Source organism: Cervus canadensis, chromosome 10 (genome assembly GCF_019320065.1).
Source record: "Cervus canadensis isolate Bull #8, Minnesota chromosome 10, ASM1932006v1, whole genome shotgun sequence".
Taxonomy (NCBI): Eukaryota; Metazoa; Chordata; class Mammalia; order Artiodactyla; family Cervidae; genus Cervus; species Cervus canadensis.
The window spans coordinates 51,177,535-51,465,892 of NC_057395.1; the positions used below are offsets into that span (position 1 = coordinate 51,177,535).

General features: G+C 42.8%; 8 protein-coding genes and 1 non-coding gene across 18 annotated transcripts; 2 read left to right on the forward strand and 7 right to left on the reverse strand.

Moving 5' to 3' along the window:
• Positions 1-8,252: 8,252 nt before the first annotated feature.
• On the reverse strand, positions 8,253-10,643 carry MRPS26 (mitochondrial ribosomal protein S26). Its single transcript, XM_043480039.1, has 4 exons — positions 10,202-10,643; positions 9,963-10,109; positions 9,752-9,875; positions 8,253-8,483 (listed from the first exon to the last, which is right to left on the reverse strand). The coding sequence occupies exons 1-4, from the start codon at positions 10,411-10,413 to the stop codon at positions 8,349-8,351; spliced, it is 618 nt and encodes a 205-aa protein (XP_043335974.1). The 5' UTR covers positions 10,414-10,643; the 3' UTR covers positions 8,253-8,348.
• Positions 10,644-10,936: 293 nt separating this feature from the next.
• LOC122448605 (progonadoliberin-2) lies at positions 10,937-12,222 on the reverse strand. Its single transcript, XM_043480040.1, is given in 2 exon segments — positions 10,937-11,595; positions 11,720-12,222. Coding segments are annotated over 2 exon segments (363 nt in total). The 5' UTR covers positions 11,874-12,222; the 3' UTR covers positions 10,937-11,386.
• A 5,858-nt stretch (positions 12,223-18,080) lies between these two features.
• PTPRA (protein tyrosine phosphatase receptor type A) lies at positions 18,081-182,180 on the reverse strand. 5 transcript variants are annotated; one of them, XM_043478395.1, is made up of 23 exons: positions 181,893-182,180; positions 135,065-135,146; positions 85,755-85,833; positions 84,190-84,531; positions 77,491-77,517; positions 63,561-63,645; positions 62,361-62,434; positions 62,018-62,154; positions 49,142-49,232; positions 46,987-47,063; positions 38,371-38,407; positions 34,097-34,194; positions 32,681-32,800; positions 31,688-31,854; positions 31,060-31,195; positions 30,238-30,387; positions 28,981-29,074; positions 28,588-28,664; positions 27,964-28,098; positions 21,263-21,388; positions 21,032-21,183; positions 19,373-19,508; positions 18,081-18,717 (listed from the first exon to the last, which is right to left on the reverse strand). In XM_043478395.1, exons 2-23 carry the CDS (start codon positions 135,092-135,094, stop codon positions 18,643-18,645), a joined length of 2,445 nt encoding a protein of 814 aa, XP_043334330.1. In that variant the 5' UTR covers positions 135,095-135,146; positions 181,893-182,180; the 3' UTR covers positions 18,081-18,642. The 5 variants fall into 5 exon arrangements, with proteins under 5 accessions (XP_043334330.1, XP_043334333.1, XP_043334332.1 ...); XM_043478398.1 differs by lacking the exon at positions 181,893-182,180 and adding an exon at positions 126,212-126,240; XM_043478397.1 differs by lacking the exon at positions 135,065-135,146.
• Positions 182,181-188,756: 6,576 nt separating this feature from the next.
• Positions 188,757-214,588, reverse strand: VPS16 (VPS16 core subunit of CORVET and HOPS complexes). 4 transcript variants are annotated; one of them, XM_043479607.1, is made up of 24 exons: positions 214,406-214,588; positions 195,228-195,316; positions 194,873-194,970; positions 194,657-194,785; positions 194,432-194,576; positions 194,192-194,307; positions 193,969-194,091; positions 193,788-193,843; positions 193,345-193,434; positions 193,163-193,257; positions 192,931-193,007; positions 192,360-192,491; positions 192,147-192,274; positions 191,981-192,016; positions 191,679-191,787; positions 191,384-191,518; positions 191,180-191,288; positions 190,993-191,090; positions 190,806-190,913; positions 190,416-190,493; positions 190,150-190,319; positions 189,972-190,068; positions 189,122-189,225; positions 188,757-189,007 (listed from the first exon to the last, which is right to left on the reverse strand). In XM_043479607.1, exons 1-24 carry the CDS (start codon positions 214,456-214,458, stop codon positions 188,863-188,865), a joined length of 2,520 nt encoding a protein of 839 aa, XP_043335542.1. In that variant the 5' UTR covers positions 214,459-214,588; the 3' UTR covers positions 188,757-188,862. The 4 variants fall into 4 exon arrangements, 1 of the variants encoding a protein (XP_043335542.1); XR_006271582.1 differs by having other exon boundaries at positions 188,866-189,007; positions 189,967-190,068; XR_006271583.1 differs by lacking the exon at positions 188,757-189,007 and having other exon boundaries at positions 189,972-190,079.
• A 41-nt stretch (positions 214,589-214,629) lies between these two features.
• PCED1A (PC-esterase domain containing 1A) lies at positions 214,630-219,985 on the forward strand. 3 transcript variants are annotated; one of them, XM_043479610.1, is made up of 8 exons: positions 214,630-215,004; positions 215,386-215,443; positions 216,130-216,209; positions 216,320-216,558; positions 216,659-216,809; positions 216,927-217,173; positions 218,987-219,256; positions 219,603-219,985. In XM_043479610.1, the coding sequence occupies exons 1-8, from the start codon at positions 214,804-214,806 to the stop codon at positions 219,848-219,850; spliced, it is 1,494 nt and encodes a 497-aa protein (XP_043335545.1). In that variant the 5' UTR covers positions 214,630-214,803; the 3' UTR covers positions 219,851-219,985. The 3 variants fall into 3 exon arrangements, with proteins under 3 accessions (XP_043335545.1, XP_043335544.1, XP_043335543.1); XM_043479609.1 differs by having other exon boundaries at positions 214,633-215,004; positions 215,299-215,443; XM_043479608.1 differs by having other exon boundaries at positions 214,801-215,004; positions 215,278-215,443.
• Positions 219,986-232,106: 12,121 nt separating this feature from the next.
• Positions 232,107-232,790, reverse strand: TMEM239 (transmembrane protein 239). The gene is made up of 2 exons (XM_043478862.1): positions 232,716-232,790; positions 232,107-232,589 (listed from the first exon to the last, which is right to left on the reverse strand). The coding sequence occupies exon 2, from the start codon at positions 232,573-232,575 to the stop codon at positions 232,120-232,122; it is 456 nt and encodes a 151-aa protein (XP_043334797.1). The 5' UTR covers positions 232,576-232,589; positions 232,716-232,790; the 3' UTR covers positions 232,107-232,119.
• A 533-nt stretch (positions 232,791-233,323) lies between these two features.
• C10H20orf141 (chromosome 10 C20orf141 homolog) lies at positions 233,324-234,020 on the reverse strand. The gene is made up of 2 exons (XM_043480564.1): positions 233,640-234,020; positions 233,324-233,555 (listed from the first exon to the last, which is right to left on the reverse strand). Exons 1-2 carry the CDS (start codon positions 233,897-233,899, stop codon positions 233,324-233,326), a joined length of 492 nt encoding a protein of 163 aa, XP_043336499.1. The 5' UTR covers positions 233,900-234,020.
• Positions 234,021-249,273: 15,253 nt separating this feature from the next.
• On the forward strand, positions 249,274-255,773 carry CPXM1 (carboxypeptidase X, M14 family member 1). The gene is made up of 14 exons (XM_043479905.1): positions 249,274-249,587; positions 250,889-251,050; positions 251,204-251,313; positions 251,412-251,551; positions 251,657-251,747; positions 252,330-252,480; positions 252,565-252,653; positions 252,978-253,101; positions 253,189-253,385; positions 253,473-253,652; positions 253,722-254,019; positions 254,427-254,566; positions 255,209-255,311; positions 255,391-255,773. Exons 1-14 carry the CDS (start codon positions 249,422-249,424, stop codon positions 255,630-255,632), a joined length of 2,193 nt encoding a protein of 730 aa, XP_043335840.1. The 5' UTR covers positions 249,274-249,421; the 3' UTR covers positions 255,633-255,773.
• A 10,545-nt stretch (positions 255,774-266,318) lies between these two features.
• On the reverse strand, positions 266,319-266,425 carry LOC122449111. The gene has a single exon (XR_006271913.1). It is a non-coding gene; the product is annotated as a U6 spliceosomal RNA (small nuclear RNA).
• Between the last annotated feature and the right edge of the window lie 21,933 nt (positions 266,426-288,358).

Sequence of the window (288,358 nt, forward strand, 5' to 3'; positions counted from 1 at the left end):
AAAGATTGAAGGCTGGAAAAGGGGGCGATAGAGGATGAGATGGTTGTATGGCATCACCGACTCAGTGGACATGAGTTTGAGTAAACTCCGGGAGTTGGTGATGGACAGGGAGGCCTGGCGTGCTGCAGTCCATGGGGTCGCAAAGAGTTGGACATGACTGAGCGACTGAACTGAACTGAATCTCCTCTTTGAATTTTGGTCCACAGGGAATGAATCTCCAATCACTTTACCTGTGGCCAGGGGGGCAGGGGGACGACTACCTCCTGCCTCAGGACAAGATTTAGGGAAGGCCCTTAGAGTTTTGTGAGTTTTTCCATCCATTATCATAGTGAAGATTGGACAAAAATTGGGTAACCATTTTGAAATACACTCAGAGCACTGTCTTTAACAAAAGCCTGCCCTCAAGGGAAACTACTTTATCAGAGCCTTATCTGACCTGGGGGAAGAGTAATTAGGAAGTCAAGTATACCTGGAGTAACAGCCAAGTTTGGAGTACAAAATGAAGGAGGGCAAAGGAAGATGTAATCCACTGTGTAAAGAGGAGGCTGACTGATAGTAAATATCCAGCCTGGAGCCCATCTATCTCCTACCTCAAGATGTCTATGAAAACCAACCAAACAAGCAAAAACAAAAACAGGAAATAACAAGTGATGGCAAAGACGTAGATAAATGAACCTTTGTGCACTGTTGGTGGGTCTGTAAAATGGTACAGCTACCATGGAAAACAGTACGTTGAGTCCTTAAAAAAATTGAAAAATAAAATTCCCATATAATCCAGCAATTCTACTTTGGGGTATATATCCCAAAGACTTGAAAGCTTGGTATTGAAGAGATATCTGCATACCCATGTCCATGTTAATGTTTTATTCACAATAGCCAAAAAATTGGAAGCAACCGATAGATGATTGGGTAAACAAAACGTGGTATATATATGCAAAGGAATACCACTGTATTACAATGATCAGTGCAACTTTTGCTTAAAAGGTAGGAAGGAATTCCCTGGTGGTCCAATGGTTAAAACTCTGCACTGTTACTGCCAGAGCCCAGGTTTGATCCCTGGTCAGGGAACTAAGACCCCACAACAGGGCGTGACCAAAAAAAAAAAAAAAAAGGAAAGGAAGGAAATTATGACACATGATGTAAATGGATAAACCTTGAAGACATCATGCTAAGTGAATAAGCCAGTCACAAAAAGACAAACACTGTATGAGTTTGTATGAATTCACTTATATGAGCTATATAGAGTAGTCAAATTTAGAGACATAAAGTAGAATGGTAGTTGCCAGAGGCTGGAAAGAGGGGGAAATAGAGAGTTGACTTCTTGGGTAGATAATGTCATAGTTATTTTGGAAAATGACCTTATTGTGAAACCATATATGTTTAAGTGTTTAGAGATGAAGAGTTATGATGGCTGCAACTTACTTTCAAATGAGAGATAGAGGCAGAATGCAAATGCACAGAAAGCAACTGATTTAAGAAACAGAGTGATATTAGAGGAAACAAACTGAGAGAACAACTACCCGGGTTCCTGACACCCTTCCTTCTGTCATTTCTTTGTAAAAAAAGGTAGTCAAATTTACCGTTGAAGGCCTTGTCACTGTCTTGGTGAGGCTGCCCTCTGCTGGCCACATGGGCAGCTGCAGAGTGGATCTGAGTTTCCTCTGGCAATTGATTCTCAATTTGACTGTATTTGGCATATAATTCTTTTGAGGAATCACCATACTATTTTAGTTCATGGTATCAGTTTGAGGTCATTCTCTAGTTTCACTAAGAATAGTATTTAACATGTATTGAGCACCAAGCCCCAAACACTGAACTTAGTTTTACATGAATGTCTCATTTATTCACAATAATCTTACAGGTAAAAGTATTATTTCTACTTTACTTTTAGGAAACTGAGGAATAGAGAGACTAAGAAATGTTCCTCAAAACACTCAAAGTAGTAAGAAGGGGAGCTGGGATTCAAATTCAGGCAGACCGCACCAGGTTTGTTACCACTAAGGTATGTAGCCTCTCATGGTGTTTCTCTATTTTCAATTTATTCATATCGATTTCTGGATTGAAGCAGTGAGTGAGGCATCATGCAAACACTCTCATATCTCTTGGAGATTTTTTATTTCTCCAATAAATTCACAAAAGTGTCCAGAAAGCCACAAGGTGTGACCCAATAAGCTCAAGTCATCCCCAAATTAGTCTTCTGGAGCAGTCTACTTGCAAAGATCATCCAAAAAAAAAAGATCATCCAAAAGCAAAAACTTAAATTTTGCCAGGTCAGAAAGTAACTGAAATACTAGCAATTTGCTATTATTGGCTATATAATTTTTATTTATTTTTATTGAAGTATATGATTGATTTACAATGTTATGTTAGTTTCAGGAATACAGCAAAGTGATTCAGATACATACATCCAAATCAGCATGTGGGCTCAGTAGTTGTAGCACATAGGCTTAGTTGTCCTGTGGTATGTGGAATCTTCTGGGCCAGGGATCAAACCTTTGTTCTTTGCATTTGTATAATCTGCTCAGACGCTCAGTCATGTGCAACTCTGCGACCCCATGGACTGAACCTGCTAGGCTCCTCTATCCATGGGATTTTCCAGGCAAGAATACTGGAGTGAGTTGCCATTTCCTTCTCCAGGGGATCTTTCCAACCCAGGGATCAACCTGGGTCTCCTGCATTGCAGGCAGATTCTATCAACTGAGCCACCAGGGAAGGCCAACTATACATATATATATATATATATATATCTTTCAGTTCAGTTCAGTTCAGTCGCTCAGTCGTGTCGGACTCTTTGCGACCCCGTGAATCTATATATAAAACATTATTTATATTTTGGCTGAGCTGGGCTTTTGTTGCTGCGCGCAGGCTTTCTGTAGTTACAGCGAGTGGGGCTACTCGAGTTGCGGCACATGGGTTTCTCATTGTGGTGGCTTCTCTTGTTGCAGAACATGGGCTCTAGATAATGTGGGCTTCAGTAGTTACAGCATGTGGGCTATTGTGGCACTCAGGTTTAGTTGCCCTGAGGCATGTGGAATCTTCTTGGACCAGGGTCAAACCCTTGTCCCTTGCATTGGTAGGTGGATTCTAACCACTGAACCACCAGTGAAGTCCTGTATTCTTTTTCATTATACATTTTTTAATACACATTCATTATACACATTTTTATACACATTTTTTATACACATTCACTTTTACAAGATATTGAATATACTTCCCTGTGCTACGTGGATCTTTGTAGGTTATCTATTTTATATATATAGTAGTGTGTATTTCGGAGAAGGCAATGGCAACCCACTCTAGTACTCTTGCCTGGAAAATCCCACAGACGGAGGAGCCTGGTGGGCTGCCGCCCATGTGGTCGCAAAGAGTTGAACACGACTGAGCGACTTCACTTTCACTTTTCACTTTTATGCATTGGAGAAGGAAATGGCAGCCCACTCCAGTGTTCTTGCCTGGAGAATCCCAGGGACGGAGGAGCCTGGTGGGCTGACGTCTATGGGGTCGCATAGAGTTGGACACGACTGAAGGGATTTAGCAGCAGCAGCAGCAGCAGCAGTGTGTATTTGCTTATCCCAAACTCCCAATTTATTCCTTCCCCTGATCTTTCTCTGTTGGTAATCATAAGAGTGCTTTCTACGTCTGCGTCTGTTTTGTAAATAAGTTCATTTGTGTTATTTTTTTTTTGGGATTCCACATGTAATATCATATTTGTCTTTGTCTGACTTACTTCACTTAGGATAATATCTAGGTCCATCCATATTTCTGCAAATGGCATTATTTCATTCTTTTTTTGTGGCTGAGTAATATTCCATTATATATAATGCAATATCTATATTGGAAGTCATATATATTAATTATCATATATATAATGGAAGCCATATATATATATGACATCCCTGGCTCAGTCTATAAAGAGTCTGCTGACAACGTGAGAGACCCAGGTTCGATCCCTGGGTTGGGAAGATCCCCTGGAGAAGGAAATGGCAACCCACTCCAGTATTCTTGCCTGGAAAATTCCATGGATGGAGGAGCCTGGCAGGCCACAGTCCATGGGGTCACAAAGAATTTACACAACTGAGCGACTAACACACACAGACATACACACATATATATACCACATCTTCTTTATCCATTCATCTGTCAATGGACACTTAGGTTGCTCATGTCTTGGGGATTGTAAATAGTGCTATGAACATTGGGGTGTATGTATCTTTTCTAATTAGAGTTTTCCTTTTTTCTGGATATATGCCCAGGAGTGGGATCATATGGCAACTCTTGTTTTTAGTTTTTTCTTTTTTTAAAGAAACTCCATGCTGTTCTCCATAGTGGCTGTGCTAACTTACATTCCCACCAACAGTGTAGGGGTGGAGGGGGATTTCCTTTTCTCCACACTCTCTCCAGCATTTATTTGTAGATTTTTTAAATGTGAGGGAATAATGATTTATTGAAGGCCCCCCAAGTGACTTTTTTGTAGACATTTTGATGATGGTTGTTCTGATCAGTATGAGGTGATCTCTCATCATACTTTTGATTGCATTTCTCTAGTAATTAGTGGCTCAGTGCTAAAGAATCCACCTGCTGATGCAGGAGACTTGGGTTCGATCCCTGGGTCGGGAAGATCCCCTGGAGAAGGAAATGGCAACCCTCTCCAGTATTCTTGCCTGGGAAATCCCATGGCCAGAGGAGCCTGGTGGGCTACACTTAATGGGATCACAAAGAATCAGACATTATTTAGCGACAGAGCACGCACACACCAGTTATTCATCCATAGCTTTCAGTTCCACAGGAGGCTGGAGGCCTGGACCTATTTCCCAGCTTTCCTTGACAGCTGGCTTCCATTATGACAATAACACGGGAGTCACCGACAAGATCTGCTTCTAAGGACAGAGAAAGGGCAGATGCACGTTTCTCCGCGGCTTCGGGCACTTCTGGCGGCTGCAGCCGCAGCGGAGGCGCTAAGTGCGGCTCTTGCATCGCTTCCTGCACAGACACTGCAGTTCCAGCAGCAGCAGCACGGCAAAGGTGCAGCAGCCAAGGTTGACGTTCACACCTCAGACACAAAGCCCCGCTCAGACCATCTTCTCCTCCAGTAGCCAGAATTTAAAAAAAGAAAAAAAGAGCACGAATATAACATTTCCCTCAGCGAGGGGAAAATGCCAAAGAATGGTGGAAGATCCTTGAATATCAGTGACACAGTCACTGTAGTACTGGTGAGGGTGGAGATCACGCAGCTCTGCCCTTCTTCATGTCACTTAGTTGGGCCCTGTGGCAGGATGGGGTTCTTCCTTACAGGTTCTTGATCTCAAGGCCTTGTAAACTGCACTTCGAATTTATCCAGACAATGCTGTTTTTTGATATGGATGTTCACATTTATGGCTTATATGCATTTACCTGCGCTGAGGAACAGTCATCAAAGCACCCCTCAAGAGAGATGCCTGCTTGTCTCAAGATTTGGGATTGCAAATATCACTTTTAATTTCCTATTTGGATTTCAGCAATCAGCTAGGCTTGCATCCTCGGTATCCATTTCACTTCAGTATTTGTTGGGGAACTAATCACAGGGTTAAGTTCAGGGGGAACTTTTCCAAAGGTTTCTGGGAATACTGATAGTGGATACACAGAAAATCTTGTGTATTCTGGAAAAATATGGGGGAATGACGTTAGGCTTACTCAGGCCTAGGTGGTCTCCTTGATTGGAACAGTTTAAGGGGGCATCTGGCACCCACTCATGTGGCAAGTTCATTCTTTTTCTGTCCACTTGGACTGCTACCAGCAATACAGTAGTAGTATACCACCCTGGCAGCAGCATATCGCCTTACAGGGATTGAACCCAGGCCACAGCAATCAAAGTTCTAACCATTAGACCGTCTGAGAAAAAATTGCTCACTCAGCAAAGCTCTGGGGGTCAGCATACCTCTTCCAAGTCAAACACAGATTCTGCTTGTTCCCTACCCTCTCTACACTGCATTGTAGGCCTCTTCAAATCTTGGTGAAAGCATTTACATTTGGGTATTGTGCTTCAAATGCATTTCTGGGTAGCCCTTGAATCTGCTGCTCACAAGTCAGGCCTCAAACAAGAGGTTCTCTACGTGATACAAGCTCCCATTGTCTGCAGCACATACAAACTGAATCTGCAGCTTGAAGTCAAGAATCGGAGGAGTCCGTGGTGTTTCTGAGCAAGACTGCCCATTCGGATACCTATCAGGATTTTCTACTGGAGATTAGGCATTCTTCATGGGACACATGTATCTGCAGTGTGGACTGGGTATGATGTGACAGCTTACCTGTGCACCTAGCAGCACTCTACAATCCATTAGATGCAGGTACACTTGAGACTGGGCCTGAGTTAACCCTCATGTTGCTAAACTGCCTATTTGTACCTAAACTAATGAGATGGCTGTGGGTGGAAAAAATGTTCAAGGTTGGTTTACAGGTAGCTCTGCATGACATGCTGACATCAGCAGTGAATAATAAGGAATTACAGCCCTATGCAGGACACTAGTAAAGGAAAAATGGCCCAAAGTCAGATTCAAGAAGGTATGAGACTCTCCTGTACCTGAAGATAGATGGCTTGTCTGGATCCTGATAGAGGACCAGGGACTTGTCCAAAATGAAACTGAACTTCCCACAACAGGCTCAGTGTCCCATGTGAAAGTTTACCACAGGTTTCCTCAAAGTTCAAGGCTGTGGGCACAATCTTGGTCCACAATGTGTGCCCACCAGCCCTCACCCTAGAAATCGCACTGAGCACCTGAAATCCAGGGCCCCACTATGCTGTGCCTGGGCTCAGTGCCAGGGAAGAGACGAGCCATTGATCAGCCTGAGGGAGGCCACGGCCCTCAAGGGTGCAGTGCCCTGATGGGGCTGGGTCCTAGGTCCTCTGCTTATACCTCTGTTAGCCATTTCCCTGAATGTGAGCGATTACCCACATTCCCTCAAAGGGTTTTTTGTGTTGTAAGGTTCTCTATTTACAACATGGGAGTTAGGGAAAGATTGTTTTTTTCCCTCTGGTGATACTTGGTGAATAGTGGCAAAGGGGCAGAAGCTCTGGTTCAGAGAAATATTTCTCTACCTCATCCTGGATGTCCTTTGAGGGCCTGGATCTGAGTAAGGGCCGTGGACCTATATGCCCACTTATTCAACCTTGTCAACTCTAATCACAAGTATTATTTTGCTCCAAGTACTTGACAAATGGGGTCTTCTTGTCTTCTGTCTTGGGTACACCACTCCCTGGCCAGCAAAATTCAGTGTCAAGCAGGAGCAGGTCTTTGGTCAGTGGTTGCTTTATGTTTCAGTTACTGGGTGATAACCTGAGTGGAGCCTGAAAGCCCCCCGTCAGGGGTCAGCAAACTTCCGTAATGTCATATAAGACTTCCCCAGGTGTCCAGTGGTTAAGACTCCATGGTTCCACTGCAGGTGGCATGGGTTCAATCCCTGGTAGGGCAAGTTTGACATACATGAAAAAAAAAATCATATAATGGGGGGGAAAGGAGATAAATTAGGAGCTTGGGATTAAAACATACACACTACTATATATAAAATAGATAACAAGGACCCACTGTATAGTACAAGAAACTATATTCATTATGTTGTAATAACCTATGATGGAAAGGAACCTAAAAGATGTATAAATATATAAAACTGCATCATTTGCTGTACACCTGAAACAAATAAATTAACTATATTTCAATTAAAAAATCGTAACATTTTAGACTTTGCAAGTCATAAGGTCTCTGCTGCATCTATTCATCTCTGCCACTGAAGTATGAAAGCAGTCAGTGATGGGTGTGGCTGTGTTCCAGTATACTCTCCTCATTACCGCAGGCAGGATCTTTGGTTGTGGAGTGCACTCTCTAGTCCCAGCGCGGGGGCTCAGTTGCCCTGAGCATGTGGGATCTTAGTTCCTCAACCAGGGATTGAACCTGCATCCTCTGCATTAGAAGGCAGATTCTTAACTGCTGGACCACCAGGGAAGTCTCTGTGTTTCAATATATTTTATTCACAAAAACAAGCAATAGGCCAGATTTTGTCCAAGGACTGCAATATGCCAACCACTGATCCCGAGGATACTCAGGAGACAACCTGGCTGTTGAGGGGACTAAGCTTCTTTGTGAGACAGAAACTTCTCAGGTCTGGTGCTTTACTGAGAGTTGCACATGGGTGCAGAATACAGCACTGCATGTGTGGAGTTTCTGACCAAGCGGCAGGAGCTGAGGCCCCAACATGAAGGCTGCACTGGAACAGGTAGAACCTTTTCCTTCATCAGAAACACCAACTGCTTTATTTCAGATCAGGCCCAACCCCTTTACTTCCATGGTCCCTGGGTGGGTACTGTCCTCATTGGGACCTCAGGAGCCCTTGTGCTGTGGCTTGACCACCAGCCCCTCTCTGGTGATGGCCCAATTGTAGCTCTTGGGGGAATCCAAAGCTTCTTCCACCCGTGCCTCCAGATTCTCTCGGGTGATGAAGTTTTTTGCGTCCTCCTATTGGAAAAGATGAAAGTGAAAGAGGAGAGTGAAGAAGTTGGCTTAAAACTCAACATTCAGAAAACTAAGATCATGGCATCTGGTCCCATCACTTCACGGGGAATAGATGGGGAAACAGTGGCTGACTTATTTTTCTGGGCTCCAAAATCACTGCAGATGGTGACTGCAGCCATGAAATTAAAAGACACTTACTCCTTGGAAGAAAAGTTATGACCAACCTAAACAGCATATTAAAAAGCAGAGAAAGGTCTGTCTAGTCAAAGCTATGATTTTTCCAGTAGTCATGTATGGATGTGAGATTTGGACTATAAAGAAAGCTAAGCGCAAAGAATTGATGCTTTTGAACTGTGGTATTGGAGAAGACTCTTCAGAGTCACTTGGACTGCAAGGAGATCCAACCAGTCCATCCTAAAGGAAATCAGTCCTGAATATTCATTGGAAGGAGTGATGGTGAAGCTGAATCTCCAATACTTTGGCCACCTGATGCAAAGAACTGACTCATATGAAAAGACCCTGATGCTGGGAATGATTGTAGGTGAGAGGACGACAGAGGATGAGGTGGTTGGATGGCATCACCAACTCTACGGACATGAGTTTGAGTAAGCTCCAGGAGTTAGTGATGGGACAGGGAAGCCTGGCGTACTGCAGTCCACGGGGTCGCAAAGAGTTGGACACGACTGAGCGACTGAAATGAAATGAACTGGAAAAGAGAAATTCAGCTGAATGAGAGTCCCCAGAACAAGCCTGCCGGCTTTTAGCCCACTGAAGGAGGGGCTCCAGCTCTGCTGTGGGAAAGATGTCTGGAGCCTAGGTCTTCTCTGAGCGCCCCAATGATCTTCCAGTGGAAGAACATTAGGCAGCTTTGTCACCTTGTTTTAAGACAATCATTCCCTGAACACTTAGGCCAAAACCCAAGCACCCCAGCTGTGACACGTCACTGGGCGGAATCAGTCTCTAGGCCTCGCTGCTTTTAAGTCTCACACCTGCCATCTCACGCCAAAACGTTTAAGCTTTGATGCCTTTCTCACCTTCAGGACAAAGTATAAACTCCTAGGGAAACGCGGAGGCCCGTCTCACAGACACCGTCTAGCCACGTGAATACTGCAGTGGCAACTTGACAGACGCTCTCGCTGCACGCCTCCTCTCCCAAACCCTCACCTGCGAACCTCCTCTCAAGACTCAAGGCTAGTCTCTTCTCTCCGCACCTCCCGCCCCGCTCACCGCGCGCTGGTCTAGCAGCCCCACCCTCTGGAGACGCGGCCCACCTGCAGCTGCAGCACTTCCTGCTCCTTGAGCTGGGCCCAGGCCTCCGCCTCTCGGGCTTCCCGGGCCGCCTCCTCCGCTTGCCGCCGCTCCTGCTCCCGTGCCTCCTGCCGCAGCCTGGCCATCCTGGGAGGGGCGAGAGGCCCAGACTGAGCGTGGCTGGGTGTCTCGGGGCCGGTCAGGCGGCCCCGCCCCGCCTCCTGCCCCACTCACCGCAGCTCCTGCAGCCGCTGGTTCTCCGCCTGGTTCCAGGCCATCAGCTCGCGGTGCTCAGCGGCATCCTGCAGCGCCTTGCGCTCTGCCAGGACACCGGCCCGGGCCTCATGCGCTTTCCTGCGTACCTCGGTCACGAACTCCTGCCTGGACAGAAACGCGCCCAGGGTCCGCAGTGTCTTCAACTGCCCGCCCTAAAACACACGCCAGAGGGCGCCGCCTCCCTATCCATCACATACCTGAGGGCGCGCACCGTCTGGCGGTACTGTCGGTAACGCTCCGTCAGCACGAAGAATTCCGCAGGATCCACGGCGGGCGGGGTCGCCACGCGCCCGATCTTGGACTTGGCCGGCGGGTCGTGGCGGGTTTTTCGGCCGCGCGCGAGGAGCAGAAACTGGGCTGGAGGGCGGCCTAAGGGCCGCGCGCCCAGAGTGCTCAGCGCGCGCAGCATGGCGAGACCGCCCCGTCTCCGGCACGCCGCAGGGCATCATGGGGGCCCGGAAGTGGTCGCGGTGCACCCACGGGACGTGTAGTCCGCGGGCTCCGCCCCCACGCTGTGGAGCCCGCAGTTTTGCTTGCGTCCCGGGCCCAGAACCTGGCTATTGTCCTCCGCGGGGTCGACTCCCGCCCGCGTGTCCGCCACCGGCATCCCTCCAGCTCCCATTCAGGGAGTAGGGGTGAGAGAGAGAGAGGAGACAAAGAGAGATCTGTTAGCAGGAGTCAGAGAGGAGAAAAAAGAGAACTCGATGCAAGAACTTTAGGGGTCTCACACCTTTATTGGAGGGCGGCGGGGCGTGGCGCTCGGAGTCCAGTCTGCAGAAGAAGCGGGAGGTCATTCCAGTGGACGTTCTGGTCACCTGACCGCGGAACTGTGGCTTTACCCGCCCCCTCTTCCCCCGCCCCTCCTGTTCCTATTCCCTCTTTCTGTCTCCCGTCCCGGCTTGGCTTCTCTGCGCAGGATCGGCAACCGGTAGTTTTGCGACTCCCACGTCCTGTCGTTGCCCTTTGCCTCTTAGAGGATTCAGCGTGCGGGTTTTGTAGCTCATTGGGCGTACGGATTCTTTACCAGCTGAGCTATCAGGGAAGCCCAACAGAAGGGACACGGGGCATCTCATCATAAATTGTCATAAATTGTCGCTGTCATATCATCATAAATTGTTGTGAAAGTGAAAAGTCGCTCAGTCGTGTCCGACTCTTTGCAACCCCATGGACTGTAGCCCACCAGGCTCCTCCATCCATGGAATTTTCTAGGCAAGAGTACTGGAGTGGGTTGCCATTTCCTTCTCCAGGGGATCTTCCCGACCCGGGGATCGAACCCGGGTCTCCCGCATTGTAGGCAAACGCTTTCCCATTGTCGATAATTCTGGAGTTATCAGATAACGGCACCCACAGCTAGCTGTACCAGGAGGCATCTCAGTGATGTATTATCCCCCGACCCCCTCAGTTCTTAGCTGGCCCTGTAGTGGCCAAGGGTGGGGGCCTTCCACTTTACTTACCAGCAGTGTCTGCACCAGGTGCTGCTTCCTATGTAGGAGCCACCGGGTCATGGTCCTTCTCTTTCAGGGCACACTGTCCTCAGGCGAAGCCAGAGCATCACTTGGGAGGGTATGGGCAATTTGGCCTGGGCTTTGAGCTGCAGTTCCCAGAACCTTTTCTTAGAAGGGTGCCTTCCCCACCCCCACCCAAAGCTTGAGGTAGGTGAAAGAACCCCAACCAGCACCTTCTTTCTACTTAGGCTGGGGAGATTCTTCACCTACCTGGGGGCCTAGGAGGTTGCTGAGGGTCCCGGGGTGAGCTGGAGGCTCGTATTCCTCCAGGGTACCAGCCGTGGGACCAGTGCTGAGCCTTTGAGGGTCCAGGGTGGGTGGTCAGCAGCAGCAGAAGCAGGAGGCCTAGCCCAAAGCTGGCCATAGCAGGGCTGCTCCCATAGACAGTGGACAGCACTCGAGTCTGACACTCCCAGACAAAACCCCTTCCTCTTCCTCCAGGGTCCCCTTGGACAGCTGGCACTTCTAGGGCAGATTCAGTGTCTCCTAATGTTCTTCTCTCATCCTGCTATTGCTTCTTATCCCAGGACTACAGGGGTCTGGACTTGGAGGGCTCCTGGCAATGAGCCGCCTCCCAGAGCCCCTGGGGCACAGAGGCTCTCAACTTTGCCAGATGAGGGCCCTCCCCAGTACGGCAGGCCTACCCTTTCTTTCCTCAGGGATCGTAGAAGTGAAGTTAGATAGGGGAGATGTCCAAGAGACAGGCAGCAGTGTGGAGGCACTTGGGCCCCCTGCCCCCACCCCGCGCCCCCATGCTGGGAAACCCTTTTCCTTGTGAGTTGCTCTCTCTTCCTTCCATGGCAACTGGGGATGTGAAATGGGTGTGTGGATACGGGGCCTAGGGCTTCTACCCTTTGTCCCTGCCACGCCAGGTGCAGTGGGCACAGGCATAGTGTTGCTGGCAAGAGATGAAGGAAAGGGGGCTTTTCAGGGTATGGGCTGGGGTAGAGGGGCTTGGGAGGGGGAAGAGGAGCAGCATCATGCCCCTATAAGACAGCTGCGTCTGGACAAGCCCCAGCCAGGGGAGGGTGGCTCTTCACTCACCAGGGGAGGGCTGTGGGCCAAGTGGCTCCTTGCAGGTGGCTCTTCCAGGAAGCAACGGAACCCAGCCAGGCAGCCCCGAGATTTATTGAGCAGGTGGTTCCAGCCCCTGCTCTGGGCCCACAGGCTCCAATGACCTCTTGGTGGGGGACAGCTTGCCACCAATCCTCTTCCCTTCCTAGTGTTATGTTCAGCTGCTGGCCTGGGGTCATCAGATGCCTCCTCCTCCCATTTTCCCAGGGATCTGAAATCATTGGACTCCTTCTTCAGCCTGGCCTATGCCCCTGAGGTCTCATCGATCCACTTCCCTGGCTTTCTCAAGCTCCTGCCCTTAGATCTAGAGACCTTTCGCAGCCCTCTCTGACACACCAAAATGGTGGGCCTAAGAGAGGCAACTCCTGGGGTCTCCCTGAGTCCCACCTAGCTCAGGGCTTTTCCTGGTAGAAAGGTTGGGGGCCGAAGAGGGAGGGGCCCAGCAGCTTGTTAGTAAGTCTGGGGAGATCTATGACCACCCTTCCTGAGGGCTTGTTTGCCCACCTGTAAAATGGGTTGGGTGGGATAGTCCTCCTCACACCTGGACACCAGGGCCGAGTCACTCCAGTGAAAGGAGCTTTGGGTGGGGCATAGCTATACAGCAGATGGCCTCTCCTCCAAGCAGGCCCCCAAAAGGGGGCCCAGTTAAGGGGGCAATGCAGCCTTTGTGGGTCTATCTGCGAGTGGTAGGAATAATTCTGCCTCTCAAGGTTCCAACCACTCCTTATCCTGTGCTCAATCCAGGACCATTTCATGGAATTGGGCACAGCTGCCCTGGAATGCTAGAAACAGGCTTCTGCCTTAGTCTGTGTCAGCTCAGCTTTCTCCTGCCAGCCACCAGCCTCTGAGGGGCAGAGGCCAGTTTATGGGGTTAATAGCCAATCTCTCTTTGGATAGCAATTTAAACAGCAAGTACAAGGGTAGGGTCAGGCTGGGTATTCACAGTGGCCAGTCATCAGGAGAGCAGGTGCATCAGATCCTGTGGCAAAGATGGGGGAGGTGACATCATGAGTACCTAGACTTCTGCCGCCCAGGCAGGAGGGCATGGGTGAATTTCCGAATTGACTTACCAGAAATGAGTACTTGGACCGTATTATAAGTTAAGTTGTTTGGGAAACAGATTTTTTCCCTTTATGTATTGGTTAACCAAGAAACTTTTAGGATAGCATTTGCTTTGTTCATTTTAGTCATTCAGTCCTGTCCGACTCTTTGTGATCCCATGAACTGCAGCACACCAGGCTTCCCTGTCCATCAACTCCCACAGCCTGCTCAAACTCATGTCTGTTGAGTCAGGGATGCAATCCAACCATCTCATTCTCTGTTGTCCCCTTCTCCTCCTGTCTTCAATCTTTCCCAGCACTAGGGTCTTTTCCAGTGAATCAGTTCTTCACACCAGGTGGCCAAAGGATTGGAGTTTCAGCTTCAGCATCACTCCTTCCGATGAATATTCAGGACTGATTTCCTTTAGGATTGACTGGTTGGATCTCCTTGTAGTCCAAGGGACTCTCAAGTCTTTTCTCCAGCACCACAGTTCAAAAGCATCAATTCTTCAGTGCTCAGCTTTCTTTATAGTCCAACTCACATCCATACGTGACTACTGGAAAAACCATAGCTTTGACTACACAGACCTTTGTTGACAAAGTAATGTCTCTGCTTTTTAATATGCTGTCTAGGTTTGTCATGGCTTTTCTTCCAAGGAGCAAGTGTCTTTTAATTTCATGGCTGCAGTCACCATCTGCAGTGATTCTGGAGCCCAAGACAATGAAATCTGTCACTGTTCCACTGTTTCTCCATCTGTTTGCCATGAAGCGACCAGATGCCATGACCTTAAAGTTTTTTGAATGTTGAGTTTTAAGCCAGCTTTTTCACTCTTCTCTTTCATCAAGAGGCTCTTTAGTTCCTTTTTGCTTTCTGCCATAAGGGTGGTGTCATCTGCATATCTCAGGTTATTGATATTTCTCCCAGCCATCTGCAGTTTGTACTTCATCCAGCCTGGCATTTCCCATGATGTACTCTGCATGTAAGTTAAATAAACAAAGTGACAATATACAGCCTTGACATACTCCTTTCCCAATTTGGAACCAGTCGGTTGTTCCATGTCCAGTTCTAACTGTTGCTTCTTGACCTGTATACAGATTTCTCAGGAGGCAGGTAAGGTGGTCTGGTATTCCCATCTCTTGAAGAATTTTCCAGTTTGTTGTGATCCACACGGTCAAAGGCTTTGGCATAGTCAATAAAGCTGATGTTTTTCTGGAACTCTCTTGCTTTTTCTATGATTCAATGGATGTTGGCAATTTGCTCTCTGGTTCCTCTGCTTTTTCTAAATCCAGCTTGAACGTCTGGAAGTTCTAGATTCATGTACTGTTGAGGCCTAGCTTGGAGAACTTTGAGCATTACTTTGCTAGCGTGTGAGATGAGTGCAACTGTTATGGTAGTTTGAACCATCTTTGGCATTGCCTTTCTTCGGGATTGGAAACATTTACTTTGTGGGTTTAGGTAAAATGACTAAGTTCAGTAAACTAGCTTAGTTCTGGTATGGGTTTACAAAATGTTTTATTCAAAGGCCCTGGTGTTCATTTTAAAAGAGGAATGGAGTGCCTTTATTTTTTCTGTAATTTGATCGTTATCTTGCCTGAAAAATCCAAACATGAACTAAATTTCCCAGGGGAAGCTCTGGTCCCTTTCTCTCTGGCCACATACTCAGCCTTTCAGGAACATTTGCTCTCCTCTTCCAGATTATAAACTCTGGAATGGAATTCATCCTTGTGTCCCTGTCAGCAGGACACAGAAAGTCATTTGTTCACCACTGAACTCTTAACTCATACTCAGCTCCGAGAGCACATCATTCCAGTCCGGGGCTGCTATCGTCAGCTGGAAAAGCAATTCTGAGTGGAATGCTCAGGTGCTGCAGGAGCAGGGCGGCACCCTCCCTGGGGCCCCTTCTCCCCTCCCCTCAGCAGGTGGCCTGGGCGAAGGACGGAGCATTAGCTAGAGTCTTGGCAATAGGGCTGCAGTGGGTGCTCCATGGTAAGGAGCAAAATGGAGAGACGCCAACACAGGAACTATTGGGGGGGGAGGCAGGGAGAGAGAGAGAGAGAGGGAGTGTGTGTGTGTGTGTGTGTGTGTGTGTAGGGGGGAGGTCTGTAGCTTTGGTGCGCAGTAGGAGTAGAGCTGGGATAGGGGGTGGGGGCAGAGGATGCTGGAGGCTGCACAAAGGGCAGTGGGCTATGGTGACTGGGCAAACCCCTGAGTGTGGGGAGCCCGAGATTGCTGCCTCTAGGCTACCCTGTGGAGTCACAGCAGGAAGCAGGGTGTGTGGATTGGAAGCTCAGGACCAGAGAAAGGCTCAGGGTCCACAATACAGACTGCAGGAATGCCTGACCTCTGAGGAAGGGGCTGTGTCACTACATCAAGGGGGGAGCTAGTGCACAGGAAGACTGGATCCTTGGGGCTCAGCACTGAGGATGAAGGGATAAAAAAAGAATGTGTGGGAGTAAACTGAGGGTGGGGGTAGAGGATGAAGGAAAACCCAACACAGAGACTATCTGATGAAGTGATGTCTCTGTGAGTGGCAGGTCCCAGAGGTTTGGGGAGTGCACTGCACATGGTCACAGGTGACAGGCTGAGGGGTAGGCACTGGGTGAAGTGGGCTCCCCTGCCCTTCCCACATAATTGTGCCACGTGAGCCTCAATACACTTCCCTTTGAGCCTGTCGGGTTTATGTCTCTTGATGCCATGTGAGCCCTGAGTAACAGGAAAAGAGAGGTAGATAAGGAGCGATGAGCCATACCCAGTAAGATGAGGGCGAGAAGGGGAGCAAAGGGTTGGATAACTCCTGTTTAAAGATGTCTGTTTAGCAGCCAGGGTATATGTTCGCTGCATGGCTTGCTGACTTTAAGGCTTGCCCTCTTCCATGGACTTGAATATGATCACACAGAGGCACCAACAGGTAGTATGCAAAGAGACAGGGTTTCCTTCTGAAGCATAGCACCCCTCAACAGAAATTCTTGAGATTTTGTCTTTGCTTAATTTATCCACACTTCTTATAAACCTACTAACTTTTGAGTTTATTGTCCCTTGCAGTTCCTTGCTTCCTATAGGAGGCCCAGAGTACATGTACCAACTTATACTACTTACCTCATGCAAGCTTTCAGGTGATCTGTTGTGGCGCCCCTGATCCCTGCAGACATCCTGAATATGTGGGGCAGAACTTGGGTCCCATCTTTTGGGTGCGTCTTTGCCTGGACTCTGAGGCCCTCTGATCAGCTGCTCTGCTGACCTTTCCTTTTCACACATCTGAGCTTCCAGCATCCCTCAGGCCCAGTTTAAGTCCTACCTACTCCTGGAAGCAAGGCACCACTGATCTCTGAGTATGCCTCCATGGGCCAGGCTGGACTGCCACCTTTCACTTCTGATAGCCCCCAAGGTGCCCCTGGCTCCTCAAGAAATGCCCTGAGGGCTGCAAGGCTTTGTCAACCCTGCACTTAACAGTCATGGCAACTGGTTTCTTCTCCTGTTCCTGTGAGGGGCTGATCATAAGGACAAGAGACCACAAACAGACATGCCCTCCCAGCTCTGCCCTCATCTAAAAACCACATTTCCCAGCGCCCTTTGTAGCTCAGTGTGGGCTTATGACTAGGGTTTAGCCAATGGGGTATGAGTGGAAGTGAAAAGTGCTATTTTTATATAATGTCCTTAAAAATGAAATTGCTTACCCATGCTCTTTTTGCTTCTCCATGGGAAAAGTCAGTGACCTCAACTATGAGGATGAGAACAACAGCCTAAGGGTCACTGGGACCATGAGATGGAGGATACAGGGTCTCTAGACTGGGCAGACTGTTACATGAGAAAGAAATGAAATGGATGTTCAAAGTGTGCCTGGAATCTGAGGCCCTCTCTGATCAGCTGCTCTGCTGATATTTCCTCCTTTTTATGCATCCATTTTATTTAACACACTCTGTCCGACAGGTTATGCTCAAACTCAAACTGGGATCTAAGACTTCCACCAATGTTACCTCTGGATCTGAGGCACTTCCACGTAAGAGTTCTGGAAATGAGGACAGAGATGAAAGGAAATGGAAGTTGTTTAACACAATAAATGAGGATATAAACACCTACTCTGGACAAAGTGACATGATCCAGATAGTTCTGCAGCAGAGCACCAAGGACTAGAGAGGTCAAACTGACCCAAAGCCCAAAGCCAAGCCACCCCTCGCCTCCATGCCCCTGCACTTACGGAAGGAGCAAGGACTCAGGCCATCTTCCCTAGGGAGCGAGGCTGGCTAGAACGACTGCACCAAAGATATGCTGGAAGTGGAAGAAGGGTGCTGGCAGCTGCCTAAGAGGCAGAGGAGCTGAGTATGTTGGAAGAAAGACAGGCAGACTGTGCCCTCTCTGCAGCCAGCTAAGACAGATGGGTAACAGTGAGCTAGGAGTGGCGCAGGAGAACCCAGCCCTGGTATGACTGCCCCAGCCCACACAAAGGGAGAGACATTCCTCAGGGAGTCAAAGCTTTTATTACCTGATAATCCCTAGTGTGGTGCCAGAGATACCACTCTGGTCCCTTTACTCCCCATGGTGAGATGTGGGCGGTACGAGAAGGGGGCAAGGGTAGAGACGGGAGAGATTATTTACAGAGCAGGAGGGGACAGTGGTCTGACTGCGGGCACTGGGACAACCAATTTCCTCAAGAGCTCTAATAACTTTGTGCTTCTTTTTCCTAGTTAATGCCTAGCTACCTGGAATGAGTTTTGTGTTTCTTCTTTAGGAAAAGATGTATCGATATAAACCAAAGGACAATCAAGCCCAATTTCCAGGCAGAGGATTTCATGATATCAATCCAAACATCACACTATTTAATTCCCCAATAAAACATTGGAAAAAGGACTATCAGTGCTAACACATTTACATATAAAATCTCCACCTAATAGGTAATAGAAGCCTATGTACCAATTTCTAAAACAGTTGTAAGATATATACACAATTTGGGGTATATTAACAAAACAGAATATTACAAAATATTAAAGGCAATTCTCCTGTCCACGGGGCCTCATCGCCTCTCACTTGAAGTTGGCATAATCTGAGAACGCGTCAATATATTCCTGCACCACCTTGTAGCAGAACTCATACTGTTCCTGCAGAGTGAAAGGTGGGGGAAAAGGCCATGGTTACTCAAGACAGCAATGTACCTGCAGCTCCTGACAAACCTGTTCTTCAAAAAATGGAAAATTAAGAAGAAATAAGTACTTCAGCATTTCCACCTGAGCCCTGATCTGTCTGCCTGAAGAGTTCTGATAGCATTCTTTTCTGGGCTGAGTGAAGCCACCTTCTCCAGAAAGCAGAGACTGGAGGTGCAGATGGCGGTTCTAGCCCTTCAGAGGTCAGACATGAGTTCACCTCTCTCCTCATACTCAGTGCTTACTGGTCGTCTAGACTGTCAAGAGAACTGCTGAAAAGGAGCTAAGGAAACGAGGTACTCCTGAGTCTTCCCTACCTCAGACCCATGGAGAAGTGAAGAGCCCTGACGGGCACCTGGGCACCCCCTTCTAGTCTTCACTGAGGCCACCAGCATCTCTTACTGGTACGGGGCTAGGCTATGCCCCCAATGCTCTCCTGCCTCCCAAAGCTTATTCTGTTTTTCTGAGGCACCTTGAGGAAGGATGAGTCTGTGGTTACACAGCCTTCTGTCTACCAGACAGGCCCCTCAGAACAGCCTTCCCCTGAGCTGGCTCTGGCAGAGAGGAGCTGTGAATGGTGTGGTGGCATGGATAAATAGGCAGGGCAGCATACCAGTGTCTGGACCATGTGTGGCCTCTGCAGTCGCAGGCTCTTGACGGTCTGGAAGACATCCAAAATCCCCTCCGCTTTCACCCGTTCCAGGACTGTGCTCAGGGCACAGAAGGTCCCTGTCCGTCCTGCCCCCGCGCTGTAACAAAGAGATACACTTATCACATGTGCGTGGTGCAAGGTAGCTAGAGAATCTGGGGTTAGCCAAGGGAGGGTGACCAAGGGAGAGAGGAGCATGCGACACTGAAAAGTGTGGGCAAGGAAGTGTTTTTCGAGGTCAAAGAATCCTTTTGTCAATCCTAAATTAAAAATTTGTCATGTTTTCATCTCCATTTCTCATATTGCTAATAAGAATTAGCATCTTTTCATGTTTACTGTCAAATGGTACTAGCTGATGTACTTTGCCACTTTTTCTTCTTATAAACATTTTTTGGAATGATTTATTTTTGTATGTGTAATAAGTTAGCACAGTTCAAATTTCAAAAGGTTCAAAACATATAAAGTCTCCTTCCTACGCCATTTCTTCATCCTTTCAGTTTCCTCCTGGGAAACAACCAATGTCATCAAGTTCTTGTGTGTCCTTCCAAAGATAATTTATGCATATACCACACATATTTTTTCTGTCTCCCACTGCTTTCCTCACTAAGCAATAAATCTAGAGGATTATTCCAAACCAGTACATAAACAGATTCCTAATTAATTTTCTGAAGCTCTGTAGTATGGTGTATCAGAGCTTATGGAACCAGTCCCTTATTAATATGTTCAGATTATTTACCAGCTTAAAAAAAATTTTTTTTTTGGCTGTGCAGTGTGGCATGTGGGATCTTAGTTCCCTGACAAGGGACTAAACATGTGTCTGCTGCATTGAAGCATGGAGTCTTAACCACTGGACTACCAGGGAAGTCCCTACCATCTTTTACTATTATAAACAGTGCTTCAATTCTTGTAATTACAATTTCATTTTGGCCATCTGAAGAACATTTACTGGGTCATTTCTAGAAGTTCCTCTGCTCATTATTCTATCTTCAAAACAAATCTGAAGAAATTTTAAATATATACTTTCTTCCCCTTTAAGAGAGATTCCCTTCCCCCAATTATAAAAACAATACAAACGCATGGTAAAATTTTATTTCTAAAATGCAGTCTCAAACAATGTGCCCCAAACAAAATCCACTCCCTCCCCCATGAGTTCCCATACTATCTTTCTTCTGTCAGTGACACCAGCAACTATACCCAGCCTTGAACCTAGGACACTCCTCTTTTTCACAACTATGTCTTATTCATTTTTCTTCAAACTGTTCTCAAAATAGTTGCCCTTTTCTGTTTTCCTGTGTTTCTTAAGGAGGTAGGCCTTCCCATGTTGCCCAGCTGGTCTTCCCTACTATATCGGTCTCCTCTTTGTTCCCCTTCCCCAGCACTATTCCCTGCCCAGTGTCTTAACTTAGGGACTGTTGTTCCCGAGCACTGGAAGTGTTGAGTTCAAACTCCAAGATCCTCTCTTATCATCTGGGCCTGTCCTGGTCATCAAACTTGATTGCCATGTCTCACCAACATCCCGCTCTTGCCTGGCTTTCATCAGAGTCTGACAGAGGCTCCCATCTTGCCCCTCTGCCTGCCTCTTGTGTCTTTCTCTCTTCCCCCTGAGGGCTGGGGTGGGCGTACCTGCAGTGCACGGTGATGGGGTGGTTCCCTGACTGCTGCTGCTGCTTCTGCACGGCTGCAATGATGCTGATCATGCCCTTCCCATCACTGGGGATGCCCACTTCAGGCCAGCCATGGAAGTGGAACTGCCGGATCTGCCGGCTCTTGTTCTCCTTAGGAGGAAGGAGGATCAGAGAGGTAGGTGCAACCCTACTTTCCCTATGGGAGGAGCCCACCCACCAGGCATCTTACCCTGGTGTTGGTGACCAGGAGGTCTCTGACAGTATAGCTCTCACATTCTTCCTCCTTCTTCAGCTCCACTGTGATGTCTCCATATGACACCAGTCCATCAGAGGGCCAGTACTGGGCACACTTCTCCTGGGGGACAAATGGGAGAGGTGAGAGGCTCAGAATACCATGTATGGTAAAAGCAGGACTGCTCTACAAGCGGACTGCTCCTCTCAATACAGTCCTTCTTATAGGGACACACTTCTTCACCAAGGTATCAAAAACTCAGAGGGTCATTCTATTACTTAACATCACTGTAATTAACTTCTGATCCTCAGCAGGACACCCATATTTAACAACTTAAGCCTACCAATCACTTAAGAGATAATCACTTAATCTTTTGCTGTTACTTATAGTCTAATTTGCAACACTGACAGGATTTATGAAGACTTCTGACCATCAGCTCATAGCTGCATCTAACACTTAATGGCACAGTGGAGGGAGAGGAGGGGTGAATGTCTTTGTTCCAATTTCTTCTCCCCTCCAGCCCCCTTGGGGTGCTGCCACATTTGTAGTTGCTTATATATGTCAGATTGCTAACCCAGAGGAAAGCACCAGCTCTGGTGCTTCAAAGCTCAGTCCAGTGTGCTTCCACCCCTCTCCCCTTTAACTCTGCCATCTGCAGTGGCCCCTTACAATCGCTAGCTCTTGTGTTTCCATTCCTGTTAGCACAGGTGGTTTACCGAGTTGTCTCTACTTGCACCTGGCTCAGTTCCTTCTACTGCACCTTGCACACTGACTGCATCTAGTAGGTTCTCAGTAAGTATCAGGGCTTCCCAGGTGGCGCTAGTGGTAAAGAATGCGCCTGCAATGCAGGAGATATAATGAGACATGGGTTAGATTCCTGGGTTGGGAAGAGGCCCTGGAGGAGGGCTGGCAACCCACTCCAGTATTCTTGCATGGAGAATCCTATGGACAGAGGAGCCTAGCGGGCTATAGTCCACAGAGTCGAAGAGAGTTGGACATGACTTAAGTGACTTAGTATGTATGCAGTAAGTATCTGGTAAATGACTTTTAATGTCTACAGAACAAGTCAGGGTATAAATACATAAACAAAATACAGTTATGCTGTCCTTTTTTTAGAGCATTTTAGGGGAGATCCTAGATACTTCACTGTTGACAATTTAAAGATACTCAGCCATAAATGTACTCTATGCTCTATGTTCACTAGGAAAGATTTGGGAAAATTAAATACAAAAATAAAAACCACCACTAGTTTCTCAGTCCAAATAAAATCAATATTAAAAGTCCAATTTAATGAGTTTAAAAAATATTTATTTGGCTGCGCTGGATCTTACTTGTGGCATAAGAGGTCTTTATTTGCAGCATGTGGGATCCAGTTCCCTGACCAGGCCCCCTGCATTGGGAGCTCAGTCTTTTAGCCACTGGAGCACCAGGGAAGTCCCTTAATGACTTATTTTTCATATGTGTGATCATTCATTACCCCCTTTATAAATGACCCTGAGCTCATTTTAAAACACAGGATTATTAAAGTGGTGGATCAAGGAAACGCCATAGGAGCAGTGCTTTTCATTATGTGACTAGGAGCCCTGGGGATACCCTGAGAGTCAGAGCTTGGGACCCTCTCTTCAACAGAACAGTTTTAGAAAAGTCAAACCTAATTAAGGTTTTTGAAAAACCAAAACCCCTAATTAAGGCTCACCGTAAACGAGACTATGCTGGTTTTCAGGGATTCATGGGCAGAATGAGTTTTGCTACCACAGTTCCTTTCCAACACTACCTTTATACAGTTTATCAGTCAGAACTAAAGACTGGGCTTTAAAACCATTAGAAACACTAAGATAAAACGGGCTTGACAGCAACAGACTATAGGAATCAGAATCACACTATGACAAGAAGAAATTATTAAGGTTCCATACTTAACAGCCTTCAGATATTTTAGATCTTCTTAGTTTAGGCAAAGAGGCATAACAGAGAAGAAAAGGGGCAGACTGGAAGGACTCCCAGGGATGTACCACTGAACCATCAAGAGTCCCTTCTTCAGGGAGTTCCTTGGTGGTCCAGTGGATAGAATTCCATGCTCCCACTGCAGGGGGCACAGGTTTGACCCCTGGTTGGGGAACTAAGATTACGCTAGCCTTGTGGCACGGCAAAAAAAAAAAAAAAAGTCTCCTCTTCAAACTATGGACAAGGAGTTGGTCAACAGTGAAAGCATGTAGCCAGAGCAGACTGACTAATGGAGACAATCTGCCATGATTATCTGTGGCAGGCCCGAGAAATCAGATTAGTGCTGTTGTAGAGTGAATGTGAAGGTGACACGGCTACTCCAGGGAAGCAGGTATGGTGTGCTGAGAAAAAACAAGCACACTTATGGGGACAGGATTTAAGGGATGATATGAGATAAAGAGAAGGCACGTAAGGTGCTTTCAGATGTTGGACCAATGGCAGGCAATTATCCTACTCAGGCAGGTGAAGGCTTACTGAATTTATCCTCTGTGTGGGCTCCACAACAGAAACAGAAGAATCAGGTGGGGCTTAAATGGGACTTGACTCCCATGGTACCTCTCAAGTTGTGGGGAGAGAAATGGCAAAAACAGCTGTAACAGAATCCAGAGCAGGGGCCAGCAGTGCCAGTACCCACTGTTGCCCAAGGCTAAAATGCCCTGGTGTCCTGCTGAGAATGGAGACATGAGAGCACAGAGTTGGGGAATGCAAGGCTGTGACAAATATGGGACCCTGCTCTCAAGGAGTAGAGGCTAAGACTCATCTCAGAACCCAAGCTCCACTCTGCATGTGAGGGCCAACGGGGATGAGGGAAAATGGAAAGTAGGAGACCTAAAAGAAGCAATGGAAACAGAGAAGAAGAAGGACCCCACATTCAAGTCTTGGGACTGGATACCTCAGGAAAAGTTTCTAAATTTTGTATGCATAGGTAGATTTTCCCTCAAGATAAGGAAGCTCAAATAGGATTTTAAAACAAGGAATGATATATTTAGATTTATATTTTCAAAAAGATTGCTGGCCTCCATGTGGAAAAGTGACTAAAAGGGGATGGGAATGGGAGCAGGCGGACTGGCTGCCAGGCTACTTGAGTGATGCAGGAGAGAGATGATAGTCTATACTGGTGTGACAGGAGTTACACTGAAGAGAAGTGAATATAATACTCAGCCTACGTCAGGACTCAGCGACAGACTGGTTGTGAAGAGTGAGAAAAGGAGAGGAATAAAGGTAACTCCTAGACTTCTGATATGAGCATCTGGGTGAAAGGTGGTACAATGCACTGAGACGGGTAAGGATAGAATGAACCAGTATGAAGGAAAGGAGGAAACCAAATTTTATCTGGGCCATATGAAGTTTGAGATTCTCAACAGACACCAATGAGAAGATATCACAGAGCTATGTGGTCAACAACTGGAAATGGTGGTGGTTTAGTCGCTAAGTCATGTCCAACTCTTGCAACCCCATGGACTATAGCCCGCCAGGCTGCTCTGTCCATAGGATTTTTCTAGGCAAGAGTACTAGAGTGGGTTGCCATTTCCTTCTCCAGGGGATCTTTCCAATCAAGGGATCAAATCCAAACAACTGGGAAGGTGGGGGTAAGTGGGCCAGAGACATAGATGTGAGAGTTCCTGGCATATAGATAGTATTTAAAGCCACAGAACTGGATGAGCTCCCCAAGGAATAGTGTGTCAAAAGGAAACAAAAGTGGGTTAAGGCCTCAGTGCTGGTCACTCAGAGGAGGAGGAAGTCACAAAGAAATGACAAAGGCGCTGCCAGGCCAGTGAGTGCAGGAGTGACATCACGGAGGTCAGGGAGTGTTCTGAGGGGAAGGAGCGTGTGTTGGCATACAAAGGAACAAGAAAGACAAGAAAAGAGAAATAACTTTTGGATTGTCAAGATGGTAGTCACTGGTGACCTTGACTGAAGTAGTTCCCAGAGGAGTCAAGCCTAGAAGGGTGAGGAAGCTGAGAAGCTGAAAGATAAGGGTAGATGGATCACCCACATACAAACACTTGCCTCCAAGAACAGAGACAGGAATAGGAACTAAAAAAGGGGCAGCAAGCCAGGTGTTGGAGGCATCACTGGATGAGAGATCAGAAATGAGGAGTAGGTGTTCAAGTCTAGTAGATGACTGCTCGGAAACAGGTTTAATCTAAGATTTACATTGTCAGGTTACGGACTCTAGGTATTGGAATTCCCAAAGAAGTGGAAACAGAGAAGCTTTTCAGTCTTTTCTCCTGCTGTCTTTGTTCACCTTCCTTCCACTATATAGCACTAAGTCTCTTGCTATGGTCGGGCTGACAACAGTGATGGAGATACAGAGCTTTGTGGGCTGGGGTCTGATGCGATCATGTTTTATTGTCTCTCTAGAGAAGTACAATGTGTCCTTGGGTTGAGTTGACCCCATGCAGAAACTGCTAGGACTGCTCTGCTCACTCTGATCATGGTCCAAGCTGCAGCTGATGAGGGAACTCAGGCCTGACTAAACATCTTGGTGGACCATTATTAAAATGGTGGAGAAAAATAAAATAGGGAGAAGAGAATTTTTGGTTTTAATTCCTTTGGAATTTTAACACATACAGAATTTACATTTTTGGATCAGTTTTTTCCTCTGGGAATTTAAACTGGGGGTGGGGAGTGGTCTTAAAGGAGACACTCTTCATTGTCTCATTTAGGCTTATTGTGTTAGTATCTCTGGGAGCTACACCTGACAAGACGAATGGGAGGTGGAACACAAAGTAAAAGTTTCTCTTAGGGGCCAGTGATGCTGGTAAAGAATGCTACTATAACCTGTGCTGATCCATTTCAGAAGCTTGTTTCACTGGCCCTCAGACAGAGCAGAAGGCACAGTGCTAGTGGTGGAGGGGGATGGGCCGCACCACCAGAGACCAGCGTGCGCATGTCCCCTCTCTCCCCACCTCTGCCCACAGGAAACGCTTCCTGCCTCTCTGCCCTGTACTCTTACTAGGTCTGCTTCAAGGATGGAAAAGCCTGAAAATCTGACTAGACAGAGTCTGAGCTATTCACTGGGCCACTTTTTATTATGGGGCAGTGACTGAGAATGTGCTCGTCACTCCAGCATTTTCTGCCTACTCTTTGGATCTGACTGCCACAGATCCAGGGGGCAGGAGTGTGGATGGAACTGCATGTAGGTCCCTGTTTGCACATTCCATCACAGCTTATCAGAGAGGGCCAGGATACTGCACATCATTCCTGACAATAAAAGAGCTCATCCCCCAACTGGCCTTTGTTATGCAGGTGTACACTTCCCGCAAATCTCTCACCTCATCAGTACTGTTATTAATGATAGATAGAGGAAGATGGAAGATCTATTATGTATGTTTGTTGATTAGGTACATGATACAAATCCAGGAAGAAAAAGCACTCAAATTTAAATGATCAAATTTGAAAAAAATCTTGACAAATCAGAACATCAGGGTAAGCAGATATGAAGCCTTTACCAAGGTTAAAATAAACAAACTGTCCAAGTACAGAATGGGAACGATGTGGTGTGGAACAACTAACATAAAAAATGTGTTTAAATCCCCACTCCCCAGTCCCAGTTCAGTCCAGCAGCATCCCTACGGCAGCTTCCTCTCTGCTTTTGGCTTGCTCATTTCTAACCTGTCCTTCTAACTGCAGCCAGAGGGATTCTAAAAAACTTACAAATCTGAGACTGTCAAGGGTTCTTAAACTGCTTTACAAAATTCAAACTCTTCACTCTGGCTTAGGAGGACCTTCTTCCCAGGGCCCGTGCTGGCCTCTTCTGCTTGTTCTCTCGATTCTGCTCACTGTTAAGGCATCACGAAGCACCCATTTACTGCACTGGCATCCACAGCAGAGAGAGTGTGAACATAATAAGCACTATCTGAACACAGACTGGGCCACTCTGTAATACTGGGAGAGGTGGGGTGGGAAGTGGACAGAGAAAAAGCGACCCCTGAGATTGAACGTCCTTAGCAGAGGCTGCAAGGTTCTGACTCAGGATGGTGTCTGAGATTTCCTAAACTGAATGTGAGCTGGCCGAGAGGCCTCTAAGGTCCCTTTATACTCTGAGTTCACTGACAATTCTAATTTTTAATCGACTCAGGGCTTTTTAAAAAAGATTTCCTTGTTATTGACTGTTAACTTGTAAGTTTCTTGCTTCTGGAAAAAGAAAAAAGCATGTGGCATATAAACAGGTCTATAAACAGGTCAGCAAATATGCTATGGATCTAGCTATTGGATACATAGGAAGAAACCATAGTATTAATTTATTCTCCATATTAAAAAGTAAGTTTCTTGTTTTTATTTCTCAAATTCTATTGTTTCCTTTGGGCAGTCAGCAAAGAGGTGATCCATCTTCCCATCAGTCTTCTAGTTAATTTCTCTGGCTTGGAAGGCTCCTTAAGGGACTTCACACAAGCTCTGATGGAGCTGCAGTCTGACTCTGTATCCCTCATCTTGCTAGCTCTGCTCTGCCCGTGGAGGTGGGGTATAGAGGGTACAAAGCTATGCTTGGGGAGACCATATTTAGAAGAGAAGTGAGAGGTTTGGGAATCGAATGGAAGCTCAGACCAGTCCTGAGAGGAGCTGACTGTTCAGATACCAAGAGGCTGGGCAATGGCTGTTTCATTAATTTAAATCAAAGAAAAAACCTCTGAGCTCCCCCATTGTACCGCCCCTAATCTCGTTTCCCATAGCCCAGGATCTTTTGAACTCACCTGGCCTCTCTCTTCCAGTTCTGTTAGCATCACGATAGAGCAAGATTTCCACTCCCAAATCATTCGCCAGAAGTCCTCAATTGTGTGGAACAGAGGGCCCTGGCTGGCGATGTAGGAGTCCTTCTGCCGGTACCCCTATAAAGGCCAGGTCAATGTGAGATGAGATATGAGTAAGATGGTTTGATCAAGGAGGGGCTAGTAGAGAAGACAGGCCACTGGGCTTGGGAGGGTGCTACCTAGAGGCAAACAAATCCCAAGCAGAGCTCCTCTTTGGTCAAGGAACAAATCTTGGACGGCACACTGGTTTCCTTGTATGAGGGTGACGGAAGTGGGGCTGGGGCTAGGATGGAGAGCAGGAATGGGAAGGGCCAGAGGTTAGTGTTTTTAGCCTTTGGTTTGCGCTATGAACTTTTCCTTCCAGCTCTTACATTGGTGTTTACCCTCTGGTACCCCACCTTCTACTCTTGGGGGCTCTGACTGATCTAGTACACAGGAAGGGTATCAGTTCTGCATTTGATGACTGACTCAAAGACCATCCTCTCAAGCAGTGGGAAGGTAGCACTGCAAAGCCCAGCTCAATCTCCATGAAGTGCTGGGAGCTCAGGGGACACTGCCACAACTTACATCAATGAAGGATGCATTCACGTAGTCTGTGTTCTCCTCACCCCTCTTAACTGGAATGATCACTCTGTTGAATTCATCTGCAAGAAGGACAGCAGCTTGTGGCTCCCCAGCATCACCTGTCCTCTCCTCCCTCTCTTTCCATCTATCCCCGCCTCTCCTTAGGCTCTGAGCAGATGTAATTCCAGTTGGGTAACAACATGCCTATTCCTAGCCCAGGAGGCAGAAAACGTTGGCCTTCACGCTGTTTGCAAAAGCCACTGAAGAACTGGGAGCAGTAAGAGACAATGCCATCATTCTTGTCTCCAAGCTGATCATTAGCTAGTACAGATGGCTGAAGGGTTAACGGAAAGGGGGATGGGCATTAGGGCTTTGGGGTTGGGAGAGGGCTCTTACATGGAATGATCTGTAAAACCCTATTCTTCTTCATGTTGGCTGGAAGGTTTCCGGTCCGCATCTTGTCATTCTGGATTTTGATCGATGTTAATTTCTGAATTGGGATGGGGAAGGGAAACATTACTGGTCTCAGTTAACTGAACTTGACAAGACTGTGTCTGTTACTGGACCTGCATCCAGGCCACAATGGTTGCACACTGCTTATCTCATCAGAGCCCTGACCTCCATTTCCACATGCTCTTATCAGAACATTGTTTTTTCAACTTTAGTATCAGTGAATAAGACAAGAACATCTGGGAAACACTGCTTTCCCGGGCAGGCCCTGTGGACCACTCTGGGATTTACTTGGCCTGGCACTCTATAATCCTGGAGCAAGGAATCTAGTGTGCCCTCCCTCTCTGCTGTTCTATTCCCAGAGGCTGTCTTACCTTCTTTAGAAAAACCTTATTAAAATATATATCTTCCCTTCTCCTGATTCTAAGGCTTCTTCCCAATCTTTGCTACTCAAAAGTGTATCCCATAAACCAGCAGCATCAGCCTCACCTTGTCAAATATGCAGAATCTCAGGCCCCAACTCAGAGTTGCTGAATCAGAGCTCTGATGTAACCTCTTAGTTTTAGGAGTGCTTATGGAAAGTGGTCCTCCCCGTCCCAACCCAGAAATCTCTTGCTTCTGGGAGCACTTTCATTGCTGAGAGTATGACACATCCCATAAGTGTGTTTATTTATTTTTTTCATAAGTGTGTTTAGAACCATTGTCTATTCGAGTATGGCAGGGTCAGCAACCTACGGACTATGAGCCAAGCTGGTCTACTGATTGTAAATGAGGTTTTATGGAAACACTGCCATGTTCATTTGTTTACGTGGTATCTATGGCTGCTTCTGTGCTAAAACAGCAGTGTTAAGTAGCTGTGAATAGACCATATGGCCTGCAAAACCAAAAATATTTATTCTGCAGAAAAAGTTTGCTCCTGCTGTTCATTGTAATTACCTGGGAGGGGGAGCTGGGGGACTTAAAAAAAAATACCACTGCCTATTTTTGTTTCCTCACCCACTCCCTAAATGCAACCCAAGTGATTCTAACATGAAGGATTGAGAATGACTAGGGTATGAGTAACGGGCCACAGACACACCTCCCTAACTATCCACATGCCTTGATTTACCATTTGTTGGTAAATTCAAAAGGAGTCAAACATTCTGTATTCCGCAGGTCACACAGATCGTTCATTCTGAAAGAGACAGTTCAGCTCCAACTCACCTTAAACTCCTCCTCTAGTCCATTGTTGCTGGTCCCTGGGATTTTGTTATAAATTTTCTGCAGATGTGTTTCTAGAGAGGTGACTTCCAGTTCTGTATCCCCATATAGGTAATGCTCCAGAAGGGCTTGGTATATGAAGACGTATTGCATCTGAAATATGGATGATGCAGAGTTCCTAGTTACACACTGGTGGTGCCGGAGCACTCCCTCCCACACTCCTGTTTCACTTCAGTCCACTTCTTTGATCCCAGCACAGATAAAATGATTTGCTTTTGTCCAAATTCAAGGAAGCAGGACTCAAAATGCCTGAGTCCCTCTAGGGGTGCTTAAATCTGGGAGGGAGAGTCCTACTCTGATGCTTTCCTGGAGAGAAGGACAAATCCAATCCATTCATTCATCCATATACAGAGCATAGATGGACAGACTGAGGGGCTGTCACATCCCAGTGACACACAAAGCCCATGCCAGCCCCCCTCCCAGTGCTGTGCCCTCTGCACCCCATTCCCTAACCACAGAGTTGATCACACTGCTGCTCCTGGACCTGGCTGAGCTGTGTCACCACTCTGGGGCAATGGCTCTTCCCTCAGGACCTGTTCCACATCCGTAGGGCCTAGTGCAAATGACATCTGCCCACCTTCCTGACTCCCCAAGGCACACCCTTCTCTGTGCTTCGTGTTATTTTACTATATAATTTATAAGGCCCTTTGTCACACTGTATGATGATCATTTACAATAACCTGGGAGACTGAGTAATCCATGACGTGGGTAGATGTTTTGGTCCTAATATGCCCCCCACCTTTGCTTCACATACAAATCACTCACGTCTGTTTGCACCATCTGGCAGCGCTGTGCCCGGATCCGGCTCACAAAGCCATAAACGTCCACTTTCCGCTCTGTATGCATCATGTCCAGCATGGCATCAATGACGACGAAGGTACCTGTACGTCCTACACCCGCACTGTGGCCAGAGAGCAGGAGTATTACTGGGATGGCTGGGATGCCTTGGGGGAACACAAAAGGAGGGGGCAGCACACGCTAGAGCTCCTTCTTCAAGCCTTAGATTCTAATTCTGTATGGAGCAGAGCTGGGACTCTCATGGAACCAACAACCCCACTGTATTGTGAACTCCTTACCTCGCGTTATCAGGACCAGGGACACTTAGAATGGTCTGAAGAGTCCACGTATACAAGGCAGCACTCAAATTAGCTTACTGGCTTCATAGCAGTGGTCCCCTCACCCCCAATCTTGGAGGACTGCCCTTCCCTCTTTCTTCAAGTGCTTTCCACCCAGCACCAAAACTTGAAGAGTCTCTCTGGCTGCTGCTCTGGGGCCCAGGTAGTTCATCTGCTCTGTGCCAGCCTCCTCAGCCAGGGCTCCTATGCCTTCCCTGCTCTCAGCGTGGGAACAGAATGTGGTATGAGTGGGGAGCCAAGGGTCAGGCCACACTGACCTGCAGTGTACCACGATGGCCCCTGCATACTGAGGGTTACAGGCCTTCACCTTCTTAAGGAACTTGAGCATGCCAATCGGTGTGAAAGGCACCCCAAAATCTGGCCAGCTGGTAAAGTGGAATTGAGTGATGAGGCGCTGTGGCTTTCTGTTGGTCACGTCGCCCACCTGTGAATTGAAGAGATCTTGCGTGTTGGCCCTGATACCCTGGGGTAGGGCAGCACCAGGGGAAGGAGGGTGAGGCTGAAGGGGCCAGGGCAGGCTGTAGCTGTCACTGACAATGGGGAAGTGAAGAGTAATAAACTTTTAAAGAAAATAATTATCCTCCAATTAAAAATAAATAAATTTTAAAAAAATTAAAAAGAAGAAAAGTTTTAACCATGGACAGAGAACCGTCCCATGGGATAGTCAAGGCTGTTACTATTATTCATTCCTATAGACATGGAATGTGAAACTCAGAGAAGTTAAATGATCTGGTTATGGTCCCAGGATTAGTAAAAGGTAAGGTCAGAACTAAAGTGCAGGTCTCCTAATTCTTGGTAAGCTCCCTTTTCACAGCAGCACGCTGCCCTCAGCTGAAGGCAATCTTTGCTCAAGCCTACAGGGTCACTCTGGAGGGTCAGGAGTAGGGCCCAAATCCTTGATGTCAGGAGTCTTTGGGGTAAGAAAGGAGGAGATGAGTCAAGAACCGAAAAGATTACACTACCTCCTGATGCACCCAGTTTATACCTAAGATGACCAAACTCCACCTCAGTAATACTTTTTCTCCCAGTCACGAAAATGTTCCTCCCTTGGCTTTGACCAAAAGGGCAAAAAAAAAAAAAAAAAAGATAAATCCCGAGAGCCTAGATCTCTGATTTCAGAGTCCAAACATACTGCATACTCAGTGATTCCTGACCACCCTGAGTAAGAGGGGGATGACCCAGCCTGTTCTGCCCTCTTAATGGTCAGCAGATCCTAAATGAGAACCAAGAAAGGAGGCAGCAGACAGTACCTGTTGAATGCAGAACTTGCGCACTGTGTAGTCCACCAGCACGGTCACATCCTCTACTGACACACGGATATTCCCGTAAGTCCAGCAGCCTTGGTCTGGCCAGTACTGGGCACACTTACACTGGAAAGGAACAGACATGCATCCTCCTGACTTCAGGCCTCCCACCCCTAGCAGATGCAAAGGGCCCTAAAGGAAAGGACCACAGAAGCTCAGACTGAAATCCTCAGAAAGCCTTCTGGCCTCTTCTCTCACCTCCATCAGCTGCAGACTTTAACTGTTTCCCTTTTTCCTTTGGCTGTGCCATGCGGCTTGCAGGATCTCAGCTCCCTGACCAGGGACTGAACACAGGCTACAGCAGTGAAAGCCTGGAATCCTAATCACTATGCCGGCAAGAAACTCCCTGTTTTAAGTTCTTCAGTTTCCATCCCATTTAGCACAATCTCTTAACTTAGGCATAGCCCCAGCCATATATTTCCTCACTCTTTCCCATCTCTAGTCTCTCAATTTAGGGCAAATCAGAAGCCATTTTATGTATAAAATCTGTACTTCCACAATATTCCAGAGCACAATGGTCGTGCTCTAAGGGCAAGTCCACTGATCCCCTGGAAAGAGCAAGCTGCTATGAGGAAGTCACTAGGATGGATTTATACAGACTGCAAACTTGCCATGAGAGGCCCAAGGCCTTCTCTGGGGATTAGGCCTTGAACAGCTCCCAAAAGCCACAGGTAGGGATGGAGGAAACGAACTTAAAGTCCAGCTCTAAAGCTAACCCTCCTAAGCTGATCAACACACCCAACAGCCCAGTGTGGGAATCAGGTTGACTCCGGTGCCATCCTGGAGAGAGACTGTCATGAATTGGGATTCCTCTCTGGGGCCTAATCCAGGACTCAGGATTGGTGCTGGCTGTGGCCCAGTGATGGAGCTCACTAGGCATGGACTTAGCAGTCACAGAAAGAAAAGGGTCAGTCAGAAGGCTTGTCTGAAGGATCAGGTCAGGGGTTCACATTTCCTTGGGCCCAAACAGCTCCCTCTGCTGACTCGGGAGGAGGGACAGAAAGAAAACAAAAGCAAGAAACCCAGGAGAGTGTGGGACAAAGAAAGCCAGGGGAGAAAAGCCTCACTGAGGCTTTTCCTTGGTTAATGGTCCAAGTCCTTCTTCTAAGATGTTTTGGATCTAAGGTGAGTTGTTTGGTTACCAGACACAGGGTGTGCCCTAGGAATATTCCTCAGGTCATCGAAGGCTTCCAGGCCACAGTAAAATGTAATGGGCACCCTGGCCTGGATTCTGTCTGGATGAATGGACTGGCACAGAAGCCAAAAAAGGTGGATCCCTAGGCTCAAACACAGAACACACCAAAAAGCAGTCCCTCTGTTCGTCATGCCTGTATCAGAGGCCATTCTAATTTCTCCACTCACCTCCTTTCTCTCCTTCAGATTGGTCACCATGACAATAGTAGCTGTGTTTTGTTCCCAGATCATCCTCCAGAAATCATTTACCGTTTCTTCCTTTGGTCCTACAATCCCCAACAGCAAAGATGAGAACACAGAGCAAGAGGAAGAAAGATGCTGGGAAATTAGGAACATTCATTCCTGATTTTTGGAAGCCTGTGCCCACATGTCCCCAGTTAAATATAGAATCCATCTACCCATCCACCCACCTACTAACTGAACATTTCCACCATGTATGTGTCAGGCACTTCAACAGGAAGTGAAGTGGGGGTGTGAGGTTGTCAAAATAAAAGAGAACACATACAATGTTTCCCAAGGATACTACAGTTGAGGATTAGGAATCATGACTCCTACTGAATACCAATGTTAAGGGCGAGATAGTAAGCTATGTGCTTTGTATCTCATTTACTCCTTACCATGGTGTGGTAATTGTTAGTGGGTATTGTTAGTGAGACAGGTTGGGTAAATTGCTTAGGCTGAAATTTAAAATTTACTTCCTATACAGTCTTTTCCAGAAAGCCACTAACAGGGCATAAATAAAGAAAAAAGTGGGATGTAATATAGGACAGAGACTAACAGAATCCCCAGTGTACTGGAAAAGGGAAGGTTCAGGATAATTATTCTGCTAGAGGCTAAAGGACAATCAACCCAGAATGGAATGAAAGAAAGAAGGTTCTAGAAGGATCCCAAGAGAAAAACTTAAAAAAATTAAACCTCATGTATCTGAGGGTACCAAGAGAAAATATGTATTTCCAGCAAAGAGTTTGGAGGGGAAAAAAATCAGTGCTAGGTATACATCCAAAATTAAGTGAATAAGGAAAAAAGGTAATTATTAACACTTGGGAAAGAAGAAAACCAAAAACTGTATCCAAAAAAAAATCATATAATACTATGTGCTTTAGCTGTGAATAACACTGGCATAGTAATAGGAATGTAAATAACAAGTATTATCTTCACTCCAAATTGTGATTTAACTCCACTAGGAGAATAGGGAAAAGGGACACGTCTGGGTGTGATGTAGTTTGTAAGATTAAATAAACTATGTAATAATATAATAGGGCTTCCCAGGTGGCGCTAGTGGTAAAGAACCCGCCTGCCAATGCAGGAGACGTAAGAGTCGAGTTCGACCCCTGGGTGGGGAAGATCCCCTGGAGGAGGACACAGCAACTCACTCCAGGATTTTTGCCTGGAGAATCCCATGGACAGAGGAGCCTGGCAAGCTACAGTCCATGGGGTCACAAAGAGTCAGACATGACTGAGCTATTCAACAGCAGCAGCAGCAGCATGCATTAGTATAAGAAGAAGTCAACAGATAAAAATGGTTGAATTAGACTAAAAAGGTGAAGATAAAATTTTGAGGGGAGAACTTGTTTCTGTAGATCTTGTAATACTTTTTAAGACTTTCTTCAAGAAATTTTGTACTCCCTTTGGTAAAAAGAGAAATATTAAGAAGAGAAACAAATCATGTCAGAAGTGGACACATGCCAGAAAGATGTATGAGGGAAATTGTTTCACTGCCTGGTAATGTTAGGAAAAATCTCCCAAAGGAGGTGACATCTGAGCCGTATGTTAGGACAGATAAAGCAGACTTGAGTTTAGAAAGGAGGCATAGGGAGAAGAGGCATTCCAGGCGGAGGTGCTGGGGGCCAACAGTGTGAGACACACACGGGCTGAAGGTGAGCTCACTGTGTCGGCGGTGTGGAGGAGAGAAGACGAAGCTAGAAAGATAGATGAGGTACCAGAATCTAAAGAGCTGGAGGCCAGTTCTTCACAAAGGCTTGCTTTATAGATAATGAAAAATCATTATAGGCTGTTCATGAGAGTCTGACAAAAGTTTTACATTAAGAAAGGTCATTCTGGTGGAAGAAATGCGAGGAACAAAGCTAGGGCCTACAGGGATCAATCAGTGAGCTACTGCAACACAACTGGAAAAGCTGAGCGCAAGGTCACGTGTCAGAGGCCGGTTTTGGAGATAGAAACCAGAGGACTTATCATATTTAAAGTAAGGGACAGGTAGGACATCTGGATGATCCTAAATTAGGCTTGGCAATTAGGTCTCCAAAGAAGTTATGAGAAAAAGCAGCTCTGGGGCTGAGGAAGTCACGTTTCAGCTTCTGATGCTGAATCTAAAGAGTTTGTGAGAGTATTCAAGTGGAGGGGCACAAAGTTAGTTTGAAAATGTGGCTCCAGAGCTCAAGAGAGGCAGCAGCCCATCAAACAGAGGTGGGTATCAGATGAGGTCTCTCAAAGAGGAGGGGAGGTGGGGAGTAAAGAAGGGGTAAAGAATTCCGTGTAAACACAGAATGCTGGGGATCTTTGAGCATTACTCAAGTTCAGACAGAACAAAAAGTCGAGGAGGCAGAAGAATGGACAGAAATGTGCCATGAAAGACAAGAATGGAATTTCAAAGAAGTAGCCATCTACAATTTTCAGGAGAAACTATATTTAAGACACAGAAAGAAGAATAACAGTAAGAGAGAGAATACTTAGAAAAGTGAGAAAAATCAAGAGAACAAAATGTCTGGAAATAACAGAGTTTCAAGGAGAGTGAAGTTCTGTGAAGTTCAAGAGGGAGTCTGAGAAAAGGCCCACAAGGAAATCAAAGGTGACTTTAAGAAATATTTTAGCATCAAAAAGGCACCATGACAAACAGAGGAAGAGACTGTATGTGGTTGTTGGTGCCAAAATCACTGAGTAGGTGGTAGCTGAGCTGGGCCTTGGAGAGTGGCCCTGAATTGACAGATGGCTATAGAGGGAGGGAAGTGGGGCTTGGTTAGGCAAGGGCCAGTCCCTGGTGGGAGACTGCAAGAGCAAGGAAGACATAAGGCTTTTCCTGATCACTCCACCTTATTTTACCTCTATCCCTATTTTATCATGCTCACAGTACTGTCCAACAGAACTTTAGGTGATGATGGAAATGTTTCATATCTGCACTAATATGGTAGTCTCCAGTCACTATGACTAGTGTGACTGAGGAACTGAATTTAAAATTTTATTTATTTTATTTTGGCTGTACCACATGGCTTGCAGGATTGTAGTTCCCCGACCAGGGATTGAACCCATGTCCTTAGCAATGAAAGTGCAGGGTCCTAACCACTAGACTGCCAGGGAACTCCCTAAAATCTTGTTTTAAATAGCCACTTGTGGCTAGTAACTACTGTATTGAACAGAATAGCCACTTACCAAAGTTTCTGTTTATTTTGCTATAAATTTTCCTCTAGTGGTAAAGAACCTGCCTGCCAATGCAGGAGACTTAAGAGATGTGGGTTCAATCCCTGGGTCAGGAAGATCCCCTCAAGAACGAACTGGCAACCCATTCCAGTATTCGTGCCTGGAGAATTCCATGGAGAGAGGAGCCTGGGGGCTACAGTCTACAGGGTGGCACAGAGCAGGACATGACTGAAGCGCTATAGCACAGCACGGCATCCTCTATCAACTAAAGGCTCCTTAGAGGCAGAGATCACACTCTATTTTATTCCTGTACATATTCCCATCACCTAGGCCAGTACGTGGCACATAATAAATGGTCAATAAATATTTGTTGAATGATTAATTAAATGGGCTCTGACAGACCATAATAACATCAATTACTTTACAGTGTTGCAAACATCAAGATATTTTTTGCTAGAATCCTAATGGTAAGGACACTTATTAGAACTTTAGGCTGTGGAAATGTGTACAGAGTATGTATAGCACACTGGCTCCCTGATTTGAGGGTTTTTAGACCACTTATCTGTGAATAATAGTAGAGCTCAGGCCCATGAGTGGGAGGAGAAGATGAGTCAGCCTGGACCTGTGAGTCTCCAATCCTCTTTAGAGACTAAATCCAAATTCAAATTCTGAGCAGCGTGGTTTGAACCTAAGCTTCCCAGAGGGCCCCAAGACAGAGAACCTCACTAGACTGTGGGGGGTGGGGGGGTGGTGGGGTGGTGTGTGTGTGGTGTTCTCCAGTATTTTTTATGACTGTGGGGGGTGGGGGGGTGGTGTGTGTGTGTGTGTGGTGTTCTCCAGTATTTTTTATGTACATATAAAAAAGAATTTATTTCAAAGGACCCCCGGGGCACTAAGTCATCAAGATGAAGCCCCTTAGTTACAAACCTGCAAGGTAGATTGCTTTTCTTTCAGGTGGTAATAATTACAGAAAAGCTAATACATTCTGTGTAATCTATTCAGCATGTGGAAGAAAAAACTCAAGCCCATTCATGGTTAAACCCAAGAGTAAAAAAATTATCTTATTTTACCTTGTGCAGCAATGAATTTGTTCTTTTCCTGGTAGCCCTGGGAGTGGGGTGGGGGGAAATAGAGGAGAAAAAGAAAGTGAAAACCCAAAAATGGATAAGAATGAAATTGCCCAGACTCCCAACCAGTTTACAAAGCCTCCCTTGTGAAAAGGTCCGGGCAATTAACCAGAATTTCCATTCTTGAAATTTTCAAGGTATTGATGTTTGAAACATCAAGCTTTAGATGTTGTTGTTATTTAGTTGCTAAGTCATGTCTGACTCTTTGCAACCTCATGGACTGCAGCATGCCAGGCTCTTCTGTCCCCTACTATCTCCCGGAGTTTGCTCAAACTCATGTCCATTGAGTTGGTGATGCCATCTAACTATCTAATCCTCTGCTGCCCCTTCTCCTTTTGCTTTCAATCTTTCCCAGAATCAGGGTCTTCTCCATTGAGTCAGCTCTTCACATCACATGGTCAAAGGATTGGAGTTTCAATATCAGTCCTTCAAATGAATATCCAGGATTGATTTTCTTTAGGACTGACTGGTTTGATCTCCATGCAGTCCAAGGGACTCTCAAGAGTCTTCTCCAGCACCACAATTTGAAAGCATCGACTCTTTAGCACTCAGTCTTCTTTATAGTCCAACCCTCACATCCGTACATGACTACTGGAAAAACCAAAGCTTTGACAATACAGACCTTTGTCGGCAAAATGATGTCTCTGCTTTTTTTTTTTTAATTTCTAATATGAGTTTATTGTCTCTGCTTTTTAATATGCTATCTAGGTTTGTCACAGGTTTTCTTCCAAGGAGTAAGCATCTTTTAATTGGATAGCAGGAAGCAAAGCTTACATGGTCTAGGCAGTCTTCTTAAAGTGAATTATTAATGAACGCTAGTATAAGAACATCCAAATAACAACTTGGATTTCCACCAGACACCATCCAGTGTGGATGAAAATTAGGATTAGGGTTAGGGTTAGGGTTAGGGTTATAACAACTACTAGGCTAGATCCTGTTCTGATGCTCTCTCAGCTGCTGACAATCTAAGTCTTAGTGTTAATGGATAGGAAACTTCCAAGTCAGAAGCATGTGAGGCTGAGCCCACACTAAGAAGGTAAAAGGTCTTTTGCTTGACGAGGCTTCACCTAGGTGCAGAAGATTTCTGGGAATAGTCCATGGGTATGGTTAACAGCTCCCAGGTGTCTGACAACAGGGTTCTCCTTTATAGGAAGTGGGAGACAAGCCAAGCAGCCTGGGGACATCACTTAATAAGATATCATATATTATCATATATATATATCTCAATAAGATTTATATATCATATACTGACCCATATATATAGAATCTAAAAAGATGGTATGGATGAATTTCTTTCAGGGCAGCAATGGAGAAAGAGAACAGACCTATGGACACGGGGGGAGGAAAGGGGAGGAGGGAGAGGGTAAGATGTATATATAGAGTAACATGGAAATTTACAATACCAATGGGATAAAATAGATAAAATAGATAGCCAATGGGAATTTACTGAATGACTCAGGGAACTCAAACAGGGGCTCTGTGACAATCTAGAAGGGTGGAACAGGGAGGGAGATGGGAGGGAGGTTCAGGAGGGAGGGGACATGGGTATAACTATGGCTGATTCTTGATGTGTGACAGAAAACCACAAAATACTGCAAAGCAATTATCCTTCGGTTAAAAAAAAAGGTAAGGATCCTCTAAAAAATTGACACTAGCAGTAACTTTCTTCTTCAGTATTTACTGTTTAGTCACACACCTTTTCAACCTCATTGTTTAAATGTAGTGTTCACTTGAGAAGTCCTAGGTAAACGAAAAAATTATTTGATTTAAAGATTGTAAATACCTCTGCTTCTTTCAGACAGCATTAAGATGGGCAATGAGGAAGACAGTTTCATGGATGGGACACCATGCCACACCAAGGTGATGATGTGAAATACAAGTCTGCAAGGCAGTGGCAGAACTGCTTCTCAGCACTGGAGAAAGTTTTAGGCCTCAAGATGGAGATGTTTAGAGTTAACAAGAAGCTTGTTAAAATTTTTATTTAGAAGAGCAATTTAAGTTTTTCCAAATGTTTTTAATCATTAGAAGATGGAAATTGATAAAACCTTAATTCAGGATGCTGCACTTTGGTTACAGCACTAAACATGTAATTAAAACCGAGAAGTTCTTAGATTATGTTAAGCTATAATATATCCCTGCTCCAGGAGAAGTAGCTGCCAAATTCTCACTGGAGTGTGTGGGTCATGAATAGCTTAAAAGCACAGTTGGAGGGCCCAGCTCCCAAGTGCTTCCTGTTCCATCTTCATTAGGAGTGTGCTATATATGCCCCATGAAAACATGCCTACATAATGATATGGTGACATTGCTTAACCAATAAGTAAAACTAGAATGAGGCCGAACTACTGATCTTCCCTGTGTTATGTTCAAGGGAAAGAAGAAATGTGGCTCCCGAGTTCCTGAGACATCCTTGGATTCTGAAAGTCAAATGCCAAGTTGGCTCCATGTGGCATCTACATTTCTACCACTTTAAAAACAAAAACAAAACACTTCTAAAAATCCTCTAAATACTCTTAAGACACCTAAGAGTGAGGAAACTGGTCTCACTGGTCTCTCCTAAGACTTCAGGCGGGAAGCCCAGCTGCCACCTGTTGCACTGTCTATTTAATCTTCTCTTGTTAACAATGTCAGGTTCACTTTGGACCTTTGTAGTCTCCAAATCACAGGTCCCAACCCCTCCCCAACTGCTGCCACCATTGCCTGGTACCTGACACCACTTCTCTTTAAGGTTCACATGTGACCTGGGTTCTCTTGTGTGCACAAAGGGCTTGGAAGTGATTGCCAGGACTGGGAATGGGGAGTAACTGCATACTGATAAGAAGGTTCTTTTTGGGGTAAGCAAAAAGTTCTAAAACTAAGAGGCAATAGCTAAGAGGTACAGCATTTCTCTTCTGAGGTGATGAAATGTTCTAAAATTGGCCACTGCTGCACGTATCTATGAACAGACTAAAACCAGTGAATTGGAAACTTTAAGTGGGTGAAAGTTATGGAATGTGAATTACATCAATAAAGCCATCCTAGGTGGTGTGTGGTAAAGAGGCTGCCTGCCAATACAGGAGACCTAAGAGATGTGGGTTTGATCCCTGGGTCAGGAAGATCCCCTGGAGAAGGAAATGGCAACCCACCCCAGTATTCTTGCCTGTGAAATCCCATGGAGAAAGCGGCCTGGCAGGCTACAGTCCACAGGGTCACACACAGTCAGACACGGCTGAAGCAACTCAGCATGCAATGGAAGCATTAACTTGGTAAACTTACTAAAATTCAAGGAAATCTATTGTTTTAAATGTCTGAATTACTGTTATATAACACTTACCAAACCCTATTTTTTCTCCCAACATGATTGAGGTATAGTTTATATAAACTTACCTTATATACCTCAGTCATGCTGGGAGAAAAAATAGGGTTTGGTAAGTGTAACTGGCAGCCCACAACAAATGGCCTCAATGTGCTTCAGCAAAGGCTGCTGTCTGACCCTCCCAGTCCAGAGCACATGTGCTCCCTCTTTCCCACTGGATCTCTCATCTGCATTCAACCCTGCTGCCCACTGAACACCTTCTCCATGCTCTACTCTTTGTCCTCTGAGATGCTCTTCTCTCCTGGTCTGTCTCACTCACGAGTACCTCTTGCCCAGTGTGCCTTGGCAGAGGTTTTTGGACTCTAGGATTTACTCTTCTGTCTCTCCAAATGGCTTTGGAATCTCTCCCCTGAGCTCAGATCAATGCCCAACTACGCTGGGTACATCCACATGGATCACCCTATACTTTTTTTTTTAAATACAAGAAAGGTACAGGTTGGTTTTCTTTCCCCATAATTAAATTTTCACAGCATCTCTCCAATCACAAGTATTACAAAAGAAAGTGAAAAAAATAACATTTTACAGATTTTAGACTTATCTTCTGCATTTAGTTCAAATCTCACCATCTTCAAAAAACATTTCTCTTGCAAAACTCATCAGCTAAAAGTTCTATCCAGGCAGTAGGAAGATTGTCTTTGCTAGCCCATGGCAATTCTTCTCCCATTTTCCCTAACCAGTAAGGGCTGGACAGCAGAATGAGGCACAGATGGTGGGGGTGAGGGGAAGGGACACAAGGGCTAATTTCCCCTAGTACAAGATGGCATCTGAAGCTTGATGGACGAGCACAATTGGAGAGACTTGAGGAAGGGTCCAGGCCCTGAATTCAGTCGGAGTCACGGCTGGTAGTGGAGGAAGGGGAGGAGGAGTGTTGCCTGCCATGCTTGTGGTGTTTCTGCTTCTTTTTATGAGTGTTCTTCATTTTCTTCTGCATCCTTTTGTCTGTCACCATTCCTGGTCCTGCCATGCCAGAAGCCAATGGATTCACAGGATACATGCCAGGGGCAGGTGGTGGGTAGGGGCAGGGGTAGGGACCTGAAGGTTGGCATCCTGAAGACCCTGGTTGTGGCACAGGATGACAGGGCCCACAGGGGGAAAAGCTGGATTCCCCTGGGGTCCTCCTGGGGGAGTGGGAAGGGGGCCTGGAGGAAAGGTAGTGTTGGCAGGTGGTGGATGAGCAGGACTGCAACCGCCAGGGTGCTCAATGTCAGGCAGGTGTGGATGTGGCCCTGGCTGCCCAGCACTGGGATTTCACATGTTCAGGTGTTTCCTCCAGCTCAGGTCAACATACTCTACAGAGTATCACCCTATACTCTCTCATATATAATCGATCACCATGTCCTACTAAATTCTACCTCCAAAGTGGTTTTTACTTTGATAATTCTTCTCCAACCCTTCTACTCTCACCATTCAGAGCCTGATACTATAAAGCATCTAACTGGCCCCTCCTAAGTCCATGTTGCACACAGTAACCTGAGTGATCAATATTCAAATGTGGCCATGTCACTCCTTGTCATTAACACCTTTCAGTGTTATCCCACTGCCTAGAATCAAAACTCAGCTGTACTGAAAATTTGCAGATATTTTAAGGTAGCTCAATCAGCATCCAGTCCCGCCCACTAACAGCCTGACCTTCTTTCTATAGAGGCTGAGAAACTAAGAGCTGAATTCCCCACACTCTCTTGCAGCTCTGTTCAGCCTAAGAACTCAGTTTCTTCCTAGCAGTCCCACATAAGACTTAGGATAGAAGTGAGTAATGTGAGATGCTATCTGTGCTAGGAAGATGTAGTCTCTGGGCAGGCATGGCAGTGGAAGCATTGAGTTCTTCTGTAGCACCTGCCCAGGAGTTCCACTCCGAGAGTCATACGGGGTAGCAGGGTACATCTATGGCTGCTCTGTTCCTCACTGAACATCACCTTGCAACTCTCCCACAGATTTTGTAAGCTACCTAGTATCTAATAATAAACCCCTTCTGCTTAGAAGAATAGAAAGTTGACAAGGTTGTCTGAAACTAAGAACCCCAACACCCAGCTAACACTCAGTGCCTTCTGAGACTGAGCTCCTACCAATCCCTCAAGCCTCGTTCCTTCCCACTTTGTACTTTATAACTAAGACGGCTGTTTCCAGTCTCTGACTTTACTCATACTTTTCTTTTTGCTTTAAAGTTTCTACCTATATTTCTTCTCTTGAATACAGACTTACCCTTCAACATCCAGCCTACTGGATCACCAGGCTGGCTGAATGTTTCCTTAAGTGCCAAAGAATCTGGCAGTATCTCCTTCGCACATGTTGCACACTAAAGATAATGATCTACCTGTAGGTAGATCACACTAGGGACTACATCCTACCTCTGTAACCTCTGAGCCTATCCCCAGTGCTTACCATACAAAAGGTGATCAAAAAATGTTGACTGAATTGAATAAACCTAAATCTTCTTTAATCCCTGACTCTTACTCATAGTTCACCGCAGCTTTTTCTTGCGTTTCTACTTTCACTGAATTTGTAAGTGCCTCCCAATTTAACCTCTTCATCTAAACTTTCATTTCACCTATTAATAACCTCCAATAAACACCATGGCATTATAGGATGCCCTACTGTGAGCTCCAACTAAGCATGGCCAAAGCAGAAGGCATGTTTCCTTTTAGTACCTTGCTTATTATGACCATGAACAGACCCACCTTACTTGCTTACTAGTCTTCACATCCAACTTAACTTTTGTCTGTCTTCACCTTCAATGTGGGAAGGATCCAAACTGGTTACAGTGACAGACACTGCTGATTACTAACTCAAAAGCTATTCCTCGTCATTCTTCCTTGCCATCAAAACCATGCTTTTGTTCGGACATTTACCTTCTACTGGCCTGGAAGATGACAATTCCTCAGCCCCAGAAGGGTAAATCAAGATAATTCTCAATGCCTTAGCCAGTGATTAGAGAGAGGGTGTAAGCATGTGATCCGATGCTGGCCTGTTGGCTCTGAAGGGCACTGTACTGGACAGGCTTCTGAGAAAGATCATGCTCCTGAATAAAGAGAAAAGCATATGTACAAATCTTCCACCACCTCCTCCTCTGTGTTGCTTGCTGTGTGTATAAGAAATGTATGGAACTGCTACAGCCATCTTGTGACCAAGAGACACTGCCAACAGGATGAAGACATCTGAGTAGAAAGATGGAAACACCTGGTTTCTTAAGGATGTCACTGAGTCACAGACTCAGCCAACCCTGGAACTGCTGTATATTTGCTTTCAGATTATATGAGAAGTAAATGTTTCTGTCCAGACCAATTTTAGTTGAGTATTCTGTTAACTGAAGATGGAAACATTTTGACTAATACTGCTATACTCTTCCATATAACATTAAAACTCAATCTATTCCTCCTTACCTGTTCATCATAATCATTGATCTAAATTCTGGGAATCTTAGCTGGTTACTAGCCTTTTTCCATTTTCCTTATCTACCACAGCAATCATTTCTCATAGAGTTCTTTTCCTTCCAACTATAAACATATGACCATCCCTATGAAACATATATACAGGAATTTCAGCAAATCCACTCTAGTGAGGATGCCTGCACTGCTCCATTTCTGAACTCCATCTGATAATCTATTTTTTAGCCACAGCCTCTTTTCTTCCACCTTTCTCCTTTTTTATCCCAAGACTGTTCTTTCAATTTGTTGAAACCTCGTCCTTCATCTCTTCCTTTCTCCACTGAACCTGAAGCCCTTAGATGACTACTTAAAGCAGCAACTGACTTCTCTAGTCCTTTTATCTGAGTTACCAAATGTTTTCTGCATATCACCAATCCTAGGTACAACCGGAGAAAATTACACAACTGAGGCTCTTATACATCAATGATTTCCATCTTAGGTAGGTGCTCAGTGCAGCTAAACATGCTTTTTTCCCATGCCCTTTTCAGTGTTCTTTCTTAGTGGTCTCAGTACTCTCATGTCACAGTTCCACCCCCCCTTTTCAGCAGATAACCTTGACTTTACTTCTCAGAAAAAAACAGATGAGTTCTTTCAGCTTGATTTATTCACACCTACAAACCAACTCTATCTATTCTATATTCCTTTACCAGCAAATTCAGAGGGAAAACATCCTTTTTTATGTTCAACACTAATCTATCAGCTTTAAAAAAAAAAAAACAGCACTGTGGTAAAATATATACAACATAAAACTGATCACTGCAGCCATTTCTAAGTGTACAGTTCTGAATAAATAAGTTTATTCACACTGCTGGGCAACCATCACCACCATCCATCTCCACAACATTTTCACCTTCCTAAACTCTATACCCATTAAATGATAATTTCCTGTCCCCCTCTCCCTCTAGTCCCTGGCAACCACCATTCTACTTTTTGTCTTTATGAATTTGACTACTCCAGCTACCTCATATAAGTAGAATTAGAAAATATTTATCCTTTTGTGACTGGCTTATTTCACTTACCATAATGTCTTCCAAGTTCATCCATGCTGTAGTATATGTCAGAATTTCTTCCCTTTCTAAGGCTAAATGATATCCCATTATATGTGTATACCACATTTTACCTATTCATTCTTCCACTGATGGACACTTGGGCTGCAATCACCTTTTAGCTATTGTGATTAATGCTGTTATGAACACGGGTGTACAAACTTCATCAATATTCTCTTCATGCTTCAGTAGTCAGGCTTGCTCTTTTTAGCTCTCTTGCTTACTTTCTCTCTTTTTTTCAAACTCCCTCTTTACTGATTCCTTCCTGTGAGCCCATAAAATATACTCACATCTCTCATACCATCTCTATAAACATTCTCTAAATCACCCTAAAAACCTCCTTCCAATTTCAGCTCTTCTCTCGAAGCAGACACGACTGACCAGACTTATCTGGAGTCAGATATCCTTGTCCTGTTTCCCTACATTCACTGTAGATGGCAAGGTGTGATTCTGTTCTTAGTTATCCGAATAAGCTCAATAAAGGATCCACTCACTCCTACCGTGATGTATACATTTAGGTTCTAATTTCTGCATGGGGAAATTTTGATGATGATGACAGGTAAACATAAGAATACATTTTAAACTATCTTGTTTGATCTTTAAAAAAATTTTTTTCCAATCTCTTAAAAAAATTACCCTCAGGGAAAACTTGTAATGACAAGTAATCCTCCTTACATGCAGCTGGAAAAGAGCCAATGGTTAGTCGAGGTAATAATGAGAAGAACTCAAAGTTTCTTACATTGATGAATGAAGCATTGATGTAATCAGAATCTGGAACTCCTTCAACTGGTGTCAGATGGACTCGAGAGTGGTCATCTAGAAAAAAAAAATTTTTTTTTCAATTAAATTCAATTTTATTTTTCACTGGTCCCAACGCAACCAGGCCAGTTGTGACGATGTAGAACACACACCTGTATAAGCTGTCACTGCAGTACTATTACAGCAAAAATTCAAACATACCTCAACCATCATTATGGGACTAAGTTAAATAAACTAAGATATATCCATAATATGGAATAGTAAGCAGATGATAAAAAGGAAAGTGAATATTCCTGTTTCTTGACAATTGCCAATATATTAGCTTTGTTTTTATTTTACATTTCTTTATATTATAGTCGTTTCAGGTACACAACATTATAATTCAACATCTGTAATGACTACAGTGATTACCACAAGTCTAGCTACCATCCATGACCATGCAATAGGCCCCTCTCTTTCATCCATTTCACCCACGTTCAACCCCCTTCCCCTCAGATAACCAATAATCTGTTCTCAGAATCTATGAGCTTGTGTTTGTTTTGTTTTTTAGATTTCACATGAGTGAAATCATACAGTATTTATTTTTCTCTAATTTTCTAAGGTAAGAGCAATGTATACAGCATACCAGTTATATTAAAAAATATATACACATTTATACACAAATAAGATGACAAAAGTATCTGTAAATGGCTAGTACAGTGGTCTCTAATTATATTATGCACCCAAAAATACACCAGGACTTTTTAGAAGGATGAATTTTAAAAAAAGCAATTATAAAAATAAAGCAAAGTTCAAACATTTTGCTCGCATCCCACTGGATTATGCATATTCTATTCTGGAGGCCACTAGCCTAGAAAAATGCCCATTAAGTTATAGATAAACAGATTCATAATGACTAACTCTGGGAAGGAGTTATGAAGAGAACTCTAAATTGGAATTTCTTTGCAATAAGCAACAAAAAACTCCACAACAACCATGCACTTCCTATCTGGTCTTAGTGAAATTGTTCTCTTTAACCTCCTAGAAACTTTAGGCCTGCCACAAAAAACCTGGTTAAGTACCCCAACTGACTTGATAAGCACCTGGGGATGCCTGGGGAGCCATAAAGGCTCTTTCACTCTATTCTTATTACCCAAAGTTTTCACTCTATTCTTTTTTTTTCATTTATTTTTATTAGTTGGAGGCTAATTACTTTACAATATTGTAGTGGTTTTTGCCATACATTGACATGAATCAGCCATGGATTTACATGTGTTCCCCTTTCTGATCCCCCCTCCCACCTCCCTCCGGGTCTTCCCAGTGCACCAACCCTGAGTACTTGTCTCATGCATCCAACCTGGGCTGGTGATCTGTTTCACACTTGATAGTATACTTGTTTCAATGCTATTCTCTCAGACCATCCTACCCTCGCCTTCTCCCACAGAGCCCAAAAGTCTGTTCTATACATCTGTGTCTCTTTTTCTGTCTTGCATATAGGGTTATGGTTACCATCTTTTTAAATTCCATATATATGCATTAGTATACTGTATTGGTGTTTATCTTTCTGGCTTACTTCACTCTGTATAATGGGCTCCAGTTTCATCCATCTCATTAGAACTGATTCAAATGAATTCTTTTTAATGGCTGAGTAATATTCCATGGTGTATATGTACCACAGCTTCCTTATCCATTCATCTGCTGATGGACATCTAGGTTGCTTCCATGTCCTGGCTATTATAAACAGTGCTGTGATGAACACTGGGGTACAAGTGTCTCAGATCTGGTTTCCTCAGTGTGTATGCCCAGAAGTGGGATTGCTGGGTCATATGGCAGTTCTATTTCTAGTTTTTTAAGGAATCTCCACACTGTTCTCCATAGTGGCTGTACTAGTTTGCATTCCCACAACAGTGTAAGAAGGTGCCCTTTTCTCCACACCCTCTCCAGCATTTATTGCTTGTAGACTTTTGGATAGCAGCCATCCTGATTGGCGTGTAATGGTACCTCATTGCGGTTTTGATTTGCATTTTTCTGATAATGTCACTCTATTCTTATTACTAGTCTTCCCATGATCAATCACCAGATTCTTTCCATCCTCAGAAAACCCAACTACAGGTGCAGTTTCAGTTTATATCCCAAAAAATGCTATAAACACTCACAAGGCAAGATGTTTACATATCGATTTTTTTCCTTGTTCTCCTCCTTGGAGGCAGCTTCACAGGTGGCCTGGATAGGACAAGCAGGGAGAGCCTAAAAGGTTAAGAGAAATTACAGGAGTTATTCATAGGGATAAGCACCAGACATGCAAACCGCTGCACCATACTCTGACCTGGCAGCAAATTATACCTTTTCTTGGGGAGAAAAAATGTGCCCACATGGATAGCTGCAGCCTAATAAAGACAGTGCACCCCTCTTCTAAATAGCTTCTAAGCTACCTAGCATCTGAATGCCCCTTCCATTACTATAAACATGCTCTTTATATGATTTCTATGTGGTTAGGGGCCTATTACAATGCTGGATCAAAAGGTACCTCCCCACTTACTGTATATAGGAGTGGGGGGCATAACTGAAGGGATGGGCCATTTATACCCATGCTGACCACCATGCAAAGTTGAGATGAATTTCAAGAGTAATCCACACTGGAGGGGTCTGCATGTTCAGCTGGGTTAGGGGCCTGACAAGAAGGTATGGCAGCCCAGCCTCTAGCATCATGTGGATAAGGCTGGTGGGTGAGATGGCATTCACGGGGATGCAGCAGTTAGGATGCAGAGGACTTGGATGATGTAACATGGAATCCGCAGCAGTTTTGGAGCAAATGTAACTTAGCTGGCACTGGGAGGTATGGAACAAGTATAAATGGCCTGATATAAGATAGTCTGGATTGCATGAACTTGAGCAAACTGGGCAAAGTTTCTCATAAAATTGGGATAATAATATCTGCTACACAAGGAGTAAATAAGATAATCTCATCTCTGGCATAGAATAAGCATTCAATAAATTAGTTTTATAGGAGTAGAAAGCTAAACTTTATTATTTGAACTGTTTTCTTTTTCTATGTTCTATATATTCAAAACTAAGAAAGAAAAAAAAAAGAGTTTAAAATTATAACCTAGACAACCTTCCTGATAAGTGATTCAGAAATATGTTTTACAAGCCTTAAAAATATTCATATTCTTTAACCTAACAACTCTGGATCCTAGTCTAAATAAAAATCTCAATGCTCAAATTACTTAATCATTGTTTAGAATGACCCCAAACTGAAAACAACCTTAGTATTCAGCAGTAGGGGAATAGTTAAGTAAATTATGGTTCATGTGTTACTTTTCATTCATTCTTTCAACAAATATATAATGTGTACCTCTTAGGTACCAGGTTAGGTACAGAGCAAACAGTGGTAAATCAATCACATACACAGCTCTTGCTCTCATGAACAATGCAAACTTGTGGGTGAAAGATGGATATTAAATAAAACAAATATAAAGTTACATACCAAGGTATATGCAATCAAGGAACAGAATATTACTAGACAAAGAATCAAAAGCCCAAGAAATATCCCAGTACAGACTGAGGGTAGGTCTCTATGAGGAAGGATGAGTATGGAAAACAGTGTTCCAGGCACAGAGAAGAGCATGTGTGATGATGATCCAGAGGCAGGAGAATGCTTAGTTTGTGTGGGGAAATAAAGTGTCAATGAGGGTGTTAGGCAGAAAGTGTGGTTGGTGGGAATGGCAAGAGGAAGTGGGAGGAGATTAGTTTAACAAGGTTAGATCATGTATTTCCATGTAGGTCCTTTAATAGGAAGTCTGAGTTTTACTTTAACTGCATGAGGAAACCATTTAAAGTTTTTAAATTGCAGTTCATTCTACATGTTAAAGAACCACTCTGGCTGCTGCATGGAAAATGGGCTGGGAGGAAGGCAAGTATAGAACGTAGATAGATGATAGCACAAAGAAATTGTTGCATTTGCAATATAGCACACCGTTACTAGATTTAGAGATGGAATGAACAGAAGGTAAGTTGGGGAGAGAAAGAAACAGGAATGAAGGATGCTTGCAGGTTTCTAGCTTGGATAATAATAATAAAGATTAAATAAAGGAAATGCGAGCCTAAAAAGAATCAATTTTGTCAGACAGACACAAGACTTTTATGAAGGAGCAAATATATTTCCTGGGAACCAGCAGTATAGTGGTAGGAGAAACTAAGGTGAAAGACCACAAGATAACAAGAATCATCAAAGTCTCATAGTCCATCTACCTTCACTTACTCAAGAGATTTTTTTTTCACAGTTGAAACCCTAGAGGTCCTGCATGTTATTTTCCTAAGAAAAGCAATTTATTTAGACTCAGTGCTGTCAACACATTAAAGCAGAAAAAAAGTTTCCTGGGCTGGAAGATAGGAACTTCCCAATTCACCCACAGTTTGCATTCTCTTCACTAAGATAGGCTAGATTTCCACAGGTTTCCACCTTGATGCAGGGTAGGATGAGACAAGATTTTAAAAGCCCTCACAACTAATCATAAGGCATTACTTTTCCTGTACATCTCTTGTCTAAAATGATGTAGAACAGATGCAGAGACAACAAGATTCTTGAAAATAATCCTAAAGGTCAGTAATGACAATGACCACATCTCAAGAGTCCTGTCAGCATCCCTAACTCCCCCAGTTTTGATGAAGAAAAGTCAGGTCTCCAGGTCAGCTGAGGCTCCAAAAAGGAAAGTTAGGGAGAAACAGGAGCCACTGTTTGACAAGAGAAAATAAAAGGTTTCCTTCAGAGAACAAGTGCTAGATGCAAAATGTTACACTAAAGAGCTGAGGTCAACAATGAAAACAAGGGGAATCCTACTTCTTTCAGTTTCTACTCTGACAATCCAAGCCTGGAGAGCTGGACAGATGCAGCTAAACCAGAGACTCTAAGATGTTAAATGCTCCACAAACAGGAGGTGGCATCAAAGACCATTTCATCCCTTGCTTCAGCTTTTACTGGATGCAAGGCTTTTTTTTTTTTAGTGTCAGTTAAAAAAATTTTTTTCTTCAATTTTTACATTTATCTTTTAAAAAAGTATATCCACCACCCAATTTAACTTATAAAGGCGTTCTCTTTAGGTTCTTCCTCATCATGTCTTCTTCCTTCTCTCACAAGTAAATTTGGAATTTTGTATTTATTATCCCTTTGCTTTATTTGTATCCCAAACATTCTGTATCTGTAAAAAATATATTTTTTGTTGTTCAATCTATTTTTTCTTTTTTTTTTAATAAAAATGGAATGATTATCAGTGGTGACTTGCTTTTTTTGCCCAACATTACATTCCTAAGATTCACTCAGGTTGTTCCATGTAGTCGAAGTTCATTCATTTTAACTACTTGGTAGTCCTTCATATTTAGTCCATACCAACATTTATTTTTCGGTTCTCCTACTGATGAATATTTGGGTTGTTTACAGTTAACAATCTGCTTTGAGCACTAACTGTGTTTCCTCATGCACATGCGCATGAGTTTTAGATATGAGTATGAGTAACCTTACCAGAAGAGGCCAAATAGTTTTTCAAAGTAGGTATACCAATTCACACTCCCACCAGCAATGTGAAGTGTTCCAGCTGTTATGTATCCTCACCAACACTTGCTATTATAAGACTTTAAATGTATCAATATAGGTTTAATTTACATTTCTCTGATTATTATTAATTATTAACCATCTTTTCACAGTTTACTGGTTTTTCCCCTTCTGTGAAGAACCTAGTTGAGGGTTTCCCCATTTTTCTACCGGACTGTTTCTTACAAATTTGTAGGGAGTTCTTCATGTGTTCTGGATACTCAATATTATCAGTTGTGTTACAAGTTTGTTTGTTTTTTTTTAACAAGTTTGTGGCCTGTCCTTTCATTTTATGTTATCTATTTATAAAGAGAAATTCTGCATTTTAATGTAGTCAAGTTGATCAACCTTTCCCTTTATAAACATTTTAAATCTTAAGAATGCTTTCCTATGTGAGATCAAGGTATATTTTCCTACATTACTGTCTCCACATTTTGTCCTTTAAATTTCAGTGTTTACATCAACTGGGACAGATTTTTGGTATGAGACAAGAATTCAATTTCATTTATCGCTATGGGGTTCACCCAGTTGTCCGAGCACTGTTTACTGTAAAGACCCTCCTCTCCCCCTGTGAAACTACAACAGCATTTGTCACCAATATGTTTTCCTTTACACATGAATCTGCTTCTGGGTTCTCTATTTTATTCTGCTGGTCAATCCATTTATTCCAGTGCCAATACAAAACTGTCTTACTTACTAAACTTTATAATAATTCTTTATATCTGGTAAGGCAGGTCTCCTCACCTTGTTCTTCTTCTTCAGGAATGTCTTGGCTATTCTTGAATCTTTTCTCCTCCATATATATTTTAGAATCAGCTTGTCAAGTTCCACAAAAAACCTGTTGGGATTTTTATTGGAATTGCATTGAATCTATATATCAGTTTGAGGAGAATTGACAACTTTACAATATTGAGCCTTCTAATCCATCGATCTTATCTCTTTCACTAATTAAGGCTTTTTCCTTTAATGTTTTCAAACATTTTTATAATTTTCTGCAAATATTTTATTAAATTTATTCCTAGGTACTTCACATTTTGGATGTTACTATAAATGATATCTTTTAAGAAGTATTAGACTTCCTGATTGTGGTTTTATGTATAGAAATGCATTAATTGTTATGCTATTTTTGTATATATCAACCTTGTTAAAATAACATTAATTCTAATAATTTATCTGGTGAATCTCTGAATTTCTCTGGAACAATAATTTCCTCTGTGGGAAAAAAACAAACAAAACTGATTTGTCTCTTTCTTTCCAATCCTTCGTACCTTTCATTTCTTTTCTTGCCTTACTGTGCTGTCTAATATCTCTAGTATAGTACTAAATCTCATTCACTTTAAGTTTGAATCCCCTTCCAAATACCCTGACTCCTCACCAGTGTCTGAACACTCTGTTGCGATGGGGATCCTATTACTTTCCAAGGCAGTTCTCCTTATCTTGGAACAGTTTGGTTTAGAAGGACTTAACACCTCGATATACAATTTGTTTCATTTTCCCCTTGTACTGACTACTGTAAAACCCAAGTGGTCAGTTGGTGTGTTCTCTGTCCCTTAGAAATCCTGAACCCCCAATTCCCTGCTGAAACCTCAATTCCAAAGCTCCTGACTGCTACTGATAACTTCTGTAGCCTTTGGCTTTGATTCATTTATTTAGAGACAATTCATCCATGTAGAGGCTATTCTGCTTCTGATTCACTCAGATGCCACACAGTTCTGTTACCATATTACACATAAATGTGTCTTTACTTGGAAATTCAAGAATTAAGCTGTCTCTACTAAAGATGCAGGGTCCTGACTGGGTTGGGGGTGGGGTGATTCACATTTCACAAATCACAGATTTTGACCACCTCACTGACCCTCCAGTTCTTTTCCTCACTTATCCCTTTCACCTCAGGAGCTAACTAAATTCTATCTATTTAATAAACCTTAAACATGCTTTAAAGAAAGCTGAGCACCGAAGATTTGACGCTTTTGAACTGTGGTGTTGGAGAAGACTCTTGAGAGTCCCCTGGACTGCAAGGAAATCCAACCAGTCCATCCTAAAGGAGATCAGTCATGGGTGTTCATTGCAAGGACTGATGCTGAAGCTGAAGCTCCAATACTTTGGCCACCTGATGCAAACAGCTGACTCAGTGGAAAAGACCCTGATGCTGGGAAAGATTGAGGGCAGGAGGAGAAGGGGACGACAGAGGATGAGATGGTTGGATGGCATCACTGACTCAATGGACATGAGTTTGGGTAAACTCTGGGAGTTGGTGATGGTCAGGAAGGCCTGGCAAGCTGTGGTTCATGGGGTTGCAAAGAGTCAGACACGACTGAGGGACTGGACTGAACTGAAACATGCTTTAGGGACCTCAATAAGTGGCTTTTCAAACTCTTGCTTTAAAAAAAAAAATCTGAATACTTCCTCCTGAGACAAATGCTGGTCAGTAAAAAAGTTCCAGCTTATAACTTTAGGACAAAGTTCCATTACCCATAACTTTCAACTGTGGTGGGGCTTCATAGAAATCAAAGGCCACACTCTCTGGTCTGTCAGATATCTGAAAACAGCTGTCATTTCCTATGCTTATTGTTTCTTCAGCTGTTCACCTCCATGGTCCAGTTTTTCTCTAAAACAAATTCCCACTTAATGTTATTCCTTTTCACAGAGACCACAAGACTCTTGGCACAGCTCATGCTGGGTACACCAACTCTTTATTCTACATGCTACACATCCATTAAAGCATAATGGATATTATGCTAAAGCTAATAAGCTTGAATAGCTTTATTTACTATATTAAAAAAATTTTTTAAAGTCTGCTTTTAAAAATATTATCTAAAACTATGCTTGCTGTAAAAGAAAGCCAAATAGTTCAGTAGAAAGTGGAAGTTCCCTATCATCTTTCTTATCTTCTACCCATTCTTGTAGGCAACCACTGATTACAGTTAACAGTGATCCTTCAGACTTAAAAAAATTAAATAAAATAAATAAAAGTGTTAACACACTCACACACAGACATACATATGGTTTTTAAAGGAGATTATACCATGCGAAGTCCCCACAATAGTGATTTTTTTCCCCATATTTGTCTATGTTGACATTTATTTTAATAGTACAGAATTTCATAATAGATGAGAGAAATCATTTAGCCACTCGGCTATCTAATAAATACTTTTCATTTTACTTTCTTTGCTATTGTAAGTAATGCTATAATGAACATCCTTATAAAAATACATGTGTGGTTTTTCTGTTAAGAGTCTCATAAATTAGGTCAGATAGTATAAGCATTTGAAATTTGGTTGATACTGCCAAATCATCCTCCCAAAGCTCTATCAACTTAAACTCCTCCTACCTGTGTGTAAGACTGTCTTTATCCCCATACCTCTGTCCATATTTGATATCAATCTTTGAAGATTTTCAAATCTAACAGGCCCCCCAAAATGGTTCATTTTAATCTGGATTTCCTGATTACTAGATATAGCTGAGTTTATTTTCCTATGTTTATAGACCATTTGCTTTTCTTCCCTGAACTGCCGATTTTTCTCCTGAAACGTTTACTTTTTTCTCATAGGTTTGGAGAAATCTCTATATGTTATGGAAAATTCTCTGTCTACCTGTGGCAAACAGTTTCTTCCAGCTGGCCACTTTTTTAAGGTGTCATTTTTAAGAGACACTTAACATTTTAATACATTTATTATCTTTCAATCTATTCCATTCGAGCTTCTGAATTTTGTGTTTTGTTTACAAAACACACTATGATTACAAGAATATTATTCTATGATAGTGAACACAAATTGGTGTGTTTGTCCTATGGTTATTTCTCCTCTTTCCTGTCAGGGCTGACCAATGCAAGCACAGTCACACCGTACCTACACTGTGCCACCTAGATTCTCTCTTCTAGGATTTTGAAACTCAGGAAGCAGCAGAGGCTTCCTTAGAGGGCCCAGAACCACCAAGACAGGATCTGCTCTGTCCAAGGGCTGGTTGTCTGTCTCATCTTTTGATTCTGCCAGCTTCCCCAGTATCTTCCCAATTGATGGTTTTAATTTTTTGCTTAATTGACATGACTTCTCTTGTTTTTAAACTCACTTAGCAGTTAGTAACAGAGGGTGGGGTTGTAAGTGAGAGACTGATGGGGGAAATGTGGGTGATGTGAACCTAATCACCAAGTTCAGATGAAGGGAAAGGAACTGTTAGTCAATTTTCATTATGACAAGAGCAAGCCACTAATACCTCGTGGCTCTACAACAGTTGTTTCAGTTACTGCCTTGCGATCACCTGGGATGTGTTCCAGCTGATGGTGAAGAAATTTAGGGAGAGGGGAGTCCCAATTCAAAGGAGGCGAGAGACACTGAAACCAAGTAATAGAATTATTCCTAACAATTTTAGACAACAAAACAAGAGAAAGACCAGCTCCAACATCAAATATTCATCTCCAAAGATAGCATAAAACTCAGGGCCCTTCTATGACTGTGCTATGTATTTGCTGAACCAAAAGTTAAGGTTTCAGAATTTTACTGATTGCCAATGGAATTCACATCTTTCCTTGGTTGGTCATGTGAAAGACAAGGCTTTCAATTATCTAGTGAGATAATTATCTCTTCAATTATCAAGTGAGATAATTGAAATGATGCAAAAATGAAACAGAACAGTTGGAGAAAACCAACTTCTAAAAATCTCTATTATGCTCTTCACTGCATCCTGCTTTCATGATGAAAACTGCCCCATAACCCAGCTCTCATTGTTCATGGATAATCAGGATGCAAGCATAACACAATCTGGAGGAAATATACATAAAGAAGGTAGAAAAGCAAAGAACTAACACTCAGAATAAACTGCAGGAATTCACTGAGTTGGATCTTCAAAAACCATCGGATTAACTGTTGATATAGATTTTGAGGACATTAGATCAAGGAAGGATCTAATTCTAATTTTTGAATAGGGCCAGATTTCTAGTTATGGCATGGTTAACTGAACTTCTGCAGTTAGTGTACCTGCTTAGGAAATTGACCACAATTCTAGTGGTGGAGTGGCCAGTGGGAACCTGGACTGAAAGCTGGGTTCAATGAAAAGCTAGAAAGCCCTTAGCACAAACTAGAGATCAGTGTTATAGGGGATCCAACAGGTTCAACCTTCTTTCTTACTGATATCTTCACCATGTCCTTAATGGGATCTATAATGCATGCCTTAATAGAGGGTGCACATTGGTGAGGAAAGCACCTGAATCTTTTAGAAGGAGGAACTGACACCAAAATGGGCTTCTTGATCCTAGTGAGATGAAAAAAGCTTCAGAGGCCACACCATGACCTCCAAAACAAATGCAAGCTGCTGGAGTAATAATCTCCCTTTATCAAAAAGCTAGGTCCGAGGCAAGTCACAGAGATCCTAGCTGCTATAGGAGACTTAAAAGTTGTGGGTAACAATGAGATAACCCATTTACATGTGTGAGTTTAGTGATGGCATGAAGCAAGTGCTCTGTAACTGCTAGTATTAACTATTCTGATGCTTCCTATTACTCCCCATGTAAGTTACCAAATAGATGAGATGACAGCTTTTAGGGACGTCAGTATAATAGCAAACACAAATCATGTGGAGCTGCAGACTGCAGTTGCTTTTCCATGTGTGCTCGCCTTCCTAAAGGTTAATACAACCCCTGGTACCTGGAATTTCACTATTAATAAGGCAGGTGTACTTATTTTTTCCTCTACGATGCAAAGACTACATGACGCAGTTCCCCTCCTCATGGCAGGAGCAGCTTTCAGTGATCAATCATCCTGACCTCTCTGCTGTGAGCTGGTTCATTGAGGTTTTGTCTTAGTTTCATAGGACATCACCCTGACAACTATGCTGGTAAGAAGCTAACAGAACTTGAAGAACAGGATATTATGTATCTTAGACGTACATGATAGACATAAAAATAAAAATATCGTGTCTTGCCACCTAGGCCAAGTTTTCTGAAAGTCAAAGGCCCATAGCACGTCACCGTCCTTGCCCCTGTGCCTCCAACCTCCGCCCACTTCAAGGAGGAGGAGTGATGCTTGCTGGGCCATTGCAGATTTTGGAGACAACACATCTCATGCTGGTGTCCTGCTCTGACTCATTTGTTGAGTGATCTGAAAAGAGAAGGCTTTCTAGCTGATCCAGGCCAGAGAAATGAATTCTGGTAGATTTTGGGGGCCCTAAGCGTCTCTGGGTAAAGCTGAGCAGGAGAACTGTAATGAAAAAACCTCAGAATTTGGGGACAAGATCCTGATCCTGTCAGCAACATCATGCTCCTAGTTTAGCATTGGGCTCTGGTAATGATGTAAGCCTGGCCATGGGACACTAGATATCCATGACTTTAACTGCTCATTATAAACTTAGTGTTGCTCAGTCGTTCAGTTGTGTCTCTTTGGCAACCCCGTGGACTATAGCCCACCAAGCTCCTCTGTCCATGGCATTTTCCGGGCAAGAATACTGGAGTGGGGGGACTTCCCTGGTAGTCAGTGGCTAAGATTCCACACTCCCAATGCAGGGAGCCTGGGTTTGATCCTGGTCAGGGGACAAGATCCCACATGCCACAATTAAGAGTTCCCACGCCACAGCTAAAAAGATCCTGCATGCTACAATGAAGATCAAATATTCTGCATGCTGCAACCAAGACCTGACACAGCCAAATAAAGCAAAATAAAAAAAGAACACTGGAGTGGGTTGCCATTTCCTTCTCCAGGGGATCTTCCTGATTCAGACACTGAACCCACGTCTCCTGCATTGGCAGGCTGATTCTTTACCACTGAGCCACCTGGGAAGCCCAAACTTAGTATTATGTAAGTCTATAAGCTCTAAATTGGGAAATGTCCAGAATTCAGCTGAAATTGATGTGTACAGAACACATGCCACACACCCACTCCTTCAATAGACTCCACTGACTTCCTGATGATACTAACAGTTGACTAAAGGAGAAAAAAGTCCAGCCTAGTGTACAAATGGCTCTGTGAGTCACGCTAGCCCATTCTGGAGGTAGACTGCTATGGGATAATCTACTTAGGTATCACTCTGAATAAAAGAGAAATTCACCTGGTGAACAGAACTTCAAGCAAGGTATCACACTATCCACTTCACTGGATATCAAGATCTAAGCTGACCCCTGGGTAGCAGATAACTGGGACAAGAAAGACAGGAAATAGATATTACGCTCCCTGTGTATGCTCACCAGATGGCACTCACTGCAAGAAGCCAAGAGATGCTGATCGGCTCTTTCCCTCACCACCCCAACTGCACATATGTGGCCACGGTGGCACAGCAACTGGCTGTCACAATACCTATCTGAACTTGCCTACTGTGCCTCTGAGGAACGCCACCTCTACCCAGATATTTGTTACGGGATCTCAGGGAATTATCTCCAAACAAAGAACTCATTTCACAGAAAAAATATGGCTACAAGGTTACATACTCATTACTCAGAAGTAGCTTACACCACAGTTACAAAACAACAGAATGCCTACTGGAGACCTAGCTATAGTGTTGAGGCTAGGGTGCTATCTTGTGGGATAAGGTGAAATGTTCTTAATCAACAACGAGTATTAAATGGTGGTGTTCTTCTAACAGCCAGAAAAAGGGGTCCAAGTTATTACTTAACTCTTCCATGGTAAATGGTCTTCTGCTTCACCTCTTGCTTCCCTCCCATCTATTCTCCAAATTGTAGCTAGTGATTTTCTCAGACTGTAACTCTGACCACATCACTCTCCACTCCAAGCCCTTTAGTGGTGGAGCAAATATGAGTGGTGACCTACCCACCCAATAATCATTCCTCTTTTCCTCCTTGCTACAAGAGCTCCCATTCTATGGGTTATCCACCCATCTACATGACACAGGAATAATATGGATTGGTCTCCACCAGCTGCAGTAAGTCTATTTCTCCCTTGCCTGTGACTAGTTTATGAAAGAATATGTAACCAGGTAAGTCCCCAGAAGCTTTTGGGAGAGTTTTCCTCACTAATAAAAGGAAACACACAGGAAGAAACACTCACCCTTTTCCCCCTGGAACTGTTTATCTCCATTTGTGCCTACAACTAGGGCAACCATTACTTTTGGCTGGGGGGGGCGGGGGGGGGTGCTGTGTTGCATGGTTTATGGGATCTTAGCTCCCCAACCAAGGACTGAACCCAGGCCCTCAGCACAGAACATGCAGTGTCCTAATCATTGGATCACCAGGGAATTCCCGGGGAAGCCATTTTGGCATCATGAGGGGACCCAGCCAAAGAAAGAGGGCTGACACATGGCTGAGTGGAAAGGTATAAATGAGACTGAGAGTTCAGCAATGCCCAGGCTGATGAATTAGCCAATTCTGGAAAGTTCAGCAATGCCCAGGTTGATGAATTAGCCAATTCTGGAACTGTTTTTGTGTCCTCAAATCCACTTCCGTCTCCCTAATCATTACCACTTTACATCCATCTGATCAGCACCTCTGGTCTAACTGTTGCAGCCCCTAACTGTATTTCCTGTTTCTATCCTGGTCTCCCCATTTTCTTTTCTATCCTGGCTATTCCCTAACCACCAGTCTGAGTCATTTTTTTCAAAATATAAACCTGGCTGGTCTGTGGCTTTCCACCTCCCTCATGACAGTCTACAGGATCTACAGTCTGGCTCAGTCTTCTACATTTTCATCTCCCTCAAGTCTCTGCCTTTCAGCCACTCACAGCTTTCATTATTCTTTGAATGTGTCTTCCCTCACCCACCGTCACTACCGACAGATTGATTCTGATATTCCCAGTACCTGGAATGTTCCCCATCTGCCTTTCCCCAATGCCCTTGCCTATGAGTGGGTCTCAATTAAAACATTGTTTTTTTTTTTAAAGTAAATTCTGAATTAGTGGACTGGGATCAGCAACTGGTAGATTCACAAACATGGTCTGCTTTCTTGAGGGAGTTATAAAACATACAAATGTAAATGCTACCCAAGATGAGGCCTGTGCCCTGCAATCTGCCATGGTCCTCATTTTCCACAATTACTTCCTCCTATTGTCTACTCAAGATACCCTGGGAGCCCTTGGCTCTAGACTCTAAAGGCTATACCTCTTAATATAGGTTCCCATGCCTCAGCACTAGTTCTTCATGTCCTCCAGTTCTTCATGTTCTATACTCTGTTTGAACTTACACACCAAGTTCCCTGAATGCAGGGACTATCTGCTTTTGCTCCCCTTGAAAAACCCTGGCACCTCACATATGTTAGATTCTGGATAAGTAAACAAAAGTAACAGACGCAATGATGAATGAATGGATAGATGGGTAGATGAGGGAGGCAAGGCAATTTTTTTTTTTTTCATTTCCTGTCCATGATCACATAGGAAAGAAGTCAGATGAACCTGGTAAAAATTTCACACCTCTGAACCCATTAGAAACCTGTTTTCTACCCCATCACTCAAAAGGCTTGACCTTAGGTCTGCCTTTCTCCCTGCTGACACACCAGCCTCAGCAAAGAACTCACGTTGAATTCCTCTCTGAAGAGCTTATTGTCATCAGCCATTCTCCGGTTAATCTCCTCTTCCAGCTTGTCCACAGGCAGGGGCGGATACTTCCTGTTGGTGCTTGGGGACCTGGCCAGAAGTGGTACGCTCTGGGGTTCTGCAGTGCATAAGGGGGAAGGTTGGTCAGGTGCCTTTGGGACACAGCCTTTCTCTGGAGACCAAATTATGGGCTTGAGCTTATGGGCCAGGCATTAAACACTAGTGCTGCTCTCAGTTCTTTTTTTCTTTTAGGATAGGGAAACTCCTATTTTCTTGATTTTTCTTCTCCATGAAAGTCCCCCATGTCATTCAGGGGTGTCTTACCCACATCCTCAGTGCGGCCATTGGATAAGCGGAAAGAATTGGAATGGCTCCCAGCTTGCTTGTATTTCTTAAACCTAATGAGAAAATGTTCACAGTGAAACACTAAGCATGGAGTCAGAGAGACCAATCACCGGTTTGTAGTTCCACTTATCAATTCAGCCTTTACACACTGAGGCAGCTCCAGTGGAGATGGAGCACCTCGGTGTGCTCCTGCTGAGCACACTACAATTCAACCCAGGAGACCCCACAGGATGTTCTCGTTGGAATGGCTCCTCTGCACAGTTCCAGTTCCAGGATTTGCTGCAAATCACAGGTAGAGACACTGGGTAGGATATGTGGGTATAATAAAGTGGAGGGAGATAAAAGAGTATCAAACAAAAACCCTGGTACTTTCTGGGTGTAATAAGAGAGAAACTCAGAGCTTCAGACTTGTTGGCACAGGTCTGGCCACAAGTCTCCTCCAGAAAGATAGGAGACACAAGACAAACTATAGGGGTGTACGCGGTTCCCCTCTCTTTATCCATACAGAAGAACAGAGGGAGCCCAGAGCAGCTTAAGCCAAAAATAAGGACAGAGTTAAACTCAGTCAGGGCAGGGACTCCAGTAGGAAAAGAACAAATGTACCTCCCACTTCCCTCCCTTGGGTTTCCCTTCCTGGCTTTTGCTCCCTGTTTGAGGAGTATCATCTAGAAGACCCTGGAAGAAAGTCAGGAAGAGGAACCCTGTTGCTTACATGGTTCCGTTCAGCATGCTGAGTCAGGGGCCCTAGAGGGGTTTGGGGTCAAAGCCCCAACAAGAAATAAAGTAGACCTTTACTGAACACATAATTTCCACTGGGGTGCTTTCAGGGGTTGTTTCAATAGGGCTAGATCTGAAGACCTTAAAATGCCGATCAGTAACAACAGACTGTGGCATCTTCCCTCAAGCTCTAAACCACAGTCCTGGGCTTTAGGATGAACTGGAGTTGAAGGACTGGACTTGGGACAGATGGAAGCAAAAGGAAGGGGCTGGGTTTTAAGACTATATAAAATTTTAAAAACATTTTTAAGCAGAATTTTAATCTTAGGAACGCTACCATGAGTCATTCCCTCTATCCCATTCATTGTCCTTATCCTACTGTCTTTTGGACTTGTGGGCTTATCCAGAACCGGGGGTACTGAAACAGAGTCCACAAGAATGCAGAAGCATCAGCATGCTCACCTTAACATGTACAAAACTATGATAATAAACACGATCACTAGCAGAGAGGACAGGGCCACCATCACTGCAATAATTGGCGTCTCATCTGAAATCAAGAGAACAAAACATGTTGTTAACCACTGTAGGTAATGGAAGGCTTGAGTCTGCTGCTCAGGGAAACACTCAGATGAGGAAGAACAACTCTTCCAAATGCTTATGTATTGACAGATGGCTGGGCACGGGGAGGAAAAGAGGGAGAAAAGAAAAGAGTGCCAGCCCAGGGTTACTGGGTGAAGAGGAGGGTAGAGCAGGGTAAAGGCCTAGGGTGACATGCCCACCCGACCTGACTTATCATATGTTATGTTTAGTCTCCGTTTTCCTACATTAGAATGAAAGTTCTTTGAAGGCAGAGACTGCTTCTTTCATTGCTACAGAGCCTAAGACAAAACCAGCGCTCCGCATGTAAGAAATACTCAAATATTTTAAAGCATGAACACATCCAATCCTGATAGCAAGCTGGGGTTTAGGCCCAACAGTGTACTTTCTCCCAGGCTCAGTGGGCTCCATGAAGATGGGAGAGAAAGGAAAAAGGACAATTTTCCTACCATAAATGCAAATAGTTTCCTGGAACAGAGAATATTGTTCCTGATTAAAGCAAGGAGACATTATTGGATCTTTAAGCACTGTGTGTCTAAAACTGCTGGTTATTCTTTTCTACCTCTTTCCACAGTCATCGTTTTCTACCTCTTTCCACCAGGACCCCAACTACAGCAACATCTGGCCTGGAGGAGATACAGAAACTCTGCCCCCCATTCCACAGGGCCTGGCTTCCTTTCCACCCATAATGAGCCTCACCCTCCTCCTGCACTTTCATGCCCCTGCCATGAACTACATGACCAGCATGAATTTGTAACTATCTTCACCATTTTCCATCTTTTCTAGCAGTATCACTTTCTGCCCTCTGCAGCAGATCCCTCCATGTAAAAGTCAATCCTGTCACATGTGGTCTGTATTACATCTGTTACTGTCACCTCAAATATCTGTCTTCTTGATCTCATTGATCTTCTTCCTACCACCAACAGCCAGTCCCATGTCTCTCTTCACAGTTAGCTTCTCACAACAGTTATCTTATAAAACAGTTGTCTTCTCTAACCTCTTACCTCTGGGTACTCCACACTGTTTTGCTCTGACACCTACCCTGAGTGCACCCTTTAAATTCCTCATGAAGGACACCAACAAATAGCATGTTGCCGAATCCAACGGAAACATTCCCACCCTCATCTGATTCAACCTCTTACTAGCATTCATCCAAAAAATACTTATGGACCCACACTGTATGCCAGACACTGTTCCATTCACTGGGAATAGAGAAGTGATTAAACAGACAACTGACAAGAGAGCTGACATTCTGGGGGAAGAAGGAGAAAACTGATCATAAACAATTTCAGAGATAAGATACATGATAAAAAGAAGGGTAAGGGAATACAGAGTGATGGGCTTTGGGAGAGGGCAGTGGCTGGCTAAATTAGAGTAGTCTTGGAAGGTCTGAAGTAGTTATACTGAGCAGAGGTGTAAATAATGTGAAGAAGTGTATCATAAAAAGGTCTGTGCAAAGAGCTTTCTAGGCCCAGGGACTAGTGAGCGTAAGAGTCCTTAACAGTTTGGTGGGTTCAAGAAAGAGCACAAAGACCAGTTTTGGTACAAGATGTGGCTAGAGAGGTGGGCAGGAATGAGAAGACTTTGCACTCCATGGTAATGAGTGTGGATTTAATTCTGAATGTGATGAGAAACACTATGCGACTGGAGGGGTTTGAACAGGGGAGATATATAAACAGACTTACATTCTTAAAAAGATCAGGTAGTCAAACTAACTTGTAAGTAGCAGTGTTAATGCAGGAGGTAACCCAGGAGAATGTGGTGTCATGAAAGCCAAGAAGAGTTTTTCAAGATGGTGGGAGTAATCAACTCAGTCAAATACTATAGACAGATTAAGTAGTATGAAAACAGAGAAGTGAAACTTAATTTGACAAGAGGGCAGTTATTGGTAACCTTTTCAAAAGACTGGTTTCAGTTAAGTTATTGAGAAAGCCCAAATGGAATGAAATAAAGATGGAAAGAAAAGACAGTGAGACACCGATTCCTTATCTGAGGTGAGGACGTTCATCATCAAGAGATGCAGAGAAAAGCAGCAGCTGGAGGCAGAGGCAGGATGGAAAGTTTGTCTGTTTTTAAAGAGATGGGAAATATCATAGCATGCTTCTTCGTTGATGGCAGTTTTCAAACATACCCTGGTATGTGAATCTCATATTAAAATGAGCACTCAAACTGGCTGACTATTCCCTCCTTTTTGAAGAACTTTCTTCTCTTCAGTTTCCACGAGAAACTTCTTCTTTCTGTCCCTTGGCTGCTTCATATCTTCCCTTATCAGTTGTTCCTTTTCTCACACAGAACTTTAAATGTCTGATTTACTCAGGGCTTTGTCCTTGGCACTCTTCTCAATACTCATCCAGTTGATCAGATCAGGCTGGAAGCTCAAGTTATATGCTAGCAATTTCCACATCTGCACTGCTTGGTCAGACTTTTCTTCAAACTTTTCTGAAACGATCTTACCTCTACTTTAAATTTCACAGGCAATGCCACCTTCCTGCATTTAAAAAAATTTCCTTCACCAGTAACTCAGTAGTTAGCACTGCCATCCATCCACCCTATTGTTCACCTAAGAAATGTAAGAATTCCCTTAATTTCTTCCTTAGGCTTATCTTCTATATGCAACTCAGCTGCAAGTAATATTTTATTTGTTTTTAAAAATAGTCTCTCATCGTATTTTTTGGGCTGCGTTGTGTCTTAGTTGTGGGGCGTGGGCTTAGTTGCTCTGTGGCATGCGGGATCTTCATTCCCTGACCAGGGATTGAACCTCCGTCCCTTGCATTGCAAGACAGATTTTAAACCACTGGATCACCAGGGAAGTCCCTGCAAGTAATGTCTTGGTACTAAAACCAACACCTCAAATTTGTCTGCCTTTTTTCCCTTCTGTTGCTATCACTCTAGTCTAAATCTTTGTCCTTTCTCATCTGAATCACAATAAGCCACTGTCCCTTGCCAGTCCATTTTCCACAAAGCAGGGACAGTGATCTTGAAGAAAGCAAATCAGATCATAGTCTCCACTTACGTAAAACCTTCCAAGGTTTCCCAGGCCTTTAGACTAAAATCTAATATCCTTACCTTGGCCCGTAACAACCTCCCCCATTTAGCCCCTGCTTTTTCTGTCTTCTCCACTCTTTCATTGCTCACTAAACTTCAGTCATTGGCAGCCTTCCATGCTGGGTTCACTTTTTCCTTGGGCCTTTGAACCCTATTCCTTCTGCTGTATTTAGCGTTCCTCCATTCTTGACCTGGCTAACTCCTAGTCATTTGAAAAGACCCTGGTGCTGGGAAAGACTGAAGGCAGAAGGGGACAACAAAGGATGAGATGATGGCATCACCGCCTCAATGGACAGGAGTTTGAGTAAATTTTGGGAGTTGGTGATGGACAGGGAGGCCTGGAGTACTGCAGTCCATGAGGTCGCAAAGAGTCGGACATGACTGAGTGACTGAACTAAACTGAACTCCCTAGTCATTCAGTTCTCATTTCAAGTATTACTTTTTCCAGAGAGGTCTTTTCTGACTTAATATTAAATTAGGTAAGTCTTAGTTTCCCTATCTCTAAAATTAGTTATTCTAAAGATTAAATGAGATTATCCACGTAAAGTTCTTGGCACAGTTACTTGCACACAATTACATACACAGTCAATGTTAGCTATTTTTTTTTTATTTGCACAGAACACTATTATTTCCTTTGAAAATACCCCTCACATTCAGTATTTATTTGAGTAAAGTTGATTATGAGTATCCCTCCTTTATACCCTAAATTCCATAAAGGCAAGGATTATATACTTGCTTTGCTTCTCACCATATGCTTAACACCTAGCACAGAATTTCACACATAGTGGGTGCTGAACAAACACTAGATGGACTACACTGAGTGAATGAATAAAAGAATTAATGACTTATCACCATATTATGTCTCAGTTCAATGCCAATCACAGAGGGCTGTATATCAGGTATTAAAAGAAGGTAATTAGAAGACATCTGGCTCAAGATAAGTGGGCTGAATCCACAATTTTATTTTTTTCTCTTGCCAAAAGGACACTGAAATGATAGAAGAAATAGAGTGGCATCAGTAGACCAGAAACTTTGAGGGATTTGTGGAAGACAAAGCAGATGGAATTAGACTGCTAAAGAGATGAGAGCTAAAGAAACTCCAGTTGAGAGGTAGTACTAGTTCTACCAACCTGGGCCGAGAAACACCTCAAACTCAGAGTCAACCAGGACTAGGGATAAAAGTAGGCTCTGAGGTAGCAGGGTATTTAACCAAAGGCTCACCAACCACAGCTTGTCGGTATCTAATCCTGGTTCAGTTGGAAAAACAGTGCTCTATACAGAAAGGAAGTGTGCTGATGGCTCCTTTATTAAATATATATAAAAAAATAGAAGCTCCATATATATTTTATACCTTATTATGGAAAACTTGCAAACTCCCACAGGGGAAAAGAGAACACTACAATAAATCCCTATGCACTTATCTTTTCACTGCAACAGTATCATCACATGCCAGTTTTTTCATCTTTACTAGGCCTGGGTTTCTCAGCTGCACACTAATTAACACTGTGGGATAACTAATTCTCTGTTGTAAGGGGTTGTCGTGTGCACCATAGGATGTTTAACAACATCTCTGGTCTCTAGCTACTAGATGCCAGTAGAAAACCCTTAATTGTGATGACCAAAATCAGCTTCTGTGGTTAAGTCGCTAAGTCATGTCCTACTCTTTGTGATCCCATGGACTGTAGTCTGCCGGGCTCCTCTGTCCATGGGATTTTCCAGGCAAGAATACTGGAGTGGGTTGCCATTTCCTTCTCCAGGGAACCTTCCTGACCCGGGGTTGAACATGGGCCTCCTGCACTGCAGGTGGACTCTTTAACAACTGAACCACCAGGGGAAGCCCAAAAATCACCATCAGACGTTGCCAAGTGTTTTCTAGGGGAAAAGTCACCCTGAACTGAGAACCACTGGTCTATACCCGTTGCATATATTAAGGCAAATCTGAGACATATCATTTCAACTGTAGTTACTTCAGTATACATCACTAAAAGATAAGAATTCTTAACATATTCACAATGCCATTACCCTACTGTGAGCACATTCCAATCCCCTCAGTGCTCCAGAGCAAAGTTCAACCAGAGTCCTACAGGAGACTGTCACAAACATCAAGGACAGAAGAGGTAATATAAAAAATAGGGTAAAAAAAAAAAAAATAGGGTAAATCTTCAAAGTATACTGCAATTTGTGCAAGAGGACCCTGTATCAATTTAAAATAGCCACTATAAAATGAGGAGCAATCTCACACTTATCAGGATGGCTATTACAAAAGGTCCTAGAAAAGTGTTGGCTAGCATTGGTAGAAAAGTAAAAATGGTGTAGCTGCTGTGGAAAACAGTATGGCAATTCTAAAAGAAATAGAATTACCTTATGATTCAGCAATTCCACTTTCGGGTATATGCTCAAAAGAATATCCATGTTCGTAACAGCATTAGTCACAATAGCTAAAGTGTAGAAGCAACTAAATGTCCTCTGACAGATGAATGGATAAGCAAAATGTGGCATACGTATACAATGAAATATTTTTAGCCTTAAAAAGTAAGGAAACATATGTTACATTATAGGGATGAATCTTGAAGACACTAAGCTAAGTGAGTAAGTTAGTCACAAAAGGACAGATGCGGTATGAGCTCACTTACATGAGGTACCCAGAGCAGTGCAATTCACAGAAAGTAAGTTTCAGGTGTATGGGATGATGATCTGACTTACATCATGAAACAATTATCACAGTAAATTTAGGGAACATCCATGATTTATACGGACACAAATTAAATATATAGAAAAAAATTTTTTCTTGCAATGAGAACACTTAGAATTTATTCTCTTAACTTTTGTATTTAACATACAGTAGTGCTACTTATAAGCAATAGATAGAACCAGATCAGGTGCAACGGATTGGTTTCAAATTGGGAAAGGAGTACGTCAAGGCTGTATATTGTCACCATGATTATTTAACTTATATGCAGAGTATATCATGTGAAATGCTGGGATGGATGAGTCATAAGCTGGAGTCAAGACTACCAGGAGAAATATCAACAACCTCAAACACGAAGATAACACCACCCTAATGGTATAAAGTGAAGAGGAACTAAAGAGCCTCTTGATGAAACTTAAAGAGGAGAGTGAAAAAGCTGGCTTAAAACTCAACATTAAAAAAACTAAGATCATGACATCCAGTCCCATTACTTCATGGCAAATAGATGGGGAAAAAAATGGAAACAGTGGCAGATTTTATTTTCTTGGGCTCCAAAATCATTGCAGACAGTGACTGCAGCCATGAAGTTAAAAGATACTTGCTCCTTGGAAGAAAAGCTACCGCAAACCTAGACAGCATATTCAAAAGCAGAGACATCACTTTGCCAAAAAAGGTCTGTATAGTCAAAGCTATGGCTTTTCTAGTAGTCATGCATAGATGTGAGAGTTGGACCATAAAGAAGGTTAAGTGCCAAAGAACTGATGCTTTCTAACTGTGGTGCTAGAGAAGATTCCTGAGAATCCCTTGGACAGCAAGGAGATGGAACCAGTCAATTCTAAAAGAAATCAACCATGAATATTCATTGGAAGGACTGTTGCTAAAGCTCTAATACTTTGGCCACCTGATGTGAAGAGCTGACTCATCGGCAAAGACCCTGATGCTGGGAAAGACTGAAGGCAAAAGGAGAAGGGGGCAATAGAGGATGAGATGGTTGAATGGAATCACTGACTCAATAGACACAAGTCTGAGCAAATTCCAGGAGATAGTGAAGGACAGGCAAGCCTGGCAGGCTGCAGCCCATGGGTTCACAAAGAGTTGGACAAAACTTAGTGACTGAACGACAATAACAAGTGCTCATTATGTACATCCCTAGAACTAACTGCCTTTATCCAATTCCTCCTCCCCCTACTCCCCACCTCTGGTAACCAAAATCTGATCTCTTTTTCTATGAGTTTGCTGGAAAAACATTTTCTCTCCCAAGCTTTCAGGCCAGAACAGTCCTCTATCATTAAAGTCAGATTTTACCTCTTGACATCTGAATTATACCCATGTTTTTTAAAATACAGTTAAAGACAATACAGATAGTAAAGATGTCCCAGCCCTGTGTGAGGGAAGGAGACTCAGATCTATTAATAAAAGAGGAGAGAATTTACAGCTCCCTATATCAAATCTCAGACTTGGAGACAGGCTCATAATCCAGTCACCATACTAGGAAAAGCTCCTCCCAAACCGGAAAGACTCATCATCTCATTGTGCTTATTAGCCTTGTCCTGGTCTGGGCTCTCTGGAGATATGTCCTTATATGATGCAGCCATGGCAGGAACGGTGGCCCATTCCCTGCCACTCCCACCCCAACACCCCACTCCCCAACCGTCCATTCTAGCAGAAGTTCAGCATTTAAAGGGCAGCATTTTAAAAGTACTAAAACAGACCACAGTTGTCTATTTGCTTACACTCCGTTTCCAAGAAAACAAAGGGCATAGAATTCAAAGGGCTCATAAATGGCAACCCACTCCAGTATTCTTGCCTGCAGAATCCCTTGGTCGGAGGAGCCTGGCAGGTTACAGTCCATGGGGTCACAAAAGAGTTGGACATGACTGAAGCGACTGAGCATACGTAGACAAGTGAATCATCCAAGGTCTTGATCCTTGTTCAACTGCAACATAACCAGTGAAGTAAAGGCCATACTCCTCTAGCCTCAACTCCTAAGGCCCAATTTTTTGTCTTGTCTTCATACTTTTTGGCAGAAATATTTAACTCTCAAAGGCACCATCGTTTTAAGAGCTTCTTCATAGGTTGTAAAGTGCTCTAAAAACACTGAAAGTCATCAAGTTGCCTCAAGTGCCCAAACCTCCGGGGTGAACCTAATCACTGTTGTCTTGGGCCAAATAACCATTTGGAAGCCTTAATTTCTATTACTCATCCATCTTCCCTAAGGCCTCTGGAGTTAGCTTTCTTAAACAATAATCTGACCATCTTCCTTCCTTCCATCACATCACCAGGAGACACCCTGAGCTCAATGCACCACTAAGGCTGCCTCCTACCACTTCTTACCTCATGCAAGTTAACCACGCACAGTTCCTCAAACACATGACTGGCTTTTTCATGTCTCCTCGCTTTTACCCTATCTCATGCACCCTCGTTTTCCTCAGTTACTGTATTAATTTAAACTGCTCAAAACTCACCATCATGCCTCCTTCCCACTCCCCATGTACAGTGAGCCTTTTAAGCTCTCCTCATAGCACTTTGTATGGTATATCCAATAGTATGTAGCTGAGTAGGCTCTGATTCTTGGAGTTCACATGCTTCTTCCATGAGACAGGGAACACTGCCCGCCCACAGAATCTTCAGCATCTCATAGGTGCTGAGTGAATACATTATTAAAGGTGCTTACAGAAAACCACTTGGCTTCCCTGGCAGCTCATCAGTAAAGAATTTGCCTGCAATGCCGGAGACCCGGGTTCCATCCCTGGGTCAGGAAAACTCCCTGGAGAAGGAAATTGCAACCCACTCCAGTATTCTTGCCTGGGAAATCCCATGGACAGAGGGCCCTGGTGGGCAAGAGTCAGACACGACAGAGTGACTAAACCACCAAAACAGAAAGCCATTATAAACGAAGTTCACTTAATGTCACATACTATGATAATCTCAAGATATCTCTTTAACAAGAATGTCAGCCCCTTTCTAGATTCCAACTCTAGAAAAGAATCGAAAGAGAAAGCCAAGGGGAGCAGGTGATCTGATCTGAGAGCTGAGAAACTTTAAGGAGCCTCTCTAGGATGCAACAGAATGTTTATCCTGCCTGGTTGTAGAACTCTGTAGCTCAGGAACTCCTTCACAAATACTAACTGGGTACTATTCCAGATCTAAAAAAAAAACAAAAAAAAACAAAACAAAACTCAAGTTATATAAATGATTACATTTAAAATAATTTATGGTTAGAAAAATTTTAGCATGTACTCTTGCTATCTAACAAATATCAGTTATAAGGTCTTAGATCCCTTGGACGAGAGCATGGCAATCCACTCCAGTATTCTTGCCTGGAGAATCCCCATAGATAGAGGAGTCTGATGGGCTATAGTCCACGAGGTTGCAAACAGTCGGACACGACTGAGTACTAAGTACACAGCACATTAAAAAGTAAGATGAGACAAGTTTATGCAGAATTTTGTTTTAAAAGATACAGGACAGAGGATGACCTAATGTCTACAGTTGTGGTAGTAAGCTGCAGTGTGACCCTGCCTTGGGATACTGTGGAACACCCTTGTTCCCACAATTCTGACTGCATGGCTGAGATTCCTGATCCTTTAGTCATCCATCTAAGTAAGAGTAACAGAGTGGCAGTGGTAGTAGGAGTTGCTGAGCAACTGCTATATGCCCACGCAGCACTAGTTTAATGTCACTTCATTTCTCACGACAACCCCGTGGACGAAATTTTGTTCCCATCCTATCTTGCAAATGGCAAAAGATGACAGAGGAGTTAAAGTACCTACCCCCACCCCTGCCATAAGTGGTAGTCAATATGCAAATTCAGATGATCTAGCTCCAGAGCCCACACAGACTAATACCTCTGCTCTGATACCACGGCATCTTATTTCTCACCCCCTACCCAATACTCCTGCCATCACTGCCTCACAGGTACATGAAATCTCTGTCTCAGAGTCCCCTAGAACAAAACTAATAAAATTGGGATTTCAAACTAGCAATGACTAAATAACAACTGGAGAGTATACTCATGACCACTGTACTTTGGTAGATAACGCTAGAATTAGGTTTAACACATTACTGTATATTACACAAATCATCCAGTCACACAAACTAACACCAGTGAAAATGTTTTAAAAGAAAAGCTTGTTACAAAAGAACAAATGTTATGATTCCACTTAAATAAGGTACATAGAACAGACAAATTTATAGAGATAAAAAGTATATTAGTGGTTACCAGGGGCTAGGGGAAGAAGAGACATGGAGTTACTGCTTAACGCGCTACAGAGTTTTAGTCTGAGATGATTAAAAAAAAATTCTGGGGACAGATGGTAGTGATGATTGCATAACAATGTGAATGTACTTAATGCCACTAACTATGTGGTTAAAATGGTAAATCTTATATATTTCAAAATTAGGAAAAGGCTGGCTCCACCAAAATAATTTGGAATACATTTAATAAATAATACACATGAGAAAGTAATTACTGAGTTGGCCAAAAAGTTTGTTTGGTTTTTTTGGTAAGATGGCTTTAGTAGTGCTCAGTTGTCTTTAACTTCATTTGAAACAATTTTGTTAAGACTGTATTGTGACAGCTGTCATGTCAGCGTGTATTTTTTTAGTATCAAAATTGGTGAATTTTTGTGTAGATATTTTAATACTGAAGATGGAAGGAAAAAAGCAACATTTTCAACATATTATACTTATTATTTCAAGAAAGGTAAAAATGCCACTGAAACACAAAGAAAGATTTGTGCAGTGTTTGGAGAAGGTGCTATGACTGATCAAACATGTCGAAAGTGGTTTGCGAAGTTTCATGTCGGAGATTTCTCGATGGACGATGCTTGATGGTCAAGAAGACCAGTTGAAGATGATAGTGATCGAGAGACATAATATTATACCACATGGAAGATAGCTGACATAGTAAAAATATCCAAATCAAGTGTTGAAAATCATCTGTACCAGCTTGGTTATGCTAATTGCTTTGATGTTTGGGTTCCACATAAGTTACGCGGAAAAAAGCCTTCTTGACTGTATATTCACATGTGATTCTCTACTGAGACGTAATGAAAATGTTCCATTTTTAAAACAAATTGTGTCAGGTGATGAAAAGTGGATACTGTACAATAATGTGGAACAGAAGTGACTGTGGAGCAAGCGAAATGAACCATTACCAATCACACCAAAGGCTGGTCTTCATCCAAACAACGTAATGTGGCGTACATGGTGGATTGGAAGGGAGTACTCCATTATGAGCTCCTTCCAGAAAAACGATTAATTCCAACAAGTATGGCTTCAGATTAGACCAACTGAAAGCAGCACTCAACAAAAACCGTCTGGAATTAGTCAACAGAAAAAGCAAAACCTTCCATCAGGATAACACAAGACCACATGTTTCTTTGATGGCCAAAACTGTTATAGCTTGGCTGGGAAGTTCTGATTCATCCACTGTATTCATCAGACATTGCACCTTCAGATTTCCATTTATTTTGGTCTTTACAAAATTCTCTTAATGGAAGAAATTTCAATTCCCTGAAAGACTATAAAAGGCACCTGACAGTTCTTTGCTCAAAAAGATAAAAGTCTGGGCAAGATGGAATTATGAAACTGTCTGAAAAATGGCAGAAGACAGTGAAACAAAACAGTGAATATGTGGATCAGTAAAGTTCTTGGTAAAAATGAAAAATATGTCTTTTATTTTTACTTAAAAACTGAAGGAACTTTCTGGCCCACTAAACAGCTTCTTCAACTTTGAAAGAAAGGAAGCAAAGCAGCTTGCCTCCCTTCCTCTCTTTTTATTTTTTTATGCTCTGTCAATTAAAACACCAGCTCTTGCTGTTTAAAAACATATCAAAGATCAATACATAAAAATTTATAACCCTTAATCACCTACATAAGACATCATTTGCTTAGCAAACCCGACATAATACAGATACTTCAAAACAAGAGCCTCATTTGTCAAAAAGCACTTGGCTTTAAAATTAGAATGTGATATCAAAATTTATAGTAATACTTCTAAATCATCATTACATATGAGGCTGAGACTATGTATGCATCTTTGTTTTCCTATTTGGTTAAAGGCAGTTACACAAAATTATTTTTTAAACTTAAAACATTTATTACATTGTTGTTCAGTCGTCCAGTCGGGTCCAGCTCTTTGAGACCCTAAGGACTGTAGGATATCAGGCTTCCCTATCCTTCCCCATCTCCCAGAGCTTGCTCAAACTCATGTCCATTGGGTCGGTGAGGCCATCTAACCATCTCATTCTCTGTCGTTCCCTTCTCCTCCTGCCTTCAGTCTTTCCCAGAATCAGGGTCTTTTCTAATGAGTTGGCTCTTCGCATCAGGTGGCCAAAGTAATGGAGCTTCAGCATTAGTCCTTCCAATGAATATTCAGGACTGATTTCCTTTAGGATGGACTGGTTTGATCTTCTTGCAGTCCAAGGGACTCTCCAACACCACAGTTCAAAAGCATCAGTTCTTCAGCACTTAGTCTTCTTTATGGTCCAACTCTTATATCCATACATGACGACTGGAAAAACCATAGCTTTGACTAGATGGACCTTTAGCGTGTCACAATTAGCAATAATCTAGATAATTAAAGTAATTTATTTCTTTTTAATCAGAGTAATGAAATCCATATTAGTCAGGTAGATATAACAGGGATAGTATCTGGGGCAAGAAAAAGGCTGAAGAGTAAGAAAAGAAAGTGAAAGTGTTAGTCACTTGGTTGTGACTCTTTGTGAACCCACAGACTGTAGCCTGTCTGGCTCCTGTGTCTGTGGAATTCTCCAGGCAAGAATGCTGGAGTGGGTTGTTACTTCCTTCTCCAGGGGATTGTTCCTACCTGGGGATCAAACCCAGGTCTCCCACATTGCGGGCAGATTCTTAACCGTCTGAGTCACCAAAATACACACTAATTAGGAAGCAGGAAGGAATCACAGATCTTATGTTTCATTTTGAAGCCTACCTCTTTGACTTTTGATTTTACTGTAAGATTGCTTAAAAGAGCAGTTTTAGGGAACAAATTCAAGTATATATTGCAACATAAATCTAATTAAGTTCTACATTTGATAGTGAGACTCCAGTAACTGAAAGTGAATAACAAGGGCACTGCATTAGTCAAACCAAGTTCCCCAGTTTAAGAAAGCAAGAGCTGGAAAATCAAGCAAAATCTGTACATAATATGGTAACACTTCATTGTTCCTCACCAAACACAGTGGTAGACAGGCAACAAATAAAGGGCTGGAGTATCTACTTTTCTTTCATAATATATTAAAAAAAATTATAGTTGCTGTACAGAGTATTGTCTATTTTTCTGATTCAAATATTCTCTACATAATAGAACTTCATAAGCAAGTAAGTGTTCCCTTACTTATGCAGAAAAACTGTGCATGGTTCAATAATGGAATCAGAAAATTTTCTATCTCAAGAAGTCTGATTTGATAAATGGAAATCAGAATGAGAAAAATTGCTTCACAGATTAATATTTTCCAAACAAATGTATGATCATTTCTTAGACCGTTTGATAATCTACCTTAAACTGGTATCTTTGCGTGCATGCTCAGTTGCTCAGTCATGCCCAACTCTTTGTGAGCCCATGGACTGAATGAAGCCATTAGGCTCCTCTGTTCATGGAATTTTCCAGGCAAGAATACTGGAATGGGTTTCCATTTCCTACTCCATGATGGCAGCCTTACTATAACCTAATCGAAATGTGCACTTCTACACATGAGGGTCCATGTATTCTATTCTCTGGTGACCAGGGATTTCACAGTCCTGCTTTGACCACTGACACAGCATCTCCTGCAATAGGGACTTTACAAGACAGGGCTGAAAACCATATAAAGTGACAAAAGGCCAACATTTTATAGACTACGGAAAAAATATCTACGTTTAAAAACAATGAATATTTGTTTCTGTTACTCTTCTCCATGAGGTTATTATGGAAACAATTCAAAGAAAAATAAACACATAACAGCCAGAGATGCACAAAGTTACACAGATTGAGCAGAGGAAACACAACAGATATTGTATACTGTAAAAAGGACAAGAGACATAAGGTGAATGGCTCACCTCTTCTGTCCTTCGAGTCAGAATTACCTGTGTAATAAGTAAAAAAACAGAAATGTTCACTCAGATTAAAGAAAAACATTATTATTCAACCTAATGTAAGTCAAAATAAGCTCTAGGAATATGGATACTTTTCCCTTGTATATGCTGGAGCTAGAATGAGGCACCCGCCAACAACTGGGAAATAAGAGTGCCCAGATTCATTACACTTTTATCAATGATCTTGGCCTTCTCCCTGAGGACAAAAACAACACAGCATCAATGCTCATAAAATGTACAAGAATGCAAAGAGAAAAATAAACACAGTGGTTCTTGTGGTCCTTATGTCTTTTTAGGCCATCAAAATGCAATAGGGCAAAATTAAGTTAAAAATATAAAAGACCTAAATGATAATAGATAATGAAATCTAAATGGCATAAATCAAACTCTATATACTAACAGAGAAAACTTTTTCAAAGGCTTATGGAATATCCACAAGCTTTTATAAACTCCTCATAGGAGAAACAGCACAGACAACATTCTTTTATCATGACGCAGTAAAACTAGAAATTAACAAAGTAGGAAAATACTTGAAAATTAAAATCAAAACCAAATTGTAAGGGAAATTCAAGAGGGAGGGGACATGTGTATACTTATGGCTGATTCACACTGTTATATGGCAGAAACCAACACAACAAATTAAACTGCAAAATATCTAAAAAATAACAAATCACATTTGCGGCAGAAATCTACCACCTTTCTCCCAATATCAATTAGTCTCTTCCTCTTTTTGCCCTTAGTAAAGAACATCCCTCCTTTTTAGGTGAGCACAAAGCTGTCCAGTTAGAGACTTAATTTCTGATACTCAAGGTGTAATCATATGAAGAATTCCAGTCAACAGGACGTGAACAAAAGGGAGAAGAGTAACTTCTGTGTCCCACCCTCTAGAAAATAAATTGTACTATTTTCTCTGTTTCCCCTTCCCAGGGGCTGGAACCAGAATCCAGTGATAAGAGCCATCTCTGATCAAGCAGATGAAGGCAACTGTCAGCATGCCAGAGCCACAAAAAAAGGGAAAAATTTGGTTTCTGACAAAGCAAAGCACCAGCCCGCCCCAGCCCCCCACTTATGGAATGTGACAGGGGAAGGACATTTTTGTGTCTTTCTGTGACCAAAGAATTTTGGTATGTCTTTGTCAGAATAGCTTAGACCACACCCTAACTATCTACCTACAGGAGCATTTATGGTGTATGCCTAAAGCTGTGTTTATAAAATTTCATAGCATTACATACATATTAATTAAGAATGAAAACACACAAATGAAGCATTCAATTAGGGAAGACAGAAAAAGTGTAAAATAAATCTAAGAAAAGCAGGAAAAAATAAGAATAAAAGAGAAATTAATGAAATAAAAACTGAAAAATGACAGAACTAATAAAATATACAATATTTATTGCAGATTTTTGAGAAGGAAAAAGCAACAAACGATTAAATAGGTTAGTCAACCTAAACAGGAAAAAGGACTTAAATATATAAAATAAATACTCATAGGGATGTAAAAAGTTAACCCTAAAGGATGACTTTTCCTCAAATCTATTTAAGTAATTTTGAAAATCTGAACAAAATGAAAATTTTAAGTGAACTTCAATTCTTTTCATAAAGCAAAGCAAAACATCAACTAATAAAACTTATCAAAACTAGCTACATACAAAGGAAACACATATACCAATCTCATTTAGAAATAACTTGGAAATATCAATGGAAAAATTTACAGTAGAAAATAGCAAATAAATCACAACACTTCAGTCAAGAAAAATATAAGACCAAGTGGAGCTGTTTGTGCAGGAATGTAAATAGTTGAAAAATAGGAAATCGATTAATATGATATACTGTAGCATATAATAGAAAAAATCATACAGATCTTGCTCATTGATGCTGAGCAGGCAACTGGCAAAATTTAACATAAATACTCTTTAAAATAGGAATGAAATGATAAATATCTAGAAATAAACTGAATAAAACATGTGCCACACAAGTGGTAAAAATTTTAAAATACTTTCAAGAAATACATAATGAAAGGCTTCAGCAAATGGAATATACAGCATTCTTAGATAGGAAAAATTAAAGATATCAACTGTCCCTGTTAATCTAAAAACTTAACATGATCAATAAGAACTTTTTCCAGGTATACAATAAGTTGATTCTAACGTTCATGAAGAAAAATAATCAAGAACTACTAGCAAAATTCTGAAAAATAAGGTTAACAGGAATGACTCACTTTATCAGATATTAAGTATTTCATAAAGTTAAAATTATTAAAACAGTGGGATTCTGAACAAGAACAGAGAAAAAAGTTAATAGAAAATACAAATACCCAGAAACAGAACTCAAATACATATGAAAGCCTAAATATGCATCAGAACTCAACATATAATAAAGGTGGCATTTTGAAGCACTGAGGAAAAACAGATTATTCATTAGAGGATATTGGGGACAATCAGCTAGTCATTTAGGAAAAAAAATATGTATATATATATATTCACAGTTCACACTTTACGTCAGAAAAAATTCCACATGGATCAAAGATTTTAGTGCAGGCACATACATGCACATGTACACACACAGAAGAAAAAAATTATAACAGTATAAAAGAAAATAATAAAAGAATATTATTTTATAATACTGGTGTAAGGAATGGTTTTTTATATATGATCTAATACCTAGAACACATTTAGTTAACACAAATCCATTTTTTTTCCATTCCGCAGCATGCAGGATCCTGGTTTCTCGATTCAGGATTGAACCTGCATCTCCTGCAGTGGCAGTGCAGAATTTTAACCACTGGAAAGCCAGAGAAATCCCACAAACCTATGAGTTTTTAATTAAAAAAATTAATAGCTGATAGTAACAGTTTCTACAATGCAGAAAAGAAGGATGAACAACTAGGGGAAATAACTGTAATCTTATTATAGGGCTCATAAAAGGGCTCATTGCGCTAACATCAAAGACCTTCTATAAATGAGTTGGGTCACATCCTCTGGAAAAGAAATTGTACTACTTCCTCTGTTCCACCTTCCCAAGGGCTGGAACCAGAAACTAGTGATAAGCTTGACACACTAATAAAAAAATGGGTAAAGGGTAGCAACAGAGTTTTCTCAAAAAAAGAAAAGAAAGAAGGAAATATAAATGATCCTTCTAAATACGGAAAGATGCTCAATCTCACTCAGTAAAATGCAAATTCAAGTCACACTGAGATAATAGTTTTCACCTGTCAGTCTGACATAGATCCAGGTGTTTGATAATTTATTGCACTGAAGAAAATGTAGGAAAACAGGCATTCTGACACACAGCTTAAAAGAGGGAGATCTCACAATATTCAATTTAAATTTACAAATGCGCACTAAAAATACTCTATTCAACCTATATTCTCCCAAGACTACTGTCGGTAAGTGTAAAATCAGCCTTAATGATGGCTAATATGGCAGAATGGACAAATATATCAAATGCCATACAACGAGGCAGCTCCTTACTATAACGTAGAAAAAGTATGACAGGCTAATTGAAAAGAAGTAAGGTGAAGAAATATACACAGTACATTTATTATCTGTGTTATAAACGGAAGAAAAAAGATATGTATAAGTATGTATGCATGCTTATTTTAAAAAAGAAAAAACTCAAAGGTCAATAGGAAAGAAAAATTAAGATCAAAAAATTAATCCAGGATAAGTCCAATATCCAAATAATAAAGATTTTTAGAAGAAGACAGAGAAAATGGAAGGGGGAAGAACATTTCTGAACAGATACAAGAAAATTTTTCCGGACTGAAGGACGAAAACTCCAAAGGTCCTATCCCAAAATAATGAATGAAAGAAAAAGACCCACATCAAGATCCATTTCTATGAGATTTCAAGGCACCAATGATGAAGAGATGATCTTTAAAAACACAATTAGGAAGCAAGACAGCAGTACAATTCTCCAAGCCTGCAAATTAGAAGTCAGGACAATGCTTTAAAAATTCTAGAGAAAAAAATATTTCCTCAAATTCTATACACTCCCCTGAAGATATTTTTAGACACGTAAAAAAGAAATAACAGATTATCTCGTAAGTCTGACTTTATGGAAAACTGTATTATGAAGCTATGGAAAGTGCAGGAAGAACTGGCTATCAACAGTAAATAGAAAACTAAACAAACAAATAAAAGGCAATTTCACATTATACCCACAGGTCAGCAGGGAATAGTATCACAGAAGTTATGATGTAACAATTATGGGAGGATTGGTAAAATGGTGCTAAATGAGGAGGACATGGGGTTACAGAATGTAACTTCCTGATATACCATAAAGTGAGTGAAGTTGCTCAGTTGTGTCTGACTCTTTGCGACCCCATGGACTGTAGCCTACCAGGCTTCTCCGTCCATGGAATTTTTCAGGCAAGAGTACTGGAGTGGGTTGCCATTTCCTTCTCCAGGGGGTCTTCCCGACCCAGGGATCAAACCCAGGTCTCCCGCACTGCAGGCAGACGCTTTACTGTCTGAGCCACCAGGGAAGCCCTAAAGTTTTCCTTTTACTGATGTTGAATAATAGTCACCAGTGAAATACAGTCACAACTTCCTCTGAGATATGAAATGTGTTAACCGTTCAATAACTGGCTTCTCAGCTATGGCATAATTTGGACCTACAGCAGATTACAGAAATCTCAGTAGCAGTGTGCAAAGACCATAGAAGTGAGAAATAGGTCTAATTTGCTACCTGACAGCCTTCAGATATAAGGCAAATTATTTAACCTCTAAGGTCTTACATCAAACATCTACTAAGAAAAGAGATAATTACCAATGGTCATCTCACAGATTATTAAGTGAAAGACAGAACAGAACATAAGTTAAGAACGTAAGCCGTGGGACTTCCTTGGTGGTCCAGTGGTTAAGAATCTACCTTCCAATGTAGGGGATGTATGTTCCATCCCCGATCGGGGAACTAAGATCCCACATGCTGTGGCGCAATTAAGCCCATGCGCCACACCTACTGAACCAATGTGCTCTAGAGCCTGTGCACCACAACTAGAGAAAGAAGATCCAGCACAGCCAAAAAAACAAAAACACAGGCTGTGAAGTTAGTGACAGTCTCACCTTTTCTATTTACTAGTTCAGCTTGCACAAGTTTTGTTTTTCCTCTCTAAGCAATGGCCATAATTTACAGAAAGAAATACATTTTTATACCATTACTTAGTAAATGTTTGTGTATAACTTAAACAGAAGTTTTACAAAATAAGTTAACATGGAAAGAATAAAAATTGAAAAGGACAATCCACACACACACAGATTTGTAGTGGTCCACTAAACCGATTTCATGAATCAGTCATCATTTGTACTTTGAAAAACGCAGTAAAACTCCTTCACCTATAAACATAAAACAGAACCAACGTAACAGAATCCACAGGATACTTCATATGAATTACTTCTATAAAACTCTTAGTACAATGCCTAACACTTAAAATTAGTGCTTACCATATGCAGGTCCCATTATAAATGCTTTACCCATATTAACCTGCTTAATGCTAACAGCTCCTTCATGAATTAAGTACTATCAACATCATTCATTCTTATATACTGATGACAAAACTGAGGTACAGAGGTTAAATAAACTTGCCTATTGTCACAAAGCTAGGGTACAGCAGAGTTTGGATTCAAACTCAAGTGGAAAATATGGGATTAGAGCTGGCAGGTGCAGGGTCTGAGTTGAAAGGTCTAGCTAAAAGATGTCATCAGCAAATGACACTCAGTTCATGAGCCATATGTGAATCCACCTAGGGGCACTCACCATCTAACAAGTGAAAAATATGAGCCAAGGGGATGAGACCAAAGAAGAGTAACTGACTTTTGCTAGAAAAGGAATGACAATCACAGCTGTCAAGGAATAATGACTTCCTTTTACTACTCACAGAAGCCCTAGGAGGGACCTTCCCAACCCTTGGGAATTTGCCCTCCCCCATGCGGCCTCATCCTCAGGGCTCTGATTCTATCTTCAAAGCCACTTGCGCTTCAGTGACTGACTCAAGGAGAAGTGGGTTGGGTGCAGGCCCTGAACAAACTGGCACTGTAACTTAACTGTTTCCCTGATCTTCTCTTAATAATTCTACTCCTGGCCACAGGTCTTCTACTCTTATCTAACTGTTATAGATACCCAGGCCCGTTCTCCTTCCCATGGTCTCCAGGGATTCTTTCCTTTTCAAGGCTAATCCTATTACTCAATTATACTATCCTTTCAACCTCAGTTTCTAGCATCATCAATTACCTATCCTCTTTCTCTTGTATTTTCAACCTTCTTCTCTATCTTTAAACATTAAGTACCCCTAATCTAACCAGGATTCCATGCAAAGCAGAATATCCTCCAGAATCTATCTTCTTTCCTCTTTTTTTTTTTTGCCATACCATACAGTGTGCTGGATCTCAGTTTCCTGAACAGGGATCAAACTTGTGCCTCCTGCACTGGAAGAATGGAGTCTTAACCACTGGATGACCAGGGAAGTCCCCTATCTTCTTTCCTCTTAATTCTATGTGAACCAGATATTCTTGAGAATCCCCTATATCTAGGTTTCATTACTTTGCTTGGGCAATTCTACTTATTTCAAGAAATTTTATGGCTAGAAAACACAAACAATAACAATAAAAGGGTGAATAAACTCAAAGAGGCAAAGAAAGAACAAACAGAAACCATCTCTAGTACCTGAAGGAGGAAAAGTTTCTGGAGTGGTTGCGGCAGTGCTGGCATTCCCCTCCCAAGGTTCTGTTCTGGTATCTGTGAACTGGTTATCTGGAAGCCATGTTCCATTTGGTGAAATTGTAGTGACTACAGAATTGGTGCTTACTGTTCTTGTGGTTCCATTGTCAGAGTCTGAAGAATTGACAGTGGTTACAAATGTGGGTCCCAGAGTTAGATTTGGGCTGAACGTTGGTGCCAAGGAAGAAGAAGTTACTGAAGGAGTAGGATTTGAAGTTTTGTTCTCTTCTTTAAGTGATTCTGTTGTAGATGCTTTCACAGATCTTGTAACGCCTACTGAAGGTGAAACTACAAACACCAAAAAAACCAAGAAAACGTCACACAAAGAATTGAGATCTCAAAAGTTATGAGACACAAAGCAACAAGCCCTACTATACCTCAAACACTTGGAGACCAATAAACACACCACACACACACTTTTTATTTTCTTTTTAAAGAATTAAAGTATAGCTGATTTACAATGTTGTGCTAATCTTTGCTGCACAGCAGTGACTCAGTTACACACACACACACTTTCATTTTAAATATTCTTTTCCACTATGGTTTGTCCCAGCTCATATTTCCCTGTGCTATAATAGCAGGACTTTGCTGTTTATCCATTCTAAATATAGTAGGCTGTGTCTACCAATCCCAAACTAACAGGCAATCCCTCCCCTCGCCTCCTTGGCAACCACAAGTCTGTTCTCTATGTTTGTGAGTCTATTTCTGTTTCATAGATAGGTTCATTTATGCCATATTTTAGATTCCACATATAAGTGATATATGGTATTTGTCTTTCTCTTTCTGACTTACTTGACTTAGTATGATAATTTCTAAGCTGCTGCAAATGACATTATTTCATTATTTTTTATGGCTTAGTAGTATTCAATTGTATATATGTACCACATCTTCATTCATCTGTTGATGGACATTTAGACTGCTTTCATGTTTTGGCTATTGTGAATAGTACTAATATGAACATAAGAGTGCATATATCTTTTTGAAGCACAATTTTCTCCAGGTATATTTCAAGGAGCATAGACCCTTTAAACGATGAATCCGTCCCTCCACTTCTAAAAGTTTGCTGTCTAATGGAGGGAAAAACTGGTCTCTTAGTTAGCTCCTCAGAGTCAATATACAGGAGTCTTAAATAGCCACCATTTTGTTTTCCTTTTCAGGAATGAATATAATCTCTTTATTTGAAGTAGTACGTGGTATATAGAACAATGCTGAGTGTAGCATACAATATGACCAAGAGATTCCCAAAGACAACTTATTTTGCCATCACTTTTAAGTAAAACTTAATTAATGTTAATTTTTTCTTTCTTTAGTACCACCAAGGTCTTCAAACTTCGGTCACTAAACATAAATAGTATTTATGTTTAAAATAAATAAAATAAATAAAATTTATTAATTTTTATTAAAATAAAAATTAAAAAAATAAATAATTAACTTTTATTAAAATAAAAATTAAAAAATAAAATAAAATAAAATTCTATTCCAAGTACCAATCTTATCAAATGGCAATTTACCTATGGTAGTGTTGTTGGCACCAACATGTATCAGACCACTTCCAAGCAGAGTAAGAAGGAACCAGGAATCCATGCTGACCTGGAAAATAGAGAGCCATTTTAGATACAGTACTGAAATACTGTAAAACTATGTCCAAACAACTCACCAAAGGAGTATTTTGGGCAAATTCTTCCTAGCTATTAAAGTGCACACACAGGACCAAAGATCTTTTAGGAGTCTGATAAGCACAACTCTCCAGGAATCCAACTACTTAACTGAAAGTTTATACAACTATAAGTAAGAGCAGTGATTCTCAATCTTGGCTATAGTTTAGAATTACTCAAAGAACTTAATAACAACAAAATTCTGTGCCAGACTATATCTCAGGGAGTGAGAGGTAGGTAGCAGTCCTTTTAAAAGCTTCCTAGGTAATTGCAGCTTTAGTGTCTTCAGAATGAGAAACACTGAGAAGGTAGGTTGACTGCATGGATGTACTGACCTCCAAAACAGACATTATACAGCTGTCCTCAAACTTTATTTCTCTTCAAACCATATCAGAGGGCTGTGGCCCATTCACACTGATAATAGAGGTTTATTCATCCATTCAGATGTCTGTGCCTGATACTAAGCTAGCTATCAGGGAAACAACGAGGGAACAATATACTCCAAGGTCCCAATTTCATGGGACTCATAGCACAGAGGTAATTTAATGTGGCAGTGACTCTCCAAGGCAATCAGAACATGCCTCTCCGAGGGGAACATGAAAATCTCTGAGGGAGGGTGGAGAGATGTAGGTGGTTTATACACCCTCCAGGAGATTGCCGTTAATACCAGCAATCATGCTTAGCAGGGAACTGGGTTCAGCCAATGGCCTTCCCAAGGTATAACCATACGTGATTTGACCAGTTCCCCACTCTTCCCCCCTGACTGTTACCCAAAATGGGGAGAGCACACAATTTCCTCCATAAGGGTAAGAAACAGATTGGAAGGCTGATTATTGTGTATGTATTCATGTATACTCTAGATAAATCAATAGGAAATGGCTTTGTGAAAAATAACAATGTATTTGGAGGAAGCAGGCTAGACCATCACTTCATTCCATGTATCAAAATACAATACAGATGGGCTGAAGAATTAAACATTTATAGACACATTTTAAAAGGAAATAAATGAATATATTCATAATGAGGAAGGATTTTCTAGACATAAAGGCAATGTAAGAAATCACAAAGGTGTAAAGCAATTATCTTTCAATAGAAAAATAAATTTTAAAAAATCACAAAGGAAAAATGGAATATCTGGCAATAGAAAAAATTATGAAAGAAATCAATCAAACAATGTTCATGGACAGGAAGATTCCATACTGTCAAGACATCAGTTCTTCTCAACTTGGTTTACAGATTCATTGCAATCTCAATCAAAATACTACCAAGCTATTTTGTGGATATCAACAACTAGTTCTAAAGTTTATATGCAGATGCAAAAGATGGAGAACAGCCAGCTCAATACTGAAGAAGCAGAGTAAAGCCAGAGAATTACCATTAATTTAAAAGCAAATAGTAATATAAAAAAGCAAAGAAAGATACAGCAAAGAGTGGCAGTGTGGTACAGACAAACAAACCAATGGAACACAAGAAAGAACCCAGATAAAGACCCACACAAATATAGTCAACTGATCTTTGACAAAGGAGCAAAGGCAACACAATGGAGCAAAGACAGTCTTTTGAACAAATGGGGCTGGAATAACTCGGCATACACATACCAAGAAAAACAAAAACAAAAAACCAGACACAGATCTTATCCTCTTCACAAAAATTAACTCAAAATGAATCACAGACCAAGATGTAAATGCAAAAGACTCCTGGAAGATAACACAAGAGAAAAATCTAGATGACCTTGGGTATGGCAATGATTTTTAAGATACAACACCAAAGATAGAGCCATCAAAAAATAATCAACTGCACTTCATCAAAACTAAAAAATTCTGCTCTGCCAAAGACAAAATCAAGAGAATGATAAGACAGACCAGAGGCTGTGAGAAAATACTTGCAAAAGACACATTAGCCAAAGGACTGTTATCCAAAATAAACAACTCTAAAAGCTCAACAATAAAAAAATTATCAAGCTGATTAAAAAATGGTCAAAAGCCTGAACAGACACCTCACCAAGGAAGATATACAAATGGGAAACAAGCAAATGAAAAGACGTTTAACAGCATATGTCATTAGGGAATTGCAAAGTAAAACAAGGAGACACCACTACACACCTATCAGAATACCAAACAACTGACACCACCAACTCCCAGTGCCTCTGTGGGGCCACAGAAACTCTCCTTCACTGTGGGAATGACACTTTGGAAGGTAGTTTGCTGGTTTCTTGCACAACTAAACTTACTCTTATATGATCCAGCCAATTGTGCTCCTTGGTATTTACCCAAGAAGAATTGAAAACTTATACCCATATAGAAATGTGCTTTATTCATAACTGCCAAAACTTGGAAGCAAGCAAGTTGTTTTTCAGTAGATGAATGAATAAACAAACTGTAGTACATCTACAACATGGAATATTATTTAGCACTAACAAGAAATGAGCCACCAAGCCATGAAGAAACATGGAGAAAAATGCCTATCACTAAGTAAAAGAAACCAATATGAAAAGGCTACAGTCTGTATGATTCTGACTATATGATAATACTTGAAAAGGCAAGGCTCTGAAGGCAGCGGTTGCTAGGTTAGGGAGGAGAGGGGAAATGAATAGGTGAAGCACAGAGGATTTTAAGGGCAGTGAACTATTCTGTGTGGTAATACACTGGTGGATACATGTCATTATACATTTGTCCAAACACAGAAAATGTGTAACATCAGAGGTGAACTCTAATGTAAACTATGGACTCTCAGTGATAATGATGTCAATGTAGGTTCATCAACTGTTGTAAGTGTATACTGTGTGGGATGTTAACAGTAGGGGAGGTTGCGTGTGTATGGGAACAGGAAAATTTGGGAACTTTTTATACTTTCTGCAGAATTTTGTTGTGAATATAAAACGGCTCTAAAAAATAAAGTCTATTCCTTAAAAAAGGTAATGAACTGGGAAAACTGTCACAAAACAAATAACTAAAACAAGAACTCATATTAATATGGAATACTCCATTTCTGAAAAATGTGACAAACCTAAAAATAATGTACAAAAGAGAAAAAGAAACAGCTAAGAAAACACGCAAAAAAGTGATGACTATCTCCACTAATCAAAGGAAAATAACAACGAGAGAACATTTTTACTTGCAGGAAAGACCAACGGCATAAAAATACAAGGCTTCCAAGAGTCAAATGAAAAGAATTGAAATAATGATGGAAATACCAATTAGCCTATAACAACAAACTCCTTTCCAGAAAGATTATACAAGAATCTTAAAGGTGCCCACATTGATGCATGAGACAAGTGCTCGGGCCTGGTGCACTGGGAAGACCCAGAGGAATCAGGTGGAGAGGGAGGTGGGAGGGGGGATCGGGATGGGGAATACGTGTAAATCTATGGCTGATTCATATCAATGTATGACAAAACCCACTGAAATGTTGTGAAGTAATTAGCCTCCAACTAATAAAAAAAGAAAAATAAATAAATAAATAAAGAACTGTTGTATTATTCAGCTTTAAAAAAAAAAAAAAAGGTGCCCACATTGTTTTCTGACCCATTTCCAAGGTTCTATTCTTGAGTATATGTAAATAATCTGAAACTCAAGGTTAAAATGATAAAGAGCTATTTAGTCATTAAGTGGGAAAACAGAAAAAAAAACCCAAATAACCAGTAATAGGGAAAAGCTGGTAGTAAGTATCACGCTGCTAGTCCAAACAATAATTGTTGCTATTTGGTATGCTATGGGCTTCCCTGGTGGCTCAGATGGTAAAGAATCTACCTGCAATGCAGGTGACCCAGGTTTCATCCCTGGATCAGGAAGATCCCCTGCAGAAGGGAATGGCTACCCACTCCAGTATTCTTGTCTTAAGAATTTTAAGAATTTAAGAAAATGGAACAAGCCTGTCCAATGCAGGAGGCCTGGGTTTGATCCCTGGTCAGGGAACTAGATTCCACATGCTGCAATTAATAGTTCACATGCTTTGAAAGAAAAGACCTGGAGAAGCCAAAAAAATAAAAATAAATATTAAAAACCAGTCAGATAAAAACTGAATAGCCCATTACTGAGGGCTTTTTTTGCCTACTGGTTTCCTGGCACTCACTGAAGACAATACACTGCGGCTCACAGCTTTCTTCCCATCCCAAAGTCCTGATGCTTTCTTGGAAGATTTTTCAACATTCTCACAGATGACAGCCACAATTCACATCCAGACCCATCTCTGAGTTCTCTGACTTCAACTCCAAAGACCTTATCTTAAGGAAAACACACTGACTGAAATTGCCATGCTGGCCAGGCACTATAGTAACCATTCGCATCAGTTATTTTATGACAGGCGGTTCCAGTAAGGAATACAGAACTAATAAGCCACAATCAACTGGAAGAGTTCAGGAGAGGTCAAAAGGAGAGGCCATGTGTCCTACCACCTCCCAGAATCCTCCTTGCTAGAATCCATCTTGGCTGAGGAATTCATGTGCTACCAGGAGGACCCTGAGTTAAAATGACTGGTCAGACAACTTGGAAATTAACCCCATTACCATAAAACCCGAGGCTATGACTTTGAGCCATGTGGCAGAGCAGTTCTCCTGGGTTCCCTTACCCTCCCGCTCTCTGCCTGGGCGTCCCTTCCCAATAAATTCTCTTGCTCTGTCAGCATCTCTATCTACTCAGACAACCCATTTCTGAGTGTTAGACAAGAGACCACCTTTGGGCTCTGGAAGAGGTCCCCTGTCCCACAACACTTACACAACTTCCACTCCATTGAGGCCGGTTGTGACAACGGCTGTACTTCAGACTCTGCCAGCACTGGGAAAAACGCTCCCACTGAAGCTCACTACCCACTCTCCAACCACAGTCCCTCACTACTAAAGCCTGGGACCTCACTCAGGCTTTCAGTCCCTTGATCCTCTAATTTTCATTCCAATATCTCTGTTCTATTTCCTTCTCTACTCAGCCAAGAAAACCTGGTGTCAGTTCAATCACTGCCTCGCAAATATCCTAAATTCTTTTGCTACACTGTTCTTCTATTATACCTATATGGGAAAATAACCCCCAACCTGGAACAAATCCAACTGTCAGCCAACTTGGGCTGCCAAAAGCTTCTTAAGAAAATCAAACAACCCGTAAGGTTGAGATCACTGTTTTTGCCTCAGTGGAACTCTGAACACTTTTTGCCATCTTTCTATATTTCCCTACTTAGCTCTCTCTTCAATTCTCCACTGCAGTGATTACAAGGAACCTCCTCTTCTCTCCAACATATCCTCTCACATCCTTGGCTGTTGGTCTTGCCTTCAACTTCAAAGAAAACAGAAACCACTAGACTGGGACACCCTTACCTACCAGTCACCTTATTTACTAATTTCTTCCTTCTCTGAATTTCCTCCCAAGAATCTCAGTTCCTTAGGAACCTTGTCCTGTGGATCTTCTAATACCATCTTCTAGCTTTAACACCTCCCCTTCATAACAACATTTAAACACAATTAAGAATTTCTTACAAATAGCTGAGAAAAGAAGAGAAGCGAAAGGCAAAAGAGAAAAGGAAAGATATATCCATCTGAATGCAGAGTTCCAAAGAACAGCAAGGGGAGTTAAGAAAGCCTTCCTAAGTGAGCAATGCAAAGAAATAGAGGAAAACATAGAATGGGAAAGACTAGAGATCGCTGCAAGAAAATCAGAGTTATCAAGGGAACATTTTATGCAAAGATGGGCACTATAAAGGACAGAAACGGTATGGACCTAACAGAAGCAGAAGGTATTAAGAATAGGTGGCAAGAATACACACAAGAACTACACAAAAAAGATCTTAATGACCCAGATAACCATGATGGTGTGATCACTCACCTACAGCCAGACATCCAGGGATACGAAGTGGGCATCAAGTGGGCCTTAGGAAGCATCACTATGAACAAAGCTAGTGTAAGTGATGGAATTCCAGCTGAGCTATTTCAAATCCTAAAAGATGATGCTGTGAAAGTGCTGCACTCAATATGCCAGCAAATTTGGAAAACGCAGCAGTGGCCACAGGGCTGGAAAAGGTCAGTTTTCATTTCAATCCCAAAGAAAGACAATGCCAAAGAATGCTCAAACTATGGCACAACTGCAGTCACTGAAAAGTAACATTCAAAATTCTCCAAGCAAGGCTTCAACAGTACATGAACCAAGAACTTCTGGATGTTCAAACTGAATTTAGAAAAGGCAAAGGAACCAGAGACCAAATTGCCAGCATCTGTTGGGTCATAGAAAAAGCAAGAGAGTTCCAGAAAAACATCTATTTCTGCTTTATTGACTATGCCAAAGCCTTTGACTGTGTGGATCACAACAAACTGTGGAAAATTCTTAGAGATGTGAATACCAGACCACCTTACCTGCCTCCTGAGAAATCGGTATGCAGGTCAAGAAGCAACAGTTAGAACCGGACATGGAACAACAGACTGGTTCCAAATTGGGAAAGGAGTACGTCAAGGCTGTATAGTGTCACCCTGTTTATTTAACTTATATGCACAGTACATCATGCAAAACGCTGGGCAGGATGAAGCACAAGCTGGAATCAAGATTGCAGGGAGAAATATCAATAACCTCAGATATGTGGATGACATCACCCTTACGGCAGAAAGCGAAGAACTAAAGAGCCTCTTGATGAAAGTGAAAGAGGAGAATGAAAAAGCTGGCTTAAAACTCAACATTCAAAAAACTACTTTACCTTGCAGCCAAATTTCTAGAAAGAGTTGTCTCCATAGCAATCTGGCTTCTTTTCCCACCAGTCCACTAAAACAGCTACCTCTTTATTTTTAAAGCATTATAAAAATATTTCCAACTAATTCACAAAAGTCTAATTTCCTTGATATAATAAAGGACTACTACATATTAAGAGATGACAAAAGAGATGAAACAGATTCACAGAAAACCAGACAGCTCTCTTAAAATATAAGAACAAATTCTTAACCCCACTCACAATCAAAAAAAAGTCAAATAAAAGCTACACTGAAATGTCATTTTTCACCTATCAGATAGGCAAATACAGAAAAACTTTAACACCACCACACTGGTAGATTTCCCTGGTGATCCAGTGGTTAAGAATCTGCCTGCTTATGGTTCAGTCCCTGGTCCAGGAAGATTCCACATGCCACGGTGAAACTAAAACCCATGTGCCGTAACTACTGACTCACTGGAAAAGACCCCGATGCTGGGAAAGACTGAAGGCAGGAGGAGAAGGGGACAAGAGAGGATGAGACAGTTGGATGGCGTCACCGACTTGATGGCCATGAGTTTGAGCAAGCTCCAGGAAATGGACAGGGAGGCCTGGCATGTTGCAGTCCATGGGGTCACAAACAGTTGGACACGACTGAGCAACTCAACTGAGCTCTAGAGCCTCATGCTCTAGAGTCTGTGCTCTGTAACAAGACACCACAATGAGAAGCCCGCACACAGCAACTAGAGCAGTGACCTGGCACAGCCAAAAATAAATAAATTAAAAAAACAAAACAAAACAAACCACTGCGATGGCAAGGGTTTGTGTAAACAAATACTCTCATACAAAGTGTAAATACTTACCAGAGTTACGAAAGCACAAGCTCTTTCACACAATTCTACTTGGGAACTTTACAGATATACCTATATTTTTAAAGTGATCTTTTAAATGTTATTCCATACAACACAGTTTGCAACAGAAAAAGACTGAAAATAACCTGAGAGGAGGACATGTTTAAATAAGTTACTGCATATTTATAAAATGGAATACTATGCAGCTGTTAAACAGAATGAGGAGGTTCTTTGGAGATCATTTTATTTCAGCACACAAGACTTTAAAAATTTTGAACCATTAAAAATGCCATTTGCAAAAAAACTCAATTAAAATTCACAAGAGGAAAGGCCCACTTGTGTTTCTTTTTCCTTCGCCCATCTCCGTTTCTCTTCCTCTCTCCTCCACCCTTCTCTCTGGGTATGTGTCTGACACACACACCACCTCTCTGTTGCTAAATCCCTCAACCTCTCTGTCACATCTTATTTACTGACACCCCATACATCCCCAAATTCATCTCTTCCCCATACCTCTCTATGAACTGAGGATTTAAAAAGTTGGTTCTATGATGAAGGCCTAGTCCTGACAAGGATGAACAGTTAAATAGTTTGAATCTGAGGGAAATGTGCACTATCAAATGCCAGAAGGCAACGAGCCCTGTTCAGCTGAAGTCTGCACAATGCCAGGAAGCCTGTGCACAAACTCTCATAGTAGAAATGGTTCTGCCTTGTCACAGAATGATTTTTAGATGAGTTATCTGTGATACTTTTTGTCTGATTTATAGACATCTAACTTTGTGATCCAGTAATTCCACTTCTATATATTTATGTAACAGAAATGAGAGTATACATCCAAAAAATAAGTACAATAATGCTTGTAACAAAAAGCTGAAAATAACCCAAGTAACCACCAATAACAGAATATATAAACAGAAGTGGATTTTTTCCCCTCACAATGAAATATTACTCAGTGATTAAAAGGAAAGAACTCCAGATACACACAAAAACATGAATGAATCTAAAAACCTCTCAGGAAACTCAAATGGGGTGCTGTATCAACCTAGAGGGGTGGGGGGTAATGAGGAGAGTGATGGGAGGGAGGTTCAAAAGGGAAGGCATATATGTATACCTATGGCTGATTCATGTTGAGGTTTGACAGAAAATAACAAAATTCTGTAAAGCAATTATCCTTCAATAAAAAAATAAATTAAAAACCATCATGCTGAGTGAAAAAAGCCTTACAGAAAAGAGTAATGTATGACTCCACACAGCAAGGACCTAAAAGAAGCAGAAGAGATTAAGAAGAGGTGACAAGAATACACAGAACTGTACAAAAAAGATCTTAGATGGTGTGATCACTCACCTAGAGCCAGACATCTTAGAGTGTGAAGTCAAGTGGACCTTAGGAAGCATTACTACAAACAAAGCTAGTGGAGGCGATGGAACTCCAGTTAAGCTATTGAAAATCCTACAAGATGATGCTGTTAAAGTGCTGCACTCAATATGCCAGCAAATTTGGAAGACTTGGCAATGGCCACAGGGCTGGAAAAGGTCAGTTTTCATTCCAATCCTAAAGAAGGGCAATAGCAAAGAATGTTCAAACCACCACACAGTTGTGCTCATTTTACATGCCGACAAGGTAATCCTCAAAATCATTTAAGCTAGACTTTAGCAGTACATGAACTGAGAACTTCCAGATGTACAAGCTGGATTTAGAAAAGGTAGAGGAACCAGAGATCAAACTGCCAACATCTGTTGGACTATAAAAAAATGAGAATTCCAGAAAAATACCTACTTCTCCTTCACTGACTACTTCATTGAGAGTCCCGTGGACTGCAAGATGATCAAACTAGTCAATCCTAAAGGAAATCAACCCTGAATATTCATTGGAAGGACTGATGCTGAAGCTGAAGCTCCAGTACCTTGGCCACCTGATGTGAAGAGCTAACTCACCAGAAACAAACCCGTTGCTGGCAAAGATTGAGGGCAGGAGGAAAAGGGGGCAAAAGAGGATGAGATGGTTGGACAGCATCACCGACTCAATGGACATGAATTTGAGCAAACTCTGAGAGAAAGTGAAGGACAGGTGCAGTCCATAGGGTTACAGAGAGTTGGACACGACTTAATGATTGAACAACAACAAATTAAAAGATTACTTTTCTTAAATAGGAAGGACACTGGTCCTCCTTTCCTTCACTGAAATTATAAACTATTAAAATAAATCGATAAAGCATGCTCATTACAAGACATATAAACTGGGAATTTCCTGGCAGTGCAGTGGTTAGGACTTGGGGCTTTCACTGCCAATGTCTTGGGTTCAATCTCTAGTCAGGGAACTAAGATCCCACAAGCTCTGTGGTGCAGCCCAAAACAAAACAAAGATGTCAAAAAGAACAGAGGGATATAAAGAAAACTCTGAAAGTCTCATTCACCTCCTGCCTGTCCCGTTTTCCAAAAGTGATCACTAAATACTTTCCTTCATATCCTTTAGAAATAGATACCCATACATAAAAAATAAATAAATAAATAGGATAGTAGCTATACTGTCTACAGCTTGCATTTTTTACTTAAAATAATAAATCCTGGATATCTTCCACATTAATACTTTCTAGTTACCTTTCTTTGCAATGGTTGCATAGTAGGTCATCACACAGGTATACCACAGTTATTTATTTTTCAATTTATTTTTTAATTGGAGGAGAATTGCTTTACAATATTGTGCTCATTTCTGTTGTACAACAATGCAAATCAGTCATAATTATACCTATATCACCTCCCTCCCCTCCCTCATCCCATCCCTCTAGGTCAACACAGAGCGTTAGGCTGGGCTCCCTGTGTTACATAGCAACTTCTCACCAGCTACCCACTCTCCACGTGTGTACATATGTCAGTGACACTTCCTGCACTCACTCCACTCCCTCCTTCCCCAATGTGTCCACAGTCTGTTCTCTATGGCTGCGTCTCCATTCCTTCCCTGCCAATACATTCATCAATATCATACTTCTAGATTCCACATACATGTGTTAATATACGATTATTTTAATCAGTCTGTCTATTTTTGTTAGGTAGGAGATAACTGTATATGATTTCCTCCTCTATCTTATACATTATTTCTGATTCGGCAACAGTGGATTGAATAAAGACAGAATTATATACTCTAGGAAAGCCAAATGGGAAGAAACTCAAACTTACACGTTTTTCATTTTTCAAACACGCTTGTGAATATAAAGCTTTTCGTTATGTGAATATAGCACAAATAAGCAGGGAGGCTTCGGGAGATGAGTCATGAAATTCTGGGCAATTCCCTATTTTATTGGACACAATGGCATACACACTGCATCCTTTTGCCTATCCCACCACACCCAGACAAAGGGCTGATACACATTTTTTTTAAATTACAAAAACAGTTCTTACTTAAAAAAATCTGTTTCTACTGCACATTAGGGAGATAAACCAGGAAAGTTTAACATTCAAATAACAAAGGAAAACCAAGATGCCAACAGCAAATACTTAAAAAGTCTTACGACATACAACAAAGTAAGTTCTAAAAATTACAGCTATTGTTTTTCTGATATTCAGAGTCTAAGAATATTTCCTAAATGTTCTTAGAGCAAGGAAGTCTCTTTTTTTATTTTTTATTTATTTTTTTTATTAGTTGGAGGCTAATTACTGCACAACATTTCAGTGGGTTTTGTCACACATTGACATGAATCAGCCATAGATCCACACGCACCCCCCATCCCGATCCCCCCTCCCATCTCCCTCCCCACCCGATTCCTCTGGGTCTTCCCAGTACACCAGGCCCGAGCACTTGTCTCATGCATCCCACCTGGGCTGGTGATCTGTTTCACCATAGATAATATACATGCTGTTCTTTCGAAACATCCCACCCTCACATTCTCCCACAGAGTTCAAAAGTCTGTTCTGTACATCTGTGTCTCTTTTTCTGTTTTGCGTATAGGGTTATCGTTACCATCTTTCTAAATTCCATATATATGTGTTAGTATGCTGTAATGTTCTTTATCTTTCTGGCTTACTTCACTCTGTATAATGGGCTCCAGTTTCATCCATCTCATTAGAACTGATTCAAATGAATTCTTTTTAACGGCTGAGTAATATTCCATGGTGTATATGTACCACAGCTTCCTTATCCATTCATCTGCTGATGGGCATCTAGGTTGCTTCCATGTCCTGGCTATTATAAACAGTGCTGCGATGAACATTGGGGTGCACGTGTCTCTTTCAGATCTGGTTTCCTCAGTGTGTATGCCCAGAAGTGGTATTGCTGGGTCATGTGGCAGTTCTATTTCCAGTTTTTTAAGAAGTCTTCACACTGTTTTCCATAGTGGCTGTACTAGTTTGCATTCCCACCAACAGTGTAAGAGGGTTCCCTTTTCTCCACACCCTCTCCAGCATTTATTGCTTGTAGACTTTTGGATAGCAGCCATCCTGACTGGCGTGTAATGGTACCTCATTGTGGTTTTGATTTGCATTTCTCTAATAATGAGTGATGTTGAGCATCTTTTCATGTGTTTGTTAGCCACCTGTATGTCTTCTTTGGAGAAATGTCTGTTTAGTTCTTTGGCCCATTTTTTGATTGGGTCATTTATTTTTCTGGAATTGAGCTTCAGGAGTTGCCTGTATATTTTTGAGATTAATCCTTTGTCTGTTGCTTCATTTGCTATTATTATCTCCCAATCTGAGGGCTGTCTTTTCACCTTACTTATAGTTTCCTTTGTAGTGCAAAAGCTTTTAAGTTTCATTAGGTCCCATTTGTTTAGTTTTGCTTTTATTTCCAATATTCTGGGAGGAAGTCTCTCTTGAATCACAGAAATTCATAAGCAATCAATTATATATGCTTACACACATTTCAGGGGTATATTATTTGAAATATATATACTGCACTCGAGATGAAGGAACCATCACAGGTATGTTGAATATCTCGTAGAGAAAGATTTTGTGAGCTTCTGGCCAAAGAGGTACATTCCTTGCCCAGATGTACACTCACCATCAGTGGACCTAGTAGTCCAGAGAGACAGGCCATCCTCTCCTAAGAAAAGGAGAGTAAGAAAGAAAGAAAACTGGATGCTAGGAGAACACATTCATTTTTCAGTTAGGGGTGGACAAGTGCTAAATTCTGGCCAAGGAGGTATAAGCTTAAGTATATCATGCGGGAAAAAAATATATTATGAGATCTCTAGGAAGGTGGTTTAAGAGGGAGGGAGGGAGTCTTTTTTTTTCCTCTGTCCTTTTCCTTGTAATCTAGAATTCAGATGTGATGATTAGAGCCCCAGCAGCCATTATGAACTCTGAAGTGACTTCCAGGATAACAGAATTAGAGCTTTTAGAAAGAGACTGAATTCTCTGATGACACTGGTGAACTGTCATACCAGCCCTGCTTACTTTCAGATTTCATACATACAAGAAAGAAATAAACCTATACTCTGATATATGCAACCAACCCCAATCCTGATAAAGAATAAGACCAACTATGACTTGTAATGGATGAGGAATGGAAATGATGAGGGTACTCTGAAATGCATTTTTCTTGATGCTCTTGTTAGGAAGCACAACGCTGCATATGTATATGCTAAATAAAAAATGTTACAAGGAATCAATATTATGAAATTCCCAGCAGCAAAGGAGAGCTCTGCCAATATGCACATTCTCTAGAGTTTAGACTCTGGCTGTGATAGCTTCTAGTAAAAGTCCACCTATACAAAGTTAACCATTCAGTATTCAATACGTTGATAAAATATGATCAAGTCTCTGGTACAATTTATCTGAATATTTGGCCTTTTACCTCAGTTAAATCTCAGAGCAACTCTACAAGAGAGATATTCTTACTCCCATTTTGAAGATACAGAAATTGAGAGATGGTCACATAGTTGGCAGTTGTAGAATTCAAAAAGTTTACAGACTGTTGAAGGATACTTCCAGGTGTGAAAGAAACAAAGAAGTGGCAGCTAGGAGTGTTAAGCTCTGTCCGACCCTTCTTCTAGAGCAGTTCAGGTTTGCTTTGAGAAAAAGGCACTCAGATGGACAGTTAGTTCCTTCAGCTAACTGATACTCAATCAACATATTATTATTTATTATTAAAAACAAAAACTATTTTTACAACTATAATCCTTGGTTGTCCGCTATGTGCTAGGCACTTGCACTAGGCATTCTGTATACTTTAACCTAATTATTCCCCACAACCACCTTTTGAGTCAGGTATTGTTTTTCCATTTTACAAATGAATAAAGATCAAAGAGGTCAAGGAATTTGTTTAAGGCCACATATCCATTAAGTACCTACCTACTAGGATTCAAACCCAAGGCTTTTAAAACTCCAAAGTTCATGGGCTTTGTAGTTCACCATAATGGGAATACACAGGTTAGATATGGACTAGATATAGATTGTGAGGGACAAGTGGTGAGGGACAAATAAGCTATTTGTTCAAACCCTGAATTATCGTGTGGCATAATGTTGGTGAATTCACACTAAGATGAGGTAGTAAAACTGTAGACCAGAGAAAGAATTTTCAGAGGAGGTAATGCTTGAGATAAACTTGGGAGGATAAAGAGTAGTTAGCCAAGAGAAGGGTCAGAAATAAGAAATAGTCTTTAGAGCAAAGAGGACTCTGAAACTCGAGAAGGTCTATATTGCTCCAGGAATGGCAAAGCAGGAAAGCTATCAAGCAGGACCTCAATAAACATTTGCTGAATGAATGTGAAAATGTTAATTAAGCATGAAAGAGTGGGGTCTATGAGGATATGTGGAGGAAATACAGGAGATGAGGCTAGAAGGAGCAATGAATAGATCACAAAGGTGCCCGTTAGGCTATAATAAAAAGTTCTGACTTCCCACTAAACTCACTGAGGAACCACCAAAGGCTTTAACACAGGGAGGTTGACAGTAACAATTTGGATTTTAGAACCTCAGAGCTGTAGCGGCAGTGTATAGGGGTACAGATCTCAGAGTACAAGGGCAGAACTAAAAACTTAACAATGAGATGCCAGAGGTAAGGAAGGCCCAGGTTTCCAACTTAGATGAATCTCAACGCTATACGCAGGAGGATGATTGCTTTGGGACATACTGCAGCGAAGGTGATGAACTTAGTTCTGAACACTGAGAGTGACACAGTACTACAGTACATGCTGCGCCGAAGGGGGAAGGGCTGAGGGGGTGAAAGGCTGGAGATAGGGCAGAATGGCAGACAGGCAACGAGAGAGCAGCTGCCACGGAAGTCAGGCAGTGTGCCAGGGGAGGAAGAGGACAGCTGTAGAGCCTGACAAAAGCAGCAATGAGTAAGCCAGGCAGGAGACATCTGACAGACACAGGAGGCAGGAGAAGGTGCGTGCTGATGAATAAAAAATTGACACATGTCACCAAGGGAGGGTGGAGCAGGAATGGCACATACTGAATACTGGCTAGTGAGAAAAAAGAACGTGAAAAACTGAAGGGCTCCTCAATGAGTCCTGGGACACCAGAAATCAACTTTTGTTATCGGTCTTCCATGGAGAAAAACAATGTGATAAGAGGCAAAATTAATAGGAATCTGAACTTCTAGAAGCAGCCCGTTTCCAGAGATAAGCCTATATAGAGAAGGAAAACAACACCAACACAAAACCACTAAAGCTGTGAAACAGAACGTTAAACTCTATTATCTCTGAGTTACACCTAAGGCAAGATTCAATTTGGGTCCTGGAGACAAGGAAATCAGTTCGACTACTTCAATAAATAAAACAGTTTGGTATAAACTTATACCAAATGCAGATTAATTAAGACCAAGAACAATATGGAAAACTATTTGTCCTACTTAAATCACATATTAGAATAAACTACTGGATATATAAAACCAAAATATAGTACAGGTTATATGCACAAAATTTAAAAACAAATCAGAGACAGAGCATGGCCAAGATGGTGAAGTATGATGGTCCTGAGCACCTCCTCTTGCAGGCATGCCAAAATCAGAATTATCTCCAGAGCTACGACTGATGAGAAAGACCAGAATCTAGCAGGAAAGATCTACAGAGATAAGAAGGATACCACAACCAGAAGGGCGGGAGCGCTGGTGCTGTGCCATAGTCAAGACCCAAACCCCCTAGTGGAGAATGGATACATGTATATGCATGGCTGAGCCCCCTTGCTGTCCACCTGAAACTATCACGACACTGTTAAATATATATATATATATATTATATATATATATATATATAAAATAAAAAGTTAAAAAACAAAACCATACACCCAGGTGGGCAAAACACAACAGGAGGATAATCATCATTGCAGAGGTTTTCCCCAAGCGGCAACCAGTTTTTGCTACACATTGGGGTTCCCAGTCCAGGGGGCCTGCACCAGGAAAAGTCTCCAGAGTGCTTGGCTTTGAAGGCCAAGTGGGCTTACTTGTAGGAGTCTCAGAGAGCTGTGAGAAATAACCTCTTAAAGGGTACATACAAACTCTCATGTGCTTCAGGATGAAGGGCAGAAGGAATAATTTGAAAGGACGCTGGTCCGACCCACCTGCTAATCTTGGAGAGTCTCCTAAAGAGGCAAGAGGCAACTAGGGCTCACCCTAGGGGCACAGACACTGGCAGCAGCCATTTGGGAGAAACTGTTCTACCACATCCACACTGGTGCTAGCAAGTACCATTTTGGAATCCTCCCTCTAGCTTATTAGCACTGGGACACTGCTCTGCCCACCAGCCTGTCAGTACCAGTGCTGGGACACCCCAGGCCAAGCAACTAGTCAGGCGGGACACACAGCCCCACCCACCAGAATGCTGTTGTTGTTCAGTTGCTAAGTCATGTCTGCCTCTGTGAACCCATGGACTGCAGCATGCCAGGCTGCTCGGTCCTCAACTATCTCCTGGAGTTTGCTCAAATTTCATTGAGTTGGTGATGCTACCTAACCATATCATAAGGTGGCCACAAAGCACTGGAGCTTCAGTTTCAGCAACAGTCCTTCCAATGAATATTCACGGTTGATTTCCTTTAGGATTGATTGGTTTGATCTCCCTGCAGTCCAAGGGACTCTCAAGAGTCTTCTCCAGCACCACAGTTTGAAAGCATCAGTTCTCTGGTGTTCAGCCTCCTTTATGGTTCAACTCTCACAACTGTACATGACTACTGGAAGAACCATAGCTTTGACTATACAGACCTCTGCCTATGAATACGCTGTCTAGGTTTGTCATAGTTTTCCTTCCAAGGAGCAAGTATCTTTTAATTTCAAAGCTACGTTCACCACCTGCAGTGATTCTGGAGCTCAAAAAAACTAAATCTGTCACTGCTTCTCCTTTCCCCCCTCTATTTGCCCTGAAGTGATGGGATTAGATACCATGATCTTAGTTTTTTTTTAATGTTGAGATTCAACAGACCCTAGGACCCAGCTCTATCCACCAGTGGGCAGGCACACCAGTGAGCCAATACATCAACTGCAGGACCCCCAGAGCCCTGCAGCCAGAGACCCTGGGAAACACAAGTAGGCAGGCACTAGCTACAGGACCCCCTGGGCTCCAGCTCTAACCACCAGTAGGCCAACATCAACTCCAAGACACCTTGGGCCCCTCGGCTAGCCAACCTGGTATCTGGTCCTTACAGCAGAGGGCAGGCATAAGCCTCAGGACAACCCAAAGAGAACAGTCAGCTGTGTTGGGAACTGGACCCACACCAAGTCCAGGACCCTCATGGCCCTGCAACAGAAATCATAGCAGCACGTGTTCAACATCAGCTCTGAGATCACTCAGCCCTGTAGCCAGAGACCCAGGGACCTGGCTTCACTCCCTGGTGGGCAGGCCATGTGTCCTGGGAGCTCATGTCCCAATCCTACCCACCAGCTGGTGGATACCAGTCCCAGGCCCACTGCAGCCCTGCAGTCTGCCCTGTCAGGACCCAGCCAACAAGTGAGCAGGCTGGCACCAGCCTTGGGACCCCTGCACCCAGGACCCAGCTGTGCCCACTAGTAGGTCAAGCCAGCTCTGGGACATCTTGGGCCCCTCAGCCAGCAGCCCCGCCCACCAGCAGGCTGAACCAGCTTTGGAGACCTCAGGGCCCTGCACTCAGAGACCTCAGGACTTAGCTCCTCCTAGCAGTAAGCTGGCACTAGCCCTAGGAATCTCTGGGCTCTGTCTCCCTCCACCTACTAACTGGTCACATGCCATGGCCCACATGCCAAAAGGCGAACACCAGCTCTAAGAAGCCTTGGACTCCTCACCCAGGTGCCCCAGGGTCCAGCCCCATTCACCAGTGGGGCAGCACCAGCTTTGCAACACCCTGGAACGTGTAGTCAGGCATGTCAGGAATCGGCCCCACTTACCAGCAGATTACACTACATCCAGGAACCCTGGTCCTGCAACCACCCACCCCAGAATCTGGCTCTAGCCATGGTTCTCCCTCAGGCTTCCACAACCAGCTGCCTCATGCTCTCATCCAGCCAACTAGCGGCCAGTAGCCTCCATACAGGGCAGGGCCTGGCAACCAAATGGACCAGGGACCAGCCCCATCTACCAGACCACCACAACAGAAGGATCAAGGCAGTCAATACAGTGGGCACCCCTAGAGCATATAGCTCTGCTGACTGGAGAGGAGTGCAGTGCTGGGATGCACAGGACATGTCATATGAAACACCTCATATCCAAGGTTGGGAAATATAACCTACCAGATACACAGAAATAAAAACAGCACAGTAGGCATAATGAGGTGTCAAAGGAACTTGTTCCAAATGAATGAACAAGATAAAACCCTAGAAAAAGAACTAACTGAAGGGCAGATGGGCAGTCTACCTGACAGAGAGTTCAAGGTAATGATCATAAAAATGATCAAAGAACTTGGGAAGAGAACGGATGAAAAGAGTGAGAAGTTAGCAGTTTAAAACAAAGAGTTAGAAAATATAAAGAAGAACCAGAGATGAAGAGTATAATAACTGAAATGAAAAATGCACTAGAAGGCATGATCAGTATATTAAATGATAAAAAGGAACAGATCAGCAAGTTGGAAGACAAAATGGGGGAAATCACTGAAGCTGAACAACAACAAAAAAGAATAAAAAGAAATGAGGACAATTTAAGAGACTGCTAGAACAACAGTACTGACATTTGCATTACAGGGGTCCTAGAAAAGAGAAAGGGGCAGAGAACACATATCAAGACATAACAGCTGAAAATTTCCCTAACCTGAGAGAGGAAAAAGACATTCTCTATACTTTCAAGTCCAGGAAGAAGAGAGAACTCCAAATGGATCAATCCAAAGAGGACCACAACAAGACACATTGTAATTAAAATGGCAAAAACAGAAGATAAAGAAACAATATGAAAAGCAGCTAAGGCATGTTGCTTTGTATGCATTAATGTTTGGGTGTAATGACTGTGCATCTATTCAACAGGGAGCTACAGTATTTAAATTGACCAAACTAATGATATAATTACTTTTGAGCTGGCCAAATACAAGCCCTAATTGGTGCAATTTTGTACAACTTAGCATCAGCAGGTCACTAAACTTGGACCATGCAATAAATAAGTAAATAAAAGCAACAAGCTATGTACAAGGGGACTTCCATATGGCTATTAGCTGACTTTTCAGAAGAAACTGCAGGCCAGAAGGGAGCCACATAATATATTTAAAGTGATGAAAGGGAAAAACCTACAATCAAGAACACTCTACCTGGCCAGGCTTTCATTCAGATTTGATAGAGATCAAAAGTTTTATAGACAAGCAAAAGCTAAGAATTCAGCACCACCAAACCACTTTACAGAAGTCTTAAAGGCACTTCTTTAAAAAAAACAACAACATGAATCAGCCATGGGTTTCCATGGCTGATTCATGTCAATGTATGGCAAAAACCACTACAATATTGTAAAGTAATTAGCCTCCAACTAATAAAAATAAATGAAAAAAAACAAAACACAACAACAACAACTAGAAACATGAAAATGACAAAAGGAAAAAGCTCATCACTAAAGGCAAATAAACAAAAAAACATTAAATAAACCATGTACAAAGCTACGAGGGAAGTTAAAAGACAAAAGTAACGAAATCACCTGTATCTACAGTAAGTAGACAAAGGATACACAAAACAAAGAGATGAAAAATATGGTCAGAAACAGTAATTGTGCCTTTCTGGTTGTGGCACCGCACGGTTAGGAGCTCAGGTTTACACCCGCAGCCATGCTGTCCAAAAGCTCTGTCTCAAAAGCTGGTGCAGGTCCTTGGATGCAAGAAGACAGTCACAGCCGTTGCGCACTACAAATGAGGTAACAACCTCATCGAGGTGAATGGGCACCCCTGGAGATAATATACTGTGATCCAGCCATTCTACTCTTGGGTATTCATCCAAGAGGAAAGGAAAGGTTATGTTCATATAAAAATTTGTTCATTACTGTTCACAGTAGCTTTATCTGTAACAGCCCCAAAGTGGAAATAATTCAATGCCCATTAATAGATGGATAGAAAAACAAATTTGGTATAGACATATAATGAAATACTACATATAGACATATAATGACAAACTACTCAGCGATAAGAAGGAATTAACTGTTGATATACACAACAACATGGAGGAATCTCAAAATAATTATGCTGAATAAAAGAGTAAGAAAAAAGAGTTCATACTTGTTTTAAAATATAGGTTTTATTATTATTCACACATGCTGTGACCAACAAATCAGAGGACTGTCCCTGAAAAGACTTGCTTGTTACAATTCTCAAAAAGAGAGGGAGTGAGGGGAAAACCTGAGTAAGAGCCATTACTGTTGTTTCTTCAGGAAGGAAAGGACGACAGAAGGAACACAGGTTTAAGATTAGCTCTGGGGCTTAAAGGCTATCCTTAGTCACCTGGTACATGGCCCTGGGGAAAACTGACCAGGTCAACAGTGACCATAGGTGTGTGTGTGCTCAGCTGCCTCAGTCGTGTCTGATTCTGTGACCACACTGGCTATCACAGATAGGAAAAACTGCCTGGTCAGAATGGGTGGAAGCGGTGAGAGAATCAATTTAAGCCACGAGTTCCCTAATCAGCCAGACCCAGAGGGTCCAGCAGCCACTCAGGAAAGCCTGTCCCCGCATGTACCCAAAAGGGTCGTTAAGTGCGGCGACCAAGCTCTGGTGCTCTCCTGTATTTCCGACCCCCGTCTACCCAGAGGCTTTTGTGGTAGGGAGGACTCCTCCAAGGCTCCTGCGCTCAAGGGTTTGGTCTGTAGGAACCTGGCGGGATTGAGTTTGCTGTGCCCCTGAGTGGCCGTGAAGTGGAAGAATCTTGCATAAAAATCTGGGTGCTTCCAACTTTCCTTCTCAGATCAATTCACCCCTTTCTACCTGCCCTCAGACACCTTAGACTCAGCATACCCTACACCGACTTCATCTGTGGATCTTTTCACCTCCGTCTATAATCCTTCCATTCAGCATCTATTCTCCATGCATGCGACCTCCCTGGTGGCTTAAACGGTAAAAGCATCTGCCTAGAATGCAGGAGACCCGGTCTTGATCCCTGGGTGGGGAAGATCCCCTGAAGAAGGAAATGGCAACCCACTCCAGTACTCTTGCCTGGAAAATCACATGGACGGAGAAGCCTGGTAGGCTACAATCCATGGGGTCACAAAGAGTCGGACACGACAAGCGACTTCACTTTCACTTTCTATTGACTATAGCCTGCCAGGCTCCTCTGGACATGGGATTTTCCAGGCAAGAATACTGGAGTAGGTTGCCATGCCCTCCTGAGTATAAGAAGGGTATAAGAGCCCAATAACTAAGGTATTTAGGGTGTGGGCTCTGGACTGGTTGGTTTGCGTATGAAAGGTACTCTAGCAGGTGAGTGTTTTTTTTTTTTTTACTATCTCTAGAAACTGGCTAAGCCGGGAAGTGCAGTCTCTCCAGGGTCAGCAAGGCTCCAGATGTCAAAGCATTGGAAACACATTATCAGGCTTCCAGGGTGGCTCACGGGTAAGGAATCCACCACGCAAGAGACAAGGCTTCTATCCCTGGCCCAGGAAAATCCCACATGCCTTGGAGCAACTAACCCTGTGCGCCACCACTACTGAAGCCCGTGAGGCTACAGCTTGTGCTCTGCAACGAGAAGCTACCACAGTGAGAAACCTGAGCACTGCAAAGACGACCCAGCACAGCCAAAAATAAACACGTACATACACAAAATTATTTTCTAAAAAAGAAACACATGATCCACTTACATAAAAACCTAGAAAACACCTATAGTGACAGAAAATAGGTCACTGATTGCTTGGAAATGGAGGAGCAGGCAGGGGCAAGGAGAGGAGATTATAGAGAGACACCAGAAAACTTTGAGGGGTGATGGATACGTTCACACTCTCTTGATTATGGTGAGTTTCACCACTGTATATTTGTCAAAACCTACTAAATTTTAAACTTTAAATGTGTATGGTTTATTGTATGTCAATCATAAAGTTGCTTAAAAATTACGGAAATAATAATAGACACAATACATAAAATATACAATAAAAATGAAATAAAGCAAAAGGATGGTTCTTTGATAAGCTAACAAAATAGATAAAAAGAGAAGGAACAAAACATTCATTCTAAGAGATGAGGAAAATCTGACATTAAAATTTGACAAAAATATTATAAGAAATAAAATAAGATCATTTTGACTCAATATAGATTCAAAAATCCTAAACAGAATACTAACAAAATGAATTCAGTATATGAAAAAGATAACCCACAATCAACCTGAGTTTATCCAAGGTATACACGGATGTTTTAATATAAAATCTATAAATATAATTCACCTATATTAAAGAAGATAGATCATATAATCTTTTCAATTAATGTAGAAAAAGCACTGGATTAAAACACATGAATTCACAATCAAAAAAAGAAACCCTCAATTAAGAATTGAAAATTTCATAACCTGGTAACAACAGTTATTTTCAAACAACGAAACTTAACAATTACCATTTTTAAAGGGGAATCACTAAAAGCAATCTCTTTAAAACGAAGCATAAGGCACAGTGATGCATTATTACTTCTATTCTGTAATGTATGAGAGATCCCAGTCTATGTAATAAGAAGAAATCAGAATCATAAAAAATTGGTAAAATCACATATTTATAGGAAATACTGTCATTCACATAGAAAACTCACAAGAACCTATATGCAAATTATTAGGGGGTTATCAACATGACTAGATATATAGGTTTTTATATCCTACAAAAATAGCCACTGATTTGCACAAGATGGGATCTGTAATTTAGTGTAAGAGAACACATCATGTGTAAATGCTGGTAAGAAGGAATCAGAAGGGAAAATAAGGGAAAGAAAAGAAGATACGAAAGAAAGATAGGAAGAGATAAAGAGGGAGCTTTCATTTTCAAGGTTTCCTGTGAAGTACACAGCAAAATTAAAGCTAAAAAGGAGGAAGAGAGAGTGGGATAAAGTTTTAAGAAGTGATAAGACTAATACTGCTGCAGCAAAAAGTAGCAGTATGTGTTGGCACTGGGAAGCCCAGAGGGCCCAGGTAAGATGAAATTCATTTTTTTAAGAACTCTTTTTTTTTTTTGAAAAATGCTCTAAGTAGTAATGGCTTAGAAAACATATAGAACCGAGGTTTTGCTGGGTGAAAGCAATATAACTATAAGCATAGAGTTGTAGTTATATTACACTATAAGCAATTATAAGCAATAGAGTTATACTATAAGCAACAGAGTTACAGTTACACTAGCAAGAGAATAGCTGAATTGCTTAACAGTCTATACTTAACAGGAGAGGAAGCCAGACGTTACAGGTGATTTGAGAAAATAAAGGATTTAAACGACTACAAACTCAGAAGCTGTTGGAGAATATTTTATATTGGGAACAACAGAGTAAATAAACTGGAAGCCTCCCACCCTCCAAGAAACTAATTTCATCAGAATTGTTTGGAATTCACTGTAAATGATAGACTGTAGTCCTTGAAAAACCAATAAATGCATGGTTAACTTTACATACAGTTAACCCTTAAAAAATATGGGGGTTAGGAACACCAATCCTCCATGCAGTTGAAAATCTGCATATAAATTATAGTTGGCCTTCTGTATATGTGGTTCATTATCCTTGGAATTCAACCAACTGTGGATCGTGTAGTACTATAGTGTTACTATTGAAATAAATCCATGCAAAAATGGACTCATGCAGTTCAAACCCATGTTGTTCAACAGCTAACTGCAAATACAGCTTCCTTGAGGCATATGGGGTGTCAGTAAAAGGCAAATCCTTTCCTACCAGATAAAGCCACAAGCAGCTTGCTTAATGTCCCTTTAAAATCTCCTGGTTACTTTCCTCCTCTACTCCTGCAGGCAAAAAACTATTTCAGTGTCGATTATCTTCTTTTAAAGAGCCAATGATTCAGAAAGCAGCAGAATACACTTTCTTCTCAAGCACATATGGAACATTCTCCAGGATAGCTCACATCTCAGGTCACAAATCAAGCCTAGAAAAACTTAAGAAAATTGAAATTGTTATCAAACAACTTTTCCAACCACAACACTATGAGATTAGAAATCAATTACTGGGGAAAAACTGTAAAAAAAAAAAAAAAAACAACCCAGAAAACCACAAAACACATGGAGGCTAAACAATACCAAATAATTAAGAGATCATAAAGAAATCAAAGAGGAAACAAAAAAACAGAAACAAATGACAAGGAAAACATGATGATCCAAAACCTATAAAATGCAGCAAAAACAGTTCTGAGAGGGAAGTTTATTCACTCCTACCTCAAGAAACAGAAATCTCAAATAAACCTAACACCTAAAGCAACCAGAGGAAGAACAAACAAATGCCAAAGTTAGTAAAAGGAGCCTCCTGATGAAAATGAAAGAGGAGAGTGAAAAAGTTGGCTTAAAGCTCAACATTCAGAAAACTAAGATCATGGCATCCAGTCCCATCACTTCGTGGCAAATAGATGGAGAAACAGTGGAAACAGTGGCAGACTTCATTTTTTTGGGTTCCAAAATCACTGCAGATGGTGATTGCAGCCATGAAATTAAAAGATGCTTACTCCTTGGAAGGAAAGTTATGACCAACCTAGACAGCATATTGAAAAGCAGAGACATTACTTTGCCAACAAAGGTCCACTAGTCAAGGCTATGGTTTTTCCAGTAGTCATGTATGGATGTGAGAGTTGGACTATAAAGAAAGCTGAGCCACCGAAGAATTGATGCTTTTGAACTGTGGTGTTGGAGAAGACTCTTGAGAGTCCCTTGGACTGCAAGGAGATCCAACCAGTCCATCCTAAAGGAGATCAGTCCTGGGTGTTCATTGGTAGGACTGATGTTGAAGCTGAAACTCCAATACTTTGGCCACCTGATGCGAAGAGCTGACTCATGTGAAAAGACCTTAATGCTGGGAAAGACTGAAGGCAGGAGGAGAAGGGGATGACAGAGGATGAGATGGCTGGATGGCATCACCGACTCAATGGACATGGGTTTGAGTAAACTCCAGGAGTTGGTGATGGACAGGAGGCCTGGCGTGTTGCAGTCCATGGGGTCGCAGAGTCAGACATGACTGAGCGACTGAGCAACTGAACTGAACTGAATACATGAAATAGAAACAAAGAAAACAATACAAAAATTAATAAAACTAAAAGCTGGTTCTTTGTGAAGATAAACAAAATTGATTAACCTTTAGCCAGACTCATCAAGCAAAAAAAGGGAGAGGATTCAAATCAACAAAATCAGAAATGAAAAAGAAATTACAACTGATATCATAAAAATACAAAAGATCATAAGTAAATAATTAAGCAACTATATGCCAATAAAATCGACAACCCAGAAGAAACGGACAAATTCTTAGAAAAGTAAACTTTCCAAAACTAAACCAAAAGAAACAGAAAATATAAGCAGATAAATCACAAGTAATAAAATGAACTACAATTAAAAATCTTCCAACAAACAAAATTCCAAGACAAGATGACTTCACAGGCAAATTCTATCAAACATTCAGGGAAGAGGTTAGCACTCATCCATCTCAAACTCTTCCAAAAAACTGTAGAGGAGGGAACATTCCTAAGGTAACTCTAGGAGGCCACCATCACCCTGAAACCAAAACCAGACAAAGATATCACACAAAATAGAAAATTACCAGGTTAATGTCACTGATGAACATGTATGCAAAAATACTAGCAAACAGAATACAAGATTAGGTAAATTAATAGAGGAAGAAAGCAAATTAGTGGTTGTCAGAGACTGGAAGGAAGGGGAAATTGAGGGTCACTTTAAATAGGTATGGGGTTCTTTTGGGGTGATAAAGATATTTGGAACTAGATAGGGGTCATGCCTGCACAATACTGTGAATGTACCAAATACTATTAAACTGTCCAGTTTTTAAAATTAATTTATTTTAATTGGAAGCTAATTACTTTACAATATTGTAGTGGTTTCTGCCATACATTGACATGAATCAGCCATGGGTGTACATGTGTGCCCCATCCTGAACCCCCTCCCACTTCTCTCCCCATCCCATCCCTCACGGTTGTCCCAGTGCACCAGCTTTTAGTGCCCCGTTTCATGCATTGAGCTTGGACTGGTGATCTATTTCACATATGGTAATATACATGTTTCAATGCTACTCTCTCAAATCATCCCACCCTTGCCTTCTCCCAAAGAATCCAAATGTGTGTTCTTTATATCTATGTCTCTTTTGCTGTCTCGCACATAGGGTCATCATTATCTTTCTAAATTCCATATATATGCGATAATATACTGTATTGGTGTTTTTCTTTCTGACTTACTTCACTCTGTATAATAGGCTCCAGTTCCTCATTAGAACTGATTCAAATGCGTTCTTTTCAATACCTGAGTAATATTCCACTGTGTATATGTACCACAGCTTTCTTATCCATTCATCTGGCAATGGACATCTAGGTTGCTTCCTTGTCCTAGCTGTTGTAAACAGTGCAGCGATGAACACTGGAGTACACATATCTCTTTCAATTCTGGTTTCCTCAGTGTGCATGCCCAGCAGTGGGATTGCTGGGTCATATGGCAGTTCTATTTCCAGTTTTTTAAGGAATCTCCAAACTGTTCTCCATAGTGGCAGTACTACAAACTGTCCAGTTTTAAAGGCTAATTTTATGTTATGTAAATTCCATCTCAATAAAAAATTTTTTTAAAAAAGCAAAAAAAAGTTAATTATCAGTATGTAGGTTGTTTGAAGCATTCATGAATCTCTTATTCAATTGATTATACAGAAATTATCTATAGGACAATTTTACATATAAGCTCTGGCTTATATAATTTATAAATCTATAAATAAGTATATATATATTATATATATATATTTTATATATAAGCTCTGGCCCAATAATTTTGCAAAAATTAGGCTGCAAGTCACTATATCTATTAGATACTAGTGGACACTAACTTTTGTGGCTAGGACACTAATTAATATATTGAATTCTCTTGTCTGGAAGGAGGGTTTTTCATATATTCAGGGTCTGCAGAGTTCCTGCTGAGCTAAAACATAGTGCAGTGTGTACTCTATGAAAGAATCCATGAGACAAGCATGGGGCAGGGGGTAGTTTAACTCTTTTATAATGCCTGCGGAGAGTCTGGCAGTGTGAAAGCCTAGAAAACTCATGAAAGGCCCTTTTATAACCAGGGTGAATGTGGAGCACAAAAGCCAAGTCAGGTGACCTACTTAAAGCTTTGCTTTTACTGATGAGAATTCATTCTCATTCCAGTTTAGTCTCTTTCTAGAAAAAGAAAACCTTACATAATAGTTGTAAAATTAACAAACAGGGAATGTAACTCAAATTATTAAGTTCTCTCAAACATCAGTTCAAACATCAGCTCAAGCTCTGCGGGCAGAGACAGAATACTTTCTAAGGTTCTAAGAGGTGTGATCTTGTTTACTTCAGTGTAACAATATGTTCTCTGACTGCTGGTTATGGAGAAATCTAAGTAGTATATCCATCAATCAGATCAGAAGTTTGGGCTAACAATATTATGAGAGGAAATAGTTTCTTAATCCCTCCCTGGAATTTACACAAAGCAAAGGGATGCTAAACTGTATGGTAAGGTAAGAACAAACCAAAGTTGCCTCAAAGCAGGGAACCACTCACTTGCTCATTTGTTCAGGCTAACTCTTATCTTGTAGCAAGTGGGGCTGCAAAAGAGAAGGGTGCTCCTGCCCTTGAGGAGCTCACATCTCAAGTGTTCTCTCACCCACCATTCTCATGTTACCCAAAACATTTCAGGCTAGTCAATAAAATCCTTGTACTCCAGGAGGTAGATAAACATGGCTTTTCTTCACTTTGATTCATCTATTTTCTTTCCTTTAAATAGAGGAATAAAATGGAAAATTCTCATTCTTCTCTGCTATGATTAATTCCCCATTAAAAGCATGACCTGATCTGTTCTCATTTTGCTAAGTCAACAGGTGCAATGCTTACTATACACACCAAACAGTGCAAACACTTGTAAGGAATACAAAGAAACTTGACATGCTCTCTCTCCTCATATGCTTCTTTCATTACTTCCCATTCCATCTCCACATTTGTCCCCTCCTTCTCTCCCTCCACTTTGCTCTGAATGAAGAATTAGATAACTGGTCTAAGATCACAGAACTAGATCTAGTACCTAGATTTGTCAATTTCCAATTCACCAGTCTTTCTGAAACAAAATGAAAGTAAAATGGTGGTGGAGGAAGGGTAGGAAGGTGTGGTCTCCCAGACTCATTATTATGGTTCTAAATCAATCTCACTCAATCTGGGGATTCCCTGATAGCTCAGTTGGTAAAGAATCCACCTGTACTGCAGGAGACCCCAGACTGATTCCTGGGTTGGGAAGATTCTATGAAGAAGAGATAGGCTACCCACTCCAGTATTTTTGGGCTTCCCTTGGGGCTCAGTTTGTAAACAATCCACCTGCAATGCGGGAGACCTGGGTTCAATCCCTGGGTTGGGAAAAGCCCCTGGAGAAGGGAAAGGCTACCCACTCCAGTATTCTGGAGAATTCCATGGACTAGAGAATTCCATGGACTGTATAGTCCATGGGGTCGCAAAGAGTCGGACACGATGCAGCAACTTTCACTTTCAAATCAATCCCAACTCTCTCCCCCTGCCCAAGTTTTTTGTTGCCGTCCATCCCTGACTGGCTCTGCTGCTGTTTGAACACTTCTGCTCCCAGTCTTGTCACATCAGCCAGGTCTCAGTTTTAACAAAACTTGCTCCAGTTAGTTAAAAAGGACCATTCTCACTCCCTCCCTACCCCAAATATTCACTGCCATAAAGATCTATTCATTACTTTCCAAAAACTTAATTGCATACACATTTACCTATGAATTATAATCAATACTCTGTGCTCCATGTGAATCAAAGACTATGACTACTCTGCTCACAGGATCTACCCAACAGCTAGCCAAGTTCCCCACACATAACAAGTACCCCAGGTAGTGGACTGCCTCTGCTTAACAGCAGTACAAACCCTGAAACTGGATTAAAACAATCCAAGACCCCCAAGAAAGACTAGTAACAAATGTAAATCCTCCAGAAAAAGATATATTAGGTCTCATATTATTTCTACAAGCAATTTTTATTTTTTTTTTTTTATTTTTTATTTTTTTAAAAAAGAATGCGGCCGGCCTCCGGGCTCGGGCAGCCGCTGCGTGTCTGCGCTGCCCTCCACCGCGGGTGAGGAGTAGCACCCAGCCTCGAAGAAGCGCTTGAGCTCGCCCAGCGGCTGCGGCGGCGGCCGGGCGCTCTGCTTCGGGACCTCCTACAAGCAATTTTTAAAATAAAATGTTTGGTTCATGAGAAAATAACAAGAAAAACAGTAAAAAACAGACAAGAACAGTACCACAGCATTGAGAATTTCAGGCAAGCGTTAGTGCTACTAAGAAATGTAATAGAAAAACTAGAAAAAGAAAAAAGACCGAACAGACGTTTTAGAACTGAGAAAACACAATATTTGAAACAAAGATCTCAATAGAAGGATTTAAGAACAGATAAAATACAGCTGAAGAGAAAGTTCATGAAATGGAAGATAGGTCAAAACGATGTATCTAGAATAAACCAGAGGGAGGCAAGAGGATAAAAAACATACAAGAGAGGATAAGAGGTATAGAGAATATGAGTGAGATGATCTAATGTACATGCAATATGAGGCCCAGATAAGAGGAAAGAAATGAGACAGAAGAAATATTTCAAGAGACAAAGGCTAAAAATTCCCCCAAACTGATAAAAGATACCAAGCCACAGATTTATGTCGCTCCAAGAACCCCAAGCAGATAAACAAACATGAAATCTATGTATAGATACACCAAAGTAATACTTCTGAAAAAGAATTTTTTAAAAAATTAAGCATTAAAGAAAGGAGAAAAAAAGACACCCTGGTAGACTACAAAGATGGCTACAAACATTCCTCCCATTTCTGTACATACATCTTTTATAATGAGACTTTAGTATTCCTCCTACCAAAAGGTGAAATATACTTCCCCATCTCTTTTGAATTTAAGCTGGCCTTGTGACTCGGGCTTCCCTGATAGCTCAGTTGGTAAAGAATCCACCTGCAATGCAGGAGACCCAGTTCAATTCCTGGGTCGGGAAGATCTGCTGGAGAAGGGATAGGCTACCCACTCCAGTATTCTTGGGCTTCCCTTGTGACTTCAGCTGGTAAAGAATCTGCCTGCAAAGCGGAAGACCAGGGTTTGACCCCTGGGTTGGGAAGATCCCCTGGAGAAGGGAAAGGCTACCCACTCTAATATTCTAGCCTGGAGAATTCCATGGACTGTATAGTCCATGGGGTCATAAAAAGTTGGACATGACTGAGCAACTTTCACTTTCACTTGTGACTTGACTGAACCAATAAAATCCAACAGAAGTGATGGTGTAATTTTTAAGTTGAGACCTAAAGAGAACTTACAGCTTTCATTTTGCTCTCTGGGAACACTGCTGCCATAATGTGAAATAGCCCATCCTGACCTCTTCACATAGACAGCTCCAGCAAACAGGTAACACCAACTGTCAGACATGTACTTAAAACAATCTCAGTCCCAGATTAACCACTAGCTGACTACAGCTACGCAGATGACTCTAGTCAATACCACAGAGGAACTAAACAGCAAACCCAGCACAGACTGCTGATTCACAGAATCATAGCTAATTACAACTTATGGTGGGGTTATGTCCAGATATACTTACTATAAGCTGAAAAAAGTCCAATTCAAAAATGCATTTAAGGATGGACCCAGAGTGTCATACTGAGTGAAGTTAAGTCAGACAGAGCAGAAATATCATATGACATCCCTTATATGTGGAATTTTAAAAGAAATGATTTAAAAAATGCATTTAAAAAAGTTCTTTTAATGCATTTAGTAATTTAACCTACCAAACATAAGAGCTTATCTTAGTTTACCTTAGATGTGCTCAGAACACTTAACATTAGCCTACAGTTGAGCAAAATTTTATAATAAAGTATTGAATATCTCACATAACTTATTGAATACAGTGGGTAGCTAAATCTAATCAGTGGAAAGCATGAACAGAACAAAAAGTTGATTCCCTAAGTCAGGGAATTCTCTAAAGACTACCTTCAAAATTCAACTTTTTTGAGTCTCTAAGCTATTGCCCAACCCCTCATTAGATTCTGAACTAGACAAGTTGCCACTATTGGGTGAGTCATTTCCTTAAACTGAATCTTTTTATATATACATGCACATGCAACGTACTGGTTCTGTTTCTTTGGAGAATCCTGACTACTACAGACAGAAGCCAGAAGACAATGTAATGCTAATCATAAAAGGGGAAAAAAAAAAAAATTGCCATCTTAGAATTCTACAGTCAGCAAAAATATCTTAAGACTCTTGAGGTGAAATTTAAGAATTTTCAGATCAAGAAAAGCAGACAAAATTCATCACTGGCAAAACTACAGTAAGAAATTACTAAATGACACTTTTTCAGGTAGAGGGAAAACAATTCCTAAAAGAGTCTGAGAGGAGACTCGGAAATGAAAATGGTAATATGTAGATACATCTAAATGTGTACCAACCATATAAAACAATAATAATGTCCTTTGGAGTTTAAAACAAAAATATACATACATGGAGAGGGAGATTGAAGAGGTCAACTGTTTCAAGGTCTTTACACTGTTTAAGAACCAATGTACCAATATATTGTTAACATTAATCTGACAGTCTAACCTGCTTGTTGTAATCTCTAAAGTAACCACAAAACAATACAGAGTCTATAACTTTAAGGATAAGAGGGCGGAAATGCAGTAGTAAAAAAGCCAATCAATGCAAAAGCAAGAAGAGAGAAAAAGGAACCTAGAACAAATGGGTCAAATAGAAAGCACGGAGTAAGATGGCAGATTTAAATTAAAATATATTAATTACGGGCTTCCCTTGTAGCTCAGTTGGTAAAGAATCTGCCTGCAATGCAGAAGACTCAGGTTTGATTCCTGGGTCAGGAAGATCCCCTGGAGAAGGAAATGGATAGAGGAGCCTGGTGGGCTACAGTCCATGGGGCTGCAAAGAGTCAGACATGATTTAGTGACTAAGCCACCAACCATATTAAATACATTAAATGAACTGCTGCTGCTGCTAAGTCACTTCAGTCGTGTCCGACTCTGTGCGATCCCATAGACGGCAGCCCACCAGGCTCCCCCATCCCTGGGATTCTCCAGGCAAGAATACTGGAGTGGGTTGCCATTTCCTTCTCCGATGCATAAAAGTGAAAAGTGAAAGTGAAGTCGCTCAGTCGTGTCCGACTCTTAGCAACTCCACAGACTGCAGCCTACCAGGCTCCTCCGTCCATGGGATTTTCCAGGCAAGAGTACTGGAGTAGGTTGCCACTGCCTTCTCCCATGAAATGAACTAAATGTTACAATTAAAATATGAAAATTATAAGACCTAAAAGCAAAAAAAAAATGAACTATGTGCTGTTTTTAAGAAACATTTAAAATATAAATACATATAAAAGTTGAAAATTAAAAAGCACCATGAAAATAGAATAACTCTGGTATCGATATCTGACAAAGCACGCATGCACACATATACGTGCACACACAATAATTGTAAAGATCTTAAAATTCTAACCAAGAAAATATAGCACATGTTATAATTATACTATATTGAGACCAAGTAAGTCTTACTTCAGAAATTTAGCAACGATCTGTTCTTAGGAAACATATTAATAAACATTTTCTCACAAAAATAATTCAAAATATAAAAGCCACATGATTACCTTGATGGTTGCCAGAAAAGCTGCTTATAAAACTCTTGATCTTTAAAAATGCATTCATTAGACAAAAACATTTACTGAGCACTCATTTTGTGCCAGGTCCTACTCCTGGTACTAGAAATGAAATAGTAATAAGCAAAACCTAACTGAATCCCTGCCTTCATGAAACTGCAGTCCAGGAGCAAAAAAACTGACATTAAATAACTCACCTCAGAGACAAACGTGAGAGAAGAATTACAAGACTCTTAACAGCCTATAAGAAGAAAATCTGACCTAGTTCAGGGAGCTCAGTAAAGCTCCTTGAGGACTCCTGACTCTTGAACTGAGAAGTTAAGGATGAACAGGAGTTGAGCAGGCAAGGTCTAGAGCACAAAGAACAAGGAAGATCATGGTACTAGAGAAGGGTGGAGATGTATCCAGGTCAGGATCACATATGGGGGATTTTTCTTTGTCCTAAGAGCATTAAGAAGCCTTTGAAGAGTAGAAACATGAATTCTATTTCTACTAGAGGGTGACTTACCTGTCAGGCATTTTGGAATGAATACTCTGGCTGGGTACAGGGCAGTGGTCCCCAATCTTTTTGGGACCAAGGACCAGCTTCATGGAAGATAATTTTTCCATGGACCCAGGGTGGTGACGGTGGTGAAGAGTTTCAGAATGATTCAAGTGCATTATATTTATTGTGCTCCTATGAGAATCTAATGCTGCCGCTGATTTGACTGGAGGTAATGTGAGCAATGAAATACAGACGAAGCTTCGCTCACCCACTGCTCATCTCCTGCTGTGCGGCCTGGTTCCTAACAGGCCATGGACCAGCACTGTGGGGACCGCTTGTATAGAGGACAGAGTTCAGGATGTGAGGAGAAAGCCAGGCTACTGGCAAAGATGTAAAGTATTACAAGTAGGAGACATTTAGAAGGTAAACTGCACAGGACTTGATTAGTGGACTTTCTCTTGAGCTGAGAGAGAGGAAGGCGTCAAATGCTACTCCTCGGATTTCTGGTTTACCGAGTTTGCGCCCTTTGATGAGTCAAAGAACAAAGGAAAATAATCACATTTGTGAGGGAAAGTTCTCAGGAATCCTTAAAAATCAGAAACAAAACAATTTTTCAACTGAGAAAATTAAATATCTCAACATAATGGTCAACAACATACTGAAAAGTAAAACACTGAAATCCTTTTCATTTATCAGTAAACCAGGACAAAAAAAGCACATAAGCTATCATTACAATGATTTAATCTTCTACAATAGAGGTCGGCACACGATCTCTGTTGCAACTACTCAACTCTGCCGCTGTACTACATAAGCAGCTGTAGACAATGTGAAAATGAATGAGCACAGTTGTATTTCAAAAAAAATTCATTTATGAACACTTAAATTTCATGTAGTGTTCCTACGGTATCCTTTTGAGTCTTTTCCCATCCACTTAAAAACGTAAAGCCCATTTTGTGCTCATATGTCATACCAAAAAAAAAGGCAGTAGGCTGAATATGGGAGATGAGCCAGTTGTATTACAATACAATACAATAATATAATAAATATTGAAATAAATATTACAATAAGATAATACAGATTTTAAATTATTTGGAAATTATTTTAAAGCAGCTATCCTAAACACTCTCCAAAAAGAAATCATAAACACTCAGGAAACAGAAGATATAAAGAATATCAGACAGAAATTTTAGAACTAAAAGCAATAAAGTTGACACTGAAAAAGAAACAATCAGAGCAAAGGAACACTGGATGGGGACTTCCCCTGAGGTCTAGTGGTTAAGGTTTCACCTCCCAACCCAAGTGGTGCAGGTTCAATCCCTGATCAGGGAGCTAGAATTCCATATGCTTCACTGTGGCCAAAAAACCAGAATACAGACAAGAAAAGCAATATTGTAACAAATCCAATAAAGACTTTAAAAACTCAACAGCAGAATGGAAATGACAGAGGATACAATCAATGAACTTAAAAACAAATCAATAGAAAAGGTCCAATCTACAACTGAGAGGAAAGAGATTAAAAAACAGAAATGAAAAGCACCTCAGAGTCCTGTGGGACAATAATAAAGATCTAACATTTTCACCACTAGAGTCCCAAAAAATGAGAAGAAAAAGAATGCAGAGATAAATATACATATGTATTTGAAAAATGATGGCTGAAAATATTCCAAATGTAGTTAAGGATTATAAACCTTCAAACTGATGAAAAGTTCTGAAAGAAGCCAGAGAGCAATGATATGCTACTTCTAAGAGAATAACAATTTGAAGGACAGTATATTTTCCACCAAAAACCATGGAAACTAAAAGGAAGTATATAATATTTTTCAAATGCTAAAAGGATCAAGCCAAAATATTCAGTTCAGTCGTTCAGTCATGTCTGACTCTTTGCGGTCCCATGAACCACAGCACATCAGGCCTCCCTGTCCATCACCAACTCCCAGAGTTTACTCAAACCCATGTCCATCAAGTCGGTGATGCCATCCAACCATCTCATCCTCTGTCGTCCCCTTCTCCTCCTGCCCTCAATCTTTCCCAGCATCAGGGTCTTTTCAAATGAGTCAGCTCTTCGCATCAGGTGGCCAAAGTATTGGAGTTTCAGCTTCAACATCAGTCCTACCAATGAACACCCAGGACTGATCTCCTTTAGGATGGACTGGTTGGATCTCCTTGCAGTCCAAGGGACTCTCAAGAGTCTTCTCCAACACCACAGTTCAAAAGCATCAATTCTTCGGTGGCTCAGCTTTCTTTATAGTCCAACTCTCACATCCATACATGACCACTGGACAAACCATAGCCTTGACTAGACGGACCTTTGTTGACAAAGTCATGTCTCTGCTTTTCAATATGCTGTCTAGGTTGGTCATAACTTTCCTTCCAAGGAGTAAGCATCTTTTAATTTCATGGCTGCAATCACCATCTGCAGTGATTTTGGAGCCCAGAAAAATAAAGTCAGCCACTGTTTTCCCATCTATTTGCCACGAAGTGATGGGACTGCATGCCATGATCTTAGTTTTCTGAATGCTGAGCTTTAAGTCAACTTTTTCACTCTCCTCTTTCACTTTCATCAAGAGGCCCTTTAGTTCTTCTTCACTTTCTGCCATAAGGGTGGTATCATCTGCATATCTGAGGTTATTGATATTTCTCCCGGCAATCTTGATTTCAGCTTGTGCTTCTTCCAGCCCAGAGTTTCTCATGATGTACTCTGCATATAAGTTAAATAAGCAGGATGACAATATACAGCCTTGATATACTCCTTTTCCTATTTGGAACCAGTCGTTGTTCCAGTTCAGTTCTAACTGTTGCTTCCTGACCTACATACTGGTTTCTCAAGAGGCAGGTCAGGTGGTCTGGTATTCCCATCTCTTTCAGAATTTTCCACAGTTTGTGGAGATCCAAATAGTCAAAGGCTTTGGCATAGTCAATAAAGCAGAAATAGATGTTTTTCTGAAACTCTCTTGCTTTTTTGATGATCCAGTGGATGTTGGCAATTTGATCTCTGGTTCCTCTGCCTTTTCTAAAATCAGCTTGAACATCTGGAAGTTCACGGTTCATGTATTGCTGAAGCCTGGCTTGGAGAATTTTGAGCATTACTTTACTAGCATATGAGATGAACAGAACTGTGTGGTAGTTTGAGCATTCTTTGGCACTGCTTTTCTTTGGGATTGGAATGAAAACTGACCTTTTCTAGTCCTGTGGCTACTGCTGAGTTTTCCAAATTTGTTGGCATATTGAGTGCAGCACTTTCACAGCATCATCTTTCAGGATTTGAAATAGCTCAACTGGAATTCCATCACCTCCACTAGCTTTGTTCCTAGTGATGCTTCCTAAGGCCCACTTGACTTCACATTCCAGGATGTCTGGCTCTTGGTGAGTGATCACACCATTGTGATTATCTGGGTCATGAAGATCTTTTTTGTACAGTTCTTCATATTACATTAGAGTAAAAACATCCTTCAGGAATGATGATCAAAAAGACACTGGCAGATGAAGGAAATAATATATCATCAACAAAACAGCTCTAAAAGAATGGTTAAAGGGATTTCTTCACACAGGAAATAAATGACAGAAACCTCAAACATCAGGAATAATGAGCAGTAGAAAGGGTGTGTGCCCACACGTGTCTATATGCTGTATATGTATTGTGCATGAACATATACATAAATACATATATACTAAACTATTTTTCCCTTGTTCAGTTTTTAAAATTATGTTTGATGCTTGAAAGTAAAAATTGTAACATTGCCCTGTGGTTTTCAACATACATAAAGGTAACACTTAAGACAACTGTTTCATAAAGGGGGTAAGGGCCTAAAAGGTAGTAAGGTTTCCACCTTCCACTTAAAGTGGCAAAAGATCAACTAGCAGATTGGGATAAATTATGTACACATATTTTAATCCCTAGAGCAATCACATAAAAAAACTATACAAAGAGATACACTAAAACCATTATAAAAAACCAAACTGGAGTACTAAGAAAATGTTCAAGTAACCCACAGGAATACAAGAAAGGGAAAACAGAAGAAAAATATGAAACTTTGCCATTCATAAAATGGCAAACATGCAAAATACTGAAAATTACATTCAATATAAATAGTCTAAATACACCAACTAAAAAGACAAGGATGAGAAGAATTGGTTAAAAAAGGAAAAAGACCTAACTATATGCTGTCTATGGGGCTTCCCTAATAGCTTAGTTGGTAAAGAATCTGCCTGCAATGCAGGAGACCTGGGTTGGGAAGATCCCTTGGAGAAGGGAAAGGCTACCCACTCCAGTATTCTGGCCTGGAAAATTCCATGTATAGTACATGAGGTTGCAAAGAGTTGCACATGACTGAGTGACTTTCACTTCAATTCACTTCATATGCTGTCTATAATAAATTTACTTCAAATATAATGATATAGAAAGGTTAGAAATAAATGGATTCCATGTTTTAGAAGGAAAAAAGGAAGGATAAAAAAGTATAGCACAAAAGGTTTTTAGGGTAGTGAAACTATTTGGTATGATACTGTAATGGATATATGTCATTGTGTATTTGTTAAAATCTATAAAATGTACAATACAAAGAATGAATCCTAATGTAATCTATGAACTTCTAGTTAATAATAATGTATCAATATTGGTTTATCAGTTCTAACAAATTAACCACATTAATGCAAAATGTTAATAAGGGAAACTGGTGGGAGTTGGCAAGAAGAGGGTATATGGGAGCTCTGTATTTTCTACTTTGAACTGCCTAAGTTTTTTTGTCAAATTTTTTTAAAAAAATGAATGAGGAGAGACATACCATGCAAACATGGAACAAAAGAAAGCTGAAGTAGCCATGTTACACTGGATAAAGTATTTTTCAGAACAAGGAAAATTATCAGGAACAAAAAGGAATAATACATAATGATTAAAGGGCCAATTTTAAATAGACATAAGATTCTAAATGTGTATGCACCAGAAAACAGCTTCAAAATACAAGAAGCAAAAACTGGCCTAATTGAAAGCAGAGAAAGACAAATCAATAACCCCCTCTCAGTAACTGACAAAAAACCTTGACTGAAAATCAGCAACAGGAAGAACACTACCATCAACCAACAAGACCTAACTAACATTTATAGGACACTCCATCCAACAGCAGGCTAGACTTTTTTTGTATACTCTTATGGAATACTCTCTAAGACAGACCACATCCTGGTTCATCGAGCAAACCTTCACAACTGTAAAGAAGGGATATCACTATAGAAACCACAGACATCAAAAGGATAAGGGGATACTAAGAACAACTGTATACAGAAATCCAACAAATCAGACAAAATGCACAAATTCCTGGAAAATCACAAACTCCTGTAACTTTTAAAGAAATGTTTAACTTCAGAAAAACGAATCTTAAGGCCAAGATGGCTTCAATGGCAAGTCCCACAAATATTTAAAAAGGAAATAATATCCATTCTACACTTACGATAATAACACCCATTCTATCTCTTCCAAAAAACAGAAGATGAACACTTTCCAATTCTCATTTTTATACTGATATTATCCTGATAAAACCAGACAGTAAACAAAAACAAAATTACAGACCTATTTCCCTTATGAACATAGAAACAAAAATCCTCAGCAGAATATTACCAAACCGAATGCATAAAAATACATAAAAAGAAAAATATACCATAAACAAGTGGGATTTATCCCAGGAATGTAAGGCTGCTTCCAAAAAAACTGTTAATCAACAGATTCTATCAACAGAGGCAGAGAAAACATTTGACACAACCCAACTATCACTCATGAGAAAAACGCTCAGCAAACTTGAAATTTAAGGAATTTCTCCCACTACCTGACAAAAGGCATCTAAACAAAACAAAAACAAAAAACCTAGTCTGAATACTTCCTCCTAAAATTATGAATAAAGCCAAGATACCTGCTCTCACCATTCCTATTTAACATAGTACCCCAAGTCCTAGCCAGTGCAATAAGGCAAGAAAAGGAAATAAAATTTTCCACAGATTGCAAAGTAGGGGACATGATTAACCTCATAGAAAACCGGAAGGAATCAATTTTAAAACTCTTGAAACTACTTAGTTTAACAATGTCACAAGATATTAAGATCAACACAGAAAAATCAGTAATATTTTACTATACTAAGAATGCCTAAAGAAAAAGCAAACTTAAATGTAACACTGTTTACAATCACTCCCTCAAACAGAAAACATGTAAGTATAAATTTAACATAACATGTTTAGAATCTGGTATGCTGAAATTTATAAAGCACTAATGAAGTAAGGCCTAAATAAATGGAAAGACATACTGTGTGCATGTTTTGGACCACTCAACGTTAGTATAGCTGTCAACTCTCCCTAAAATGATCTATAGATTTAACACAAATCCTATAAAAAGATCATAGTTTTTTCCCCCCCTTTTTTTTGGCTACACCACACAGCATGCTGATCTTCCCCAGTCAGGGATTGAAATTGTGCCTCCTGAAGTAGAAGTGTGGAGTCTTAACCACTGAATCACCAGGGAAGTACCACAGCATTTCTTTTTGGTAAATACAGAGAAGTTACAGACAATTTTTTTTAGTAGACAGACAAGCTGATTCTAAAATTTATATGAAAAGATAAATGATTCAGAATAAAACAATACTGAAAACTTGGAGGAACAATATTATCAAATTGAAAACTTACCATATAGCTTCAGCAATCAAGAGTGTATGGTACTGAAGAAGGGACAGACACAGAGATCAATAAAACAGGACAGAGAAACCAGACACAGACTCACAATTATGCCTAACTGATTTCTGGCAAAGACTCACAATTATGCCTAACTGATTTCTGGCAAAGATATAAAAGCAATCCAGTGAAGGAAGAATAGTCTTTTCAATAAATGGGGATGGAGCAAATGGACTTCCATAGGCAAAGAAAAAACACAGATCCAAAATTTATGTAAAAATTAACTGCACATGGATCTTAGATGCAAAGATAAAGGGTAAAACTATTAAAAAATGGTACAAGAAAACATCGGAGACAACTTTTCTGACCTAGAGTTGGGAAAACAGTTTTTAGACATGACACCAAAGCAAGACCTGTAAGAGAGGACTGGCCTTCATCAAAATTAAAAATCAAGTTTATCAAAGACCCTGTTAGGAAGATTAAAAGACAAGACACAGACTGGGGAGAAAACACATACCTTATAAAGAACACTTATCCGGAAAGTCTCTAAACACAAAAGTGAGAAAACAAAGAATCTCATTAGAATATGGGCAAACACATGAAGAAATATTCACTGAAGAATATATTCAGATGGCAAATAAGGACATGAAGATGTTCACTATCATGAGAAATCAAGCAAATGCAAATTAAAGACATGATGAGATACAATTACAACACCTTTCAGAATGACCAAAAATTTTTAAACATTGACAATGCCAAATGCTAGTGAGGATAGAGAGAAACTTCATTTTTCATATAATGCTAGTGGAAATGCAAAATTTTTATAACCTGCCCAGAAAGTAGTTTGGCAGTTTCTTTAAAAACTAAACATACACTTAGCATACAACATAACCATGGCACTTCTGGGCATTTATCCCAGAGAAATGGAAAACATGTCCACACAAACAATGTGTACATGAATGTTCATAACAGTTTTTTGTATACCTCCAAATTGGACTTAATACAAATGTCTTTCACCAAGAAGATGAATAAACTGCAACACATTCATACAATGTAGTACTACTTAGCTACAAAAAAAGAACAAATTACTGACACACACAAAAACTTGGATGGATCTCAAAGGCATTATGCTGAGTGAAAAAGCCAATCTCAAAAGGTTACAACACATTCCATTTATATACCATTCTAAAGTGAAAAACTTGTGATTTTCATTTCAGTGATAGATTGCTTCACTGGTAGCTCAGCTGGTAAAGAATCTGCCTGCACTGCAGGAGACCCTGGTTTGATTCCTGGGTCAGGAAGATCCCCTGGAGAAAGGATAGGCTACCCACTTCAATATTCTTGGGCTTCCCTGATGGCTCAGATGGTAAAGAATCCACCTGCAATGAGGGATTTGATTGATCCCTGGGTTGGGAAGATCCCCTGAAGAATTCCATGGATTGTCCAGTCAATGGGGTTGCAAAGAGCTGGACACGACTGAGTGACTTTCACAGTGATAGGCTGCCACAGTTATGCTGGGGAGAGGATCTGGTGATTATAAAGGGGTAGCATGAGGGATTTTTTTCTTCTTTGTGGTGGTGAAACAGTACTGTATCCTGATTATGGCAGTGGTTAGACAATTTGATAAAATTTCAGTGCTGGATTCAGAAAGCCAATTAAAACCAGTCCTTGTCTGGGACTTCCCTGGTGGTCTAGTAGTTAAGACATTGTGCTTCCACTGCAGGGGTTGATGCCTGGTAGGGGAACGAAGATCTGGCAGCCAAAAAAACAGGAAAACAAACAAAACAAAAAACAAAAACAGTTCTTGCCTTCAATGAGCTCATGGCCCTCAGGCAAACTTCTTTTTTGTGTCCCTAACTTATGCTATACACTCCTTGAAAGCAGAATCTTCACTCAGCAAATGCCCAATACATGAGGAACAAAAGACTAACAATGCTTGGTTTAGAAACATACTATAGTTTTCATCATACATGAGAAATTGAGAAAGCAATTCTTTTCCTTAGAGAGCCAACAGAGTAGAGTGAAAAAACATGGACCGTGAAGTCACACAAACTTGTGTATGAATCTTAGCTCTGAGACGACTACAGCTTAGAAAAATCTCTTGGTTTTTATGTTTTGAGTTTTCATTTCCTCATCTTTAAAATAGCAATGTTTCCCACTGATAACAGGGGACTGTTATGAGTACTAGAAAAAAAATAATATAGGGAATTCCCTGGTGGTCCAATGGGTAGGACCTCCAACTAAGATCCCATATACCACAGAGCATAACCAAAAAAAAAAAGTAATATAAATGTAAATATATCTACATGTAAAACTCCATCATAAAATCTAGTACACTGCAGGCATTTTCCAAGTTTCCCCATACACCTGTTCCTTATTCACTAATCCTTCACTATGACCAAAATGATCATTTGTACTCAAATTACACATTTCTTTGCCTTGACTTTTCTGGCTTCAATTAAGCCCTCACCTTAACGTACACCTTCAAGATGAGAAACTCAAGATTCTATATAACTCAATATCATAACACTCAAATTTGTAAGACTTTACTCTTAAAACTTTTCCCCTAAGAAGCATTCTATAGGTTCCTTGAACGTCAAAATTTGCACATGTAGTGATGAGGATGAAAATAGTAATGCATTCATGTTGGTAGTAACAGCTCACTCTGTTCCTCATTTCCACAGCCACTCTGGGATGTGATCAGCAGTTGGAATTTTCCTTTGGGGTTCCTGCTGCCACAAACTAGAAATCTTCGGACTCCTAGCAGCCTAGGGTTAGAGTATCCACAAATGTTTAAGTAAATTTTCTTCAGTCAGTGCCTGCTTCACTGCCAACATTTCCACGTCTTGGGCCTTTCCTACCACAGATCCCTCCTGATCACGAGGGCATCCCATGAGTTTTCTGGGCTGTGGCTTCCTCCATTTAGTTCTTCTCTCCCAATTCCCTTTCTTTCACCTACTATAGGCCCTAATGCATCTTTCTCATTGTTAAATTACTTTTTATTTACTTTTATTATTATTATTATTCCTCCACTATCATTTCAGTGAGGTGCTATCAGAAAGAAAGAACAAATAAATGTCTTTAATCTGGCATCATGAACCAGAAGTCTGTAACTTGATTTTTCTTTTTTTTGTCCTACACTATTTTATGGTCATTTTTTTATGTCAGCTCACACAATCTTACCTCACCCTCATTAATGACGACACTGTTCAGAAGCAGTGATGTACATTAAGTAAATAAGAAAGAATTTGCTTAAATATACAGCAGGGACTAAAGTTGGGAGAATAGGAAAAACGAAGAGAGCTAATGCTATGGTCAAGTCCTCTGCATTCTTCAAAGTTTAACAGCCAGCTCATGCCCACTTACTCTGCCAGCTGACAAGTCTTTCCTATGTACTCAAAGCTGTTACTCAACTTTTCTTAACTTTCATTCTTAAAAACGAAAGAATAGGCAAGGATCACCAAAGATAAATAGGAAAAGAAAATGACTGGAGGAAACAGGAATGATTCCAGAAAAAAAAAAAGAAAATTTTTAAAAACTATCTTCAGTGATAAAACAAAAAAAAGAAGCAAAATCATAACACAAGAAACAGTTCTAGAAAATTTTTAAATAAACTGAAAATAATTCAATAGAAAGAATGAGAGACAAAGTCATGACAATCTCCCAGAAGAGAGACCTGAAAAAAGGAAACCAAAGAAAAAGAGTTTGAAAACAGGTGCGAATAGATAAGAACATTATAAGAGCAATCCAAGAGGCCCAAATTAGAATTTCTGAGAGAAAGAAGAAAACGGAGCGGAGGATGTCATCTAAGAAAAACATAAGGCAATCATTAAACATGAAAAATATGAGTCTGCAGATTAAGGGGGCTAGGACTTTCCTGGTGGTCCAGTGACTGAGAATTCACCTTCCAATGCAGGGGACATGGGTTGGATCCTGATTGGGAAAACAGGATTCCACGTAACAGAAAGCAACTAAGGCTGCATGCCATAACTAAGAAAAGCCCGTGTGCTGCAAAGAAAGATCCCTTATGCTGCAACCAAGAGCCAATGCAGCCAAAAAAATAAACATTTTCAAAAATAAAAACAACAACAACAAACAGATTAAGGGACCCATCAAGTACACCACTATGGAATTTTTAGACTACAACTGATCCTTGAACAACTTGGGGGGTTAAAGGTGCCAACCAGACCCCCATTACCGCCACCAGTCCCCAACAGTCAAAAATCCACGTATAAAGAATGCCTAAGAATCCATCTGCTAGACATAATAGAGAACAGACTTGTGGACACAGTGGAGGGGAAGGAGAGGGCGGGATGAATTGAGACTAGCACTGAAACATACACAGTACCATACATTAATAGACAGCCAGTAGGAATTTGCCATATGACAGAGGGATCTAAACCCAGTGCTCTGTGACAATCTAGAGGGTAGGAGGCAGGAGGGAGGGGACATATGTTGATGTATGGCAGGGACCAACACAGCACTGTAAAGCAATTACCTTCCAATTAACAATAAACTTTAAAAAAAGCCTCCATCTGCCAATGCAGGGGACAAGGTTCGATTCCTGGTCCTGGAAGATCTCACACTGCCTGGGGCAAAGAAGCCCATGTGCCACAACTACTGCGCCCCAAAGCCTGTGCTGCACAAGAACAGAGAAGCCACCATAACGAGAAGCCCAGGCACCACAACTAGACAGCAGCCACCCCATCTGGATGAAACTGTAGAAAAGTCAACACACAGCAAGGAAGACCTACCGCAGCCAAAAAAAAAAAAAATTCACGTACAACTTTATATAGTTGGCCTTCCACATCCCAGGTTTTGCATCCTCAGATTCAACCATCATATGGTGCTATATAGTACATTCAACTATACCTCTTTTTACTGCACTTGACACTACTATGCTTTGCAGAAACTGTTTTTTACAAACTGAAGGTCTGTGGCAATCCTGCATCAAGCAAGTCTGTCGGTACCATTTTCCAGTAGCATTTGCTTACTCTGTGTCTCTGCACCCCGTTTGGTTAGTTCTTGCAATATTTTGAATATGTTCATTATTATATTTGTTATGGTGATCTGTGATCTTTGAGGTTACTATTGCAAAAAGATTATGATTGACTGAAAGCTCATTTTTCACCAATAAAGTATTTCTTAATTAAGGTACTTAGATTTTTTTTTTAGACTTAATATGATTGCACACTTGGTACAAATTTTTCTTTTTCTTTTTTTTGGACTGTCTCATGTGGTTTGTGGTATCATCACAGTCATACCAGGGATTGAAGCTGGGCCCTCAGCAGTGAGAGAGTGGAGCCCTAGCCACTGGACCACCAGGGAATTCCCCCTAAACGTAGCTTTTATATGTACTGAGATACCAAAAAAAAATTATGTGACTCACTTTATTGCAGTGGTCTGGAACCAAACTCACAATATCTTCGAAGTATACCTGTATTTATTCTTAAAAATTTGTGTATAAGAGGAGTTCAAGTGTGCAGTTCACACCCGTACTGTTCATGATTAACTATATATGGAAAAAAGAGAAGTTTTCAGAGAAATGAGAAAATAAATTTCCTACAGGAAACAAAATAAGACTAAATTTCACTTCTTATGATGAACAATGAATGCCAGAAAAAAACCAAGCAATGACTTTCAAAGTTCAGAGGGAAAATAACCTGCAACTTAGAATTCTAAACCCAACCATTACTCAAACATGAGGGGAGAACAGACATCAGAAGAATCAGTTTATCTGCTGGGTACTCTTTCTCTTAAGAAGTTACTTGAGAATGAACTTCAGCAAAAAAAGAAAAGCTTTTAATTTTTAATTAAAAAAAAACAAACCAAAACTGAGATCTAAGATCAGGGGGAAGGATCCAACTCAAAAATGCAATGAGGAAAATCCCAAGAAAGAGCCATGCAGATGACCTCAAGAATAATAGACTAGAATGTATATGATTGACAGCATGGGGAACAGTAGGATAATAATAAAGATAGACCAAAAAAAAAAAAAAAAGACAAGAAAAAAGAAAATCAGGAACTCCAGAAAGAAAATTCCAGTTGAACTATTTAAATTCCTAAAAGATGATGCTGTGAAACAAACAAGGTTATGCTCAAAATTCTTCAAGCTTGGCTTCAGCAGTAAGTGAACCCAGAACTTCCAGGTGTACAAGTTGGGTTTCAAAGAGGCAGAGGAACCAGAGATCAAACTGCTAACATTCGCTGGATTATGAAGAAAGCAAGGGAATTCCAGAAAAATGTCTACTTCTGCTTCATTGACTACGCTAAAGCCTTTGTGTGGACCACAACAAACTGGAAAATTCTTAAAGAGATGGGAGTACTGGACCACCTCACCTGCCTCCTGAGAAACCTGTATGCAGGTCAAGAAGCAACTGTTAGAACCAGATATGGAACAACAGATTGGTTCAAAATTGGGAAAGCAGTACGACAAGGCTGTATATTGTTACCCTGCTTACTTAAATTAAATGCAGAGTACATCATGTGAAATGCCAGGCTGGATGAATCACAAGCTGGAATCAACACTGCCAGGAGAAGTTATCAATAACCTCAGATTATGCACATGATACCACTCTAATGGCAGAAAGTGAAGAGGAACTAAAGAGCCTCTTGATTCAACATTCAAAAAACTAAGACCATGGCATCTGGTCTCATCACTTCATAGCAAATAGATGTGGAAAAAGTGGAAACAGTCACAGGTTTTATCTTGGGCTCCAAACTTACTGCAGATGGTGACTGCATCCATGAAATTAAAAGACACCTGCTCCTTGGAAGAAAAGCTATGACAAACCTAAACGGCATATTAAAAAGAAGAGACATCATTTTGCCGACAAAGGTCTATATACTCAAAGCTATGCTTTTCCAGTAGTTATGTACAGATGTGAGAGCTGGAAGGCTAAGTGCCAAAGAACTGACACTTTTGAACTATGGTGCTGAAGAAGGCTCTTGAGAGCCCCATAGCCTTTAAAGAGGTCCACTGGTCAATCCTAAAGGAAAGCAACCCTGAATATTCACTGGAAGGACTGATGCTGAAGCTCCTATACTCTGGCCCCTGATGTGAAGAGCTGACTCATTGGAAAAGACCCTGATGCTGAGAAAGATTGAAAGTAAAAGAAGGGGTTGGCAGAGGATGAGATGTTTAGATAATATCGCCAACTCAGTGGACATGAATATGAGGAAATTTCACAATATCATGAAGGACAGGGAAGGCTGGTATAATCTCCATGGAGTTGCAAGAGTTGGACATGACTTACCGACTGAACAATAACAATAACAATTCATAGTAACATTACTCACAACAGCCAAAAGGTATAGACAACCCAAATGTCCACTGAAGGATGAATAAACAAAATGTGGCATATATGCACAGCAGAAGATCATTTGGCCTTAAAAAGGATAGAAATTCTGATCCATGCTACAACATGAATAAACCTTGAAGATATTATACTAAGTGAAATAAGCTAGACACAAAATGACAAATACTGTGCGGTTCCACTTACATGTGTACCTAGAGTAGTCAAAGTAGTCAGGGAAAGCAGAATGTGGTTCCCAGGAATTCAGAAAAAGGGAAATGCGGAGTTAGCTATAAAGGGTACGGAATTTCAGTTGAGGAAGATGAAATTCTAGAGACTGCTGGTGGTGATGATGGCTGCACAACAATACAAATATACTTAATGTCAATGATTTGTACACTTTACAACTGATTAAAATGGTTTTTATGTTACGTATTTTTGTACAACAACAACAACAAAAATATGTATATGAATACTTTAACATGTAACACCTTTTCAGTGCTGCTCTCATTCCTTTTCCTTTTCCCAACTCCTGCCAGAAGAACCACTAGTCTGATTTCTATCATCATATCTCCTGGTAACCAAACTGTTATCTACTTTTTTGTGTGTCTGGCTTCTTATATATATCTGTGAGATTCATCCATATTGTTTTGCAGTCGTTCATTACTCTCTATTGCTGAGTACAATTCCATTGTATGAATGTATCACAATATATTCATCTTTTCACCCGTTTTTAGACATTTGATTATTTCTTTTTTTCTTTTTTTGCTATTATAAATAAAGCTATAGTGAATATTTACATGCAAATCTTTATGTAGACATATATTTTCATTTCTCAAGGGTAAATACCTAGGGGTAGAATTTCTGGATTATTGGATACATGTATGTTTAGCTTGTAGAAAACACTCAATGATTTTCCAAAATTACAGCGCTGCTTTACACTGCTGTTTAAAACTTGGAATGATGAGTAAGTTGATAATGAAAATTTACTTTTCCTTTTTAATACAAGTTGTTGTTTAATGCTACACAAACTGAGTACTGAATTCTTTGAAACTCTCAGTGCATCAGCTCTTCAACAAGGATCCATATCAGTGTCAACTAAAAAAAAATGCACAATGTGAGTTGTGAGTTAAGTTTTATTTGGAGCAAAATGACAATTATAACCTAGGAGGCAGCAATTCAGACAGCTCTGAGAAACCCTTCTGAAGAGGTGGTAGGAAGGCCAGTGTATTATGTGATTTTGGTAAAGGCAGAATATATGCAATCAGGCACACATTTCTGCAGAATGTTGCTGCCAGCCTCGTAAAGGTGACTGCTAGTCACAAGAAGCACATGTCACCATGAAAGATTTTAGTGCTTTTCTAGATGAGGAGATGCAAGAAGCAGGCTCATAAAATCTCCTGAAAATATCTAACTATCTGAAGGCCTGTTCTGCCAGTTCTTCCCAAAGCACAGAATGCCTCATTCCTGATCTCCACCCTGAATCCTTTCAGGGTGGGGTTGAAGGTCAAGGGTCTCAGCAAGTAATTTGATCCTTGCAGAGGTAAATGGCAAGTGCCAATTTGTAGTTGACATCAGGATCATCTCTGCTCTACCCACAGAAACTTTGATTCAACAAGGGCAGGACAGCAGGGTACAGACTTTGGTCTTTTATTTCTTAAAGCTCTTTAAGTGATCCTGGTTCATGACCAGGTTGAGAACCAGTGTCTTAACCAATGATAATTATAACATTTTTAAGCACACACACACACACAACCTGCTCTTGGGACTTCCCCGGTGATCCAGTGGCTAAGACTCTATGTTCCCAATGCAGGGTGCCTGGGTTAGATCCCTAGTAGAGAAGCTAGATCCCACAGGCCACAACTAGGAGTTCTCATGCTGCAACTCAAGATCCCGCATGCCGCAACTAAGACTTGACACAGCCAAATAAATAAATAAAAATATTCTGTTAAAAAAAAAAAAACTACTCTTATAGCTTGGAAATTAAATGGGAGTGGGAGAAAATCTGATTTCAGCTATATTTTGTGAAGACAATAACTTGGGTGACAAATGTTTCCTTGTACTTCAGGTTTTACCTCTTTAGCTACTTGAACTGCATCATCCATCAACACTCATTGGAATTCCATTAAAAACTTTTTTCAGTTGTGCCACCTGCAACTAAAGAAAAAACAACCTTTAGAAATATGAAACAGCCCTATTTAAAGAGCACTGGCTGTTCTGGGGGAGAGGGGTACACTCTACCAAGATATCTCACAGAGTTGTACTGAACATTCCAGGAGCCACAGCACAAAACTTCATCTTAAATAGTTAATTCAGATCACTGACGAGCTCATGAGAACTGAATTCAACAATATATTAGGTCCTTACTGTAGGAGACAGGACGGAACACCCCTCCCTTGTCCAAAAAGCTGGACTATTCCACGGTAGGGGTATTCATGTACCATAACGTTCCCACAGGGGACATCTGGCAATGTCTGAAGACAGTTTTAAATAACAAATCACAAGATGGCCCCTCCAAAACAAAGAATTATCCCCAAAAGCCAAAGCTGAAAACCCCAGCATTGGTCAAAAACACCCTCGGGTCCAACTTCTGCAACCTAAGTGTCTAGCTAAGTGTCCCAGGCCAAATCTATAAACCTCCTCAAGCCTCAGTTTTCTCCCTTGGAAAAAGACAATAGAGTCTGCATTCAATATTCTCTGCCTTTTCTAACTCCAGCTTGAACAGCTGGAAGTTCATGGTTCATGTACTATTGAAGCCTGGCTTGGAGAATTTTGAGCATTACTTTGCTAGCGTGTGAGACGAGTGCAATTGTGCAGTAGTCTGAACATTCTTTGGCATTGCCTTTCTTTGGGATAGGAATGAAAAGTGACCTTTTCCAGAGGAACCAGAGATCAAATTGCCAACATCTGTTGGATCATTGAAAAAGCAAGCGAGTTTCAGAAAAACATCTACTTCTGCTTTGTTGACTATGCCAAAGCCTTTGACTGTGTGGAAAATTCTTAAAGAGATGGTAATACTAGACCACCCTACCTGCCTCCTGAGAAATCGGTATGCAGGTCAAGAAGCAACAGTTAGATCTGTACGTGGAACTACAGATAGTTTTCAGATAGGGAAAGGAGTACTCAAGGCTGCATATTGTCACCCTGCATATTTAACTTATATGCAGAGTATATCATGAGAAATGCCAGGCTGGATGAAGCACAAACTGGAATCAACATCAGTTCAGTTCAGTTGCTTAGTCATGTCCGACTCTAAGATTGCCAGGAGAAATATCAACAACCTCAGATATGCAGATGACACCACGCTTATGGCAGAAAGCAAAGAAGAACTTAAGAGCCTCTTCACGAAAGTGAAAGAGAAGAGCAAAAAAGTTGGCTTAAAACTCAACATTCAGAAAACTAAGATCACGGCATACAATCTCATCACTTCATGGCAAATAGATGGGGTAACAATGGAAACAGTGAGAGACTTTATTTTTTGGTGTTCCAAAATCACTACAGATGGTTATTGGAACTGCGAAATTAAAAGACGCTTGCTCTTAGGAAGAAAAGCTATGACAAACCTAGACAGCATATTAAAAAGCAGAGACATGACTTTGCCAACAAAGGTCCGTCTAGTCAAAGCTATAGTTTTTCCAGTAGTCATGTACGGATGTGAGAGGTGGACTATAAAGAAAGCTGAGCGCCAAAGAATTGATACTTTTGAACTGTGATGTTGGAGAAGACTCTTGAGAGTCCTTTGGACCGCAAGGAGATCCAACCAGTCCGTCTTAAAGGAAATCAGTCCTGAATATTCATTGGAAGGACTGACGCTGAAACTGAAACTCCAATACTTTGGCCACGTGATGCAAAGAACTGACTCACTGGAAAAGACCCTGATGCTGGGAAAGGGTGAAGGCAAGAGAAGGGAATGACAGAGGATGAGATGGTTGGATGGCATCACCGACTCAATGGCCATGAGTCTGAGTAAACTCTGGGAGTTGGTGATGGGACAGGGAGGCCTGGCGTGCTTCAGTCCATGGTGTTGCAAGGAGTTGGACATGACTGAGCTGACCTGACTGAACCCATCAGAACAATGTCCACAAGCTGATCACGCCCCCTTTAAACAATTACTATAAAACATCTCACTATCTTGCTCAAGTTGGGACACATGGTTTTAAGGGCATTAGCCCACTATGGGCCCCTTTCCCTGGCAAGGTAATAAAGCTACCCTTTTCTACTTCACCCCAAATTTCGGCACCAGTGTACAGAGAAGCTGAGCTTTGGGGATCACTTTCCATTCTTTTGGGCATATACCAGAAGCAGAATTGCTGAATCATGTGGTAATTATATGTTTAATTTTTAAAAATATCTCCAAACTGTTTTCCACAGCTGCTATATACCACTTTACATTCCCACCAACAGTGCACAATGTTCTGATTTCCCCACATCCTCACCAACACTTGTTTTCTGGTTTGTTTGATAGTAGGCACCCTACTGATGTGAGCAGGACAGTCACTTTATGTCCTAGCAGACACAAAGTTTTACTGCTCAGAACCCTCTTCAAGAAGGGACTTCTTACTTAGTTGTGGAGACTGGTTAGCTGACAGCTTCCTTCCGTTAATCCCTTTAGAATTCACCTTAGTTTTCAAATAGAGGGTACCCTTTCCTCAGGACTGCCCCTAGCCAACGAGTGGACAATGTGGGGTGGTACAATGGCCTAGACCTTTCCAACCAATGAGGCAATTTGGCAATCTGGGCTGATAAGAGATTTTTTCACGTGTGCATTGCAGTCTGATGGCCTCCCATGCCCAACCTAATCTGTTCTGCTACTTCACAGGCATTACTCCTCAAAAAGCCCTTTGCTCTCCTACTCCATCTCAAGCTAATTCCTGGAGAACCCAATTGGCACATATATTAAGTGTACTATTTACACTGATGGAGTAACAAAAACCACTGGGGAAAAATAAGACTCCCAATTAAATAAACTAAAATGTTAACAATGGTGGGACCTCTGTACTATTTAAGTATTCCTCATTAGAGTTAGTTGCTCAGTCATGTCCAACTCTGTGTGACCCCATGGACTGTAGCCTGCCAAGTTCCTCTGTCCATGGAATTCTCCAGGCAAGAATACTGCAGTGGGTAGCCATTTCCTTCTCCAGGGGATCTTCCCAACCCAGGAACTGAACTGGGTCTCCTGCACTGCAGGCAGATTCTTCACCATCTGAGCCACCAGGGAAGTATTCCTTAACCACCATCTATTCCTTATACACAATAATAAAACCATTAGAAGATGCTATACTAAATTCTGTCCTAAGGAAATATTCTAATGGTAGTATAAATTGGTATATTTTGTACACTCTGTGTCCAAAATTTCACTAAGGAGTGAGTCATAAACAAATTGCTGGTGTTCTTAAAAAAAAAAAAAAAAAAGCACATGCCCAGGTACCAAGGAACTAAAAGATCAGGCATTGGGCTTTACAGACTTTTCATAGGGTTCCTCATTTGTTTATAAAGACTTTCAGAAGAGACAATGGAGCCTGTTCACTCACCCTCATGTTTTCATAGATGACATCAATGCCCCAGATAGGCGTAGGGAAGAACATTTGTTGGCCTTGTTTCTCAATGCCTATGTCCATTTCTCTTTCCAGCTAAAGGGGTAATATGTCTAAATGTAGGAAGTACAGTAAACATACAGTTCCAAAAAGGGTAAAGTAAGATTATCCTAAGAACTGTTCAAAATGTATCTCTTTCTATGAAAAATTGAGTGGTGGCATCTAATACGACCATTCCAGGCAGTTACCAAGTGCTGACTCCCTCAGCGCATGAACAGACACAAGCCTTTACCATCTTAAAGAACCTTTCAAATGAAATCTCTAATGCCTTCCATTCCCAGCTATCACTTTCTCCCCTTTCCTTTCCTGCCAATCTTCTCAATACTACACTTAGTGTCTCTTCTCCTCTACTTCACACCCTTTGACATACACTCTCACTTTGTCTCCACAGGAACTCCTCTTGATAAACAGTCAACAACAATCTTCAAAGAAGATTTCACAATCCTTATTTATACCACCAAATTGTGAATCTGACCACTGCCACAAGTCCCATCATTACTCAACCAGAATCAACAAGCTGGAATCAACATTACTGGGAGAAATATCAAGCAGCTCAGATATGCAGGTGATACCACCCTAATGGCAGAAAGCAAAGAGGAACTAAAGAGCTTCTTGATGAAGGTGAATGAGGAGAATGAAAAGGCTGGCTTAGAATTCAACATTCCAAAAACTAAGATCATGGTGATGCTAGCTCCTTGGAAGAAAAGCTATGACAAACCCAGCCTAAGCATATTACAAAGCAGAGACATCAATTTGTCAACAAAGGTCTGTATAGTTAAAGCTATGGTTTTTCCAACAGTCATGTATGGATGTGAGAGTTGGACTATAAAGAAGGCTAAGCACTGAAAAATTGATGCTTTCAAACTGTGGTGCTGGAAAAGACTCCTGACAGTTCCCTGGACAACATGGAGACCAAACTAAAGGAATCCTAAAGGAAATCAACCCTGAGTATTTATTGTAAGGACCGACGCTGAAGCTCTAATACTTTGGCCACCTGATGTGAAAAGCTGACTCACTGGAAAAGACCCTGATGATGAGAAGGAATAAGGGCAAGACGAGAAGGGGGTGACAGAGGATGAGATGGCTGGATGGCATCACCACCTCAATGGACATGAATTTGAGCAAATGCCGGGACATAGTGAAGGGCAGGAAAGACTTGTGTGCTGCAGTCCATGGTGTCATAAGAGTTGCACACAACTTAGTGACTGAACAATAGTGGATAAAAATCACCACCTATCCCAGGAATCAGCAAACCTTTTCTGTGAAGAGCCACACAGTAAACATTTGGCTTTGGAGGTCATACAGCCTCGTGTACACAGCCTGTCACAGTTACTCAGCTCTGCTGTTGTAGCATAAAAGCTGCAACAGACAAAAGGTTAAGTGCAGCTATAGTCCAATTTCATTTCAGAACACTGAAATTTGAATTTTACATAATATCCATTGTCATAAAATATCACTCTTCTTTTGATTTGACTTTTTCCAACCATTTAAGGATGTTAAAACAACTCTTAGTTTGTGGGCTGTGCAAAAACTATCAGTTTGCCAGCTCTGGTCTTTCCCCTTACCAAAGCCAGAGATCCTAGGTGTCCCAAATCCTTCTTATCCCTTAGTCACGAGAGTCAATCATTACCTCTAGTAAAGTACTTGTCACACACTATTCTAAGTGTTTATGGCCTCCTTCAACTGACAGTAAGATCCTTGAAGGTAAGAAATATGTCTGTTCTAAGACGACAGTTTCTTTTTAGTTTGGCTCATTCTTGAACTTAACAGTAACGTTTAAAGGAAAAAGAAAAACACAGCAAATTTTAAGATGCATTGTCTAAAGGCTCAGGCAAACGTGGAACATATTTATTAAGTACAAATAATAATGATCTTTATTCAGTGCTTCAGTAACTGCTCCATTTGTTTTCTGGGTGCTTTTTGTGCTTTCCAAGGCCTTGAAATGTTGTATGGGTCTTGAAACAATGAATTTGAGATGCCAATACAGTGGCTGGTTACCACTACAGCTGGGTCTATGAGCAGCCTTTATGCCTTCTACACACCTCTCCTTTCTAAGTGGCACCTTCAATCATAATCACATCTTCAAAGTCATTCAATTAAAGAAACAAAAACAAGGCATGGTAAAAGGAAAAAAAAATTAAAAGACATAACCAGACACATCTAAAAAAACAGCAGTTCAACAAAGATCATAATAATAACCATTTGTAAATGCTTAGTATGTGTTATGGAGAAGGCAATGGCAACCCACTCCAGTACTCTTGCCAGGAAAATCCCATGGACGGAGGAGCCTGGTAGGCTGCAGTCCATGGGGTCGCGAACAGTCGGACACGACTGAGAGACTTCACTTTCACTTTTCACTTTCACGCACTGGAGAAGGAAATGGCAACCCACTCCAGTGTTCTTGCCTGGAGAATCCCAGGGACGGCGGAGCCTGGTGGGCTGCCGTCTATGGGGTCGCACAGTCAGACACGACTGAAGTGACTTAGCAGCAGCAGCAGCAGTATGTGTTAGGCACTGTATCAAAGTATATAATGCACGGTATTTAACATATCTTCAAAACAAGCACAGAAAATAGATGCTTCATTTTGCAGATGAAGAAACTGTGGCACAGAACAGTTAAATAACTTGTCCACAGTCAAGCAACTGGTAGGTGACAAGACTGAGACTCAAACTGAGGTATGCTGGTTTAGTCGCTAAGTCATGTCTGACTCTGTCACCCCATGGATTATAGCCCACCAGGCTCCTCTGTCCATGGAATTTTCCAGGCAGAATACTGGAGTGGGCTGCGGTTTCCTTCTCCAACCGAGGCACATATGATTTCAAAATCTATGCTCTCACCACTGGTTGAATAGGGCCTATAACCAAGGTACATCAATATCCACTGGAGGAAAAGCTTCTTTCAGAAGGAAAGTTTCAAAGCTCTATTTGAAATGTACATACTTGTCATATAATTCCAAAACTCCTAAGTATGGTGCAATGTACACAGACAGTGAGGTTTTCTAATCACTGTCTGACTAAATAAATAAACTGGAAGAGTCTATTCCTTGGTATAGCAGAACTTCTTACTCTAAAGATGGGAAACAAAATCTTATGGCAAATTAGAACACTCCCATGGTTCCATTTCCTACTGTTAACAGAGCCATTATCAGGAAGTCCCATGCTTACTATAGCAACCACTGGTCTTGCTATTCACCAAGTTTCTGCCTTTTTGCTTCCTCAGGAAACAGACAAGAAAACCAGGCTCCTGATGCTTTTTAAAAGAGGAAGCTGCCATTTAAAACTGAAAATTAACAAATGAATATGTAAAAGTAATTTTATATTTTGGATGACACCCAATATTTCCGTATATTAAACTCAATCTTTAAAGCACACAATCTTATCTTTTTTTATCTTCAAATAAACCTCTTTCAAGTGCACACAATTGTGGTAGAATTCAGTTCCTTGCAGTTGTAGGACAATGGGCCCTATTTCTTTGTTACTTCTTATTCAACTGTTGCAGAAAGGGGCATGAGAGAATGGTCACATCCTAGGTCTTAGGGAAGAGTCCCTGGGATAGGCCGCTAAGTGAGAGTCCTTGGCTTTGTACAGGGAAGAATTTAAGAGCAAGTCGGAAGCAGAGTGAAAACAGATTTATTCAGGGAGACTCACACCCCACAGATAGAATACAGGCTTGTATCAGAAGGCTACAGGGTCCTAGGAGATACACATTCCACAGACAGGAGGTGGCCCATCTCAGAAGGTGAGATAAGAGTGGTTAGTTTTCATGGGCTCGGTAACTCCAACTACTGGGGGGAAGAAGTAGGGATTTCCAGGAATTGGGCCACTGCCCACTTTTTGGCCTTTTATGGCCAGCCTTTGAACTGTCCTGGTGCTGGTGGGTGTGTTATTTAGCATAATACATTATAATGAGCATACAATGAGGCTCAAGGTCTACTGTAAATCATCTTATGCCATCTTGGGCTTAGTTGGTTCTAACCAGTTTTTCTCATATCCTCAATGGCTGTGTCATTCTTTAACAGTTGGGCGCTGCCCACTTCCCTCCTATCTCACAAGGGCCATTCTCAGCTGTTAGAGATCATCTGCAATTCTTGTCATATGGACTCTTTCATCTTCAAAGTCAGCAATGGAAAAATCTCCCTCTAATTCAATTCTTCTCACGTTTTAACTTAACCGACTCTTTCTTGCTCTGACTCTGGATCTGAATTTTAAGGCTCCATATGATTAAGTTAGGCCTTTCTGCATAAGCTCCCTTTTTATTGACTCAAAGTCACTTTATTAGTAACTTGATCGCATCTTTAGTATCTCTTTTGTAATGTAACATTAAGCACTGAAATAAAATTTCAGCAAATTCACAGGTCCAGTCCACATTCAAGAGAAGGAAATTCTACACAAGTGGGGGTCACAGGGGGTCATTTTAGGGTTCTATAAACCAAAGATAGACAAAGACTTCTTAGATTGGACATAAAAAGCATTAATCATTTTTAAAAAGTAATTAATCTGTGGCTTCCCTGGTGGTTCAGTGGTTAAGAATTCACCTTGCAATGCAAGGTCACTGGTTCGATACCCAATCTGGGAAGATCCTACATGCTTTGGGGCAATGTGCCACAACCAATGAGTATGTACTCGGGAGTCCACAAGCGGCAACTACTGAAGCCATGCACCACGACTACTGAGCTCACATGCCTAGAGTCCAAGCCCTGCAACAACAGAAGTCATCACAATGAGAAGCCCTTGCATGGCAACTAGAGTAGCCCCACCTCGCAGCAACTAGAGAAAGCCCACGTGCAGCAACAAAGACTTCAGCATAACCAAAATAAATAAATAGATATTTTTTCAAGTGATAATTTGAACTTCATCAAAATTACAACTTTCTGCTCTTTGAGAAACACCACTGAACTCAGTTCAGTTACTCAGTCAAGTCCGACTTTTTGCGACCCCGTGAACCACAGCACGCCAGGCCTCCCTGTCCATCACCAACTACCGGAGTTTACTCAAATCCATGTCCATTGAGTCGGTGATGCCATCCAACCATCTCATCCTCTGTCGTCCCCTTCTCCTCCTGCCCTCAATCTTTCCCAGCACCAGGTTCTTTTCAAATCAGTTAGCTCTTCACATCAGGTGGCCAAAATATTGGAGTTTCAGCTTCAACATCAGTCCTACCAATGAACACCCAGGCCTGATCTCCTTTAGGATGGACTGGTTGGATCTCCTTGCAGTCCAAGGGACTCTCAAGAGTCTTCTCCAACACCATAGCTCAAAAGCATCAACTCTTTGGCGCTCAGCTTTCTTTATAGTCCAACTCTCACATCCATACATGACCACTGGAAAAACCATAGCCTTGACTAGACGGACCTTTGTTGGCAAAGTCATGTCTCTGCTTTTTAATATGCTGTCTAGGTTGGTCATAACTTTCCATCCAAGGAGTAAGCATCTTTTAATTTCATGGCTGCAATCACCATCTGCAGTGATTTTGGAGCCCAGAAAAATAAAGTCAGCCACTGTTTTCTACTGTTTCTCCATCTATTTGCCATGAAGTGATGGGACCAGATGCCATGATCTTAGTTTTCCGAATGCTGAGCTTTAAGTCAACTTTTTCACTCTCCTCTTTCACTTTCATCAAGAGGCTCTTTAGTTCTTCTCTACTTTCTGCCATAAGGGTGGTGTCATTTGCATATCTGAGGTTATTGATATTTCTCCCGGCAATCTTGATTTCAGCTTGTGCTTCTTCCAGCCCAGAGTTTCTCATGATGTACTCTGCATATAAGTTAAATAAGCAGGATGACAATATACAGCCTTGACGTACTCCTTTTCCTATTTGGAACCAGTCTGTTGTTCCATGTCCAGTTCTAACTGTTGCTTCCTGACCTACATACAGATTTCTCAAGAGGCAGGTCAGGTGGTCTGGTATTCCCATCTCTTTCAGAATTTTCCACAGTTTGTGGCGATCCACATAGTCAAAGGCTTTGGCATAGTCAATAAAGCAGAAATAGATGTTTTTCTGGATCTCTCTTGCTTTTTCAATGATCCAGTGGATGTTGGCAATTTGATCTCTGGTTCCTCTGCTTTTTCTAAAACCAGCTTGAACATCTGGTAATTCATGGTTCACATTATTGTTGAAGCCTGGCTTGGAGAATTTTGAGCATTACTTTACTAGCATTTGAGATGAGTGCAACTGTGCAGTAGTTTGAGCATTCTTTGGCATTGCCTTTCTTAGGGACTGGAACGAAAACTGACCTTTCCCAGTCCTGTGGCAAATTGCTGAGTTTTCCAAATTTGCTGGCATATTGAGTGCAGCACTTTCACAACATCATCTTTTAGGATTTGAAATAGCTCAGCTATAATTCCATCACCTCCACTAGCTTTGTTCATAGTAACGCTTCCTAAGGCCCACTTGACTTCACATTCCAGGATGTCTGGCTCTAGCTGAGTGATCACACCATCGTGATTATCTGAGTCATGAAGATCTTTTTTGTACTGTTCTTCTGTGTATTCTTGCCACCTCTTCTTAATATCTTCTGCTTCTGTTAGGTCCATACCATTTCTGTCCTTTATTGAGTCCATCATTACAAGAAATGTCCCTTGGTATCTCTAATTTTCTTGAAGAGATCTCTAGTCTTTCCCTTTCTATTGTTTTCCTCCATTTCTTTGCACTGATCGATGAGGAAGGCTTTCTTATCTCTCCTTGCTATTCTTTGGAACTCTGCATTCAAATGGGTATATCTTTCCTTTTGTCCTTTGCTTTTTGCTTCTCTTCTTTTCACAGCTATTTGTAAGGCCTCCTCAGACAGCCATTTTGCTTTTTTACATTTCTTTTTCTTGGGGATGGTCTTCCTCCCTGTCTCCTGTACAATGTCACGAACCTCTGTCCATAGTTCAACAGGCACTCTATCAGATCTAGTCCCTTAAATCTATTTCTTACTTCCACTGTATAATAGTTAGGGATTTGATTCAGGTCATACCTGAATGGTCTAGTCGTTTTCCCTACTTTCTTCAATTTAAGTCTGAATTTGGCAATAAGGAGTTCATGATCTGAGCCACAGTCAGCTCCTGGTCTTGTTTTTGCTGACTGTACAGAGCTTCTCCATCTTTGGCTGCAAAGAATATAATCAATTTGATTTCGGTGTTGACCCTCCGGTGATGTCCGTGTGTAGAGTCTTCTCTTGTGTTGTTGGAAGAGGGTGTTTGCTATGACCAGTGTGTTCTCCTGGCAAAACTCTATTAGCCTTTGCCCTGCTTCATTCTGTACTCCAAGGTTAAATTTGCCTGTTACTCCAGGTGTTTCTTGACTTCCTACTTTTGCATTCCAGTCCCCTATAATGAAAAGGACATCTTTTTTGGGTGTTAATTCTAGAAGGTTTTGTAGGTCTTCATAGAACCGTTCAACTTCAGCTTCTTCGGCATTACTGGTTGGGGCATAGACTTGGATTACCATGATATTGAATGGTTTTCCTTGGAAACAAACAGAGATCACTCTGTTGTTTTTGAGATTGCATCCAAGTACTGCATTTCAGACTCTTTTGTTGACTATGATGGCTATTCAATTTCTTCTAAGGGATTCTTGCCCACAGTGGTATATATGATGGTTATCTGAGTTAAATTCACCCATTCCAATCCATTTTAGTTCACCGATTCCCATTTTAGTTCACCGATTCCTAAAATGTTGACGTTCACTTTTGCCATTTTCTGTCTGATCAATTCCAATTTGCCTTGATTCATGGACCTAACACTCCAGGTTCCTATGCAACATTGCTCTTTATCACATCAGATCTTACTTCCATCACCAGGCACATCCACAACTGGGTGTTGTTTTTGCTTTGGCTCTGTCTCTTCATTCTTTCTGGAGTTATTTCTCCACTGATCTCCAGTAGCACCTACTGACCTGGGGAGTTCATCTTTCAGTGTCCTATCTTTTTGCCTTTTCATACTGTTCATGGGGTTCTCAAGGCAGGAATACTGAAGTGGTTTGCCATTCCCTTCTCTAGTGGACCACATTTTGTCAGAACACTCCACCATGATCTGTCCGTCTTGGGTGGCCTTACACAGCATGACTCATAGTTTCACTGAGTTAGACAAGACTGTGGTCCATGTGATACCTTAACATTAACTAATGCTAAATATGCTTTCACTTGTAAACCTTGTTAATACTTTCTGAGGGATAGAGGGGATAGAAGGAAAGTTTCAGTTGCCACAATCTGTCCTTAACTTTAACTTAGACAAATATTTATGGAGCTCCTACTATGTGTTAGATACAGGTATAAATATTCTTTTACTACAGGGCCTTAATCATGGATGTTTCCCCAGCACCTATCACAAGCAACTTTGGTTTTAATGATGTGGTAAATGAGACTCAAGTGATGAACAAATAAACAAGTAGTAGATGGGCAAGGTAATTTCAGAGCACAATAATCACTATGGAGAAAATAGAACAAAATTAATACCACAAACTATGCAGCTGTTTACAAATGTGGAGATTTCTTATCAGCAGAGTCAAGTGACACCATCAGCATGGCTTGGTGGTAAAGAAGCTATCTCTGTAGGCAGATATGTTGGGTTCACAATCCTGCCTCCCTCACTCCCTGTGTGGCTCTGAATAAATTATTTAACCTTCCCCGCTTCTCCTCTTTCCCATCCTCTTAACGGTATCTATCCCGCATGAGGTGAATCGAAGATTACAGAGTTGATATGTGAAATGTTTGGTGCTATGCCTGGCAACCCAGGAAGCGGCTGGTAACTGTTAGTAATCATTACCGTTGGTCATGTTAAGAAAACTTAGGGACCAGAAAAACAAGCAGCAATTCAAAAATTATAAGAAAACTTTTGTTTACTTGCTTTCTGATTTTTAAACATTGACAAATGTAGTAGTATTTGCTTCCTGTAAAAGTCTCAAGCAATATTCAAGTTGTATTAAGTGAAAAGTGAAAGTCTGCCATATTTTCATTTGCCTTTCCTGGTTCAATATTGGATCAATAGTTCACACAGTTACTGACATTTGTATTTATTTGGTAAACTGTCTTTGCCCATTTTTCTAATAGAGTATTAGTCTGTTTCTTTTCTGTAGCTACTCTTTGATACTAGGATGATATTAACCCTTTCCTGACACACTGTTGCAAAAATCTGCAGTTCATCATCTAGTTTTGCTTATATTATCTTTTTAAGCAGTCACATTTTATGCAACCTTTTCTTTCTTGATTTTGGCCTTGTGTAATGCTTTACCTTAAATAAAGATGAGTAAACTATCTGATTTTAGTAAGATCTGCAAGTTAAGAAACATTTTTACATGTTTTAATGTTTAGAAAAAATAGAGTAATATTTCATGATACGAAAACTATATGAAATTCAAACTCCAATGTCCACAAATAATATCAGACACAGTTGTACTCATTCATTTACATGTTGGCTATTTATGGCTAGCTTCATCATTACAACAGCAGAATCAAACAGCTCCTTGTATATGCGGTGCTCAGAGAGTCACACTGCTATTCAGTGTACCACAAATCACAGTGACCAAGTTACAAGTCAACAGCCTTTTGCCGATATTCACATATCGGCATACTGCGATAGTTTTTTTGTTTTAATTACCAGTACACAGCTGTCAAGTTAAAATAAGAAAAGAGAAAAGTGGATTCTTTTCAACGCACAGTGGACAGTGTGGATTATTTTGCTATCAAGTCAGATGAGAAAACATTGTTTATTATGCAATGATACTATAGCTTGTGGTAGAAGAATTCAATATATATAAACATTACCAGACTAAGTAGTCATCTCAATATTCCCAATTCACAGGAAAGCAATGGTCAAAAAAAGTAGAAAATCTAAAAAAAAAAAGGTAGAAAATCTGAAGTAGACTATCTCATCACAGCAGAATTTCTGGAAGAACGGGAAGGAGTATAAAAAAAAAAAAATTAAGCTGCAACAAAAGTAAATTTCCAAGAAGCTCATTTGTTAGCCAAGCAAGGAAACTAATTTTGCTAATTGTGAGTTAGTAAAAAGCACCTAGGAGTTCCCTGGCGGTCTGGTGGTTAGGATTCTGTGCTTCCACTGCTGGGGTCCTGGTTCAATCCCTGGTCGGGAAACTGAGATTCTACAAGCCACCTGGCATGACCAAAAATAAAAGCAAAATAAAATAATGCTTGACTGCCGGAGTTCAAGAAATGTATTCAGAGAAACTAAGCTTGAGATTATTATTAGCCTTTCAGCAAAACCAGCTGCTCCAAAGGTTGAAGACAATGGGAATAAAATTGGTCATCTTTTTTTATTTTTAAATAAATGAAATAAATCATTTATTTCAAGTAAATTACCCTGTCAGTTGATGAGTTAGATGTTACTAATACAGCTCACTTACTGTTGTTCACTCAAGGAATTAATGCCAAGTTTAAAGTATTTGAAGAATTAGCTTCTATGAATAGTCTGTGTGGTGAGAAACTGAGGAAATACTAATTTGGAACAAGCTGAGGTAGAAAGATGAGTTATAACTGGTGATGTTTGTAAAAATATATATGGAGTAGAAAAAGGCTTAGTTGGATAACTTAGAAAGCTTGTGAAGATGTAAGGTGGCTGTTTATTATTTTTCATCAGCAGGTACTATGGAAAACATCTAAATTTATCATGTTACTGAATGAACCAACAGTGTCAATGGTGAACTTTATTTGCTGTCAAGGGCTAAATCACTGTCAGCAACAGAAGCAGAATAACCTGTCTTGCCTGCTCATGCAGGAGTTTTATGGCTTAACTGTAAAGTTTTACTGTGATAAAATTTTTTTAAAGCTCAGGACTGAGATTCTGGTTTCAGAACACTAAGACCTTTTCAGTCACTATTATCACTGATGGCTTTGAAACTTAGCTTCTGTTGCAGGTTTTATAATATTTAATAAATTCAACCTAACATTATAGGGCAGAACTGGACTTACATGTGAAATCTAAACTATAGTTAATTCATTTAGACAAAAACTATTATTTAAATTATAAGTAATGTCAAGCTGTTTTATATACTTCCAGTGCTGTCAAAAAGTTAAAAAGTGAGATCTCAATTCTCAATAAATTTGCAGTGAATACATATTTTTAGATTAAATTAAATTATAATTCTGGAAGCATTTTTAAGACTTTAAGGCAAGTGCAAAGAAAATTTCCATGTCTCAAAATCTATTTAACAGTGCATTTATGGCACTGACATCTAACCTTCAATTGGAAGTAATTAATCTACAATGTAATGATACACTAAAAGGCAAATACTAAGAGAAAACTACAATATAATTCTATAAATGCTTCCCAACGGATTAATATGCTCAATTAAAATCATATGCTTGTGGGCTGATATCAATTGGCTATACATCTGTGTGAAGATATTTCCAAAGATGAAATTCATAAAATCTCATTATAGATCAGCAATAATAGATGAACATTTGCAATCAATTCTGATGACAGGAAACACTAACTCTGAACCCCAATTAAGGAAAATGTATCACCATTTTTCTCATTAGTGTACTTAGTATTACAAAAAGTGTACTCAGTAGTAACAGTAATTATTATTACTATTATATTTGAATTTCATCAGTAATGAATTTGTGGAAACATATTTTCTCTCTTGTTATAAAGTACCTACATAGAGCCTCAATTCTGCTTTTTGGACTGCAAAATCTAAAATGTTTACTCTCTGGCTCTTCATAGAAATTGTCTGATGATCATGCTTTGGAGAAAGGTTTTCTTTAGCCTAAGCATATAAAAGCACTACCTCTCTTTCTTCCAGGGACAGGTAAAAACTTTTATCCAACACAAACAGGACCTGGGCCTGGTTGGTTACCTGAAAAAACACAGTAAACCAGGTAGTCAAAATAAATATATGTATGTAACTTAAATATCTGATTTTTACTTAAACCCATTTACCTTCATACATAGCATTTTCTTTAAGTACAGATATGCTAATTAATGCTTCACATGTTCTTTCCTGCATAGATCATCATGTTCCTAATACATACCTATGATTTTAAATTTCAATTTCTTTAGAGTGGAACAAAAACTTAGACATCTGTGAGACAACTGAGCACAGAAGCATTAGTAAGATTATCATGGTTCTTCCCCTTAATCTTTTAAAGTATTAATGCCCAAAACTAGTAAGAAAGTGGGGGACTAGTAAGAAAAAGGGAGGAAGGGACTAGTATTTATCCAATTCTTCCAAGATCTTCAACTTAACTTTCTTAAAAACAACTATTTTTATATAGTTCATTGGTTTATATAATATTTAATTAGGTTACTGTAAGTGTAACTGGCAGGTTTAGGAAACACTGATCCCTGAAAGTATAAATTCCACTAGTGACTGCAGAAGGCAAGGCATACTCGAGAGCAGTCTATCAGCCCGGAGAGGGCAATGGCGCCCCACTCTAGTACTCTTGCCTAGAAAATCCGATGGATGGAGGAGCCTGGTAGGCTGCAGTCCATGGGGTCGCTGAGTCGGACATGACTGAGCGACTTCACTCTCACTTTTCACTTTCATGCATTGGAGAATGAAATGGCAACCCACTCCAGCCTGGAGAACATCCCAGGGACGGCGGAGCCTGGCGGGGTGCCGTCTATGGGGTCACACAGAGTCGGACACGATTGACGCAACTTACCAGCAACAGCAGCAGTCTATCAGCCATGAGTGTTCGGATTATTTTAAGAATCGCTCAGTATATTCTAAAGAATGAAAAGTATGACTGGGAATTCCCTGGTGGTCCACTATAGGGGGCACAAGTCCTAACATGGTTGAGGAACTAAGGCTCTGCATGATGCGTGGCACAGTCAAAGAAAAAAAAAAGTCTAGTTAATTCAGTATTATGCATACTAATTTAGCATATTAAAAAGCAGAGACATTACTTTGCCAACAAAGGTCCGTCTAGTCAAGGCTATGGTTTTTCCAGTAGTCATGTATGGATGTGAGAGTTGGACTACAAAGAAAGCTGAGTGCCGAAGAATTGATGCTTTTGAATTGTGGTGTTGGAGAAGACTCTTGAGAGTCCCTTGGACAGCAAGGAGATCCAACCAGTCCATCCTAAAGGAGATCAGGCCTGGGTGTTCATTGGTAGGACTGATGTTGAAGCTGAAATTCCAATACTTTGGCCACCTGATGTGAAGAGCTGACTCATTTGAAAAGACCCTGATGCTGAGAAAGACTGAAGGCAGGAGAAGAAGGGGACAGAGGATGAGATGGTTGGATGGCATCACCGACTCAATGGACATGAGTCTGGGTAAGCTCTGGAAGTTGGTGTTGGACAAGGAGGCCTGGCATGCTGCAGCTCATGAGGTTGCAAAGAGTCGGACACAACTGAGCGACTGAGCATGGTCTAAATTACCAATCTTTATATATTTTCCTCCAAAATAGCCTACTGTTGCAGGACCACTCACTGAATACTCCATTCTTCTCGTCCAGATTTTTAAAAATTTTTATTTATCTAGTATTTATTATTGTGGCTGCACTGGATCTTCACTGAAGTGCACGGGCTCTGTGATGCAGCATGCAGGCTTTTCTATAGCTTGCAGTGCACAGATTCTGTTGTTGCAGAGCACAGGCCCAGCAGTTACAGCGCGTGGGCTCCCAATTTGTGGCATCTCGTTAATTTTTACATGTTATTTTTATCACATTCTAAATTCCCAACATACCCAGGTCTGTTTCTGAACTTACTGTTCTGCTCTAAACACTTGTTTTGTCTATTCTAACACAAATGCCATGCTCCCTTAAATACCTTTAACCTTCTGATATGTTACTATCTGGAGGGTCAAATGTCACATACCCTCCCCACTTCTACTGACCTCCAACTACTGTTCTTTTTCGAAGTTTTTTAAACTTTTTTCAACTACTGAATTCATCCTTCCAAATGAACCATCCATGCAATTTTTTTAAGCTCTAGAAAGGCTCACCCCACTGCTTACAAAAAATTTGCATTAAATCTGTAGAATAACTTGGGAAGCACTGACATCTATATAATATCTTTATAATACTTTATTAGTCTCTCACATTCAGGAACACAGCACCAATACTGAATTTATCTATCTCTCAAAAAATCCTTTATATTCTTTAAAAAGTTTTCATTTTTTCACATTAGTTTTACATACTTTTATTAAGCTAATTTGTAGTCTGCCCTATCACATAATTTTTTAAAATTTAAAATTCTACTGGTGTAGCATTTAACACAGTTTTCTAAACTAATTTTATTTATTTTTGTCTGGCTAGGTCTTGGTTGCTGTGCGGGCTTTTCTCTAGCTGTGACAGGCGGAGGCTGCTCTGGGCACAGTGCGCAGGCGTCTCCTTACAGCGGCCTCTGGAGTGGGGCACGGGCTCTAGAGCGGGCCTCAGTAGCCGCAGCACGCGGGCTCAGTAGCTACGGCTCCCAGGCTCTAGAGTACAGGCTGAGTAATGTAGTGCAAGGGCTTAGATGCTCCTCGGCATGTGGGATCCTCCTGGATCTGGGCTGGAACCTTGTCTCCTGTACTGGCAGGCAGATTCTTTGCCACTAAACCACTAGGGAAGCCCTTTAACACAGTTTATAAAGGATTAAGTTTTGTACGAATAGGTCATTCTCACTTCTTTACCTTTCTCCATTCACACCCCTCCGAACACAATGTGTCTCATTCACCTCTGAAATCTTAGCACCTACCTAGTATGTAGCAATCAGTCAAACAATTACTGTTTCCCAAACTGACAAATATCTTACTAAATGTTTAAAAGGGAGAAGAAAGCACATGATTTATTCACTCGGGATAGGGATGAGATTCCTAAATCCTCTACCACCCTTGTTAACCTAAAAAGCAGTACATATGTCAAAAGCCATCGTCCTTCCTTTTAAGGTCTTTCATAAATGAACTCAGTACAAATCATCTTTGAATTTAGTTATTTTTCAGCTTTTACAACCTCATCAATAATTCTATTCTTTATGTATAAATGGAATGGCCAATATTAGTTTAATACTCCTTTTGACTTAAGTATGTTACATAATTTAGCTCATTTACTCCCCACCACAACTCTATGAAGTGGATATTATTATGCCCCATTTTGCAGAGGGGAAACTGAGGCAGAGAGATTAATCAACATAGCAGATGGCTTCAGAAGCCACAAAAATATTTTAAAGAGCACATTATTTCATATTTTTATTTCATGAGTAAATAGCGTTTAGTGGGTAAGTTGAAAATCTTGTGTGTGCTCAGTCGCTCAGTCGTGTCCGACTTTGTGACCCTTTGGACGAGCTGCCAGGCTCCTCTGTCCATGGGATTTTTCAGGCAAGATTACTGGAATGGGTTGCCATTTTCTTCTCCAGGGTATCTTCCTGACCCAGGGATCAAACCCATATCTCCTGCTTTGCAGGTGGATTCTTTATCCACTGATCCACCAAGGAAAGCCCCAAGTTGAAAACCTTCATTGTGCTAAAAAAAAAAAGTTCAGCCTATCTACAACTCTTAACATTTTTAATTCATAAAGCTAAAAGCAAAAAATAAAATCCTCAAATTATACTTAGGGATGTTTTAAAATATTCTTTAAAGGGACTAACCAGAGCTTCCCTGGTGGCTTAGTGGTAAAGAATCCACCTGCAAATGCAGGAGACAGGGGTTTGATCCTGTCTGTATGTGGTCCAGGAAGTATGTGGTCCAGGAAGATCCCCCATACTGCAGAGTCCGTGGGCCACAACTACTGAATCTGTGTTTTAGAGTTGGAGAGTCGCAACTACTGAGCCCACCTGCCACAACTACTGAAGCCCACTCTAGAGCCCGTGCTCTGCCACAAGAGAAGCCATGGCAATGAGGAGTCCAGGCACCACAACTAGAGAGTAGCCCCTGCTCGCTGTAACTAGAGAAAAGCCAGAGTAGCAACAAAGACAAAAATAAATAAAAATTATTTTTAAAAGGAACAAAAAATATTGATAATTCTATACTTTATAGTCCTGCTTAAATTAGGCATACAAATCTCTTATCATCACTGTAGTTTTGTTTAGCAACTTGTTAATACTTAAGTGAAAACTGCCCAGTCGTGTTCGACTGTCTGCGACCTCATGGACTATACAGTCCATGGAATTCTCCAGGCCAGAATACTGGGGTGGGTAGCCTTTCCTTTCTCCAGGGGATCCTCCCAAACCAAGGATCGAACCCAGGTCTCCCGAATTGCAGGCAGATTCTTTACCAACTGAGCCACAAGGGAAGCCCAACAATACTGGAGTGGGTAGTTAGTACTTAACTGAATTGCATCTATTTGACAACATTCCCAACCCCTCTCTGGGATGACCTGGAATCATTTGGCCCCAATCTTCCCAAAATGAATTATTAAAGAATCTCATGCTTTTAAAAGAAAGGGTCAGACCAGTGGTGGCAGCTGCCAAGAATGAGTTTACTGCTTGGTTTCCACGACTACATCAATCTGAGACCAGTGTAAGAGAGAAGATGTATCCTTGGAAACCAACTCTTTGCTTCCTTCAATTAAGAAAAGGAGTGGAAAAAAAGAGCGAAAAGGCTTCAGAATGATTTAACTTGTGTTTAATGTGTTCACTGTGCATGATAATCAATGGCAAAAGTTCTGTCCCAATCAAATCTGTGAGAAAATTATGCTGTTAGTGGAACACCCCAAACTGATTTTACAGAGATTATCTTATGACCCATAAACAATTATTTTGGTTTCAGTCTTTAAAAAAAGATCACAATAGAAGCTCCACCAGTAAGAACTTCATAAATGATATCTAACTGGGAACAATATTTGGTAACCCTCAAGTGCACAACTGCATACTATCATCTGAATTCTCCACACACATCCCATATACTCTAGAAGGGTCCTTTGATTTAGGTGTCACAAATTGTGAAATTTCAAAATGGAAGCTTTTTTTTTCCCCCAAATTCAGAAACAGACTGAATATATTTATGAAAATAACTATACTTCATAACATATGCTACAAGTCCATTCATTTCAACTTCACTTCCTATGAAGTGCAAATGAGCTTTAGTGAAATATATTAAGTACAGCCTCACAGGTTTTCTAAAAACCAGGACCCTACTTCCCTGGAGCTATAAATATACTTCCTGTCATCAATAGCAATGGCTGGAGCAACCCCTCTGTTCAAAAGAACTAAAAATACATTTTTATACATATCCTCTCTTCTCTACCCACCCACCATTCCAAGAGGAACTGACAGAGGGAAATGCAGAGCTGTGTAAAGTTCAGCTGAGAGCAATGCAGAGACTGCAATTTTCCTTAAAAAAAAAAAAGGCAAAAACCACTACAATATTGTAAATTAGCCTCCAACTAATAAAAATAAATGAAAAAACAAATAAACAAAAAAAAAAAAAACATGCTACCTTCGACTGAATATTGTTCAGGGGAGACAGTAATCAGCTATTACAGAGTCAAAGTAAATTTTAATTTTTTTGGAGAAGTTATTTCTGATCACAAGTTATATTTAGTTACATTAACTGTTATTTGGGGGCTGGTGTCATCTAAACCATGGTAACAGAAATTCATGCATACGGGAACTATGCAAAGTGAGAATTTTCTGTGTATAAAAGGGACTCATGGAACTAGACAGTACTCAGCCAGCACTTTCAGTGGGACTAGGGTCAGTGAGATAGCCCTTGTGGTCAGGAGGTTGTTACCCACAATGGTGCTGGAGGGAACAAGTTGGAAAGCTAGATTCTAAATGTCAGAGAAAGGAGGTACAAATTCAGAAAGAGAGAAAGACTAGAAAAAATCCATGATATTGAAACAAAACTAAAGGTACCAAAGTGAAATCATGACTTTCAATATTTATAGGCAGATACTGATGTCTGTGTATGTCTGTTATACACACATATGTCAAAGTGAAAGTGTCGGTCACTCAGTCATGTCTGACTCTTTGCAACACTATGGACTGCAGCCCGCCAACCTCCTCTATCCATGGGATTCTCCAGGCAAGAATACTGGAGTGGGTAGCAGCCATTCCCTTCTCCAGGAGATCTTCCCAACCCAGGGATAGATGGGTCTCCTGCATTGCAGGCAGACTCTTTACCATCTGATATGTATGTATATGCATAAATCACTACAAACCCTTCAACCACAAACCCCAACATCTGTGTTTCACTTTCTGCCCAACAGGGGACATTTCTACCTAACAATTCTCACCACCACAATGATAAAGGCACTTAACCATATTTTCCCCTCACTCCTCTGCCTCCTGACTGACCTTAGTGTTTCTCCCATGTAACCCTGCATAATAGCTTGGTGCCTGCTGCCTCTGGGCAACTATGAGCAATGAACTTCCTTCAATGGCACTGACCTCTTCATGCCATCACTCAGTCAGCCTTATAAATTAATCCTAGGTACATTTAAAAACACTATCCTATCTCTGACCTCTAACAGAGCCTAAAAGCAATGATATATCTCAGAAGCAAAGAACACATCTGGTATTCAGATCTTATTTCCTAAATACATCCCCTAATAAAAGGAACCAGAGCTCCCCAATAGACATCATTGATTCCAGGACTAGGGCAGTGAAAGTACAAGATGAGCATGGAAAATCTTACTGCGTAAAAAGAAAAGTAAGTGATCAAAGAATGATGGGGACGTGAAAAAAGGCCACAGGAGCCAGCCTGAAAGGGTGTCTATGGCCAAATCTAGCACAATATGAGCATCAAATAAATGGTAAATGAATAACACAGGAATCCAGGAGTTCATGTTGATATGTTTAAATGATTTTTAAAATAAATTTATTTTCTGGCTGTGCTGAAGTACTACAGCTTGGACTTTTCTCTAGTTGTGGAGAGTAGGGGCTAATCTCTAGTTGCAGTGCGAGGGCTCTCATTGTGGTGGCTTCTCTGCTTCAGCAATTGTAGCATGCAGCCTCTAGAGCGCAGGCTCAAGAGTTGGGGCGCATGGACCTAACTGCTCAGGAGCATGTGGGATCTTCCCGGATCAGAGATGGAATCCATGATCTCCTGCAATGGCAGGCAGAATCTTTACCACTGAGCCACCAGGGAAGCTACTAAATGATTTTAAAAGAGAAAAAAGAAACTTTCCTGGTGGTCCAGTAGTCAAGACTCCATTGCAGGGGGCATGGGTTCCAGCCCTGGTCAGGGAACTAAGATCTCCCATGCCAGGCAGCAGGGTAAATACATAAATAAATAAAAAGAAAAGAGGGGTAGAGAAAGCTTTTTCTTACAGTGAAATGCCAAATGATGAACTCAAAAGCAGTGATGAAAGTTTATAAATGTTATCAATCGGTAACCACTATAGCAACAACTGACTTAGGCACAGATCATCAATGAATGGATGCTAATACTCATAGGTAAAAGGTTAATGAGAAATGAACTATTCATATAGCATCAAAATTATCATTTCACAAAAATGTGTATTATCTACTTACTAGAAAAGGCAAAATATTTTTGAACTAACTGTAACTAACTGAAGAGATATGATAACTAAACGCAAGGCATGTTCTTAGGTGGTCTCTGAACTGGAAATATAAACGGAAAGGAAGAGGTTTTCCTGGTTTTCTTTCTAGAGGGGTTGCTGTTGCTGTTTATTCTCTAAGTCGTCTCCAATTCTCTGCAACCCAGAGAATGCAGACTGTAGCTTGCCGGTTCCTCTGTCCATGGGATTTCCTAGGCAAGAATACTAGAGCAGGTTGCCATTTCCTCCTCCAGGGGATCTTCAAAACCCAGGGATCAAACCCAGGTCTTTTGGTTGGCAGGGGGATTCTTTACCACCTGAGAAGCCCTTAAGGAGGAAGAGTTGGGTTTTTGGTTGATCTTTTAGCTTTTTGTTTTTTTCTGTAAAAAACATAATTGGAAAATCAATGAAATTTGAGAGGTGTCTGTGAATTAGACAGTACTGTATTGATATTTACTTCCTGATTTTAATCAGTGTGCTGTGGCTAAACACAAGAGTATCCTTGTTTTTAGGATATATATACTGATCTAAAAGTTACAGAGCCTTTTGTCTGCAACTTATTTCTTAAATGATTCAGAAAATTTGTATAGCTAGAAGCATATAGTGACAAAGATAAGGCAATTATGGTAAAATGTTAACAATTTAACATTAACAATGTGGAGAACACACTCAGCCAAACAGCAAACAAATACTAAAGGACTAAAATCATATAGGCCAATCCTTTAATCACAATGCAGTTAAATCTATTAATCCATATTTAAAAACCTCACAGCTGAAAATTAAAAGACACACTTATAAATAACCCATGGATCAAAGAAGAAAACCACAATGGAAATTAGAAAATAGCCTTAACTGTTATTGAAAAAATTCCAACCAAAATACTAGTAATCTGATGCCATCAATGTATAAGATAAAAAGATAGTACTTCATTTAAAAACTCCCTTTTTAATGAAAGGTAGCTGCCAAGGGCTAGAGGGAGGGAGAATCAGGAACATACTGGTAAAAGAAAACAGAGTTCTAGTTGGGAATGATGAAAAAGTCTTGGAAATGGATGGTGGTGGTGATATCACAACAATCAATAGGAATGTACACCAAACTGTAGTAAAAATGGTATATTTTGTTATGTATATTCTACAACAAACATTACATAAAATGAGTCTAAAAGAAAAAATAGAACTATTTTCTCATGAAGAGTTGATTAATGTAATTTATTACATTGACAATTTAAAGAAATATCATATGAACATTAAGAGATGCAGAAAAAGCATGATTCAACATCCACTCATTAAAAGCTTTTTTACAACAAGGAAAAAAAGAGAAGTTCCTTAATCCGACAGTGTCCACAGCCAAACGGCCCTAAGAGCACAGGGTAAGATTCAAAAAACTAATGCCAGGTCAGATAACATGGCATAGCATATAAAATCTTTGCACTCTTCTTTTAAAATTCTTTTAGAATTATTTGAAATGTAAAAGACAGAAAATGCAGTTATCTCTTCCGTGCTGATAAATACTGTTTTAATGTCAAGAACAATTTTTAACAGAAAAGTGATTCCTTTAAGCAACTAACAAAAAAAATTGGGTTCAGATGAACTTTAAAACCATTTTGAGCATCCAACAATTTTTTACTATTTAATTTTAATAAAATCCAACAATTTTTAAATATTTATTTTTACTTATTTATTTGGCTGCACTGGGTCTTAGTTTCAGCATGTGAGGTCTATTAATAGTTCCCTATTAGAAATCAAACCTGGGCCCCCTGCATTGTGAACATGGGAGTCTTAGCCATTGGATCACCTGTGAAGCTCCCAACAGCCAACAACTCTAAAGAATAGAACAATTCTGTTTTTTGTTCAGTCACTCAGTTGTGTCTGACTCTTTGTGACCCCATGAAATGCAGCACACCAGGCTTCCTGTCCTTCACCATATCCCAGAGCTTGCTCAAACTCATGTCCATTGAGTCGGTGATGCCATCCAGCCATCTCATCCTGTCATCCCCTTCTCTTCCTGCTTTCAATCTTTTTTTTTAAAAACATATCAGTTTTAATTGTCAATTATTCCAGGGCAAGAGTTCACTTCCAATCACTTCTGTCTGGCTTGCATTCCTCCGTGGCCCAGCCAAGACCATCATTCCAGTTTATTCTCGAATTTGCTCTCCCGCCCTCCCCATGAGGCCAGCGAGAGAGGCGTGGCCCTGCTGAATCTGAATAGCCAATCACCATCAAGTCCAACAGACTAGATGATTGGGGTCAGCCAGCGCAAAACACACCATCTTGCTTCGAGCCCGGAGGTGCAGACAGATGTGTGTTCTGAGTGATGCACAGGCCTCTTCACAGCCCAGTGTCAGCGTCCACCGGCCTGCAGCCAGGGTAGATCTGAGGTCATAAGGCCACTCGAATGCAGTGGTGCTTCAGTCTGCAAGGTAGGACCCTTTTATCAGCTGGTAAAAGTCAACAAGCTGGATCAGGTCAGAGAATTTGGTGCTCCTGTCGTCAAGGCTGCAAGGTAAGATCTGGAAATTTTTAATTTTCTGATGAGGACACAGTCTGGAGACAAATGCCTTTGGATTACTCTCCTGCCTTCAGTCTTTCACTGAAGCCCAAGAGTACTGGAGTGGGTAGCCTATCCCTTCTCCAGGGGATTTTCCCCACCCAGGAATCGAACCTGGGTCTCCTGCATTGCAGGCGGATTCTTTACCAGCTAAGCTACCAGGGAAGCCCAATTCTGTTTCTAGAGAAACCTTTTCCAAAAGAATAGTCCTTATTAGAGGATTCACCAGAAAATTATGCTGTCTGAAATTAGGTAATTACTGATATCTTTTTATAGCTAAAATGAATAGCCAGGTACATCAACTTTGACATTTTTTTCAGACTAAACTCTTTCAAGTCATGCTGTCTTCAATTGAGAGGGTTGGAGCCTGGTGTATCCATTCATTCGTGGGTTAGAGCAGGTGAATGAAAACTTTTCTGATAACCATCTCAGACTTTCCTATGGTTGTTTCACGTAAATAGATGGAGTCACCATCTATGAAAACCACCATTATCTTCAGACTTATTTTCAAAGTCAGTTGGATTTGTCATTAATCAGCAACTGTACTCATGATTTCAAAGTCTTTTTCTAATCAACAAAGTTCAATTATGAGAAATGACATTTAGAAAACTGCCTCTTATTTGTGCATCTGTGGACTCTGTTGAGAATAAGCAAAGCTGTAATAAGGTTATGGCAAAATCACTGCTGCAGAGCTTCCCTGGTGGCTCAGTGCTAAAGAATCCACTTGCCAATGCAAGAGACATAGGTTTGATTTCTGATCTGGAAAGATCCTACATGTTGAGAAGCCACAACTGTGGATCCTTTGCTCCAGAGCGCGGGAGCCACAACTACTGAAGCCCACACATCCTAGAGCCCGTGCCCCATAATAAAAGTAGCCACCAAAATAAGAAGCCCAAGCACTGCAGCTATAGAGAAGCCCTTGCCTGTCGTAACCGGAGAAAAGCCCAAGCAGCAACAAAGACCCAGCACAGTCAAAAATAAATAATTTTTAAAAAAATCACTACTGCAGGATTTCTCAAATTTGAGAGATATGGACTACCTTTTAAATGAAATAAAATTTTTAACACACCTTCACTGCTAACTAAAATTTTTTTTATTAATGATTAAATATAAACATAACACTATGCTATTTCACAGCTATAAAACCAAAACAAAACAAAAAATAAAATAAAACCAAAACAAATTTATAAATATAAAAATATAAAACCAACAAGATTCAAATTAACAATATTAATAGATAATAAATTCAATGCTGAAATTAAATCACCACTCATAACTTAGCTACTGTATCACCTACTACAAGTTTTTGTGTGTTTGTTTAAGCTTGGCAGGCCTAAACACATATGTCATTTAATACCAATTCTCCCACCACTTTCCCATTCAAACAACTACAAGCAAGTTGCCCACCGTGCCCAGCACTACTTGGCCTTCCCTTGGTCCCACAAATGACTTACTTACAAATAAAGATGTAGCTTGATCCTAAACACACATGAACATGGGTGCTGAAAGTGTGTGACAATACTCAGTTACAAGGTCGGTAATCTACATGCTTACAGTTCAGATTATTGAAACTTTTAAAACTATCAGAGTCTACTCAGAGAAACTTCTCTCCAAAATATATCCAAGGCCTTCCATTTGAAAAACTGCACTACAGACCCAGAGAGATCGGATGGGGAGGGAGGTGGGAGGGGGATCGGGATGGGGAACACATGTAAATCCATGGCTGATTCATGTCAATGTATGGCAAAAACCACTACAATATTGTAAAGTAACTAGCCTCCAACTAATAAAAATAAATGAAAAAATAAATAAATAAAATGAAAGTGAAAAATCTCTAAAAAAAAAAAATTAAATTAAAAAAAAAAAAGAAAAACTGCACTACAGTATGACTGTAGAGATACTATTGAAAACATTCACTGTATCATACAACACCCCTTTTAAAAGGAAAATGCCTCAAACCATAGTGCCAGGAAAGGCTGTTTTTCACTGCTGCTGATAGTTTATATCTTCTAAGTCAAGTCAGTATCTTGGAATCTTTGGCTACTGTAACTTGAGAGCTCAATATATAGTCTTCTTTAAGTAAATGCACAGGATCTAATGAACTGCACTATCATTCCCATGCCTCTCTCTTACCATAAGACCCTTATTTTCCTTTTATTCTGACTTGCTTATGTGGATATTTATGTATTAAAATTCATTTGTCCTTATTGGGTAGATAATGAACCACATGCTATAAAGTCAAAGAATACCAAAGAAAATATGCTAAATGAAATGTATCCTTTCCACCAGTAATCCAGTTCCCCACTCCTCAGTAATGATTATTATTGACTAGTTTCTTGTCTTTCTAGAGAGCTCCTAAACACAATCTCTTCAGAAACACATACACAATGGATATCATACAAACTTCAGTAAATTCCTTCAAATTCTTCTCAGAATGAACTGTGCCATGAGTATTCCCTTCAGTGGTCCTAATGTTTTGGAAAGTAGAGTGTTTCAGAATTAAATAATTTTAGGCAAAGATTTGAAACCATCAAATCCCTTATCACTACAGAGGAAGAAACTGTGACCAGGAAAAACTTGACTAAAGTCACAATGTTAATTAGTACTGCCAGAAAAAGAATTGGGGTCTGTTTATTCCAAACCCTTTCTTTATCCAAGGTCTACTCAAATTTCTTTACATTTCCCACAATTATCGGGGATTAATGAGCCTTAACTGTATGAAATAGAACAGGAAGCCCCCCTTGTAAGGGTCTTCTCTCAGGACGCTGAGCCGCTGACTGTTTGGGATTAAGTTTAGTCACCATCCGTACACAGCTCTCTGCACCAAACAGAACAACACATATCCATCGTGACTAACATTCCTGGTAATTTCCAAGAAACAAAGCTCAAATCAGTGCAGCCACACAGCCCTTCAAATCATCAAAAGAGAAGGAAATGTTATAGACTCCCACATTTTGGTTTTAATCAGTATCTGTTCATCAATAAACATGTCTGTTTACTATATCCTAGCACTTTGCTCAATGTTAAACACCAATGTATTGAACTCCTAATGGAATCAATAAGATGGTCCTCAATACATAATTGTCTTCAATAAACTAACAGGAAATTAGACATGAAAGTGAGTAATTAAAATACATTTTGATCAATACTTGTTATTCCAACCCCAAAAGGAGGAAAGAAGAATTCCTAGGAGAATTCAGGAGACTTCACTAAGTAGTTAATACTTCAGCTGGGTCTCGAAGACTAAGTAGTAGTATGGTTACTTAAGTTTTTACTTATTTAATGAGTTTAGTTTCATAAAGATAAACTAAGTCATATAGGTACAGTCTTCAGCAACTACACTGAAATTTCAAAATGGCAGCACAGTGTATAATAAAAATGTTAAATATGAACTCCTTTAGGTAGGCCATGGAGAAAAATCCAGTGTAACATGAGACCCAACAGATCTACCTTTCTCGTTCACATAAGCTACCTGGTTTCCAAAGACATATTTGAGTTTGTATCCCCTAATTTAGTGCCAAAGATAAGGGAGATAGAAAGAGGAGAGGAGAAGAAAAACACATCTTAAAAACCACCTGGATTTTCAAGTCATTACAGGGACTTAGTTTTCTGTTTCAATTTTCCAATTTTGGAATCAGAAAATAAAACCTACAAAACTAGAAAATGAACAGGAAAAAGCAGGAAATAAAAAAAGACAGCTTAAGATTCTGAGTGAGGTTAGGGTTACTGAAGAACTAAGTGAACTCAACTGCTGCCATCAAACTCAAAGTCCAAGTAATACGAATCCATGCCCAGCAAAATTACATATTACAACACATCTTGGACCACCAGGATCCTTTGAAAATTGTTAATCTGCAAGTGTCAACGTACAGATTATAAGTGTCTGGATTATCACACAATATGATTAAATGACTTGACAGAAATAAGCACAGGATCTATAACTAGATCCCCCTTTATGCATCACAGCCTTTTCCTGTAGAAGGGGCTAATGTAACTCAATGAAGCTATGAGCCATGCCATGCAGAGCCACCCAAGGCGGATAGGTCATAGTGAAGAGTTATGACAAAACATGGCCCACTGGAGAAGGGAAAGGCAAACCACTCCAGTACTCTTGCCTAGAGAACCCATGAACAGCATGAAAAGGCAAAAAGATGCAACACTGGAAGATGAGTCCCCCAGGTTAGAAGGTGTACAATTTGCTACTGGGGAAGAGTGGAGGGCAATTACTAATAGTTAAAGAAAGAATGAAGCAGCTGGGCCAAGGCAGAAATGATGGTCACCTGTGAATGTGTCTGGTGGTGAAAGTCAAGTCCAGTGCTGTAAAGAACAAGACTGCACAGAAACCTGGAATGTTAGGCCCATCAATCAAGGTAACTTGGACGTGGTCAAGCAAGAGATAGCAAGAGTGAACATCAGCATCTTAGGATCAGGGAACTAAAATGGACAAGAATGGACAAATTTAATTTAGATGACCACTGTATCTACTACAGTTGGCAAGAATCTTTTAGAAGAAATGGAATAGTCATCACAGTTAATAACAGAATCTGAAATGTAGTACTTGGGTACAATCTCAAAAATGACAGGATGATCTCAGTTCATTTCCAAGGGAAACCGTTCAATATCATGATAATCCAAGTCTTTGCTTCAAACACTCTAATGTCAAAGAAGCTGAAACTGACTGGTTCTATGAAGACCTACACCTTCTAGAACTAACACCAAAAAAAGATGTTCTTTTCATCAGAGGGGGCTGGAATGCAAAAGTAGGAAGTCAAGAGACACCTGGATCGCCAGTCCAGGCTGGATGCATGAGACAAGTGCCTGGGGCTGGTGCACTGGGATGACCCAGAGGGATGGGATGGGGAGGGAGGTGGGAGAGGGGTTCAGGATGGGGAACACATGTAAATCCATGGCTGATTCATGTCAATGTATGGCAAAAACCACTGCAATATTGTAAAGTAATTAGCCTCCAACTAATAAAAATAAAGGGGAAAAAAAAAGACACCTGGAGTAACAGGCAAGTTTGGCCTTGGAGTACAAAATGAAGCAGGGCAAAAGCTAACAGAGTTTTGTCAAGAGAATACACTGGTCATAGCAAACGCCCTCTTCCAACAACACGAGATGACTCTGCATATGGACATTCACTATACTGAAATCAGACTGATTATATTCTTTGCAGCTGAAGATAGAGAACTCTATATAGTCAGCAAAAACAAGACCTGGAATTGACTGTGGATCAGATCATCAATTCCTTATTATAAAATTCAGGATTAAATTGAAGGAAGTAGGGAAAATCACTAGGCCATTCAGGTCTGATCCAAATAAAATCCCTTATGATTATACAGTGGAGGTGACAAATAGATTCAAGGGATTATATCTGTTAGAGTGCCTGAAGAACTATGGATGAAGGTTCCGAACACCATACAGAAGGCAGTGACAAAAACTATCCCAAAGAAAAAGAAATGCAAGAAGACAAAGTGGTTGTCTGAGGAGGCTTTACAAAGCTGAGGAAAAAAGAGAAGTGAAAGGCAAGGGAGGAAGGGAAAGATACACCCAACTGAATGCAGAGTTCCAGACAACACTAAGCAGAGATACGGCCTTCTTAAATGAACAATGCAAAGAAACAGAGGAAAACAATAGCATGGGGAACACTAGAGATCTCTTTAAGAAAACTGGACATATCAAGGGAACATTTCATGGAAGGATGGGCTCGATGAAGGACAGAAACAGTAAGGACCTAACAGAAGCAGAAGAAATTAAGAAGTGGCAAGAATACACAGAAGAACTATACAAAAAAGATCTTAATGACCCAGACAACCTTGATGGTGTAGTCATTCACCTAAAGTCAGACATCCTGGAAAAGGTCAGTTTTCATGGCAATGCCAAAGAATGTTCAAAGTACCGCACAACTGTGTTCATTTCATATGCTAGTAAGGTTATGCTCAAAATCCTTCAAGCCAGGCAATACGTGAACCAAGAATTTCCAGATGTCCAAGCTGGGTGTAGAAAAGGCAGAAGAACCAGAGATCAAACTGTCAACATTCGCTGGATCATAGAGAAAGCAAGGGAATTCCAGAAAAACATCTACTTTTGCTTCATTGACTACACTAAAGCATTTGAATATACAGATGACAAGAAACTGAAAAATTTTATTAAGAGATGGAAATGGCAGACCACCTTACTTGTCTCCTGAGAAATCTATATGTAGGTGAAGAAGCAACAATTAGAACTGGACATAAAACAGCTCACTGGTTCAAAAACTGGGCAAGGAGTATGACAAGACTGTATATTGTCACTCTGCTTATTTAACTTATATGCAGAGTATATCATGCAAAATCCCAGGCTTGTTGAATCACAAGCTGGAATCAAGATTGCCAGGAGAAAACATCAACAACCTCAGGTATGTAGATGATACCACCCTAAAGGCAGAAAGCGAAAAGGAACTAAAGAGCCTCTTGATGAGGGTGAAAGATGAGAGTGAAAAAGCTGGCTTAAAACTCAACATTCAAGAAACTAAAATCGTGGCATCCAGTCCCATCACTTCACGTCAAATAGAAGGGGGGAAAGTGGAAGCAGTGACAGATTTTCTTTTCTTGGGCTCCAAAATCTCTGCAGATGGTGACTGCAGCCATGAAATTAAAAGATGCTTTCTCCTTGAAAGGAAAGCTATGACAAACCTAGATAGCACACTCAAAAGTATTCAAAAGTTTTGGCAACAAAGGTCCATAAAGTCAAAGCACTGAAAAACTGATGCTTTCCAACTGCGGTGATGGAAAAGACTCTTGACAGTCCCCTGGACAGCATGGAGACCAAACCAGTCAATCCTAAAGGAAATCAATCCTGAATATTCACTGAAGGACTGATGCTGAAGCTGAAGCTCCAACACGCTGGCCACCTGATGCAAAGAACTGACTCACTGGAAAAGACCCTGATGCTGGGAAAGAGTGAAGGCAAAAGGAGAAGGGGACAGCAGAGGATAAGATGGTTGGATGGCATCATCAACTCAATGGACATGAATTGGAGCTAACTCCAAGAGATTGTGAAGTACAGGGGAGCCTGGCATGCTGCAGTCCATGGGGTCGCAAACAGTGAGACATGACTTAGCAACTAAACAGCAAAATAACTAGATCAGTCTTGAGACAGTCAGACAATGCTGACTGGAGGAGCTGATCCTTACCTAAGAAATTATAATGTGAGGTAAAAAAGAGGGAGATGCACAGTCAGTCAAAGACAGAGAGTCTGAAAGAGCAGAGCACAGTCATGGATACAGGGAAAGGTTACGGCTAAAAGGTTAAGAGGGGTTGGTCACAAAAGCCTGCTCTGATAAGGACTTTGGATTTTATCCAGAGGATTTCAAACTGGGGAGTGCTGTGATTAGATAAGGAAGTCAAAAGATCCCTCTTGGCAGCAATGTGACACATGATCTGGAATAAGGAAATAATAATGGGCACTCATCTAAGTGAGAAGAAAACCAGAGCTGAGGGATAGAAGAGGTGGGGGAAAGCAGGCAATTTTGAGAAATATTACAGTTAAAACAGATGGGACTATATCACCAACCATAAGAACAATGTCATTCAAGTTTGATTTACTGGGTTGTTTCACTCATCAAGATAAAGAATATAAAAATAACACATTTAAAGGGAAGAAGATGGGGTCAGTTCTGAGCCCGTTACAGGTTCCTGGGAAACTGTCCAATGACGATGAGAGTAGGTTGATGGTCATCATCCAGTGCTAAGGACAAATTTTCTCCTAACTAGCAAAGAACTGGAAGCTGAAACCCTAGGCATAGACATGTAGCTTAAAACACAAGAGTACTCTTTGGTAAGTCAAAGAGTGGTCAAAGTGAGGCCTAAGGAAACTGACATGTGGCAAGAAAGGAAGAGAAAAACAAAGAAAGTGTACCACAGAACTCCAGGGAAGATGGTTCAGGGAGCAAATGTTGTACAGTTTATCCCATTTACTCAATTCTTCTCTTGTCTCTTCCTCTCCCATCCTTGCCCCAGTATCCCTGCACTGAAACTCTTTCAAGATAAAAGTTACTCTGTGATCAATTAGAGCAACACTGCATCCTCAACTACTAGGGAGGAAAGATAAAATCAAGATCATTATAATATTGAAAACTTTATTTCAGTAAAACATTTACTCAAAGTTTACTACACACAAAGAACTCTGCTAAGCACTAATCCTTAAAACAAACATGCAGTAAAACAGTACTACTGTTGAACCCATATATTAGATGAGGAAATAGTCCCAGAAGGTTAAGTACTTTTCCCATGTTCACAAAGAACAGCAAGTAATGGTATGGTACAGGGCCCTGCAGGGCTCCTGGGCACAAGGCCTTTCTGTTTCCCCCATTTCTTTGATTATAGGCAATAGCTTTCATTCAATCTCCATGACCTTCTCTGCGTTCCAGTGGGCATATTCAAACAGCTGTTAATTAGGGAGGGGAGGGGATGTAAGATCAGGGAGAAACAGTCAAAAGCAGCTTTTGGGGAGGGTCCTGTTTCCCCATGAACAGATATGCATAACAGTATCTTTACGCTACTTTGCAGACACTGAAACTCCCTCCATTTGGGAGAAGTTAAAGATGGTAACCTGCCCACAAGCATGTAGACCCCAGACCCATTGGATCTACCTGAAGGTTGATGATGCTGACTCCTACTTACCTTACCACTAACTCATCAGAAGAATGTCCAAGGACTGATCATGCTCTCTTTGAACAATTACTTTAAAACCTCTCACTATCTTCCCCAAGTGGGGACACACAGTTTTGAGGGCATTAGCTCACTGTGGCCCCCTTTGCCTAGCAAAGTAATAAAGCTACTCTTTTCTACTTAACTCAACCTTTTGGCATCAGGTATAGGATATGAACTCTAGTCACTTTCAACTCCCCAAATTAAAATAACTATGGTGGGGGGGGGGGTGGGAGGGAGGTTCAAGACAGAGGAGGTATGTGTATATTTATGGGTGATTCACGGTGTTGTTCAGCAGAAACCAACAAAACATTGTTAAGAAACTATCCTCCAATTAAAAATAAATAAATAAAATAACTATAAGGTCTGACAAGGAAAAATGAAAGAAACACAAGCCGAATCTGATTCAGAAAAAAATATTAAGAGGTTAATTTGAAAAAATACAAAATAAAACACACGGAGGGTTATAAAACAAACCTCAAACACTGATTCCCCAATTCAAAACTCCAATATAGGGAAGGGCACCTCTTAAGAATTATCCTGGAAACATAAAGCCTTTAGTTTTCTCAGTCTTGACCCTCTGACCAATAGATAACTGCATTGTGGTTCTGTATTTTCAATCTAGTAACTCAGGCTCTCTTACAGATGGTAAAGCTGTCCTCCTTAATGGGGTAAGTGGCATTACAACTCCAGCAGAAAAAGCAACAAGATGAGGTATCAAACTCACAGTTCTTCTGAGTTAAGTTTAGGGTGTGTGTTTTTTAAATGCTGGTAATTCAGGTGCTAGACAGGACTTGATCTCCTTGCTGTTCAAGAGAGTCCCTTGGACAGCAAGGAGATCAAACCAGTCAATCCTAAAAGAAATCAACCCTGAATATTCATTGGAAGGACTGATGCTGGAGCTGAGGCACCAATCCTTTGGCCACCTGATGCGAAGAGCTGACTCACTGGAAAAGACCCTGATGCTGAGAAAGACTGAGGGCAGGAGGAGAAGGTGGTGACAGAAGATGAGATGGTTGAATGGCATCATCAACCCAATGGACATGAGTCTGAGCTCAAGTTATGGGAGATAGTGAAGGACAGGGAAGTCTTGTGTGCTGCCATCCACAGGGTTGCAAAGAGCTGTACTCGAATAAGCAACTGAACAATAACAACAAACTCAGATTCAGCTATTGAAAAGCACAGAAAATCTTAAACGAATCTGTTTTACTACATTTATAAGTTTAATTTCTTAGTACTGCTCAAGTGCTTAAGGAGATTCTGCTTAAGGTAGTAACTCTAACTTGTCAAGGGCTGGTGGTATTTGACAGATTAAAAATATAAATGTTTTTCAAATATCTAAGAAAATTAAATTCACTAACAAAGGAGTATGAAGGAATTTAATCAGTTAAGCTGAATTAACATTAAAGAGCAAGTGAAAGTTATTGGTCTTATTTCTCTACAAAAACTGCAATGCTAATTACAAAAATTACAGTAATTAGACTAAAGAAAAACTAAGTGCAATCCATAACACCATCATCCCTAGCCAAACTTGCTTTAACAATCACCAAATGAGAGTCTATGCTCTGTTCAATTCATTATCCACAGTAAGGACAAACCTTTGACAGCACACGGGCCAATCAATCAACGTGCACATCCTCAAAATGTTTCCCAATAAATATGACAAAGGTACTAATATATACAAATACTACAGAAACACTCATTCATTTCCAAATGTAATAAAATAATGACCTCAATAATGGTTCAACCATTACTACTACTAAGATACTAAACTTGTTTTAAAAATATTTAGTGTGATCCATAGGATCAAATATTTCTCATTATGCTTGAAAAATCTCATTTTAATATTTTGTGACAAAGCAATCTGCAAGTCTGGTTTCAAACCAGTATTTGACTTTTTTTAATTTTTTTTTTAAACGTGGACCAGTAAACTCTTTGTTGAATCTGTTACAATACTATCTGTTTTATATTTTGGCTTTTTTGGTCATGAGGCATCCTACCTCCCAGATCAAGAATCAAACCCATACTCCCTGCACTGGAAGACGAAGTCTTAACCACTGGACCATCAGGGAAGTCCCAAAAGTTGGTTTTAATAGTTATCACACTCAAAAAGAAATATGGATCCAAAAGGAAGAAGTACTATGGCTGTGCTTACTAAATTGTGATATTTATTTTTCCAACCCATTCAATTATACAAATATTTCCTTTTAAATTTGGCTAGCAAATATCTATATTCCCTTGAAAAGGAAACTGCTCTTAAAATTACTCTTGAAAACTAGTCAAAAGATGTTACTTTTTCTAACAAACGGATGTGAAACCCACTAAAACTAAAAGCAAGAGCAAATTCCAATCAATCCTTATATACCAAGTATCCAGTGTCAATGATTTATCAATAAAGGTAAATAATCTACAACCCTCAGACACAATGAGTTACCTTAGAGCAAATCCCAGACATCATATCGTTTCATCCATAAATACTTCAGTACTTATCTCTACGGAAAAGGAATCTTTTAACATAATATTATTATATCTTTATGATAATAAAGAAAATATGAAAATAAAAAATTTCATAATTCTTTATAAAAATAAAATATGATAAAACAATTGTTTAAACATCATTTAATATACTGTTATTCAAATTACTCCCAAATGTCTCATAAATTTTTAGTTGGTTTGTATGAAACAGGAGCTAATCAAGATCTACACATTACATTTAGTTAATATGTCTCAAATCTTCCCTAACCTGTAATATGTCTCCACTTTTTCCCTTGCCATTTATTTGAAGTAACTGGCTTCATCTGTCCTATCAAATCCCTCCCACTCTGAATTTTCTAATTACATTCTGTAAGCTGACTGTTAGATCTAGGTGCTTAATTTGAGTCAGGTTTGGCAGAGAAAGAGTATTTCACGAATGGTGTTATATTTTTCCTATTGTACCACATCAGAGGAACATAAAGCTTGGTTGTACCCATTTTAGAGATGTTAAGACCGATTAGAAGACTGTCTGATCCTTCTATTATAAAGTTCCCAGCTGGTATTAATAGCAGCTGATGATCAATGCCAAGGTCCTTTACTTCATTAGTAGCTCATCTGGAAAATTTTTAGAAATATATCTGAATATGATTATCAGGTAAGAAATTTATGTTTCCAAGGTTCTTCATGTGTAAAAATATGAGAGGTTTTATGGCTGCAACAAAATCACAATGAAATCATGAGTCACCGAGGAAATGCAAATCAAAACTACAATGAGCTATTACTTCACACCACTAATAGTCAAAGACAGCATAACAAATGTTGGGTGAGGATGTGGAAAAACTGGAACCCTAGTGCACTGCTGCTGGGAATGTAAAATGACACAGTTGCTTTAGAAAAGTTTGGCAATTCCCCCTCAGAAGTTGAACAGAACCATTTAACCCAGCAATTCCACTCAATAGCCAAGAGAAATGAAAACATGTGTCCACACATGTACTTGTACACGTATGTTCACAGCAGATTAATCATAATAGCCAAAAATTCACTAACTGATGAATAACTATATATCCATACAATGGATTATATTATTCAGCTATAAAAAGGAATGAAGTACTGATATATGCTACAACATGAGTGAACTCCCCTTCAAAACATTAAGCTAATTAAAAGAAGTCAGTCAACGAAGACCACATTTTATATGATTTCATTTATAAAACTGTACAGAAGAGGCAAATTCACAAAGACAGAAAGACTAGGGGCTGCCAGGGGCTGGAGGGAGGGTGGAATGGGGAGTGAAGGTAATGGCTGCAGGACTTCTTGGTGTGATGAAAATGTTCTGAAATTAGATAATGGTGAGGGTTTGCACAACTCCACAAATATACTAAAAATCACTGAACTGAACTGTACACTTTAAAAGGGTGAAGTTTATAATATATAAATTATATCACAATAAAGCTTTTTCTTAATTACAGGGAAAATGCTATCCCATAGCACATTTCTAAGAAAGACATTAAACAATTATACAGCAATGTTACGAAGGCAGTCATTTATTCTTAAGAATGTCTTCTCCAGTATAACTTTCCTCCATTAGCCCACAAAAGAAGTGATTTTTCTTGGATTTCTTTCAATAAAGAGAATCTAGCAAATACTAAGACATGCTACAAGTTTCTATACTTTTAAAACCACGTAGCAAACCTCCCACACTGAAAAATTTGTTCTAATATTGCTAGTTCAAATCTTCAGCAACATTTTCTATGCATCTTACAAGAGTTACAAGGAATACAGTTTAGTTTCTTGACATATTATTTTCCATATACAATATCAGCGTTGTGTTTGTTTTCTGGGGAGGGGGTGCCAGTAGACAGGAAGACCTGCCAATGGTATATGCCTTTCTATTGTTTCTAAGAACAGAAAACCCTAATATAGATACATTAATCATTAGGTTAGTAAAATTATTTACAGCATCTGATTGAATAGCCTAGGTCTTTTTTTCTTTTTCTTTCTGGCTGCACTGCCAGGCCTTGTAGGGATCTTAGTTCCCCCACCAGGATTGAACCCAGGCCGGGGCAGTGAAGGCATGGAGTCCAAACCACTGGACGGCCAGGGAACTCCCCAGCCAATGACTTTAAAACATCACAGGGAAAGGACTTCCCCGGTGGTCCAGTGCTTAAGAATCTGCCTGCCAATGCAGGGGACATGATCCCTGGTCCAGAAAGATTTCACATGCTGTGGGGCAACTAAGCCTGTGCATTCCAACTACTGAGCCTATTCTTTAGAGTCCATGCTCTAAAGAGAAGCCACTGCAATGAGAAGCCAGGGCACCTCAATGAAAACTACCTTCCACCTGCCCCCAAACCTGCCCAGCCAACTAACCCCAGCGCAGCAACAACCAACCAACACAGCCAAAAAGTAAAGAAATTTAAAAAGAAAAATCATTAGGAGAAAGAAAATGCAGAGCTTCTCTTTATGCTCCAGGCGCTTAGTTTTCAAATGGCTTGGTACTAGCGATGGCCTCATATTTTATTATTTTGTATCTCAGGTTCTACACAATCTTAAAGCAAGATTCCTATAACAGAGGACCTAAGTCCATAGGGTTCTTTATACTTTCCAATGTAATACAAGCTGATTTATTAGCTCACTAAGGCTTCATAATAGGAACTAGACAAAGGTCAACTGTGCCATTTTGTTTGTTTCCTTGTGCTTACATTATTAATATTTTCTTCAATCACTGGTTTCTTTGCAGGGATCATTTTAAGCCACTTGTTCATTTTGTGAAAGTCAGTTTAATAAAACTTTATAGTATAAACTGTTATTAATGTATGTATACAGCTCTGCTCACTTACTGCAGAACTCCCCTCTCTTCTGGACATCTAAAGTTCTGCAGTTAACATGTTAACATTGTTTGACCTATAAACACAAGACGCCAGTGACGGTCTCTAATGTAATATTTTATCAATTTTTAGATAAAAATAATTAAAAATTCAGCATCCCAGCATCTTATCTACCTCACTCTGAAAACTACTGCTCTGGACTGCAGCCACAGTGAGCTTTTCACAACTGCAAATCAGATCAGTTCACTCCTCTTTGAAATCTCTCAAAGGCTTAGCTCTGCCTTAAGGATCAAGTCCAAAATCCTTGCATGGCATACAGGGCCTTGAACTCTGGTCCCTGCCTCTCTCTAGTCCAGTGGTTCTCAACTCTGGCTGCATATTAGAATCACCCAGGAAGTTAAAAATATATATGTATATACACTCTCTCTGTCCCTTAACCAGAACTATTATGTAATAAAAATTCCTGGGGGTGGGCTATCTGCATCCCTGATTGTTTAAGTTCCCCAGGTAAACTCAAAGTGCAGCCAGGATAGAGAACTACCCCCTACTACTTACCATGGTCAGTCAGCTTTTGATGCTAACCAAGCCCTCAATTAGGCCTTGCTACTCAAGCATGGTCCACCCACCAACAGCATCTTCCTCACCAGGGAGCCGCTTAGCAATGCAGAATCCCAAGTCCCACCTTGTTGTTTCCAACTTTTCGAGGCCATCGACTGTAGCTGCCAGGCTCCTCTGTCCATGGGATTTCCCAGACAAGGATAGTGGAGAGGGTTGCCATTTCCTTTTCCAGAGGATCTTCCCCACTCAGGGATCGAACTCACGTCTCCTACACTGGCAGGCAGATTCTTTACCACCGAGCCACCAGAGAAGCCCAAGTCCCATCTCAGACCTGCTGAATCAAGACTTGGTATTTGAACAAGACCCCTAAGATGGTTCACGTGAACTCTCAAGTTAGGTACCTAAGGTATCAACCCCTTTCCTAGCTCAGGGATTTTGTGTTGTTTAATCTGCAAGTGCTGTTTACCTGTTGAACTTCTCCGGCACTCCCAAGACATCTTATTCTTCCTCTCTGATCGTATCTGTAATTACCATAAGGTAATTAATGTCTGCCTACTGAATTAGTTCGTAAGGATAGACATCACATCCATGTTGTTGTTCCTGTTGAGTCACTCAGTTGTATCCAACTTTGCAACCCCATGGACTGCAGTACACCAGACTTCCCTGTCCTTCACTATCTCCCAGAGTTTCCTTAAACTCATGTCCACTGAGTCTATGATGCCACCCATTCAATTCATCCTCTGTCACCCCCTTCTCCTGCCCTCAATCTTTCCCAGCATCAGGATGTTCTCCAGTAGTCAGCTCTTCACATCAGGTGGCCAAAGGATTGCTACTTCAGCTTCAGCATCAGTCCTTCCAATGAATATTGAGGACTGATTTCCTTTAGGGTTGACTGGTTGGATCTCCTTGCTGTCCAAGGGACTCTCAAGGAGCCTTCTCTAACACCACAGAGTTCAAAAGCATCAATTCTTCTGCACTCAGCCTTCTTTATGGTCCAACTCTCACATCCATCCATATGACTACTGGAAAAACCATAGCTTGGACTATACAGACCTTTGTCAGTAAAGTGATGTGTCTGCTCTTTAATATGCTGTCTAGGTGTGTCATAGCTTCCCTTTCCAGGAGTAAGTCTTTTAATTTCACAGCTGCAGTCATCGTCTGCAGTGACTGTGGAGCTCAAGAAAATGAAGTCTGCCACTGTTTCCATTGTTTCCCCATCTTATTTGCCATGAAGTGATGGGATAGGATGCCATGATTTTAGCGTTTTGAATGTTGAGTTTTAAACCAACTTTTTCACTCTTCTCCTTCACCCCCATCCAGAGGCTCTTTAGTTCCTCTTCACTTTCTGCTGTAAGGGTAGTGTTATCTGCCTATCTGAGGGTACAGATATTTCTCCTGGCAATCTTGATTCCAGTTTGTGATTCATCCAGCTCAGCATTTCTCATGATGTACTCTGCATATAAATTAAATAAGCAGGGTGACAATATATAAGCCTTGACATACACCTTTCCCAATTTTGAAGCAGTTCATTGTTCCATGTCCAGCTCTAAGCTATTGCTTCTTGACCTGCATACAGGTTTCTCAGGAGGCAGGTAAGACGGTCTGGTATTACCATCTCTTTAAGAATTTTCCAGTTTGCTGTGATCGACAAAGGCTTTAGTGTAGTCAATGAAGCAGTAGTAGATATTTTCCTGGAATTCTCTTGGCTTTTCTATAATCCAATGGATGTAGGCAATTTGATCTCTGGTTCCTCTGCCTTTTCTAAATCCAGCTTATACACCTGGAAGTTCTCGATTCACATACTGTTGAAACCTCGTTTGAAGGATTTTGAGCATTACCTTGCTAGCAGGTGAAACACATCCATATTACTCTGGGGTATCCCTAACTCACAGCACAATGTCTGATATTTTCTACTGAATAGCACCCAGTTTTCTATTTCATACTAATATGATCTTATCCTAAATTTCTTCAATATTTCTGTCATAAACTATGTCCTTCAAAAACAAGTTGGCTTTAGCTACATAACTGTTAGATATGATATATATCACAGCACAATAGCTAATTCAAAATCTAAATGAGCTACTAAAGCTCATTTAGTTTTCTAAAGTTTTTCTGAAGAAATGTACATTAAACCTAATTCAAAGTACTATTACTTTTTTTTAATTAACAAAACTGATTTCTAGGTTATATTTAATAGCACTGGTTATACTGTCAGGATATAGAGCCACATAAATTGTTAATGGTGCTGTAAACTAGTTCAACCCTTCTAGACACCAATTCGGCAATTAAATCATATTCTGATACAGTGAGCCCATTTTAGGGAAAGAATCCAAGAAAATAATCCAGAAGTGTTTCAGGGGTGCTCAGAAGTACCATTTATAATAGTAAAAAGGAGAGAAAAAAGGAAAATAAAAAACAATTGTACAAACTATAGTTATCAGTGCATAGACTATTTTGTGATTTAAAATAATAAATAGAATGAGTCAAGAGTCTGATGTTTTTCAAAAATACAAAAATCAGGGCTTCCCTGGTGGTCCAGTGGTTAAGAATTCGTGGTTAAGCTCTCGCACCCTATAGCCATGCTCTGCAACAAGAGAAACCACTATGAGAAGCTTTTGCACTGCAACTAGAGAGCAGCCCCCACTCTCTGCAACTAGAGAAAGACCACACCCAGCAATGAAGACCTAGAAGAATCAAAAATAAAAATCAATAAATTACAAAAAAAATACAAAAATCATATTCTGCAAGTACTTTACCTACCAAGTACAGATAAAAGGTAATAACTATTAAAAAAAATCTATGCCTATACAAGGTAATAACTATAAAAAAAATCTATGCCTATACAAATAGATGTGAATTTCAAGTACATACAATTTCATATTTAATGGATTCTCTTTTCTATAGAGAATATATTAAAATAAATTTTAATGCTGGGTTATTTATGGGTTTGTTGCTCAATTATATTGTTAGTGTTACAGTATTGCTACTTTTGTTGTACTCAGAGTCACTAAAAAAATTTCTTCGGATTTGGCATTTGTTAAGAAGTAAAAAGACAAGGCTCTACATTTGGCCAAATTCTTGCTTAAAACTTAAGCTTCAGTTCAGTTCAGTTCAGTCGCTCAGTCATGTCCAACTCTTTGCAACCCCATGAGTCGCAGCACGCCAGGCCTCTCTGTCCATCACCAACTCCCGGAGTTTACTCAAACCCATGTCCATCGAGTTGGTGATGTCATCCAACCATCTCATCCTCTGTCGTCCCCTTCTCCTCCTGCCCCAATTCCTCCCAGCATCAGGGTCTTTTCCAATTAGTCAACTCTCCCATAAGCTTCACTGGACCTCATTTTTTCCACATGAAGGTGGAAAAAACAATGCAACAATGTTTACAAATCAACTCTGAGAACTTCCAATGAAAGATGCTGGGCAAATACAAATAACAGGGCTGCTTAAAAAAACCACCACCACCCACCATCTTGCACAAGTCACTCTATCCTTCTGAGACTCAATGTCTCCCTCTGCAAATTGAAAGAAACAGGATAAAATTAAATGGGGGGAGAAGGTTAGGTGAGGGAAAGCATGTGGAAAAGCATCCCAGGCAATCCTGATATATACCCTGATAAAGATTCATTTGAGTTCCATTCACATCTTTAGAGAGAGGATAAATAAGCACAATGGGCTTCCCTGGTGGCTCAGACGTTAAGAATCTACCTGCAAGGCAGGAGACGCAAGTTCGATCCCTGGTCCAGAAGATCCCCTGGAGGGAGACATAGCAACCAACTCCAGGATTCTTGCCTGGAGAATCCCATGGACAGAGGACTCTGGTGGGCTAGTCCACAGAGTCGCAAAGAGTCAGGCATGACTGAAGCGACTTAGCACGCACTCTAAATTTCAACCATCTCTGGGGAAGTCAGGTAGAAAGAAGATATTTCTCTATTACATACTTTCAAACGGCTGAAATTTTTCTCCTAAGTATTATCTTTTTCTCAAAACTCTGCAGTATTCTCTGTGGATCTCACTCCGGGTTTAAGAGGCCATGATTCTGCCTCTGTGCGGCCTGGCCATTGCCTCTTAAATTGGAAGGGCATGAGCATCTGGCCCCACATTGCCCCTGAGTGACTTTCCCAAAGCCTGGTCTGCTCAAGTCCCTGACCGCCTCTAAAATCCTCCTTTAAAGTCTCCACTGCCCAAATTTTGGGGGTTCCCACGTGGCTCAGTGGTAAAGAACCCGCCTGCCAATGCAGGAGATGCAGCAGATGTGGGTTCAGTTCCTGGGTCAGGAAGCTCCCTTGGAGTAGGAAATGATATCCCACTCCAATATTCTTGCCTGGAAAATTCCCTAAACAGAGAAGCCTGGTGGGCTACAGTCCATGAGGTTGCAAAGAGTTGGACACGGCTGAGCATGCACACCCAAACTTAAACATAGCACTCACAGCCCTTCAAGCTGACCTAATCTCATCTCCCACCCTTCTCTCTACCCAATCCAACTATGTTTAACCTCTCCTTGTTCCCCAAGGGCAATGGATTCCTTCCACCTCCAAGCCTGCCTGTGCTGTTCCCTCTTGCCTGTATCTTGTCCACCACACATAAACTCCTAACCATCCTTCATGACCCAAGGCCTCCTCCCAGTCAAGTTTTCTCAGGCCACCCAGAGAAGGAATGCTGTCTATACAGCCAGGTAGATACTCTGGAACTGGATTGCCAAGATTCAGATCCTGATTATTCCTTCACCAGCATACTGTATGGGCTCAGTTTCCATCTTTGTCTAGTAGGAATTAGCCACCATTAGAGGGTAGAAAGGAGTTAGGCATTTATTATCTAGCCTAACACAAGGCAAATAAAAGGTATTATCACACCCTCAAAGCATCTGTGACAAGTATTTGTATCCACCTGTCCTGCTTTAAGCTGTGAGCCCCTCAAAGGTAAAGATGTGACCTCCTCATTCTGTATCCAAAGCACTTTGTCCGGCAAATAGAACACCATGAATGTAGTTCAGTCAGAGAATTGGCTTTTCTGGTTCTGGATTTCACCTAGATGGTAAATCAGCATTTAAAACGTACCCAGTGAACAGCCTCCTAGATTGCACTCTGCCTCAGAGTATCCGTTAGGCATGGCACTTCAGATAGGCAGAGGTGAAAAAGAGACCATGGGGCTTTTGGCCTTTCAGAGACAGTGAAGCAGATTGAAGGCCAGTGGGATATGAGACCTGTCAGTTCCTACCTGCTAATTACTTATGGGGCTGGATGGGACGGACATGAGTAGATGGGGAATCAAGGTACTAAAAGTCCTAGCTTCAACATACTATCTGCCTGGCTGCATGCCAAGCAGGAAACACTCAAGAAAGATTCTCTCAGGAAGTGGGTACCTGGAAGTAAACATAAGAGGAAGAGATGGGACAGGACCTATAAGACAATTGGGAGGAAGAAGCTCTCAACATGGGAGATGAACAGCTGAACAAGACACAGCTCCTACCCTCATCAAGCCTCTCAACTGAAAAGGGCTTTAAAGAGGTGGAGCTCAGCAGGTAAAGATGGGGAAGAAAGAGCAAGCAAAAGCATCCAAATGTGAAAAGAGGCAGGCAAGCATTTCTGAATGACCAGAGAAGGGGATGAAGGGAAGGAGAATTGAAGGATTAACCTAAAAATAAAAGAGTAAGTAAGGCTGTCAAGGGCCTTGTACGACTTGTTAAGGCATTTTGGGCTTCATTCATCCTATGGCAAAAAGCAAGCAAGGGAGTTTTAAGTAAACAAGTGATAGCATCAGATCTGTGTTTTGTAAAGGAGTGGCCAGGCAAGGGGCTTGCTGCCCTCGTGGCTCAGACAGTAAAGAATCTGCCTGCAAAGCAAGAGACCTGGGTTCGATCCCTGGGTTGGGAAGATCCCCTGGAGAAGGGAATGGCTCCCACTCTAACATTACTGCCTGGAGAATTCCACGGACAGAGGAGTCTGGCAGGCTGCAGTCCATGGGGTCACAAACAGTAGGACACAATGTTCGTCCCTCTTTCACCACCGGTCCTCTCCTCACCTACCATCTTCTGGTTCTAGAGCTGCCTAACAGCAAGCAGGTGGCAAGAGATCTTTCTGGAGATGGGGCTGGTTCTAAAGCCGGGATCCCTGAGCAAAGGCTTCTAAAGGCATTCACCCTCCTAGAGAGGTTTTGAAATATTCTTCTTTTCCTGTCTTACAAACATCATTCACTGACCTCAAACAAAAAAAAAGAAAGAAAGCTCAACACTGGGCTCAGCTCTGCCATTATTATTTTTATCTTCAGGAAATACAATTAGGAACTAATTTTTCAAGAAACGATATTCTTTGTGTTATTCACGAAAGTAAAAAGGAGGGGGCATACATTCCCAATTGGCTCATTTTGAATTCTGGGCAGCTCTGAGCCCGTTTTCCTTCTTTAGCAGCCTCAACTGCAGGGAGTGGACAGAAAAGAGAGGGGCCGGGAAAAGAAAAGTTGGGTCACTGCAAGAGCAAATTTTCTCATGCCAGGAGTTCTCCTCTTTCTTCCCATTAAATGGACCTGAGCAAATTCTGTTCTCACTGTCCAAATTTCTTCTTTCAGAATGAACTATGGCAGCGACCCGGCCCCAGGAGGATGCACGCAAAGTTCCTAGGCTGTGGAGCGGGGTCGGCCCCTGGGCCGGCGCGTTTCCGGGGACTCTCCCCCTCCCCCGCCCCAGCCCCATGGACAGCGCAAGGATGTGGAATCCCTGGAGAAGCCGGATGGATCCTGCCCGGAAAAGAGGGATTTGGGCTCAGGCCGGGGACCCCTCCCACCCGCGCCCAGGAACCGCCGCCCCACCTCCGGAGCCCGTCGGGGCGGCGGCGGCCGTGAACACTCACCGAGTCCAGCGTTGGGCGGGACCGCTGGGGTCGAGGACTGCGGCTCCGCCTCGGTGCCGCGACGGCGTCTCGGCCCGCCACACGCCCTCAGGGCCACCGCCCGGCCCGCGGCTCGGAACCACGCGGCGGCGGTGGCGGCCTCGCCTCCATGGCGAGGAGAAGCGGCTGAGGAGCAACTGGGCAGGCGGCGGTGATGGCGGCGACGGTCCGGGGTCCGAGCTGGGTCGCGCGCGCGCGTCTCTGTCAGCGCCGCACTCGCCGCAGCCTCGCTCCCGACCCGGCCTGGGCTGTAAGGAGCTTCCTCATTGGCGGTTCAGAGACGGGCGCTGGTTGGCCCAGATCGAACGGGCGTTCCCCTGGCCCTCGTGGGCCCCGCCCTTACGCGCCTCGAAAGCTCGCTAGCCTGCGGGCCTGGGGCGCAGTCCCGGATCTCTCTGTCTCACGGTCTCACTGACCACCACGGAGGCGGTCCCCCCACCGCGGTCCAATCCTAGGGGAAACAGGACCCTGGGAGCACCGGCCGACTGTGCACCAACACCTTCCGTTTCTCTACAGTCCCACCTGGACGTAGGTCTTCTTCCCAGTTTACAGATGCGAAAACTGAGACCAAACACAAGTTACACCAGTGTTTAGCGATCGGGGAGAACTGGAGCTCAAAAATCTTTCCACTCTCTCCAAACGGGTTCCCTAGAACTCCCCCCTCCCTCTGCTTTTTAATTGCTGCAATGTATTTAAAAGACAGAGGCTCTCGGTGGTGAAGGAGAGGAACGTGCATAGACCCTGGAAGACGCCTAGCACCGTGGCTGTCATCTTAAGAAGTCAGCCCACGCCATCCCCACCCGAGCCCAAGGGAAATCGCGGCTTTCCAGATGCGCGTATCCGGGCCTGACTCGCGTCGAGCTGGGTAGAAAACACTACACACGGTGCTCTGCGGAGGGTGTTTGCGACAGATCTGGCCGGGAAAGAGAGGCTCAAAGCTCCGAGCGGACCTGGAGACGCGTCTCCCTCTGGGGTCGGGGACTGGGACCCGGTGGGAGGCGCGGACCTCCTCCCCAGCGCTCTCCCCCGCGCGTGAGCACCTCAAAGCCATCCGTGGGTATGCCCAGCAAGTGGCTTCCCGGGCTGCAGGACTTAAGGAATCGCTGAAGGCAGATTACACAGTAGTGGTGGATGGCGAGTGAGACACCCCAGATTGTAGTCCTCAGGCAGGGTCCCTCGGACGCAGCCTGACCCGCTCAGGAGTGACCATTAAGTCCGTAGGCGGGAGACATTCTCAACAGTGTGCAAGCACAGCTTCCTGGGAGAGCCTTCATTCCTGACCCGCAGCCTGAGCTGCCAGGAGTGAGCGGCGGCCAGCCTCCCTCTCCCATCCGTGGCTGGGCAGAGTCCCACGTTCAGCGCTCCCGAGGGAAGGGTCTGTTCCTGGTAGTAATCCTTTTTCTTGGAGGGGACATTTCAGCAAAGGAGAAGGAGCCCACATGAGCTGCCATTTTCACAAGGCTGGTGCTTCTAGCACCTCCAGTCCGTACCACAGCCAGCAGTTGGGGCGTCAACTTGGGACAGTATGCACCCTGCTGCCTGTATTTGTAGAATCAGTGTGTGCTGACCAGAGTCACGGCCTGGGAATATGGGGTGCAGCGGGCCTCTTTCGAGGCATCCCCTCTGCTGCTGGAAAGTCCCTCCTTGAGAGGGAGATGTATCTCCCACTACCTCTCAGCGGGGCTGACCCAGAGGTGTGAAATGACTGAATCCTAGACGCCTCCGAGGGACAGATCCTACAGCTGAAAGACCCACACACCAACTCTCCTGTTAGAGCCTAAGGGCAGCCAAGGAGGGCAGGACTTTCTATACACCAACTGTTCAGTTACCCAGGAAGTAGAAAAACTCACTCTATCCACACACTGAACGCAAAGGTGAAAAAGCCTGAACTTGGGAAAAATGATGATTGAGTGCTGGAGACACCTGGACAGTCTCATAAAAGGGTTTGATGTGCTACTTAATATTTCCTAATCTATATGGAAATAAATAGCTATTACAATAAAAAGCATTCATCCTTGGGATCATCTGAAAGATCCCCACCCAATCTGACCACACTTGGGAAAATGCTGTGGTTGAGTCCTGAAGTTCAAGCCCTGCCACTGGCTGCTTAACCTGAGTCCCCCTCTGCTACTCTTCCTGGAACCTCCCAAGGCTGCATGAAGAATTACAGGCATGTACAGCTTGGCAAGTAGCCCATTCTTAGGAAATGCATTTCCTTCTCTCCAGGAGACAGCTGCAGTGGGGTCAGAGCATGTGTGGGGTGTGTGCAGAGGTAACAGGACCTCACACCAAGGAGCCTTGCATATTCCATCCTGGAGACCCTGAGAAGGAAATTTCAGTTTGGTGACCACACATACCCTATTTTCAATGAGAGAGGACAGAGTCCTATCCTCAGCTGCCCAGCTGTGGAGACCTGTCCATATTCCCCATCCTACCTGATGCTCAGGGTATCCACAGCGCCCCCGCCCCCGCCCCCCATCACCACAAGGCAAAGGGCTATCTTCAGAGAGAAGAGAGGAACTGAGAGAGGCCAGGGAGGCAGCCTTCTGCTCCAGATGCTGCTTTAGTCCCAGCCCACAGGAGCACACACCTAGTGGTAGGCACTTGTCAGTCACCACACAGGTGCCCCAAAAGTCACAGGTTTCATGAGAGGAGGACTGGACTAGAAGGAGTGCTGGAGGGACAGAGTAAAGGATTCCTGTTTCTTTAGGCAAGTCACTTCTCCTCTCATGGCCTCCTATCCTCATCTAGTCAATGGAACAATTAATCATTCTCTCAACAAATACTTTTTGAGTGCTGATGGTGTGCTGGACACAGCCAGGGAGTAAGATAGAAAAGGTCTCTGCTCCTAGGAACTTACAGTCTAGATGGGGAGACAGACAATAAACAAGTGAACAAGAAAGTTTCCTAAATGCAGTAATGAAAATAAAGCAAGACAGTATGATAGAAAGTTGAAGTAAATAAGAGCCTAGGGACTTAGCAGGCCATTCACTTTTCTTTTCCTAAGGGTCATTTGCTGGAGTTCAGTACCTAAAGAAACTGCAGCCCCCTCACCCTGAGAAGGTGGCTTACAGGAGCCTTTGCCCCAATTTCCACTTCAGGACTGCCATTGATATCCTAAAGCAGTAGAAATGTTTCCAGATTCACTACCCTCAGGCCCCAAATCCTGGGCCAAGGCTCAATTCTAGTTCCATCCATTGGCCAAGATGACTCTTCCTGTGAGTCAGGCCCAGGCCTGCTGTGCAAACTGCTCAGGGTAGAGGAGGCATTTTTACACCAAGCATAGTTAAGAAACCAAGATTTGAAAAAGGAGTCCTAGTTATTTTTGTATTGCAGGTGAGGCTTGAACTAGTTTCTCTTTTTAAATTAAAAAAATCACTATTTAGAGACTTCCCTGGAAGGGAGTGTGGGTTTGATCCCTGCTGAAGGAACTAAGATTCCACATGCCAAACGGTGTGACTGACCACCCCCCCACCACAACCATTCATAAGTGTATAGATTTGTCAAAACTCAGCAAATGTACATTTATGAGATGAGAACTATATACTTTTGGTCTGAAAAGAAAAAAATTGCACACAGATAATGAACTCTAGTTAACAAAATGCATTCTGAAGTATTTAGAGGGAAGTACCTAATGACTGCAACTTTGAAATTTGTCAAAAATAACATGGATTAATAAAATGGATAGAGGAATAGACAGATATATGAAAATTAAGCATAGTAAAATTTTAATTGTAGAATCTAAGTGATGGGTATACAGGTGTTCACTGTAAATTCTTTCAATTTAGCTGTATGTTTGAAAGTTTTCAGGATAAAATGTTGGCAGGGGAGAATCAGGTTTAACTTTATAAGAAAATCTACAAAACTCCTTTTAATTTTCAAACAAGTCTCCTCATGGACAATACCAGTGCTCCTCCACATGCATACACACTTTTTATAAAGTTGTAATCAGTTTCTACAGTCGTCATTGTTATTTCTCATGTATTTCTAAAACTTAATGTGTACAATGCTTAATGTTTGCACACTGCACATTAATATGCTGCATATTTGGGGACATAGGCTTTTTTCTAATGCAGGCTGAGTTTTATTTTTATTTTATTTGGCTGCATTGGGTCTTAGTTGTGCCACACAGGATCTTCCTTCCTTGTGTCATGCGGGATCTTTCGTGCTATGCAAGGACCCTAGTTGTGGTGCTCCGGCTCTGGAGCATGCGGGCTCAGTAGTTGTGATGCACAGGCTTAGTTGCTCCACGGCATGTAGGATCTTATTTCCCTGACCAGGGATCAAATCCTCATCCCTTGCATTGCAAGGCAGATTCTTGACCACTGGACAGCCAGCAAAGTCCTAACATAGGCTTTCATTGTGTAGCTTCTAAATGCACTGCCCAGGGCCTCCCTTCCAGAAAAACAGGACTGAGTTTGATGGTTCCAGCCCTTTTTCTACTTAGAAAAGCTGGAGAAAATATTTGTTAAAGGCATTGAAGGGTATTTCCAGCTGTCCAGTGGTTAGAACTCTGTGCTTCCACTGCAGGGGGCATAGGTTGGAATCCCACATGCCACGTGGCATGGATAAAAAAAGCAGTGAAGAGGTACCAGGGCAGGGAAGAAATGTTGTGCCAAGACTGAGGAGGAAACAAAAATCCCAGAATGACCTCAGTATTGGAAATCTCGTCCTTTCCCTAGAGGGGTCTGCTGATTCTGAGAGAAGGCTGATATACTCTGCAGATTGTGATTCCCCAAATTGGCCACATTTCCAGTTCTACATACTCTTCCAGAGCCTTGCTACTCCTCTATCTAGAGACAGAATCTATTTCCCCTTGAAACTGGGTAAGGCAGGCCCATATAACTGCCTTGACAAACAGAATATGACAGATATGATACTATGACTTCCAAGACCATGTTAGCGAAGGCAGTACAACTCTACCTGGCTCTTCTCAGATGCTGCCCTTGGGACCTGGCTGCTGGTGTTTGAGGCAGGTGTTCTGGCTGACAGAACTAAGGTTCCAGTCAACAACCAGCTTCAATTGCCAGACGTGAGTTGCCGAGCCTTCATATTCCAGTTCCTAGCTGTCAAGTCACCCCCATACTTTGTCTTCCAGCTAATGCCCTAGACATTGTGGAGCAGACAAACCATCCTGTTTTATCCTGTTCAAATTCTCTAAGTGGTGAGTATAACAAATGATTCTTTTACAATTTGATTTATATCCCCAAGAATCCTGACAGAGGAGCCTGGCAGGCTATAGTCCAAAGGGTCGCAGAGTTGGACACGACTGAAGCGACTTAGCATGCGTGCATGTGGGATTTTCACAAACTTACAATTAGGTAGGGGAGGAAAAAGAAACATCTTACCAAGCTTGAGTCTCTCACTCTTTTTAAACACAGCCCTAGGGGTGTCAAAGAGGGGAAAGTCGAAAGTTCCAGGGAGGTCTGCCTTCTCTCGGCTTTGGTTTCCTCCTTCGTCTTCCATCTAGACTAATGAGGGCAACAGGAAGAAAGGTAATGCCCTCAGTGTTGGGTAATGCTGCTGGGGTATGAAGCCAAAGTGCACTGAAGTGCAGACGCTAGAGGCAGGGAGCCTGGAGAGCCATGAAGGCTTTCTCATTGACTGTAGGGAAGGCCTCCACAGAGCTGACTGGGGAGCCAGGGGTCTCCAGTTTGCAGTTCTTCCATGGCAGAATTGCCAAAGGGAGAATTCCATTCTTTCTCTTCAGTCCAGTGACCATTCAGGAATTGCTGACCACTATTCAGTGGGCAGGGTTTCCAAAGGCTCTTTCTCAATCCCTCCAACCCAATGGCCACATGCTTCTCATCCGTCCTCCAGTCCTCACTGCAGGGCAAACCAGGGGCCTTGCCTCAGGAGCCTCTGCTCAGAGGGCCCGGCTTCAGGTCTGGCTGAGTCATCCCTCCTCTGTCACAACAGCCAAGGAGAAGCTCTAACATTTCCAAATGTCCAATATGGTTTCAAATCCCAGTTTTGCCGCCTAGTTGCTCCCCAGTCCTCAATCCTCTTCCGTAAGATGGGGCAGGATTACCTATCTCAGGGCGGTCTTGTAGAATAAATGAAAGCAAGGTAAAGTGTTGAACTTATATGTGTGCATGTGTGGGTAATACTTTCAGTGTGGTGCTTATCACGTGTGCTATCACTCCCCATAATCTTCCTAGGGGCTGAGTTTGAGAGGACTTTGCCTGGTAACTGTAGAGAGGGGTCTGTATCACTGGAGAAGCTCTCTCTCCAGACCCCCACAATCAAACACATGAAGTTCTGCTGAGGTATCTGGATGGTTCTGCCTCCAAGCCGTTTTTGCTTAGACTGGACTGCGTAAAACAAGTGCTCTAAAACAGGGGTCCCCAACTTCCAGGCCATGGACTGGTACCTCCTGTCAGATCAGAAGCGGCATTAGATTAGAAATAAAGTGCATGGTAAATGTAACTCGTTTTGAGGGACATCCCTGGTGGTCCAATGGTTAAGGATCTGCCTGCCAATGCGGGGAACACAAATTCAATCCCTGGTCCAGGAAGATCCCACATTCTGCAGAGCAATTAAGCCCATGCGCCACAACTACTGAAACCCTTGCTCTAGAGCCCATGCTCCACAAAGAGAGAAGCCACCATGATGAGAAGCCCGAGTACCGCGAGGAAGAATAGCCCCCACTCACTGCAACTAGAGAAAGCCCACGCACAGCAATACAGACTCAGTGAAGCCAAAAAATAAATTTAAGAAAAGGTAATGCGCTTGAATCATCATGAAAACATCCCCTCCCACCCCCAGCCTGTAGAAAAATTGTCTTCCATGAAACCAGTTCTCGGTACCAAAAAGGTTGGGGGCTGCTGCTATAAAATGTTTCAACTTTATTTACAACCAGAACCCTGGCTCCCACCCCAGGTTTTTGGGTTTTGCTCTGTGGGAAGAGCTAGATGAGCAGGTAGGCCCCTCATTTCTTCTGGGCTTGTGCCCGGGCCCGCTGAATCTTGTCGGCTGTGGCCCCATCTGTGGCTCCAGTGCAGTGGGACAATACGAGGCTCATCTCTGCCTCATTCCGGTGCTCAATGGCAACGTCCGCAGCCTGAGCCACATCCCTGCAGTTTGAGCAGAAGGGGAGATAGTGTTGAGCTGCCCAAGGGCACAAATTGTGCCTCTCATCAGCCCACTGGCTCTGCCACCCAGCGGCCCAGGGCTCTCAGCAGACGCACCCAACGAGAAGCAAGGCCTTGACCTTCTGCTCGGGACCCACGCGGGAAGCATACTTCTTGGCCTCATATTTATTGTGTTGCTTCATGCAGATCTCCACAAAGGGCTTAGAAGAGAGTAGAAAGAGATCAGGTAAAACCCTCCTGTTCCCTCTTATGAGCAAGCCTGTGTGGGAAGTCACATCAATTGTATCTCTTTGCAACCCTATGGACCATAGCTCTCAAAAGTTCCTCTGTCCATGAGCAAAAACCTAGTGGATCCATTATCCCAATGTATCTTATATACCTTTCTGTCTGTATAATCCCCCCCGATTCCTACCCCTCACACATACAGCAGTTGTAGTCTCAAAATTCTTTGGGTGAAAACAACCTACCCCAAGCTCTATTAGAGCTTTGAGATCAATTATTTCCATGCGTCCACGCCACCATCCACTGTTACCCCTCACAGCAGGCATTTCCCGCCTTCCCAGGGTCTGAGTTTTGGGCAGTTTATGGCTGCCCTTATTTGACCAACCTACCACACCTCTGAACTGCCTGCCATAGAAAACAAACCACTCAACATCCTCCACTGCTTTGCAAATGTACTCTCCCTATGCCCCTTCCTCCCCGCCAACAGGACTTTCCTTCAGGCACTAGTGTCCCCTGTGGCCCTCCTTGGGGAAAAGCAGCTCAGTCTCCTTTCCTCCAACATTTGCAGGCAGACTTGGGCCCATCCTCCCCTGTGCCTGACTCAGAAATGTGCCCACCAGTTCTGTGGGATAGCTGAGCAAATGTGTGAACAGACCATTGGAGCCTGGTCGTTTCCCCAGCACTGCCTCACTGGAGATGGGCTGGAGGAAGGGCCCCACCTCACCAGGTAGCCAATGGGTGATTTCTTGCTCTTAGAAAACTTCTCTAGCTCCTCCCAGTCTTCCAAATCTGCCAGGGCCGTCAGCTTTAGCCACCAGAGCCTGTGGGAAAGCTGGGCATGGAGGCATTGCAGGAGGGGCAGGGGGTCCCGGGACCTACATGCAGATCAGGCCCTCAACTACCTCTTGTCAGGGATGCGAAAGTCACGTGCCAGCTGCTCCGCGCGCTTGTTTTGGCCACTGAGAATGAGGGTGGTGACCGTGTCATGTAGAGACAGGTCTAAGAACCGGCCCCCGAGCTCATCTTCTAGGCGTCGCTGCAGCCGTAGGAGCCGCATCTGATCCTCTGTAGCCTGGGAACAGGGATATGGTGGGACAGGGATGAGAGGGACAAGGAAGGAAGACTGGGAAGTAAGGAGAGGAGGTTCTTAGAGAAGAACGGGCCAAACCTTGGCTGCAAACTCATTCTTGGCCTTGTAGAAGGCGTCGGCTGCAGTCTGTAGAGCTGCGACTCGCCCCTCAATTCGCTGCAAAGACCAAAAGGGCTCTCACAGCACAAGAACCTCGGCCATCACCACTCAGGCTGCAGTTTTCTCCCCAATCCCTGTGCCTAGGGTCACCAGTGCCAGCTTTTCCTGCTGGGAGCACTGAGCTGGTGTCCCTAATGGGAATGACTAGCTCCTCTGGGACCAACTCGTGGCGCCTCACATCTTCTCAAGCTCTCCCTCCACAATGAGGATCAAATGGGGTGTGTGGCACATTCAGGGCCTAGACTCCTGGAGAAGGAGCCAGACCAATGGCCCAGTTTGTGGGCCCCACCTGCCCTGTGGCCCTCAGACCTCCTCTGCAGCATAGCTGGCTCGGATGTGGAAGCTGCCCAGCTCCTGGTGGTTGTCATCCTGGTTGTAAAGGTCCTTCAGCGTCTCCAGCTCCTGATGCTTACAGAACTGGGGACAGCAGGTGGGCAATCAGCAAGGCCAACTTGGGGGCTCCACAGGCTCCACCCCACCCAGCCCCTGCACACACCTGCCGGTACAAACTTAAGGCCATGGGCTGGTTCCGAAGCGTCATGAAAAAATCTCCTCGGTTCAGCTCATTCTTCAGGTGCAGCAGCACTGTGAACACTGTGGGACGATGAGGTGGGACGGGGCTCCAGCCCAGCCCTCACTGAGCCCAGGGTCCCCAGGCTCGTCCTCACCCAAGCCCTGCTCACCCAGATCAGTATCCCCACTCTCGATGGCCTTGCTCAGGGCCAGTTTGCTCCTCTTCATCTTCAGGAGAAGGGGAACTTGCTCCCCAGAGCGCGGCTCGTATTCCAGCAGCTGTGGGATGGGGAGGAAGGCACAGAGAGGAGGAGCTGGCCCGGGGGCCGCTAACACCCACATCAGAGCATCCAGGGAGGGCTAAGCACCCACACCTTGATGGCCAGCTCCGTGCGGCCACAGCCGTAGGCTCGTGCAGCGATGTCAGAGTAGGAGACACCAGGCGTGTCCCCCAGCTTCTGATTAATGGCCCGAGCAACATCCTCGTCAGACACATCCTTCTGTTGTACCTGGAGAGGGAAGGAAGTGTCACCAATCTGGCTCTCACCCCTTAACCCCGACCCCTGCTGCCTTGATCAAGACCCACTCTTTCAGCCTACACTTATTTCCTACACCTCACCATGGCCTGTAAACCCTGAATTGCCCTTGGACTCTGTTCTATATCCTCACCTTGTAGCAGGCCCAGTGGGCCAGGATTCTGCTGACGCCCTGCACTTCAGGAAGCCGCAGGTACTCACATATCTGAATGGCCAGAGGGTAAAGCCTCCGCAACACAAGCCTGGCAGACAAGGGAGGTAAAGGGAACAAGGGATAAAGTGGGGTAGAGACAGGACAGAATGGCCCCAGCCTGTAACCCCAGGCTCCCCGATCCCAAGGAAACAGATCACGAGCAGTGACCACAAGAGCACAGTGGGGGCTGTAATGTCTGCCCACCTCCAGCCCTCCGCCCAACACCCTTGGGCTTGCTGTACCTGTCTAGCAACACCTGGATAGTGAGTTGCTTGTATCTGTATTTCATCGAGTTAAGGATCCAGCTGGGAGGTAAGTTCTGTTTGCCAAGGACCTTTAGGTGGCATCTCCATCCCCTTGCCCTTCCACCCCTGGAAGTAAACACCCTGTCAGCACACTTGAGGATACTGGCTATAGGTGAGGGGGATTCCGATGTGATAGTCCCGAACGGCATTGAGTACACGAAGGTCCTGACACATGCGCACAAAGCTGTCAGGTGGAAATCTGTCCAGGAAACACTTTCCGAAGGAGGCCGCCTGAAAAGAGCCAGAGAGCAATGGAGGGCTTTCCCCTCTGCCAGCCAAACCCTGCCCTCCCTCCAGCCCTGCCATCCAGGCCAACCCTGAGCAGACTCTTCTGCATGTCTGGCCAGTGCTCGTGTCCTGCAGCCTCGATGCACTGCTGCACAGCCTGCGGCAGCTGCCCCAGCTCCTGGATCTCCCGCAGGTACTCATCTGCCTTCTGGCTCTCTTTCTGGGGTGGAGGGAAAGTGCCAGGGACAGTGCGTCATGACCAAGAACACCTCTAAGTCTGGCTCCCAAACCCTCAGGCTATGGTGGCAGGTTTGGAAGGTTGCAGAGGCCGGAGCGCAAATCCCCTCAGCCCACCACCCAAGGTGTCTGCACACACCCCCAGTCAGTGCAGTTCTCTGAGGCCCTGAGATCTCTTGATAGAGCCCTGATTTGTGACTAGACTGGAAGGGCTCCCTGGCCCTCCCTATCACCACTCAGAAGACACCAAGTCCCTTCAGTCCAACTGAGCCGGCTCTCTCTAGCCCAGCCTGGCCCAGCCCGTGCCCTGCCTGAACCCCTGTCTTGAAAGGTAGCACTTGGCTGCAGAAACAGGGGCTGGGTCAATTAGGGGAAGGGGAAGGCAAGTGGCTTGAGGCCCCAGGAAAGGCCCAAGGCTTTACCTCATACTCCTTCTGAGCCTCCAACAACAGCGCTCCAGGGGCCATCGAGGCAATTTTAAAGATTTCCTCACTGGCCACTGGGGGAGGAAAATGGTGAGTGGGAGACAGGGGGTGGTCAGGAAATCCTCAGCCCTGCCTCAGAGCCCTGATTCTGCTCTGGGGCACTGGTCCAGCAGCTGTGGTGCTGAGGAGCCCCTGACCCGGTCACTCAGTGCTCTTCTGAGGACCTCACCTGGAACCTCGTGCAGGAACTCGTGGGTACTGCGGGAGAAGACTCGGACCCCGTCCAACTCAGGCACCAGGTAGGAGTCCTCATCCAGCACGAACCTGAGTGTGGTCAAGGTCCCTAAGAGTAACGAGGGATGGGGCGGGGCGGGCCCCCTCCCCTACCCCTCAGCAGCCCTCCAAGGATACTGGATGCTCTCCGGTGCATCGCCAACCACCATCAGCCGCCTCTCCCAGGCCACCACAACGGCCTTCTCCTTGCTGCGTGGACGGCTGCACCTGAGTGCACACACACACATCTGGGATTAACACACAGGATGCCTGGCCCACAGTCATGTCCCCACATCACTGTCTGTATCACTCTGCCTTGGGGAACTCTGCATAGGCTTGCTGCCCTTTATTTCACTTCTCTGGCTGATTTATTTGCTTCCCTCTCTCCTTGTGCCCGTCAGCTTCCTGGAACACTGGGACCCACCGGGAACTGGGGTTTCCCTTAAATGTGCACTAGCAGGGAAGACAAGATTCAAGCTCTGCTTGTCTGGTCAGTAGACAGGATGAATCAGTGTGTCCCAGGAGACAAGGCTATGTGCACATTCACTTCCATGAGAACAACACCCCTCACCCATCCTCACCAGACCATCTGCTTCGGGGGGGCCCGGATGTTGCAGTTGAACTCACACAGCTTCTCCTGAAAGAGTGCAGGGAATGTCATGGCCCTATCCCAGCCATCACCAGTCTGGTTGGAAAGTTCTTCCCCTATGCCCCACACATCTTTCCCAGACAAGGCATAGTGCTCTGAGAGATGCCCTCTACCTTGAGAGATGCTGTCCCCATCCAGATGTAGCCTGTGTCTGTGAAGAGCGCCAGGTGTCTGTAGGTGAAGGAGACAGCCATCTGCAGGAAGCTGCTCACTCCTGGGGCCAGGCCAGGGGGTGTCTGGGGCAGGGCCAGGGGGAACACCAGACAGACTGACTTTTAAGGGTCTCCCACTAGCTCCCCCAGTCCCTCCGGTTCACTCCCAACCAAGGCTCCTCACCACCGCAGAGCAAGCTGCATGGTCCAGGAGGTAAAGATCAGGTCCTACAGCCAGGAGAATGTGTGCCACTCGGTCCTGGCACACTGCGGTCCAGCACGAGGGTGCACTCTGCAGACCTATGGTCATGGAAAAGGACAACCTTAGACCGCCCAGAGCCCACAGTTTCTGCCTCTGATGATCCCATGGACAGGAGGCACATTTGTGGGCAGTGAATGCTGCTCCAGGGGTATCAGGGCTCACCTGGCACCTCTGGCATCCGGCGGAGTTTGAGGTCACTCACATTGGCACTGAGGGTGAAGCGGTGGGCTCCTGTGAGGATGGCCACCCCAGAACCAAACTCAGTATGGAAGATCCGGGCATCCAGAACCCGGTTCTGAAGCACCTCCTGGAGAAAGGGGTCGTAGGTTGAGGGAGTGAGAGAGTCCCAGACTCCATCCCTTTCCCCCAGCCCCCGGGGCCCCCTACATTGCCCATGCTGAAGTGTCTCCGGAAGTCACCGTGCAGCCCATAAACCAGCACAACTCCATCTTCCTGCACGCAGAGCAGCTCCTCCTCAGCTGACCAGCCCAGGGACACCACGGGCCCACTCTTCCACTGCAGATGAGAGAGAGGCTCCAGAGGCTGTCCTCAGGATGCAGAATCCTGTAAAGGCCCCAGCCACAGGGAAGGCAGGGTGCTCACCAACAGACTGGCCAGAGGCACCCCGGAAGCTGAGTAGATCTCGAGAACTGGCCGGGCACTGGCAGGCTTCTCCTTCCGCCAGGGGTTCCTCAGCAGTGCTGTGGTTTGAGCAGAAACCTTCTGTCCTAGTTGCCCAGGCCCACTCCATGCGAAGCAGGCCTATGAACTAGTTCCAAAGGCCCATACCACATGTGGCAGGCCTCACAAGACCACAATTAAAAACATCTCAGTAAGGTGGGGTGAGGGTGGGTAGCATAGGCCAGCAAGAACCACTCAACAGCAAGGCCCCCAGGAAACAAGGACCCTGAGTTCATCCCATGGTCCCAAAGCATGCAGTGACAGAGGGGTGACTTACCAATGGGGCCCCCATAGGGTGCAGCAGCCACGAGGCAGTCCCTCAGTTCCTCCTTCAGGTCCCAGTCCATGCTATACAGCTCATATTTCCTGCCCACACAGAGACAAGCAGAGATCAGTCTCGTCACGACCCTGCATCCACATGGAGTAAGCACCAGAGGTGCCCCCTAATGCTTCCAACTGACCTCCACAGGTCCCCTCAGGGGAAAGGAGGAGGGTGAGGACTAGAAACTGTGTGGGACATCCTAGGGACAGCAGGTGAGGAAGTAGAGGGTGTTGGGGGGGCAGGCTATGTGGCCAGTAAGTAGAGCACAGAGTGAGGTGGGACTAGGGTGAGGTGGTTGGCTTGGTCTCCACTGGCAGAAAATAAGACTCTGCAGGAGGGCCTCTCAGCTTAGGCAGCCTTTCTTCTATTTCTGGTTCTTAACACTGAATCTGGTTATGGGCCTCATACCCAGGGCTCCAGCCTGTTGAGGATGAACTCAATTTTAGAGGTACTGAGTGAACACTGCCTGGAAGAAATCCAAGAGGAGCTCGTTAGTGAGCCCAGAGCTGGGCGAGTCGTGGGCTCCAGATGCCAATCTGTGAATGCTTGACTCATAGGAGGTAACTGAAATTACAAACTGGCACAAGATGACTGCAATCTGAAATGTATATGGATCACCAAGACATGTGCTGCATGAGAAGACAGAGTAGGGGGCTTAAGGAATGCCATAATTCGATGGTTGGAGGTGGGGAAAAGTGTACAGAGAAGGAGTGGACACTACTCCAGAATACAAGAGAAGACAAAGTTCAAGAAGGAAGGTATTTCAGCTAGGATCATTTCAGGAGCCTTCCCATTAAAGATCAGGAAGATGCCCATCGTCTCCCTTTTTTTTTTGGATAGGTAAGAATCGGATTTATTTAGAAAGCAACACACTCCACAGACAGAGAGTGGGGTTATCTCAGAAGGTGAGAGAGGCTCCATCATCTCTATTGACATTCTTCTTGGAATTCTAGCCAAAATAATTCAAGAGAAAAATGGCATTCTAGCCAAAATAATTTAAGAGAAAAAAAAGAAACAGGTTTCCATTTTGAAGAAAGAGATTGCTACTATTTATCAATACAAATCATGAGACTATCAACTCAGAAAATTCAAAGCAGTTTATGAAACAATGAAAGAGCTAGCTAAGTAATGAACAAAAATCAATATATTCTCTATACCAATGAGTTTTCTATACAATAGCAAGAACTAATTAGAAACATAACTTTAAAAAAGATCCTAACTGTGATATCAATAAAACTATAAGATATCCGAGAATAAGCCTAATAAAACTTTTTAGCAAAATCAAATTGCTTTACTCAAGGATAGAGAAGCCATGGGGAAATATTCTAAAGGATCTATAGATGGGTAAGAATTCCAATAAAAATCAGCCCAACTTTTTGGTGGGTAGGGAAGCACAAACTGATTCGATAGTTCATTTGAGGGGTGGAGGAGGAAGATCATCTGAAAGAGAAAATATTTAAGAACATTTGAAAATATGAAAACAGATATACATCAGATACCAAGTACACTTAAAAGCTAAAGTTAATTAAAACTTGTTTTGGCACAAGAATAAGCAAACAGATCAATGGAAGCGAAGACAGTCCAGAAAAAGACCTGAGACTAGACAGAGGTTGTACTGAGTTAGCCAAAATGTTCCTTTGGCTTTTTAAGTAAAAATAAAAAACACAATTTTCAATTTCACCAACAACTTTATTGAACAATGTATTTACCATTTTGTTCCACTACCTTCTCCCATATTTCAGTTAACTTCCTAATTTCATCTTCCCAAAACTTTAAAAATTTATTTATTTATTTTTGGCAGTGCTAGGTCTTTGTTGCTACGTGTGCGCTTTCTCCAGCTGCAGTGAGCGGGAGCTACTCTTTGTTGCAGTGCCTGGGCTTTTCATTGTGGTGGGCTTCTCTTGTCCTGGGGAGCACTGTTCTAGGCGAGAGGGCTTCAGTAGCTGCAGCACAGGGGCTCAGCAGTTGTGGCACACAGGTTTGGCTGCTCCAAGGCATGTGGGGTCTAACCAGAACAGGGATCGAACCCGTGTCTCCTACATTGGCAGGTGGATTCTTATCCACTGCACCACCAGGGAAGTCCTTCCCAAAACTTATCTCTTTGACTAAAGAACTGTTCCAGGTGCCCTTTACCTTCCAGGTAATTGAAATTTTTTCCCACCAAGAGAATTCTGTAAAGATCAAAATAAACGGACATCCAGAGGTGCAATGTCTGCTGAATACAGTGGATGCCTCAGAACTTCTCGCCAAGTTGTAACAGTTTTTGCCTGGTCATCAAAGAAATACATGGTCTTGTATTATCCTGACAGAAGATTACGTGTTTCCTACTGACTAATTTCAGACGCTTTTTGTCAGAGTACAGTTGGTCTAACTGGGAGCAGTACTTGGAATTAATCATTTTTCTGGAAGGAACTTGTAATAGAGGACTCCCTTCCAATCCACCAAATACACATCACCTTCTTTAGATGAAGACCAGCCTTTGGTGTAGTTGGTGATGGTTCATTTCACTTGCCCCATGATCACTTCTGTTCCACATTATTACACAGTATCCAATTTTCATCATCTGTCACAATTTGTTTTAAAAACAGAACATTTTCATTAAATTTCAGTAGAGAAACACAGGTGGAAATATGGTCAAGAAGGTTTTTCTTCAGTCAAGAAGGTTTTTCTTCACTTAACTTATGGGAACCCAAACATTAAAGCAATTAACATAACCAAGCTGGGGACTTCCCTGGTGATCCAGTGGTTAAGAATCTGCCTTGCAATGCAGGGGACACAGGTTTGATCCCTGGTCAGGGAACTAAGACCCCACATGCCACAAAGCAACAGAGCCCGAGAACCACAATGAGAGAGTCCATGCATCACAACAGAAGATCCCATATGATGCAATGAAGCACAACTAAGACCCAATGCAGCCAAAACAAAACATAACCAAGCTGATGCGAATGATTTTCAATGCTTGATCTGGATATTTTGAATATGTTGGCTATCTCCCTCATGGTATAACATTGATTACTCTCAATTAATGTCTTGATTTGATCACCATCAACTTCAACTGGTCTACTGGACCATGGAGAACGATCCAGTGAGAAATCTGCAGCACAAAACTTCACAAACTACTTTTGACATGTTCAATCAATCACAGCACTGTTTCCATATGTTGTACAAAGTTTTTTGTAGGTTTCAGATGCATTCATACTTTTCTTGAAATAACAAAGCATAATATGCTGAAAATGTTGCTTTTTCTTCTATGATCAGTATTAAAATGGTTACACAAAAATTCACCAATTTTGGTAAGTTTTTTAAAAAATGCACGCTGATGACAGCTGTCACAATACAACCTAACAAACTTATTTCAAATGAAGTTAAAGACAACTAAGTGCTGCTAGAACCACCTTACAGAAAAAACTGAAGGAGCCTTTTGGCCATCCCAATAATAAAGATGGGGCAAGCTGATACTTGCAATGAGACAATGGGCCATATAGGAAGAATCACAATAAATGCTATTTCATTACTTAATCTCTGTAATAACATTTTCTAGATGAAATTCAAGATTTAAATGTTAAAAAATAAGCCATATCAGAACAAAATCTTGTTTATTTTTACAATCTCAAAGTAGAAAAAAAATTTCCTAAACATGATATAAAGTCTGGAAGTCACTAAGAGAAATAACAAGTGCTTCTAAATACAAATTAAGACTTTCTGTATACTTCTATGTAAAAGGTGTAAAAACAATACATATTTATATTTACTTTTACTTGAAAAAAGAGACTGTGGAAAGGTTCTAAGAATCTAATAACAGTGATTACTTGCAGGTGAGGGGTAGAATCAGTTGAAGAAGAGAAGGGATGGGAATGAGACTGAGCTTTACTGAGCTTTTAAACTACAGTCACAGTTATTTATTAAAATAATTAACATTAAAAAATTTTTATAGAGACTTCCTTGGCAGTTCAGTGGTTAAGACGCCACAACTCGGCCCTTGTTGGAGAACTAAGATCCCACATGCCATGTGGCACAGCCAAAAAAAATTTATATGCTAAAGAAATCTATCAAAAACAAACTAGGAAGACAAACTATGAGAAGGGGAAAAAATGAAAAAATGTAACACATATGAAAAAGGATTGCTGTTCTTTAAAATACAAAAGGCTCTAATTAATTGTAAAAAAAAAAGTGAAAAGAAAAATGATCAAAGGTTGTATCATAACTATGTGAAAATATTTTAAAATGAAACATAAAAAACTTGAGACTATAAAAGCTGATATTTTCATAATGTTAACTATGGAAAATTCTTCCAGCACCAGACACAAAACCCAGAAATTACAAAGGAAAAGACTGATAGACTTTATAACATGGACTTTTAACATATGTATGTTAAAAATTAATACACATGCTTCCCTTGTGGCTCAGCTGGTAAAGAATCCACCTGCAATGCGGGAGACCTGGGTTTGATCCCTGGGTTGGGAAGATCCCCTGGAGAAGGGAAAGGCTTCCCACTCTAGTATTCTAGCCTGAAGAATTCCATGGACTATATATAGTCCATAGGGTCGCAAAGAGTCAGACACAACTGAGAGACTTTCACTTTGAAAAGAGCACAGGTTAAATAAAATGAGCACTCCATAAAAATTAATACATAAAAGTCAAGTGATCACAGTGAGAAAATTTGTAAAAAAGAGTTATTATGGAGAACATGTAAAGAGCTCCTTTACAAATCAAAAGAAACAACAGAAAAATAATCAAAGGGTATGAATAAACATACTTAACAACTAGGTAAATATGAATTTAAAAGTTATTTTGATGTTTTGGCCATCTGAATAGCAAAAATTAAGAGATTAATAAATAACATGCAATACTGCGAAGGTATGGAAAAATGAAAACGTTCTCATATATTGGGAGTGTAATATGGTTCAACCCTTATGGAAGAAAATGAAGCACTATGTATCCAACTTTTAAATGTGTACACACTCTAACTTAGCAATTTCCTTTCAAAAATCTAACCTATAAAACTACTTGCACAAGTACACAAAAGTATGAATACACTGCAGCACTGTTTAAAATAGTTCCAAAAAAACAAATCCTGGAAAAAAATCTCCTTAAATGCCCATTCAAACAAGACTGGTTAAATAAACATTGTATGCCCATTCTGGGGAATATTTTGCACCCATTAACAAAGTAACTGTGTATACTGACATGAAGTGATCTCGAAAATATATTGTTAAAAAAGACAAAATACAGTGTAGTATGAACCATATGAGTCCACTATGTAATAAAAAACTGAGTAAATATTTTTACAGGCATATTTACATATACTCATTTGTATGTGTATCAATACAAAGAAAAACTCTCATAGGCCTCCACACTAAGCCAGTATGGAGAGACAGTGGTTATCTCTGGAGAAGGTGATAAATGGGGGAGGGGAATAAGGAGATGGACAATTTGGCTATATAGGCTATATCTGGTCCTTATCACTAGGTCATGTCTGACGCTGCGACCCCAGGGACTATAGTCCACCAGGCTCTTCTGTCCATGGAGTTTTCCAGGCAAGAATATTAGAGTAGGTAGCCATTTCCTTCTTCAGGTATCTTACTCAACCCAGGGATCAAACCCACACCTGCAGTGGCAGGCAGATTCTTTACTGCTTTACCCATACACTTTTGTTATTTATTTGAACTTATACCACATATGCATTTCTTCTGGTATTTTGTTATTAAAATCCTTAGATGAAATCTGATGGAAAGATAGATGTTTAAAAAGACCTAGCATGCCAGTTATCAATTCACTGATGCTCAGCTCCCTTCCATATGTGTTCTGTGATAACAGATGGTATTCTTTTAAGCATTTCTCCTTCACAGTGAGCATGATGTTGAGCCTTCTCAGCAGAGGGCGCTGAAAGAACGCTGCATGAGGAACAGGCTCTCCTGCTGATTCCAGCCCGGCAGCTGGCTAGAAGCCAGGATGTGAGGACATCTGGTGATGCTCTGACCTGGCCATGCAGCAACCTCCAAGGCTCGTCCAGACTGACTCCCTGGACAGACACAGCATTTTTGGGCTTCTTGCCTCTGCCAGGACCTACTTCCTCTGCATGCCATGATGCCTGGCCACTGCTTCCCCTGCCCGTGCCCTCAAGCATTTCCACTGACCCTCTCTGCAAAACCATGCACCCAAGTCACTAGTTGTGGCTTGCGTTACAGATACTGTATGCCCCAGGCTACCAGCGTCAGCTCCCCAACTCTCTCTACACGTCCACACCACTGACCCCTAGCTGTAGTTCTCCTGTGCCCCCTACCCTCTGAAACCCAGAGGGCTGCTTCCTGCTTCCCAAGCAACTGTGGACCAGCTCTGGCCCAGTGAAGTGAAAATGAAAGTCACTCAGTCATGTCCGACTGTTTGCCACCTGACAGACTATCCAGTCCATGGAATTCTCCAGGCCAGAATACTGGAGTGGTTAGCCTTTCTCTTCTCCAGGGGATCTTCCCACCCAGGGATCAAACCCAGGTCTCCCACATTGCAGGAGGATTCTTTATCAGCTGAGCTGCAAGGGAAGCCCAAGAATACTGGAGTGGGTAGCCTATTCCTTCTCCAGATGACCTTCCTGACCCAGGAATTGAACGAGGGTTTCCTGAATTGCAGGCGGATTCTTCACCAAATGAGCTATCAGAGAAGCTCTGGCCCAGGGAAACTAGCAAACTTCACTGCCATCCAGTGGTCTGCGACTGCATTTTCTCTGAGGCCTGAACCCCAGCCTGGGGAAGGGCCTCCCTCCCAAGTTTGTTGTTCCTTGAGTACTCTCCCTTAGTCCTGAGCTACCATATAAACTTTTCTCACATCTTAGTTAATCTTTGTCACAGTATAGTAATCCCTTCTATTTATTGAAATTTCACAGTTTACGTCTCCTCACTGGATCCAGACTACCTGGGGCAGGGAGCGGCCCCAGGAGTGGTAGTGGTGGTAGCTAGCCGCGAAGTCGTGTCTGACTCTTGCAACCCCAGGGACTGTAGCCCGCCAGGCTCCCCTGTCCGTGGACTTTCCAGGCAAGAATACTGGAGTGGGTTGCCATTTCCTTCTCCAGGGGATCTCCCTGACTCTAAAGATGGGATTTGAGGACTGGTATGGTCATGTGCTTGGGCTTGGGTACAGTGCTGTGTTCCCTACTGTGTTACTAGTTTGCTAGTAACCCACTGCATGCAGCAGCATCACAATTAACCAAACCTGCAGTTCAATGTGGTGAAATGCCAAGTCAAACACATGCTTTGGGAATGACTTCTGTGCTTGATTGTATGGCAATAACGATGATTACAAGGGCCATGGTGTGGATGAGTTATTTTGAGTGCACTTGAACATTTACAAAAACAAAATGACAAGGTTAGGTCCATTAACTTTCAGCTCAAGTCATGGTCTAAGAAGCAGAAAGCTTCTGTAACAGCCTAAAAGAATCTCTTATTTCTTGTAGTCACACAGCTGGTACTGCTGAGAATCAAAGAGTTTAATTGTATGGGTTGTTAAACAATAACAGTTAAGTTCTCCAGCACACCATCTCTCATGTGAAAGTTAAGACACTAATTAGAAAAGAAAGGAATCCTGAAACATGGAAGGAAGATAACTGGTTAGAGCCAGAGGAAGCTGACAATCTTGAACACCCCAAGTCATCGTGGGTCTTCCTCACAGTGGAAGCAGCTTGCCCTCCTGTGTTGAGAAGACTAGCCTTCCTCTGCTTGAAAACCCTGTGATGACCTCACTTGAGGCAGACGTCTTGGGAGCCTCCCTCTCCACAGCTGACCTGGCTAACACTACTGCTGAGTGGTTATCAGCTAAGTGAAACAAGCTCAGTCGTGTCCGACTCTTAGTGACCCCATGGACTATAAAGTCCATGGAGTTTTCCAGGCCAGAATACTGGAGTGGGTAGCCTTTCCCTTCTCCAGGGGATCTTCCCAACCCAGGGATCGAACCCAGGTCTCCCGCATTGCAGGTGGATTCTTTACCAGCTGAGTAATCGGCTAAGAGCAGAGATCAATATGTGGCCCCAAAATGGCACTGCTCCTGGGGGAGAAGCCTACAAGTTGATTACACTGGACTTCTTCCACCATGGAGGAGGGAAAGCTCTGTCTTCATTGGGATACATATTCTGAATGTAGATTTGTCTTTACCTGTAATGCCTTTGCACTAGCAAACTTCCACCATCTATGTACTTACAGAATGTCTCACCTACCACTGCAGCAGTCTGCAAAGCCTTGCAATTAATCAAGGATCTCACTGCATAGCAAAGGAACTGCAGCAGTGGGCTTAGGTACATGGAATCAACTAGCCTTACCTTACATCCCATTACCCGGAAGTGGCTGGTCTAAATGTACTGATGACTCAGTTATAGGACCAACTGGGAGACAGTAACCTAAAAATATGGGACTCTGTCTTACAGGATGCAAGTCTAGGCTTTGCATCAAAGACCATTACACGGGATTAACTGGACAGACAACATGGGGGACTGGGAATCAAGGGGTGAAAGTGGGAGTGGCTCCTCTCAGTTACAAACCTAATGACTCATTAAAATACTGCTTCTAGGACTTCCCTGGTGGTCCAGGGGTTAAGAATCTGCCCCTCCATGAAGGGAACATGGGTTCAATCCCTGGTCCTTGAAGATTCCACATACCACGAGGCAACTAAGCCCGTGCACAACTACTGAGCCCACAGTCTAGAGACTGAGAGCCTCAATTACTGGGCCTGTGCACCACAACTAAAGAAAGCCTGCACACAGCAATGAGGACCCAGGGTAGCTAAAAATTTTTTAAATAAAAATTTAAAATATTGTTTCCAGTTTCACTAACTTTGAGACCTATTGATTTGTAAAGCTTAGTCACCAAGGGAAGAATGTTTCCATCAGGGGATAAAAACAATGGATCCACTCAACTGGAAGGTAAGAGTGCTACCTTGCCATTTGGGGCTCCTTATGCCACTGAAGCAACAGGCAAGAAAATGGGGTTAATCCACTGGCTGAAGTAATTATCCTGAGGGCCAAGGGTAAATCAAGTTGCTACTACATAAGGGAGGCAAGGAGGACTTTGTCTAAAACCCAGGGGATCTTCTAGGGCACCTCTTGGTACTTCCATGTCTAACGGAAAAGGTTAATGAAAAACCTCAGCAATCAAAAAAAAGCAGAATGACTGAGGTTTGGGTCACTTCACTATGTAAAGAACAGAGCAGTGAAGGTTCTGGCTGAGGGCAAAGGAAATATGGGATGGGCAGTTGAAGAAGGAAGCCATAGGTATTAACTATGATCTTGTGAACAGCTACAGAAATGAAGACTGTAGCCACTTTGTGCATTTCCTCTGTGTTTGTCATGTGCTTGTGTTTATATGTATATACTAACCATTATCTTCTCTCCTTGCCATTTTTATACACAAATTATTGAAGGTTAATTTTTAAACTCAATTTTTAGGTAACAGAATATTCAGTAAGATTGTAATTCATTTTGAGGAGTAACTCATATAGTGATTGATACAATGACTTAAGACAGTATGTCTCCTCATTTGGGGAAAGAGTAGTATACTTATAAGAAAGATGGTAGTATCCCGTGAAGCAGAAATACAGAGCTGTTTGGTTATTGTGAGGGAGTTGAAAAGTGTGTAGAGGGTGCTTGTCGAAGCTGATCAGCCACAGAAAGGACTCTGCTAGTTATCAATTTATTACCTCCCAGATCCAAATTCAACCTTCAACATGTGCTCCATAGTGAGCTAGATGTTAAGCTTTCTCAGTAGCTGGCCAGTAGAAATGGGACGTTGTAGGAGGAAGGGGGTCTCTGGCTGTTTCCAGCAGCTGTAAGATCAGTCAGCAGTGTGGGCATGAGGGTATCTGGGGACACTCCGACCCAACCATGCGCCCAGAGCACACAATCCCTCACAACCTTGGCCTGGACTGGCCATCGACCTTCCTGTGGTTCTCTCCACAAGATACTGCAGGCTCTAGGTCTCCTGCTCAGCCTGGTGCTCCCTGTGCAAGGCCACGAACCTGGCCACCAGCTATGGCTCACCTGCCACCTATTCATGGCCAAGAGGGCTGCCTCCTGCTTATCCAGTGACTGTGGACCAGATCTGGCCCAGCAAACCAGCAACTCTCCCACCTCTCAGTGCGCTGCAACTATACCTTCTCCAGCAAGGTCGGAACCTTGCTTGGGGAGGGCACCCCCCTTCCAACTTTTCCTTCCGTTATCCTCAGCCCCCAGGAAAGGACAGTGTTATCTTATAGCTACTTTGCTATCATAGTTTAATAGTTCTTTAGGCTAAACTTCCCCTATTTAGTCACTGTATGGTAGCTCCTAATCAGAATCATTCCACAGTCAATTCCACAGACTTGCTTGTCACAAGGGGGAAACACGAATATATAGCAGAGGATAAGGCCATCAGCCTCAGAACACTTGTCAATCTCAACTTCCCTTCCCTCGTAACAGACAATCCAATACAATGGCCTATAGCTGTGACGCAGCATGAATACCACACAGTTCAGTTCAGTCACTCAACTGTGTCTGACTCTTTGCGACCCCATGGACTGCAGCAAGCCAGGCTTCCCTGTCCATCACCAACTCCCGGAGCTTACTCAAACTCATGTCCATCAAGTTGGTGATGCCATCCAACCATCTCATCTTCTGTTGTCCCCTTCTCCTCCTGCCTTTAATCTTTCCCAGAATCAGGGACTTTTCCAATGAGTTAGTTCTTCGCATCAGGTGGCCAAAGAATTGGAGTTTCAGCATCAGTCCTTCCAATGAATATTCACGAGTGATTTCCTTTAGGATGGACTAGTTTGATCTCCTTGCAGTCCAAGGGACTCTCAGGAGTCTTCCCTAACATCGCCGTTCAAAAGCATCAATTCTTCAGTGATCAGCTTTCTTTATAGTCCAACTCTCACATCCATACATAATTACTGGAAAAAACACAGCCTTGACTAGATGCACCTTTGTTGGCAAAGTAATGTCTCTGCTTTTAATATGCTATCTAGGTTGGTCATAACTTTCCTTCCAAGGAGTAAGCGTCTTTTAATTTCATGGCTGCAGTCATCATCTGCAGTGATTTTGGAGCCCCTCAAAATAAACTCTGACACTGTTTCCACTGTTTCCCCATCTAATTGCCATGAAGTGATGGGGCCGGATGCCATGATCTTGCTTTTATGAATGTTGAGTTTTAGGCCAACTTTTTCACTCTCCTCTTTCACTTTCATCAAGAGGCTCTTTAGTTCTTCACTTTCTGCCATGAGGATGGTGTCATCTGCATATCTGAGGTTATTGATATTTCCCCCAGCAATCATGATTCCAGCTTGTGCTTTATCCAGCCCAGCGTTTCTCATGATGTACTCTGCATATAAGTTAAATAAGCAAGGTGACAATATACAGCCTTGATGTACTCCTTTTCCTATTTGGAACCAGTCTGTTGTTCCATGTCCAGTTCTAACCGTTGCTTCCTGACCTGCATACAGGTTTCCCAAGAGGCAGGTCAGGCGGTCTGCTATTCCCATCTCTTTCAGAATTTTCCACAGTTTGTGGTGATCCACACAGTCAAAGACTTTGGCATAGTTGATAAAGCAGAAACAGGTATTTTTCTGGAACTCTCTTGCTTTTTCGATGATCCAGCGGATGTTGACAATTTGATCTCTGGTTCCTCTGCTTTTTCTAAAACCAGCTTGAACATCTGCAAGTTCACAGTTCATGTATTGCTGAAGCCTGGCTTGGAGAATTTTAAGCATTACTTTACTAGCATGAGATGAGTGTAACTGTGCGGTAGTTTGAGCATTCTTTGGCATTGCCTTTCTTTGGGATTGGAATGAAAACTGACCTTTTCCAGTCTTGTGGCCACTGCTGAGTTTTCCAAATTTGCTGGAATATTGACTGCAGCACTTTCACAGCATTATCTTTTTAGGATTTGAAATAGTTCAACTGGAATTCCATCACCTCCACTAGCTTTGTTCATAGTGATGCTTCCTGAGGCCCACTTGACTTCACATTCCAGAATGTCTGGCTCTAGGTGAGTGATCACACCATTGTGATTATCTAAGTGAGTGGTTGGTGGGAAGAGAGAAAATGGAAGCGAGTACAGATGGCAGTTTCTAGACCCTTGATGAGCTGAAAAGGGCTTTGTTGATTTTTTGAATAGGGAAATTTATTTTCTGTTAGGCTGGGGAGATTTGAATATAGTAGTTGAGATCTGATAGTGAGCCCTTATGGGTAGGGATGGTGGAAAACAATGCAGAGGCCTACACTGAAAAAACACCTGGCTGCTTATTAAAATACAGATCAAATTCAAAGAACCCATGCCAGAAACAATGGAGATCTGCCCTAGGAAGGTATATGCAACAGCACCTTGGGTGACCTTGACGCAGGGAGTCCTGTGCAAGAATGGCCAGAGAAACCTGAGGCGCCATGAGTGTAGGTAGAGGGTGCATGGTTTCTCAGAAGACAGGGAAGTGGGGGCCTATCTCCTCAGCAGGCTGGGAACACAACAGGCAGATTTTGTCAGGGAAGCCTAGGCCCTTCTAGGCCATTACTTCCAGCTCTCTGGGAAGCATGAGGTGAAGTCAGCAACTGGGAGGATCAAGGAGCCTTCAACTGCAGTCCAGGACATTAGCATCGACATAGACTGGAGTGGGAAAGAGGCGCAGGGGTACAGGAGTGAGGCTCAAGGAGTGAAGAGCAACAAAGTACGGGCCACCTCCTCAAGCCTTCAAGGTAAAGAAGGCTTCTCAGGGACAGTGAGGTGACTCAAGCTCTGCCACAGGTTGGCATGGAGTACAGATGGGCAGAGTAAGAGCAGCAGAGAGAGCAGCATCTTAGAAAAGTCTAGAAGTGAGAACTTTCTAAGGATAGGTCATATCTTCAGTGAGGAAGGCCAGTTACATATTTCTCTTCTACCTGCAGGTCCTGGAAGTGGAAATTCCCATAGCAGCAGTAAATGGACCCTGGATTTGAATACCAGAAAATCACTAAAGCAGGTCCTGTTGCTATTCAGTCACTATGTCATGTCCGACTCTCTGTGATCCCATGCACTACAGCACGCCAGGCTTCCCTGTCCTTCACCATCTCCCAGAGTTTGCTCAGATTCATGTCCATTGAGTTGGTGATGCTATCTAACCATTTCATCCTCTGCTGCCCCCTTCTCCTCCTGCCTTTAATCTTTCCCAGTATCAGGTCTTTTCCAATGAGTCAGCTCTTTGCATCAGGTGGCCAAAGTATTGGAGCTTCAGCTTGAGCATCAGTCCTTCCAATGAATATTCAGGGTTGATTTCCTTTAAGATTGACTGGTTTGATCACTTTGCAGTCCAAGGGACTCTCAAGAGTCTTCTCCAGCACCACAATTAGAAAGCATTCATTCTTCAGCACTCAACCTTCTTTATGGTTCAACTCTCACATCCATACATGACTACTGGAAAAACCATAGCTTTGACTAGACACCCTTTGTCAGCAGGGAAGGTTTCAATCCCAGCCCCTCCATGAAGCACTGACAAAATCCCTGCTGCAGTGCAGCTGAACTGCTGGAAAAGCATGACTCACTGCAGTAAGAGAAGAGCTGTGTGAAAACAGATGATCTCCAGCCTACCCAGGCTGGGCTATCAGAACACTGAGAAGGAAGAAACACATTAGGTTTAGCATGGGGAATATTCCATCAATTCCAAAATGCCCAGGCCCTGAAGAGAGACCACCTTCGTTATTGTTTAGTCACTAAGTCGTGACCGACTCTTTGCAACCCTATGGACTGTAACCTGCCAGGCTCCTGTGTCTACAGCATTTCCCAAAAATCCTGGGAATATTGGAGTGGGTTGCAATTTCCTTCTCCAGAGGATTTTCCTGACCCAGGGATTGAACCACGTGTCCTGCATTGGCAGGTGTATGGATTCTTTATAACCCCTTGATTCCAGACTGCTTTAAAAAGAAATACTACTGGACTTTTCTGGTGGTCCAGTGGGATAGGAATCCACCTACCAATGGAGGGGAAGTGTGTTTGATCCCTGGTCCGGGAAGACTCCACACGCCACAGATCAACTAAGCCTGTGCATCACAACTACACTGAGCCCAAGTGCCCTAGACCTATGCTCGGCAACAAAAGAAGCCACTGCATTGAGAAGCCTGTGCGTCACAACAAACAGCAGCCCCTGCTTGCTGCAACTAGAGAAAGCCCATGCACAGCAACAACGACCTAGCATACCAAAAATAAAGAAATAATCTAAAAGACAAAAAATACTACTACAGTATCCTTGTGCATTGTTTCTGGAAATGTAAAATGGGGCAGTTGTCATGGAAAACAGTAGAATAGTTCCTCAAAATATTAAACACAGAATTACCATATGATCCAGAAATTCCATTTCTGGGTGAAAATAGGATCTCAAAGAGATATTCACACACCACTGTTCATAGCAGAATTATTCACAATAGCCACAAGGCGGAAGTAACCCAAGTGTCCACTGACAGATGAATGCACAAATAAAATGTGGTGTATACATACATTAGAATGTTGTTCAGTCTTAAAAAGGTAATTCTGATACATTCTACAACACGGATGAATCTTGAGGGCAGTATGCTAAATGAACTAAGCCAGCCAAAATAAAGCAAATACTGTTATGATTTCACTTACACAAGCTATCTAGAGTAATCAAATGTATGGAAACACAAAACAGAATGGTGGTTGCCAGGGCTGGGGCAAGGGGAGAATGCGGAGTTAATATTTAATGAATCAATTTTGCAAGATGAGAAAGTTCTGGAGATTGGCTACACAACAATGTGAATATACTTAACACTCTTAGATCATATTTTATAATGAGTAAGATAGTAAATTTTATATTATGTGTATTTAACCACAGTTTTTTTAACAGTTCATGTTTATACATGCAAAACAAACATACCAACCCATAAAACCTACTAAAATAGCTAACCTTTCTTCTATGAAGAGTACAAAATGTAGTATCTTCAGTCTCCTTTCTTTCACTATATAGATGTTTCTAAAGTACCTGATACACTGTATTCAGTACCAAGCTCATTCTCTCCCCCAATAAATTCACTCTTCCTTTCTCATTATTTTTAAGACCCAAATCTAAGTCATCCTGGATTCACTGCTCTTCTTCCTCCCTATCAAATGCAACTCATCACAGTCTCCTTCAATTTTCCGCCATTACCATTTGCCAGACAGCCCCCCTTCTCTCCATCTCTAGTGCTCATCACCATCAACTTCTCCCTGGTCTACTCCATGAGCCTCCTAACCTAAGACATAACCTAGTCTCCCTTGGCTCCATTCTTGCTTGCACCTTTCAAGTTGTCCCCCACCCCCATTGCCTCCAGAATGAATTTAAAATGCACACGCACACAGGCAAATTCAATCACATTAATCCTTTCATTTAGGCTTCCCATCGTTCTTCAAATAAAAATGGTCTATAAGGCCCTATAGGGTATGGCTGCTGGGAGAAGACATTTACCTGTCTCTTGTCCTGGCCCCTTGCCTTTTGAAAAACACATATTTTCAAAAGTAATACAAGTCAATATTTTAAAAAGTATATGTTGTGTTGTAAACACTAAGTTACATGGCAACCCATGTTAAGTGACATCCCTTTTCCACAAAAATAGTTTAAATCACTGTTACTTCCCACTGACTTCACTGCCTTAAAATTTTTGCCATTTTTTTCACAATGTACAGGCATATTTATAAAAATTAGAAACAAAGGACAAATGCAACAGTGTAGCACTGCAACACACTGGCTCTATTTAGGTCATTGAGAGTGTCCCTGTCTCTTCCGCCTCAGGACCTTTGTATATATTCTTGGATCCCATTCCCTGTATTTAAATCTTCCTATCTTCTGGATGGGGCATTGTCTCCTTCAGAAAGTCTTCTTTACCTCTGACTTACCAAACTGTTATATGCTTCCTGAGGGTCCTACATAACCTTTTACCTCAGTGAAAAGTGTGAAAAAATGTCAGTCACTCAGTCATGTCCAACTCTTTGTGACAATATGGACTCTAGCTCATCAGGCTCCTCTGTCCACGGAATTCTCCAGGCAAGAATACTGGAGAAAATCCCCTTCTTTAAGGGATTTTCCCTACCCTGGGATCGAACCCAGGTCTCCCACATCACAGGCAGATTCTTTACATCTGAGCCGCCAGGGAAGCCCCAATTGCAGTGCTCATGATCAAACAGTCATTCATGTGGCCAGTAGTACCCAACTTTTTTCAGCCCAATGTACTGTAGCCCACCAGGCTCCTCTGTCCATGGGATTTTCCAGGCAAGAATACTAGCGTGGATTGCCATTTCCTCTTCCAGGGGATCTTCCCAAGCCAGGGATCAAACCCACGTGTCCTGCATTGCAGGTGGATTCTTCACCACTGAGCCATCAGGAAGACCAAATAGAGTCACTGGCGGTGGTGGTTTAGTTGCTAAGTCACGTCCAACTTTTGTGACCCCATGAACTGTTGCCTGCCATGGTCCTCTGTCCATGGGACTTCCCAGGCAAGATACTGGAGTGGGTTGCCCTTTCTTTCTCCAGGGGATCTTCCTGACTCAGGGATCGAACCTTGGTCTCCTGTATCACAGGCATATTCTTTACTGACTGAGCCACCAGGGAAGCCCCAAATAGAATGATTAGTGGGTACCAACTATCTCCCTGCTGGCTGTAGGCTCTGAGGGCAGAAAGGGCCCATGTTTTTCTACTGGCCCAATATACATTCTGCCTGGCAATGGTTGGGCAACATTATTTAATGGTATTATCCCAAATTGGTTTTTAGGATAAAAGTGGCTAAAATTCTCAAGCCTCACAAGAACCAACACCTTCCCTCTCCTTACCCTCCCAAATTAGTCATTTTTCCAGATGCAAAAGAATCCTATCCTGTAGACAGAACTTGAAATGTGTGCCACCTGTTTATCATTCATTCACTTATTTGAACATTTTAAGTTCTGGCATAAGACTATGCACAAATACAAATAAAACCAAGTATCTGCACCTATACTTTAAATATTTGTTTACTCTGGCAGAGAACCTATAAGGGCTTCCCAGGTGGCACAGTGGTAAAGACTCCGCCTGCCAATCAGAAGATGCAAGAAACTCGGGTTCGATCCCTGGGTCAGGAAGATCCCCTGGGGCAGGAAATAGCAACCCACTCCAGTATTCTTGCCTGGAAAATTCCATGGACAGAGAAGCCTGGTGAGTTACAGTTCATGGGGTCCCCAAAGAGTCTGACACAACTGAGCACACTTCTGTCTGCACACTTTTGTCTGTCGGTCTAGTACACAGAAAGGCTCAACACCCATTACCAAGAATAATACATCTTCTATAGCAGGGCTAACACTTCTACTCCTTTCTGGAAGTACAGGGTAGGCTAGGATAGGGTAGCAACAGTGGTCATGTCTATAGCATGCACTCAACACTTACACTCATTTAAAATTTTATTAGTGTATAAACAAAGCTAAGACTTCATATGATAAACAGAAGTTCTATGGTAATGAGGTCATCATTTTCAGTACTCTCACAAGCCTGTGTATGCAACACATATTTTCAAAAGTAATACAAGTCAATGGTTTTAAAAGTATATGTTGTGTTGTAAACACTAAATTACATGGCAACCCATGTCAAGTGACACCCCTTCTCCACAAAAATAGTTTAAATCAGCTATTTCCTTCTGACATCACACTAAATTTTTGCCGATTTTTTCACAATGTACAGGAATATTTATAAGAATTAGAAACAAAAGACAAATGCAATGGATATCTAAAAATTGCATCAAGGCATTTGTCCATCTCAGAAGTGTTAAGTGCTGACATTTTATGCATCAAAAATTACACTGAGAAGTCTAATATGTGCATAACAATGGTATATGGTTTCACTAGCATGAACAGCTGTCTTCTATTGAAATAAGACTCCAATGTGATTTCTTTGTGATCTTCAATTGCAATGAACAAAGTTATTTTTTTAAAAACTTTATGGCACTAATGGTAAAGAACCTGCCTGCCGATTCAGGAGACACAGAAGACAAGGGTTCAATCCCTGGACTGGGAAGATCCCTTGGAGAAGGGCATGGCAACCCCCTCCAGTATTCTTGCCTGGAGAATCCCATGGACAGAGGAGCCTGACAGGCTACAGTCCACAAAGAGTCGGACACAACTGAAGCAACTCAGCATGCATGCACATAGCAGGCACTGTTCTAAATACATAAGAGATAAAGAAATGCAAGAAATATGCATTCAGCCCTCAAGGAATTTGGTTTAGCAGAAGAAACCTATACAAATATTGCCCTAATGTGTCATAAGTAACAACCTTAGCATTGAGACCCAAAGGAAAGTCAGATGAAAGTCAACTCTATTGGGATTAAAACCCTTAAATTAAGCCCCGAAGGATGAGCTAGAATTCTCCAGTGAAGTAAAGAGGAAAATGGCAGTGCCCACAGAAGGAACTGCAGGCTGGTGCAAACACAGGGAGTCAGGAAACATCACGGTGTGTTGAGATCTTGTTCTGCCCAACTGAACACAGTTTTGGGTAACAACTCAGGAAGCCGAAGAGACAAATGGGGCCGGTTTATAGATATAACATGGTAAGGAATTTGTACTTTATCTTATAAGGGAAAGTACTGCAAAAACTTATAATTAGGGTAATGATATGACCAGTCTACAGTTTAGAAAGATTAGTGGTTTAAGGACTCCACAACTCCCATGAGAGGGCTGACCTTAGCAGGGCATGCTCACTCGCCGCCTGATTTATTGACAGTTCGCTTTTTCCCAGCGTTGGTCAGTAATGTCACCTGCAAGCTGTGCAACCCCGCCCCCCAGGAGCATCCAGCGGTCTGACTTCAGCAGCACTTCCCGACAAGAGATAAAGCACTCACTGTCTCCAGAGGGCAGCCACCCACAGTGTGATGTGAACATTCTTCCAGAGGGTGACAGCCCTGGGATTGAGCTGGGCTGTGCCCCTACTTGTGTGACCAGGTTTGTCTCATTTCCCTTCTCCGCAGAAGGGGAAGGACCGGCCCTAGGAGGCTGCGCGTTAAGCGGCAGATACAAGGGCGAGCGCCGGCGAGGGGCAGATCCACCGCCAGTAGAAGCGGGGTCGCGCGCCGCCGGCTCCACCCGAAGACTCGAGCCGGAGGGCTAGCGGGGTAACCAGGCCGTGGGCAGGAGGGCTGGGCGGCTCACCGGTAAAAAGCAGAGTCCCCGAGTGGGTTCCAGTTCGCGGTGTAGCAGTCCATGGCTGCAACAAACTGCTGCTTGCCAGCGCCAGGTACACCCGCCCAGCTTGGGCGGCAGGCAGGCACTTCCGCTTCCGCCCGTCCGGGTCACGTGATGAGGCCGCGGCCACCGGCCTTCACCGCTGTGGGCGGCAGTACTTGGCCGTCGCTGTGCCCCCGCCCACACGGGGGCGGGCTCGGCCCTGACTCCTGCTCCCTACGGCGGCCACCCGCGCTGCCTTCTTGTCCCCTCGGACGTTGGGGGGTCGGGCAGGGCAGGACATGAGTGACCGGAAGTGCGAGTTGTGAGCGTTGTCGCCCGGGGCGGGGAGGCCCGAGGCGTCGTCGGGCCTCCGCGACTCACGCATGGAGAGAGCTGGGCGACGGGCTGCGCACCGACCACTAACCGGGACGCACAAGCTCTGCGAGGCAGGAGCAGTGCTGAAGCGACCAGCTCTTCGGGCACGGGAACATAAGGCTAGGCCCGAAGCCCGCTGCAGGCGACGCGCTCACGCGTGTGCGGGCCTGCCCCAGTCGCTGGTGAACGACTCGGAGCCCCGGGACTCGGTAATTGGCGCGAGTGAGCGCGCGCATGCGCGGGGCGGCGACCGGCACGTGGCGGGGGCAGGGCTGCACCGCGTGGGAAGCGGCAGGGTATCCCGGAGGTTCGCGGGCCTTGGCTCCCTCTGCCAAGTGTAACAGAGGCTGGCGCCACCACGGACCCCACTCTGCTGCCGCCACCTGGTACCTGTATCCCTGAGCAGCTTGAAAGGGGCCAGCGCAGGTCTCCTTTATTCCAAAGTGGGCCCTGGAGCTAGTTGAGTCCCCTCCCTTATGCAGCTCAGTGGCCTTTCCCTGCAGCCCGTCGTTGTTGGGGGCAGCATGGTCTTCTGTCTGGAGAACGAGGAGCCGTGCCGCCCGCAGCGAAGCAACATGGTCCATTTCCAGGCCTCGGAAGTCCAGCAGCTGCTACACAACAAGTTCGTGGTCATCTTGGGGGACTCAAGTGAGTGCCCTTCTAGAATCACACTTGCTGGTCCCGCACCTGCTGTCTGTTTTCTGCATCTGGAGACGTTTTGTCTCCATATCAAACCTCTTTCCTGATCCCCAGTCGGTTCCAGTGAAATGAAAGTCACTCAGTCGTGTCCGACTCTTTGCGACCCCATGGACTATACAGTCCATGGAATTCCCCAGGCCAGAGTACTGGAGTGGGTAGCCTTTCCCTTATCCAGGGAATCTTCCCAACCCAGGGATCGAACCCAGGTCTCCGTCATTGCGGACAGATTCTTTACCAGCTGAGCTACAAGGGAAGCCAGTCGGTTCCAGTGCAGAAGGTTTATTTCCCCAATGCCTTCCACAGGTATCCTGACAGATGTAGCCTGTCAGGCTTTTCACCCACACCTTGCTCAGCATTTTTCTTCCTGACAGACCCCCACAGTGTCCGCATGGAAGCAGTGTATTGTGTTGTTTGTTTCTTGGGTGACTTGGCCAGCTTACGTCTGCCAGGTCTCTATGTACACCTGGAAGGAACAAAGTCAGTGCCAGGACTTTTTAACTTCACCTTTTCTCATACCTCTAAGTCAGTACTCCACAAAGGTGGTGTTGGGCCACCTCAGCAAGAGGCCTGGATTTGGAAGGAGCTGGGGGTGGGGTAAGGCCTCCCTCAGCCTCAGGATCTCTGTCTCCCTTCAGTCCAGCGGGCTGTGTATAAAGACCTGGTGCTTCTCCTCCAGAAAGACTCACTGCTCACAGCTGCCCAGCTGAAAGCTAAGGTGAGGGAAGCTTGGTGGCCATGCCAGTGATGGGCGGGCACAGACTCTGGCCTGGTAGGGGCCTCCTCCCTGGCTTGGGTCTGACCAGCTGGGTGGGGGGGGGTGGGCAGGGGGAGCTGAGCTTTGAACAGGACCAGCTGGTCGCTGGGGGTCAGCTGGGCGAGCTGCACAACGGGACACAGTACCGGGAGGTCCGCCAGTTCTGCTCGGGTTCTGGCCACCACCTTGTACGCTTCTACTTCCTCACCCGCGTTTACTCCGAGTACCTCGAGGAAGTCCTGGAGGAGCTGACATATGGGCCTGCCCCGGACCTGGTGATCATCAACTCCTGCCTCTGGGATCTCTCCAGGTTGGGGCGGGGGGAGAGGGAAATACTGATTGGGGGTGGAGGTATGGCTCAGAGGCCACCCACCCCTGTGTTCTTGCCCACCCTTTGTGCTCCTCAACAGGTATGGCCGCTGCTCGATGGAGAGCTACCGAGAGAACCTGGAGCGAGTGTTTGTGCGCATGGACCAGGTGTTGCCAGATTCCTGCCTTCTGGTGTGGAACATGGCGATGCCCCTAGGAGAGCGTGTCACTGGGGGGTTCCTCCTGCCTGAGGCAAGTGACTGGAGTGCCTCGGGATAGAAGATGGGGCAGCTGATTGGTAGATAGAGGACCCTCCCTCCTGATTCTGCATCATTCAGTGGCTCTTAGATGCTGCATTTTCTCACTCAGCTCCAGCCCCTGGCAGGCTCTCTGCGGCGGGATGTGGTTGAAGGGAACTTCTACAGTGCTACTCTGGCTGGGGACCACTGCTTCGATGTCTTGGACCTCCACTTTCACTTTCGGCATGCAGTACGGCACCGTCACCGGGATGGTGTCCACTGGGACCAGCATGCCCACCGTCACCTCTCACATTTGCTTCTGACCCATGTGGCCGATGCCTGGGGTGTGGAGCTGCCCAAGCGTGACTATCCCCATGGTGAGCCCTGTCACAAGTGGGGAGGGTAGTGATGCAAAGAGGGCCCTCAGAGCATAGGTCTCATAAACAGCAGGACAGAGATCCTCAAGGGGAGTAGAGCCCCTTGAAGGACCATTGTGAATCCTGAGTGTGCTTTCCTTCCCCTGGTCTAGCCCTGTAGTCTCCTCTGTGTACACAAATGTGTATTGAGTACATAAGGCAATATGTCAAAAAACCCGTATGCTACAGATAAACAGGAAAAGAATGGGAGTGCTTTTAGATAGGAGTGGATGTGGGGCATGGAAAAGCAGAAGCAGAGGAAAGACAATTCAGGCAGAGTGGTAGAAGCAACAAAGCCCCTTGGAAGGGACTGTTAAACCCTCAGTTCCTGCCTGCTTTTAAAGGGGACATCATGGGTGATTGTTCCATGTCTGCTTCTCACCTGGATCGTGTCCTGCAAGGGTAAAGTGCCTGCCTCAATTGTTGATAATACATCCCTTTCAGCCCCAGTATCTAGCACAATTGCTGTGTATATGGTACCTGCAGGATGGTGTTTATTGAATTGGAGACGTGAGTCATGTTAGAAGGATGTAGTGGCACTAGAGGATGTGAGGACAGAGAGGCCAAGAATGTCACTTTTAGCCTGGAGTTGGAGTATCAGGAAAGTGAATTAGGACTTTGATCATATAATGGTCCAATTTCTTCGATTTTTTAGGTGAGAACTAAATCTCATCTTCCTTGGTGGCTCAGATGGTAAAGAATCTGCCTGCAGTGCAGGAGACCTGGGTTCAATCCCTGTATTGGGAAGATCCCCTGGAGCAGGGCATGGCAACCCACGCCAGTATTCTTGCCTGGAGAATCCCTATGAACAGAGGAACTTAGTGGGCTACAGTGCATAGGGTTTCAAAGAGTCAGACACGACTGAGCAACTAGCACACAAATCTCATCTAAATCAGTTGGGAGAACTGATCCCTATCAGAGGAAGGGGTGCTCTAAAGGTTGTAAGGCTAGTTTGTTGTGTGTCAGGTCTTCTGAACCCAGTTTGGAGCCCCAGAAATAGCAACATCAAAAGGAAGAGTTAGGTGGAAGGATGAGTTGATGAGTTTGATGAGGGCAGATCTCTTTGAAGTACTATGGAAATGTTGAGTAAATAGAGTCAGTGGTGCCCAGCAGGGAGATGGCCACTAAGGGCATGAATGTGAACAGTGACAGAAAGAGCAAAACAATGGCCGTGTTTGGGAGTTGGAAGAGAAGAGAGACTGATGGAGGAAACAAAAGGAGATAAGGATAGAGGCACTTTCAGGGAGGGGAGAGGCTTTTGGCCATGTCATGTGATGGTTAGGAAGTGAGGAAGTGGTTACATTTTTGTAGGAAAAGTATTGAAGGAGTGGAGTAGGGTTAAAAGAGGCAGTGAACAGTTGAGAAGGGGATGGTGCCTGGGCAAAAATACTCTTTGTGGGAGGAAGTGTGAAAGGAACCCAAACCTGATGGGAAAAGGAAGTGATAGGATCTTTGTTTTTAACAGAGACTTACTAAACTTAGTTATTGGTCTTTGAGGAAGAGCTAGGAGAGGACAGATAGACAAGCTGGGCAATAGAGGGAGAAGACTGGAAGGGATCATGAACAAAGACAGAGCCACTGACTATTGAGACACAGGGAAGAAGGAGCATAGCTTGGGCTTGGCCTGAAAAGAGAGGGGATGAGGAAACCTGAGTATGAAGTAGAGGATGCTGTGTTCTCCACGAGGAGGAAGTAAAGGTTTGGAAGTGTAGGCTGCCAGAGTTCAGGGTGACCTGGCTCCCAGCCCTACCTAAAACAACCATCCTGTTTCTAGACCCATGGATTAAAGACTGGCCAGAGCCGGATCATCTCTTCCAGGGGAGCCAGGGGCAGCCCTCAGACTTCGGCGAGCAGCCGGCCTTGCCCCCACCCTCTCCCTTACCTCCTCCCATGCCTTTTCCCTACCCTCTTCCTCACCCTTCCCTACCTCCTCTGTTTCCACCTCTGCCCCAGGAACCCCCTTTTTTCCCAGGCCAGCCCTTCCCACCCTGTGAATTCTTCAATTTTAATCCAATGGAAGACTTCTCGATACCACCCCACTTAGGTATGTGTCCCCACAACTTCCCAGCACGCCTTTTCTAGCCCCTCCTTGAACCTCCCTCAACCTAGTCTCCTGTGTCCAGATGGGCTGAGAGACATCAGGGACCCCTTGTGTCCCCCTGGGATTGGGTTCTGTCACAGCTGAGCCTGGAACAGCATCTGTAGACTCATGAATTAGCTCATTGATTGTCAGTTTCCTGACTTGGCAGTACGGGAAGTGGTATTGCCATTTTGTAGATGGGGGAATTGAAGGCCAGAGCAACTCACCGTGAAGAACCAGAACTGCCTGAGGCACAGTTGCACTCACCGTGGCCAGAAGCCCGCTCTGATGATGGCTGGTTCTTTCGTAGGATGTGGCCCCGGAGTGAACTGTGTGCCTGGCCCCCTGCCTCCTCCAGTCCCCAGCCCTGTCCCCCATGGTCAGCACCGGGGCTTGGCCGTCCACCGGGGGATGGCACGCTGTGTTCACAACAGCCCGTACCATGTGCCGAGGATGGGGGCGCCCTGCAGGCAGCGTCCAAGACACTCAGACAGACTGATCCACACATACAAACTGGATAGCCGGCCTCATGCCCATTCGGGTACATGGCCGGGGTAGACTGGTTCTTGTGTTTGGGCTGTGTATGCCAGTGGCCCTGCAGTGCCTGTTTGCCACGCCAGGTGTTGGTGTGGCACCTGCTATGCCTGACGTTGTTGTCCATTGCTGTCACCAATAAAGGCATGGAAAAACAGAGTGACATCTTTTTGTGAAAGGGAGGGAGTCTCAACCGTGATCTTAAGAGTTGGGAGCCTACCTCTGGGTTCTCTTCCAGCCTCGGACCTTTCAATCCACACTGTTTAGAAATCATTGAATGCATCTTTCGTACTGTCTCACACACTCAATTGTATTCCTGCCAGAACACACGTGTACTTAACAGAGACCCTGGAGGGGTTACCTATTGTCAGCAATTCCTTGCGATTGGGAAATGTCAAAGGCTGAGTTGTAATTGAAACTGTCAATATTTTATATGGAGTTTGGAATCTGGCTAGTTCTCACCTGTACTAGTCTCACCCATTCATATGTATGTTCATTGTTCACCTACTCCTAGAGATATACCAACCTTGCCTTGCACAATTTCTTGGCTCATGGTAGACACTCAGAAGTGCTTGGAACTAAGCAAGAAGCTCCCAAGCTGAAGTGGGAGACTGACTAGAAAACCATTACTTAGTAGATACAATATGCAGTGGTAGCAAAGTGAACACAAACCTGTTTGGTGGGTGGGCAGTAGAAGAGGAGCAGAGAGAGAATTCCAAGATTGGGAGTAGGGAGTAGGGAGCTGTGCCAAACTTACTAAGAAAATTAAAAGAATTCAGGGACTTCCCTGATGGTAGCGACTAAGACTCCATGCTGCCAATGCAGGCAGAGGCCTGGGTTCAGTTTGTGGTCAGGGAACTAGATACTTCATGCTGCAACTAAAGATCCTGCATCCCACATGCAACTCAGACCTGACACAGCCATATTAATTAATTTTTTAAAAGTACGGCATCTCAGCTTTGACAGTTGATCTTGACCCTGGGTTGGGTGTAGTATGAGGTGGGGGCTGAAGCATGGCAGTACATTGATAAGTGATATGAAGCAGGAAAATACAGAATCACGCAGACTCACTAAATAATCCTTAAGTAGAATAGGCTGGAGAAGAGGATGCAGAATTACTGCGTTACATTTCCTTACTTTTTATTGAAGTTTTACTTTGTCAAAGGATGTAACATCTTACACAAATGGAAATAGCAGACCAAAGAAGTGTTGATCCTTGATGGGTAACTACTAAGTGCAAATGAAAGGAATCTACTAAATTAACACACACTGGTGCTGGGGAAACTGGTACAGACAACATGAGTTAATAAAACCCTTTAGAGAGTAATGTCATCAGGGCTACTGAGACTTAATGAGAGTGCTTAAAATGAGCTTTGTTTTCTTTGATGTAGACAGAAAGTGGATGGGAACATACAAAAGTGAAACAAAGCCTCTTGTTAGGAAGATAGATTTTAGATAATTTTTATTGCAAAAACTTTTTTTTGTCTTGTTTTCATCAGTTTGGCGAATCCTTTGTTTAGTCATTTATTCCTTGGCACAAAACCCTTTTCTTTACACCTCTGAAACTGGGGCTTCTCGGTGTTGCTGTGGAAAATTGTACACCTCAACTGGTTTAGGGAAGAAAATAATATGAGTTACCCAGCTTCACAGAGCCCTCTCTGTTGCTTGCCATCCTGCTCTCTAAGAAAACCTTGTGTGCGTGCTAAGTCATTCCAGTTGTGTCCAATTCTTTTCGAGAACTGTAGCCTGCCAGGCGCCTCTGTCTAGGCTTCTCCACTCCCTTCCAGCCCCATCCCAAGTCTGGCACGCACACTGTGAGCACTTGGAGACTGTCCCTGTCAAGCTACCTCTATGTCTTAGGTTTTCACCCCATCTTGCTCTGTGGCTCCCATTGCTGCACAGTGAGGTGTTTTTTTTTTTTTTTTCACAGTGAGGTTTTATAACCTTGTCCTCAGCATCCCAATGTAGATTGAAATCTATTGTAAGGATAAAATGGGGATAAATTATTTTCAGTTTGTTGTCATGTAAGCACATAGTACACTTGACTCCTCTATTAACCAATTTTTTATTAAGTTGTGACTGGGAAACAAGAAACTTCAAAAATAGCTGCATACAAGTCATTACATGAATTTAAATTGTTTCCTGGATTTTGTTTTGAGACTGTAAAAACAAAAGCTTATATTTCTCCAGTATGTAGGCACATAGTATGTAGGCTAGTCAAGCATGACAGAACTCAAACTTCACTGACAAATCGTTTAAGAAGAAAAGTGTACATAGACCTCCTCTCATTCATGGAATCTTGGTTTTTAAAAGTGAACCCAATATTCTTTGCTTTGCCATAACAAGATATTCCTGAAAGGGTTAAAAGATGCGCCAGCACAGCATGTGACACAAGCCTTTTATTTTGCAAGGGAGAAAAGAATAAGAAATTTGGAGGATTGTTTCTTTCAAAAAACTTTAACCCAAGGACTTCCCTGGTGGTCCAGTGATTAGAACTCTGCCTTCCAATGCAGGGGACCCTGGTTTGATCCCTAGTCAGGGAACTAAGATCCCACATACCTCTCAGTGTGGTCAAAAACCAAAAACAACAAAACCCCAACAACAACTTTAACCCAATTAGAGGTCTCCTAACAAAAGCAGATAACTTGTTTTCTGTCACATTCTCCAGTTAATTGCAAGCACTGTGTGTTGAGTTCATTTTAGTGTTTAAGTACATCTACCATATACATTGGTGAAAGATAAACTCTTTCTGATTGCAGGGAAATGGATCTAAACTTTTTTAAACTGCTTCATTGAAGTATGACAGACAATAAACTGCACATATTTCAAATGCACAATATGATAATTTTGACATGTATACAACATGAAACTGTCATCACAATCAAACTTACCCTTTATATAATCATTCCCTGAAGCCCTTCCTCACAACCTCCTACATCTTCACATTCGCATCCATAGGCAGTTTGTACTAACTGATCTGCTTTCTGTTACTATGGATTAATTTGTATTTCCTAGAGTCATAATAATTAATTATTAATAAATGGAGTCATTCAGTAGATACTTTTTCATCTGGCTACTTTCACTCAGCCCAATGAATGGAATTAATTCATCCATATTGTGTGCATCAGTAGTTCATTCCTTTTTATAGCTGAGTAGCATTCCATTATATGCGATATCTATGTTTATCCATTTTCCTGTTGAGGGACACGAGTTATTTTCAGTTTTTGACTCTACAAATAAAGCCGCTATGAACATTTCTGTATGAATCTTTGTATAGACATATGCTTTCATTTCTCTTGGGGAAATATCTAGGAATAAAATGTCTGGATCATATGGAAGATGTATGTTTAACTTTTTAAGAAACTACCAAATGATTTTCCAAAGTGGTTGTCCCATTTTACATTCGCACTGACAGTGTATGAGGGTTGAAGTTCTTCCACATCCTTGATGACACTTGGTATCAGTTATCTTTTTAATATTAGCCATTCTAATAGGGGGAAGGTATGGTTTTAATTTGCATTTACATAATGACTAACAATATTGAACATTTTCCTGTGCTTATTTGCAATCTATATGTCTTTTTTGGTAAAATTTCTGTTTAAATTGTTTGTTCTTCATCACCATGCCCCCTTTTAAAAACATTACTGGGCTTTGAGAGTTCTTTACTTTGGATCCAAGTCTGTTATCAGATATATATTTTCTAAATACTTTCTCCCAGAGTGTGGCTTGTCTTTTGAAGAACAGAACATTTTAATTTTAGTCAAGGACAGCTTATTCAATTTTTCTTTTATGGATTATATTTTCGGTGTCATATCTAAGAAATCTCTACCTAACCCAATGTCACAGCTATTTTCCTCTGCTTGCTTCTAGAAAGTTTATAGTTTTAGGTTTTACATTTAAGTCTATGATATGTTTTGAATTAATTTGTGTACATGGTATAAGGTATGAATTGAAATTCATTTTTTTGCATATGAATATCTAATAGTTCCAGCCCATTTGTTGAAGACTGATCTTTCTCCGCTAAATTCTGTTAACATTGTTGTAAAAAATCATGTGTGTATTACATGTAGATCTATATCTGGATTTTCTGTTTCATTTATCTATTAATATTTGTTTAACTTAATACCAGTACCAACTCCCTTGATTTCTATAGCTTTATGATAAGTCTTGGAATCAGGTAGTGTTAGTCTTCCAAATTTGTTTTTCTTTATCAAAGTTATTCTGACTATTCTAAGACCTTTACATTTCCAAATGAGTTTTAAAATCAGCTTATTAATTTCTACACAAATTCTGAGATTTTGCGATTGTATCAAACACGTAGATCAATTTGGGAACACTTGAGATCTTACTAATATTGAGTCATCCAACCCAATGAGCAAGATATATCTCTCCATTTATTTAGGTCTTCTTTAATTATTCTCAGCAATATGTTATTGTTATCCGTGTATAGATCTGCCATATCTTTTGTCAGATACTCCCAAGACCCTCGTTATTTTATTGTAAAAGATTTTAAAGTATCGTTTTCTGATCATTCACTGCTAGTACAGAAAACTACCACTGATTTTGTATTTTGACCTTGTATCATAACTACGATCATGTACACATTACTTTGCGAAATTCGGTTATTCTGGTAGCTTTTTGATAGATTCCATAGGATTCTCTACTTAGACAATTTTGTTGTCTGTGAATAAAGACACTTCTTGCTTTCCAATCTGTATGCTTTATATTTATATTTCTTGCCTTATTGTCCTGGCTAGGACATCCAGTACAATGTTAAATAGAAATGGTGAGAACAGACATACTTGTCTTGTTCCTGATCTCAGAGGGAAAATATTGTTTTTCACCATTAAGTGTGAGACTAACTGTAGGTTTATCATAGATGCCCTCTGTAAAATTGAGAAGGTTTCCTTCTACTGCCAATTTGCTGAGAGGTTTTGTTTTTATTTTAAATCAGGAATGGATATTGTATTTTGCCAAATGCCTTTTTTATGACTATGGAAATAATCATGTATGCTTTTCAGTTTGATAATATGGTGAAGTCCACTGATTATATTTGAATGTTAAACAAATCAGTGCATTCTTGGCTTTAAAAAGGAAAGAGAAGGACTTCCCTAGCAGTCCAGTGGTTAAGGCTCCAAGCTTCCATGCAGGAGGCATAGATTCCATCCCCAGCTGGGGAACTAAGATCCTGTATGCTGTGCCACTAAAAAAAAAAGAGAGAGAGAGATTGTACAGTCTGAAGGTGATAGAGTAAAGATGCTATTTCCTTCTCTCAGAAATCACCCAAGCAAAAATGAAAACAAGAAAAAGAAATGTAAACACCATATGAATTAGCTGGATAGGCTGAAAAAAAGCAGTGGAACCACTGCATGGTACAACTTACTTTGGAAATTATTGGGCAGCATTTACTAAAGTTGAACATTTACATTTTCTGTGATTTGACAATTTCACTTCAAGAGATCTGTACATCAGATCTACCAAAAAACTTGCACAAGAATATTCATAGAATGTTTTTTCATAGTATCCAAAACTTGGAAACAAGCCAAATGTCCATCAGCAAGAGTGAATAAATAGTTTTCCCATACAATGAGATTGATATAAAGGAAAACAAAATACTGATAGATGCAAGGATATGGGTAAATCTCACAGATGCAATCCTGAAAGAAGTCGGACACTAGAGTACATTTTGTATGATTTTATTCTGCACAATTTCAACAATAGGCTGCATAGATTCTGCATAGGTTTCAACAATCTATACTGATAGAAATCAGAATCATGATTACCTTTTGAAGGAGATACTGATTGGGAAAGGGCATGATGGAACTTTCTGGAACAATGGGAAAGTTCTATCTGGGTGGTAGTTACCTGGGCACACACACAAACCAACAAATATGTAAAAGTTTATTGAACCATACCCTCAATACTTGTACACTTATTTGCATGTAAAATGTATGAATTATATGTAAGTTAAAAGGGAGCTAGGGTAGTTCACTGGTGGCTGGTGGACTAGTGGTTAGGATTCTGGGCTTTCACTGCTGTGGCCTGGGTTCAATCCCTGGTCAGGAGATCCCGAAAATAATGCAGTGCAGCCAAACAAACAAACAAGAAAAACAGGATGTGCTTCTTTCCAGTAGTGGTTTAACATTAAAAGACACCTAAAAATTTAATTCACCACATAAACAGAATAAAGCAGAATAAACAGTCCTTGTCAGTTTAGTTCAGTCACTCAGTCATGTCTGACTCTTTGCGACCCCATGGATTGCAGCATGCCAGGCTTCTCTGTCCATCACCAACTCCTGGAGCTTGCTCAAACATGTCCATCGAGTTGGTGATGCCATCCAACCATCTCATCCTCTGTCTTCCCTTCTCCTTCCACCTTCAGTCTTTCCCAGCATCAGGGTCTTTTCCAATGAGTCAGTTCTTCACATCAGGTGGCCAAAATATTGGAGTTTCAGCTTTAGCATCAGTCCTTCCAATGAATATTCAGGACTGATTTCCTTTAGGATGGATTGGTTGGATCTCCTTGCAGTCCGAGGGACTCTCAAGAGTTTTCTCCAACAACACAGTTCAAAAGCATCAATACTTCGCCACTCAACTTTCTTTATAGTCCAACTTTCACATCCATACATGACTACTGGAAAAATCATAGCTTTGACTAGACCTTTGTTGGCAAAGTAATATCTCTGTTTTTTGTATGTTGTCTAAGTTGGTCATAGCTTTTCTTCCAAGGAGCAAGCATCTTTTAATTTTATGGCTGCAGTGACCATCTGCAGTGATTTGGAGCCAAAAAAAAAAAAAAAAAAAAGTCTGTCAGTGTTTCCCCATCTATTTGCCATGAAGTATGGGACCGGATGCCATGATCTTCATTTTCTGAATGTTGAATTTTAAGCCAGCTTTTTCACTCTCTCACCTTCATCAAGAGGCTCTTTAGTTCTTCTTCACTTTCTCCCATAAGGGTGGTGTCATCTGCATATCTGAGGTTATTGATATTTCTCCCTGCAATCTTGAGTCCAGCTTGTGCCTGGCATTTTGCATGATGTACTCTGCATATAAGTTAAATAAGCAGGGTGACAATATACAGCCTTGACATACTCCTTTCCCTATTTGGAACCAGTCTGTTGTTCCACCTCTGGTTCTAACTGTTGCTTCTTGACCTGCATACAGATTTCTCAGGAGGCAGGTAAGGTTGTCTGGTATTCTCACCTCTTTCAGAATTTTCCACAATTTGTTGTGATCCACACAGTCAAAGGCTTTGGTGTAGTCAATAAAGCAGTAGATGTTTTTCCATAACTCTCTTGCTTTTTCAACGATCCAACGGATGTTGGCAATTTGATCTCTGGTTCTTCTGCCTTTCCTAAATCCAGCTTGAATATCTGGAAGTTCACGGTTCACGTGCTGTTGAATCCTGGCTTGGAGAATTTTGAGCAAAATAGTCGTTGTAGTAGATGCAAAAATTTTTTATCATTCAACCTCCACTCATCAAAACTGCTAGCAAACTAGGAATAGAAAGGAATTTGACTGGATAAAGGTGAACTATCAAAACTTTACAGTAATTCTCAATGGTGGAAACTTAGAAGCAGTTCTTTCAAAATCAGGATCAAGTCAAAGGTACCAGTGAGCAGTATTTCCATATGTCATTGTCTTGGAATTCCAGTACAAATCAGAAGATGAACATGAAGAAAGAGGTCCTATCCTCATTTCTGGCTTTTAGACAGATGTGGTATCTTTGGGCTTAGAGGACTTTACAACTTTCATATATGTTACAAATATTTTTAAGTATACAGTATCACATATCAGTTTTTTAAAACTGTATTTTGGTTAGACGTTTGAAGACACAGGCCAGAAAATATGGTAAAAGCTACACCTCTTAAGTTCTTTTATTTTTTAAGATGAAAATATCTGAAAGGTAATAGAGATGTTTGCACCGCAGAAAATGACTTGTCCAAAGTTGGCTGATGTACATCTAGATCCTGACAGAACCTCACAAAATACAGCTCTTTACCCTAGGAAGAATGGAATAATAGACTAGGATTAGAACAGCAGTCGGAGTCAGTGAAGCTCATGAGACTGGGCCCTTCCTTCTCCAGGATTCTCAGGAGCTCTGCCCTTGCTGTCTCTTGAGTTTTTGGCTAGGGGACCCAGGCTAGGGATTTGGGTTAAAGAGATTTTGTAGTCAATGAAGCCGCCGCTGGGAAGACAGTGGGCGGGAGAAGCTTCTTCCTGGCCCCAGGATCTACCAGTTCACCCACTGCCGGTTTTAGGACCCGGCCGTGAGACACTTCTCCTGCTCTTCGCTTCCGTCCCACACGCAGCCAAGTTCGACTCTTCGAAATCAGAGCTGGAGGTCTCCGCCAGGGGGCACGCCTGGCATCGAGTCTGCAAACTATGATTCCGGGTGGGGGAGTGGGGTGCGGGGGGGGTGAAGGTGGAGGGAAGGTGTTGATTTACGGGGATAGCTGGCACTTCCATGTGTGGGTGCCCACAGCCCTCTGATCTCTGGCCAGGCTTGGGATTTTCTTCCGAACATCAGGCCCTTGCCCACCGCACTCTGCCTCCACGGTCAACGCACCAGCTTGGAGCTCCCCAGCCGTTGTCCGGACCCTCTCCGGTGCCCCTGAGCCTATGCGCCCCTTACCCGGCCCCTGCACCTGGGGCAACCTCCCAGAGCAACGCAGCACACCCCCCCCCCCCACTTTCTCCTCCCCTTGAGGCCCAGTCGCCCCCTCCCGCGCCCCACCGCCTCCCCCCCCCGCCCCGGCCCCGCTCGTGGCCACAGACTCTGCGAGCAGGGTCCTCTGCTCACCCTCTAGCGCGCGCAGAGCGGCGTCTGGGTAAGAGCGCCCCCTCCCGGCTCCCCGTAGCAGGTCCAGAGCCGTTCCCCGGCGCCGCCCTGACCCCTTCCAGGCATCACTCTTTTTCCCACCAGGGTGGTCACTCACACCTCTAGCTGAAGTGGCGCCCCCAGCTTTGTGAGCTCCCGTGACACCGTCCTCTGGGACCCTCCCGCATCCTGGCCGCTCTTACTCATTGCTCCCGGTCCTTGGGGCAGAAGAAAGTCTTACCCGGCGCTCCTGCTCCAGGCGCCCCCCACGGTGCGTGTGCGGCTGTGGAACCTGTCTCACTTTCTCAGATGCAAGACCCCTCGCGGCTGACACCTCCTCCGCTCCGGTTCTTTATGCTCCGCCTGATCGGATTTACTTTTCTGGCCAGGCTACAGAAGTTACTGGATCCCCACCCACCCCTACCCCAACCTTACCTGAGCATGCTGCGGGGTGGGGCCCGCAAAGAAGCCTTGGTCACTCAGGCCTGTGGAACAGCTTCTTGGCCCAAACGGAAAGGCTTAGAACTTCATTCCGGCATGTTCATTCTCCCCAGGCTTGCATTATTAAGCGACTTAAGTCTAAATGGATAACTTTGTCTACATTTAAAGTAATTTCAGGAATTATGTTTTTCTTTCCTCTCTGCAAGGTTCCTCACCTTCCCCTTTCCTGTATACTCCCTCCCATTTGCCTGATTCTAGAGTTGACCATTCCATTCTTTTTTTTATTCTTAGTTTTTAAAAGTGTCTGGTTTTGCTGGCATGCATTTTAAATTTGTGTGAAAAGAATTGTGTTATTTCTCGTTCAGCTATTTTTCACTCAACGCTGGGATTTCAAGATCAATCTGTGTAACTTCCACCCCTTCTAAGTGCTGCCTCATCTCCACAGTGGTCCATTCTCAGATGGTATCCCTTCAACATATTCCCTCACCTGCAGTGCTTCTTAAACTTCGCCCAGTGTATCCCCTGGGAGTCTTGTTAAAAATGCAGGCTCTGATTCATGACTCCTGGGGTGAGGCCTGAAACCCTACATGTGTAGCCAGTTTCCAGGTGATGCTGATACTGTTGGCTTTGGGACCACACTTTGAGGAGCAAGACCATCTTGGGCCTCTGTGAAAATTCTTCTTGGGTTGCTATGTGCCACATAGCATTTTGGGTCACAGGCTATGTGTTGATCTAATATGATAGGTATTGCCCATCTGCTCTCTGGCCTGCCTGTGCCACCCTACCTCACACCAGCAATACAGGAGGGTAGAAGATATACATTTACACGGGGAAGGAAAGACTGCTTCCTCCTTGCTCCTGCCAAAATCCTGCCCCTCAGTGTGTCTGGTTTGGGCCAAAACCTCCTCTCTCAATTAGAATGGTCCCAAGGCTCCAGAGTGATATCCCTGGCCAACAACGCACAGCCATGTTAGTGATGGGTCCGGGCTTCATCTCTGACAGGAGCTTAGAGAACCGGCACTGAGAAGCCCTGGGCTCTTCAGTGAGGTTATATTTCCTTCATTGCTTTCTCTTTAGTAGCCTGTCAGGCTGGACTAGGACTCAAACAACCTGACCTTACCATAGGCAAGTAGCTATCCTATGCCTGACATCTTGTCTCTAAAATGGAATAGTAATAGCATAGCTACAGTTTGTGGTGTGAGGAGTCAGTCCAGGAATTTTGCCCACATACCAGATGCCCCATGGGTGCCCCAGGACAGGTGTGCTTGCCTTTGTTTTAACCAACAGAAAAATGAAGTTCAAGAAGGATTAGCAATTTTTACCAAAGCTGTGGGACTGGAAAGTGGCAGTGCTGGGATTCAAACCCAGCTTGAGCTAATACACCAGAGCCCATGATAGCTATGACGCTTTGCCACCTCCATGGCCTGCCTTGACCTTGCTACCAGGCCATATTTCAGGGAGAACAGGAAGGAAAAAGGAAGGAAGGACTGTGTCTGGGGTTTCAGGAGCTGATACTGAAGGCATCTGATCAGTGGCACGCAGGGTTATGAAACTCCACAGTGAATGGGTTTTAGCAAAAATGAACTTGGGTTCTAGGGGCTGGTTCACAGGGCTTGAGTATTTAGGTGGCCGGAGAGGAGGCTTTTAGTTGAGGGATATAGGAGCGAGGGTTTTAAGGTGATGTATGTAGTGGGCTCAAGACTGGATAGGAATTGGTGAGGGTCAGGGATTAAGTGGAGGCCTGGTGTTAGGTGGGGGTCAGGTGGGTGGGTCTTACCTATCATGTGTCTTACTTGTAGTGACTAATCACCCACTGTTTTGTCTGGAGGGTTAGCTGAGATGTGAAAAGCCAGCATCCTGGGCATCAAGGGATGCCACCTTCCAAGGCTCTCCTGGTGTTGTAAACAGTTTGTTGGGTTGGTTTTAGAAACTTGTGGGCTATGTTTTCCCCACTCACATGTGTGCAAGCCATCTCCCGGCACCAAGTCCCCCCGAGCATTTCACAGTCAGAAGAGTTCAACACCTGCATGTTTTGAGATTTCATGGCATATGACCTTTTTACCTCTTGTTCGCACTCATCCATCCTCCGTTTACCATTGTAGGGTCCAAACTGTATCCAGGACAGAACATTTCTCTGAAGGCCTAGAAAAGCTTTCTGCTCTTTAGAGTTCCATACAATATCTTACAGTTTTCTGGTCTTTACAAAGTACTTCACACACAGATATTATTGCCTTTGACTCACAGCAGCTCCATGACAGGACCCACTTAATACCAAGGCTCAAAAGAATTAATTGGCCAAGGTCACACACTGCGTAGGTGGGTGAAATGGGACTTGTTTGTTTTTCCATAGCAAACCTTAGGAGTCTTAAAGAATAAGTTCTCCCTGGGAAACTCACTGTGTTGGTTGGCTCATTTCCCAGACTTGGGGATGTGGATGAGGCAGGAGGTAGGAAGTCTAGGGAGTGGGGAATGCTTGGGCAGAAACATCTGGAAGGTGAAGGCTGAGGTCTCATGAGGATTCTGGCTAGTCCTCTCCCAGCTACATTTTGTCATTGAGCCCTTTCTAGAGCCTGGGCAAGTGAAAAGAGGCGGTTGGTGGGGGGAATGGTAAATACAGGTAGAAGTTGCTATTAGTCTAAAGCTGAGACAGTTGAGCAGCTGCAAGAAAAAGATGCTGCCAGCTGCTAAGGGGACCCCAGTAGAATCAGCACATGCATGTGGAAGCTCTTGGTGGCTTGGCCAAGCTCTGCTCCTGGCTGAGCCTTCTGCCCTAACCTGTCTTCTCAAAATTTCTGGCCCTCCACACCAAGTACCTGCAGCATCAGCTTGAGGGAGGTGCCCAGAGGTCAGGCCAGTCTATCCTGCTAGCTCCAGCAGTATCACCCATGTCCCGCCCAGTCCCAGCTAGAGACTGTAGGTCGGGGGCCTGCTGACACAGAAAGGCCCTGGTCCCACTGCCCTCCCTCTCCCCTGGGCCTCAGGCCCTAGGCCAGGGCTCAACAGACACAAGCAGCGGGATGGGGTTGCCCTTCTATTGGTCCAAGTCCTGAGCATTGCCTGGGTGAGACATGGAGGTGAGGAGGCCCACGAGGCTCAGTAGTGTGGAAAACAGCAGCAGGAAGGAGGCGGTGAAGAGCAGCGCGGGCAGGGCGCTGAGCAACAGCAGCAGGACAGCCGGCAGCAGATGGCGCCACACCGCAGCCGCCACGGGCCACAAGGAGCTCAGGAGGTGGGAGCCGGTGGTGAAGAGCGCGTGACACAGCATCAGGGCCAGCAGCAGGTAGAGGATCCCCTCCAGACCCCAGAGCACCCGCTGCAGTGGCTGCCGCCAGCCGGACGTAGCCCACCACTGGGTCCAGCTCGGGGGCACGTGACACATGCACCAGCGCACCCAGCCCTCCCGAGAGACCCAGGCTGACCAGGGCGCCGCGCGCTGCGGCCCCTCGCCAGCCCCGATGGCATCTGTCTCCACTCGTAGCTGCTGCATCGTGGTTGGTGCACCTAGGGAGAGGGCCAGGCCAGCTGCAGGAGCAGCCCTGGAGATGCCTGGGACCTCAGGGCAGGTGCGGGTGCAGGGATCAGGAGGGACCAGCGTGGGTGTGGTGGGGCTTTGAACTGGGGTCTTACCTCTGGGCAGAGCCACCTAAGTCATGTTGCTTCCCGCCGCACCCAGGACAGCCTGGCAGCCAGCGTTGAGCCCCCACTCTCAGTGCCCCCACCCTCCCCAGAGGAGCCCTATTATGACCCGGGTCTGGGTGGGGGCCAGCCAAGAGGGAGACCACTGCTGGGTGTGAGGTTTACCTGAGCTTCTCTCATGGACCCTTCAGGCTTTAGGGGAGCCTGGTGAGTCCACAGATGTAGTCTTTCATGTTTTCTTGTGGAAAGCCCTCTTTGGAGCCCTCCCTTCCCTGCTGGCCTGTATCCAGCCCTGCTTCACTCTCTTATAATTCTTTCAGGAGAAGTTCTCTAGAATCACAGAGGAGGCCAGAATAGCCTCCCCCAACTTATAAGTTTTGAGATGGCTCCATACCCTGCACTGGGCTCGCTGCCCCTTATTTCACATTTTACTGATGCCCTCAGACTCAGACTTAGGTATCTACCGTCCACATTGTGAGGCCAGAGGTCCCCCGAGATGCAGGCTGGGGGATAAAGGAGTATCCTCCCATCTTCCCAACCTAGGATGGAGGAAAGGAAGCCTGAGGAAACAGCATGGCCAGTGTATTTCCGGAGGGCACTCAGGTCCAAGGATGGAGGCAAAAAGCAAGGGCAAGCAGGGCCAGGGGCACACCGCGGGCTCCCAGGAGCAACCCCGTGCCCAGGAGCAGCAGCAGCAGAGCCTCCTGGAGGCTGAGTCGTCCTGAGACTGCCACCGCGGGTGGAGCGTCCTGCTGCCCTGGACCCTCGCCAGCCCCCTGACTCTGGCCCCCTGTGAGATGTGTGTGCTGTGACCAGGTGGGACCTGCAGGCCTGTGGAGAGAAAGGGCGGCAGCTAGGCTTTGGGAGGCTGATGGTTTGCTCGCCTGCCCAAACTGTAGGCTGCAGTCCACTTACCGGCGGAGCATGTCGAAGGCCAGGAAGCTGACCAGTAGCAGCAGCAAGGCTGGACCAGTTGTGGAAAAGACGGCCCGAATTGTCAGCCCGAGTGCCCCCAGTCCTAGGACACTGTCCAGGACCTGGGCCCAGCTAGGGCCCCAGGGGGACACACATGGACCTACTGGACTAGCCGATCCCTCCCCAGCACCCATGCCCCTGGGAGGGACTGGGGTAGGAGAAACAGCAGCTTCGGGCCTGGGTAAGCAGAGGTGCGTCATGGAGGAAGGTGGAGGTTACAGGAAGTGCTGGGCGAGGTGGGGAGTGGGAGCATGGGAGGGGGTGGTGACGGGCCTCAAGGGTAGGCTCAGGCAGTGGGGAGTTGGACTGTTTAGGAATCTCCCCCTCCTCACACACCCACTCACCAAACCCTCCTCACCTCCTCCCACTTCGGTCAGTCATTCTGGTTGGTTGGGCAGCTGGAGCATTGTGACCTATTGCCAGGTGGGGTCCTGGGGTAAGCGGGGTGGGGTGGGGTGGGGGTTGCTAATGCTGGCCCTGGCCTCATAATTAGCTGGTGGTGTAGCCAAAGACAAGGCTCATCCTCTTGTCTTTGCTAATTCTCCACCCAAGGGTCCCGTGGGGATCTGGGTTGCCAGGAGGCATTCTAACCCCATCACCACCTGGGCAGCTGACCAAAAGATGAAGAGCCACTTTCTTTGTCTCACAGGTTCCCAGGACTAGGTGTCCAGGGGCAAGTCACTCAACCTGTCTGTCCCCAGTTCTCTCCCTTGTGAGCAGGGTGATGCCTGTGGGCATTCATGTGGGGGATTTTTCAGAACTTCAGTCCTGGAATGCATGGATAGATTCTGCCAGGAAGCAACCTGAGGCTTTCTGGAGTGGGGTAACCACGTGACCTGCTAAATGGGGGTGGGGCAGGAGGGACTGTTTAGGTGTTAGAAGCAATGTGGTTTGTGGGAGGTGTTCTGGATACTGGCATTCCAGAAATGACACAGAGAATGTGACTGTAAGAGGGCTGCAACATAGTAACCCCAAAATTGGAGGTTAAGTTTACCCTCCAAGAATGAAATTAAGAAGAATGAACATGTATGAATGGATTGATCTGGAAAAGAAACCTGTCTCCACCGATAATCTGTAAATGGTCACAGAGGTTCCAGCACATTTCAGTTTAGTGACTTGAGAGGCAAGAGTGAAAATGGGTCATAATCGAGAGAACTTAATCCTTGTTCTCATATTTTGAAGGAAAACTGATGGAGGTAGAGGTAGGGGGACAGTGGCCATACAGCCCCTAGGAGAGGAGGAGACAGAACAAGCGTCTTGCTGCATACCTGTCTCCAGGGGACTCTGTTCAAAGATTCAAGCCTAGTGACCTTGACATATTTGGTGATGGCGGGCTCAATAACGATAGAGCCAATGCCACCAACCCTTGGGAGCTTTCATTGGTTGCTTTTTTCTAAGTCAGCCCAAAACAATAAAGCAACACCCACAAAATTTTGAGGAAAATTATTTACAACTTAGTAACATGGCATCACTGACTTGGTGGACATGAGTTTGAGTAAACTCCGGGAGTTGGTGATGGACAGGGAGGCCTGGCGTGCTGGGATTCATGGGGTCTCAAAGAGTCGGACACGACTGAGCAACTGAACTGAACTGAACTGAACATTGGAGAAGGCAATGGCAACCCATTCCAGTACTCTCCCTGGAAAATCCCATGGATGGAGGAGCCTGGTAGACTGCAGTCCATGGGGTCGCTAAGAGTCAGACATGACTGAGTGACTTCACTTTCACTTTTCCTTTCATGCATTGGAGAAGGGAATGGCAACCCACTCCAGTGTTCTTGCCTGGAGAATCCCAGGGACGGGGGAGCCTGGTGGGCTGCCCTCTATGGGGTCGCACAGAGTCAGACACAACTGAAGCGACTTAGCAGCAGCAGCAGCAGTAACATATATCTGTCTACATGATTATTAAGTATGAGGGTAAAGACATTTTAAGCCAAACAAGGTCTCGAAAACTTCATCTTGCATACACTCTTTCTTAGAAAGCTACTGGAGGATGTGCTTCAGAAAAACAATGAACTAAACTAGGAAAGAAGTGAGGCTAACAACAGGAAAGGGATGATGAGAAAGACCTGGGATGTCAGCAATGTTTCCAGATAAAGAAAGCAAGCAACCCCAGCCTAGAATCAAAAGATAGATGCTCCAGGAGGAGTGTCTCTAGAAGAAAATAAAACTGATTATCTACTGTTTTTAGACATATGCAAAATATTTAGTTCATTTGGAAGCTTTGGGATTGAATTAACTAGTTTCCTAAAAACCAAGCAAATGATAAAATAATTGCTAAATCCAGGAAATACAAAAAACTGAACAATAATCATGATCATAATATAAGAACTGAATATTGACTCTAGTGATTAAGCTCTTTTGGGAGGATGGCAGGGGGAAATGTATATTTCCCCCAAAATGTGTATTTTGGTGTATGTTGCGGGGAGGGCTGGTAGGAAAGCAAAATCCTTAATTCCATAGCAGGAAATCTACAGATAAAATCTAAACATAAAAGTCCAAGAAATATACCCCAATACAAAATGAAAAGTTTAAAGTTTAGGGGGGAAAATATTCAAGAAATAGCAATAGAAACATAAAGGTAAATACAAGGAGAAATAAAAAACTAAAAGTGGTTAACCTGGTAATAGAGAAGCATAGAGAAGGATCTTCTGTTACAAATCTAAATGTGATGTACCTTTAAAATCATATTCTGTAGTATTTTGATTAAAATGATTTCTTTCTTTCTTTTTTTTTAAAGCAAATCAATGTTAGTGTCTTATGGTGGAGATCAGGAATATACCCTCCCAGTTTGAATGAAATACCAATTTCCTAAAGTTATGTGGATATACTCTTGTGGCTTGAGATAAAATTTTCAGTAACAGTATCAAACACCATCAAACTCAGAAAGCAGTGAATCTCATGCATTTTAGATGGAGTTGCTCTAAACCTCCATCTAGTGCTTCTCAGCCCACATGAATCTCCTGGGGTTGAATCCTCTGGGAATTTTTAAAAAATGCAGATCCTTGGCCACACTTTGAGGAGCAAGGCTCTAGAAGACATTGATTCACAGAAGAGAGATAGCTGGGGCAGGAAGTTGTGAGGGGAGAGAGGCATGTAGGAAGATACATCCAGATGCCACGGGAGTCCCCATCAGCGCTCACCTGCCTCACAGGAGAGCACTTGGTGGAGAGTGAGTATCAAGAACAGGAGATTAGGAGGCACAGAAAGGCAGCAGATTAAGCTACTTCTCAGTTTGTGCAGCCAGAGACATAGCCTCCTCTCTTCTCTTGATAATGTTTTGTTCTATCTACATATGTGGGAGCAAGAGGACTATATTAAGCTGTTTCCCTACCTTTAGTTCATCCAGTTAAGGTAGGGGCCCCCAGGAACCACATATATTCTCACTTCGTCACAGCAACCCAGAAAGGAAGACATTATTGTTCCCATTTTACAGATGAGAAAACGGAAACTCAGAGAGAAAATTACTGTCTAAGGATACCCAAACAAAATGAGCAGCAGAAGTGGCATGTGATATTAAGTTTGTGTGGTACCAAAGTCATCTATCATCTCTGCCTCCAGCCACCTGATCACACTGGGGAGCGTCCAGGAGAGTCCTGTAGGTAAATTAAAATGGAGGAAGTCTTGTTCAGGCTTCAGAAGCAGGAGAGCAGGCCTCTGACCTGCTTCTGACCTGCCTGGACACTGCTCAGATTCTGTGCCTACCCAAAAGCACAGCAAGTCAGGCAGTACTTTAGATAAGAAAGGGAATGGGACTTCTTGAGTTCCTGGAGGTCTGGCCAACCATGCCCGAGGTTAACAAAAATTTTATGGGCTTCCCTGGCGGCTCAGATGGTAAAGACTCCGCCTGCAATGCGGGAGACCTAGGTTCAATTCCTGCGTTGGGAAGATCCCCGGGAGAAGGGAATGGCTACCCACTCCAGTATTCTGGCTTGGAGAATTCCATGGACAGAGGACCCTGGCAGGCTATATAGTCCATGGGGTCTTGAAGAGTCAGACACAACTGAGCGACTTTCACTTTCACTATGACTCACAAGATAAAACAAGCAGCATTCTGTAAAAACATTAAAGTAAGACCAGAGCTGCATTTTGCATGAACTGATGATGATATTAGTTTGCAGCCTTGGATTATAAGTGGGAACCCCCCAAACAGCAGCTTGAAGTCTTACCCCGGACTTTTTCCTAATTGGGACTTCACGTTGCTTTTACTTGGGGCTTCTCAGTGCGCTGCTTAAATCTAGATGTTGGTCGGACCAATTTGCTGATGTATGTGATGTTCCTCTTCTCTATGGTTTCTATTTCTCTTTTCTTTTAATGACCATACTTCGAAATTAAGTTAAACACTTCTCTTTTAAATACTGAGACTGTTTATTTGTGCATAAGCTTTCAAACCTGAAATGGAAGTCAAACTTTGGGCAAAACATAAATTGGTGCTATGAGCAGGATTCGTGAAACAAAATGCCACTCTTTAAGAAGAAAGAGGTTAAGATTAATGAAGTTTTCATTCCCTGAGGGGAAGATTTGCCTTACTGCTTATTAGCTACTGAATGGGGCATATCCACTGGATTGTGTGAGAATGGGACCTCAAATTAAAGCAGGCCGAATCTTTTGAAGTTATTGAATGTTTCTGCCAGTTTGGCTTGTGCCAATTGAGAAAGGACAAGAATGGACCTCACTGGGTCAGACAGGCTGGATCCTCCTCCCTACTTACCATAAGGTACAGGAAACCAAATTAAAACTGGTTGAAGAGAAGTCACAATTAAAGAATTACGTGATTTGCAAGGACAATTATCCATGTTACAAAATCAAAGTTACATTTTAGCTGACCAAGTCTCCACTTTCCAATTGGTAGCTGAAAAAGCCACCATAAAGTTTGCACAAGCTGAATATTGAAAGAGGTGCAGCAAAGTTAACAAAAAGAGAGTTCATTTGATAATAGCTAATGCAGGGGTAGACTGGGACTCCAGTGCTTGGGATAGGAGATTAATCCCTCCAAAGTTCAGGGACCCCTGCCCAGACCATAAAGTTTTGGGAAATACAATGGGCTAAATAATATAGAGAGATGTTACATAAGGCTAAGCAGAAGATAATGGAATTTAAAACTGCCTAGACAAAAAGGGAGGCTCAAAATTTATAGGGCTATTTGGCTTCTGGCAACATCATATTCCACAGTTGGGCCAGATATTGAGTCCACTTTACAAAGAAAGTTGATGTGAATAAACTTTTAAGGAAAGAAAATGTAAATGAGATAAGAGCTTTTAGATAAACTCTATTAAGAATAATTATGCTTTAGGAATATCTACCTAAAATAGTTTCTCCAGGTTTTGATAACTTGAATTCTAGGGCTGTGCTAAATTAGGTTAAATAATAGAAATCTGAATAATTAGGCCATTTCCAAATGAAATAACATGCTCAAACAGTAATTACTGAACACTGGCTTTCTTTTTTATAGAGAGTGAAGGGTTTAGAAGTATTAATTAATATGTTTGGTACCATCCTGAGATGTTCTCTAAGAAAGCAAAAATTTTTAGAAATTATCACTGGTATTTATGTTCACCAATCTACAGAATGCTAATATAAAGGACAGTTTATGGTTGCTTAAGGAAAGTGGGATAAGTTATGAGGAATGGAATTGCATTTTGTGAAAGGAAAAATAAACAGGTCTGACTTACAGGTGTCTGTTTCTGAACAGGAGAATTAAGTGTTTACTATAGAAAGTGATAAGAAGGATTTGTGGAAAGTGGACCCCAAGAAAAGAATGTTATGCACAGTACAAGTTTTCTTGGGATGTTGAACTGTCTTTTGATAAGTTTCTTTACCTCTTAAGTGATTTGTTCTGTATTTGCTTTTGAAATCTTTTATTGTTACTTCAGCTGAGTGAGTAACTATTGCTTCATAGTAACCTATGATCTTGTCTGACTGAGTGTTCTAAACTCTTTGATATTTTTGACAGAACTTCCTAAGATCAAATTCTAATGAAGTTCTTTTGACTTCTAGTTAACTTTAAGGGTGCTTCAGAAGCCCCCTGCGGCATCCCAAAGAAAGATATTAAACTAATTAGTTTCATCATATTATAGGTACATGAGAAGTGCTGTCAAATAAGTAAAAAATCTTCTTAGGTTATATTGTATGGTAAGTCTTACTAATACAGATATTCTAGAAATTATACAGAATTCAAAAAGGTCTGATATGTCCTGGTAAAATATTATCAGTCATAATTTTAGTTACTGTCTTAAAGTGTTAATGTGTCACAGCAGTAACCAAGTTACTTTGTCAATTGCATTGTAGTCAGATTTTAAACCTGTCTTTTAAAGCCTTTTAGTCATTAGAGAGAACTATGGTTTCATTCTGATATCTTTGCAAAAATTTTTTTTTTTTTGCAAAAAAAATTTGCAAAAATCTCTTCAAGATTTACAGAAAGGACTTTCTAAGATTAAACTAAAATTAACTAGATAAACAAAAACTGTTATTAACAGTAAGTTTGTATCAGACTAGAATTTGGTTTTCTCTCTATTTTAAGAGAAAAAAAGTTTTCTTGGAATGTGGCTTTTGATAACAGATTATGTGAATTTCTTTGCCCTTAAGTGATTTATATTTGTTTTTAAAATATTTTGTTACTTGGTGGTACATATACACCATGGAATATTACTCAGCCATTAAAAAGAATTCATTTGAACCAGTCCTAATGAGATGGATGAAGCTGGAGCCCATTATACAGAGTGAAGTAAGCCAGAAAGATAAAGAACATTACAGCATACTAACACATATATATGGAATTTAGAAAGGTGATAACGATAACCCTATATGCAAAACAGAAAAAGAGACACAGAAATACAGAACAGACTTTTGAACTTTGTGGGAGAATGTGAGGGTGGGATATTTCAAAAGAACAGCATGTATACTATCTATGGTGAAACAGATCACCAGCCCAGGTGGGATGCATGAGACAAGTGCTCCGACCTGGTGCACTGGGAAGACCCAGAGGAATCGGGTGGAGAGGGAGGTGGGAGGGGGGATCGGGATTGGAAATACATGTAAATCCATGGCTGATTCATATCAATGTATGACAAAACCCACTGGGAAAAAAAAAAAAATTTTGTTACTTGGCAAAGTAAATATTATTTCACAATAATCTATGAAGATTGTGACACACATAGATAAGGTTCATGCTGCTGCTACAAAAAATATTTACCCCTCATTGTCAGACTTTTGCTATCCTGATGTCCTTAGAACATGGCAACAGTCTACTCCTAAATCAAGGAACTTAAAATGGGTAAACAATAGCTATAAATCAAACAGTTGTGGCTATGGAAATCCAAGATAGCCTCTTGTTTTTTTCCGGTTCCCTGACAAACCTCATTTTTTATTTGATGGGATAAAGCCTTCCCTGGCTACCGGGTTAATGCCCTCTCTCACACATACACACACGAATTTTATGTTACACTGAATATTAAATTCTAGTTTTATTATCAGATACTCCATGAGCTACAATAAAGGGACATAAAATTACATGTATATATCAATGAACTATATGCTAATTGAAGCTTATAGCAAAAACAGCAAGACAAAAGAGTGCCTTTGGGCTTCTGAAGTAGGAAATTTCCAGAGGCTGGGAGAAATAACACTACCTTTGAAAACCAGTTATTGGCCTGTTTATTGGGCTTTGATTGATATGGAATAATTGACTATGAATCATACTGTAATATTAAGACCTCAAGTGCCAGTCATGCAATGCATACAAAGTTCTCCCAAAACCTACAGGATTGGGCAAACTCAGGAATCCAGCATAATGAAATGGAAATGGTATATTCAGGACCAAGCCAAACCTGGGCCACATGAGGTTGCTGCCTTAAATGAAAAGATTTCTGAAGTTCCTACTAAAGACTTCCAAAATTCCTATTAAAAGCTGTAGTTAGGCCTGAGATAACTGAGCTGTCTGTAAAATGGAGAAATCCCTTGGACTCTTCACTGGTGGCTCAGCAGAAAAGAATCTGCCTGCAATGCAGGAGGTGCGGGTTCAATCCCTGGGTGGGGAAGATCCCCTGGAGAAGGAAATGGCAACCCACTCCAGTATTCTTGTCTGAGAAATCCCATGGACAGAGGAGCCTGGCTGGCTACAGTCTATGGTGTCACAAAAGAGTCAGACATGACTTAGCAACTAAACAATAACACAAACTTTTGACTCTTTAACTGTACTAGAAAAACAGCATGTATGTTTCACTGATGGATCAGCTAAATATATATGATCCATTCACTATTGGAAAGTGGTGGCACATAATCTGGTCACTACTAAATCACTGACAACTACTGAGGAAGGTAAAAGTAGCCAATTGGCTGAGTTATAAGTGGTTTATCAGGTATTAAAGCAAGGGAATGAGTGCCATATATACACAGATTCTTGGTCAATCAATGGATTGGCCACTTGGCTTTCCCTGTAGGTAAAAAATGGGGCTTCCTAGGTGGTAAAGAACACCCTGCCAATGCAGGAGAAGTAGGAGACATGGGTTCAATCCCTGGGTTAGGAAGATCCCCTGGAGGAGGGCTCAGCAACCCACTCCAGTATTCTTGTCTGGAGAATCCCATGGACAGAGGAGCCTGGTGGGCTACAGTCCATGGGGTCACAAAGAGTTGGACACTACCGAAGCAACTTAGCATAAGGGTAAGGAATAACTGACAAACTTACTCCAAAGAGCTATGGGGAAAGGAATTATGGTTTGACATTTGGGAAATTGTTCAAACTGCCAATGTTTCAGTCTTTCATGTAGATGCTCACAGCATTCCAAATTCTACTGAACGATGGTATAACTATTACAGAGGAACAAACCCGAATCCAAACAGTAGAAGTTGATCCAAACTCCAATCACTTAAAAGGTTTGAGTATGTGGGCACACCAAAAAATGTGGCCATCTGGGAGAAAAAGCAACATACAGGTGGGCTCAGGATACAGGTACTTCCTTAACTATGAATCTCATTAAATCTGTTATTTCCCAATGTCCAATTTGTCAACATATCAAGCATAGAAACTTGACACAATTAGTCGAAGGACAATTGGCACTTGATAAGAAGCCTGGGCAAATATGGAAAATTGATTATAATGGCCCATTAATTCAAGGTAAAGGATGCCAACACATGTGTACTGCTGTGGACACCTATTCTGGGTGTTTAGTGGTCATTCCCTTCAGCAAAGCCAGTCAGACTAATACTATTAAAACATCAAAGATAATTTATATTATAGTATTCTACTTCAAATTCAGAGTGACTGGGTCATATTTTAAGGGTAAATTAATACAAGAGCTTCCACAGGAACATAATATATAATGGATCTTTCGTATTCTCTATTACCCTCAAGCAGCTGGTTTGATTGAAAGAATGAATGGTTTGGTTAAATAGCAATTAATTAAACTTGGAGAGGGCTGTTATAAAGATTGGAGGACTAACTTGAATATTGCCCTCAATATTTTAAATAATAAACATCCAGGAGAATCAGAAACTCCTTTGATGAGAATGACTATTCCAAGTTACAGATGTATAAAATAGACTTCCATCCCCAAATAACTGAGTATTGGGAAATTAGCCCAGGAGTATTTGCTCCTCTCTGAGCTACTCCTGAGGCTGCCAGACTGGGTTTGTACTCTATATCTGAACACAGACCTACTAAAAGATTGATATGTGTTATTTCAACTGGCATTGGAATTAAAATGCCTCCTGGACATTTTGGATTAATCAAAGAATGCTCCAGGTTAGCGTTAAAAGGGATCTGTGTCCGTGGGGGAGTGATAGACCCAGACTACCAAGAAGAAATCCAAGTAATTCTACAAAATGAAGGAAAGGATGATCTATTTATTAATCAACATGATCAAATTGCCCAATTGCTGATTTTTCCATGTGTAATTGTTGTTTCATCACTAAATTGTGTCTGACTCTTTGTGGACCTCATGGACTGTAGCCCGCCAGGGTCCTCTGTCCATAGGATTTCCCAGGCGAGAATAATGCAGCGGGTTGCCATTTCCTCCTCGAGGGGATCCTCCTGACTCAGGGATCAAACCGCATCTCCTGCATTTTAGGTGGATTCTTTGCTGATGAACCACCAGGGAAGCCCTTTCATGTGTAATTGGCAAAATACAAAAAGGAGAACCTCCCACTTTATTAACAGTTAGAAGTGATGGTGAGTTTAGACCCACAAATGAAATAAATGCAATTGGAGCTAAAGTCTTGGTGAAGCAGCCTAGAGGTCCTCCCACACCTGCTGATGTGATTGCACAGGGGAAGGATCATACTGTGTTAGTGATGATCCCTGGACAGGAAAGATGAAAATATGTGCCATTAACCCACTGTTATCTCCTGAATAGACTGTTCTTGGAAGCCTGACTGTAATGTGGATTGTCATTCACTCCTCAACCTTCAAGGATATGTTACAATTAAAAGAAAAATATGAAGAAATCAACTGGGAAATTTTCAGTTGGAGAAACCTAAGCCAGACCTGAACTCAGGATAACTTCGCCTGCCCAGTAAACAAGGCCTGTTCTTTCTTAACTTTACCTTTCTATGGATAAGATTTATCTGTCTGCTAGATTACACAGCACTGGTAAAGAAATAGCTCAAGCCTTGAACACAAGTATCATGTGCCAATTTCATGTGTTACTTTAATAGTCACAACCACTTACTGATAGGTTGTGACAAGGCTGACAAGGGACTGCTATGTGGACCAACTTCTCAAATTTGGGGAATCCTGCTTATTGGAGAACCTCATCTGCTATTGTGAATGGACTGTTTTCCCTAAAACCTACAATATGTTTTTTGAAAGAGCCCCTCAATTAGTATGTATTGTGACTGATGATGTAAAAACACTACCTCTATATATCAGTTAGGAACCCCTTTCTCTGGATTCCTAACACATGTTGATGATCTATATTGGAAGGGGACCACCTATTATTCACCACCCCCCATGAAAACTCAGGTGTTATTGACTCAAATGGTATTTCCTACTTTGTCTGTTTCTAATACTAGCTTCTCCTTAGAACCCCTGCTTAAAATATTGCAAGGAACCAAAGTATTACAAAATTTCATAGAAAAATGTAATTGTACCTTGATAGAAGGTGTTACTTGGTGCAAAAGTAATTGCAATTTTACATTGTTGAAATTTGCTGTTTGATATTGGAATACATTCTTAAATAAATGTGGTTATGTTATACATCATTTTAATGTGCATTTCCCACTTTATGTTTTTTTTTTTGCTAATGACTTACTACTTGCTGCTTATTTTATATTTATTTTAGACTATGGAAATGATGTTAGACAAAAAGCAAATTCAAGTGATTTTCTTATTTGAGTTCAAAATGGGTTGTAAAGTGGCAGAGACAATTCGCAACATCAACAGTGTATTTGGCCCAGGAACTGCTAACAAACGTACAGTGCAGTGGTGGTTCAAGAAGTTTTGCAAAGGAGACAAGATCCTTGAAGATGAGGAGTGTAGTGGCCAGCCATCAGAAACTGACAACGACCAAGTTAGAGCAATCATCAAAGCTGATCCTCTTACAAGTACAGAAGTTGCCAAAGAACTCAATGACAACCATTCTAAGGTCATTTGGCATTTGAAGCAAACTGAAAAGGTGAAAAAGCTCATTAAGTGGGTGCCTCATACTGCTGCTGCTGCTGCTGCTAAGTCGCTTCAGTCGTGTCCGACTCTGTGGGACCCCAGATGGCAGCCCACCAGGCTCCTCTGTCCCTGGGATTCTCCAGGCAAGAACAATGGAGTGGGTTGCCATTTCCTTCTCCAATGCATGAAAGGAAAAGTGAAAGTGAAAGTGAAGTCGTGTCTGACTCTTAGCAACCCCACGGACTGCAGCCTACCAGGCTCCTCCATCCATGGGACCTTCCAGGCAAGAGTACTGGAGTGGGTTGCCATTGCCTTCTCTGGGTGCCTCATGAGCTGACCAAAAATTTTTTTAAAAAAATGTCATTTTGAAGTGTTGTCTTCTCTTATTCTATGTAACAACAACGAATCATTTCTCAATCAAATTGTGACATGCAATGAAAAGTGAATTTTATACAATTGGCAATGACCAACTCAATGGCTGGACCGAGAAGAAGCTTCAAAGCACTTCCCAACGCCAAACCATCACCAAAAAAGGTCATGGTTATTGTTCAGTGGTCTGCTGCCTGTCTGATCCACTACAGTTTTCTGAATCCTGGCGAAGCCATTACATCTGAGAAGTATGCTCAGCAAATTGATGAGATGCACCAAAAACTGCAATGCCTGAAGCCAGCATTGGTCAACAGAAAGGGTCCAATTCTTATCTACAAGAGAACCCGATTGCACGGTGCACAACCAACACTCCAAAAGTTGAATGAATTGGGCTATGAAGTTTTGCCTTATTCACCGTGTTCACCTGACGTCTCACCAACTGATTACTACTACTTCATGCATCTCAACAACTTTTTGCAGGGAAAACCCTTCCACAACCAACAGGATGCAGAAAATGCTTTTCAAGAGTTCATCAAATCCTGAAGCATGGATTTTTATGCTACAGGGATAAACAAACTTATTTCTCATTGGCAAATGTGTTGATTGTAATGGTTCCTATTTTGATTACTAAAAATGTGTTTGAGTCTAGTTATAATGAATTTGAAATTCACGGTCTGAAACCGCAATTAGTTTTGCACCAAGCTAACTAGTACAGACGATAAGTTAATGGATATAGGAGTTAATGTACAAAAATATATTTCTCACTCATGGTGGGACTTTTTCTTTACTATATTCCCTACTGCTCAGAAATGGTTTTCTGCAGTTTAACCTCTTGCTTGTATCTTTATTTTGTTTCTTTTGACACTTTGGAATTGTTATTTGACCTACAGAATTAGCAAGACTGCTCATGTTATTTTGTCTTATTTCTATGCTCTTCAGCCTAAACAATCCTGAGGACAACTGTTAGGGAAATTAAAATGGAGGAAATCTTGTTCAGGATTCAGAAGCAGGAGAGCAGCCTCTGACCTGCTTCTGACCTGCCTGGACACTGCCGGGATTCCGTGCTAGCCCGTGACTAGCCCGCAACCAACAGCTGGTCAGGCAGTATGTTAGATAAGAAAAGGAGTGGGTCTTGGAATTCTTGAGCTCTGGAGGCCTGGCCAAGTGCACCTTGGGTTTAACAAAATCCCAGGACTCACAAGATAAATGGCTTGGTAAAAATGTTAAAGTAAAACCAGAACTGCATTTTTGTGCGCCAACTCAGTTTGCAGCCCAGGATTATAAGTGGGAACCACTGAAACTGCAATTTTAAGTTTCACTCATGGAGTGGACCCACTGCCCGGACCTTTTCCCAAATGGTACCCCAGACTGCTGTTTACATGTGAAGGATGGAGGCTAATTTTGTCAGAACGGTCAGGGAAGACAGTGACATTGAAAAGCCATCTGGGGGCTTCTCTGGTGGCTCAGTGGTGAAGAATTTGCCTGCCAATGCAGGAGATAGGGGTTTGATCCCTGGTCTGGGAAGATTCCACATTCTAGGAGCAGCTAAACCTGTGCACCACAACTACTGGGAGCCCTGGAGCAGAAACTACTGAGCCCCGAGTGCCTAGAGTCTGTGCTCCGCAACAAGAGAAGCCACTGAAGTGAGAAGCCCCAGCATTGCAATGAAAAGTAGCCCCCTTCTGCTGCAACTAGAGAAAGCCCTTGTGTAGCAACCAAAAATAAAAAAACCATCTGAATGATGGGTGAAGGGTGCAAACTTGGTGATCCAGTGCAAAGGCCCTGAAGCTGGATGGGTCTTGTGCCTTCCATGAACAGCTAGGATGCCTGTGTGGCTGCAGAGATGTGAGCTGGAGGAGAACACAGAGAAATGAGGTGAGAAAGGTGTGATAGGGTAAGAACCGTTTCAGGAACCGCTGGAAGGTGAGCTCACTGGGACGATTGGCCTGCTGTGTGGGGAAGGGCTTGGAGGCCGTGGGAGCCTTAGGAGGCTGACCTGTCCTCCCAGGTTCTGCCTCAACCCCCTCGCACCCCTCTGTGAAACTTGGATGAGGGTGGAGCAGAGCCAAGGAAGGGGCCAGCCAGACTGGGTTTTGGCAGGAGGTGGAGCAGGCCTCAAGACCTGCACAGACCTGCTTCTAGATCCACCGGAGTCTCTCCTAGCCTCCCACCTCTGCGAGGCCTGGGGCCACAGGACCGTCTTTCTGCCACTGACTTGGCTGGGCGCTTTGGGACCCTCAGGTTTGGCACGCCTTCCTTGACTTTTACTAAATCCTCCTCTGGTGCCTGGTACCCAGCAGTGGCATCCAGGCCATCTGCTCTAAGGCGGGAGCAGGACCCATGGGGGCCCTGTCCCAGTTACTCCCTTTCAGAAGTTCTCCACCCAGAGCGCATACGGTGGACCACAAATCTCCAGGAGCTCCAGGACTTGCATCTATGAGACTGGGGGTTGTTACTGAGGGTGGGTCTCAGTTCCGGGAGCGCATATTTCTTTTGAGAGATCCGGCGAGATGGGTGCTGGCAGGCCGATGGGGTAATTCAAATTGTTCATATGATGGTAGTGATCTTGCAGAAACATTTGCTCAAGCCCCTCCTCCCCAACATCCACCCCCCCCCATACCCTACCACACTCTAGAGGATTCCCGGTCACCTCTGGGCACTGCGTCTTACTTGGGGATGGCAGTATCTCCCTGGCAGGATGCTTGCAATGGCAAAGCACCGGCCAGAGGCGCACAGAGAACGAATTCCTTCCTGCTGGGGAGACGACCCTGGAATGGGGAGCCAAAGGGGGCCTCGGAGAGGGATGGGGAGGGTCCTGCGCTCTGGAATCCCGGGATCCGAAGTGGTCTGGAAGACAGAGACCCAGGGCTGCGGGCTCCCAGAAAAGCTTGGGGCGGGGCAGGGCAGGACGCCCATCAAGTCTCGTCCTCCCCGCCCTCCCCCGGCCTCAGCCCGCCGGGTATCGACTCGGTCTCCTCTACTCGGGTTATGTAACCCCGGAACGTGGCAGCCGGAGGAGGGGAGGCTAGGGAAACGAAGAGAGAAGAGAGGCGGGGCGCCGGGGTGGGGGATGGGCAGCATCGCCTCTGGCGGGGCCCCTCGGTGTCCTTCAGAAAGATTCCAGCCTTCCCCCACCCCGTACCCCTGCCTCCGCCTCAGTTTCCCCTCAGCCTTCTTTCCGTCCCAACCTCCCTGGCAGGGGGTTCTGGCTCTGGACAGATTTCCCTCCCGGGTTGCAGTTTCCGCCCCAAAGTTCTCGGCTTTGCTGCCTAGACTGTCAATTAGCCGTTCTGAGCCTCAGTTTACCAGTTTGTGAGCCAAGGTTTGATTGACAGGCCACGGGTAAAGTGCCCGGCGCGGGGCATGGTACACAGTAGGTGCCCACTGTGGGACGGGCTCACAGGGCTGAGTGGAGTCCAGGGTGCCTGGGGCCTTTGCCGACGGTAAAGGGCAGAGCCCGAGCGAGGCGGGTGAGCTCGAGGCGGGAGGCGGGGGGCAGCGGAGATGAGGGCTGGGTGGGTGGGTGCAGAGACCCGGGGCGGCCGGCCTGGGCCCTCCCCTTCCTCCTCCCTTCCCTCCTTCCCCTCCCCTCCCCTCCCCTCCCCACCCCTCGGCTCCCGGGGTCCGAGGCCAGCGAGCGGGCTGTGGGCGGGCGTGCGGCGGCGGCAGGAAGGGGCGGGGGGCTCCAGAGCCCCAGCAGGAAGAGGCGAACCCACCGGCCACCGCGAGCCCAGTGCGTCCGCGCCTTGGACCCCGCCATGTGGGGTCTCCTGCTCGCCTTGGCCACCTTCGCGCCTGCCGTCGATGTGGGTCTAGGGGCGCCCAGCACCTCCGTGCTGGGCCTGGCGTCGCCCGCGACCACCAAGGCCCCGGTCCCGACCCCCCGTAGCAGCCCGGCAGAGCCGTCCGCGGGGAAGGAGAACGGTGAGCTTCCGTCCTACCCACGGCCCGCTTCTCCCGCGAATCGGTTGTCCCACTCTTCCGACTCCCGTGTGGCGACCCCCTCCCCAGCACGCGCGCACACACCTCACACACGCCACACACGCCGCACTCTCCGCCTAGCGCCTGGGTGGCGACCCTGCCCCACGCGCACACCCTCCCTGCGCGGTACAATGGCTGCTGACTCAGCAGCCCTAGTTCCCGGCCAGACCAAGTCAGCAGTCCTGGGACAGGAGCCAGTGGGATGCTGCCTCTTCCAGGCCCAAACCTTCCTGTTTCTCAGATGGGGAAACTGAGGCTAGAGCCAGGAGGAGGGTGGAGAGAGGTGCAAAGACACCGCGGAGGGTGCAGAGGAAGACTGTGTGTGTGGGCTTGAGGCCAGCGGCTGGAAGGAAAGCACAGAGGGAGGAGCCCTCTCTGCCAGGTGCCCTGGAGGGACGCGGCTCTGCCTGGAGTGGGCACGGGGGAAGGCTGCCGGACTTCCCAGCTTCTCCTATGTGGCAGTAGAGAGGAGGAAAGCACGGGGATTGGCAGCCTCGGAGGGCTTCTTGGGAGAGGCAGGTGGAACTGGTTCTGAAAGGTACTCTGAATTAGGAAGAGCTGAAGAGGAGGGCAGCCAAGAGGGAAACAGTGTGTGCAGTCCCTGACACGGATATGTACAGTGTGTGTGTGGCGGGGGGTGGGGCAGCTGTGAATCTTAGTGGGGAACCAATGGCATCTGCCCTGTGCAATGAATGCTTTATACTGAAGGGCAGGCAGGGCAGGGGTCCAACTCTGAACCCTGGAAAGGACATGGGTTTGAGGAGAGGACCTCTCAGCACAGTGATGGGGGTGGCACAGAGGCTTTGGCGGCATGAGACTGAGCCTGGAGCTAAGGAAGGCTCCTTGAAGTGCATCTGAACCGAGATGTGAAGAAAGAATGGGAATTAGAAAATAAAGTCAAAGGTGGTGGATATATGATAGGGAAGGGGACAGCTAGGCAAAGAAGAAGTTAAAGAACCAAATTCAGCTCTTTGGAACAAGCAAATAGTTCCTACTGGTAGTGTAGCCCTCTATTGGTGAGGGCCAAGCATGTAGTCACATCAGAGGGGAGAAGGAATCAAGGAAGTGGCTGTAACAGTAGGTTGGGGTCAGACTGAGGGCCTTAAAGTCCATGCTAAGGTCTCTGGATACATGTGGTGGGGCCTCCCTGTGGACTTGTAGGTTTTCTTGGGGTGGTAGACCTCTCCATTTGAGGTTTCCTGCCATCCTTTCCTTCCCTGCTGCTCTGCCTCTTTGGTCTCCAGGGACTTCAGAACAGCATGTCCGGATTCGAGTCATCAAGAAGAAAAAGGTCATCATGAAGAAGCGAAAGAAGCTAACTCGCCCCAGACCCCCAGTGACTGCCAGGCCTTCAGTGACCACCAGCCCTGCAGGGACCCTTGAACTCCCTGAGAAGCAAGAACCAGGTACCACCAGTCCAAGGGCCTTGCCCAGACTTGCAGTCTCTGGGACATGAACTAATATAGCTCTTGGCCACACAGGCAAGCTTGGGTTCAGCTTTCCATCTGCCTTGACCACTGTTTCTTGGGTCCCAACTTACTGCTTTGTCCCTGTCCCAGACTGTCCCCCTCTGGGCCTGGAGTCCCTGCGAGTTTCAGATAACCAGCTCGACGCATCTAGCAGCCAGTCCTTTGGTCTTGGACCACACAGAGGACGGCTCAACATCCAGGTCAGCAAGGCAACCCCTAGGACCTTCTTCTCTGCCCCTCCCACCTTCCCGTAAGGCCTACCCAGTTCAGTTCTGATTGCTGCGTCCTGTGTCCACAGTCAGGCCTGGAAGATGGTGATCTTTTTGATGGGGCCTGGTGTGCTGAGCAGCAGGATGCCGAGCCATGGCTTCAGGTGGATGCTAGGCACCCCACCCGCTTCTCAGGCATTATCACACAGGGCAGGAACTCCATCTGGAGGTGAGGCAGGACAGCTCCAGGCCAGCGAAGTCATGGGCAGACTCAGGAGGACTGGGGTGGGAGGCCTGGGGGCCACCCATGATCTCTACCCACCTTTCCTGCCAGGTATGACTGGGTCACATCATACAAAGTCCAGTTCAGCAACGACAGTCGGACTTGGTGGGGGAGTAAGAATCGCAGCAGTGGGATGGATGCGGTGAGAAGTCCCATGGTGGCTGGGGCCCTCTATGCTGGGAGTTGGGCTCCTGGCCCACTGTAGGGGGCTGGGCTGGGCTGGGAGTCCTCTGAGGACAAGGAACAGGTGCCCACTTGGGCATCCCAGGAGGAAGGGGGTTGTTGTCAGGATGGGTGGCACCCAGCAGACAGCCTCAGGGGCCAGGTTGCTTTGGTCCATGCCCCCATCCTTCCCAAATACTTCCTCCATGCCACAGCTTCCTGCTGGAACACCCCTTCTGGCAATGGGCCTCAGTCCTTGCATCACTTCTCATCTCCTCAGGCTACAGTGTGGGATCCTGGCCAGCTTCAGGATTGCCTACTCCTGAGTCACATGGCCATATTGGTCTAATGAACTGTGACTAAACCGGAAAGGAGGGCTGCCTAGGGCTGCCTGTTGGCAGAGGATGTGGGCAGAGGTCTGTGTTTGACACAGCGAGCAAGTGTCTAGCTGAGCCCACTAGGGTGGGTTTTTCAGTGGGCTCACAGGCCTGAGCATCTTCCTGGGCCCTGAGCCAGGCTGCTGGGGCTCAAGCGGCCCTTATCAAGGACTTGATGCCCCCAGATATTTCCTGCCAATTCGGATCCAGAGACACCAGTGCTAAATCTCCTGCCTGAGCCCCAGGTGGCCCGTTTCATTCGCCTGCTGCCCCAGACCTGGCTCCAGGGAGGTGCATCTTGCCTCCGGGCAGAGATCCTCGCCTGCCCAGTCTCAGGTAGGGAGAGAGACAAGGGTTAGATGGGCAGGGCACACCCTCCCCTGGGAACTTACCATTTACTGTGAACTCATCCTCTACCAGATCCCAATGGTCTATTCCCTGAGGTTCCCATGCTCGGATCCTCCGACTCACTAGACTTCCGACATCATGATTATAAAGCCATGAGGAAGGTAACCCCTGTGACCCAGGAGGGAGGATCATGAGCAGGTCATCTCAGATCTCCTGCCCACCGGGGCATAACTTGCTATGATTGCCCTCATGTCCTCCTGCATCTCACCCTCTTGTTGACCCCTAAACTTCCACGATTTCCCTTGCTTTGGTGCCTCTCTTATTCTGACTGTTCCTTCCATGGCTGCTGACCCCTCCTGTACTGCGCCATGATGTCTGCATCATATGGGCCCTCACAAGCTTTTGAAGTCCTTCCACGGCCTCGTGTGGTCTGAGCCCTGGGTGTGCCCCTCCCATGCCCCTCACCATGTTACACTCACCCCCAGCTGATGAAGGAAGTGAACGAGCAATGCCCCAACATCACCCGCATCTACAGCATCGGGAAGAGCCACCAGGGCTTGAAGCTGTATGTGATGGAAATGTCGGACCAGCCCGGGGAGCATGAGCTGGGTACTGGCAGATGGGGTGGGAGAGGTGGGCACAGCAGCAGAGAGGGGTAGGTGCATGAGCCAGCTGCAAGCCCCTGTTTGTTCCCAGGAGAGCCTGAGGTGCGCTATGTGGCCGGCATGCATGGGAATGAGGCCTTGGGACGGGAGTTGCTCCTGCTTCTAATGCAGTTCCTGTGTCGTGAGTTCCTGAGAGGGGACCCGAGGGTGACCCGGCTGCTCACCGAGACGCGCATTCACCTGCTGCCTTCCATGAATCCTGATGGCTATGAGACTGCCTTCCGCCGGGTAGGATACTTGGCCTGAGGGCCAGCCTGCTCCTTCTGCCATGGTGCCTGGAGCCTGCTTGGTTTGAATAGACTTCCTCCCTGGCAGGGCTCAGAGCTGGTGGGCTGGGCAGAGGGCCGCTGGAACCATCAGGGCATTGATCTTAACCATAATTTTGCTGACCTCAACACACCACTGTGGGAAGCAGAAGATGAAGGGCTGGTACCTGACACTGTCCCCAACCATCACCTGCCCCTGCCCACTTACTACACTCTGCCCAATGCCACTGTGAGTATTCTGGGCCACCCTGGGGGCCTTTGTCTCTGTCTCCCACTCCCCTGACCTGCCCTTGTCCAGGTGGCTCCTGAAACATGGGCAGTGATCAAGTGGATGCAGCGGATCCCTTTTGTGCTAAGTGCCAACCTCCATGGGGGTGAGCTTGTGGTATCCTACCCCTTCGACATGACTCGGACTCCGTGGGCTGCCCGCGAACTCACGCCCACCCCGGACGAGGCTGTGTTTCGCTGGCTCAGCACTGTCTATGCGGGCACTAATCGGGCCATGCAAGACCCAGATCGAAGACCGTGCCACAGCCAGGACTTCTCCCTGTACGGCAGCATCATCAACGGGGCTGACTGGCACACAGTTCCTGGGAGTATGTGCCCGAGGGTGGGGTTAGCCCATTCCCATAAAACTGAAAAGAAAGAGTCACTTAGTCGTGTCAGATTCTATGCAGTCCCTGGACTGTAGCCCGCCAGGCTCCTCTGTCCTTGAAATTCTCAAGGCAAAAATACTGGAGTGGGTTGCCATTTGCTTCTCCAGGGGATCTTCCCAACCTAGGAATCGAACCTGGGTCTCCTGCATTGCAGGCAGATTCTTTACCAGCTGAGCCATCAGGGAAGCTCTAGCCCCATCCCCATAACCCTGCCCCAATGAGACAATCTGCTCTCACATACAGCGCCAGTGTCAGCTGTCACCAGGAAGCGTCTCCCAGAGGAGGGCGCTGGGAGGGCAGGGCTCCCGGCCCACCTGCTTAGGCTTCAGTGTCTGTGGTACCCCTAGGCATGAATGACTTCAGCTACCTACACACCAACTGCTTTGAAGTCACTGTGGAGCTGTCCTGTGACAAATTCCCTCACAAGAACGAGCTGCCCCAGGAGTGGGAGAACAACAAAGATGCCCTTCTCACCTACCTGGAACAGGTCGGATCTGAATTCCCCCCACTCCCCACCTGCTCGAGTCACTGCTGACTGGTCTGTTCTCCGTGTTGGACGCAGCTCCCAACAGGGAGGTCTCCTAAGGTCAGGCTGAGCCATTCTGACTCACCAGTGCCATGGGTCACACTCACTTGGCATCAGACTGCCTTGGAGGGATACAGGATAGGAAGCGCAGTTTGCCAGCAGGGTGGTGTCAGACATTGTTGGAGAGTGGGAGTAGACCTGACTGCACTCCAGGCAGTGGTCCATGGAGCAGACCCAGAGCTGTTCTCAGAAAAGACTCTGATTATGCAAGTGCAGGAAGTACCCTGGCATAGACACTTCACTTTCCGCAGGAACTCATGTCCCTTGGAACGACTCCCTAGGTATAGCTTCCAAAGATTCTAAAAGACAAGCCCATAAGGAGAATCAGTGAACTCGGGGAAAGCCCAAAGATACGCGCTCCTGCCAGGCGTTTATAGTTGTCTTGGTCCAGATGCCATTTATCAGTCAGGAGATACTTTCACCAGAGTATTGTCACCTAGGAATAGAATAGATGCAGCACCTCTATCAAATTTGTAGGGTACAGAGCCAGAAGATAAACTGGTCGCAGAAGCAAAGGGATTTTGATAACCTTTTCCCACACAGGTGCGCATGGGCATTGCTGGAGTTGTGAGGGACAAAGACACAGAGCTTGGGATCGCTGATGCCGTCATTTCTGTAGATGGGATTAACCATGATGTAACAACAGGTGGGTGTGTGAGGGAGGCGTTAACCAGGTCAGAAGCTGCGGGCCACTGGACGCTGATCTTGCCCTTCACTTCTCTCAGCATGGGGCGGGGATTATTGGCGCCTGCTGACCCCAGGGGACTACATGGTGACCGCCAGTGCGGAGGGCTACCACACAGTAACACGGAGCTGCCGGGTCACCTTTGAAGAGGGCCCTGTGCCCTGCAATTTCCGCCTCACCAAGACTCCCAAACAGAGACTTCGAGAGCTGTTGGCCGCTGGGGCCAAGGTGCCCCCGGACCTTCGGAGGCGGCTGGAACGGCTGAGGGGACAGAAGAATTAACACCTCCAGCTGAAGAGCCCCAGAGGCTTGGGCAGGCTGGACCTGTCCAGAACTGGAGGAGGGGTCAATGAGAGTGGGGAGGGCAGGACAGGGTGTAGGGGGGAAAGGTGCTCGGGCTCATTAAAGCTATTTGGCACCTCAGCCAGTCTTCTGTGATCTCTATGTCCCACATTCTCCTCCTGGGCCAGGCCTCAGCTTCCCCTCTTCCCTGATCTTATTCTGCGAACATGTGGCTACTCTCATCAGTTAACTTCTGGAAAAATAGTATGGAAAGAGGAGCCCACCTGGGTTCTTCCTGAACTTGGGCTTGGCAGAGCAACTCATCTCATCAACTCATCAGCTTCTGGGGCAGGTGCCACTTGGTGCTGTGAAACATTCTGTAAGCACCTCCTCAGTGCCAACCACGCAAGGAGTCAAGGGCAAACACTGCCTCTCAACCTCCCGGGGCTCCCAGTAGAGAGAGGGGACCGGCGTGCCAGGCGAGGCTGGCTGCTGTGGGAGTGGAGACAAGGGAGTTGCACACATGGGAGTGGAATACAGCACTGAGGGTCAGTCAGGATGCAGTAGAGGTGACAGTTCTCAGAGTGTAGATGGGAGGTGGTGTGGGGACGCCCGGACAGGGAGAGCTCCAGGGAGAAAAACAGGGAGCACAGCCAAGAGCATTTGGGTTTGCTTCACCAGCCCTTCTGGAGAATCCTGGTAAATGATGGGATGCGATTCATTTCTTTCAGACAAGGAGAAGTTGTGCATCAGTCAGTTATCTTGCCAGAAAAAACAACCAACTGCAGGTAATTCAGTTCAGTTCAGTTCAGTCGCTCAGTTGTGTCCGACTCTGTGACCCCATGGACTGCAGCATGTCAGACTTACCTGTCCGTCACCACCTCCTGGAGCTTGCTCAAACTCACGTCCATTCAAGGTATTTCAAGAAGAAGGGAATTTAATGCTGGACCTTGGATTTAAAGATGTTGAAAGAGCTGGATGAAGAAAAGGAAGAAGGGAGTTTAACTTAGAAATCAGGAAGCTGATAATATCCTTGGTCTGGTTTCATAAGCCTGTGTTTGGTGCTGGACCCACCATCACCTGTGGCTGCCAGTAGTCACCTGTGATCACCTGTGGTTGCCTGTTGTGGCTGGAGACAGAGAGATTTCCTCCTTCCTTCTGCTTTCTATCTCCAACATATGAAGTCCACTGTGCAGTCCAATCTAGCTGTAACCTAGTTTGCAAAGGAGCCCACAAAATGTAGTTTCCAGGCTCCTAAGTCCCCTGCAATTCAGAGGAGAGCTTGCAAGGGCAGGAATGGGGGAAATACTAACAAGCAAACTATGGCACAAAGACATCCATGTAGCCTATCATGTAAGCTTTGCCTAGTGCTGGGCTGTTGTATTGTTCTTGTCTCTGTCCCTCTCTCATTGTCAATGTCAGATCACCACGAGGGATTTAGTGCCACACCTCCCACCTCCCTGCTCCTTTTCTCCCCACTTCTAATGCTTCTTGTGCCGCAAAACATTTTTTAAAAAATTAGTTTTATAAGTTTAATATATATAATGAAAAGTACACATAAGTGGACAGCTTATTGACACAGTGGATGACTCAACCATATATTACAAAAAAACACTTCAGGTGTAAAGATATATGCACTTTGAAAGTAAAAGGATAAAAAAAGATATATCATGCAAATATTAATCAAAGGAAAGCAGGAGTGGCTATCTTCATAGCAGACAAAGTTAAAGCAGACAAAGAAACTGCTCTGAAAGCAACTTTCAGAGCAAAGTTAGTTAACAGAAACAGAAAGGGATATTATACAATCATATAACTGAACACACCCAGGCTGAATGTTTCCAGTGAATCTTTTCCCTTCTCTCTTGGGTACCCTAGAAACAGCTAGTTCAGCATAATTGAAATGGCATGTGAACTCAAGCTCTGGATTTCCCCCGCTTCTAGCAAGACATTTGCTTGGCCAGGGAACTCCTTCTGTTTTGTAGTGGTCAAGGGATTCTAAGGTGCCATCGACTTTCCTCATATATATGCTAAGTGGCAGGAGAACGGGGCCCCTCTCCTGGTCTTCTAACAGCAAGATCAGCCCTACCTGGCCTAGCGAGCCATCTTTTGGATAATGGAACTTTGGATAATGCATGATCAATCCTAACCCTAAACCTTGTTTGTGTCTGTACCATTTGTCTTTGCATTACACTTGACATACATGACAATATGAAGATGCATAATCTAGTGAAACTGAAGGCATTCCTGGGTATACATTATATACTATAGGGAAATCCTTGCACATGTACAAAAAGATACATGTATGCTTATAGCAGCTTTATTTGTAACAGACTCAAATTGGAATCAACCCCAAAATCCATCAAGAGTAGATGGAGGAATAAAATATGGTACATTTATGCAGTGGAATTGTATACAGGAAGGAAAACAACCACTATACACATCATGAATGACTCTCACGAAAACAATTTTGAGTGAAACAAGCAACACACAAAAGGAAAATAAAACTATATTGTTTATGGTGGCATAAAATAATAAAAGCAGGGATACAATTATGATAAAAGTTATGATAGTGATTGATTCTGGAAGGATCAATGCAGCAACAATCAAAGAGGAGAATACGGAGGGAGGGGGATTCTGAAATGCTAGTAACATTCTTCTTCATTATCTGGTGAGAGTACTTTGGTATTCACTTAAAAATATATGCTAAACTTCGTGTGAACAAAGTATCCATTTTCATTTATTAAAATTTTGTATATAATAAAATCCACTTTTTGGAGGTATGCTTCAATGAGTCAAGCACAAAGATTCTTGTAACCACCAGCATGTGAAATGAAGTGAAAGTCGCTCAGTCATGTCTGACTCTTTTCGGCCCCATGGACTGTTGCCTGCCAGGCTCCTTCTTCTGCAGACTTCTCTAGGCAAGAATACCAGAGTGGGTAGCCTTTTCCTTCTTCAGGGGATCTTCCCAACCCAGGGAATGAACCCAGGTCTTCAGCACCGCAGGCAGATTCTTTACCACCTGAGCCACCAATGTAGACGCAGACAGAAAGAGCTCCTGGGAATTCCCTGCCAGTTCACTGGTTAAGACACTGTACTTCCACTGCAGAGGGCACAGGCTTGCTCCCTAGTCTGGGAACTAATGGAGAAGGAAATGGTAACCCACTCTAGTATTCTTGACTGGAAAACTCCACAGAGGAGCCTGGCGGGCTATACAGTCCATGGGGTTGCAAAGAGCTGGACATAACTTAGCGACTGAGCACGCATCAGGAACTAAGATGCTGCGAGGCGCTGTCAAGAAATAGAAGAGAAAAAATTTAAATTAAGCCCCTACTTCATACAAAAACAAATGCAAAAAGTAGAGCTGTAAAAAGTACCAGAGGAAAATTCAGAATATTTTTTTTTCAGAATTTTTTTTTTTTTTAAAAGAAGAATTTCCTCATGCTGCCCCTTGTATTCAGACTCTCATCCCAACTCTAGGCAACCACTAGATCATATTTCTGTTCTTACATTTTTGTTTTAGCTCAGTGAACTCTCAGGATAAGCCTAAAGAGACCTGCATCTGGACATATCAAACCATCAAAAACTAAAGACAGAGAATTTTTTCATTTGCTTGGTTTCTTTTTTACATATAATTTTATTTATTTTATTTTTGGCTATGATGGGTCTTCGTTGATGCATGTTCTTTTTTCTAGTTTCGGGGAGTGAGAGGTACTCTCTAGCTGTGGTGGGCAGTCTTCTAATTGTGGTGGCTCTGGCAGGGGAGCGGGGAGGGGGCTCCAGTAGTTTCCATGCTCGGGCTCTAGAGCTTAGACTCAAAGGTTATGGTGCATGGGCTCAGTTACTCAGCGGTATGTGGAATCTTTCTGGGATCAATCCTGTCTCTCCTGCATTTGCAGGTGGATTCTTTACCACTGAGCCACCAGGGAAGCCTAAAGAGAGAATCTTGAAAGCAGCAGGAGAAAAGTGGCTCATCATGTATAAGAGACCAAAAAAAGAGTTCTTTTATCCATTTAAAAATCTAGGCGATTTATTTTCTTATTTTTGAGTTTTGAGAGTTGGATATAAACCCTTTATCTGATAAATGACTTGCAAATTTTATCTCCAGTCTCTTGCTTTATCTTCTAATTCTCTTGCTAGTGTTCTTTGCAGAGAAGTTTTACATTTTGATAAAGTTTAGTTTATCAGTTTTTTCTTCTGTAGATGGTACTTTTTGTGTCCTATATGAGAATTCTTTGACCAATCAAAAATCATGAAGATTTTTTCGTATATTTTCTTCTAAGAGTTTTACAGTTTTGCATATTACATTTAGGTTTATGATCCCTTTGAGTTAATTTATATATATATGAGATATAAATCAAGGTTTATTTTTTTTTGCATATGGAGATCAAGTTTTTTACAGCACCTTTTGGTGAAAAGACTGTTCTTTCTCCATTGAAATGCCTTTATACCTTTATTAAAAATCTGTTGACCATATTTGTGTGGGTCTATTTCTGGGATTTTTAGTCTTTTGCATTGGTATGTATCTATTCTTTCACCAATATCACACTGTCTTGACTATTGTAGCTTTATGACACATTTTATAATTGGGTAGTTTGCACATGCAAAGAATGAAGTTGGATCCTTATCTTATACTATATATACAAATTACCTAAAAATTGATTTTAAAAAAATCTCAGATTTCCCTGGTGATCCACTGGTTAGGAATCCACCTGCCAATGCAGTAGACAAGGGTTTGATCCCTGGTCTGGGAGGATCCTACATGTCTTGGGACAACTAGGCCTGTACGCCACAACTGCTGGCTAGCCTGTGCTCTGCAACAAAAGAAGCCGTCACAATGAGAAGCTTGTGCACCTCAACAAAGAGTAGCCCCTGCTCACTGAAACTAGAGAAAGCCTGTACTCAGCAACAAAGACCCAATGCAGCCAATAAATAAATAATAAATATTATTTTAAAAAAGGATAAAAAATCTAAACAGCTAAAACTATAAAACTAGAAGAAAACGGGGAAATCTTCATGACATTGGGTTTGTCAGTGATTTATTGGATATGATAGAAAGCACAGGCAACAAGATAAAAATAGATAAATTAGATTTTGTCATAATTTAAAACTTTTGTACATCAAAGAACACTGCAAAAGACTGAAAAGATAACACAAAGAATGGAAGAAAATATTTACAGAAAAATATACAGAATACATAAAGAACCCCTGCAACTCAACAACAAAACTAATTCAACAAATACAACTCAACAAAACTAATTCAAAAATGGACAAAGGACTTGAATGGTGGTGGTGATGGTTTAGTCACTAAGTCGTGTCCAACTCTTGCGACCCCATGGACTGTAGCCTGCCAGGCTCCTCTATCCATGGGATTCTCCAGGCAAGAATACTGGAGTGGGTTGCCATTTCCTTCTCTAAGGATTTGAATACATTTCTTCAAAGAAGATATACAAATGGCCAATAAGTACATGAAAAGATGCTCAACATCATTAGTCATCAGGGAAATGCAAATCAAAACCACAAGATAGCCCTTCACACCCATTAGGATAGCTATTATCATCAGTAAAGTAGAAAATAAGTTTTGGCAATGATGTGGAGAAATTGGAACCCTTGTATATTGCTAGTAATATATAAGGGTAATGTATATACAAGGGTAATGTAAAATGTTACAGCTGTTGTGGAAAAGAGTTTAGTGGTTCCTCTAAAAGTTAAACATAGAACTGCCAAATGACTCAGTAATTCCACTTTTAGGTATATATCCAAAAAAATTTTAAAACAGGAACTCAAAACAAATTTGTATACACAAATGTTCATAGCAGCATTATTCACAATAGCCAAAAAGGCAGACATAATCTGTGTCCATCAAAAAATGAATGAATAAGCAAAATGTAGTATATACACAATAGAATATTACTCAGTGATAAAAAGGATGAAATTCTGATATGTGTCAATAAAGACAAAACTCGTTAACAAAAAGCATGTTAAGTGAAATACGCCAGGCACAAGAGGACAAATATTATATGTTTCTATATAATTCTTATAGAAGTTACCAGAACAAGTAAATTTATAGAGATAGAAAGTAGAATAGAGGTTACCTCATAAACAACCTGATAAAAAAAAAAAAGGAGGAAGACAAAACTTTCCTACTGTTTCGTGGCTAAGACTCTGAGGTCCCAATGCAGGGGCTCTGGGTTCCATCCCTGGTCAGGGAACTAGATCCCACATGCTGCAGCTGAGACTTCAAATGCTGCAACTAAATCGATCCTGAGTGCTGCAACTAAGACTTGGCACCATAGTTAAGTAAAAATAAATATTGAAAAAATGGAAAGTAAAACAATTATCCTTAATTAAAGATAAATAATTTTTAGAAATGAGCAGAAGAACTGAATAAACATTTTTTCAAAGAGGAAATGAAGATGGCCAACTCGCATATGAAAAAATGCTCACCATTGCTAAGTATCAGAGAAATACAAATCAAAACCACAATGAGATATCATCTCACATTTGCCAGAATGGCTTTCATCAAGAACACACACACACACACACACACACACACAAAACACAAATAACAAATGTTGGTGAGGAAGTGGAGAAAAGCGAACCGTCCCACTGTTGGTGGGAATGTAAATTGGTGCAGCCACTGTGGGAAATGTTATGGAGGTTTCTCAAAAAACTGAAAATGGAACTACTATATGACCCAGCATTTCCACTCCTGGGTGTATATTCAAAAAAAACAAAAATTATATTTTCTTTTTTTATTTTTTTATTGAAGGATAATTGCTTTACAGAATTTTGTTGTTTTCTGTCAAACCTCAACGTGAACCAGCCACAGGTAAAGACACTTGAACCAAAGTGTTCATAGCAGCATTATTTATGATTGCCAAAACAAGAAACCAAATTGTGTCTGTCAACAGATGAAGGGATAAAGAAGATGTGGTATGTATATATATAATAGAATACTACTCAGCCAAAAAAGGAACAAAATTTTGCCATTTGCAGAAACACAGTTGGACTTGGAGGGCTTTATGTGAAGTGAGGTCAGAGAAAGATAAATACTATGTGATATCACTTACATGTGGAATCTAAAAAAAATATATTATGAACTAGTGAATATGACATAAAAGAAGCAGGCTCAGAGATACAGAGAGCAAACTGGCTACCATTGGGAGGGGGAGGGGCATTATTAGGTGTGGAGAAGTGAAAGGTATGTACTGTTGGGTGTGAAATATACTCTAGGAAGTATATTGTACAACATGGGGGAATTGGTCAATGTTTTGTATATCTGTAAATGGAATACCTTTAAAAAGTGTATAAAAATTAGTAAAAATTTTAAGAAAAAAAGAATAGAGATTACAAAGGATTGGGGGTAAGGGGAATGGGGACCTATATAACTTAATGGGTACGTGTTTCTGTTTGGGATGATGAAAAAGTTCTGGAAATATTGGGTTGGCCGAAAAGTTCCTTCAGTTTTAAAGTAAAAATGAAAGACACATTTTTCCTTTTCACCAAGAACTTTATTAAATAACATATTACTGTGTCGTTCCACTACCTTCTGCCATTTTCCAGGCAACTTCATAATTTCATCTTCCCGAAACTTTTTTATCTTTTTGAGCAAAGAACTATCCCAGGTGCCTTTTACAGTCTTTCAGGGAATCGAAATTTTTTCCACTAAGAGAATTTTGTAAAGACTGAAATAAATGGAAATCCAAAGGTGCAATGTCTGGTGAATACAGGGGATGAATCAGACCTTCCTAGGCAAGCTGTAACAGCTTTTGCCTGGTAATCAAAGAAACATTCGGTCTTGCCTTACTTGGATGGAAGATTACGCATTTTTTGTTGACTGATTCCAGAGGCTTTTCGTCAAGTGCTGCTTTCGGTTGGTTTGATTGGGAGCAGCTGGAATTTATTGTTTGGTTTTCTGGAAGGAGCTCATAATAGAGGACTCCTTTCCAACCCCACCATATACACAACATCACCTTCTTTGGATAAAGACCAGTCTTTGGTCTTCTGTTGGTGGTGGTTCATTTCTCTTGCTTCACAATCTCTTCCTTTCCACATTATTGCACAGTATTCACTTATCATCACCTGTCACTATTTGTTTGAAAAATGGAACATTTTCATTACATTTAAATCAGATACGGAAATAAGGTCAAGAAGGTTTTTTTCACTTAACTTATATGGAACCCAAACAGCAAAATGATTAACATAACCAAGCTGGTGCAAATGATTTTCAGTGCTTGATTTGCATATTTTGAGTTTGTCAGCTATCTCCCATGTGGTATAACATTGATTGTTCTCAATTACTGCATCAATTTGATCCTTAGCAACTTCAACTGGTCTACCCTACTATCGAGCAACATCCAGCGAGAAATCTCCAGCACGAAACTTTGCAAACCACTTAAAGAATAATTTTACCTACTTATCTATTTATTTTTGGCTGTGCTGGGTCTTCCTTGTTGTGTGAGCTTTTATCTAGTTGCGGCTAGTGGGGGCTACTCTTTAGTGTGGTGCGGTAGCTTCTCTTGTTGTGAACCATGAGCTTTAGGGTATACAGGCTTCAGTAGTTACAGCTCCCAGAACACAGGTTCAATAGTTTAAGGGCATGGGCTGAGCTTCTCTGCAGCATATGGGATCCTCCTGCATCAGGGATCAAACCTGCATCTCCTACATTATTAGGCAGATTCTTTACTACTAAGCCACCAGGGAAGCCCCGCAAACCACTTTCAAACACTTTTGATCTATCATAGCACCTTCTTCATATACTGCACAATTTTTGTTTTGCATTTCGGATACCTTTTTAGATGGCATCTGAACACTACTAGAGTCATCTTACAGGAAAAAAGAAAAGAATGAATCTTTTGGCTAACCCAATAGAAAATATTTCTAGCATTACACCACTGTGAATGTACCTGATGCCACCGACTGTGCATTTAAAAATGATTACAGTGATAAACATTCAGTTCAGTTCAGTCACTCAGTCATGTCCGAAGCTTTGCGACCCCATGGACTGCAGCACACCAGCCTTCACTGTCCATCACCAACTCCCGGAGCTTACTCAAACTTATGTCCACCAAGTCAGTGATGCCATCCAACCATCTCATCCTCTGTTGTCCCTTTCTCCCGCCTTTAATCTTTCCCAGCATCAGGGGCTTTTCCAGTGAGTCAGTTTTTTGCACCAGGTGGCCAAAGTATTGGAGTTTCAGCTTCAACATCAGTCCTTTCAATGAATATTCAGGACTGATTTCCTTTAGGATGGACTGGTTGGATCTCCTTGCCATCCAAGGGACTCTCAGGAGTCTTCTCTAACACCACAGTTCAAAAGCATCAGTTCTTCAGCGCTCAACTTTACAGTCCAAATCTCACATCCATACATGACTACTGGAAAAACTATAGTCTTGACTAGATGGACCTTTGTTGGCCAAGTAATGTCTCTGCTTTTTAATATGCTGTCTAGGCTGGTCATGGCTTTTCTTCCAAGGAGCAAGTGTCTTTTTAATTTCATGGCTGCAGTCACCATCTGCAGTGATTTTGGAGCCCCAAAAAATAAAGTCTGACACTGTTTCCACTGTTTCCCCATCTATTTGCCATGAAGTGATGGGACAAGTTGCCATGATCTTAGTTTTCTGAGTGTTGAATTTTAAGCCAGCTTTTTCACTCTCCTCTTTCACTTTTGTCAAGAGGATCTTAAGTTCTTCGCTTTCTGCCATAAGAGTGGTGTCATCTGCATATCTGAGGTTATTGATATTTCTCCTGGCAATCTTGATTCCAGCTTGTGCTTCATCCAGCCCAGCATTTCTCATGATGTACTCTGCATATAAGTTAAATAAGCAGGGTGACAATGTACAACCTTAACATATTTCTTTCCTGATTTGGAACCAGTCTGTTGTTCCACGTCCAGTTCTAACTATTGCTTCTTGACCTGCATACAGATTTCTTAGGAGGCAGGTCAGGTGGTCTGGTATTCCCATTCTTTAAGAGTTTTCCACAGTTTGCTGTGATCCACACAGTCAAAGGCTTTGGTGTAGTCAATAAAGCAGAAATAGATGTTTTTCTGGAACTCTCTTGCTTTTTCAATGACCCAACGGATATTGGCAATTTGATCTCTGGTTCTTCTGCCTTTTCTAATTCCAGCTTGAACATCTGGAAGTTCATGGTTCACGTGCTGTTGAAGCCTGGCTTGGAGAATTTTGAGCATTACTTTGCTAGGGTGTGAGATGAGTGCAATTGTGTGGTAGTATGAGCATTCTTTGGGATTGGAATGAAAACTGACCTTTTCCAGTCCTGTGGCCACTGCTGAGTTTTCCAAATTTGCCAGCATATTGAGTGCAGCACTTTAATAGCATCTTTAACAGTACATTTAAAAATGGTTACAGTGCTAAATATTACCACAAATAAAAAACTAAATTTAAGAACTCTACAAAAATTGGTTAATGTGAATCCTGTATCTTTGTTTTTCTTTTTCAAAATTGTTTTGGCTATTCTAGTTTCTTTACCTTTCAGTGTACTCTTAGCTACATATTGGCACTTGTGGAGGGCATTTGCTGTCTCCCTCTGGGGGACTGAATCCTGTCCTGCTGCAGCTGTTGATCTTCAACACACCCTGAAGGGAGTTCAGGTTGGAGAACACTTTGTGCCCCAGGAGAACTGGCAGGACAGGTCTTTTTTTTTTTTTTTCTCTCTTTTTTTTTTTTAAATATGGAACGCTTCACGAATTTGCGTGTCATCCTTGCGCAGGGGCCATGCTAATCTTCTCTGTATCGTTCCAATTTTAGTATATGTGCTGCCGAAGCGAGCACCAGGACAGGTCTTTAGCTAGATATTTTCAGGAACTGGCTCATGATCCTAATCCTTGCATCTCTTCATATCTCAAAAAACACTAAATCCCTTCATCCCTTCATGATGACATCAGCTCCTTGTGGCTAGCAGAAAACCTTTGGTAAAATAAGTGCTTGATTACACTGAATTCCCTCTTCATCAAAGTCCTATACATTGACTTTTTCCATGACCTCTTTGGAATTTCTCAGAGCTATCAGAGGTGCTATCTCCCAGGCTGCAGTCTTCATTTTGATACAAATAAAACTTAACTGGAAGCTCTCACATTGTGCATCTTTTTTTAGTTGGCAGTTATGGTGACCAGTGAAGTGACTCAGAGTGGACTTTCCTCATTTGCTTGGACTCTATGAGGATCCAGAACTTTGATATCAGCAGTGTCCCTTTGCACTTATCCACCTCCTCAGGGAGTCCAGATGAATTTAGTTATGTCTCTCCTGGTTCTCAGATCTCCCATATTGGTTGATAATCCTGAATTTTATTTGATAGTGGAACAAAGACACTAGGGGGCAGGCTCAGTTGAAATATACCAGGGCATACCCACTCATGGTATAGACACTGAGTGGGGCTTAATTGAAAGATATTGAGGAATACCTTCCCAGTTGAAAGATACTGGTGGGGGACTGCTTGGAAAGATACCAGGGAATACCCACCCAGTGAAAAGGTAGTGGGGAGGGGAATCAGTTGAAAAAAACCAAGACTGCTCATTTGTAGGAGACTGAGTGGTCTTTGCTGAGTAGTTAGGTAAGAGGCTGATCTGATGCTTTTCCTCAGTTCGGGTGCCTTAATAAAATTTGTCAGGATAAAAGTGAAGAGTGAATTTCATCCATGACAAATTCAACTTAAAATGGAAAATAGAGCCTCTCAAACACAGAAACAGGGGGTATCAGAAAGCAGCCCTAACACTCCAGTTTTTTACGCACGTACAAAACTTGCAAGTACCTGCTTAATTGGGGAAATTACACTAATGGAGATCTCAACCTAAAATGTCCAAATTGAGGTTCTTTTGATATTCCAAAATTGATATTTTTGCACACGTAGTTAGAAAAAGCTGGCTGTAAAAGCAGACAGACCAAATGGAATGCTTACTTTGGTATCTAGAAAGTTCTAAAAGAGGAAACAATAAAGTAACTTCTTTCCAAGAAACCAGTAAGAAATTGCCTGAAACTATATCAGAACTAAAAAAGGACACTAGCATTGACTCTACCAGGTCACAGGTCTAGTGGGACTGGGAAGTCACCTTTGGGGTATTTATGCCATTTGACTTTTGACTTCTGGGCATCTCTTTGTTACCCTCTTGAGGCATTTTTTGCCATTTGGCTTTTGCCATTTGTTTTATTTGGAGTGTGACTTCTGGCTGGTTAGGTTTTGGTTTGGTTTGGTTACTTTGGTTTGAACATGCAGATTGATTTGAGTGTGCAGATATCTGGTACAAACTGCTCAAGCTAAAATGTGAAGTGCTTCCTCTAAGGTTCCACACCCAACATGGGAACATTTTGGGAAAAACTTTAAATGACTGGTCAACCTATAGTTATGATCCAACAACAAAGAAAAATGGCCTAAAAATATCATATCTTTGTTGCCACAAGGTGGGAAAATGGACCCACCTCTCAGGAGGAACAATCCATGCTGGGGACCAGTCTGCCCTTGTTATCAGGGACAATTTGAGCAAATGTTGAAATTTTGGCTATGATACCATGACCACAGGGAAAAAAAGATAGTATGGCCATGATAGTAAGACTCTGGAGAAAACTGGTTAAAATGAAATCTTTTTGAAATTACAAAACTGGTTCTTCTTGCATGTACAGTTAGAGAAAACTAGTTTGTTAAACAAAAATATGCCTAGGAGAAAGTTTGAAGTTAACTGTTATCACGTCCTTGGAAAACACAGTCCTCTTTTGCCTGAGACTTCAGCCTTGGGCAAATTAGTAGAACTTCAAGCCAAGTTTTTAAAAAGGCAAAGAAACATTTAAAATCTCAAGAGGAAAACTATGAGATCTCTGTCTGGTTTAGGTATGTCTCAGTGTGTCGTTGTCTTTGGATAATATTGCTGAGGTTAATTGTAAATGAGCTATAATTTAATTGGCCTAAAGAAAAGTAAGCACTTACAAATCAAACAATTCTAAATACAGGAGAAACTAAGCTAAGTGAATTTCAGGTTCACATGAACTGGGAAATATTCAGTAGCAAATTAATACTTGGTATTAATGTTTGTTGATGTATGTGTCAGTATGGTCAAATAAGACTTTATTCTATCAGTTACAAATATGTCAACAAGAAAAGTAACCCAATGTGGAAAACTTTAAGAAAACTATAATACATGTTTTCAGTAAAAGAAAGTGTGAGCAATAAACAAATAGTGAAAAGGGTTATGCATGATCAGGATTTCCTGAGACTGGCCTGAGTTTAGTTGGGTAAACGAATCTTGTTTGTAATAAGCTAAGGCTTAGATTTGGTTTTTTCTTTCTGCTCAGAGAAGAGTTTTCTGAATGCCATTTTTTGATAACAGATTATATGAATCTCTGCTTTTAAGTGATTTGAGATCTCTGGTTAATTTGATTAAGAAATAAGTATTGTCTCATAATGACTGATCTTATTTAACCGAGTGTTTTAAAACTTTTTGTCAAGCTTCCCAAATATCAAATTTTAATTAAAGTTCTTCTGATTTCTAGCTAAGTTTGGGATGCTTCAGAGGACCCCTGAAACATCCCAAAGAGAGACATTAAACTAATTAAGTTCATTTTGTATGTTGAATTGCATGGGAAGTATTGTCAAATGAGTAAAAAATCTCCTCAGGCTATATAGTATGGTGTGCTAAGTCGCTTCAATCATGTCCAACTCGTTGCAACCTTACAGACGGTAGCCCTCAGGCTCTTCTGCCCATGGGATTCTCCAGGCAAGAATACTGGAGTGAGTTGCCATTTCCTTCTCCAGGGGATCTTTCTGACACAGGGATCGAACCTGCATCTGTTACATCTCCTGCACTGAAAGGCAGGTTCTTTACCACTAGTGCCACTGGGAAGACCTAGATAGTATGGTAAATGTTACTAATATAGATATCCTAGAAATTACATGGAGTGCGTAACATTCTGATATGTCCTGGTAAAATACTATCAGTCATAATTCTAGTTGCTATCTTAAAGTGTTGTCACAGTAGTAACCAAGTTTCAGATTTTAAGCATGCCTTAAGTCTTTTGTCATTAAAGACAGTTATGGTTTTATTATGATGCTTCTGTAAACATGCTTCCTCTTTAAGATTTATAGAAAGGACTTTTGGATAAATATAAGTTTCTGATTTTTAAACCATAATGCTGAGCTGGCTAAAAAAATCAAAGAATTCTAATGGAAAATCTGATGGTTTCACAAAGATGAACAAAAGGACTGAATGAACTGGTGAATATGCTTATAACTTTTATGGTTTCTATCTGAAAAACTACTGGTTTGAATCTGTGTTTTCCAGGTATAAGGAAAACCTTTCCCTCAAACTAATTATGACTTACGATAATTTGGTAAAATTATATACTTTTGTAAGCAAAATTGAAACATTTACCTTTTCTCTCTACTGATACCTCCAGATATTGGAAACTACTAGGTTCCAGTAAGTCAGGAAGGCTGTCTCACTAACAGGTACAGAAATTTCAAGGAATTTTGGAGACCTTGAGAAGGGAGGAATTTACCTCCATGCCTTGGGTGAAATCTGTGATAAGCCTTTGAGAGAGTTAATTCCTAGGTAGGTTGATAAGGAGTCTGGGGCCCTGGAGGAGGGGAAAGGGGTTTGGGGCCCCCTGAGAAGGGGAAAAGGACAAATTTTTTTTTTCTATATTGCTTTTCTTAGTCACATAAGACTTTTTTTCTTAAACTCTGAGTTGTTATGCAACAATCTACTTCTTCTAAGACTAACTTTCTTTAAGTCCAGAGCTAACGATTACACAACAAAACTACTCATCTTACTCAATGGTATGCTTTTCCTTAAAGTCCATACTAGTGATTATATAACAACAATGTATCTTGCTCCAGGACATGTTTCTCCTTCTTAAGAATCTTCTGACTAATCCTGTTATCTTAAAATGTATGTTGTGGGGGTGGGTCTAGTAAGACCTTTCTATTGTTAGTAAATTGAAGAAAGTAGGGAAAACCACTGGACCATTCAGGTATGATCTAAATCAAATCCCTTATGATTATACAATGGAAGTGAGAAATAGATTTAAGGGACTAGATCTGATGGACAGAGTGCCTGATGAACTATGGACAGAGGTTCATGACATTGTACAGGAGACAGGGATCAAGACCATCCCCATGGAAAAGAAATGCAAAAAAGCAAAATGGCTGTCTGAGGAGGCCTTACAAATAGCTGTGAAAAGAAGAGAAGCGAAAAGCAAAGGAGAAAAGGAAGGATATACCCATTTGAATGCAGAGTTTCAAAGAATAGCAAGGAGAGATAGAAAAGCCTTCCTCAGAGATCAAGGCAAAGAAATAGAGGAAAACAACAGAATGGAAAAGAATAGAGATCTCTTCAAGAAAATTAGAGATACCAAGGGAACATTTCATGCAAAGATGGGCTCAATAAAGGGCAAAGATGAGCTCAATAAAGGACAGAAATGGTATGGAACTAACAGAAGCAAAAGATATTAAGAAGAGGTAGCAAGAATACACAGAAGAACTGTACAAAGAAGATCTTCATGACCCAGATAATCACGATGGTGTGATCACTCACCTAGAGTCAGACATCCTGGAATGTGAAGTCAAGGAGGCCTTAGGAAGCATCACTACGAACAAAGCTAATGGGGGTGATAGAATTCCAGTTGAGCTATTTCAAATCCTGAAAGATGATTCTGTGAAAGTGCTGCACTCAACATGCCAGCAAATTTGGAAAACTCAGCAGTGGCCACAGGACTGGAAAAGGTCAGTTTTCATTCCAATCCCAAAGAAAGGCAATCCCAAAGAATGCTTGAACTACTGCACAATTGCACTCATCTCACACGCTAGTAAAGTAATGCTCAAAATTCTCCAAGCCATGCTTCAACAGCACGTGAACCATGAACTTCCAGATGTTCAAGCTGGTTTTAGAAAAGGCAGAGGAACCAGAGATCAAATTGCCAACATCTACTGGATCATCGAAAAAGCAAGAGAGTTCCAGAAAAACATCTATTTCTGCTTTATTGACTATGCCAAAGCCTTTGACTGTGCAGATCACAATAAACTGTGGAAAATTCTTAAAGAGATGGGAATACCAGACCATCTGACCTGTCTCTTGAGAAACCTGTATGCAGGTCAGGAAGCAACAGTTGGAACTGGACATGGAACAACAGACTGGTTCCAAATAGGAAAAGGAGTATGTCAAGGCTGTGTATTGTCACCCTGCTTATTTAACTTATATGCAGAGTACATCATGAGAAATGCTGGGCTGGATGAAGCACAAGCTGGAATCAAGATTGCTGGGAGAAATACCAATAACCTCAGATATGCAGATGACACCACCCTTATGGCAGAAAGTGAAGAGGAACTAAAAAGCCTCTTGATGAAAGTGAAAGAGGAGAGTGAAAAAGTTGGCTTAAAACTCAACATTCAGAAAACTAAGATCATGGCATCTGGTCCCATCACTTCATGGGAAATAGATGGGAGAACAGTGGAAACAGTGTCATATTTTATTTTTTTGGGCTCCAAAATCACTGCAGATGGTGATGCAGCCATGAAAGTAAAAGACGCTTACTCCTTGGGAGGAAAGTTATGACCAACCTGGATAGCATATTGAAAAGCAGAGACATTACTTTGTCAACAGAGGTCCATCTAGTCAAGGCTATGGTTTTTCCAGTAGTCATGTGTGGATGTGAGAGTTGGACTGTGAAGAAAGCTGAGTGCCAAAGAATTGATGCTTTTGAACTTGGTGGTTGGAGAAGACTCTTGAGAGTCCCTTGGACTTCAAGGAGATCCAACCAGTCCATCCTAAAGGAGATCAGTCCTGAGTGTTCATTGGAAGGACTGATGTTGAAGCTGAAACTCCAATACTTTGGCCACCTCATGCGAAGAGTTGACTCACTGGAAAAGACCCTAATGCTGGGAGGGATTGAGGGCAGGAGGAGAAGGGGACGACAGAGGATGAGATGGCTGGATGGCATCACTGACTCAATGGACATGGGTTTGGATAGACTCCATGAGTTGGTGATGGACAGGGAGGCCTGGCATGCAGCTATTCATGGGGTCACAAAGAGTCGGACACGACTGAGTGACTGAATTGAACTGAATTGAAAAATTATATAAGGCCTTCATAAGACTAGCGGGTGGAGCACTCTCCATCCCCTTCTGATGTCTATGTCAGAAGATTTCCCAATCCCTTTTTCACTGGAATAAAACTTTTGCCACAAAAAGCTCTGAGAGCCTGCAGCCTCATCTCTGGTCCCAAAGCTAAATTCTCTTCTTCGGTGATTACAAATCCAACACCGTTCACCATAAACTATCACCTTTGACATGACTTTCCTAGCCCTGAGAGGTGTTTTTTTTCTTTTTAAAGTTCAGTGTGAGACTCTTCATAAAAGCTTCAGCAAAGCAAAAGGAAAAGTCTATGACCAATTTGGGTTATATAAATCATCAGACCAAGTTTATTGAAATTAGACTTATTTTACAAACAAAGTAGTCTTAATTTGGTTATATTTGGTAAAAATGAGGGTAATATTAGGGAGAAAAAAGTTTCAATTAATGTTAAATCTCAGTTTGTTAATGGAGGTCTGTATCTACTGAGAATCATTTCCTGGATATTTCTTTGCTGTTTTGGTATAGCAATGTAAAATTTAATTCAATTATTAAGGACATTCTAAGTTTGTTACTGAAACTTATCTCGGTAATCTATCTTTGGATAAAGATCAGATGCCTTATGACCTGCAACCAAGACTGAAAAAAGATAATTTAAGGGATATTCTCCAACCTGGATGGAAGGACTTTTTATCAGGTACTCTTAACTAGCTCATGCACAGTGAAACTGAAGGGAAATTGACTCTTGGATTCATATTTCCCACTTAAAAAGGGCCCCTGAACCAGACTGAACTGTAGAGAGGACTGCTGATCTCAAACTCACTTTAAAATGATGCTTGAATAGAGGAAGAGCTATATGCACACCAGGATGAGAAGAGGACAACATCAGAAGTAGCCAACTTGCCCAAGATGCTGGGCCTGATTTGTATGATCATTTATAATGTTTTCTTGACTTCTTGGACCTTTGCATATAAATCAAATGCTTTCTATCATGGATTCAGTCCTATGCTAGTTTAAACACTCAACCCCGTTGTTGGGTTTGTGGCCAGTTACCGATGTCTAATACTTCTAAATTACCTTTGTGGATTTCTCCACTCTAAAGCTCTGATTGGATAGTCCCTAGGAAATTTATTTTAGAAGAAAGACAGTTCAGTCCTTTTCTGTTTATTCATGATGTTACTAGATGGGATTCTCTTACCTGGCCAATTAATAATACCAGCTCTGACCCTGGCCATAGATTCAAATTTTCTTTTGGGTCATTTAAACCAGTCAATCTTAAAGGAAATCAGTCCTGAAAAGTACATCAGCCCTGAATATTCACTGGAAGGACTAATGCTGAAGCTGAAGCTCCAATATTTTGGCCATCTGATGTGAAGAACTGACTCATTGTAAAAGACTCTGATGCTGGGAAAGATTGAAGGCAGGAGGAAAAGGGGATGACAGTGGATGAGATGGTTGGATGGTGTCACTGACTTAATGGACATGAGTGTGAGCAAGCTCCAGGAGTTGGTGATTAACAGGGAAGACTGGTGTGCTGCAGTCCATGGGATTGCAAAGAGTCGGACATGATTGAGTAACTGAATTGAACCAAAACTCAATCAGAACAACGAGTTAGGTCTCAATCAAAAACTGTAACCTCTCATCTACTTAAAAAAAAAAAAAAACCCTCCCACAATTATGGGATGGACCTATATGGTTAACACCAGGCTGGGGTCATTTAAGTTTTAAGCCTCCCCCCTTTATTTTGGGACCAGTGAAATTATACTAAGGATAATCAGCCTAGTAACATGAGGAAACTAAGCTAGGTACCTTATGGACAGTGTCAATATATAATTTTCCTAAAAATAATACATAATACAGATTGGTACGGAATAGACTAAGATGACCTAAGAACATACTGGGCTACACCTCATGGAAGTTCTTGGCTTAATTCTCACTTATGACTTTAATAATACTGCTAGCTATGTTATTCATACTTTGCCTGTTTTACAAGATTATTGTTTTTTGCATTACCAGGTATGTAACTGAGCCTTCAAGGAAAATAATGATGACTAAGCAACTTGCAGCAGTTGATGAAATACATAGTTCTCTATATGACCAATGATTATAATAGTGTAACTCTAGATATGAGAAGATGCAACAAGGGGGAACATTTTCCTGGACCATAACTAGAAGACAGGTGTCCAGAGATCTTTGACTATTAAGATCTAGACCAGTAATAGCACTTTGAGTGGCCTATCAGCAAAATCTTTTCCAGAACTACAAATGAGTCTTCCTAGCAACGTGGGACAAAATGGTCATGAAATGTCTCCCAAAGTGTGGTCAAATTTATTACCAGGAGGAGACCCTGCCAACTACAAATTGGTGCTTGCTGAGGGCATTTGCCGGAGAAGGCAATGGCAACCCACTCCAGTACTCTTGCCATGGAGAGGTGATCCTGGTGGGCTGCAGTCCATGGGGTTGCGAAGAGTTGGACAGGACTGATCGACTTCACTTTCACTTTTCACTTTCATACATTGGAGAAGGAAATGGCAACCCACTCCAGTGTTCTTGCCTGGAGAATCCCAGGGATGCCAGAGCTTGGTGGGCTGCCGTCTATGGGGTCGCAAAGAGTCAGACACGACTGAAGCGACTTAGCAGCAGCAGCAGCAGAGGGCATTTGCTGTCTGCCTCTGTGGGGATTGAATCCTGTGCTGCTGCATGATCTTCAACACACCCTGAAGGGAATTCAGGGTGGAGAACACTTTGTGCTCCAGGAAAACTTGTGGAACAGGTCTTTAGATAGATATTTTCAGGAACTGATTTCATGATTCCAATACTTGCATCTCCTCATATCTCGAAAAGCACTAAATCCCTTCATGATGACCTCAGCTCCTTGTGACTAGCAGAAAATCTTTTGTAAAATAAACACTTGATTGCACTGAACTCCTTCACCAAAATCATATATGTTGACTGTTCCCCTCAGTCTCCTCAGAGCAGTCTCTCAGAGCTATCTGAGATACTGTCTCCCTAGCAGTACATTGTGCATCTGTTTTAGTCGACAATACACTTTTCAAATAATTCAATTTAGTTAATTAATTTATTTTTGGCTCTGCTGTGTCTTCACTGCTGTGTGGGCTTTTCTCTAGTTGCAGCGTGTGGGTTTCTCACGGCAGTGGTTTCTCTTGTTGCAGAGCATGGGCCCTAGAGGGTGCAGGCTTCAGTAGCTGCTGCGTATGGGCTCAGTGGTTCCTGGGTTCTAGAGCATCGGCTCAATAGCTGTGGTGCATACTTTGTTGCTCGATGGCATGTGGGATCTTCCTGTCTTCTGCATTGGCAGGTGGATTCTTTACTGTTGAGCCACCAGAGAATTCCCTCTATATTCCTTGGTGGCTCAGACGGTAAAGCATCTGCCCGCAATGCGGGAGACCCGGGTTCAATCCCCGGGTCGGGAAGATCCCCTGGAGAAGGAAATGGCAACCCACTCCAGTACTCTTGCCTAGAAAATTCCATGGATGGAGGAGCCTGGCGGGCTATAGTCCATGGGGTCGCAAAGAGTCGGACACGACTGGGCGAACTCACTTTCTTACTTACAAAGAGTCCTGCTGGAAATTTGGTTTGTGCTGTGCTGTGCTTAGTTATAACTGCTCAGTCGTGTCCGACTCTTTGTGACCCCATGGACTGTAGCCCTCCAGGCTCCTCTGTCCATGGGGATTCTCCAGGCAAGAATACTGGAGTGGGTTGCCATGCCCTCTTCCAGGGGATCTTCCTGACCCAGGGATACAACCCAGGTCTCCCCATTGCAGGCGGATTCTTTACCATCTGAGCAAGAGAAGCTTTACCGTTCCAGGCAGGGAAGCCTGGAAATTTGGTTTGAATTACATTAAATTTATTGGCCAATTTGGGGGAGAATATATATATCTTAAATATATTGCTCTTCCTGTTATTAAATCTTCTTTGATTCCTTTCATTAGCATTTCGTAGTTTCGAGCATTTAGATTCTGTATGTTTTGTTAGATTAATATCAAATCATTTCATTCTTTGGAGCTATTGTAAATGGTACTGTATGAACTCAATTCTGTTCCCCTCAAATACTTACGTTGAAGTCCTCTCCGACACACATCTCAGATTGTCACTGTATTTGAAGATAAAGACTTTCAAAAAGTAATTAAGGTTAAATGAGGTCAGATGGGTGGGCCCTAATTCAATATGACTCATGTCCTTATAAAAAGAGGGAGCCATACCAGGGATGTGTATGCCCAGAGAAAAGGCCATGTGAGGATACAGTGAAAAGACGTCCATCAATAAAACAGGGAGAGATGGGACAGGAGAAAGCAAACTTCAAACAATTTGATCTTGAACTTCATACCCAGAACTGTGAGAAAATAAATTTCTGTTCTTTTACTTACCTATCTGTGGCAGCTCTAGCAAACTAATACAGTTACTATTCTCAAAAATTTCATGTTCCAGTTCTTCATTGCTAGTATACTGAAGTAGGATTGAATATTGTATATTGATCTCAAATCTGTGACCTTGCTAAACTTGCTTATTAGATCTAGGAGTTAAAAAAAAGAGACTCCTTATAATTTTCTGCATAGATGGTTATATCATCTGTTAATAGGGATAATTTTATTTATTCCTTTACAATATTAAGCACTTTCTTTTTAAATTTCTTTTTCTTGCTTTACTGCACTTGATAGAACTTTCAGTACTAAGTAACAGTGGCTGAAAACTCCCCAAGTTTGGTGAAAAACAAAAACCTGTGGATCAAAGAAGCACAAGATTGGTAAGAGTGGATTTCTTTGCCTTGTTCCTGATTTTAGGAGAGAAACATTCTGTTTGATTATTAGCTGTTAGGTTTTTATAGATGCCCTTTATCACATTGAGAAATTTCCATTCTAATCCTAGTTTGCTGAGAATTTTCATCAAGAATGAATGTTGCATGCGTGTGTTAGCTGCTCAGCTGTGTCTGACTCTTTGCAACCCCATGGACTGTAGCCCATGGGGCTCCTCTGTCTGTGGGATTCTCCAGTGAAGAATACTGGTGTGGGTTGCTATTCCCTTCTCCAGGGGATGTTCCTGACCCAGGGATTGAACCCGGGTCTCCTGCATTTAAGGCAGATTCTTTACTGTCTGAGCCACCAGGGAATGAATGTTAGATTTTGTCAAATGTTTTTTTTCTCTGCATCTACTGAGATGACCGTTTCTTTTTTTAATTTGTTAATACAGCGAATCCCATATTAGAATTCCATTTCAGTTTGAAAAGAGGATCAGAAACAGTTCTAGTTCACAAAGAATGGTCAAAAATACTCACTTAAAGTTTTGCACTTGGGGTTATGTTAACTTTCCTGGTCTTTATCATAATGTAGTCTGAAGACAACTGGACCATCTGCACATCATGCAGAATGCTACAAGGGTCCTTTACATTGCTGACATCATACTGGTTGGGCAAGATGAACATGATATGCCTAGCACACTAGAGACCTTGGTAAGACATGCATTCCAGACGGTGGGAAATAAACCCAGATTCAGGAAACTGCCACTTCAGTAAGGCTCTATGGGATCCATTAAGCAAGGGCATGCCACAGTATCTCCTCCAAGGTAAAAGACTAATTACCGCATCTTGCATCCTCCACCACAAAGAAGGAAGCACAGTGACTGGTGACCTTTTTGGGTTCTGGAGACAAGACATTCTTCATTTAGGAATACTGCTCCAGCCCAGGTATCAGGTGACGCAAAAGGCTCTCAGCTATGGGAGGCATCAGGTGCTTCTGTATGTTTGTCTTAATTATTATTGTTAAGAAATATATAATATAGTACCTTCTTTTACTTGAAAAAGGGACGTCTTTTTCTAATTTGAATAAAGACATGATATGTACTAGAATGTGCTTGAGGTGAAACCTGTTCAATATACATGGAGAGAAAGACAAAAGTGGTTCCAGCCTGTGAGAGATAAGATACAGGCTAGGGAGTTCCCTGAGGGTCCAGTGGTTAAGAATCCACCTTCCAGAGCAAGGAACTCAGGTTTGACCCCTGGTTGGGGAACTAAAGCCCCATATGCCACAGTAAAGTAGTAGTCAAGTCGCTCAGTCATGTCTGACTCTTCGCGACCCCATGGACTGTAGCCTACCAGGCTCCTCTGTCCATGGGATTTTCCAGGCAAGAGTACTGGAGTGGGCTGCCATCTCCTTCTCCAGGGGATCTTACCCAGGTCTCCAGCATTGCAGACAGACGCTTTACCGTCTGAGCCACCAGGGAAGCCCTCATATGCCCTGGGGCAACAAATAAGCCTGAGTGCTGCATTGGAGACCCAGCGCAGAAAAAAAAAAAGAAAGACACAAGCTAAATGTCCCCAAGTCTGTTAAACCTTGGAAAGTGTGGAGGAAATAAAAGTCAAAGGCTTAAAATTTAATGTTAAGGTATCACTTACTAAACTGCGTGTTGGAAGAATTGCAGGAACAATGCAGTAATCCAACTCCTCAAGCTTCTTGGCACTCTGAAGTTACAGGTGTTTTTTTAATTACAGCTTTATAAGAAACACAAATATATGGAATTCGCTTACTAATTCAACCAAGACATGTTTTTTTCAACAGTGTCTTCCTCAGAGGTTGGGGTCCTTAAGACCTGAGTAAGAAGCGAACATTTTTCAATTATTTCTTCAAGTACTCTTTCAGTTTTACCCTTTTTCTCCTTTCCTTCTAGGACTCTGATGACACTAATGTTAGCTCTTTTGTTACAGCCCCACAGGTTTTTGAGTTGCTTTTTATTTATTTTTTCAGTCTGTTTCCATTTTGTTCAGATTTGGTCATTTCTATTATTTTGTATTCTATCTATTGATTATTTCCTTCACGTCACCAATTGTTGAGCCCATCCACTGAGGTTTTTATGTCAGTTATTGTATTTTTTGGTTATAATATTCCCACTTGGTTCTTTTCTTTATGGGTTTTATTTCTTCACTGATATTTTCTATTTGTTTGCTGAGGCTATCTTTTATTTGTTTTAGACATATTTGTAATCTCTTGTTGAAGAATTCTTATCATGACTGCTTTATCTTTGTCAGATAGTTCTAACATCTCTGTCATTTTGATGTTGCATCTAGGGATAGTCTTTTTCTTCCTGCATTTTACAAACTGCCTGGTTCTTGGGATGAAGACTGTTTTTCAGTTGAAATGTGGGCAGTTTTGCACTATATTGTGAGACTCTAGAACTTATTTAAATTTTAGATTTTAACTGACTTTTTCTGACACCAGTTTGCCAGGTGGAGGTAGGAAGTCTTAAGTTTCTCACTGACCTCTGCTAACACCCAGGGGTGGTGCTCTTTTTCACTGATGGGCAGAGGTGGGAGGTCTCCCTCCAGTTGGGATCTCCACTGACCCCACAGGTTGGGGATAGCCTTGTTACCTCTGGTCCATGGTCAAAGTCCTGACTCCTATTAGGTGTCCTGTAGCATCATCCCAGCAGGGAGAAGGAGAAGCCCCATTTGTACTGCTGAGTAGGGTGGAAAGGCAGGCTTTATGGTTTCAGCTGATGTGGTTAAATACATGAGTAGGGGCCCAGGGGAGGCCTCATCACTAGCAGGTGGGGAAGAAAGTCTTGGCCCTCTGCTTGGTTTTGTCCTGCATCACAACGGCGGGGTATTGGGGTACCTCACTGCAGCCTGGGCACAGGGGGAAATTTAGGCTCCTCACTGGGCCTTTGCTGGTGTGAGTGCAAGTGAGGCCACAGATTCTTCTGGGGAATTTGGCTAGGATATAAACTTCTTTTGTTTGCAAGTTTCTATCTTACCAGCTTGCTCCTGTCTTGGTCTGTTGACTAGAGAGGGAGCAGGTTTTTGTTGGGGCCTTTTGCTGTTCTTCACACCCACTGACATTTTCTGAGTTGTCAGCTTCTTCACTTCTAAATCTGGGTAAGTAGGGCAAAAAGAAAACACACAGAACTCACTGATGTGTCTTTCCTCAGATATTGAGGCCCTCAGATAATCTGCCTCCCTTTTTCTACCTTTCACAGTCCTTCTACATTTATTTTAAATTATACTCAGCAGAAGGAATAGGGAAAATGCTTCTACTCCATCTTCTCACAAGTGGTAGACTCTGTGGCTCTTTTTGTTTATTTCACTTGTTTATCTGGTTTTGAGTGTGTGCATAAAGGGCTTTCCACACATCTCTTATTTTTCCCTAACACTTCCTCCTGTCAACTTTCCTGGTGAGTGTCCCCTTCTCAGGTTCACGCTGCTGGAGCCCACTGCTGTTTCCTCTGGACACCGCACTGCCTCCTTGGACTTGCCTCCTTCTCCCTTTTCTCATTTCCATGATCTTGCCCTTAGTCAGTCAGTAATGTCCACATGGCCAAGAGCATGTGAAACAGAGCAGCCTCAGTAGTCTTTGTTTTGTTTTAGGAATTGGCTCTCAAGTGTGAAATGGAAAGGCTTGAGGGAAACAGGAGGTGACGCCAAGTTGACACCTTGGAAAGAGACTCAGGACAGCAAGACTGCCATGCCCTTTCCTAGGGGACCAGAACTTAGGAGGTAGAAGAGAAGGGAATGAGGCCTGACTTGGGAGAGGGAGGAGGACAAGCATAAGAGGGTGGGTCGGCTTTTGGAGACATCTGTGGCAAAGAATGGTAAGCCCGGGTCAGCAGGGCCAGCGTAGACCCCACCCGTCACCCTCCAAGTGAGTGACAACAACTGAGTCAACTTCTACTGGCTACATGTCCCCCGTGGTACAGAGCTGTGCAGAGCCTCATCTGATCTCCCTGGGTGGATCCCAGCCCTTTGTTGATGGGTCAAGACTCTTCCTAGAAGCCCTGCCTGAAACAGAAGGGGAGTCCTTGCCACCCAAGTAGTTGTGCTGCCATAAAGAGGACTGTAGGTCTTGTTCTTGGAGGTTCCAGGTAAATGGGCAGAGGGGAGGCCCTCAGTGTCCCACTGGGTCCTCCTTACCTGCCAGTGCACCCGTTCCCTGCCTGTGGGAGTATTGGCCGCTACCCTTCCCTCAAGTATTGCTTCTGGCCCAGTGGGAGCTTCTGGACCCAGGGCTTCCAGGCTCCACCCCATCTGGCAACCTGTGGCCAATGACCAACTGCCCCAGGGGTACTACAGCCATCTCCTTGCCGACTGTCATGCCCTCCATGCTTCAGGGCTCCCGGGGGCATCGCGTTAGGCCCCGCTGACCCCACATTCGCACTGAGCTCTTTCCCTCAGCCTGCTCTGCCTCCCACAGCCCCTTTCTTCCAGAGAGCACATCCACGTGCATGCCAACCCCCATTTCAGGCTCTGCTTCCAGGGAATCCACCTAAGGGCTTATGGCAAGGGCTGCATTATCAATGTCCGCCTTTCCTCCTGGGCTGTGTTGAGGGAAGAGGAGGCCTTGCTGCTGCTCTTTCCCCTGCTCTGGCAGCCCCACTGCACACGTCTACACGCAGGCACATGTGCCTGCTTGCAGCCCTCTCCCCCCACCTTCTGCAACTAAGCTGCTCCCCTTGCAGAAGTGGGCTTGAAGGAGTTCTGTCAACCTAGAGGCTTGATTATGAGTTTTTGGTTTTCAGGTGAGACTGAGAGGGGATGGCCCCACATCACTTAAAAAGGGGCAGAGCGCTACCTGGTAGCCCCTCAGTACCTGCTCCCGGCCCTGCCTGCCCTGCCCCTCCTCTAGGGCTCCATGCTGCAGAACCATGGGCACACCACTGACAGGCGTGCCAGGCTGAGGCCTGAAAGCAGCCACTCAACCACATTCCACGCGGCAGGCAGTTTGTCTTGGCGAGGTGGCCCTCCGGGCCTGGCTCCAAGAAGGGCCTGGGGAACAGCCCAGACAAACTCGCTTTCACCACAGAAGCCAAAGCTGGCTGGGCTTGGGTCAATGCCAGTCCCAGGGGCCAGACCCTCCTCCACCCACCTGAAGGTGGACTCAGGCCCTGGGTGAGGGGGGATGTGTGGAGGGGGACTAGGCTCTCAGCTGGGTGGAACCCCAAAAGAGGCCACAGGGGCAGGGAGCCGGGCCAGAGGGCTTTCTTGCCCAACCCTCCACCCCGAGGCAGGCCTTCAGGAACTGGACTCACGGGATGGCTGCCCATTATAGCATGGCCTTTGGCCACGGTGCCAGGTGGACAGACTCTTACACCCTGGCCACAGGGAGGCACCCACACCTCCCCTGGGAGCCCTGGCAGCTCACCCCAAGGGGCCCACGGCACAGCCAAGGGGCCTCAAGGCAGTGTTCATTCCCAGGCTGGCAGGGAATGAGGAAGGAAAGGCTTTGGAGAACCAAGATGCCAGGATGCTGGGCTCCAAGGAACAACAGATCTCTGCTTGACAGCGTTTTCCTTCCCCCTTTTTTTAAACACTTGGCTCTTTCTCTCTCAAGGAATAAAATTGCCACAAGGAATGTGCATAAATATCTTGTTTGTCTTGAAAGTCCTGTTTCTGTTACTGCCCTGCTGGGAAGCTTCTTCCGTATCTTTAAAGTCACCAAGTCTCTTCTACTCTGTCTCCAGTGGGGGCTGTGTAGGTACTCAGAACACCCCCTCTCCCTTCACAGTCCTTTCAGCTCTAATCCCAGCAACTGCCCCTCCTCACTCCCCATCTCCTCAGGACTGAGGCAAGGCGGGGGCAGGGGTGGGCTTGGACACCTTCTCCTTTGAGAAGTGAGTAGAAGCAGGAGCTCCTGGACAGAGGGTCCATGAGTGTCTTTCTGGAACTCCAAAAGAAGGGACTCAGAGCTAAGAGTTCAGCTGAGAGGAGACAGGTTTGCATCGAGGTAGAAAGACTTAGTGAGAGTTTGATTTGTAATGGTTCAAGATTAGACATATAATGAATGCAATTCAGCACATTAACAAAATAATGGAGAAATTCATATGATTCTCTCAATTATATGCACATAAGCATTCCATAAAATTTGGCATCCATTCATAATTAAACTTTTTTTTTTTTTTTTTTAGAAAATTAGGAATAGAAGGATGCCTATAAAACTAAACATGACACTTAATGTTAAAAGTTTGCCTTTCAAGACGAGGAATGAAATGAAATTTCCCACTAACACTACTCCTATTTAAATTTGTATTGAAGGCACCAATGGTATATTTAGGAAAGAAAAGAAATAAGGATTGGAAATGAAGAAATATCACTGATGATAACACAGATGACAATATCAACTTAAGAAAATCCAAAATAATCTGTGGATAAAGTATTACTATATGTGAGTTAAACTTGACCCCTTGCTCACACCATGTATAAAAATTAAAGCATCTTCTTGATTTGGGGATAGGTGAAGATTTCTTAAAAAGGATACAGGAAACACTAGCCACAAAGAAAAGATTGATAATTTAGACTACATTCAACCAAGAAATTCCAGTTATTAAAAAATCCCTTAGAGTGAGCAGGAAACTATGGAAGAAGTGATAGGAGAACATGAGTCCATTGGAGAGGTCAATGCCCACATCAATCAGAACTCTCACTTTGGGGGTCTTCTTATGAACACCAGACTTCAAAGTAGCTGGCTTCAGGATGGCTCATTCCCTTCTGTCACCCAGAGTGTGTTGTCACTGCCTGCCAGAATGGCAGCAGAGGAAGGAAGCTCGTGGGTGTATGTGCAAAGCTGTGGACAGGGAGGGGAAGTTGGTCAGACCAGGAGAAGGAGCAAGGAAGAGCCTGGCTCTTCTAGAGCCAGGGGACAAAGACACTGTGTGTGATCTGTGAACTTCTTTCTATCTGGAGAAGTCATCTTAGGGAAGAGACAAGAGATTTGGGGGCCCACTTGAAACACCTCAACCATGTATAATGCTTGTCTCATTCTAAGCCAACCATATGGTGGGGGAAATAGACCTTAGAGGTTACTCTGGCAAACAACTAATAGTTTATATTCAAGGGGATGAGGTTTTACTGTTTTAGCTTTCACATTTATGTCCACAGTTCATCTTAATTGATTTTTGTGAATGCTGTGTAATAGAGGTCAAGTTCCATCTTTTCATATGAATATCCGATTGACCCCAAAGTCACTTATTGAAAAGACAAGGCTTTCTGCATTGCACGTCAGTTTCCATTTTTCTGGGAGATTTTTCTCTTTTTTTTTTTTTGTTGTACCATGTGGCTTGTGAGATGTTAGTTCCCTGACCAGGAATTGAACTCAGGCCACAGCAGTGAAAGCTCTGAGTCCTAACCACTGAACTGCCAAAGAGTTCCCTGGGAGATCTTTCTTTTTGGAAGAAGCTAAGGGCCCCTCCAATATGGGCAGGGATGGGAGGAGAAGAATGTTTAGCAAAACAGTCAGCATCAGGGCTGGTCAAAGCTGCGGTCGGACTTCCTTGGAGTCAGTGAGGCCTGTGCACAGTGGGTCCTGTCTGAGCCAAGTAAAGCCCCAGAGGCTGCTGGAGGATGCAGAGCACAGAAGCCTGGTTCTGCTGGGAAACAAGTGGGAAGGACACAGGATTTCCTGGGAGATGCTCTTTCTCTAAAGGTCAAGTGACCAACAATCTGACCCCCATCTTATTCCCAGCCCATCAGCCCTGTGGGAAAAAAAAAAGCCTGGTGGTAGGCTGATGCTGAGAAGGATCCCTTTGCCATCTGGCATCTTGGTACCTCAACCAGAAACAGTCTGAGCAGAGTTTGTGTCATCTGGTCCCAGGACAAGGAGATGACGAAAAATTCATCAACTGACTTCAACTAGGAAAAACCAACTTCCTCTTCCACTGCTGGACTGCCTGAGGCCATCTCCGGTGCACACAGTCATTCCTTATCCAGACCCCCTCATCTTTACCTCTTCATTGTGCATCTGTCTGACTCCATCTGCCAGAACTGCATCTCTTTGTCTGAGAGCTTTCTCTACTTTTTGGGGCCTGTTGTCACCCTAGAAGTTCCAGGAAGGTGGTGCTCTCCTCTCACCGCTCCCAGAAGCTTCTGACCACTGACTGATGCTTGCGTCCTGACCCTCAGGTGGGAAATCTCTGAGGCGTGTGCTTTACACGATTTCCCAGAGTTCTCTGGTGGGACTAAGCCTCAGATAACTCACAGAAGTGACGTGCTTACACACGCACAGTATTGGGCTCCCTGACCTCCCCTGCCTCCCTTCCTCTGTCTCTCACTACTGCTCCCTGAGATTACCTCCCAAATAAACCCACCAAGACCAAATCTTTCTCATGCTCTGCTCCTGGGGGAATCCACCTGAAGACAACCCCCATTCCAGGTGCATGGTGCCACCCTAACCGATATGATAGGCACAGGGTTAGAACTCTCACCACTGGCCTGTTGCATCCAGCACTACCAGGGGTCAATCCCCGTGAACTAGTCTTGTCTTGTTTACAAAGCCTCAGGACTCAGCTAGAATAGGACCTGGTTATATGCTAGTATTTGTTGGGCAGTGGGGTCTTCATAGAGATTTACATAAGATCAAGACTGAGCTTCTGTCACTAGCTTAACATCACCCTGACTCAGGATGGCTGGAAAAACTTTATTTTCTTGGGCTCCAAAATCATGGTGGACGGTGACTGCATCCACGAATTTAAGAGACACCTGCTTCTTGGAAGAAAAGCTATGACAAATCTAGACAGCATTTTAAAAAGCAGAGACATCACTTTGTTGACAATGGTCCTTATGTCAAAGATATGGCTTTCCCAGGAGCAATGTACAGATGTGCAAGTTGGACTATCAAGAAGGCTGAGTGCTGAGTGCTGAAAAATTGATGCTTTTGAACTGTGGTGTTGGAGAAGACTCTTGAGAGTCCCTTGGACTGCAAGGAGATCCAATCAGTCAATCCTCAAGGAAATCAGTCCTGAATATTCATTGGAAGGACTGATGCTAAAGCTGAAACTCCAATACTTTGGCCACCTGATGCAACGAACTGACTCATTTGAAAAGACCCTGATGCTGGGAAAGATTGAAGGCGGGAGAAGGGGAAGACAGAGGATGAGATGGTTGGATGGTATCACTGTCTTGATGGACATGAGTTTGAGCAAACTCTGGGAGATAGTGAAGGACAGGGAAGCCTGGCATGCTGCAGTCCAAGAGATTGTAGCGTCAGGCACGTCTGAGCAACTGAACAACAGGATGGCTAGAGCTATGGAGAATGGAGGACCTTTCAACTAGAGAATGCTGGAAGTCCAGAGACATGTTCTGACTGTGAGATCCGGAAAAAATGCCTTTGTTGCTTTGCTGGAAGTGCTACAGACCCAGACTTGTTTGCAGGCTTGTCCTGTACTGACCCATGACTCATGGTCCAGTTTCACTCACTAATTTATCAGCTACAAAAAGGCTTGGTGTGATTATTTGCCAGATATGGTTAATAGTTTTCATCTCAAGTGACAGCCCTGACTAGAGACTGTGTTAAAAAGGATTTTGTGACTCTGGTGGTTCTGTGGAATAGTAGAACTGTTGGTTCTACATGTCCATCAGACAGTGAGTCCCCTCAGACTCACTGTTTCAGAATATGTTTACAACATCCTACAACAAAGCCTCCTGGTGGCTTTTTCTCTGCAGGAGGGACAAGCAGGGCAGAAGTGTCAGAGAGTTAATCTCCTGGGAGCAGCCTCTAGGCAGTGACAGATGAGGGCTGGAGGATCAATATCCCAGATCCTCTGCCCTTTGGGTGAGAAAACTCAGATGTGTTCTACACTGTCTTCCAGAGTTCTCCAGCAGGGAACCTGTCCCAGGTTCTGGCTATAGGGGTACCAAAACCAAGATACAGGAGAGAGAAAACTGTGTCAGTCAGCCTAGGCTGCCAGGACAAAATACCATTGACTAGGTAGCTTAAACAAAGAAATTAATTTTCTCATGGATCTGGAAGTTAGAAGTCCCAGATCCAGATCAAGGTGCAAGCCGACTGGATTCCTGGTGAGGACTCCTCCTGACTTGTAGGTGGCTGCCTCCTCGCTGTGTCCTCACATAGTGGAGAGAGCTCTGGAGTCTCTTCCTCTTCACACAAGGTCACCAGTTTTATCAGATTAGGGTCCCACTCTTATGACCTCATGTAACCTTAATCACCTGCTTAAAGGTCCTATCTCCAAATACAGCCACGAAGGCGGAGGGGTTTGGGCTCCATGTATGAATTTTGAGAGGACACAATTCAGTCTAGAGCAAACATCATAAGTTATTGGCTCTGCCTGCTATGAATGAGGGAGTGGGAAGTGTTTTTGCTGATTGACTGGCTGCACTGAGCAGCTTGTGGGATCTCAATTTCCTGAAACTGGACCCCCAGCAGTGGAGGAAGCACAGGGTCCTAACCTCTTGACCCCCAAGGAATTCCCAGGTGTGGGCAGCATAGACTCAAACTGTGGGTTGAACACAGTTGTGAGATCTATGAGGACAAATACCACATCTTCTTTACATCAGCCACAGCACCTGACCCATTCCAGGAATCAGAGCTACCACTACTCAACAACCTGTATCTCGTAAGATCAGCATGTAGCAGGTTATCAGGACTGTAGAAAGTGCTCAAAGCTTGCATGGAACAGGGTGTGGCTGCCAGGCTTTGGGGCTTGGCAACACAGGCTGAAGGTAGGAACTGAGGGGAGGCCAGGCAAGCACTAAGAAGGCAGGATGACCCAAGGCTACCCCATCTTGGGCCCAGGTGAGATGAGTCCCAGGGATTGGCAGGAACACAAGATAAGAAAGTGGAGGCCTCTGAAGGACAGGGCCAACCCATCTGCCTCGGCAAGTGTATTTGTCCAGAGGCCTGCAGGCTGTGGGCTTATTG

Excerpts from the sequence above, each read along its gene's own strand:
- C10H20orf141 (XM_043480564.1), bottom strand. The coding sequence starts at position 233,899 with ATGACGCACCTCTGCTTACCCAGGCCCGAAGCTGCTGTTTCTCCTACC. Across the intron at positions 233,556-233,639 it reads GCCTTCGACATGCTCCGCCG|GCCTGCAGGTCCCACCTGGT; the intron begins GTAAGTGGACTG and ends TTCTCTCCACAG.
- PCED1A (XM_043479608.1), top strand. The coding sequence starts at position 214,804 with ATGGAGAGAGCTGGGCGACGGGCTGCGCACCGACCACTAACCGGGACG. Across the intron at positions 216,559-216,658 it reads TGCCTCTGGGATCTCTCCAG|GTATGGCCGCTGCTCGATGG; the intron begins GTTGGGGCGGGG and ends GCTCCTCAACAG. Across the intron at positions 217,174-218,986 it reads CAAGCGTGACTATCCCCATG|ACCCATGGATTAAAGACTGG; the intron begins GTGAGCCCTGTC and ends TCCTGTTTCTAG.
- TMEM239 (XM_043478862.1), bottom strand. The coding sequence starts at position 232,575 with ATGCAGCAGCTACGAGTGGAGACAGATGCCATCGGGGCTGGCGAGGGG.
- VPS16 (XM_043479607.1), bottom strand. The coding sequence starts at position 214,458 with ATGGACTGCTACACCGCGAACTGGAACCCACTCGGGGACTCTGCTTTT. Across the intron at positions 194,786-194,872 it reads TGCCTCTGGCCAGTCTGTTG|TGGAAGAGTGGGCCCGTGGT; the intron begins GTGAGCACCCTG and ends TCTCATCTGCAG. Across the intron at positions 192,017-192,146 it reads ATCCCCCTCACCTATAGCCA|ATACAAGCAACTCACTATCC; the intron begins GTATCCTCAAGT and ends GATGAAATACAG.
- PTPRA (XM_043478395.1), bottom strand. The coding sequence starts at position 135,094 with ATGGATGATGCAGTTCAAGTAGCTAAAGAG. Across the intron at positions 49,233-62,017 it reads TCTTCAGAGAGGAATTCAAC|GCTCTCCCTGCTTGTCCTAT; the intron begins GTGAGTTCTTTG and ends TTAACCTTTTAG. Across the intron at positions 34,195-38,370 it reads CAAATTCATTGCTGCACAAG|GACCAAAGGAAGAAACGGTA; the intron begins GTAAAATAAGAT and ends TGGGGATTGTAG.
- CPXM1 (XM_043479905.1), top strand. The coding sequence starts at position 249,422 with ATGTGGGGTCTCCTGCTCGCCTTGGCCACCTTCGCGCCTGCCGTCGAT. Across the intron at positions 251,051-251,203 it reads CCCTGAGAAGCAAGAACCAG|ACTGTCCCCCTCTGGGCCTG; the intron begins GTACCACCAGTC and ends TCCCTGTCCCAG. Across the intron at positions 255,312-255,390 it reads TAACCATGATGTAACAACAG|CATGGGGCGGGGATTATTGG; the intron begins GTGGGTGTGTGA and ends CACTTCTCTCAG.
- MRPS26 (XM_043480039.1), bottom strand. The coding sequence starts at position 10,413 with ATGCTGCGCGCGCTGAGCACTCTGGGCGCGCGGCCCTTAGGCCGCCCT. Across the intron at positions 9,876-9,962 it reads CAGCGGCTGCAGGAGCTGCG|GATGGCCAGGCTGCGGCAGG; the intron begins GTGAGTGGGGCA and ends CGCCCCTCCCAG. Across the intron at positions 8,484-9,751 it reads AGGAAGTGCTGCAGCTGCAG|GAGGACGCAAAAAACTTCAT; the intron begins GTGGGCCGCGTC and ends CTTTTCCAATAG.